Source organism: Musca domestica, unplaced genomic scaffold, assembly GCF_030504385.1.
Source record: "Musca domestica strain aabys unplaced genomic scaffold, Musca_domestica.polishedcontigs.V.1.1 1, whole genome shotgun sequence".
Taxonomy (NCBI): domain Eukaryota; kingdom Metazoa; phylum Arthropoda; class Insecta; order Diptera; family Muscidae; genus Musca; species Musca domestica.
Window position 1 is genome coordinate 6,172,846 of NW_026712114.1, and position 288,358 is coordinate 6,461,203.

Consider the following 288,358-nt stretch of genomic DNA (forward strand, 5'->3'; position numbering starts at 1 on the left):
AAAGTATATATATTCTTGATCGGCATGACATTCTATGTCGATTTATCAATGTCGATTTATCAATGTCCGTCCGTCTATCTGCCTGTCCGACTGTGGAAATCACTCTAGCTTCCGAACGAAATGAAGTAGGTTGATAAAATTTTACTCAAATGTGTATTATGTCTGCAGGACTTTAGGTATTGAAAATGGGTCATGTAGGTCCACGTCTTCGTATAGCCCCCATATAACGGTCCCTCCCGATATTCGATATTTTGATGATTTTAGCGACATTATTTACCTGAATTGTTTCAATTTTGGTATTTGAAGTTCGTAATGGATACTACATCCTATGATCAAAAATGAGCCATGCAGGTTCACGTCTTCGTATAGCCCCCACATAACGGTACCTCTCGATATTGGGTATTTTGATGATTTTAGAGACGTTATTTAGCAGAACTACTTCAAATTTTGTAATTGAAGTTCGTAATGGATAGTACAGCCTATGACAAAAAATTCTGGGCAGGTCCATTTATAACTTCCATGGGATCTCCCTATATTCGGTATTTTGATGATGTTAGCTACATTATAAACAGATTTATTTTCAAGTTTCGCATTTGAATATTGTAATAGCTTGTGACAAAAGTTGCCTATGCAGGTCCAAGTCGCCGTATAGACCCTAATATACGGCTGCATTCGGTATTTTTAAGATTTTAACAGAATTTTTAACGGATTTTATTTTTTTGAAAATTGTTAAATTTGTACCAAATGGTGGAGGGTTTTCAAAGTTCGGCCCGGCCGAACTTACAGCTTTATTACTTGTTTTAAATTAAATTAGTCTTAGTCATTTAAATTCTAAGCTAAGCGAATTTACCTGCATGTTAATGTCCTCTTGTTAAATTAATATTATCCGTTTTTTGCCTGCATTTTCTCATTATGTTTTCCATTTCCGTTAATCCTTGCATTGTTATCTTCTCTGGCGCACACGTATAGCCGGAACACACATAGCTACGTTAATACTCACAGAAACTAAACTCAAAACCCTGTGGCTTAACCAGGTACAGACGGGTTAACAATGGCAACGAATAAAAGCATTTAGAATGAATGGAGTCCTAATTAATTTCGTATTATTCATTTAATTTCAGAATTTTGAAATAATTCCAAGGAGGGGAGAGGGTATAACGCACACGAATTGTAAACAACAACAAACAAACAGTTGAGAAATTAGAGGAAATTATTTTGATTGTTGTTTGAAACTTGAAGAGACGTAAGGGAGATTTTTCGAAAAAAAAGCACGTGCCCATGTTTTGATGAATTTTTCGGAGAATGCTTTCCATAACCTATGCAACTCGAATACCGTTGAGGATTTCATTCTCATGGATTTTCATGGATTATTCCAAAATTTTATGATTTTTTTGATCGAATCGATCGAATTTTTATCCAAATATAAAAGAATAGTGAATTAACTGACTGACTGAGAATTTACATCCCCGACGAAACGGTCAATGCTAGTATCTTGAAACGTGTGTCTTGCACGTGTGTCAATCTTGATGCGTAGACGGGTGATATGGCTAGGTTTTTGAAAATTCGTACTAAAAGGGTATGAAAAGTACTAAATTTTAAAAGGGGTTTTGGAAATTAGTACATTAAAGTAACGAAAAGTTCTAAAATGGTACCATTTTGGAAAAAGCTAAAATCTTGAAATTTGGCATGAGAATCAAAAATGGAATGTAAGTTTGATGTATATGAAGATAGTTTTGGAAATACCTGTATTAAGCGTGCGAACTGTACCAAGTTTGAACTGTTCGGAAAGTTCTAAAATTGTACCATTTGAACGGAAAGAGCTAAAAACTTGTATGAGAATCAATGATAAATAAAGGTATTTTCGGAAATGTATACTAAGGGTGCGAACTGTACTAAATAGTATTATATTTGGTACAATTTGCTATTGGGTCCACCTAATAGCTGAATGAAGCTGAATAGTTCAAATTTTGTTTTGGGGTCCCTGTTAATACCAAAAGTGGTGGTTGCGCAAATTTGTACCACAATTGTACGAAAAGTACTAAATAGTACTATATTTGTTACAATTTGATATTGGGTAAACAGATAGCGCTTGAAATCTGAAATTTGGTAAATGTATATAATTGTATAAAAAGTACTAAATGGTACTAAATTTGGTATTGGGTGAAGGGATAGAGATAAAATACTGAAAATTGATATTTGTTTGAAATTTTGCGGTGGTTTGGAAATATGTCCTATATTTGCACGAAATATACTAAAAGGTACTAAATTTGGTAGTGGGTGAGGGGATTGGGGAAAAACTTGAATAATATATAAAACATTGCTGAAACTGAAAATTTAGTACACATCCCTCCACCCTAGACACCAACAGTGATCAAAATTAGTACCATTTGGTACTATTCGAACAACTATAGTGCAAAATTGCAAAATCACCCCGAGATACCATCAGATACCAAATTTAGGGATTTCAGCTCTATCCCTTCACCAAACAACACATTTCCAAAACACCCTCCATATCTTAAAACCAGTAAGGAAGGCTCAAAAGTCGGACGCGGTCGGCTATATGATACCCTATACCACTATGCATATTTAGTAGAACTCTCATAAAAGAAAGGCTTATATTGCAATTTCTGAGCTCTATGACATATCTGGTACAAAATATCATTATGGTAGAGTGTATATTCCGAAAGTTGGAGATTTAAAAACCAAATCGGATGAAACATATATATGTGAGCAAATTTGGAATTCTTCCTTCGATGCTAAACTCGGTTGAATTTCGAAAATTCACTCCATTTGGGCTTATATTAGCTATTTGGTGCACAATAACCCTGAAATCGAATAATGATATATATGGAGGCTATATCCAAATCTGAGCCGATCTTCATAAAATTGAAAACAGCTATTTTTTGACTGCATCTGATATCTGGTACCAAATATTATTCTTGTATCGTGCACCAAATTTGAAGTACTTATTTCTATACTAAATTCGGTCTGAAGTGCCAAAATTCAAACCATTTGGAATGATATTAGCCATTTGATGCACAAGAAACCTAAAATCGGATGAAGATATATATATGAGAGCTATATCCAAATCGGTACCGATCTTGATAAAATTTGAATCATGAATTTCTAGGCTGTATCTGATATCTGGTACAAAATATCAGTCTCATGGAATGCATATTACGAATGTGAGGGACTTAAACACCAAATCTGATGAAACATATATATGGGAGCTATATCTCAACCGATTTTCACCAAATTTGAAGCACATGCTTGTAGGCAGAATTCGGTCGGATGTAGCAAAATTCACACCATTTGGACTGATATTAGCCATTTGGTGCACAAGAAACCTAAAATCGGATGAAGATATTTATGGGAGCTATATCTAAATTTGGACCGATTTTCACCAATTTCAATAGGGTTCGTCCTTGAGCCAAACAAATTTTATTTTAGAAAATTTCATATCAATCGAATAATAAATGCGACCTGCAGACAGACGGACGGACGGACATGCATAAATCGACTGAAAATTTAATTCTATGCTGATCACCAAAAGGAACTATGGGTCTATCTCGTTTTCTTCTCCATGTTACAAACAAATGCACAAATATCCTTACCACTATGTGGTGTAGGGTATAAACAGACACCAATATAGATCCTTACATAAAATTTCGGGATTCCACCAGTATCGGTTCGCCCAAATAGAAATTGTAACAAATTTAGTACCATGCAATACACATAAGTACACATTTCGAAAACTACATCAATATCCAAATGCTACACTCCAACAATTTCAAATTTCAGTATTCCAAATCTATCGGTTCACCCAAGCCTGAATTCTACCAAATTTAGGACATTTAAGTGCGTATAAGAACAAATTTCCAAAACGACGTTCTATATCCCAATCCTACAATCCAGCAGTAATCTTATCAACAGTTTACCAAATATTGTACCATTTAGTACAAATAAGTAAAAATCTCCATAATTTCCAATAGAAATTTTATTTACAAATTTCAGGATTCCAAATCTACCGGTTCTCAGAAAATTTTAAATTGTACCAAATGAAGTACAGTGTAGTACACATAAGTACAAATTTCCAAAACTACCTATATACTGTAGTCCTATAATGCAACATAATCGATGCGAAAATGTACCAAATTTGGTACCATTTAGTACTCTTCGTGCACATAAGTACAAATTTCAAAAATATCCATATCTCAACCCTACACTCCGCCAGCAATGATAATTTTAAATTTCTGGATTCATCCGTTCCCCCCAAACTCAAATTGTACAACATTTAGTACTGTTTAGTGCTTTTCGTATACATGAGGTACACACTTCCAAAAATTACCTCCTTACATCTACGCTACTGCTCAACCTCGATTCCCATGCCAAATTTAAGTTTTTAGCTCCAACCATTTACATGATACGAAATAGTGGGACATTTTAGTACTTTTCGTACACTTATAGTGCGAATTTCCAAAAGCACTTTGGTACAGCCATCATAAGCTCCATCAGTGAACCTGATTCCAAATTTTGAAGTTCTAGATCTACTGTTTCCTCAAAAATAAAAAGCGGACTATGTTTATTACCTTTTAATACTTTTAGTAACGTTCTAGTAGGCATTTCCAAAAGACCAGCCTTATCTGACCCTTTTCGGACCAAGAGTGACTTCATTCAAAATTTCAAGATTCTAACTTCAGTCATTTCTTCTGGGCTTTCATGAATCGTTAAGTGAGTCAGTCAAATACTTTGTCCGTCTGTCCGTCTGTGGAAATCACTCTAGCTTCCGAACGAAATGAAGTAGGTTGATACAAATTTACTCAAATGTGTATTATGTCTGCAAGACTTTTGGTATTGAAAATAGGACATGAAGGTCCACGTTTTGGTATGACCCCCATATAACAGTACCTCCCGATATTCGGTATTTTGATGATTTTAGCGACAATATTCAAGAGAATTCTTTCAAATTTCGTATTTTAAGTTTGTAATGGATACTACAGCCTAAGACGGTAAATTGTATGTGCAGGTCCACGTCTTCGTATAGCCCCCATATAACGGTACCCCTCCGATATACGGTATTTTGGTGATTTAAGCGACATTTTTCACCGATTTTTTTTTCAAGTTTCGCATTTGAATATTGTAATGGCCTATGACAAAAGTTGCTTATGCAGGTCCACGTCGTCGTATAGACCCTAAGATAACGGCTACATTTGGTATTTTTAGGATTTTAAGAGAATATTTAACGGGTTTTATTATTTTTATATTTTTTTTATTTATTTATTTATTTATTTTATTTTTTTTTTTTTTGAAAATTGTCAAATTCGTTCCAAATGGTGGAGGGTGGAGGGTCGAGGAACTTACACCTTTTTTTACTTATTTTCAACAAATTTTTAATATCAAATTCAAATCTCAAATTATTTAAAATAGAAATTCGAATTCCTTAAATTTATTAAAAAATTATATTTAAATGTTGTTCTTCTATTTTTACCCAAATATCAATTTTTTGTTAAGTCAAGTGAGTGAGGACCATCCTTTGCCTTTGCCATAAAATAATATCGAATTACAAAATCCAAAATTATGAATCTAAAAATATATACCCCGTTTATTTTTCCTATCATCACATTTCTGTTTTTAAATCATCTTTCGATCAAAGAGCACGTATCTTCATTAAATATGCCTATTTTAAGAAAAAATATATATTTCACCCATGTATACTAATTCTAAAAATATTTCCTAATATTTACATATTTACACACCTTCATATTTTTCCATATAAAAATGAATACTACCTCTTTTTCTTAAGAATATACCACTTATTTCAAGTGTGATGAAATTTAATATTTTTCTTTTTTTTACATAGAATACCCATCATATGTTGACGTCATAGTTCCATGAACTCTAGGCCATTACCTAGTCTACTACCACCAAATAAACTTTTCACAATGTCATGGTGATTTTGAAAACTAAAATTATACAAAGCATCCTCATATCGAAACCTTTGCCTAAATTCAAATGCATGTGTGTGGGTAAATAACATGCAACAAAAACAAAGCCAAATTTGGCACGCTATTATTATTTTTAATACAAATTTAATTATCGTTATTTGGGATGGTATATAATCGAATTGGGATGGAAACAAGAACTGCAAAAGGAAATACACGGCTATGGATGAATGCTGCTAGGCTGGATTGAGATGTTTGTAAAAATTAAAAGCCTTAAAACTGATGTGAAATCTGGCGTGATGTTTATGTTTGGATCAAATTAATTCATAAATATTGAATAAATAATTTGAATAGTTGGTTGTTGCAAAATGGTCAGGCTTAATCCCTTGTTTTTATAAAAAAACAACATTTGTTCTCGTCACTTGGGCAAAAAAAGTTTTTTTTTTTTTTTTTTTTTTTTTTTTTTTGTCACAGGAGTTATTTTTAAAATATCTCCTGGTGAGAATATTCCAGACAAAAACAAGGGAACCGATGAGGATTGGTGGTTCTTTCCGAAACCTAGGTATTCCCTGCCTTACCCCCCTGGTAAACATTACCATCGTTCTCCACTGATAAACAAATGTTGTTTTTATAAAAAGAAAAAACAAGTAAAAAAGCAGTCCGTCCGGGCCGATCTTTGAATACCCTCCACCATTTGGAACATATTTGGCATTTCTCAAAAACAATAAAATCTGTTAAAAATTTTGTTAAAATCGTAAAAATACCGAATGTAGTTGTTATTTTAGGGTCTATACGACGACATGGACCTGCATAGGTAACATTTCTCATGAGCCATACCAATATTCAAATGCGAAACATGAATAAAAAAATTCGGTGAATAATGTCGCTAAAATCATCAAAATACCGAATATCGGGAGGTACCATTATATGGGGGCTCTACGAAGACGTGGACCTGCACAGACAATGTTCTGTCACAGGCTGTAGCATCCGTTGCGTATTTCAAATACCAAATTTGAAACAATTCCGGTGAAAAATGTTAAAATCAATAAAATGCCGAATATCGGGAGGTACCGTTGTATGGGGGCTCTACGAAGACGTGGATCTGCGCAGACTTTTTTTTTAGTCTTAGATTTTTTTAGTCTTAGTATCTATTTCGAACTTCAAATACCAAATCTGAAATAATTCCGGTCAATAGTGTCGCTAAAATCACCAGAATACCGAATATTGGGAGGTTCCGTTATACGGGGGCCATACGAAGACGTGGACCTTCACAGACAATTTTCTGTCACAGGCTGTAGCATCCGTTACGTACTTCAAATACCAAATTTGAAACAATTCCGGTGAATAATGTCGCTAAAATCATTAAAATACCGAATATCGGGAGGTACCGTTATATGGGGGCTATACCAAAACGCGAACCTACATGGCCCATTTTCAATACCAAAAGTCCTGCAGACGAATACACATTTGAGTAAAATTTCTTGTATCCTAAAAATTCATATGTGATATTGAGGTCTCTGTTGGTAACTGCAATTTAGATATGGAGGTAGTTTTGGAAATGTGTACTATAATTGTCTGAAAAGTACTAAATGGTACTAAATTTAATATTGAGTGATGGGGTGGATATAAAATTCTGAAATTTGATATTTAGAGTAATGATGGTATCTGTGTTTGAGATTTGACGTTGGTTTGGAAATTCTTCGTCTTATATTTGTACGAAAAGTACTAAATGGTACTAAATTTTTAAGTGGGTGAAGGGATCGGGCTGGAATCCTCAAATTTGATATGGAGGTCTCTGTTGGTATCTGAGGTTGAGCTATGAAGAGGGTTTTGGAAATGTGTACTATATTTGAACGAAAAGTACCAACCGGTACTAAATTTCTTATTTAGTGAAAGAATGGGGCTGGAATCCTCAAATTTGATATTAAGGTCTCTGTTGGTATCTGGAATTGAGATATGGAGGTGATTTTAAAGATTTGTACTATAATTGTCGGAAAAGTACTAAATTTGGTATTGGATGAAGGGATAGAGATAAAATTCTGACATTTGATATTTAAATTACTGATGGTATCTGTGTTTGAGATTTGGAGGTGATTTTGAAAATGTGTCCTATATTTGTACGAAAGTTACAAAATTTGGTATTCGGATAGAGCTTGAATCCCCAAATTGTATATTGAAGTCTATGTTGGTAACTGGAATTGAGATATGGAAATGTGTACTATAATAAAACGAAAAGTACCAAATGGTACTAAATTGTGAGTTGGGTGAAGGGATAAAGCTGAAATCCAAAAATTTGCTATTAAGGTCACTGTTGACATCTCAGCTTTGGGACATGGAGATTATTTTGAAAACGCGTACTTTAGCTATACGAAAAGTACGAAATAGTACTAAATTTGGTATTGGGTAAAGGATAGAACTGAAGTGCCACAAAATGTGCCGTTGGGTGTTGGGATAGAGATGAAATTCTACAATTTGATATCGAAGTCATTGTCGGTGTCCAGGGTGGATAGAAGGAGGTTGTTTTCATGTTTCATGCGTATAACTGTACGAAAAGTATGGTAGTACATTTGGAATTGGGTCTAAGGGTAGAATTGGAATTCTGAAATTTGATATCGAGGCCACTGATGGTATATAGTTTTGAGATTTGGCGGTGGTTTTGGAAATGCGTCCTATATTTGTACGAAAAGTACTAAATTTGGAATTGGGTGAAGGCATAGGGTTGGAAGCCTCAAATTTGATATTAAGGTCTCTGTTGGTATTTGAGGTTGAGATATGAAGAGGATTTTGGAAATGTGTACTATATTTGAACGAAAAGTACCAACTGGTTCTAAATTTCTTATTTAGTGAAGGAGTGGGGCTGGAAGCCTCAAATTTGATATTAAGGTCACTGTGGGTATCTGGAATTGAGCTATGGAGGTGATTTTAAAGATTTGTACTATAATTGTCGGAAAAGTACTAAATTTGGTATTGGATGAAGGGATAGAGATAAAATTAAAATAAAGTGATAAAGCTGAAATCCAAAAATTTGGTTTTAAGGTCACTGTAGATATCTCAGCTTTGGCACGTGGAGATTATTTTGATTTTTGATATTTGATTATATTTAGCTGTACGAAAAGTACAAAATAGTACTAAATTTGGTATTGGGTGAAGGGATAGAGCTAAAATCCTGAAATTTGAATAAGATATCACTGTTGAAGTCCAAAGTCCCACAAAATGTGGCGTTCGGTGCAGGGATAGAGATGGAATTCTAAAATTTGGTTTCGAAGTCATTGTCGGGGTCCAGGGTTGTTTTCATGTTTCATGCATATAACTCTACGAAAATTATGGTAATACATTTGGGATTGGGTCTTAGGGTAGAACTGGAAAATCTGAAATTTTATATGGAGGCCACTGATGGCATATAGTTTTGAGAGCTGGAGGTGGCTTTTGGGAATGTGTACAATGGTTGTTCGAAAAGTACTAAATGGTACTAAATTTGGAATTGGGTGAAAGGCTAGGGCTGGAAGCCTCAAATTTGATGTTAAGGTCTCTTTTGGTATCTGAGGCTGAGATATGAAGAGGATTTTGAAAATGTGTACTATATTTGAACGAAAAGTACCAACTGGTACTAAATTTCTTATTTAGTGAAGGAATGGGGCTGAATCCTCAAATTTTATATGGAGGTCTCTGTTGGTATCTGGAATTGAGATATGGAGGTGGTTTGGAAATGTGTACTACAATTCTTTTATTTATTCGGTGAAGGATTAGGGCTTTGTCATAAAATTCTACAATAGGTCCTAAAAACGTCAAAAGTCCCAATCTTGTATACTAAAATACATTTTAGGATTAAGCCGTACTTTATGTAGGTAGGTTGGTGAATTTTTTACTTACAAAGGGGCATCTCGAATTAAAATTATAAATTTTGGATCCCAAGGAAATGTTAAAATTATTACATCCGTACATTTTTGTAGATGCAACCCTTCCTTTTTTCCCTAATTAAAACACAGTTTATATTTATTTTTTTATTATTTTTTATATAAACATTTATTTTTTTGTGTATTTTTTTGTATTTTATTACATAAATATTACGAAAATATATTTCAAAAAAAAATAAAATAAAAACATTTGCTTATCTAATTTCATTAAAAAATTATTATTATTATTATTGTAAATTAATTTTTATTGTATTTTTTTCCTTCTAGTTATTATCGATTATAAAATGAGAAAATAAAGAGAAAATCCATTAATTATTTAAAAAAAAAAAATTATAAACAAAATAAAATACAACATTATTATATGTAATAAAGCAATTAATAATATAAGTAATTTGTTTTGTTTTATTTTTGTTGTTGTTGACAATTTATGACAAAATTATGATATGAAAAAAAAATGAAATATGATGCATGGAGGTTATGAAATGAATGAATACGTATTTTTTTTTTGCAAAAACAATTATTTGGAGTAGAAAAAAAAAAATAAAAAATATATTAAAATGTAATAATTGCACATAACAAATATGAGTGAGTATAAGATCGAGTTATTTTCCATTAATTAATTACTTACAATTAAAAATCAAACATTATCATGAGGAGGGAAAATTCACATTGAGAAAATTATATTTCATAAGAAATAATTCATTGCATTTTGTAATTAGAATTAATTTGAAATTTCACAATAATAATATTTTTTTTATTTTTTTTATTTACTTTATAATTATTATTATTATTATTTTTTTTGTATAAAAAGGTTTTGCTAATTAAGTAAATAATTGGTTTTAATTCCTACAATGTTTATCTTTGTGCATTACGTTTTTTTTTTTTTTTTCAATTTTTTATTTTAATTTTTTTTCTCAATTTTTTGTGTGTTTGAAAATAATATATAAAATTTTATGGATTACACAAGCCAGAGTTTCAAAAATAAAAACCTTCATTTTAATCAATCGAAATAAGCAATCAAAACTGAATTTGGATTGAAATTTGTTCGATATCGAAAATTAATTTTGCTATATCCACATACTGTATAAGGTGTCGATAAAGATTGTCAAAAATATATGGAACGACCTCCATATGAAATTCTGAATATTTAGTTTGGCAGTAGCAAATATTTCGAAAAAATCACTTGGCACAAATATTTTAAAAATTCCCATCTCTGAGGGAAAGACCTTATTTTACTGCAAAGAACTGAAGGCTCGAAGTAAAACCAGTAAAAAAAACCTAAAAGTCGGGCGGGGCAGACTATATGATACCCTACACCCCTCTGCCTATTTAGTAGAGCTTCATATAACAAATAAAAAATATAAAAATCGAATAAACAATATATATGGGAGCTATAGCTATATCTGAAGCGATTTTCACCAAATTTTACATACCTGTTTCCAGGCTCGATTTTGTCCTAAGTGCCAAATTCCTTCACATTTGGGCAATTATAACACGTTTGATGTACAATAAATGGAAAATCGGACGAAGATATATATAGGAGATATATCCAAATCTGAACCGACCTCAATAAAATTTTGGAAATATACTTCTGTGCTATATTAGATATATTTCCCCAAATATCGTTGTTACCGAGTGCATATTACGGCTGTGGAGGACAAAAATGTCAAATCGGACGAACAATATATATAGGAGCTATAGCTATATCTGAACCGATTTTCACTAAATTTGGCATACTAGCTTCTAGACTCAATTAGGTCACATGTGCCGAATTCCATCCCATTTGGACAAATATTAGACGTTTAGGGCACAATAAAAGGAGAATCGGACGAAAATATATATGGGAGCTATATCCGAATCTGAACCGACCTCGATAAAATTTGGCAAAAGTATTTCTGAGCTGTATTCGATATATTTCCCCAAATATCGTTGCTACAGAGTGCATATTACGGCTGTGGAGGACAATAATATTAAATCGGATGAAACAATATATGTGGGAGCTATAGCTGTATCTGAACCGATTTCGATCATATTTTACATACCTGTTTCCAAGCTCAATTTGGTCTTAAGTGCCAAATTCCATCCCGTTTGGGCTAATATTACACGTTTGGTGCACAATAAGGTGCAAATCGGACGAAGTCATATATTGGAGCTATATCCGAATCTAAACCGATCTCGATAAAATTTGGCAAAAGAATTTCTGAGCTGTATTTGATATATTTCCCCAAATATCGTTGTTAAAGACTGGATATTACGGCTGTGGAGGACAAAAATATGAAATCGGATGATACATATATATGGGAGCTATAGCTATATCTGAACCGATCTTCAGCAAAATTTGACATACTCATTTCTAGGCTTAATATGGTCGTTTATGCAAAATTCCATACTATTTGGATGGATATTACACGTTTGGTGCACAATTAAAGGTAAATCGGACGAAGTTATATATGGGAGCTATATCCAAATCTGAACCGATCTCGATAAAATTTTGTAAATATACTTCTGTGCTGTATTAGATATATTTCCCTGAATATCGCTGTTACAGAGTGCATATTACGGCTGTTGGAGGACAAAAATATCAAATCGGATGAACAATATATGTGGGAGCTATAGCTATATCTAAACCGATTTTCACCAAATTTGACATATATGCTTTCAGGCTCAATTTGGTCGTAAGTGCCAAATTTCATCTGATTTGGGCTATTATTACACGTTTGGTGCACAATAAAAAGCAAATCGGACGGTCAAACAAATAACTTGTGCAAAATTTCATCTGGATCGGGCAATAAACACGACCTATACTTTGTTTACAAAAATACATGGACAGACGGACGGACGGATGGACATGCATAATTCGACTCAGAATGTGTTTCTATGCAGATCATAAAGAGGATCTATCAGGGTCTATATTAGCCATATTTCCCCGGACCACCCTGTGGTGTAGGGTGTAAATATCAAGACCCTAAGTCAATGGACCACATTTTTTTATTGGTTCTCTGCACTAAATTCAAAACTAGGCATCTGATGGCAACACATATCACCCCCAAGGCAGATATTCCTCCGGTTTCTTTTTAATTTTAAGAGAAAGCTGATATCCAAATAAAAGATTATTCGCGGATAAAAAAAAACTAAAAAAAGGAAATCGTTAGCCTTTTTTGGCACCTTCAGCATTTGAACAGAGAAAGAAAGATTCTAGAATGTCCATTTTTTTGGACGTGTTGGATTTATTGAGGGCTCAGAGTTTTCAAAAATGTTTTCTAAGGGTAAGACATTTCAAACACAATCAGGTCTACGATCCGAATCAACTCAAATTCTGCTCTGCCACAAAAACGTCACCTCAGCCTGTTCTGTAGCAAAATTAGAGACGATACAACAACAATAATTTCAGTCCATTTTTATCAATAATGGAGGCTAATTTATGTATCATCACAATTGTAAAGCGATTTTTTCATATAACATTTTTAGCATTTTATTGCATACTTTCAGGCGCTTTCACAAATTTTAAACAAAATTTGTAGCATAGTATAACATGCTGCTGAGGTCGAGAAAAGTCTTTTATATATTTGCCTTACCAGCTTCTACTTTTAGGGATCCGAAAACAAAGAGGCTCTAACATGGCTGTAGGCCACTTTTTTCGGAAGAATAGCAGAAAGGGAATCACTATAATCGTAGGTGAGCAAAATATGGTTTCCAGCTAGGACCTTTGAAATATATATATTTTTTTCCTTTTAAATACCAAACATTATTTCGGATTGTCGCGGAAGAATACTCCTAAGGAGCCCATGAAGCCACGATCAGGGGGAGTGCTGATATTTTATGTTTATAAAATATTTAGGTTTAGGTTTTTTTTTTTTTTTTTGTTATTTAAAACTTTGACCCTTTGTGGGGGAGATACCAGAAGGAATGGAATTGGATGGTTATTTCGTGTTTTATGAGCTTTATGAATATTCAAAATTTTGACCGTTTGTGGGGGAGGTACCAGATGGAGTTGACCGATATATTCCATCTTCACATCAGGCTTTGGATTAATAAAAATATTGTAATGTGTATAATTTGAAGGCGATCGGACTCTTACATCACATTTTATTAGAGCTTTAATTATTCCAAATTTTGACCGTATGTGAGGGAGGCACTTGATGGAGTGCACCGATATTGTCCATTTTCGCACCTGATCTAACACTGATGCAAATATTAGGATATACAAAGTTGGAGCAAAATCGGATTATCCTTTCTCTTTCTGTGCAGTAAATTATTTTCTTTGAAAATTTTGACATTTTGTGGGGGAGGTACCAGAACGAGTGGACCGATATTGCCCATCTCCGAGCTCGATGTAAGTTTGACAATAATATTACGATGTACCAAGTTTGAATCAAATCGAATACTTCCTTCGAGAGTTATAGTGCGCACCAGCCAGCCAGACAGACGGACATGGCTAGATCGACTCTAAATGTCCCTGAAACGGATTTCGTCCAAAGAGACTAGGCACGTTTTGGCCGTCTCAAATGATATATACCCTCTGTAGCCATATGGCTGAGGGTATAATGATACAGACCACCCTAGAGAATGCGTGTTGACAGTAACCCTTAGTCATATGAATAAATCTTGGCCTCAAGGCAGAACAAGCCTTGGATTCCAAGTCTCATTTTCTTCTCTAGGCAATTCTAATACTTTATTGTGCCAAGTGGCTAAACTGAGTAGTGGGGCCCGGGGGATACATACAGGATATAAAACTCATAATGTTATACAATCTCTACCTGGACAATTTTTCATCTCTTTCGACCTGATTCTATGTGACGATACGTAAGTGAACTCGAATTCGATTTAATGCAAATCAAAGTTTTGAAAATCATACAAGCAATGGGTGTTATCCTTTCGAGTCCATTTTCGAATTGTAATACCGAAATGGGACATTAAATAATATCATCCTTCTAAGTTTATCAAGACCTGGACACTGTTGTTAAGCTGACCTATCATGAAAAACTGGTTTTATATAAAAAAATGATTAAAATCGATGGAAGATTAGGAAAAAAGCATTCAGAAACCAGTTTTAACAAGAGAAGTGAACAAAATAAAACGGACCTCACTAGAGGACAAAATTATTGATTTTATGGCTCTGTTTTTCAAGTTCCACTGGAAAACAATATAAAATGGATCAGAACTTTCCTTCAATTAATTATTTAATTTTTTTTTTTTGTTTTTTTTTTACTATCCAAACCGTATAACCTGATCTCGGAATTTAGGAACCTCCAATAATTATTTTATGGCTTCCTTCCTTTCTAAAATTTCGTAAAAATACAATATTGTAGGGTTCGGAAAAAAAATTTGGCAAATTTGTGTGCTCGACATATTAAGGTTGCATTGATATAAATAAATACATGTGTTCAAATTTTGTGGCGAAAATCTGGCGCGAGGAAGACTAAGTTGACACTACGTTCAGGATAGGATATGTTTGCCGCTATTTTCTTCATATAATTGCTTTTCTTCTCCATTTTTTTTTTTTTTTTATCAAAAATATCATTTTATATTTTCATAAATTTTAATATTATCTATTTGTTGCTAATTCTTCCATAAATTCTATTAATTTCATTTATTTTAATATTTTTTTTTATTAATTTTTATTTATTTTATTTTTTATTTTTGTTAACTAATTTTATTAAAGGCACAATTTGTTTGTTTAATTTATACTTACAGACTAATGAACATTTTATATGATGAAGAAAATAATAATAAATTTCAATGATTGCTTTAATATGTAAGTGAGTGGACAAGAATTTTTTTTAAATTTATTTCAATATCGATTTTCTAAAAAAAATATTTTATTGCAAAATTTTGTAAAAAAATAAATTAAATTCTGTAAAAATTAAATATAATATTCCTCAAAACACAATGCTTCAAAAATAATTTCATTTCTTTATTTTTCAAAAAATAGGATATATCGTTAATTGTTTGTACCTCTCAATAAATGCATTGTAGAGCAATTGTGCTTTATTTTTCGTTTTTTAATAAAAAAAAATAATAATTTTGAGAGCAGAGATTCTAAATTGTTGTGGGAAATATTAAAACAATTGTTTCATTCATTTCCAAATAAATATGAAAAATTTTTTTCGTTCTATTTTCTATTCAAGTTTTACCGATGTATTCTCATAGACCTAAATTCAAGACACTTAATGATAACTTAGTTAGCTTTTCCAAAATTTTTATTTAATATTCAAAAATCTAAAAAAAATCATGACAAAAAACTCATTTGAAAAAAGGCAAATATGGAAATGCGACATTTTTGAGAATAATATAGACCCCCAAACAAAAATCATTTATCCGATTTCATTTTTATTTTAAAATTTTACTAGGCGAGTAACTTCAAGAACATTTTCTGTGTCATTTGAAATGGTTGTTGAGCTGTCAAGAAAAAATTTCTACCTAATTAATTTCCCACCCTAAAAACGGGAAATAAAAATAAATTATAAAACGAACCGTTCTTGAGTCTTGGTGCAACATGTATACATTTTTTACATCCCTATTTGGATATATATGTAGATAAAGAAATGTTGATTTAAAAAATCAAAAAAAATCTGTTTTATATCTTCGTAAACAATTTCTTACAATTTTGCTATTCGAAATTATTTACGAGGATATGTAACAGAATTCTATTTTTTTTAATCAGAATTTCTTTATCTACATATATACCATTTGGGTTTATTAAAAAAAAAAAAAATATATATATATATATATATTTTTTTTTTTTCAGCCAAGACTTAAGAACGATACACGAGCCCAGGCGATTGTCTCTGGAAATCTACTCAGCAAAAAATATGAATAAAAAAATATTCGATTTTATAGTTTGAAATGGCTCTAGCAAAGGCTTGTTTACACATCATGTAGTCACTTTTTCAAACAATTGTCTTTACAATTTTTGTAGCATACTTTTAGGCGCTGCCATAATTTTCCAATCCAAATAGAAACTCTTAAACCTAAATGTATGTAACTTAAATATATTATAGTATATAGCGTTTCATTTAAGTTAATTTCTTTGTTGAGAGCCTATTTCGAAACTGTTTAATATAACTCGGAAAATTTATATGATGTGTAAAAGGCCCAGCAATAAAATGTAAACTCTTGTTGTATATTTTTAGGCATGATCAAAGAATAACACCATTTCAAACATAATTTTCAAAATTTAAATTTAATTTTTAAAAATCAATTGGAATTTAGAATTTACTTTCGAATTGTCTTACAGAAACAGGTCCTTTTTACATGTTTCTATAAAATTTTCGATATGCACATCGAACGAATTTCAATCGAAATTAATTTTAATGTCCTAATTTTTTGCTTGATTAAATTGTAAATTTCGATGATGAAACTAAGTGAGGATTAAAGCCCAGGGTTTCTATCAAAATTCATATTTCATTATTTCTTTATTGTGGCATATTTGGATTTTTAAGGTGCTAGTAGTATGATTTACTTTTTTATTTATACTTCCGGATAGTAAAATATCTCTTTAATATTTGCCAGTTTAATAAGGGGTTAGATGTAATAATTTCTGAGATTTTTATGGATTAAAAAGGTAAAAGGTGGAAAATAATTTTAAAGTGGAGTTTTGAGAAAGTATGCAAGCTTATATGTATTAGATTTTTTTAAAGAATAGTTATGATGCCACATAATTTTCATAAAAAAGAAAAAAAAAAAACATGCCATCAACTTGACAAGAAGTATACATTTACTGAAAATGGATAATTAAAAGTTAGCCAGAACCAATTTTGAACATTGGCAAATTTCATATCAATCTCCTTTCTTCCCTAAATTGAAAAGGTGAATAACTGGAAGTCATTAATTTACTAAGTGCTCTATAACCTTAAATAGACACCCCAAGACTTTGGTGTTACAATTATCTTTAAGCATCACCTTTTAATACTTGCAATCGGGGTATTTATTATTTTCATAACCACAAATGTAATATGGACCTTGACAAGTGGAAAGACGTAGATAAATAGATTCAGAAGAAGGTTCCAAAAATAGGATTTTACAAGAACTTCGGATTCAATTAAGGCATGGGGCCAAGCTAACGCATTCAATATCGAACAACTTTCGATTGAAATGAAATTTGAGGGGCATACATTTTAGATTAATGAAAATTAAAATTTTAATAAAAGCGACCGGGGTCTGAAAGCATTTTCAATTTAATCAAGCTAATCTGTACAATTTTAAATTCATTACGATCGACATTTTTTCCGAGATCTAATGTGAGATTATAACCCCAGATTTACTGACTTGTCAATAAACTACATGAAGCTAAAACAACTATTAAAAAAGCAAAATCGTTTGAAAGAAACATAAACAAACGCATTTGTTTGCACATGGCATAAATTAGGGTGCCAACATTTTTTTCTAACGAATTCAAGCTTTAATCAAGGTTTATTTTTGTAAAATAATCTAATGCGAGAGAGAGAGTAAATTTTCAGAATTGTGGCCAAAAAAGAAAATTTAGATTAAACTTCAATTATGTGACAAAAATATGAATATCAAAATAATGGGAATTCAGTTTTTATTTAAATTCGGGGACCTATTACAATTGAGTTTTCTATACTGACATATGTCAATCCGAAGCCAAAAGGGCTAAATTAAAAATATTTTCCAAATTTGCAGATGGGTGAAAATAAGGTGAGCTATTTTCAGAAACTTTTCAAAAAATTCTACATGAATAATGCTAAACGATTCGCAATTTTGTACAAAAAAAAATCTTTGTACCGGACAAACAGGTAATCGTTTCGAATAAATTATGGAGACAAAAATATCTTTATTCTTTTGCTGTGAGATAGAAATTTTGTGCACATCATCAACATAAAACCACCGTTTCGGTTTTATGGTTTTTTTTTTAAATTTGGTATGTGACCGAATACTAAGATAGGATATTTTCAAAAACACTAGATGTATATAAATAAAAGATCTATTGCGGAACCTAATTTTCGCAATTTTTTCAATATCATAAAGGGAATATTGCTTATCTTAGTAACAATTTTAACATTCATGCAGATCTGTAAACAGGTTATTTTTTGCTATACATTTGGGCGCCAAAGGTTTACTATGGTTTGCCACTATAATTTTTTTTTTCGATAGAATTGAGAATTTCGAATTTCGAAACGATTTCAAATTGATTGTCACAGCCAGATCCCAGTGGTTTCTAACATATAATTTTTCAATTTTATCCTTCTCAAATGCTCATAAACAAATTAGTTTCGCTCAAAATTTCTTCAATATCGAATTAAAGAATTTGACCCCTGGATGTGGCTTAAATTGGTAGACATATCCCAGCCTTCTATTCTGGGATATGTCTATCTATCTATCTTCTATCCTGACAATTGTTAATTTTTGTGTATATTTTACATTTCAATTTATTAATATCAAGTGATTGCAATATTACTGCATACTTATAGGCTCAAAAAAATGTTAAGGTTAAGAAAGGTTTTCTATTTTCGATTTGCCCGAAGGCCAGATTACACATTGTGTTAGTCATATGTAATGCGACATTTTCTACATTCATCTCGTGCTGTTTGTATGCTATAACTTTTAGACGCTCCCAAGAAGTGTTAATATGGAGTTTACTCTTCACTCTTTTGTTTTGTGTGTGTGTGGGAGTGCTCCCGAGTCTCTACTGTTTGCAAAACCAGTAAAGAAAGTCTTAAAGTCGATCGGGGCCGACTTTATGATATCCTACACCACTTTGCATATTTAGTAGAGCTTCACATAACAAATAAACGTTTTTTATGGGGAATTTGTGAGAATTTAATAATAACAACTATGAGTATAGTCAAAATTTAAAGTCCAAAGGAACTAATATATGAGAGGAATATCCTCCTCTGAATCGATTTCTACCAAAATTTGCCGAGGCATTTGTGGTTTTCCAATTCGTGCTTGTAATATTCATTTGTTGTACAATTAACTTGAAATCGGATAAAGATAGATATGGTATTTTGGAACTGTATTTGATATATTTTATCAGAATATGGAGTGCATATTACGGCTGTGGAAAGCAAATATAACAAATCGGATGAATAATATATGTGAGGTATAGGTATTTCTGAACCGATTTTCATCAAATTAGAGATACTTGTTTCTACACTCAATTTTGTCGTGAGTGACAAATTACATCCTATTTGGTTTAATATTACACCTTTGGCGCGCAGTAAAAGGCAAATCGGACAAAGTTATATAAGAGAGATATATCCAAATCTGAACCGATCTCGATTAAATTTTGCAAGGGTATTTTTCTGAGCAGTATTTGATACATTTCCCCAAATATTGTTGTTACAGAGTGAGTAAAAAATCGGATGAACAATGTATATGGGAGCTATAGCTATATCTGAATCGATGTCGATCAATTTTGACATGCTTGTTTCTATAGGCTCAGTTTGGTCGTATATGCCAAATTCCATCCTATTTGGGCTTATATTAAACATTTGGTGCACAATAAAAGGAAAATCGGACGAAGGTATGTATGGGAGCTATATGCAAATCTGAAGCGATCTTAATAAAATTTGGAAGGTTATTTTCTGAGCTCTATTTGATATATTTCCTCAAATATTGTTGTAATAAATCGGATGAACAATTTATATGGGAGCTATAGTTATCTATATCTGAACCGATTTCAATAAATTTTGACATGCTTATTTCTAGGCTCAGTTTTGCCGCATATGCGAAATTCCATCCTACTTGGGTTTATATTACACATTTGGTGCACAATAAAGGCAATTGGGACGAAAATATGTATGGGAGCTATATCTAAATTTTTACCGATTATCTCCAATTTTAATAGGATTCGTCCTTGAGTCAAACAAATGATTTGTGCAAAATTTCATCTGGATCGAACATGGACAGACGGACGGACATGCATAAATCGACTCAAAAGTGTGATTCTATGCAGATCATCAAAAGGGAGTATGGGTCTATCTCGTTTCCATTTGCCTTATGGTGTAGGGTTTAATTTGAGTGGAGGAACCGAATCCCTCGAATTACAGGGAGCATTTGCTCTAAAAATTAAAAAAAAATAGTTTTCTGATTTGTGTGTGCGTGTAGCAGCAAAAGGGTTTTGATACTGCAGAAAAGGGGGGAAGGTTGGTGTTCCGAAAAAAGAGTACTCGGAAAGAATAGAATTGAGTGAATTTTGCTCACCCTCATTTAAGCAAAACTGAAAAATTGAGTTGTGCTCTTATGTTTTTTCTACTTCCAGCAGAGTTCCCGCCTGTTTTACTTTTTAGTCGAATTCGAGTAAGTTTTCCGGAAGTCTGTAGTGGAATTCTCTAAATCTCTTTTGAGTTACCGACCAAAGTCGGTAAAAATACAAAATCAAAGTAGTCGCTAAGACCTACCGATAGATACCAATGTTGTCAACTTTAACTTCTTTTTTATATCAAAATTTTGGGTTTCAAAGTTACCGATTTTTGTCGGTAACTTAAAAAATGAGTTAGAGAATCCCACTACTGGTGTAAAATTATATATTAATTATATAAGTATAGTACATGCATATAATAGAGTATTGTTCAATATACAGTTTATAAGGAGTGGAGTGTTTTTTTTTTAACTTTAGAAATTATATGGAGCGCTTAAAAGTATGCTATATCTTAAATAAGAAATGTAAAAAACTCATTTTACATATGAATCTAACTAATGATGTAATCTGGCCCTTTATAAACACTATGGAAATGTTTTTGTATGAGTGATTTTTCAAATGAGTGATTTTTTTAAATTTAATTTAATAAAAAAAGTTAAAAATATGAAAAAAAAATTTTTGAAATATTGGCTTTCTCAGGCATTCGTATATTGTCATACTGAAATAGGACCTTGGTTTTTTTGTGCGTTTATATAATGCCATGGTAAGGCTATATAAGATCAACCTTTAAACCCATCTGAAAAATTAGTTTCCTATTGGAGGATATGTTTTGACTTAAAATTCAAAGAGGATCAAGTCACTATAGAGCGACAATTGTCAAATAGTGCGAAAATTGGCCTTGGAATACTATTAATTATTTTTTTTAAACAATATATATTTTTTCATATTTCATTTGGAAATGGATTGAAACATTTGCTGGCTTTTTCTTTTGTTAATTTATTTTTAAAAAATCTCTCAGTATTTTTGTTTTAATTTTTAATAATTAATTTAAATTTTATTATTATTCTTATTCTTGTCCAAATTCCTTATTTAATTATTTTTTTTTTTTTTGAATTGATGATAAAAAATGAGTTTGTATTTGGTGGGTGAATGAGTGAGTGCTTAACGAAAATGAGTGCGCATCAAGAAGAAGGGGGGGGGGGGGGGGGGGGGGGGGTAGAGAATACAAACATACATCATATCTATATAATGGAGGGGTCACAATTATATTTTCTTTATGTTTTAAGTTATATATATTAATAATAATAAAAAAATGATTATTATTCATAATAATTGCTAAGTTTAGATGTGCGTTTGATTTGTTTAGCTTAAAAACTAATAAATGATTTGTTTTGATATACGAAATTAGGTTATTTTCTTTTATACAAATTGCTTTAATAAATTTGAGTTTTTTTTGGATTTAAAAAAAATATTAATAAAGTATGAAAGGGTGGTAAATTAAAAAGGGATGGGGGTTTTCCATTAACAAATTATTTTAGGTTTTTTGTTCAGTATTTTTTTTTTTTTGAGTTTTCTTTATTATTTTATTTATTTATTTTTTTTTAATATAGTTAACAACTAAATATGGCGCTTAGTTTGCTTTTGTTAAACAAAATATGTTTTTTTCTCCTAGGTTTTGTGTAAATTTTAGAGTTTATTTTTATTTTGAGATTTTTATTTTTGTTAATATATATAAAAAAAATATATTTTTTATTTTATTTTTTCTTTTTGTTCTTTGTTTCCTGTAAATTACATATTATAATTATTATTTAATTTGTTTTGATTATTTGCTAATTAAAAAAAAAGAAAAAAAATACATTAATCCAAAATAAACAAAATCTATAAACCTAAATATAGGTATCTCCACTTTTTTTTGTTTTTGCATTTGTTGCTAATTTTGTAATGTATTAACAATGGGTTTCTTTTTTTTAAACTTAAACAGAAAATTAAAAAAAAAAATATTTATATATTTCCATTATAAAATAAAAAAAATATATTTTAAGTAAATATTACACTCAAGTGATATAAAAATTAGGAGGGGGGAAGGAGAGAAAATATAGTAATTAATATTGAATACAAAATAGAGATGTAAAAATAATGAAAATTGGTTTGGTTTTTGTGGGGGGTTTACATTATCAGATAAATATAATTAATCATGAAATTAATTTATAAGAAATAAGAGAAACATAAGTAGAGTGGGGTATATGTAGGATGAAGTTGAGAGAAAAAGGTAATTGTTTTGTTCGTTAGTTTAATTTAAAAATGTTTTCAAATTATACAGAGAATTGAAGAGATTTCTAGCAAAAAATTCATTTTTGTTTGCTGCCGGGATATTTCGGGTTTTTGTTGTTGTCGTTGTTGTTAAATGAGATTCAATTTTGAATGTTGTGTCTTCAAAGACCTGGTTGAGACTCTTGTTTTCCATAAATCGTTTTTTTTTTTCATAAAATGATTTTCCTCAAGGATCTCCTCTTCTAATTTCAAGAGGAGATTTTTGTTGCTCTGCTGTTACAGCATCGGCATCATTAGTTAGCTGAGCTGGACTGGACCCCTGTGTTGTGTTGTGTATTTTATTCACATTCACAATTGTGTGCTTTACAAGTCATTTACATTGCGCCGTTTCCCGTGACTACCCCTTGGAGGGGAACAGCTTCTTTAGTTACAAGACGGATTTTTGTTTTGGCTTTTTTTTTGTTCAGATTAGTCATCTACCGTGGCACCCATGGTATGAGTGATTTTTGTGTTGTTTATGATTTTTTTGTTGGGATGTTAGCATTTACAACAAAACATATGGCAAGAGAAGAGAGAAAAAAAAAACAAAATGTGGTTAGGGTTAATAAAATTGTTAGGGTTAGTAAAATTGTTATATATCATATATTAATTAAATATATATTTTTTATATATAAAGATATTGATTTTTTTAATCTCATCATGTGTATATTTGCAGGATGTCTGAAAGCTCCTGTTTCTGAAAATCTATACGAAAGTGTATGTGAAAGAAAATCCGATTCTACAATAATTGCTATTTTTTATTATTATTTTTTTTAAAATTATTTATTTATTTATTTATTTTTTTTTTTTTTTTGTAAAATTTAACTTTTGAACAACATATTTGAAATGCATACAGAAACAGTCCCTTAAAAAAATGAAGGGAAAAAGTAAATAATCAAATGAAAACAAAAGTGAGTGGACACACAGAAATTTTAATTTTTAATTATCGAAGAAAAACTTAAAGTTGCAAATTCAAAATGAATTATTTTATAAAGATTTGTTGCAAACATGTAAGGGGTGTTATATCACAAAATCCAAAATGTATTTATGGATACAAAAATTTAAAAAAATACGTAAAAAATTATGATTTTTTTTTTTTAAATTAAATTATTAAATAATTTTTTTAATTTAATTTAAATTTCTGAGTGTTTAAATGAACCTGTAAATTTTGGAAAATTAGTTAGATACAAAGAGGTTTAATACACAAGGTACATAGATAATAAACATTCACATGACAGATTTTGCAGATAAAATTATTGATGTTTATGGGTAGATTTTTTTCTATATAATTTTTGTTTTTCATTTTTTTTTTGTTTAGAATTTTTTTATAGCCTACATGGATTTGTGATTTTTAGAACTATAAGAGGAAAAAATCTTTAAATTTTAATGATTTTTCAAGAACTAGCTCAGATATAGTCTAGGTGTTTTTAAAAACATATTTTTCAAGATCAACTAAATTTTTAGGATCTGGTTACGTAATAACCATGTTTTTTTTTAAATAACATGGACTAATGATATTTTCAAGCACTTGGAGAGCTTTTAAAGTGAATCTTACAATACTTGTATTATAGGACTAGAAAACGTTTAATTGAAGACTTTTTTAATTATTCAGTTGAAGCACCACAGTAGAGCTGCCAAGAAGAATTGTTAAATCAAATAATTCAAAAACGAGTTGATTAGAAATCGAGGATTTTTGATGATTTTTTTGCAGTTACTATTCAAAGAAAAGTAGTGGATTTTTTATAATTTTAAAGATTTTCTTTCAGGGGCAAGAAATATTTCTAGATTTTTAAGGAATTTCTTTCAATGTCCAGCTATTGAATCTTAATTAATTTGCAAGGACTAGTTCAAAAGTAGTGGTGAATTGAATTTTTAAGGTTTAATAATGCAATAACTCTGAAATTACAGGGTGAGATGAAAAAACTGCAAACCAACTTCAGACTGCTGTCATTTCTAAGCCACTCATCCGACAACTGTTAAAATTATTCCAGTGACAATTAATTATATTGTTTACATGCGTACAAAAGCATTTTGGTGAGAATTTTCCAGAAAAAAAGTTATTCGCATTGGAATTCAAGCGTGATAGTGTGATTTCATTATATTTGCCTGGAAAACCACAAGTGGCCATCGTTAGAGCACTCCCGCGTTTAAATATGAATAAATCTGTTGTGTCTCGTACCATCGCTCGTTACCGTAATACTGGTAGCGTAGCCCTACGTCAAGGTTCGAAGAAATGATTCGAAAAGTACAGAAGCGACTTGATCGAAACCCGCGTCGCAGTGGCCGAAAAATGGCTCGTGAGCTGAACATATCGCAATATTCCATTCAGCAAATATTGAAAAACGAGCTCGGAGTAAAGCCATTGAAATTTCAAAAAGTGCAAGAACTTACACCGCAACAGAAAGAAAATAGACTCAAAAGAGCTAAAGAGTTGCTTCGCTTGGCCGAAAATGGTGAACTGCCGAAATTGGTTTTTTTCGATGAGAAAACATTCGTTGTCCAGCAGTTTGTAAACAAACAAAAGGATCGTGTTTACTTGCCACAGAGGTCAGCTGAAAATGTACCAGCTTGTTCGGCTGGCCACCAGAACTCAAGCGCCGACTATGGTGATGGTGTGTGAGCCGCCATACCAGGCGATGGTCGCTCTCCCATCGTAGTAATCGACAGTGGCATCATAATAAATGCCGAATACTATTGCGAAAATATTCTGGAGGGTTATTAAAGCCTTGGGCACGCAAACATTATGGCAAACAGACCTTGGACATTCCATCAGGACTCAGCACAATCGCACTTAGCACGCGCCACCCAAAAATGGTTAAAAAATGAGGTTCCTCGCTTCATTTCCGACGCACAATGGCCACCAAAATCTCCGGATACCAATCCCCGTTGGACTATTGTGTCTGGAGTATTTTGGACTACTACACTAAAAAATACCAAAGTGTCGATCACCTCAAGCAAGCGCTTCGCCGGGAATGGGCCAAAATACCGCAGAGCAACTTTCGGGCAGCGTGTGAAGGTTCCGTTGGCCCGTTGAAGGCCATAATTCGTGCCAAAGGTGACCAATTCGAATAAATCTAAACTTATTCTAATTTTATGATATTTCCGACCTTTCTTGCTTTAATTTAATAACATTTAAAAAAATGTAAAAATTATGACGTTTTACTTTGTTGCAGTTTTTTTTATCACACCCTGCATATGACCTAAAAATTGATTGCATCAATATTTATTCCAGGTCAATAATGGATTTTATATAAGGACCTTTAAAGGTTATAGCCATGAATAGTTAATGTAATTTTTCCAAGATCATAAAATTTATGAGAATGTATTTTTTTGGGGACTAAATGAACATTTAGCGTTGGTTTTTTTAAAGAATATTTTTAAGGACGTTTCAGGTTACAATAGTAAATATTATAAAGAATATTTCTTAAGAACATTTAAGGCTATAATCGTAAATTTTGTAAGAAATACTTCTTAAGGACCTACAGGGCTATAGTCGTGGATTTTGTAAAAAGGGTTTCTTGAAGAGCTTCAAGTCTATAATCACTGTTTTTTTTTTAAGAATATTTCTCACGGATATTTTAGGCTTTAATCGTGAATTTTGTAAAGTATATTTTGGATGGACCTTCTGGGCTATTTCTTAAGAATCCACAAGGCCATAAACTTTGATTTTGCAAAGAAAAGTTTTCATGTGCCTTCTAGGCTGTAATCGCTGATTTTGCAAAGAATATTTCTAAAGGACCTTCTGGGCCATTTCTTAAGAATCTTCAAAGCTATACTCGTGAATATTGTAAAGAATATTTGTTAAGGATTTTCAAGTCTATTATCATTGGTTGTTAAAGAAAATTTCTAAAGAAAATCGAATGACTACTTTAACTAAAGATGAGGATTTTTTATAAAGTATTTTAAGACTCCCAAATGAGGTAAGGGGGCTAATCGTTTAATGACTAAGGGGGCTAATTGTGATTTTTTAACAAATATTTTTTCAAGCCCTAAAAGAACTATAATTGTGAATTTTCAAAAGAGTGAGGACTAAAGAGGTTATATCCTAGATTTTTTACTGTTTCAAGATTTTTTAATTTTAAAATATTTTGGGGGCTATTTTTAACAATATTTTTAAAAGGTCCAACAGAGCTCTAAACGTTCTTTTTTTGTTCTTTAAGGTCATTCACGGATCGCGGTTTTTCAAGAATATTTCAACTTCCCATTAAACACAAAAAAAAAAAAAAAAAAAAAACATTAATTCCATTTAAAGTAATTCCATAAACATCAAATCCTTTATCTACAGTGCTGCTTCGGGTGGTGTAAGAGATATCTGCAAATATACACATGATGTGATTAATAAAATCAAAATAATAATAAAAAAGAAATTATTTAATAAACATTCATATTTCTTCAAATTGGATTAGAAAGGGGATTAGAAAAAATCCCCCCTATTTTTTAGATTTTTTGTTTTTATTGGTGCAATGTAAATAAAAAAGAGTTAATTAAGAATTATATGTTCAAACTTTAAAGTAATTTACAAAAACATGAAATATTGTTTTTTTTTTTTTAACTATATATAAAAAAAGAATCGATTAATATAAATTCTTATTTTTTTTTTTTTTTGATTTTTTGTTTTGGTTTTATTTATAAAAAAAAATAATAAATTGTTTTAGTTAACTTGGCCTTTGGTTAGTTTTGTTCAGTTTCGTTTAGCATTAAAATTAAACAAATATTTTGGTTGTAGTTGTTGTTTTTTTTTTTTAAATTAAAAATTAATCATAGATTATTAATACAAAAGTTTTAATTATTTATTAATTGCTAGATGTATATATTTAAATGTGTGGAACATACAAAGAGAGAGAGAGAGAGAAAAAAATAAAGAGAGAAATCTGATAACAAGTAAAGATTAATAACAAAAAAAAGGTATTGAGCTGAGGTCTTGTTATTTTTTGTTGTAATATTTGACAGACATTTTGACACATATAATATAGAGGGTGGAGAGAGAAAAAGAGTAGTTTTTTTCTTTGTATTAAAAATAACATTTGCAGGTGCATTTTTGTTGAGGTTTGAAATATTACATGGGATGCGTGGTTTGTTTTAAGTTTTTTTTAATTATTTTTTGTATTATTTAGATATGATTTTTATGTGAAATGAGAAAGTGGAATGAGGTTTTTTTTTTAATTTATTTTAAATGTTATTTAAGAGAATTTTGTTTCTTGGATGCTTGGTTAAGCAAATGCAAATGCCAGTTTTAGTTTTCTTTTCTTTGGATGTGTGTGTGTGTGTGATTTTGTTTTTAATTTTATTTTACATATACAAACAACTTAGTTACTAATAATTAAGAGTTATATTGTTAAAATTACACAGTCTTATGGGCTAAAACATTATTCATGATATACCGCAACCAAAAAGTAATTAATTGGGATTAATATATGCTATTTAAATTTATTTTAGTTAGCCTAAGGAACTAAATTAGTTTCGATTATTTTGTTTTGAGGAGAGAAAAAAAATGAAAAATTATTTTTTTGAATGACATTTTGAAGTGCCTCGGTAGATTTTTTCTGTAGTGGTGGTAGTGGTAGTAGGAAAAAGACACTGCACACAGGTGTAAGCATTTTTCGTAAAAATATTAGAAAGAAAGACATTGAAATTTTGAAATATTAGAGACTGCCAGCTTCAGCTATAACTAAATGTTAAAACTTCTAATATATCGAATATTTTTCAGAAAAGTACACTGGGTGTTATGATTAATTTTAATTGTAACACTACACAACGTATACGTTATGAAGACAATCATACGCCAATATGGTCAGATAACTACAAAGAGCTGCTAACACAGCCAAGACTCTAATATTTCAAAAACATTTTCAAATCTTTCAATGGATATTGTCCTCGAAAATATATTTATCTTGTTTTTGGTTTTTGGTCATTACCCATTTGTGCTGAAAGTCTGCTGTCCAGTTGCGGTTGGGTGGGTGGTAAGAGGTCCATCGTTGCAAAATTACATTGGAGGAGAATCATCTTTCCGGCATGGATGGGAAATGCAAATTGCCCCATCTTTTTGTGGAGGATTCTTAAGAGGTATGATTTTTTTGAGAGTTTTTGGGTGGGGGAATAAAAAATACAAAACATTTACAGTCCAATCCATAAAGACAATTTTGAATTCTATGGAATTTTTTTTAATATCAGAAATTTCAATAGTATTTAGCAAATATTTTTATGAATAAAAAAAAGGAATATTTAATAAAAAAATTAGTTTCAAGGACTATACGAAACCAACTTTTGGATTTTTTTAAACATTTTTTTTTCTGTATTCTAATTGAGAATCTTTTGAATTCTAAAGTAGTTTTGTGATTATTAGAAATTTAAAGTTTTCTTTTTTTGTTTTATATGAATAAAAAGGAATATTAAATAAAATATATTATATATATATATATTTTTTTTTTTTAAAGAATGCCGTATTGAGCTATAACTGAGGATTTTGTGGGTAATTTTCGGTGATTTTTTTGAACTAAAATTTTAGATTTTTAGGAATATTTTCTATAGACGAATTGATTTGTATTTTTTAAATAGAGCTTTTTGAAACAGGGCTTTTGAAATGCAGGAAGAACATTATGAACCTCAATTATTTTTTGAACATTTTGTTCAAGGAATATCCATATCCGATCTTAATTTTTTTTATAGATTTTTAATATCAAAAATTTCGAGTTTAATTACAATTTTTATATGGAATATTTGAAATATTCATATTTAAAGAACATGTCGATTAAAATATCTATTTTTGTTTTTTTTTTTTTTTTTTTTTCAATGACTAACAAAGTTAAAAATGTGGATATTTAAGGATTTAAATCAGGAATCTTCATGTCTATAATTTGGATTTTTAACGAATATTTATTCAGGGGTATTACTTGGGCATTTTTACGGACATTCAAAATCATTTCTCGAGTGAGTATTTAAGTTATTTGTCAATGTAGGATAGTGGATATTTATAGAATACTTTACACGACTTGAATTTTTATTTCTTAAGGACCTTCCAGGCTAAAATTGTCGATCATCAGGGCAATAATCCAGGATTTTTAAAGAATATTGCCTATGGACCTTAAGGACTACAACGGATTGTTAAAGGACTACCAAGTCTATAATTGTGATTTTTTTTAAATATTCCCTAAGAATCTTCAAAGCTATAATTATGGATCTGTAAAGAATATATCTCAGGAACTTCATGGCTAAAATCGTGATTTTAAGAGAGAGAGAATATCTCTTAAGGATCTTTAAGGCAAAAATTGCGGATTTTTTGAAGAATTCATTATGGGACATTAAAAGAATATTTTTGAAGAGCTTCAAGAATATAATCGTGGACAACTTTTCTTAAGGACCTTCAATGCCATAATCCAGGTTTTTTTCAAATAATATTTATTAAGGATCTTTAAAGCTACATTTGTGGATTTTTAAAGAACATTTTTCAGGAGCTTCATTATTGGACTTTTAACGAAAATTCTGAAGGACTAAAATCCTGGTTTTCATAAAGAGAGAGAGAGAGAGAGGGAATCTCTTAGAGCCCTTCAAGGCAAAATTTGTGGATTTTTAAAGTGATTTTTTTAAGGACAACAATCCAACGTTTTAAAGGAACTCAGAGCTATAACCATGAATATTCTAAGAATATTTTTTCGTCTTTCTTAGTTAGGACATTTAAGGATCATCAAGTCTATAATCGTTTTTTTTTTTTAACAATATTTTGTAAACATATCTAAGGAACATAAGAAAGGATGGACCTGCAGAGACAATTTTCTGTCATAGGCCAGAGTATCCATTACGAACTTCAAATACCAAATTTGAAATAATTTTGGTGAAAAAATGTCCATAAAATCATTAAAATACCGAATATCGGGAGGTACCGTTATATGGGGTCTATACGAAGACGTGGACCTGCACAGACAATTTTTTGTCAGAGGCTGTAGCATCTATTACGAACTTCAAATACCAAATTTGAAACAATTCCGGTGAATAATGTCGCTAAAATCATCAAAATACCGAATATCGGGAGGTACCGTTATATGGGAGCTATACGAAGACGTGGACTTGCACAGCCAATTTTCTGTCTTAGGCTGTAGTATCCATTTCGAACTTCAAATACCAAATTTGAAACAATTCCGGTTAATAATGCCGCTGAAATCATCAAACTACCGAAAATCGGGAGGAGGTTCCATTATATGGGGGCTATACCAAAACGTGGACCTACATCACCTATTTTCAATACGAAAAGCCCTCCTGCAGACATAATTCACACTTGAGTAAAATTTTATCAACCTACTTCATTTTGTGCGGAAGCTAGAGTGATTTCCAGACGGACGGACATCGCTAAATCGGTATAGAATTTTATGCTGTTCTTGTTCTTGATATATACTTTGAGGGGTCTAAAATATATGTGTCGAGATGTTACAAACGCTATAACAAACTTAATATACCCTTCATACTATGGTGGAGGGTATAAAAATTATTTTAGAGCTCAGAAAATAATTGGGTAAATTCTTCCTTCAAATTTCTTTTGGGGCTACAGTTTTCGTTTTTTGAGGTATATTTTTAGGGATATTTATAAAATATTCATTGACTTTCACTTTTTTAAATTTTTCACATAATTTAAATAAATATTTTTTTTTGTTGAAAAAATATTTTTTTTCAATTTCTTGAATAAAATTTGATTTTTTTTTTCTAAACTTCTTTAAAATAATTTAATTTTTTTTTTAATTTTTAAATTTTGTTTTTCAAATTTTCTTTATGATTTGGGCTGTAGTTGTTTCTTTCTACGTTTTGTTTTTTGTCTGTTCTGTTCAGAAAAAAATCATTGACCTTTATTTGTTTTTATTATAAATATGTTTCTAAGTGTACAAAAACAACTTACAGTGGCTAATATTTTTTGTTTGTTGGTGTGTGTATGTTTAAAAAACGTTATTATTATAATGCATAAAAAATACAGAGATTTCTCTATTCGAAGAAAATTTTTACCCCCTATCACCTCAAGACATTTTGAAATGAGAGTGGTGGTGATGGGTTTGGTTTTACTTCTCTCAATTTGAAATTAATTTCTATATATAGTAAAATATTTGTTTGTATATATGTAAAAAAAAAAAACAAGAGACATTTACAATGTAAAAAAAATATATAAAATATTTTCTTTTCTTTTTTTTTTCAAACTTAACTTAAAGTTTATATTTATAACTATAAATGTTGGTTTTACAAAGTAAGTTTTTTTTTCGTTTTTTGGATTTTACTTCACACTTCACTGGGTTGGGGGGGAAGAAGGAGAAGAGTAGTTGTTTGATGATGGTGGTGTTGTTGTTGTTGTTGGTAGATAGATTTCTGTTGTTGTTGTTGTTGCTGTTTCACATCACTAACAAAAACATTTTGCAAAGGCACAAGTCAACATCTAAAACAATTGTGTTCAAAATATATATTTATATTTAGCTTTTGAGAGCTCTTTTCTTTAAAGGAAATCGAAAAATCACTGGTTTTGCAGTTTTCTGTTTTGCTTACATTTGTTTTGTTTTTTTTATACAAGAAGAAATATAAGTGTTTCTGTGGCTTATATATAAGATTTTTTTTATTTATAGATATATAAAAAATAATGATATAGATAATAAATATATATTTGATATAGAAAAAAAAAACACAACTAACCTGTTTAAGCTGTAATTATATATTTTTTTTTTTTTTTGGAAAAAGGAAAAACTTTTTCAGACAGTGAGAGGGAGGAGTAATAAGCGATTTTTTGCCACAACGGATATCAGAGCAGAGATATTTTTTTTGAGGGGGTAGGGCAGGGGCCCCAGCCTTAGGGCTCTATGCTAACAACAGTTTTGAGTTATTTCTTTTTTTTTTTTTGGGAAAAACAAAAGTATGAATTTGGTTTGTTTAATGAAAACTTAATTTAAATTATTTAAGAAAATTATATAAAATTTGTTCGTTACTGTTATTTTTTTTTTCAACACACTTTGAATCCTTATAAAAAAATTAATAATTTCTGTATAAAAAAAATTGTTTGATTTTTTTTTTCATTCACTTCTCTGCAGGTTTTTTTGTAAGTGTGTAAGGCATATAAATTATTTAATTTTCTTGTTTTTTTTTTTTTTTGTAAAACTAAATTACTAATTGATTTCAATAAAGCCCGGCTTTGCTGGGACCCCAACTGCTGCTCTCTGATATGGATGTTCACGTGTAGCCGCCAAACGTCGTGGTTTAATGGCTCCTACTAAAATAATACATATACACAACATGATTATTATTTTTGTTTAGAAAAAAAAAATTATTACACAATTGTTTTGAGTTTTATAAATATAAATATAAAAATTATAAATTAATAAAAATATTTCAACAATAATAAATAGGGGGAAAATCTGAAATTGAGGAGAGGAAAAAAACAAATTTCGATATTGGCGGCTTTTTTTTTTCTTTGGAATGAAATGGAGATTTCATTTAATATTTTTTTAAATATTTTTATATATTACACAATATGAGCTTAATTTGGGGGAAATCGATAAAATAAACAGATAAAAATTGCTATCATCCTGAAAGTATGCTTTAATTTTTAATAGCTAACTTTCTTTCTCTAAGGTATATTGGGATGGCATAAAAATCCATTAATTATTAAAAAAAATCATTTTAAAATAAAGTAATCAAATTAAGAAAAATTCCAAAATATTTTTTTTTTGGAATTTATAAATTTTGGGGGAATTTTAGGCCAAAAATCAAAAACAATTTTTCCTAAGGGAAATTATTTTGGTAATTTTTTTTTAATTTGTTTACATTCTAAATTGCCGGAAATTGCCATTAGTCAAAAATTTACATTTAAATCTGAAGGATTTTTTTTTTTCAATTTGAACCCATATTAAAAATTTCCCTCAAAGGGAAATTTTTGTTAAGAGGAATTTTTAAAAATTCTTTTAGTTTCGGTTTCTATGGAAAAAACTAATGTAATATAAGGTAAAAAATCAAAATTTCCCTTTTGGGAAATTTTTAGGGAAATTTTTGTTTTCAATGGAAATCGACATTTTTGAAAGAATTAAAAATAAATATAAGCGACATTTTCAATTTATTTTCAATTTAGACCAATAATTTCCCTTTGAGGGAAATTTTTGTTAAGAGGAATTTTTTTAAAAATTCTTTTAGTTTCGGTTTCTATGGAAAAAAACTAATGTAATTTAAGGTAAAAAACAAAAATTTCCCTATTGCGAATTTTTTAGGGAAATATTTATTTACAACGGAAATCGACATTTTTGAAAGAATTAAATATAAATATAAGCGACACTTTCAATTTAGACCCGTAATAAAAATTTCCCTCAAAGGGGAAAAAATTTTTTTCCCTCAAAGGGAAATTTTTGTTTAGAGGAATTTTCTAAAAATTCTTTTAGTTTCGGTTTCTATGGAAAAAAAACTAATGTAATTTAAGGTAAAAACCCAAAATTTCCCTTTTGGGAAATTTTTAGGGAAATTTTTGTTTTTAACGGAATTTGATGTTTTTCAATGATATACTCTCAAATATGAAAGAAAAAAAATTTCTGGATTCATAATAAAAAATTCCTTTGGAGGGAAATTTTTGTTTTTAGGAATTTTTCAAAAATTCTTTCAATTTCGGTTTCTATGGGTAAAAGTAATGAGATTTGTAATAAAAATAATCGCTTTTAAGAAATTTTTAAGATATTTCCCTCTTGGTACATTTTTAGGGAAATTTCCCTTTTAGGAAATTTTTAGGGAAATTTTTGTTTTCAGCGGAATTTGATGTTTTTCAATTATATGCTCTCAAATATGAAAGAAAAAAATTCTGGACTCATAATAAAAATTTCCCTTGAAAGGAAAATTTTGTTTTTAGGAATCTTTCAAAAATTCTTTCAAATTTGTATGGAAAAAAGTAATGTGTTTTGTGGTAGTAAATAAAAAATTCCCATTTGAGAAATTTTGAGGCATATTTCCCTTTTTTGTACCATTTTTAGAGAAATTTCCCTTTCGCAATTTTTTTTAGGAATTTTTTGTTTTCAACGGAAATCCATATTTTTTTGGGACAATTTAAATCCAATTTGACCCCATAACAAAAATTTTTCAAAAATTCTTTCATATTTCGTTTCTATGGAAAAAAATAATTTGTCCCTTTTTGGAAATTTTATGGGAAATTTTTGTTTTACAACGGATATCCATATTTTTCAATGATTTACGCTTAACTACCAATATAAAAAAATCCCTTGAGGAGAAATATTTATTTTGGGGGATTTTTTTATAATAAATTCCATTGTTTTGTGGTTCCCAAAATTAAGCTCATATTATATATGAAAAAAAATTATTTTCAAATTTTTCTCAAATCCTAAAAGGGAACATTTTTTTCTGCATCAAAAAAAAAAAAAAAAAATAAAAAAAAATAAAAAAAAAATTAAAAAACATATATATATATATATATATATATATATATATATATATATTTATATATATATATATATATATATATATATATATATATATATATATATATATATATATATATATATATATATATATATATATATATATATATATATATATATATATATATATATATATATATAATACAAATTTAAAAATAAAACCCTAAATATATACTCTTAAAATTACAAAATAAACCTAACTCTTGTCCTCTATTGATTTATTTAGCTTTTCTAATATCGATTTTTGAGTTCGTTTTGACTAGTTGTAATGTTCATATTGCAGATGGTGGTAATTATTTGTATGGCATCAAAAGAATCAATTCTATTGGACGGCTTTGAGAACGGGAGGCAACAAAGTTAATACAACAAATTGTAATTTACAAAAAATACAAAAATATTTTTATAGTAAAACAATGAAAGCTGTTTGATAAAGCAAAACGAATTGTAATATTGCACTACTTTTTACGAAAAAAAATAAATAAAAATTAAAACGAAGGGTGGTGGAACCAATGCTCATAATTCAACAACACAGTATCATAAATATACAAAATTTAAATAGAAAATTTTCCTCAAAATTTGCTACAAAAGCCATTTCTTTATTTTATTTAGTTATTAAAAATTTCGCAATGTAATCCTGAAAGTATGCATTAATTTTTTATGTTATTTGAATTAGAAATACTATGCAAAAAATAATTTAAAAAAAAATATTTTTTCATAATTTTATTTGTTTATTAAATAGTTTCCCTATACCATCCAGAAAGTATACTTTAATTTTTCAAAACTAAGTTTCCTTGTAGTAGGAGTATTGGGGCGGGATTAAAACTGCTGGTATAAGAGCTATGAATTGATATATTAAAATGCATTTCCAAAGGATGACGAAAATAATTGAATCATAAAAATTTGTTATTAAACAACATCCCCTAAAAGCATACTTTATTTTTTTAGATTTAGTTTCCTTTACATACGGAATATTTATTTTGTAACAACAACTAAGCAGAACATGTTTTTTCATAATTTTATTCGGTTATTAAGCAGTTTTCCTGCACCATCCTGAAAGTATGCTTTATTTTCTGGAAGCTAAGTTCCTTTGTATAACGGATATTGAGATGGGATAAAAACTGATGGTGTAAGAAATGGGGATTAATTTAAATGCATTACTATATTTCAATAAATATTTCAAATAACAGTAATACGATAAAGAAAAATCCCGAACAAATGAAATTTTCGTGATTTTTTTGTTTCCAATGAAATTTAAATTTTTGATGACAAGATAATTTTTATTTTTAATATATTTCAATGTAATCTAATAAATAGTCACTGTGTCATTGAATTATGTTTTTTTTTGTGGGACCAAAATCTACCAATTTTCTTTTCTCTTAAATTTCCTTACGAAAAAAAATAACTAAATTCCTAAGAAAATAAATCGCTATGTGTTTTCTTTTTTTTTAAATATAAATTTAGCACCATTTTAGATTCAGAACAAAGCAATGTGTTTATGCTGTGGTAAACAAAAAAAAAATAATAAAAATTAAAATACAAACTAAAATAACTACCCTTTCTTATTGTTATAAATTTTTTCTTTTTCTATTTTGTAATCTATGCATGTAAATAAGTACTCTACTATAAATGACTATTGAATTCGAGTGTTGTAAAATAATTAACAAATGGCACACATTGGAAAATTCAAACGGGTTTCGCTAAAACCAAAAAAAAAAAAAAAAACTATATTTAAAAAACTACTATAAACTATGAGTTAAGTAAATTTGTTTATTGAAAGTTTTGATCGGTTGGTGGTGTTGTATTGGAGTTGTGATAATTATGGCCATTTTTTGCATTAAGAGAGAGGCAGGGTAACAGATGCAAGGGCAAAAAAAGCCTATGGTAAAAAGTACGTTGGCATTTAAGGTTAAACCTATTTTGGCCTCAAAGTATGCTTCACTTTTTCAAATCTTAAATAAAGGAAAATTAAATTGCCTCGCCTTGAAATCTTATGCCCCTGCCTTAATATTTGATTGGTGATATAGAAATCTCCGCTTTTGAGACATAACTATGGCTACGTGATGTTTGTTCATGGCATACAACAAAAAGGGAGAAAGAGTAACAATACTAGCACTTAATTATTTATAAAACCCAAAACCCCTACTTAAAAAAAAGAAATACCATAATACTATCTTTTTTATAATTATAAATAAAGTAATTCTAAATTATAATTATTAAATAGACAATGCGAGCTTGGTCTAGGCAAAACTAGAATTTAAAAAAATGAATGTAGAGAGAATATTAGGCGTTTTAATTCAAATAAATCGATGAGAAAAAGTTAATTGCTTATTGAATTACAAATAACTCCCTAAAATTATGCTTCAATTTTTATGGAAAATACATCTTTATACCTCGAACACTCCACTTTGTAATACAATCAGTGAAAATCTTTATTTTTCAACGTTTTAATCAATTATCAACCAAATTCCACATATCACCCTAAAAGCATGCTACACTTTTTGTATACCAACTTCCTTTCTTTACGGAATATTGAGATGGGGATAAAAATTAATGGTAAGAGAATTTGGGATTAATTCAGATAAATCGATGCGATAGAGGCAAGGAATAATAAGTTGATAAATTCCATATAGGTTCCTAAAAGTATGCTTCATTTTTTATGAAAAATGAATCTTTATCCCTCAAATAGTGCAATTTTCTAAGAACAAAATTAATAACGTTGAGTTTTTGTAATTTTAGTCGAATATCAGGACATTTCTCCAATTATTCCTAAAAGCATGCTTCACTTTTGTTGCACTAACTTATTTTCTATTAGGAATATTGATATGGGATAAAAACGAACGTTAAGAAAATGATAAATCAATTCAAATAAATCGATCAGAACGAAAAGGTGAAGGATAATACATTTCACAAGTTCCTAAATGTATGCTTCATTATTTATGGAAAAAGAATCGAATAGTCCAAATTTAAAAGAATGAATTTAAAAACTTTGTTTTTTTTTTTGGTCGAATTTAATCGAATATCAGACCATTTCTCCAATTCCTCCTAAAAGCATGCTTCAATTTTACTACACTAACTCCTTTTCTATTAGGATTATTGGTATGGGATAAAAACGAATGATAAGATAATTATTAATCAACTCAAATAAATCGATCAGAAAAAAACGAAGGATAATAAATTGATAAATTCCTAAAAGTATGCTTCATTATTTTAGGGGAAACGAATCCTTATCCATGAAACAGTCCGATTTTCTAAGAACAAAATTAATAAATTTGTTTTTTCGTCGAATTTAATCGAATATCAGGCCATTTATCCAATTCATCCTTAAAGCATGCTTCAATTTTAGTACACAAACTTCTTTTCTATTAGGAATATTGGTATGGGACAAAAATTGTTGATAAGAGAATAATAAAATATATATAAAAAAGTCGATCAGAATAATATCCATTACTTATAAAAAAATTGATTTAATAATTAATTATTTAAATTTTAATAATTAATAAATTTTTGATTTTAATTTTTGATTATTAATGAAAAATTATTATTTTTTTATCAAGTTTTTTTTTATTATAACAACATATAGGGGGATTCTAATTGATTGGAAAAAATAGATTTTATGACTATTTTAACTTTATGAAAAAAAATCCATTAATAAAAAAAAATCAATCATTTAAATTATTATTTTACAATTCCAATTTTTAAAAAATAATCGATATTATTCTAATCGATTTTTAATAAAATAATTAAAAAATAATGAATTAAAAAGTAACTTTTTCTTTATTTACTTAATAATTTTCATATAACTTCCTAAAAGTATGCTTCAATTTTTTTTTACAAAAAACAACTTCCAACTCCTTTTGATATAAAAGCAATGAAGAATACATTTTCCGCAATTTTATCGATTTCATATACATTTTATTTAAATCATCCTAAAAGCATGCTTCACTTTTGTTACAATAACCTCTTTTCTCCAAGGAATATTGAGTTGGGATTAAAAACAGACGGAAATGAAATTATTAATTAGTTTAGAGAACACCAAGAAAAAATTGATTAAATGAAAATTACTCTTTAATTTCTAACCAGCATTGTCTACTCCTAAATTGCTAAAAAAATCAATAATTTAAATTATTATTTTATAATTCCAATTTTTCATAAGCAATCATATTATTCTGATTGATTCTAAAACATATAAAAATTATTATAAAAAAATAATGAATTAAAAAGTATTTTTTTCATTATTTATTTAATAAATTCCATATAGCTTCCTAAAAGTATGCTTCAATTTCTTTACAAAAAAAAACTTCGATCCCCTTTTGCTATAAAAACAATGAAAACCATATTTTCCGCAATTTTATCGATTTTATATACATTTTCTTTAAATCATCCTAAAAGCATGCTTCACTTTTGTAACACTAACTTCTTTTCCCTAAAGAATATTAAGATGGAATAAAAACAGGCGGAAATGAAATTATGATCTCGTTCAGAGAACACCAAGAAAAAATTGATTTAATGAAAATTACTCTTTCTAAGTCTAACCAGCTCGCATTGTCTCCTCCTAAATTGCTGCGCTACCTTCTTAACTTAAATTACGAAAGCTATGTAAAAATACTTTTTAACCTCTTTTTTTTCCTTAAACCACTATCGAGAAATGCTTAAAAATTAAGTGGCGAAACATGAAAACGCCTATACAGAAACAAAAAGATCAATTTTAAGAAAAACAATTAAAAAATTTCCTCGAAAACACATGCACACGTGTACAAGAAGTAGTAGTAATCAAAACTAGAATATACTCATTTTATATTTTGCAAGCAACAAAAAAAAAATTATATAATACGATAAGATAGGAATATAGAGAAGAAGAAAAAATAAAATAAAAATATTTTAAAATTTAAAAAAAATGTTCCCTTTTTTTGGTTTGGAAAAAATTTAAAAATATTTTTTTCCAAATTTAAAATTCTGTCCTAGTTTTCCTTTTTTTGTTTTTTTTTAAAGAATTTTTTTAAAAACTTATAATAAAATCTTAAATATAACGGATACGAGCAATAATTTATAAAAAAAACACAACAAATTGATTTCTGTGTGGCTTTCTTGCACTTAACTAAACAAGATATCTGTGAGATAGACAGAAAGAGAGAGAGAGAGAGAGAACAAATTGTTTAAACTAAAATTAAATTCTTGTTTTCTTAAATTTCATTTTTTGTTTATTTATATTTTAAGAAATTTTATTTATAAAATGTAAAAAAAAACATATAAGGACATGTATGGGGAGAGAGTTTCTGGTTTTTGTTCTATTTTGCATAGGGCTTGGCTGTTGTTGTTGTTGGTTTTCTTGTGGATTTGTTTTTTTGTTTAACTTAATAAAAACTTAGTTTCCTTTCCTAAAAACAATCTAAGTATTTTTTTTTTTTGTTTTTCTTTTAATTTCAAAAGACGGAGCCGGCATGCAAATATCGACCAACTGCAAAAATTTGTTTACAACAACGTAAAAAAATTGAGAAAGAAACGGAGGAGGAAAAAAACAAAACAAAATATAAAATAAAATAATCAACATCAATAAAAAAATTACAATAATCTAAAAAAATAATATTCTAAACTGATGGTGTTAAGGAAAAAAGTTCAACTTTTTTTATTGGTTATTTGGAGTCTATTCTACTTTGAGTTGAGTTAAGCCTTTTTCACTACTGATCGTTATTCGTTTGCATGATCATGATTTAAGGGGTGGAAAAATAAAGCCTTGTCAATTCGAATTAAGTAAAAAATAAAAAACAAACAAGCCAGGTTATCAGTGCTGCTGCAATGATGAGTGAGAGGTGATGTTAAATCTCTCTGAGGAAATATTGAAAATAAATATTTAAAAAAAATGAAAAAAATAATATTTTGTAATAAAAAAACACATAACAATAAATATGACACAAATTCTATAACACAATGGTCTTTGCAGATTTATGTTTGTGAAACCATGGCACTAGTCACAGGTAATAAAAACAATATATTTAAAATTATATAAATTAAAAATAAATAATAAAAACAAATTGCATTAAAAAATATAATAATGATAAATAAACAACCAATAAAAACAAATGACTGAAACAAACTGATTTAATTATAATATAAACTATAATAAAAAAAATATTTTATATTTAATAAAAAAAATAATAATAATAATTAATAAAAAAATAAAAATAAAAAATTAATAGTAATAATAATTAATAAAATAATTTAAAAATGATTAATAAAAAATAAAATGTATATAAAATGACTGTTGTTTTTAAGCTCACAATACAATAGTGTGTACCCTACCCTCTTTATTTCCGAATTTTTAAGAAATTGTCTATAAAAAAACCATATAAAGATCAAATTTTAATTCCAAGGATTCTTTAAATGAACAATTTAAAAAGCATTAATTTCCCTCCACCATATGGAACGAATTTAGACATTTTCAAATAAATAAAATCCGCTAAAAATTCGTCTTAAAAATACAGAATCTAGGCACTACCCTCTTTATTTCCGATTTTTTAAGAAATCTTCTATAAAAAAAACCTAATAAAGATCAAATTTTAATTCCAAGGATTCTTTAAATGAACAATTTAAAAAGCATTAATTTCCCTCCACCATATGGAACGAATTTGGACATTTTCAAATAAATAAAATCCGCAAAAAATTCGTCTTAAAAATACAGAATGTAGCCATTGAATTAGGGTCTATACGACGATGTGGACCTGCATAGGCAATGTTTCGTCATAAGCTATTAAAATATTCAAATGCGAAACTTGTAGAAAAAAATCGGTGAATCACAATACCGAATATCAGGAGGTGCCGTTATATGGGGGCTATACGAAGACGTGGACCTGCACAGACAATTTTCTGTCATAGGCTGTAATATCCATTACGAACTTCAAATCCCATATTTGAAACAATTTCGGTGAATAATGTCGTTTAAATCAGCAAAATACCGAATATGGGGAGGTGGCGTTTAATGAGGGCTACACGAAGATCTGGCCCTGCGTAGGCAATTTTCTGTCATAGGCTGTAGTATCCACTACGAACTTCAAATACCAAATTTTAAACAACTTCGGTGAATAATGTCCCTAAAATCATAAAAATACCCAATATCGGCAGGTACCGATATAGGGGTCTATACCAAATCGTGGACCTACATGACCTATTTTCAATACCAAAAGTCCTGCAGACATAACATACATTTGAGTAAAATTTTATCAACCTTCTTCATTTCGTTCGGAAGCTATAGTGATTTCCACAGACAGACAAACGGATAGACGGACAGGCGGACGGACATCGCTAAATCGATATAGAATTTTATGCTGATCAAGAAAATAGGAAAATAATTCCTTGAATAAAAATTTGATCTTATTTTTTAAACTTTTTAATAAATTCAATAACCTAACTTGATAAATTCAATTGAATATAAGAAGAATAAAATGCATATATCTAAGTAGTACGAGCTCAATTTTAGCGGTGTTTCGAGAAGTGGGATTTTTCCACACACACACAGTATCCAGTTATGCAATATTTTTCTTTGAAAGTGAAATAAATTTGCATTTTTAGGACAAAAATTATAAATTTTATAAAAAAAAGTAAATTAAACTTTTTTTAAAAAATACTAAATTGAGGAATTAAATTTTATAACTTAAAAAAAGTTATATTCAATGGAAATAACAATATTTTATTGAAAATTATTTAAATCTGTAAACAATTGTATTTTTGACGAAACTTTTTTTTGGTATTTTTTATTTTTGGGGAAGTTTTTATTTTTAATCGAAATTTATATTCTTTTTTTTTTTTGTTTTTTTTTTTTTTTTTTTTTTTGAGAAAAAGTAAAAAATGTCTGTATATTTTTATCATTTCTTGTTTTTTTAAGGAAATATGTGGAGGAATCCATTGTATTTTTTAGTTGTTAAAATTAAACCCCATGGAGCTCGTACTGTATACTTGAAACCCTTAAAATACATTTTATATACACGTTCTATAAAAGTACTAATAAAAAACAAATAATATTTAAATACCATGTATTATATTCCTTAAAAAAAAAACTAAATATTGCCATTAAGCCTTCAATGTGATGTGTTTGTGTGTGTGTTTATATTAAAAAAATAAAAATAAATAAGCATTTTTTAAGTAAATATGTTAAGCCTTGCTAAATCTTACCAAGCTGATTAATTATTATTAATTATTAATAAAATTGGTCGATTTCGTCGGATTTCGAGAAAGGAGAACGAAATTTGTTATTGGTGTGTATTTTGTTCTGTTTTGAAAAATCTACAGGCTTTTTAAATGATTTGAAAAGGAAAAAAAGAGGATATTGTGCTGCTAAAAACATAAATAAATAAAAATAAAAAACAAAAAAAAATAAATAATAATAATAATAATAATAATAATAATAATAATAATAATAATAATAATAATAATAATAATAAATTAAAAAAAAAATAAATAGATAAAAATTTTTTTCCGAAAAAAAAATGTTAATATTTTTTTAATTGTGGATAAAGGATCCAAGGATCTTTTTTATATATAATATAATATCTGTTTTTTTTTTTTGCAAAATCTTGAAATAATTTTTGTGAAATTTTAATATTTTGATGGTATTGTAATTTTTTAAAAATACCATTTCAATATAGATTTTTTTTCAAAAAAAAAAAAAAAAATAAATAAATTTTATTATTTTAAACCAAAGTTTATTTTTTATTTTTATTTAATAAATAAATATATTTATTTTATTTATTTACTTATTTATTTATTTTTTTTTTTTTAAAAAAACTTTGGATAATGAACATCCAAGGACATTTTTTTATAAATATCTGCTTCTTTACAAAACCTTGATTTTTTTTTTTTGTTAAATTTTAAATATTTAGATTCGCGCCATTTTTATATAAAAAAATTGGAAATTTGTTAACAAATTTGGATCTATGAAAAAATATTATGCTCAGAAAAAATCAATATTATCTATTTTTTTTTTTTTTGAAAAACTTTTTAATATTTTTTAACTACTGTGGATAATGGATCTAATACCTGTTTCTTTACAAAACCATTTCAACATCGAAATTTTCTTATAACAAAAATCGAACATTATTAAACAAACTTCGATATATAAAAATTCATGGGAAGGTTATAAGATATACTAGAAAGAAACTTTTTTTTTGATTTTGAAATTATTTAACAAATTTGGATATATTAGAAGATATTATGCTAAAAAAATTTTAGAATTTTTTTTTGTTTCTCTTTTTTGTTTGAAACAAAATTTCAATTTTCAATGTATGCAAGGACTTTTTTTATAAATATCTGTTTCTTTACGAAATCTTGAAATTATTTTGTGAAATTTAAATATTTTGACCCACTTTAAATATTTTGTTGCCTTTTTTTTTTGAAAAAATTATTTTAATATGGTATTTTTTTAATTAAAAAAATGGAAATTATTTAACAAATTTGGACCTAGAATAAGATATTGTTCTCAAAAAAAAAAAAAAAAAAAAAAAAAAAAAAAAATATATATATATTATTTTTTTTTTTAACAAAATTTTAATTTTGAATGTATGCAAGGACCTTTTTATAAATATCTGTTTCTTTACGAAATCTTGAAATTATTTTGTGAAATTTAAATATTTTGATCCATTTTTGTTGAAAAAATCATTTTAATATTGTAATTTTTAAATTAAAAAAAATTGAAATTATTTAACAAATTTGGATCCAGATAATTATAATATTATTATTTTTTTATTGTCATATTATTTATTTTTTAATAAAATAAAAATATAATAATAATAAAATATTTATTATATATATTATATATATAATAATATTTATTATATATTTATGTTATATAATATATTATATATGTATGTTATTATTATCATTATATTCATTTCATTATTATAATTTTAGTTTTATTTTATTTTTTATTTATTTATTCTTATTTTTTTTTCTTATTTTATTATTATTTATTTATTTTTATTTATTTATTGATTTATTTATTTATTTTTTTTTTTTTTTTGAAAATTGTATTTCCAAAATTATTTTCTTTTTCCCAAAATAATTGTTATTTTTATTACATTACCTCATTTTCAAATCATTTAATAGTCTGTGTGTAGGTAAAAATAAAATTTTGAGTATATGTTTGTTGGTTGGTTTGTCTGTCTGTCTATGTGTGTGCGTGTGTTGGGTGAAATTTTATGATTGAATGAAGAACAAGAAAAAAATTATTAAAAAATTATTTTGAAACTAAAAAGAGATATATATGAATTATTGCTCGTCGAAAAGTTGTTGTTTAAAATTATTAATATTTTTTTTTAACTAAAATAATATTAAAAAAAATAAATTATTTTCCAGTGATGTAATCGGTTTTCGTAGTAGTTGTGATAGTTATGAAATAAAAGGTTATATAGATGTCGTTTTTTTTTTTTGTTGTTTGATTTGATTGGTTTAATTTATGAACATAGCCGTTTCAAATGAGAAATTATTGTCAATTATTAACGATTTTCAAAAAATATTTTCTTATAAAAAAGAATGTGATGGAAATTATTTTTTTGTTGTTTTTTGTTTTAAAGAAAATAATAATATTTAAGAAAAAATAATAAAAAAAAGTTTGCTTATCTGGCAAACAACCCACCGCTATGATCTGTGTATTCCGTCAGCAGAGGATTTCCGGTCAGGGCGGTATTGTAGATGTTGTAATCACCGTAGGGGGCAAAGATCATGCCATGGGCGGGATTTTCAAATGCGGGCGCTGGGGTTGCGGTACCCGATAATATGCTCGCCGCCGATGTGGGCACGGTCATGCGTTGCGACAGGATCAAGGGGGCACCCAGTGGGGCGGCCTGGGGGGCACGCATTGTTTGGGCCAGGCCAGGCAGTGCAGGAGCCAAGAGGCGATTATCAGCCGAGGCGGCAGCCACCACACGACGCCATTCTTCGTCACAGACTAGAAACAAGTTACGTGGAGAGTGAGGGGGAATAAAAAAAGAGAGAGAGAGAGAGAGAGAGAGAGAGAGAAAGGAGATGGAAAACAAAATTTTAAATATCAAAGTTCCTGGTTTCGAAAATGTGGTATCTTAATTTCTTGATAAATACAAATAAAATAAGTCAGGGTTAAAAAAAAGATGTTGGTTAACAGCCGTTCTGTGGTTCTGTTCAGGGGCTTCTTTGAGGGGTGTGGAATGTGATTTCCATTTTAATTATTCAGTTTTTAATTATTAACAAGATTATTGTGAATTATTATTTTTATTTATTTATTGTTTTAATAAAAAAAATCAAAGAAGTTGGCTTGGCTAGTAAAAAAAATTGTTGTTGTTGTTGTTTTTGTTTTCGGTTACTACATACCTTGAGCCATGTTTTTCGCTGTGGTCGTATCCCTATAAGTGCCATTGATTATAGCTAATTCCATAAGTTGACGCTTTTTAAGTTCATCCTCGCCCTCCGCTTGCTGTGTTTTGTTGTTGTAATAATTTCAATGATTTTTTGTTGTTGTTGTTGTTGTTCATTTTTATTGCCACGAAGTTGGTGATTTTGGGTTTTTGTGTTGTTTGTGTAAAATTTTGCGGCGGCGGCGGCGGTGTTGGCATTGGCGGCAATGGCGTTGGTGTTGGCGTATTTTGCATTGGCATTGACGTTGGTTAGTACATTTATTTGGTTGGTTTTTGGTTTGGTTTTTTTTTTAATTATGGTTACCATTGTTTGATTGTTTTTTTTTTGGTCAGAAAATAAAATGAAAAGTAAAATTTGAAAAAAATTAATTAGTTGTTATTATTAATTATTTTTATTATATTCATTAGAAAAAAAAAATGGTTTTTTAAACAGTAACACAAGAAACAATAAAAGTAAGACAGGGTTATTTTGGAAAAAAGAAAAAAAACAGGGACAGCCAAAAACAATAGAGCTTTAAATGGACACACAGAAAGCTAGATCAAGAACTACACCCTTATAAAAAATTGAGGTAAATGACAGCCAGGGTAAAAAAACCTCATAGGGTTAAAAAATCACCCAATTTCTTGGGGTGATCAAAATTCGACATTTTTTTTTTTTTTTGAATTTTTAATCATTTTTATACCCAACACCCAGCTGTGGTCAGGATATTGGGATTTTGTAACATGGAGATAACTCGCTTTTTTCTCCACCCTTTGGAGGACCCTCATAGAATCATATTCTGAGTCGATTTTCGAATGTGCGCTTGTCTGTCCATTTATTATTGTCAACCATGTACAGGTCGCATTTATTGTTTCATTTAGAAGAAATTTTCCACAAATCATGTGTTTGACCGAAGGACGAACCCTAGTGAAATTGGTGAGAATTGGTTCATTTGAAAAGCCAATGAAGATACCTATCCAACAAATGATCACGGGGTTATTTAAAACGATTCGGGAATTATTTCTAAATTACCAATTTTTTGGCAATCGTTTTTTTTTATAAAACCCCAAAAAGTCCAATATTTGAGTCCATAAAAAATATATCAAATAATAGCTTACCATTCCAAAAATGCAAGCTATTATCTCTCCATGATCCAGAGATATTGTTTTTTGATCCCAGACAAGGCGAGTGTGTTCAGAACATCGTAGAGAGAGAGAGAGAGAGATTTTCTCCTCTGGGTATTTTCAAAACCGAACCTATTGAAATTGAACAGAATCGGTCCAAATTTAAGGAACAACTCTGGAAATTTTCCAGAGGTAGGGATTTTGTATCCTGATTTCTGGAAAGTAAATGTCCGCATACCCGGACATTTGACCAACAAGTTCACATCCAAGACCCGGGTTATATTCAGATCTACTTTTATTTATAATAATTAAAAAATAATAATACTAAGCTAATACAAATACCTATCCATTTTTATAAAACCTCCGAAAAGTCCAAAAAAGGCTCCATTATTGGAAGCCATAAAAAATTATACCAAACTGTAGCCTATACTACAACCTTTCCAAAATGCTACAACATAAGCGATTATCTTTCCTCTTAAAGTCTCTTCGGACCAAATCCGTTTCATTTTGAAACGATCGAGCCTATACTACAACCTTTCCAAAATGCTATAACATAAGCGATTATCTTTCCTGGTTACAGAGATATTGGTCTTTGAACCCAGATAACACAATTGTGTTCAGAATAACGTAGAGAGAGAGAGAGAGAGAGAGAGAGAGAAAAAGAGAAATTTTCTCCTCTGTCTGACACCGGCTAAGTTTTTCTAAATTTGATGCTGTTTTAGATAGACGGCCTTCGGTCTGAGCTTGGGATATTCTCCTCTGAGTATGTCCAACACCGGCTACTCGAAGTAAAGTTTTTCTACTCTCAGCCATGTGGCTATAGAGGGAATATATCGTTTGATACATCCAAAACATGACCTCATCGAAATAACGATTTGAGACTCTCAAAGTCTCTTTGGACCAAATCCGTTTCAGGACATTTTGAAACGATCGAGCCTATACTACAACCTTTCCAAAATGCTACAACATAAGCGATTATCTTTCCTGGTTACAGAGATATTGGTCTTTGAACCCAGATAACACAATTGTGTTCAGAAAAACGTAGAGAGAGAGGGAGAAAGAGAGATTTTCTCCTCTGTCGGACACCGGCTATGCGAATCAAAGTTTTTTTAAATTTGATGCTGTTTTAGATTGACGGCCTTCGGTCTGAGCTTGGGATATTCTCCTCTGAGTATGACCAACACCGGCTACTCGAAGTAAAGTTTTTCTCATCGAAATAACGATTTGAGACTCTCAAAGTCTCTGTGGACCAAATCCGTTTCAGGACATTGATCGAGGGGTGTGCGATGGTCTGTCTGTCTGGTGCGCGCGATAACTCTCGAAGAGTAATCAATTTTATGTCGATTTCGAAGATGGACAATATCGGTCCACCCCTTCTGGTACGTCCCTCCAACATTTTCACAGAAATGAATTAACCTTATATAACAGGACAATGATAGCCAATTTTGATCAAACTTTGAGAATCTTAATATTTTTATAAGTGCCAAGTCGGGTCTAAATATAGACAATATCAGTCCACTCCATGAAGTACCTTCCTCACAAAGGGTCAAAATTTGGAAAAAAAATATAATCCTTGTGAAATGCGAATTAATAGTCCGATTGTCTACAGATTTCGCACATTTCAATATTTCCAACAACACAATTTCGAGTGGGAAGATGGAATATATTGAACCACTCCTTCTGGTACCTCCCCCACAAAGGGGTCAAAATGTTGAATAATTATAACTCTCATAAAATGTGAAATGAGCATACGAATCCGATTAAACTCAGCACATCTCAATATTTTTACTAACACAAGATCTGTTGTGAAAATGGAATATATTGGCCCACTCCTTCTGGTACCTCCCCCACAAAGGAGTCAAAATTTTTCATAACCATGAAGCTCATGAAACGCAAAATAAGTATTCGATTCTTTTTAAACTTCTCACATTCCAATATTTCTATCAACTCAAAATCTGGTATGAAGATATAATATATCCAAAGTAAGTTCTGTTGAGAAGATGGGATATACCGGCCGACTCCTTCTGGTACATCCCCCACAAAGGGGTCAACATTTTCAATAACCGAAATTCTCATAAAATTCGAAATGAGCATCCGACACTTTCTAAACTTCACATATTCTAATATCTCTACTAACACAAGATCTGATGGGGAGATGGAATACATGGGTCCACTTCTTCTGGTGCCTCCCCACAAAGGGGTTACAACTTTGAATAATTTTAACTCTTATAAAATGTGAAATAAGAGTCCGATCACTTTCAAACTCCACACATCCCAACTTTTCTATCAAAACAAGATCTGCTGGGGAGCTGGAAAAAGTCGGACCACTCCTTCAAGTACCTCCCCCACAAAGGGGTCAACATTCTGAACAACCAAAACGCTTATAAAATGCGAAATAAATATCCGATTACTTTAAAACTCGGTACACCGAAACATTTCCATCAACACAAGATCTAGTTGTGAAGATGATAGATATCGGTGAACTCCTTCTGGTACCTGCCCCCCACAAAGGGGTCAACATTCGGAATAACCAAAACGCTTATAAAATGCGTATCCGAATAAGTATCCGATTCCTTTCACAATCGGCATATTGCAATATTTCCACTGACAAAATATCTAGTGTGAAGATGGTAGATATCGGTAAACTCCTTATTGTAAAATTTTTAAAAACCAAAACGTTTATGAAATGCGGAATATAAATCTGATTCCCTTCACAATCGGCACATCGCAACATATCCACTTACAAAAGATCTGGTGCGAAGATGGTAGATATCGATCCACTCCATCAAGGACATTAGCCCATTTCACTTCTAGCAACAATTTTCCCCCTCATTATAATTAAAAGTTATGGGGAGCGCCTAAAAGTATGCAATAACAATTCTTTTAAATCACCGTTTGCCTCTAACAAGATATCTAAGTCAATCTTTAAAATCCCTATCCCTTTAAGTTGTCCCGTTCTCCATTCCTATTTTCCTAAATTTGTATCCATTTTGTAAAGCATATATTTAGGCTTAAGGCATTTTTTTTTTGTTTGTTGGTTTCTTTAAAAGGAATGCACTCACACAGAAGTTATGTTAACAAAAATTTAGTTAAATATTAAACAAATTCGTATATATATAACATTTTATTCGTGTTTTTTCAGTTTTTATAAATTTTATTCCCTTCTGTATGTCGGAGAGAATAAAATTGTTCAAATTTGCGATCAATACTTACAGGTACAAGTAGTTTTTGCACTTCGGCAACGGCCTGGGCCAGCTTGATTTTGGCACGATTTTCTGTATCTTCGACGGTGATGAGGACATGCAGTTCATCGGATAAATGTTCCCAATTGGGTTTGCCTCTGTTGGCATCTTCCTGTAAGGGGGGAAAACAAGAACAAAAAGAGAAATGTAAGTAAAGGAGGCAAAACAAAAAATGTATAAATAATAAACAATAATAAAAAAACTCCACTAGTTTGTAAAATTTAAAGACATTTCTGACTGAAATAGTTGATTAAAACAAAAAATTAAAAAATAATAAAAACTGGAAATATTTAATGGATTTCAAATTTACATTAATACATTGCCTACTTTTAGGGTTGTTCTTTCTTATTTTTCTTATCTAAATTTAAATTAATTTTTGATTTTAAAATTTAAAAAAAAAGTGAAAGAGGTGAACAAAATTTAATCTTTTTTTGCTGCATACTTCTAGGTATTGCGTTATTTACAGGCAATTCCTGGAAGTATGCAGCAAAATATTTCAGGTTTTGTTCACCCAAATAGATTTTATACCCTCCACCATAGTATGGAGGTTCATTCTGTTGGTAACACCTCGAAATATACATTTTAGACCCCACAAAGTATATTCTTGAGCAGCATAAAATTCTATGTCGATTTAGCGATGTCCGTCTGTCTATTCACCTATCCGTCTGTGGAAATTCCTCTAGTTTCCAAACGAAATGAATTAGGTTGATAAAATTTTACTCAAATGTGTATTACGTCTGCAGGACTTTTGTTATTGAAAATGGGCCATGTAGGACCACGCTTTCTTATAGCCTCAATATAAAGGTACCTCCCGCTATTGGGTATTTTGATGATTTTAGCTACATTATTCACCAGAATTGTTTCAAATTTGGTATTTGAAGTTCATAATGGATACTACAGCCTAGGACAGAAAATTGTCTGTGCAGGTCCACGTTTTCGTGTAGCCCCCATATGACAGTACCTCACGATATTCGATATTTTGATGATTTTAGCAACATTATTTACCGGAACTATTTCAAATTTGGTATTTGAAGTTCGTGATAGATACTACGGGCTACGACAGAAAATTGTCTTTGCAGGTCCACGTCTTCGTATAGCCCCCATGTAACTGCACTTCCCGAAATTGGGTATTTTGGTGATTTAAGTGACATTATTCACCAGAATTGTTTCAAATTTGGTATGTAAAGTTCGTAATGGATACTCCGGCCTATGACAGAAAATGGTATGTGCCGGTCCACCTCTTCGTATAGCCCCCAAATAACGGTACCTCCTGATATTGGGTATTTTGATGATTTTAGCTACAGTATTCACCGGAATTGTTTCAAATGTGGCATTTGAAGTTCGTAATGGATACTACAGCCTAAGACGGAAAATTGTCTGTGCAGGTCCACATCTTCGTATAGAAATTTTATTATTTATTTATTTATTTTTTATTTATTTATTATTATTTTTTTTTTTTTTTGAACATTTTTAAATTTTTTCCGAATGGTGGAGGCTATTCAAAGTTCGGTCCGGCCGATATTACATCTTCTTTAATGGTTTTTAAAAAATTTTGCGTCCAAAAAAGCGATCATTTTGATATAACTCCCAAACCATTTTAAATACCCCCATGATCATTTGTTGAATGGTTATTTGCATTAGCTTTCAAATGATAGCTATATTGTCGATATCGGTTTAGTAGATCCGGATCTAACACTGGTCGGTCTTGGACCCGGACTTCAAGTTGAAATACCGGAGTATCCGGGTCATTCCCCCAAGAAAAAAATACTCTCCCGGAATTAGGATACAAATACCCACTTCTAGAAATTTCCAAAAAAAATCGTGGATCTTTTTTAACTGGAGTTGTACCCTAAATATGAACCGATTCTCACCAATTTCACTAGGGTTCGTCCTCCAGCCAAACACATGATTTGTGGAAAATTTCTTCTAAATGGAACAATAAATGCGACCTGTACATAGTTTACAATAATAAATGGACAGACAAGCGGACATTCGAAAATCGACTCAGAATGTGATTCTATAAAGGTCCTCCAAAGGATTTAACTCGCCTTTTTTTTCTCCATGTTACAAAAACCCCAATATCCTGACCACAGTTGTGGTGATGGGTATAAAAATGATTGAAAATTAAAAATACAAAAAAATGGAATCTGTCGAATTTTGATCACCCCCGACATTGGCTGATTGATAAATGTAAATTTGAAATCCATGGAATATTTCTAGTTTTTAATTTTGCTTATTTTTAATTTAATTGTTATTCCAATGTTGAAAATTTATTACATTTTCATGAATCTTTTCGAAAATCCCAAAACTTCCTTGGAGGACATCCAAAAGTATGCTTGAAAAGATACACATATATAGAGAAGAATAATTTAAAAATGTATTTCGAAAAAATTAAATTTTAAGAGGTCTTAATTTAAAATTGTACTAATTTATATAATTCTTGGCTTTTCTCCCAAAAATAGGGAAAAACAAAGTAATAATTTTCCCCAATTTTCGCCAACAACAAGTTCATAAAATATCTGCACCTTTGTGGTTTGCGAGGCAAAAATTCAAATACCTGCCGAGTTGAATTTTCTTTTGGGAGAAATTTACTTTTATTACCCCAGGCAGGCAGTAGACATGGGGGGCGGAAAACAAAGAAATAAAAATCTATTCATAAAAATTGTTTGGATGCTGTAGTTTTTGGGGTTTTCGGTCCAACCACGGCCATGTTGACAACACCAACACTGAATATTATTTTTATTGTTCCGAATTTTTCTGTCTCGAGAGACAACACAATTTTTTTTGGGTAAATTGCTTTTGTATGGCTTCTGATAGATTTTGTTGTTTTTTTGGATAAGTAGGGGGTGGTGGGTTGGTGGCGTGTATGACACTTTTATTTTTTCTGAGCTGATAGATAGACAGGCAGCCAGGGAATTTTTGACATTATTTTTACAAGAAGCAACGAAAATAAAAACAATAAATAAGAAGAAGCAGAAAAGGAAGAAAAGTGCAAAAAACGACAGACAGACAGACAGACAGAGAGACTTGTTGTTTTGTGAATTGTCAGCAAAATTTGGGAATTGGGAACATTCATTTTGGTTATTTTTGAAATCATATTTAGGTGGGTGGGTGATTGGATGAATGTAAATGAGAAGGGGTGGAGGAAAAGTTGGGAGGGAGGTGAGTATAAGGAAATTGAAAATATTTTTAAATTTCCGACAAATAATATAATCTTATAGAATTCATGGAAAGGGGTTACGGAATTTGAATTTTAATAAATCGAAATTTTCAATTTTACTGTCATCGAATTTTGCTCGGATTTTTTTTATGTCAAACGAAGACTAGAGAGCGACTTGTGGCTTCGGGCTTTATCAATTTTTCAGCAGCGGGTAATAATCGCAATACCTTAAAATTGACTTTAGGTTGTTCAGAAAAAGTCGAAAATCGATTTTGAAGAAATTGAAGAAAATGTTGACTTTATTTTCGGAAAGGAAATTTTAAAAGCCGAACCTGGATCTGTGCGGATAATGGTTTATTAAAAGAAACAAGCCTAAGTTAAATCTAAATCAACAAATCTTCAATCAACTTAGAGTCGAAAATCGACTTTTAGATATACGAAAAAAAATTGAAATACTTTAAAGAAAAATTTGATTGTCAATAAAATTTGAATTGAAAAATTTTTTTTTTCGTATTTAAATGAAATATAAAAGCCGAAAAACGGAATCGAAATATGATTTCGCATAGAATTGGATATAAATGTTCGAATTTCTTGTAATTTTGCGCATATCAATATTTGTATCTCTATTAGATGAAGTATGAAAATGGAATACTTCGGTCGATTATACAGGGTGAGATAAAAAAAAATCAGCAACAAAGTCAAAAGCCCTAATTTTTACTTTTTTTTAATTTAATTAAATGAAAGCAATGAAAAATGTCGGAAATAGCATCAAATTTTAGAATAAGTTTCGATTTGTTCGAATTGGTCACCATTGGCACGAATTATGGCCTTCAAACGGCCAATGAAACCGTCACACGCTGCCCGAATGTTGCTCTGCGGTATTTTGACCCATTCCCGGCGAAGCGCTTGCTTGAGGTGAGCGAGCGACATTTTTGTATTTTTTTAGTGCCAACCTTGCTTTCCAAAATACTTCGGGGACACAATAGTCCAACTAGGATTGGTATCCGGAGATTTTGGTGGCCATTGTGCGCTGTAAATGAAACGAGGAACTTTATTTTATAACCATTTTTGGGTGGAGCGTGCTGTATGTATCCTGTTGGAATGTCCAAGGTCTGCGGCCAAAATGTTTGCGTGCCCAAGGCTCTAATATACCCTCCAGAATATTTTCGCGATAATATTCGGCATTTATTCTGATATCACGGTAGATTAATACGAGCGTAGAACGACAATCGGCTGTTATGACGGCCCACTCCATCACACCACACCATGGCCGGCGCTTGTGTTCTGGTGGCCAACCGAAGGTGCACATTTTAAGCTGACCTCTTTGGCGAGCAAAACACGATAATTTTGTTTGTTTACAAACTGCTGGACAACGAATGTTTTCTCATCGGAGACGGAGAAAACCAAATTCGACAGTTCATCACTTTCGGCCAAACGAAGCAATTCTTTAGCTCTTTTGAGTCTATTTTCTTTCCGATGCGGTGAAAGTTTTTGCACTTTTTGGAATTTCAATGGCTTTACCCCGAGCTCATTTTTCTATATTTGCCGAATGGAATATTGCGATATGATCAGCTCACGAGCCATTTTTCGGCCACGGCGACGAGGGTTTCGATCAAGTCGCTTCTTGACTTTTTCAACTATTTCTTCAGTTTTCAATATTTGTCGAATGGAATATTGCGATATGTTCAGCTCACGAGCTATTTTTCGGCCACTGCAACGCGGGTTTCGATTATGCCGCTTCTTTACTTTTCGAACCATTTCTGATGATGTTTTCTTCCGTCCACTTCCTTGACGTCGGGCTAGGCTACCAGAATCACGATAACGAGCGATGGTACGAGATACAAAAGATTTATTTACATTTAAATGCTGGAGTGCTCTAACGATAGCCACTTATGGCTTTCCAGCCAAATATAAAAAAATCACACTATCACGCTTGAATCCCTTCACGAATAACTTTTTTTCGGGAAAATTCTCACCAAAATGCTTTTGTGCGCTTGCAAGCAACAATAATGAGCTGTCTGGAATAATTTTAACAGCTGTCGGACGAGTGGCTTAGAAATGACAGCGGTCTGAATTTTGTTGCAGTTTTTTTTTTCATCTCACCCTGTATAGAAAGGATTTTAGTGTGCCAAAAGTGAGGTGTACTTTTAGATAAGGTAAAGAAAGGTCTTCTACAGATAGATATCTCCAAGGGTGGAATTTCTCTAGGCGTATCTATAGGTTAAAGATTTCCTACTAGGCTTCGTTAGATAAGAGGAATCATATAAGTCTTCTGAGATCGATAATGGATCTTTTTTTTATAATTCTTCTACAGAGAGAGTACTTCATATAGGCCTTCTATCAAAAGCAGAGCGTCATATGAGAATATCTCTTGTGAGTCTTCTATAACCGGAAATCTTTAAATGGACTTCTGTAGGTATATAAGAAAATTCATCTACAGATATATATCTCCAAATGTGGAATTTCCCTAGGTGTATCTATAGATTAAAGATGTCCTACTGGGCTTCGTTACAGAAAACGAATCATATAAGTCCGCTGAGATCTATAGTGGGTCTTTTTTATAGTTCTTTTACAGAGAGGATACTTCTTATAGGTCTTCTATCAAATGTAGAGCAACATAAGAGAATATCTCCTCTGTGTCTTTTATAACCGGAAATATTTTAATGGACTTTTGCAGGTATCTATAGGTATTGATGAAATACTTTCCATGGGGTTTATGTAGATCAAAGCCCTTTTCTAGACCATTAGCACATAGATAGGCTCTCTTCTAAAGGTTTGATATAAGACCTTATTTGGAAATAAAGCCCGGGTTTTTATTAAAAGAAAGTCTTCTTAAGGTATTCTAAAGATGGAAGATCATTTGATGGCCTACTCTAGGGTTTCCTCTATATAACGAAGGCTTATCTTTGCTCATCTGTATGTAAAAGTCTCCAAAATCTACCTTTGCATATTTTCGAACTTCTGAAAGACCTGTAGAAGACCTTTAATCTCTTCAATAAAAAAAATTGTTAAATTTCATGCCTTCATTTCACACACACACACACATGTACTTGAATATATGCCTAGAGTTTATAAAATTTTTCCATGTTCATTAAAAATGCGTAGCTCCGGTATAACAACATGTCCGGCGGGTGGTGGCGATGATGGGCATGGGACAAAGTATTGACACATTTTTCTTGTGCGTTTGCCAATAACTTTTACTTGATTTCTTTTTTTCAATATTTTTTTTTGTTTCTTGCCTCCACGCACACCCTGCGTTTGCTTCTTGTCAACAATAATGTTGATGATGTTGTTGCTGCCGGTGCGCTGGGAATGCAAGTGGCAAGAAGAAGAATTACAAGAAATGAACTTAAAAATGCATAAAAACCATATCGAAAGACCCCCTCCCCCACTCTCTCTCTCTCTCTCTCGCTACGTCATGCACAGATGTTATTGTTAAACAATTCCATGTTTTACAACAACAACGACGATGACTTGAAAACAAACAACAATTGGAACTTACGGTTATGGCTAGCGATTTCCCCAAAGACGTTGCCGGCAGATACCCCCCAACCCTCCATACATTTTCCTCCTCCACACCAAACATATCAATGCCAGCCTTAGCTGTGACTTGGCTCGCTCGAAAGGTGTGAGCCACCGACCAGCAACATTTGATTTTGCCTCAAAACAAACAAATACGAAACACAAGAAGAAGAAGCAGAAGAAGACAAAGTGAAGAAGGCAAAGAAAAACTACAGTTTTGAAAATGTATGTTGAACGTGAAACACTACGAAAAAGGAAATGCAAAGAGAACTATGTTTGAAACGGATGTACGAACCTCTAGCTGCTACCAACCAACCTACCTCATACCAGCAAAAACGGCCGCCATCAGAGCATTTGATTTTCTTTTATTGCCAGCTATCCGTCTATCTGGCTGTTTGTCTGTCGGTCTGTCAGTGAGTCCAATTGCTTTACCGTTATATCGAACAAAAACAACAAAAAGTTCGAAACATATGCTCAGTCACAAATAGCTCTTGTATTTATGCATGTAAAATAAAAATGTTGTCAAGATTGATGTTTACAAATACATATTTTTTCATGCAACTGCCTTACCTACGTAATACGAGGGTGGTATAATAAGTTTGAGCTTAGTACAGGAAAAGGGAAATTAAAGGTATTTTCTAGATGGGAAAGGCATAACAAGTTACTAACAAACCTTCTAAAGTGTTCTATGAATACAAGATCTTCGAAAAATGTTCTTTGGGTAGAGCACCTTCCTGAGGTCTAATTTACACCAAAGACCTTAGGCCAAACACCTTCCAGAGGCCGTATAAAGAGACAAAATTCTCATAAAGTCAATAAAAATATACACAAATTGTGAGGACCTATTGAAGATTAATAGACAGGATTACATTTAGGTCTTAAAATAATACAGGTTTTTTTATTACAAAAAAAAAAAAAAAAAAAAAAAAAAAAAAAAAAAAAAAAAAAAAGTCCTAAAGTCGGGCGAGGTCGACTTTATGATACCCTACACCACTTTGCTAATTTAGTAGAGCTCCGCATAACAATAAAAAGTTTTTATGGGAGAATTCAATGATACACGCTATGATTATAATTATTATTTAAAGTTCAAAGGACTAAATATTCCGATTCGGACTTGTATTTGCACATTTAATTTGAAATCAGATAAAGGGAGCTATATCCAAATCTGAACCGATCTTGATAAAATTTGGCAAAGATATTTCTGAGTTGTATTTGATATTTTCCCCTGAATATCGTTGTTACGGAGTGCATATTACGACTGTGGATAACAAATATAACAAATCGGATGAATAATATATATGGAAGCTATAGCTATATCTGAACCGATCTTCACCAAATTTGACATACTAGCTTCTAGACTCAATTCGGTTGTAAATGCCAAATTTCATCCCATTTGGGCAAATATTAGACGTTTCGTGCACAATAAAAGGTAAATCGGACGAAGTTATATATGGGAGCTATATCCAAATCTGAACCGATCTCGATAAAATTTAGCAAAGATATTTCTGAGCTGTATTTGATATATTTCCCTGAATATCGTTGTTACGGAGTGCATATTACGGTTGTGGGTAACAAATATAACAAATCGGATGAATAATATATATGGAAGCTATAGCTATATCTGAACCGATCTTCACCAACATACTAGCTTCTAGACTCAATTCGGTCGTAAGTGCCAAATTTCATCCCATTTGGGTAAATATTAGACGTTTGGTGCACAATAAAAGGTAAATCGGACGAAGTTATATATGGGAGATATATCCAAATCCGAAGCGATCTCGATAAAATTTTGCAAAGGTATTTTTTTGAGCTGTGTTTGATATATTTTCCCAAATATTGTTGTTACAGAGTGCATATTAAGGCTGCGGAGGACAAAATTAACAAATCGGATGAACAATATACATGAGAGCTATAGCTATATCTGAACCGATTTCGATCAAATTTGGCATACTTATTTTCAGGCCTAATTTGGTTATATGTGCAAAATTCCTTATTATTCGGGCTGATATTACACGTTTGGTGCACAATAAAAGGCAAATCGGACGAAGATATATATGGGAGCTATATTTAAATTTTGACCGATTATCTCCAATTTCAACAGGGTTCGTCCTTGGCCCAAACAAATGATCTGTGCAAAATTTCATCTGGATCGGGCAATAAATGCGAACTGTAAGTTGTTTACAAAAGTGGAACATGGACAGACGGACGGACGGACATGCATAAATCGAGTCAGAATGTGTCTCTATGCAGATCATCAAAAGGAACTATGAGTCTATCTCGTTTCCTTTTGCCTGTTACAGACATAATACCCTGACCTGGTATAAAAATAAATAAATGAAGGCAAAAACGTTGATTTAAAAAATCAACGGAATTGTTTCATATGACGTATTTGAAGTTCGAAATGGATACTACAGCCTAAGACAGAAAATTGTCTATGCAGGTCCTCGTCTTCGTATAGGCCCCATATATCAATACCTCCCTATATTCGGTATTTTGATGATTTTAACGTCATTATTTACCGGAATTGTTTGAAATTGCGTATTTAGAGTTCGTAATGGATACTACAGCCTAAGACAGAAAATTGTCTATGCAGGTCCAGGACTTCGTATAGGCCCCATATATCAATACCTCCCCATATTCGGTATTTTGGAACAATACTCAGCGACATTGTTTGATATGTCGTATTTGAAGTTCATAATGGATGCTACAGCCTATGACAGAAAATTGTCTATGCTGGTCCAAGTCTTCGCACAGCTCCGATATAAAGGGTACCTCCCTATATACGATATTTTGATGATTTTAGCTAATTTATTCACCGTTTATTTCAAGTTTCGAATTTGAGCCAATGCCTATGTAGGTCGTCCACGTCGTATAGACCCCAAAATAACGGCTATGTTCGGTATTTTTAAAATTTTAACAGAATTTTTAAGGATTTTGTTTTTTGAAATTCGTTTCCAAGTTCGTTTCAAATGGTGGAGGGTATTCAAAGTTCGGCCAGGCCGCACTTACTGTTTCTTAACTTGTTTTATTTTTTTAAGGATATGTTCTGGAGTACTATCAGACCAAGAAACGTACATTTCTAAAGGATATTTTCTGAAGGACTATCAGACTAGGGAACGTGGATTTTTAAAGGATATTCCCTGAAGGACTATTAGACCAAGAAACGTGGAATTTTTAAGGGATAATTTCTGAAGGACTATCAGACCGAGAAACGTGGATTTTTTAAAGGATATTTTCTGAAGGACTAATGTGGATTTTTAAGGACTATAAACGTGAATATTAAAAGGATATGTTCTGAAGGACTATCGGACCGAGAAACGTGGATTTTTAAAGGATATTTTCTTAAGGACTAATGTGAATTTTTAAGGACTATAAACGTGAATATTAAAAGGATATGTTCTGAAGGACTATCAGACCGAGAAACGTGGATTTTTTAAAGGATATTTTCTGAAGGACTACTGTGGATTTTTAAAGACTATAAACGTGAATATTAAAAGGATATGTTCTGAAGGACTATCAGACCGAGAAACGTGGATTTTTTAAAGGATATTTTCTGAAGGACTAATGTGGATTTTTAAGGACTATAAACGTGAATATTAAAAGGATATGTTCTGAAGGACTATCGGACCGAGAAACGTGGATTTTTAAAGGATATTTTCTTAAGGACTAATGTGAATTTTTAAGGACTATAAACGTGAATATTAAAAGGATATGTTCTGAAGGACTATCAGACCGAGAAACGTGGATTTTTTAAAGGATATTTTCTGAAGGACTACTGTGGATTTTTAAAGACTATAAACGTGAATATTAAAAGGATATGTTCTGAAGGACTATCAGACCAAGAAACATGGAATTTTTAAGGGATATTTTCTGAAGGACTATCAGACCAAGAAACGTGGAATTTTTAAGGGATATTTTCTGAAGGACTATCAGAACGAGAAACGTGAATTTGTTAAAGGATATTTTCTAAAGGACTAATGTGGATTTTTAAGGACTATAAACGTGAATATTAAAAGGGTATGTTCTGAAGGACTATCAGACCGAGAAACGTGGATTTTTTAAAGGATATTTTCTGAAGGACTAATGTGGATTTTTAAGGACTATAACCGCGGATATTAAAAGGATATGTTCTGAAGGACTATCAGACCGAGAAACGTGGAATTTTTAAAGGATATTTTCTGAGGGACCAATGTGGATTTTTAAGGACTATAAACGTAAATATTAAAAGGATATGTTCTGAAGGACTATCAGACCGAGAAACGTGGATTTTTTAAAGGATATTTTCTGAGGGACTAATGTGGATTTTTAAGGACTATAAACGTAAATATTAAAAGGATATGTTCTGAAGGACTATCAGACCGAGAAACGTGGATTTTTTAAAGGATATTTTCTGAAGGACTAATGTGGATTTTTAAGGACTACAACCGCGGATATTAAAAGGATATGTTCTGAAGTACTATTAGACCAAGAAACGTATATTTCTAAAGGATATTTTCTGAAGGACTATCAGACTAGGAAACGTGGATTTTTTAAAGGATATTCCCTGAAGGACTATCAGACCAAGAAACGTGGAATTTTTAAGGGATATTTTCTGAAGGACTATCAGACCGAGAAACGTGGATTTTTTAAAGGATATTTTCTGAAGGACTAATGTGGATTTTTAAGGACTATAAACGTGAATATTAAAAGGATGTTTTCAAAAGACTATCAGAGGATTTTTAAAGGATATTTTTCAAAGGACTATCAGAGTTGTAAACGTGGATTTTTAAAGGGTATTTTCTGAAGGATTTTAAGGGATATTTTCTAAAGGACTATCGGAGATATAATCGTTGATTTTTCAAGGATATTTTTCAAAGGACTATCAGAGTTGTAAACGTGGATTTTTAAAGGGTATTTTCTGAAGGATTTTAAGGGATATTTTCTAAAGGACTATCGGAGATATAATCGTTGATTTTTCAAGGATATTTTTCAAAGGACTATCAGAGTTGTAAACGTGGATTTTTAAAGGGTATTTTCTGAAGGATTTCAAGGGATATTTTCTAAAGGACTATCGGAGATATAATCGTTGGGTTTTCAAGGATATTTTCTGAAGCAATATCAGGCCATGAAACGTGTTTTTTCCGAAAGAGTTATAAACGTGGATTTTAAGGAAATTTTTTTAAAGGGCCAATATGGATTTAAAAAAAATATTTTTTTAAGGACCATTCGACAAACAATCTAAGATTTTTTAAGAATATTTCCAAGGACAATCGTTGATTTTTAATCCAGACAATTTTGGATGACAATCTTTAAGGATATTTTTAAAGGACCAAAAGACCAACTATGGTTGATTTTTAAATAATGTCTCTTCAGGAACCAATAAACGTGGATTTTTAAGAATTTGTTTTCTTCAAGGACTCACAAATTTAGATTTTGAGGAATATTTTTTTTAAGGACCAAGAAACCATCAAAAAATCTCCCTAATTTTGTTAATGAGAGTTTTTCGCCCTTAGAACTTTTAAAAATTAAAAAATAACTTTCATTTGTTTTCGGTGATATAAAATTCCATCTGATCATAAAATAAGTATATTTATTTAGATGTGTGTGTGTGTACCTTAAATATCTTTAATATAACTTCTATTAAAGGGAATCCTTCTCCCCCTGGAAAACTTGCTTGGCATTCAATATTAAAAAAAATACATCAATCAATCAAAAATTTCGTTTGCCATGATTCTGATGAGAGAAATGATAATTTTCAAAATCACTCAATCATATCACCACTCACAAGAAAGCCAAAAAAAATTGAAATGATATGGAAATGTAAATATTTTTGTTGACATTTGATTTCCCGTTCTCTGGCTGAAAACAGCAATAAAATATATAGAAAACAAGTGTTGGAAAAATATTGAAAATAATTTTTGAAAATTTGCCGGTGAATCACGATTGTGATGATGATGATTCTTCAGTTAAGCCATAAGCCATTTTTTTTCTGGCCACCCATAAAAATAGTAAAATTATTTGCCAAAAATGAGAGCGGGGGAAATTGAAATGAAAAGGAAATAAAGTGATTTTGGTGATTGGCTGTAAAAACACACATACACACGCACATATATTTCATATATTTTTATACGAGCAGTGGCAACAGTCATCTACAAACACAATTATTAAATATGAAAAATACATTTTATTTAATTTTGTTTTTGTGGCCTCTTAAAGATTTTAATTAAATGAAAAAAAAAAAAATGAAAAAAAAAGAAAAATGAATAAGAATCTCAAACTGTCCGAAATATGGCAAAACACATTCATTTATGTGCCAACGCCCGGCATCAAAATCATCATCAACACCAGTAGCAGTAGCAGCAGCAGCTGCGGCGGCAGAGGCAGTGGCAGCGGCAGAGTAGTGCTGCAGAATTTCATTTCACCCACTCACATCAAATAAAATTGGGTTGTTTGGATTTAAAGTTTGTCATCCTCATCATCAGCACCAAAACAACATCGTCAACATGCCAGCCAAGAAAACAGAAAATACAAAACAGTAAAGAAAGTCCTAAAGTCAGGCGGGGTCGACTTTATGATACCCTACAGCACTTTGCTAATTTAGTGGAGCTTCACATAACAATTAAAAGTTTTTATGGGAGAATTCAATCATACATGCTATGAAAGGACTAAATATGGCGATTCGGACTTGTATTGCCCATTTTTTTTTTCAAATTTAATTTGAAATCAGATAAAGATATATATGGGAGCTATATCCAAATCTGAACCGATCTTGATAAAATTTGGCAATGATATTTCTGAGCTGTATTTCATATATTTCCCCAAGTATTGTTGTCACAGAGTGCATATTACGGCTGCGGAGGACAAAAAAAAAAACAAATCGGATGAACAATATATATGGGAGCTATAGCTATATCTGAATCGATCTTCATCAAATTTGGCATACTTATTTTCAGGCCTAATTTGGTTGTATGTGCAAAATTCCATACTATTCGGGCTGATATTACACGTTTGGTGCACAATAAAAAGCAAATCGGACGAAGATATATGTGGGAGCTATATCTAATTTTTGACCGATTATCTCCAATTTCAATAGGGTTCGTCCTTGGGCCAAACAAATGATTTGCGTAAAATTTCATCTGGATCGGGTAATAAATGCGAACTGTACTTTGTTTACAAAAATACATGAACAGACGGACGGACGGATGGACATGCATAAATCGACTCAGAATGTGATTCTATGCAGATCATCAAAAGGATCTATCTGGGTCTATCTCGTTTCCTTTGGGCTATTACAAACAAATGCCCATTGACATAATACCCTGAACACCTTGTGGTGTAGGGTATAAAATACTCACTGCCTGCCTGCCTGCCTCGTGACAACGGACTAACTGCCACACCGCACTTTCTTGTTTTGATGCCATCCATGCCGGACGTTCGTTCCTCCATCTATTTTAGCTTTGCCCTGCTCTAGGAATTGTTTCAAAATTGCGTGGCAATTTCAGTTTTGTTTCTTCTGCTCAGATTTTTTATTTAATTTTAAACTCGAAACATAAAAAATAATGGAACATTTACCACAATGTCCGCAATGTGTGTCTGTGTATGTGAGGACGGTTTTCCCAACTCACACACACACACATACACCCAAATGTGCAACAGTTTTTTTTCGCTCTCTATGAGATTATGTGAAACAATGTTTCATATTTTCATTTTCGCACAGATAAAGAATTTTCCACTGGCTGCTATTTTTTTTTTTCGTATTTTTACAACTACCCCCCAGAACATTGCATTGCTCCGAACACAACAATATGACCTTAATGAAAAATTCTGCTGGAAAATGGTTATTGTTGGAGCAAATGAAAATCGCATGAAAAAATTCAAAATGTTATGGCCATAATAGCTAACATGAAATTCCATTTATTTTTCATATAAACAAACCACAAAGGGTTTAAAGCACGGCGGGAGCTGGAACTTTTTGCAACTCGAAAATTCCAAAGGAAAACAATGAAAAATAAATCATTCAGAGCTCGTTCAGAGCAAAATGATCTTTAAGGTCTGTAGGCAGAGGTACTCTGCAAACCCTTTTGGAGACACAAGCCATCTGCAGGTCTATTAGGGACAGAAAACCTTCCTGTTCTTCTAGAGACAATAGTAAGGTTAATAAGGTTTTTTAAAGGCAGCAAACTTCCATCAGGTGTTCTAGAGATAGAAGACCTTCTGTAGGTCTACCAGAGGCAGAAGACCTTCTACACGCCTTCCCAAGAAAAAAGACCTTGTGAGGTCCTCTAAAGACAGAAGAGGGTCTACGGGTCTCCTGGAAAATGAAGATCTTCTGCAAATTCTCTGAAGATAAAAAACAAAGATGTTCAGAAGTTCTGTTAAAGTCAGAAGACTTTTGCAGGTCTGATATTGACAGAAGATCTTCTAGAGGTCTCACAGACACAACAGATATTCGGTAGGTCTTCCCAAGCAAAAAGGCCTGCAGGTCTTCCAAAGACAGAAGACATTCTTCAGATTTTCTAGCCATAGAAGACCCTCTTTAGATAGCTACAGATCTTTGACCGATAGGATTTCTTCTTTAAGTCTTCCAGCGATATAATATTTTCTTCAGGTGTTCTAACGGCAGAAGACTTTCAAGAAAAATAAAACACCTTCCGCAGGACAGATATTTTAGGGATAGATAGAAGATACTTTAAGTCTTCCAGCGATAGAAGAAGACCTTCGTCAGACGTTTTAGCGATAGAGTATCTTCTTTAAGTCTTCCAGCTATGAAATATTTTCTTCAGGTGTCCTAAAGGCAGAAGACCTTCAAAAAAACCAAAAGACCTTCCCCAGGTCCTCAAAAAACAATAGACCTTCTGTTGATTTTTTAGAGATTGAAGACTTTCTTTAGATCGTCTACAGAGAAAATACCTTCCTCCGGTCATTTAGAGATGGAAGGCATTCTTTAGAATGAGACCTGAAGAAGGTCTTCTCCTCCTAGAAAACCTTCTGTTGATCTTCAAGAGACGGAAGACTTTCTTTAGGTCTACTAGAGAGATAGCAGGCCTTCTTCTGGTCCTCTAGAGATTCTATATGGTTTCTATAGTCAGAAAACCATAAAGTAAGAAACCATTACTTCTGGAGGTCCCCTAAAGACAGATAGCCAACAAATCTACTAAAGGTTTTCTGCAGATAGAAGATCTTCTGCAGGTATTTTAAAGGTAGAAGATCCCCTGAAGTGTTCTAGAAATAGAAGACTTTATGAGTTTTTTTTTTTGTAGAATACCTTTTCCAGTATTCCATTGACAGAAGACCATTTGGGCATCTTGTGGAGAGGATTTTCAAGGGGGCCTTCTTTTGGTCGATAGTCAGAAGACCATCTGGCTATCCCCTAAAGAAAGAAAGAATTATTTCTGGAGGTATCCTAAAGACAGATAGCCTACAAATCTTCTACATGTCTTCAGCAGATAGAAGATCTTCTGCAGGTATTTCAATGGTAGAAGATCCGCTGCAAGTTTTCTAGAAATATAAGACTATCTGCAGTTTTTTTTTGGCTGTAGACCTCCTTCAGTATTCCATAGACAAAAGTCGATTTGCGCATCATGTGGAGGGGATTTTCAAGAAACAGAAGATGTTCTGTATCTGTATCTACATCTACTCTCTCTCCATGGTCACCCCAAGGTTTAAGAGGTGCGGTGTAATAAATATCCTCTACAAAATGAATTTTGGACTTACCTTCTTTTTGTCTCTCATGGAGCCCTTGCCTCGGACCATGATTTTACAGCCAGTTTCTTGTTCCAATTGTTTGGCTGTCATGCCGCGAGGACCCAAAATTCGACCAACAAAGTTGAACTGCAATGAAGAGAAAACAAAAAATTAATACAACAAATTACAAGGAGTAGTAAAAACAAGCTATGTTTTACGGTTACAAAAAAAAAATACCAATAAAAAAATCATTAAAAAATCATTAAAAAAATTAATAATTTGATGTATGTCAAACATGTTTGAAGGTTTGACAAGAAAAGTAGGTTTAACAAAAATATATAAATTTTAATCCCAGTTTTTTTTTTTTTTTTTAATTTTTTCTCCTTCTCTTGTTAATCCCTGAAACATGTTCCTGTCACCATACTATCGTCGTCATCATCAGCATCAAAGGCCAAAACATTGTCAAATTAAGCTGTCAGCTATTATTGCTGCCGACAGTCAAACCATCAAAGTGAATTATCTTCAAAGTCAATATTTTTAGAAAAATTGGGAAAAAAAATAAATACTTTTTGCGAAGCTGCATTCAAATTTGCATTGAAGAGTTGCTGACTTAGTAAAAATCGAAAAAAATTGAAACAAAAATTGAAAAAGACATATACACATGTTGTATGTACGTTTGTATGTTTGGATGTCCATTAGTTTTGTCTAGTTAAATCCAATCAACTTGTTTGAACCCTAGAGGGCACGGGCACCAGAATGTGCCTTAATTTCCAAACACGCCACGCCATGCCACTCGCCATACTTTGTTGTGAGAAGCAGCAGCAACAGCAAACCCAAATAGGCGACAGCAAGCCAATTAAAAAAACCACACAGCCAAATAAAAAAATCTAACCACCCCCACATGAAAATGCCTTGTGAGGAAGCAGGAGGGGTTGGGTTGGGGGGTTATCCACACATTTGTTGCCATGATTTTATTAGTCATAGAAAAATGATTAAATTTTAATCAACTCTGATTACGCGGTCCATTTCATTTGTTAACATTTATTTAGACGACTGACTGACCGGTTGTCGGTCGATTGGTTGGTCCATGGGTCATGTATAACGTCATCCATCCATCCGTCTATCCAATGAGTTAGAATTGTTGTTGTTGAGACCTGGCCTGGAGTTAGACATGATTTTCAAATGCATTGATTATTAAATGCTGTTCATGTCCATGTCTTTAACCTTTTGATACCCCCCAAAAAAAACTAGACACGCAAATAATAATGATGATGGGGCGAAGACAGAGGCAGGGTTGGGGATATGGAGATGGAAATGGATGTGATCATCATAATTGTAATTGCCTGGCACCTAATGGCTGTGATTTCTTATAATGGCAAAGAAAATCGCATAGATGTCTGGTGTAAAAAATCATAAAAATAATCGGCGATTGGTCAAATACTTTAATGTGGGGTTAAAATGAAAATAAATATCAATTTTTTTTTACAAGCGGAATTTTAAATATTTTTTCAGTTATGAGAAAAAAAGCGGTCAAAGTGGATTATCTAATTTTGAATGCTCTATGTTTTGAATTTTACATCGATGTAAAAAATCATCATTTAAATCATGACCCAATTGGCAATCCTCCAAATCCTTAAAATTTGAGAATAAGGGAACCTGATCTATCTCCAAAATATAGAACAAGCTGTAGAAAGCTGTCAGTTCGGCCGAGCCGAACTTTTAATACCCTCCACCACCATTTGGAACGAATTTGGCAATTTTCAAAAAAAAAAAAAATAAAATCCGTTAAAAATTCTGCTAAAATCTTAAAAATACCGAATTTAACCATGGTATTAGGATCTATACGATGACGTAGACCTGCATAGGCAACTTTTGTCATAAGCCATTACAATATTCAAATGCGAAATTTGAAAAAAAGAATCGGTGAATAATGTAGTCAAAATCATCAAAATACCGAATATCGGAAGGTACCGCTATATGGGCGCTATACGAAGACAGACAATTTTCTGTCATAGGCTGTAATATCTATTACGAACTTCAAATACCAAATTTGAAACAATTCCTGCGAATAATGTCGCTAATATCCTAAAAATTCCGAATATCGGGAGGTACCGTTATATGGGGGCTATACGAAGGAGTGGACCTGAACGGACAATTTTCTGTCATAGGCTGAAATAGCCATTACAAACTTCAAATACTAAATTTGAAACAATTCCGGTAAATAATTCCGCTAATATCATCAAACTACCGAATATCGGCAGGTACCGTTATATGGGAGCTATACCAAAACGTGGACCTACATGGCTCATTTTCAATACCAAAAGTCCTGCAGACATAATATACATTTGAGTAAAATTTTATCAACCTACTTCATTTCGTTCGGAAGCTAGAGTGATTGCCACAGACGGAAATAACACCTCGAAATATACACTTTAGACCCCACAAAGTATATATATTTTTGATCAGCATAAAACTCTATGTCGATTTAGCGATTTCCGTCGATTTAGCAATATTACTGATAACAATGTGAGGAAATTTTAACCCTCAAGTGTGCCACCAAAGGGGTCTTTTTGGTCTTTTTTCTCAAAAAATAATCATAAAAACTCCCTTTAAACTGCATCGTAGCTAGTCAAAATATTCTAAAATATTAAAAATTATTTGTCATAAAATTCTACTATGGGTCCCAGAAGACATCAAGAGTCTAAACCTTGCCTGAACGTCAGAAATTTACATTAAAAAGACATTTTAGGGTTAAAACCGTACTCCACACGAGTTCTCCCACTATGCATTAATTTGGAAGGATGCCATCAAAGACAAAAATATTCTGCATCAAATTTCACTATAGGTTACCAAAGAAAAGAAATCTGTAATTCCATTACGTATCAATAAAGCGGTTCATCAAAGAGGTCTTTTTGGTCCTTTTTCCCAAATATTCCTAAAAAATCCCTTTAAACGTCATCGTAGCAAGTCAAAATATCATACTTAATTATTTGTCATAAAATTCTACTATAGGTCCCAGAAGACATCAAGAGTCTAAACATTAGCTAAACTTAAGAAATTTTCATTAAAAAGACAGTATATGGTTAAAACCATACTCCATGCGAGTTTAAGCCAAATTCTCCGATTAAGCATCAATTTGAAAGGATGATATCAAAGACAAAAATATTCTGCATCAAATTTCACTATAGGTTACCAAAGAAAGGAAATTTCTAATTCCATTACGTATCAATAAAGCGGGTCATCAAAGGGGACTTTTTGGTCCAAGTCTAAATATTCTACTCAATTATTTCAAAAAATAAAAAATGATGTCCCAGAAGACATGAAGAGTCTAAACCTTACCTAAACGTCAGAAAATTACATTAAAAAGTGTTTTTAGGGTTAAAACCGTACTCCATGCGAGTTTAGGCAAAATTTTCCGATTAAGCATCAATTTGGAAGGATGATATCAAAGACAAAAATATCCTGCATCAAATTTCTCTATAAGTTACCAAAGAAAAGAAATCTGTAAATCCGTTACGTATCAAGAAAATATTTGCATCAATAAAGCGGGTCATCAAAGAGGTATTTTTGGTCTGTGTTTTTCAAAAATGGTTAAAAACTCACTTTAAACGGGATCGTAGCATGTCAAAATATTCTACAAAATTATTTGTCATAAAATTTTACTATAGGCCTCAGGATACATCAAGTCTGAAATTAACGTAGACGCCAGGAATTCAAAAATATATTTCAAAAAAGTACATTTTACAGGTTTAATGCCGCACTCTTAACGAATCTAGGCAAAATTCTCCAACAAAACATCATTTTAGAAACATGACATCAAAGAAAAATTTATTCTTCATCAAATTTCACTATAAGTCGCCAACGAAGAGAATTTGCCATTTCCATTATATATCGAGAAAATATATGCTGCAATATTGGAAAAACAACTCAAAAATATTTCCTAATTTTTTAATCATTTTTTTTTAATTTTATTAAATTTATGCATGAAACTACCATAACATTTCATTTTAGACAGAAAAAGCCAAAAGATGAAATGTTCTGCACAATATTTCACCACTGATCTCAGAATAAATCATATAGCTAGGTTCAATAGTTTATAAGCAAATTACATTAGAAATTTATGTATTGAAAGTGAAAAAAAGGTGCTAAAATTTTTCACTGCAAATTTAAGGGGGTTTCGATTCTTAGTCAAAATCATTCTTAATACTGCATTTTTTAGGAAAATATCAAAGGAAGAAATATTCTACACTAAATTTCACTATGAATCTCCGAATAAATCACATGTCTAGGTTTAATGGTTCTCAAGAAAATTACATTCGAAATTTATATATTACAAGGGAAAAATATGTGTTTAAAAATTTTAATAGTAGCTTAACACGTTTCAATTCTAAGGCAAAATCTCAATTAAAATAGTTTTTTTGGGGGAAAATATCAAAGGAGAAAATATTCTAGATCAAATTTCATTATGAGTCTCCTAGTAAAAGAAATCAAGAAAATATATACATCAAGAAAATATATGCACCAATATTGGAAAAATAACTCGAAAATATTTCCTAATTTTTGATTAATTTTTCCTCTGCATTTGTTTGAGTTAATGCATAAAACTACCATAAAATTTCATTTTAGACAAAAAGAGCCAAAATATGAAATGTTCTGCACAATATTTCACCACTGATCTCAGAATAAATCATATAGCTAGGTTCAATGGATTATAAGAAAATTACATTAGAAATTTATGTATTGAAAGTAAAAAAAACGTGTTAACATTTTTCACTGCTAATTTAAGGGTGTTTCCATTCTGAGTCAAAATCTTTTTTAATACTGCATTTTTTAGGAAAATTGTCAAAGGAAGAAATATTCTACACTAAATTTTACTATAAATCTCCGAATAAATCACATGTCAAGGTTTAATGATTCTCAAGAAAATTACATTCGAAATTTATATATTTCAAGGGAAAAATATGGGTTTGAATTTTTAATGCAAACTTAGCACGTTTCAATTTTAAGGCAAAATCTCCCTTAAAATTTCATTTTTAAGGGAAAGTATCAAAGAAGGAAATATTCCAGATCAAATTTCATTGTGAGTCTCCTAATATAAGAAATGTGTATATTTAATATTTACCAAAAAAAAATCATCAAATTTGCTTTAAATTTTTTTCGATAAAATTAGCAATTTTTTCAAATTTTCTTTTAATACTACTATCCTCCAGCCCATACTTTATTATATTATATAATATATTCTTAGCGTAAATTTCTTACAAAAAAACATCTGTTCGAAAGCTGTCCATCATCTAAATCATTGTGGTGTTTGTAGGTTACACCCAATCTGATTTTAAAACTGTGTGATGTTTAAAATTCAATTCCAGTTTAATTAAATTTATATGGCAAGTAATAATTTATGCCATTAATTTTACAAAAATGTGATGATCGCAACAGATCTACACTAAATCACGAACATTATCAGCGGACTAATTAAAATATCAAAGCTTCGGAGAATCGGATTGAAGACCAAAAGGGGCGAGTGAACATGCAAACACGCACAGCTGTTACTGTTGTTGGGATAGATGACACCCACACACACGTACACACATGTTATTTTGTTGTAATTGTTGTCTTATTTGATCTGCCGACATTAGGTGGGTAACCTTACAACCATTAACAACATGTATGACGTATACAGCCAGTGTGTAAAGTAAGAGAGAGAGAGGTGGAAGGAGGTGTTTGGGAGGTAGGGTGGGATGAAGAGCATTTTAATTAGTTGTAATTATTCTCGTTCTATTCTTCAGCCTACGACTACTGTTTCTTTTCTCAGTAACTATTGATTATTGGGAAATTCTGGTTTGAAGACGTTTTCTCAAACGCCCATACACCCCCACTCTCTCACCCAACCTTCCAACCAACCAATCTCTAGGGAATTGAATTGAAAAAAGAAACTGCACCCACAACCCAACCATATGTGGCATGATCTTCTCCCAATGAGGTTGGATGGCCATACGACATTTAAAGCAGCAAGAGGCCATTCATTTGAACGTTGCCGCCAACAACGTCACTGCCACCACCTCGTCGCCACCTCCACCACTACGAAGTGTCAAGTGTGAATGGAATATTTATGCAAATGAGAAGTTGAGCTGTTGTGATTGATTGCTAGCCAACGACACCATCTCATCATCGCCATCCTCGTCATGGTCAGGCCAAGCCAAGCCATGCCATACCATACCGGGCAACATGACTGCCGTTGCAACCAGTCAGCCAGCCACCAGCCAATTTAAACCGCCACCTCACATATAATTGTTAAATTGGCTAGAAAACAAATCATTTTAATTTGGTTTTTTTTTTGTTGCGCCGTCGCATAACCCAACCAAGAAGCAGCCAAACTGCAATTCACACACACACACATACACATGTGTGTTTCGGACATATATGGCAAAATTTGAATTAAGCATTTGTCGGAGCAATGAAAACAGAACAAGAAAATCAATTATAAATGATTAAAATCTCATTGCTTAGAGCTAAAAAAATTATTTAAAAAAAAATAGATTTTGATTTGTAAAAATTCCGATAAGGAGCATGTATGCATGTCTTTCGGAGTGCTATGAATCTCTAATAGAAACAGCTTTGATCTATTCTAGCAAAAATTTCAACAAGCCCAATTCGCTTGTGAAGGCTGAAAACTAAGAACCTAAGCCCCAAAAAAGCAAAAACGTCTTCTAATTTTTTATTAAATTTTTTCTCAGCATTTTTTTAAGTTGAAGCATAAAACTAATACAAAATTTAATTTTAGGTAAAAAGTATCAAAAGAAGAAATTTTTTACACACAATTTCACTAGAAATCTCAGAATAAACCATAGGTCTAGCTGTAATAGTTTTCAAGAAAATTACATTCGAAATTAATATACTAAAAGTGGAAAATTAAGGGTGAGACGAAAAAACTGCAAACAACTTCAGACTGCTGTCATTTCTAAGCCACTCGTCCGACAGCTGTTAAAATTATTCCAGTGATAGGTCATTATATTGTTTACAAGCGTACAAAAGCATTTTGGTGAGAATTTTGCAGAAAAAAAGTTATTCTCATTGGAATTTAAGCATGATAGTGTGATTTCTTTATATTTGGCTGGAAATTCATAAGTGGCTATCGTTAGAGGACTCCAGCATTTAAATGTGAATAAATCTTTTGTGTCTCGTACCATCGCTCGTTACCGTGGTTCTCGAGACTGGTAGCGAAGTCCAACGTCAAGGAAGTGGACGTGGACGGAAGAAAACAGCAACCTTATCAGAAATGGTTCGAAAAGTATAGAAGCGACTTGATCGAAATCCGCGTCGTAATGGCCGAAAAATTACTCGTGAGCTAAACATATCGCAATATTCCATTCGGCAAATATTGAAAAAATGAGATCGGGGTAAAGTCATTGAAATTCCAAAAAGTGCACGAACTTACACCGCAACAGAAAGAAAATAGACTCAAAAGAGCCAAGGAGTTGCATCGCTTGGCCGAAAGTGGTGAACTGCCGAATTTGGTTTTCTCCGTCTCCGATGAGAAAACATTCTTTGTCCAGCAGTTTGTAAACAAAAAAAATGATCGTGTTTTGCTTGCCAAAGAAGTCAGCTGAAAATGTGCACCTTCGATTGGGCACCAGAACTCAAGCGCCGGCCATGGTGATGATGTGGGCCGCCATAACAGCCGATGGTCGCTCCGCTCCACTCGTATTAATCGACCGTGGCATCATATTACCGTGCCGAATATTATCGCGAAAATATTCTGGAGGGTGTATTAAAGCCTTGGGCACGCAAGCATTTTGGCCGCAGACCTTGGACATACCAACAGGACTCAGCACCACGGCACTCAGTACGCGCCACCCAAAAATGTACACCTTCGGTTGGCCACCAGAACTCAAGCGCCGGCCATGGTGATGGTGTGGGCCGCCATTACAGCCGTTGGTCGCTCTCTGTTCGTATTAATCGACCCTGGCATCCGAATAAATGCCGAATATTATCGCGAAAATATTCTGGAGGGTGTATTAAAGCCCTGGGCACGCAAATATTTTGGCCGCAGACCTTAGACATTCCAACAGGACTCCGCACCATCGCACTCAGCATGCGCCGCCACCTAAGAATGTCTACAAAATGAGGTTCCTCGCTTCATTTCCAGCCCACAATGGCCACCAAAATCTCCGGATACCAATCCCCGTTGGACTATTTTGTGTCTGCAGTATTTGGGAAAGCAAGGTTGGCACTAAAAAAAATACCAAAGTGTCGATCACCTCAAGCAAGCGTTTTGCCGGGAATGGGCCAAAATGCCGCAGAGCAATATTCGGGCAGCGTGTGACGGTTTCATTGGCCGTTTAAAGGCCATAATTCATGCCAAAGGTGACCAATTCGGATAAATCTAAACTTATCCTTAAATTTGATGCTAGTTCCGAAATTTTTTGAAATTTTTAAAATAAAATAACAAAAAAAAAATGAAAAAATTATGGCGTTTGATTTTGTTGCAGGTTTTTTATCTCACCCTGTATATAGCAAAATTTGATAATGAGTATTTTCGTCCTTTGCATCGTCCTTCCAATAGGAGAATTTTAAATTTTTATAGGAGAATTTTGCATAAACTCACACCAAGTGCGACTTGGCTTTTGCCCTAAAATGAGTTTTTAAATATTTGCGAATTCCCGGGGTATAGGTAAGATTTAGACCTTTGAGGTATTCTCTGGCCTATTCTAGAATTTTATGAGGAATAACTTTATAAAATATTTGGACTTGCTACGCGGTCGTTTAAAGCGAGTTTTTAACCATATTTTGAAAAAAAGAAGCTAAAATACACCTTTGGTGGCTTGCAACATTGATGCAAATATTTCCTCGATATATAATGGGAATATAGATTTATATTCTTTGGTGACTTATAGTAAAATTTGATAAAGAGCACTATTGTCTTTAACATCATCCGTCTAAAATGATTTTTTATTGGAGAATTTTGCATAAAGTCAATGCAGTCAATGGCCTTAACCTTAAAATGTATATTTTAGTGGGATTTTGTCGCAAAGTGCGATTAAGTCATCCTTCAGCCTAAAAATCGAAATCTTTTTTACTAAACTAGAAATGGAAGATCTTGGCTGGGAATGGAAAATAATTTCATCTCTCTATACTCCTATATCGGCTGACTCACAGGCACGTAATGGGGGGAGGGGGTGTAAATCATTAACAACATCTGTTGAATTCCTAAAATAATCTCATTTTAGCAATGCATAAATAAATATTTCTTCCAATGATGAAATTAAGAGTCTTGGCAACGCATTGCTAATAATTGTTCTATTAATTCTAATGGAATTGCAAAAAAAAAACAAAAAAAAATGTTCTCCATCACAGGAAGTTTGGTTCATTGCTTGCCAAATGACGACAACGGCGACGACGATCATTAGTAGATAGGGTTTGGAACAAAAAAAAAGTACAAACACAAATCTTTAATTTATTCTAGAGAGGGGGGGGGGGGGGTTATTTTGCGGGGGGAGGGGAATTTTTTCTCGTATAATTATATCTCACTCAGAATAATGGCAACGGCACCAACACACGCTGGCTTGGCTGTGGGTAGGTACCTCTTGCCATTTACTTCTTTTTTAGGTTTTGGGCATTTAATTTCATACCGGAAATTAATATAATCACAAAATGATTTTTATATGCGCTAGGCAGCCAGCCAGGTTTCTGTTTCTTCCCCTCTTTATTGTTTTTATTTTTTGAAAAACCCCTCTCTCCTCTCTGAGAAAATTTGAAAATTCAAATTCTATGCAAAAACAAAATCAAGTAAATTTTTTTGGGTCTTAGCCCACGAATAGAAAAGCTGTCTACATTACAGCCGCCACTACCACCACCACCTCCATTTTCTGTCTTCGTAGCCCCGCTTCACCCCTCATTCAGCCACCACACACACACACCTTATTTTTTTGGTTGGCGTTACTTTGCGTATTTCTATTTTTTACTTTGGCACACTTTTCCGTTGGGGTCTTTGCTATCATTATTTTTTTCTGCAAATACGAGGGGTAGTCTTAGGAGAAAGGGTAAAAATGAAGCATGCATTTGGAGTATCACCCTCAAAAAATTAGGTCTCTTATACTAAAGTGTCAGATAAGGAAATAAAATAATTGAATTAATTTTTGGATTTTTTGGAAGAAATAAAATTCGAAAGGTAGATGTTCAAACCCCTTTGGGAAAGGAGTCATATTTTTACCATTAAAGGGCCAAATCCTGACCTATAAAATTCCCAGTTTTAAGTATTTAAATCTTAGATATCTGCTGGTATAGGCTCAGATTCTTAAAAAGGTAAAGGCCTGGGTTTCGGTTTTTTTCAAATTTCCCTAAAAATTAGCCAAAAAATTTCCATTTTAGAGAACTTCGTTAATTTTCAACAAGTAAAAAAGCTGTAAGTTCAGCCGGGCCGAACTTTGAATACCTTCCACCATTTGGAATGAATTTGGCAATTCTCAAAAACAATAAAATCCGTTAAAAATTCTGTTAAAATCTTAGAAATACCGAATGTAGCCGTTATATTAGGATCTGTACGACAAAGAGGACTTGCATAGGCAACTTTTATCACAAACCCTTACAATATTCAAATGCGAAAATTGAAAAAAAATCGGTGAAGATAGGGAGGTATCGTTATATGAGGGCTATGCGAAGACATGGATCTGCACAGACAATTTTCTGTCTCCGGCTGTAGTATTCATTACGAACTTCAAATGCCAAAATTTAAACAATTCCGGGGAATAAAGTCTCAAAAATCATCAAAATACCGAATATAGGGAGGTACTGATATATGGGGCCTATACGAAGACCTGGACTTGCATAGACAATTTTCTGCCTTAGGCTGTAGTATTCATTACGAACTTCAAACGCCAAATTTGAAACAAGTCCGGTAAATAATGTCGCTAAAATCATAAAAATACCGAATATAGGGAGGTACTGATATATGGGGCCTATACGAAGACCTCGACCTGCACAGACAATTTTCTGTCTTAGGATTTAGTATTCATTGCGAACTTCAAATACCAAATTTGAAACAATTCCGGTGAATAATGACGCTAAAATCATTAAAATACCAAATATTCGGAGGTACAGTTATATGGGGGCTATAGGAAGACGTGGGCCTGCATAGACGAGTTTCTGTCTTAGGCTGTAGTATCCATTACGAACTTCAAATACTAAATTTAAAATAGTTACGGTAAAAATGTCGCTAAAATCATCAAAATTCCGAATATTGGGAGGTACCGTTATATGGGGGCTATATGAAAACGTGGACCTGCACAGACAATTTTCTGTCATAAGCTGTAGTATTTATTGCGAACTTCAAATACCAAATTTGAAACAATTCCGGTGAATAATGTCTCTAAAATCATCAAAATACCGAATATCGGGAGGTACCGTTATATGGGGGCTATACGAAGACGTGGACCTGCATAGACGATTTTCTGCCTTAGGTTGTAGTATCCATTTCGAACTTCAAATACTAAATTTAAAATAGTTCCGGTAAAAAATGTCTCTAAAATCATCAAAATACCCAATATCGGGAGGTACCGTTATATGGGGGCTATACGAAGACCTGGACCTGCATAGACCATTTTCTGTCATAGGCTGTAGTATCCATTTCGAACTTCAAATACCAAATTTAAAATAGTTGCGGTAAAAAATGTCTCTAAAATCATCAAAATACCCAATATCGGGAGATACCGTTATATGGGGCCCATACGAAGACGTAGACCTGCACAGACAATTTTCTGTCATAGGATGTAGTATCCATTACGAACTTCATGCCAAATTTGAAACAATTCTGGTGAATAATGTCGCCAAAATCATCAAAATACCGAATATCGGGAGGTACCGTTATATGGGGGCTATATAGGTCGACACACAGAGAGACAGACGGACATGGCCAAATGGTCCTAGAATTTTACGCTGATCAATAATATATATACTATGTTGGGTCTGACATGAGTATTTCGAGGAGTTACAAACGGAATGAAAAAATTAATATACCGTCAATAGTATGGTGGAGGGTATAAAAGGCCAGGTTCTGACCTATGAAATCTCCTGTTTTAAATATTTAAATCTCAGATCTCTGCTTGTAAAGGCTCTGATTCTTAAAATGTTATGGTCTGGGTATTTAGTTTTATAAAATTCTTTCATTACCAGACATTTTTCAAATTACTCTCTTTACTAAGTCTCCGACCAAAAATTTGCCAAAAAATTATCCATTTCAGAGAACCTCGTTAATTTTCGAAAAACGGTAATTAAGGTAAATTCTAAATGAAAAGTTACCAAAATTCATTACAAAAGAGTCAAAAGTATTTCTTCAAAAAAAAAAAAAAAAAAAAAAACTCTCGAAAGAAAATCACCTAAATTTGGGCTAAAACGACCAACCAACCTCCAGTGGTGGTGCCCAACCATTCTTAACTAATTTTCAATTCTTTCCAAGATTTCACATACGATTTGTTCTCTTCTCATTGTTATTAATATTTTTTTTTTTTTTTTTTTTGCAGGTTGTTCTGTGTTATTGGTGATTAATTTACACCCCACTTGCTAAGCTGGCTTTTGTGTTTACACAAATAATTTTTGTTGTTGTTGTTGCAGGTGCTGCTGGTGTGTTACGCTATTAACGTGGTATTTACTTGGTCATAATAAAACGCTGATTTGTTTTTTTATGAATGAAGTCATGGCTGTAAAACGTGTTTATAAAGCAGTTTTGTTTTCATTTTTTTTGGTTGGTTGGGGGTCTTGGGCTAAATGATTTCACCCCAAACTAAGTGGGTTGGTTAGTTTTTGGATGGCTCATTGCCCTTTGTTTTTATTTTTAAATTTTCATTATTATTTTATTGACGTCGGAATGTCTAGGAGAAGAGATTAGGCGGGACTTTAAACTTTTACTGGCGAAAACCAAGATCTTTGATAACAAAAAGACCTCAAGTCTTTACGGTAAAGATCTCAAGTCTTTACGGTAAAGACCTCAAGTCAGTACGGTAAAGACCTTAAGCCTTACGGTAAAGACTTCATGTTTTTACGGTAAATATCTCAAGTCTTTACGGTAAAGACCTCGAGTCTTTACGGTAAAGACCTCAAGGCTTTACGGTAAAGACATCAAGGCTTTACGGTAAAGATCTCAAGTCTTTACGACAAAAAGACCTCAGGTCTTTATTGTAAAGACTTGAAGCCTATACGAAAAAGGGCTCAAGGCTTTACGGTAAAGATCTCAAATCTTTACGATTAAGAGCTCAAGTCTTTACGGTAAAGACCTCAAGTCTTTACGGTAAAGAAGTCAAGTCTTTACGGTAAAGATCTCAAGTCTTTACGGTAAAGACCTTAAGCCTTTACGGTAAAGATCTCAAGTCTTTACGTTAATGACCCCAAGTCTTTACGGTAAAGACCTCAAGTCTTTACGATAAAGACCTCAAGTCTTTATGGTAAAGACCTCAAGTCTTTACGGTATGGACCTCAAGTCTTTACGGTAAAGACCTCAAGTCTTTATGGTAAAGACCTCCAGTCTTTACGGTAAGGACATCAAGCCTTTACGGTAAAAATCTCTTTCTTGTCAAGATTTCACGGTAAAGACCTCAAGTTTTTACGGGAAAGACCTCAAGTCTTTACGGTAAAGACCTCAAGTCTTTACGGTCAAGACCTCAAGTTTTTACGGGAAAGACCTCAAGTCTTTACGGTAAAGACCTCAAGTCTTTACGGTCAAGACCTCAAGTCTTTACGGTCAAGACCTCAAGTCCTTACGGTAAAGACCTCAAGTCTTTACGGTAAAGACCTCAAGTCTTTACGATAAAGACCTTAAGTTTTTACGGTAAAGACCTCAAGTCTTTACGGTAAAGACCTCAAGTCTTTACGGTAAAGACCTCAAGTCTTTACGGTAAAGACCTCAAGTCTTTACGGTAAAGACCTCAAGTCTTTACGGTAAAGACCTCATGTCTTTACGGTAAAGACCTCATGTCTTTACGATAAAGACCTCAAGTCTTTACGGTAAAGACCTCAAGTCTTTACGGTAAAGACCTCAAGTCTTTACGGCAAAGACCTCAAGTCTTTACGGTAAAGACCTCAAGTCTTTACCCTCAAGTCTTTACGGTGAAGACCTCACGAACTTTAAAGTAAAGGCCACAAGTCTTTACGTTCAAGACCTCAAGTCATTCCGGTAAAGACCTCAAGTCTTTACGGTAAAGACCTCAAGTCTTTACGGTCAAGACCTCAAGTCTTTACGGTAAAGACCTCAAGTCTTTACGGTAAAGACCTCAAGTCTTTACGGTAAAGACCTGAAGTCTTTACGGTAAAGACCTCAAGTCTTTACGGTAAAGGCCTCCAGTCTTTACTGTAAAGACCTCCAGTCTTTACTGTAAAGACCTCAAGTCTTTACGGTAAAGACCTCAAGTCTTTACGGTAAAGACTTCAAGCCTTCAGGGTAAAGACTTCAAGTCTTCAGGGTAAAGACTTCAAGTCTTTACGGTAAAGACCCCAAGTCTTTACGGTAAAGGCCTCCAGTCTTTACTGTAAAGACCTCAAGTCTTTACTCTAAAGACCTCAAGTCTTTACGGTAAAGACCTCAAGAGCTCCAGTCTTTACGGTAAAAACCTCAAGTCTTTAATTTTTCCAGACTTTTTCCCATGCTAACGCTTATTTTAGCCATTAAAACGAAATGCATTTTGCAACAAAAAAAAAAAACAAGCTGGCGGCTAAGATCAAAACCTCCGCCGAAAACATGTACAAAACATGTTGAGTATTTATTTAAACATTAGATCGCCAATATTGGCGGCCAAGCGTCAGTAAGTGAGAGTTATTCGTCAAAATAGCAAATCATAATCGGTGATCAACACAAAACGCCGTTGAAAACAAAAAAAAAAAACAGACCCCTTTCCGAAACCAAGTTCAATGGTAAAACAACAACGTAACCATGTCTTAACTATTTTTCGTTTCTTTGTCTTGCCGCCTGACATTCTCTGTCATTTCGTCAGAGGCGGGGTTCGACACAAAATGCAAATGAATAATAATAATATTTACAAATTAATAGATGATTAACACCGCCAAATGCTTCCAAAACCAGAAGACCTGTCAACAAAAAATTACAACAAATAACCACTGATTTGTTGGTTGATTGTTGTTGGGGAGAATATTAAATTACCCACCCCGAGCAACCACATTTTAAATATTTTGTTTTGAAATTATTTTGAGAAAATTCGTATTTGCTTCTGCCCACAAAAATGTTTATGAAAATTGCATTTTGTGGTTTATTTTCGGATTAGAACAAAATTAAAACTCATCGCCACAAAAGCAAATTAGCAAAGATCAAGGTTTGAGTCAGTTGCAAAGCCTACCTTGTGGGTCTGTGAGGATTTAAAAATGAGGGGAGTTTTTGTTTGTATCTTGGACCTAAATTCTCTTCCCCATTCTCCATCTCATATCCTTTCCTTGATTGAATATTCTCTTCTCCTTCACACCAACCGGTCACCCACCCACGATTTCCTTGACTCATCCATATAATATTTCGTTCAACACCATCAACAAAAATTGTCTAATTACATATATCGTTGAAATATAATTTTGTTATAAAAATTCTCTTTACAACAATGTCAGCAAACTTGGCACCAAGAAGTCGAAAAAAAATACAACAGCAACAAAAACGGCGACACTTTTTATAAATTTAATATAATTTCCACATTTTTTTTCTTCTCATTCTGTCGTTGGCATCATCAAAGTCAAAGCGGGTGGCATATTTATAATAGCATTCATTTTATCGTTCGCTCGCCAAGTAGCCAACGAATGTGTTGAGAATTTTTTATTTTTAACTAAATGTCTATGGGGGTATGACCAATCAATAATAGTTCTCGTTGTTGTTGCTGCTGTTGTAGTTGTTTGTATATATTCTAGATGATACGAAATCTAATGAATGAATCAAATATCTGTTTGAGACAGTGGTTGAAATGGCAAACGATGTTAAATAGTTGAGATCTGTACAGTAAAGACTAGAGGTCTTTACCATAAAGACTTGAGGTTTTTATCGTAAAGGCCTGACGTCTATACCGTAAAGACCTGAGGTCTTTATCGTAAAGACCTGAGGTCTTTATCGTAAAGACCTGAGGTCTTTATCGTAAAGACTAGAGGTCTTTATCGTAAAGACTAGAGGTCTTTATCGTAAACACCTGAGGTCTTTATCGTAAAGACTAGAGGTCTTTATCGTAAAGACCTGAGGTCTTTACCGTAAAGACTTGAAGTTTTTATCGTAAAGACTTGAGGTCTTTATCGTAAAGACTTGAGGTCTTTACCGTAAGGACTTGAGGTCTTTACCGTAAAGACTTGAAGTATTTACCGTAAAGACTTAAGGTCTTTATCGTAAAGACTAGAGGTCTTTACCGTAAAGACTTGAAGTCTTTACCGAAAAGACTCAAGGTCTTTACCGTAAAGACTAGAGGTCTTTACCGTAAAGACTTCAGGTCTTTATCGTAAAGATTTGAGGTCTTTGTCGTAAAGACTTGAGGTCTTTACAGTAAAAGTAAAGGCTTGAGGTTATTACCGTAAAGACTTGAGGTCATTACCGTAAAGACTAGAGGTCTTTACCGTAAAGACTTGAAGTCTTTACCGAAAAGACTTAAGGTCTTTACCGTAAAGACTTGAGGTCTTTATCGTAAAGACTTGAGGTCTTTACCGTAAAGACTTGAGGTCCTTATTATAAAGACTTGAGGTCTTTATCGTAAAGACTTGAGGTTTTTACCGTAAAGACTTGAGGTATTTACCGTAAAGACTTGAGGTCTTTACCGTAAGGACTTGAGGTCTTTACCGTAAAGACTTGAAGTATTTACCGTAAAGACTTAAGGTCTTTATCGTAAAGACTAGAGGTCTTTACCGTAAAGACTTGAAGTCTTTACCGAAAAGACTCAAGGTCTTTACCGTAAAGACTAGAGGTCTTTACCGTAAAGACTTGAAGTCTTTACCGAAAAGACTTAAGGTCTTTACCGTAAAGACTTGAGGTCTTTATCGTAAAGACTTGAGGTCCTTATTATAAAGACTTGAGGTCTTTATCGTAAAGACTTGAGGTTTTTACCGTAAAGACTTGAGGTATTTACCGTAAAGACTTGAGGTCTTTACCGTAAGGATTATCATTACCGTAAAGACTTGAGGTCTTTATCGTAAAGACTTGAGGTCTTTACAGTCGAGACTTGAAACTTTTACATAAAAGACTTGAGGTCTTTATCGTAAAGACTTGAGGTCTTTACCGTAAAGACTTGAGGTCTATCTTAAAGACTAGAAGTCTTCATCGTAAAGACTTGAAGTCTTTACCGTAAAGACTTGCAGTCTATACCGTAATGACTTAAGGTCTTTATCGTAAAGACTTGAGGTCTTTACCGTAAAGATTTGAGGTCTTTATCGCAAAGACTTGAGATCTTTATCGTAAAGACTTCAAGTCTATCGTAAAGACTTGAGGTCTTCATCGTAAAGACTTGAGGTCTTTACCGTAAAGAATTGATGTCTTTACCGTAAAGACTAGAGGTCTTTATCGTAAAGACTAGAGGTCTTCATCGTAAAGGCTTGATATCTTTATCGTAAGGACTAGAGGTCTTTGACGTAAAGACTTGAGGTCTTTATCGTAAAGACATGAGGTCTTTACCGTAAAAACTAGAGGTCTTTACCGTAAAGACTAGAGGTTTTTACCGTAAAAACTCGAGGTCTTTACCGTAAGGACTAGAGGTCTCTACCGTAAAGACGTAAATACTTGAGGTCTTTACCGTAAGGACTTGAGGCCTTTATCGTAAAGACCTGAGGTCTTTATCGTAAGGACTTGAGGTCTTCACCGTAAAGACTTGAGGTCTTTACCGCAAAGACTTGAGGTCTTTACCGTAAAGAGTAGAGATCTTTATCGTTAAGATTTGGAGTCTTTGCGGTGAAGACTTGAGGTCTTTACATGAAAGACTAGAGGTCTTTACCGTAAAGACTTGAGGTCTTTACCGTAAAGACTTGAGGTCTCTATCGTAAAGACTTGAGGTCTTTATCGTAAAGGCTTGAGGTCTTTACCGTAAGGACTAGAGGTCTTTACCGTAAAGACTAGAGGTCTTCATCGTAAAGACTTGGGGGTCTTTACCGTAAAGACTTGAGGTCTTTACCGTAGACTTGAGGTCTTTATCGTAAAGACTTGAGGTCTTTATCGTAAAGAATAGGGGTCTTTACCGTAAAGACTTGAGGTCTTTACCGTAAAGACTTGAGGTCTTTACCGTAAAGACTAGAGGTCTTCATCGTAAAGACTTGGGGGTCTTTACCGTAAAGACTTGAGGTCTTTACCGTAGACTTGAGGTCTTTATCGTAAAGACTTGAGGTCTTTATCGTAAAGAATAGGGGTCTTTACCGTAAAGACTTGAGGGCTTTGCCGTAAAGACTTGAGGTCTTTATCGTAAAGACGTGAAGTCTTTACCGTAAAGACGTGAAGTCTTTACCGTAAAGACGTGAGGTCTTTACCGTAAAGACGTGAGGTCTTTATCGTAAAGACTTGAGGTCTTTATCGTAAAGACTTGAGGTCTTCACGGTAAAAACTTCAGGTCTCTCCATCGAAGAATATATGTCATCATTCCGATATGCATAGCCCGAAAACCGCCTCATGCCAAACAAATAATAACTTTGCCGTAATGAATATTGTTAGCATTATTTAGTTGATATTTTTACACCCTCACGCAAATAATGCGGGGACGGACTGGGTCCGACAACAACAATGATGAACAAATAGATGAACAAATAGGAATTTGTTAATTTTAATTGAACCGTCAAATACAGACAGCCTACGACGGACAATTGTTATCGATTCTCGGGCTAAAGCGGGGCAATACAAAAGCAGAAGTGCAGCCATCACTAAAATATGTATAATTCGCATGGCTGATATGTTTGTATTTATGTTTAGATATCTGTCGGATTATGTTGGTGGTGGAGGCTATGGTGATGAAGACGATGAGGCTATGTTAGATAAAATGTGATACAATAAAATTGATGTTATTGTTGTTGATACATCAGATATAAGTAGTAATTCGTGGTATTGAGAGCCATCAGCCATTGGAAGACTGATTTGCCCACATGAATGAATCTTTTGCGAATCTTTGATGAGTATCGATTCTCTAGAGGAGACAGGTTTATGAATTAATAAGTAATTCAAGATGTGCCACACGTTGGTGGAATTCAATAGAGGTGTGTGTGTGTGTGTGGGTGTGGGGGGGCGTGTAAGCTATTGCAGCGGCAAAAAGATTTTAATGTGGCTGTTTATTTTATTGCCACAAATTCCTGATAAATATTTCTGTCGATATGCAAGTGTATGTGTGTGAGTGTGTGTGTGTGCGTGGGGGATCGTGTAATAAATAAACAGTAATTGTTTAATGGATACAATAACAAACAACATTTCTTGCTAAGAAAAAAATATAAATTTATAAAAGAAAACAATTTTCACTTATTTTGGGGCAACACAAAAATAGGGCTGAGAATAAATGTTTCGAATAAAAATTTATAAAATTTTCGAATTTTTGTTCAATGAATGGTGGTGACCCATTGTCGAAGCACATTTTTCCAATTTCGAATTGAGGGTTTTCAAGTGAATTTTAAAATTATTTCGACTACAATTTCGGCACATTTTTTCCACAGCCTAAATTATTGATATTTCTACAACAATTATTTTAAATATTTTTTTTTTCTTAATTTTTTTTTTTTTGTTAAATGAACAATTAATAATTCCCAATTGGAATTTTTCATAATTTACAACAAAAATATATTTATAAGACGTGATTTGTTTATAAAATATCGTATAGGAAAAACACACATACACACTCCACATTTTCTTTGATATTCAACATCTGGCCAGGCCATTGGTTGGTGTGAAAAACAAAAAGGCCTCTTGGGTCCAAATTATAAAAGTGCTTTGCAGGAATCCACAGACAATTAAATATGTTTTTTTACCAATGATCTGATCTAAGTAGTTTTTTTTAGCGATCGATGATGCTATGCCATAATTATGTGAACTGTTCTCATTTTTTTGCAATGGCAAGAAACTAATAATTATTTTTTGTATTTCGAACAACAGAAAAACATTAATTGCATTTAGTCCGACGTAATTTGTTCCCGACATGAGAAAATCCAAAATGTGTGACTAAATGTTGAAAACGATTAATCGCAACAATATTTTCAGAGCCATTATTTTTTGTTTGGAAGAACGTATCTGTAAAGCCACGCAACGTAAGGCAGACAGATTAAATTAAAAAACTGCAGTTCTTACTATATAGCTCAAGGTAAGGTCTTCTGTCACTGCTGTCTTGAACGGAAATGCCCTAAAAGCTTGTGGTCTTTACCATAAAAAGTTAAGGTTCTTACCATAAAGACATAAGGTCTTTACCATAAAGAAATAAGGTTTTTGCGGCAAAGACTCGAAGTCTTCATCGTTACAACTTGAGGTCTTTACAGTAAAGACTTGAGGTCATTATCCTAAAGATTTGAGGCCTTTCCCATAAAGACTTGAGGCCTTTACCATAAAGATTTGAGGCCTTTCCCATAAAGACTTGAGGCCTTTACCATAAAGATTTGAGGCCTTTCCCATAAAGACTTGAGGCCTTTACCGTAAGTTCGTGAGTTATTTACCGTAAAGACTTGAGGTATTTACCGTAAAGACTTGTGGTCTTTACCGTTAAGACTTGAGGTCTTTACCGCAAAGACTTGAGGTCCTTACAATAAAGACTTGAGGTCTTTACCGTAAAGGCTTGAGGTCTTTACCGTAAAGACTTGAGGTCTTTACCGTAAAGACTGGAGGTCTTTACCGTAAAGACTGGAAGTCTTTACCGTAAAGACTTGAGCTCTTTACCGTAAAGACTTGAGGTCTTTGCCGTAAATACTTGAGGTCTTTATCGTAAAAACTTGAGGTCTTTACCGCCAAGAGTTAACGTCTGATTTAAGGTAAAGATTTGGCGTCCTGATCGTAAGTATTCGAGGTCCTTACCGTAAATACGTGAGGTCTTTACCGCAAAGACTTGAGGTCCTTATCGTAAACACTTGAGGTCCTTATCGTAAAGACTTGAGGTCTTTACCGTAAAGACTTGAGGTCTTTACCGTAAAGACTTGAGGTCTTTACCGTAAAGACTTGAGGTCTTTGCCGTAAAGACTTGAGGTCTTTACCATAACGACTTGAGGTCTTTACCATAAACATTTAAGGTCTTTACCATAAAGATTTAAGGCCTTTACCGTAAAGAGTTGAGTCCTTTACAGTAAAGAGTTGCGGATTTTACAGTCAACAATTGAGGCCTTTACAGTAAAGAGTTGAAGTCTTCACTGTAATGACTTAAGGTTTTTATCGACAAGACTTGAGGTCTTTACCGCAAAGGCTTGAGGTCCTTGTCATAGAGATTTGAGGTGCTTACCGTAAAGACTTGAGGTATTGAACCGTAAAGACTTGAGGTCTTTACCGTAAAGACTTGAGGTCTTTACCGTAACGACTTGAGGTCTTTACCATAAATATTTGAGGTCTTTACCATAAAGACTTGAGGCCTTTACCGTAAAGAGTTGAGTCCTTTACAGTAAAGAGTTGCGGATTTTACAGTCAACAATTGAGGCCTTTACAGTAAAGAGTTGAAGTCTTCACTGTAAAGACTTAAGGTCTTTATCGACAAGACTTGAGGTCTTTACCGCAAAGACTTGAGGTCCTTGTCATAGAGATTTGAGGTGCTTACCGTAAAGACTTGAGGTATTGAACGCAAAGACCTGACGTCTTTACGGTAAAGATTTTAGGTCTTTACGGTAAAGATTGGAGGACTTTTTCTGTAAATACCTAAAGTGTTTTCAAGTATTTACGGTATAGATCTCAAATCATTATGGTAAAGGACTCAAGTCTGTACAGCAAAGATCTCAAATATTTAAAGGCTTAAGGTACAGTATAGATATCAGGTTTTTTTAGTAAACATATGAGGTTTTTATCGTAAAGACTTGTGGTACATAAAGTAAAGATTTGAGGTCCTTATCGTAATGATCTATGTCCATACGGTGAAGACTTGACGTCCTTGCTGTCAAGACTAAAAATCCTTAAAGCAAAGATTTGAAGTCTTTTCTGTAAAGACTTGATCCCTATACCGTAAAGACTTGAGGTTTTTACGGTAAACACCTGTGGTCGTAAAGACTTAAGGTCTTTACCGTTATGACTTGAGGTCTTTACCGTAGACTTGAGGATTTACCGCAAAAACTAGAGGTCTTTGCCATAAAGACTTGAGGTCATTGCCATAAAGACTTGAGGTCTTTACCGTAAGGAGTTGAGGTATTTGTGGTAAAGACTTGAGGTCTTTACCGTAAAGACTTAAGGTCTTTATCGTAAAAACTTGAGGTCTTTACCATAAAGACTTGAGGTCTTCACCGTAAAGACTTGAAGATTTTATCGTCAAGACTTGAGGCCTTTACAGTAAAGATTTGAGGTCTTCACTGTAAAGACTTCAAGTCTTTATCGTGAAAACTTGAGGTTTTTTTCGTAGACTTGAGGTCTTCACTGTAAAGACTTAAGACCTTTACGGTAAAGACTCGAAGTCTTTGTCGTAAAAACTTGAGGTCTTTACCGTAAAGACTTGAGGTCTTCCCTGTAAAGACTTAAGGTCTCGAAGTCTTTATCGTAAAAACTTGAGGTCTTTACCGCCAAGACTTAACGTCTGACTTAAGGTAAAGACTTGGCGTCTTGAACGTAAGTACTTGAGGTCCTTACCGTAAATACGTGAGGTCTTTACCGTAAAGCTTTGAAGTCTTTACTTTAAAGACTAGAGATCCTTGCCGTAAAGACTAGAGGTCCTTACCGTATAGACTTACGCTATTTTTCTTACGAGATTAATCGAATTATTTATTTTTCGAAAACAAAAATATCCCATCTGCCTAAAAATAGACCGCAATATTTTAAATATCTAACATCTAAATTGTATTTTGATCCAATCGCCCTATATGTTATGTGCCTTTGTCCCATGGATGATATCCTTATATTATATTTCATTGTTGGAGGCCATACAAAATAAAAAATTGAATTTTTTGGATATGAAATAAAAAATCAAGTCAATGCCCGCATAGAGTACGTATAGTAGAATATGTACACGTGCGAGTGATTTTTCCGACTTTCCTTTCGTCCTCTCTCTCTCCATTTTCTGTTTTGCAGCCCAAAATAACATCAAAGATCTTGATGACAAATTTATGAATATGTTTCAGATGTCTTTGTTCCCAGCCTGCATCATATATAACAGATATACATATATACGAACTTTTCCACACCAAAAAAATAAAGCCATTAAGGAAAATTTAATTTGCTTGTATTAATTTTCCACACACACACATGCACACAGTCACACATCTACAACAACCTACTGCATGCTGACGAATGGCAAATCAAGTGCAGCTGAACTTCTTCTTTGATTGCCGCAGATAAAATGGATGATTTAACCGATTGTGTTGAAAGGAATTACTCAGACACGGTTTGACGTTAGACATCATCTCTTCATCATCATCATCATCAGCATCATCGTCCGTGTAGCTTTCCGTCAATTGGCAAAGGGGGGCAATTATCCGCAACAAGTTAATCAGTAATTAAGACAAGAACAGGTAGCAGCAGCAGCAGCAGCAGCATAACAACAATTACAGCTCATGGTTGGGTGACTAACTTTTCGTCTATATAGTTTGCGCTTTTGAATCTCTTTCCGCCGCCCCTCCCCTATACGTCTCGACCATCTGAATGTGCTATGCAATTATTGTCTATTCTATGTCCCCAATTCATAGAGACGACTCTTATTTTCATTTCTTTCATTCTGCTGCTGCTACTGCTGCTGATTTGACTCGTGACACTTTCTTCTGTCCGCATTCGAATTTCTATGCAAACTTCGACCACTTCTGAAAGACCACCACCTACTCATCCGTTGTGATAAATCATTAGTGATGCCATTCCGCTGTCGCACAGTGTGACAAATAATACTACACACGACACAGTACTTTGCACTGTTTTTTGACATTTTGTGATATTCTTGCTGTTGTTGTTGTTGCTGTCTTCACAAATAATTAATCAAATTTTATTAGCACGACATTTTCACAAATGAAATTAAAAAAAAAAAAAAATATGAAAATGAAATTAAGTAACAACAAACAGCAAACATTTCTTAGTCACACTTAGGGTATTTATCATCTATGAGATTTGGTTGCAAAGGAAGGAAAGGGGGAGGGGGAATGTGTTTTTTATTATAAGAATTTTATGCAGAGAGATACTCAGTAAAGATACGACGTCCTTATCCTGTTTTCAAGTCCTTATGCGAAAAGGATTTTTGGATCAGGAAAGACTTCAAACTTGAGGTCTTTACCGTAAAGACTTGAGGTCTTTACCGTAAAGACTTGAGGTCTTTACCGTAAAGACTTGAGGTCTTTACCGTAAAGACTTGAGGTCTTTACCGTAAAGACTTGAGGACTTTTGCGTAAGAACTTGAGATCTTTACCATAAAGACTTGAGGTCTTTACTGTAAAGACTTGAGGTCTTTGCCGTACAGGCTTGAGGTCTATAACGTAAAAACTTGAGGTCTTTACCGAAAAGACTTGAGGTCTTTACCGTAAAGACTTGAGGTCTTTACCGTAAAGACTTGACGTCTATACCGTAAAGACTTGAGGACGTTCGCGTAAGAACTTGAGATCTTTACCATAAAGACTTGGGGTCTTGAGGTCTTGAGGTCTTTACCGTAAAGACTTGAGGTCTTTACCGTAAAAACTTCAGTCTTTACGGTAAAGACCACAAATCTTTATCGCAAACACCTCAAGTCTTTACCGTAAATGCTACTATTTTTTACGGTAAAAACCTCTAGTCTTTATGGTAAAAAGACCTCAAGTCTTTACGGTAAAGACATCAAGTCTTTACGGTAAAGACATCAAGTCTTTACGATACAGACCTCAAGTCTGTACGAGAGAGACCTCTTGTACTTCCAGGAAAGACCTCAAGTCATTACGGTAAAGGCCTCATGACCTTTACTACAAAGACCTCAAGACCTTTACTGTAAAGATCTGAGGTATTTACCGTAAAAAACTCAAGACACATCTAGTCTTTACGGTAAAGGACTTAAGTGTTTACGGTAAGGACCTCAAGTCTCTATGGAAAAGACCTCATGTTTTTACGGTAAAGACCTCATGTCTTTAAGGTAAAGACCTCTTGTCTTTACGGTAAAAACCTCACGTCTTTACAGTGAAGACCCCAAGTCGTTACTGTAAAAAACATTAAGTCTTTACGGTAAAGTCTGAAGTATTTACGTCAAATACCTCTTGTCTTTATGGTAAACGCCTGAAGGTCTTCTCTAAGGAAGATCCATAGTTCAGTTGTGGTATTTTTTGTAAAACTGTCGAAAATTTTCCCTCTCTCTCTCCCCGCTCCAAATTGTTGTAGTTGAGAGCTATGATGGGTGTAAATTTCAAGTTGCCTTTAAAAATTGCCCCCAAAGAATTTGAAATATGGCCACAATCTTCATGTACCAAATGGCTGGTAGTACATCTCTCGTCCATGTGTGTTGTGCCGTGGCTGACGATTGAAATGAAAATGAAAACTAAATGAAATGAAATCATGCACACACATTCTTCCCGTTCATTTGATGTGATTAGAACGCGAAAGCCATCATTGCAACCAAATGTTGTGTGTTAAGAACACCACACAACATATGGCGTCACAATTGATTTTTTTGGTTTTTTTTGGGGAAATTTCAAATCAAATTGCTTAGCCTATGTCGATTCGAGAATGACTGTATGGTAGTTTGTATGTATTTGGCGGATAAATGTAAATGCGTAAAATATTAATTGTTTATGTAAAAAAATACATGTTAACACTTCAACGGAAGAATAATATTTGATTTTTGGGAATTTTTTCGGTAATGCAAACAAAAAAACGTTGGGCGCCATTTTATGAAAATGTAATATGGAATTTGAGAGATTAGATAAAGAAATGGAATATTTACAACAGTAAGAGGAAAGGAAGTTACAATATTATATTTGAAGCTAGAATATTATATTTGGTGCTTAAATTAAAAATTCACGTTGGGCGCCAAGCAGAAAAAATAAAAAAATTATCTAGAAAAATAAATAAAACGGTAAGCGAAACGCGTCGCATAGTGGTGAGTGTGTGATAGTGTCTACCTGGATTTCCTTTTCAATGCAAATTTCAAATTATTAAGCTCGTCTCGAAAGAGGAATAAACACATAGTTAAAATCACGTTGGGCGCCATTTATAAAAAAATCGTTTTAGTTTATAAATCGTAATTAGAAATAAAAAAACAATCTAAAATCTGCCTTGGGTATAATACAGTGGTTGACTTTTGGTTTAAATGATTTAAAAATGTATTGGCTTGGAAAAAATATAATATATTTAGTAATAAACTGAACAAGAATATAAATATAGATCGAAAATGATGTTTGACATCGGATCTAAGATGAAAATACTACCAATTTTTCTACCTTGAAATTTATTTTTCCCTTTGGGCGCCGCTTTCCAAAACTGCGTTTGAAAAACAATTCAAAATAAAATTTTATTAAAAAACCAAGTCCCTTTAAACAATCACCAATACCAAGTAGGATATTTCGAAGCATTATCTGATGTTACTACGAATTTTGTAGGTGATTGCCCCACGTTGGGCGCCACTTTTATTTTTACCACCAAAATCATGTAACTGAATATCGTCTTAATTGCCATGAATTTATGTGGCAGTAAGCCAAATTTCAATTGATTTCGAAATATCGTCTAGATATCAACTTGATATTATTAAGCGATTACTTTACTGCCTTCTCCCTTTGTTTCCGATTTATTCAGAATACCAACAACAACAAAACTGAAAACCAACGAAATGACAATATTAAGAAAATCCATTCAATTCCATTGAAACTGAAATCTATTGTCTTTTGTCGCTGTCTGTCACAACATTAGTGTGGACGACACTCATTCCACATTAGTGTGGATGGAGCGAGCCGCCTAGATGACGATGGGAGGGCACACCTTAAAAATGATTTCCGGTGTACCAGATATTCATTGAGCTTAAACAAAATTATTCAAACGCCGAAGAAAACAAAAAAAAAAAACGCTTGCTTCTCCCCCTCCTCTCTCCCTCCTTCCCTACATTCTAGACATCTATTCGAACGTAACAACTCTTAAATCCCAATTCTCGTGTCGAAACAATGAAAACCTATTGAAAAATAATGTTATTAAATACCAATCGATGAGAAGCGAGAGAAGAAAGAGGAGATCCAGATACGAGACAGACAACAAAACTACTCAAATAACAAAACAAAGACAGGGTTTGTCAATTTAAATTAACGGAAACTGATCTAATGGAGGAAAATGTTGCAGTTGAAATTAAACGAATCTTAAAGGCCGGAATGTGTAGACCCCATGGAAGAAGAAAAAAAAAAGAATCTTGGAAACAGCCACAAATTCAGAGTAACTTTTGTATGTTCAGATAACCATAAATTGGGCGCCATTATCATCTGCAAATAGAAAACCTATTGGAAGCTTAAAGAAAATCTATTAAGAGGCATTCTGTAGCGAAAAATGAACTTCTCAGAGTTCGCATGTGGCGTGGGGAAGTTTTGAAACGACTTTCAAACTGAATTCTGTTCGAACTTCGGCTTTCTATGAAAATTACAAAGAAAGTGGATATGGAGAACATTAACGGGTATTTTATGGCTATAAGTCACCTTAAAGTACAGAAGCGATTTAGAGAAGGAGAACGATATTTTAAATTGAGATTAGAAGACATTTGAATGTTCCTATTCGGATGGGGTCTCTTAATAAGGAAAGAATTAATTAACCAAGAGTGATGCAACGGCGCCCAACTCAAATTAACTGCTAATTGGGCGCCATTACAGTCTGAAAATAGAAACCCCATTGAAAGCTTGAAGAAAATTCATTCAGAAGCCAAAAAGAACTTCTCAGGGTTGGCATATGGCATGGGGAAGTTTTGAAACGACATTCAAACTGAATTCTGGACAAACTTCGGTTTTCTATGAAATATCCAAAGAAAGGGGCTTTGGAGAACATTAACGGGTATTTAATGTCCAGAAGTCACATTAGTTATTTCTTTATACAGAAGCGGTTTAGAGAAGATGAACGACATTTCAAATTGAGATAGGTTAGGTTAGGTTAAAGGACGCGCAGTTGCCATATGACAACCGACCCACTCGGAGACCTATAGGTCCATTGTGTTCATCCTAGAAGAATAGTAAGGAAAAAGGAAGTAGTGGTTGATAGAAGGAGGTGAAGATAAGAGATAGGATTTTAGAGTGTGATCTACGGCTGAATCTTCTGGCTAATTGAAGGATTACTATAGGGTCAGTGTTAGAAAAAGAAGACAGATCATGTGACACTAGTTCTCCCACCAGCCTGTGTCTCACATTAATGAGTGCTGGGCAGTGGCAGATCAAGTGTTCGACTGTCTCGATTTCTTCTTCATCTTGACAGATCCTACAGTAGTCAATGTCGTCGCTGTCTCATTTCGTGGTCATTGCCCTCACCTTACAGTGACCTGTGATGATACCAACCACAAGTTTTAGATCGGGTTTCGAAAATCACAGAAGCGACTTTGTTCTCTTCTCTGAGAGTGTGGGCCAGATTCTTTTGGAGATGGTGCAACACATTTCGCCCAGCCCTATTTGTTGGATGTCTGTGAATGACCTGTAGGAAGTGGCACAGTGGTGGTTTAACCAAGTTATCTACTTCAATTGTAGTTGATTCGGATCCTAGCCTGGCCAATTCGTCTACAAAATTGAGATAAGAAGACACCTGGAAATCCCTATTCAGATGCAATCTGTTAATAAGGAAAGAATTAATCAACCATAAGTAATGCAGTGGCGCCCAACGTAAATTGAGTGGTAATATTTCTTTTACTTATTAAAAAATCATACATTGGGCGCCATTATCGTCTGTAAATAAAAAACCCATTGGAAGATCAAAGAAAATCTATTGAGAGGTCTTTAGTAGCCAAAAAGAACTTCGTAGAATACGCATGCGGCGTGGGAAGGTTAAAATACATTTTTGACTGAAATCTGTGCGAATTTTGACAATTTTGTATTTCTGTGACATTTGTGCAAGAATTGTAGCCGAGGAATTATTTATTAAAAAAAAACATACATTGGGCGCCAATATCGTCTGCAAATGGCACCCAACGTAATTTACTGGTAATATTTACTTATTAAAAAAAATAGATTGGGCGCCATTATCATCTACAAATAGAGAACCTATTGAAAGTTTTTTTTTTCATTAGCCAAAAAGGAACTTCCCGTAATTCGTATGGAGTGGTGGGAAGTTATGAAACGACTTTTGTCGCACCGAATTCTTTATGAACTATACAAATGTTGCTAAAAAGGAGCAATGGCGCCCAACGTTGAATTTTAACTTTTCCTTCAATTATTTAAAAAACACACACACACAATGAAATGTAATGTCGTGGTACTTACATCTGGGTGTTCTCGCACAGGTACATAGACTTTTTCATTTAATGACACAGTGGCTCCCTCGGGTTCTGGCAACATTAGGGGTTCTTTTTTCACACCATTTATTTGGAATAGTGAGGCACGAACGCGGGCAATTTCTGAAAATAAAAAAAGAAAACACAAAATTTAATTTTTTGAGGAAGAAACTAAGAATAGAAAATTTAGAATTCGGCAACTGGCAGCTGGAAATGAGACGACTTCAACAAGAAAAAATATAAACCTCATAAAAAAGGGTATAAGTATGTGGAAAACAAACCTCCAAAAGAAAGCTTGAATCTTTTTATAGAAAATATTTTCTCTTTTAGAAACCTAAGATCGACTTCTTTCTTTATTAGAATGTCTTCTAATTGTTCTAACATTTTAATGGAAATAAGTCCTCAGAGACTGAATTTTAAAATGTTTTCTATACAATAGCTAAAGTTAGCCATTTTTCTATAGGATACAATAGAAACAGAATTTAAAAAAAAACCAGAAGCTTGAGTTAGCATTTTTTTCGAATATGTATATTCTCTTCAGAAAAATGTAGACCTCCGAAGCAAATATCAAATTTTTTATACGAAAAAAATATTACGATCTAAAATACTTATTTTAGGAATAATTTTATTGAATCTTCCTGGATAATGAATATTAAGTCAAGGTTCGCCTAGCTAAAAAAAAATATTTTTACAAAGATCTTCGAGCCAAATATCGTAGTTATTTTAAACATGTTCTCAAGCATCCCTGATCAAAATCGTGGATATTAATTTCTGAAAAATAACAAGAATCCCTAGACCAAATATCGTGCTTTTTTAACGAAATTATTATCTATGATTTCCTCGAGAAAAACTGATATTTTAAGAATATCTTCCACAGAAAATATTTCCACCGAATATTGGCGAAAAAGAGATATAGTAAATCTTTTAAGAATATATTTACAAGGATTCCTGACCAATTATTGTAAATTGTCCAAGGGCCTCCTGACCGAATACTGTGGGCTCTATCAGATTTTTCTTTCCAAACAAATTGTGGGACCGATTATGAACGATTCAAAGATTAAAAATTTCAGAGCTCTATCCTAATTGTATATATGGTCAAAACTTTATAAGGGTCATAACAACATATGGCCTAGGAACCCGAAACTCCATTCAAGTTTCGATCTACAAATCGCATACTATAAAATCCACTTGGTGTTTTCGACAACCATGATTGGTTGTTGCACAGAGAATTTTTAAGAACATCTGCAGCGAATTGGAAAAAAATGTTAAATTTTTCAAAAATGAAAAAAAAAATTTCAATGAAAATTTATGATATTTTTCATGGTAAATATTAAATAAACAAATTTCATTTGTTCGGGGACTCACAATGAAATTTAATCTAGAATTATTCTTCCTTTGACACTTTCCACCAAAAAATTAATTTTAAAGCGAGATTTAAATTCGGATTGGAAACATGTTATATTTACAGCTAAAAAAGGCAAAAACAAATTTTCACTTTTAGTACATAAAATTCGATTGTAATCTTCTTAAAAACTATTGCAGCTAGATATAAGGTTTATTCTGAGACTTATATTGGAATCCGATTTAGAATAATTCTACCTTTGGCACTTTCCCCAAACAAAGAAGCGTTGAGGGAGATTTTGTCTTAGAATTGAGACATGTTAAAATTACAGCTTAAAAAGGGAAAACCACTTTTTTACTTGTAGTACACAAAAATTCGATTGTAATTTTCTTAAAAACTATTGAGGCTGGATATATGGTCTATTCTGATATTTATAGCGGAATCTGATTAAGAATAATTCTTCCTCTGACAATTTCCCCAAAAAATGAAGTATTGAGGGAGATTTTGACTTAGATGGAAAACATGTTAAATTAACATGAAAAAAGGCAAACACATATTTTTCACTTTTAGTGCATTAAATTCAAATGAAATTTTCTTAAAAACTATTGCAGATAAATATATGGTTTATTTGGAGACTTATAGTAGAAGTTGATTTAGAATATTTCCACCTTTGACACCCTCCCCAAAAAATGAAGTATGAAGGGAGATTTTGTCTTAGAATGGAAACATGTTAAAATAACAGCTAAAAAAGGGTAAACCACTTTTTTACTTGTAATACACAATAATTCGATTGTAAGTTTCTTAAAAACTATTGTAGCTAGATATATGGTTAATTCTGAGATTAATAGCGGAATTTTATTTAGAATAATTCTCCCTTTAGCATTTTCCTCAAAAAATGAAGTATGAAGGGAGATTTTGTCTTAGAATGGAAACGTGTTAAATTAACAGGAAAAAAAAGCAAACACACATTTTCACTTGTAGTGCATTCAATTCAAATGCAATTTTCATAAAAACTATTAAAGCTAGGTATATGGTTTATTCTGAGATTAAAAGCAGAATTTGATTTAGAATATTTCCTCCTTTTACACTCTCCCCAAAAAATGAAGTATTAAGGGAGTTTTGAATTCGAATTGAAACGTATTAAATTAACAGCAAAAAAGTAAACACATATTTTTCACTTGTAGTGCATAAATTCGAGTGTAATTTTCTTTAAAACTATTGTACCTAGATATATGATTTATTGTGAGACCTATAGTGGAATTCGATTTAGAATAATTCTTCCTCAGACAGTTTCCCCTAAAAATGAAGTATTGAGGGAGATTTTGACTTAGATTGAAAAAATTATAAATAACAGCTAAAAAAAGAAAAACCACTTTTTCACTTGTAGTGCATAAATTCGAGTGTAATTTTCTTTAAAACTATTGTACCTAGATATATGATTTATTCTGAGACCCATAGTGGAATTTGATTTAGAATAATTTTTCCTTTGACATCTTCCCCAAAAAATGGAGTATTATTGGAGATTTCGTTTTGGAATGAAAACGTGTTTTAAATAACAGCTAAAAAATAGCAAACACATAATTTTCACTTGCAGTACATAAATTACGAATGTAATTTTCATAAAAATTATGGTACCTAGATATATGGTTTACTCTGAGATTTAGAGTGAAATTTTGTGTAGAATATTTCCTCCATTGAGACTTTCCACAAAAAAATTAATTATAAAGGTAGATTTTGTCTTCGAATAGAAATGTGTGCAGAAAAAGAGTAAATTTCACTTTTAGTACATACATTTCGAATCTAATTTTCTTAAAAAACTATAATACCTAGATGCACCGCTTACTCTGAAATTTGTAGTGAAATTTTGTGTAGAATATTTCTTCCTTTGACCCCTTTGGCCTTAAACGAAAATTTATGTTACTTTCAGGCGTCAAATTGAAAAACAGGCTGAGGAAAAATGTATAAAAAAATTAAGAAAGATTTTCGAGTTATTTTATCAACATTGATGCGAATATTTTTTTATATGCCGAGGAAATAGAGATTTCTTTTCTTTGCAAACTTATAGTGAAATTTGATGAAGAATATTTTTGTCTTTGAAATCAACCTTCTAAAATGATGTTTTATAGGCGAATTTTGCCTAAACTCCTATGGAGTTAGGATTGAACCCCACAAAATGTGTATTTGGTGAATTCACGACGTTTAGTTAAGCTTTAGTCTTTTGATCCTCCTCTAGAGCCAGTAGTAGAATTTTATAACAAATAATTTTGTGGAATATTTTATCATGATATTTTGCAATTTTAAGGAAGATTTTAACCATATTTTGGAAAAAAAAGACCCTCTTGAGATTCAAGATAATGTTCAAACAAAACATTCCTCGTATTTGTGTCTGCAATATTACCAAAGGCAATCTGAGGTTCGAGGTTCTTCTATAACTGAGTTTCGAGGTTTTTTTTTTTTGAAACTACCTTTGCAGATTTTTTCCATAGAAAAAGGAGATACACATTTCAATATATTTCAATTTTTTTTTATTTAATTTAGTTCAAATTGCTGTATTTCTCCTTTTTTGAGTTTTTTTATTTTTTCTTCTCTAATTAAACCCGAAATAACAATTTTCAACAATTTGTCCAAAAAAATATATTCTTTCAACAACGGTGTGTTTTATTAATCAAATTAAATTCACATTGTTTTTAATTATGATAAATGAATCAATTAAATAAAAAACAAAGTAAGCGAACTAAATTTTAATATGCGCAGACCGCGGACAGAACACGGTGCGAGTTAATTGTTGATGTTGTTGTTGCTGTTGTACTTTATTGCCAGAAATAAAAATAAGTACTTAAGTGGCAGCAACGGCAACGTCAACAACAACAGCAACATTGAACGACATCAGCCTCGGTGACTCGCCGCGGTTAACCATTTATGGTCAGTTTTCTATTAAAAATAAAACAAGAGCGGGACTTGTATTTTTTTCCATTCCTCGTTATAATGCCCAGATCAAATGTGTATCACCAAACATTGAGAGAGAAGTGAACTAGAAAACAGGCAACAACAACAACTACAAAAACACATATTGCAAAAAAAAAACACACACTCATGAATATTTATATTTATTTACAACAATAATATGGTAGTATTAATTTATTTATATTTAGACAGAGGTTTTTAAAATCGAGAAATGGAATAAATTTTGAAAAAAAAAAAAAAAATAAAATGTGGAATAAATAAAAAAATCAATTACTGTTTCAGTGAGGGGGTGTGTGCAAGTCACCCCCATGATTATATCGCCAGCAATTTAATTCCACAATTTGCATGCCATCTGATTGAACTGTCAAGTGGCAAAACGAAGTTTTCTGGAAAATTAATGATAGCCAGTTAAGAGTTAAATATTTGACCTCCTTCTTCTTGAATTACCTCAGCCAGGCTGGCACCCAGTAAACAATTTGTTCCGACTGCTCTGATTTTAGATTATTTTCCGGAATTTCTGACGTTTTTTTTTCAGATATTTCTGGTAGAAACAGATCCGATTTTCTGAAGGTTTTTTTTTAGAATTTTTACAAATTTTCCTGCGTTTTTAGCGAAAAAAAAAATTCGGAAAATATCCAAACGTAGAGTAGAATAAATATGTGTTTTTTTATTTTTAACTGGTTTGACGATTTTTTTTTTTTTCAGATTTTTCTCCCGAATTCTGAGCGATTTTTTTCAGAAAATATGAATTTTATTCCGAATTTTCTTTCGAATTCTGCCCGATTTCTTTCAGAAATTCTGATTTGTCCTCCGAATTTTTTTCTGAAAATTTAATTGTTTCTCCTATTTTTCCAAGAATTTTCACAGAATTCGGACCGAATTCGTTCAGAAAATCTAATATTTTTTTTTTTTTCCGAAAATCTTTCCGAATTCGTACCGAAATCGGAAGGAATTCGGAATCAGAATCGGACATTTTTTCAGAGATTCCAACAGAAATCGGACAGAATTCGGCAAAAATTGTTTACTGGGCAGGCAGTCGTCACTACCACCACATCGCATCATCCAAATCCATGCAGTGCCGCCAGTTTTACAACTTGGTCTCCAATGTCAATTAGAGAAGAGGATTGGTGGGTGACACAAGTAGCCGACAGACACATAACGACAGGGGCAATCGACACACCGCTTGACAGTTGTAATTAATTTATTTGAAACACATTTTTTCAATTTTATTCGAAACTTGTATATCCACGAATAGTACCTGCTCAACGACGACGAATATCAATTTTCAAATGTTCTTTATTTTATTTAAATTTATTATTTTTAAAACCATTAAGATATCAATAAATGTAGGATTTTCAGTGTATATACATTAAAGTGGGTCGAGGGGATATAACAAAATTCATTTTTTTTTCAAAATAATTACAAAGAAAATCCAGCAGATTATGAAAGTAGAGCTAAAAATAGGAGACTCCTGCATTGGCGTTTTGAAAGTTTTCAAAGCGAAGTAAAGTCAATAAGAGCGGGGTGGGCCCTCTTTCACATTTTTATACCCTACACCACAATGTGGTCAGGGTATTATGTCTTTGTGCATTTGTATGTAACATGCAAAAGGAAACGAGATAGACCTATAGTTCCTTTTGATGATCAGCATAGAATCACATTCTGAGTCGATTTATGTATGTCCGTCCGTCTGTCCGTCTGTCCATGTATTTTTGTAAAAAAAGTACAGTTCGCATTTATTGCCCGATCCAGAGGGAATTTTGCACAAATCATTTGTTTGGCCAAAGGACGAACCCTATTGAAATTGGAGATAATCGGTAAAAATTTAGATATAGCTCCCATCAAACCAAATTAGGCCTGCAAATAAGTATACCAAATATGATCGAAATCGGTTCAGATATAGCTATAGCTACCATATATATTGTTCATCCGATTTGTTATTTTTTGTCCCACGCAGCCGTAATATGCACTCTGTACCAACGAGATTTGGGGAAATATATCAAATACAGCTCAGAAATACCTTTGCTAAATTTTATCGAGATCGGTTCAGATTTGAATGTAGCTCCCATATATAACTTCGTCCGATTCACCTTTTATTGTGCACCAAACGTCTAATATTTGTCCAAAATTGGATGGAATTTGGCACTTATGACCGAATTGAGTTTAGAAGCTAGTATGTCAAATTTGGTGAAGATCGGTTCCGATATAGCTATAGCTCCCATATATATTGTTCATCCGATGTGTTATTTTTTGTCCTACGCAGCCGTAATATGCACTCTGTACCAACGAGATTTGGGGAAATATATATTCAATACAGCTCAGAAATATCTTTGCCAAATTTTATCGAGATCGGTTCAGATTTGGATATAGCTCCCAAAAATCGGATTTTTGGTCATTATTATTTTTCATCATTCTTATTTTTTTTTTTTTTTTTTTTTGATGTCTCACAACTTCAGTTTGAGATTTTTTCTATAGAAAAAACCTCTCAACCTCAGGTTGGATTTTTTTTTTTTTTTTAAAATTCAGCGATTTTTAGTCAGGAGGTCCTTAACAATATATTCTCTCAAAAGTTCAAGATTTTGTGCAAAATATTCGTAAATTTTTAAATCAGGAAATCCAGGAAGTCCTTGTAAAAATATCATTATTTTTCCCGCCAAAAATCGGAGGATTTGTTGATCGAAAATCAGTTCTAATATTTTTTTTTTTTTTTTTTTTTTGATATTTCTCAACCTCGGTTTGAGATTTTTTTCTATCGAAAAAAAAACCTCTCAACGTAAGGTTGATTTTTTTTTTTTTTTTTTTTTTTTTTTTTTTGAAAGAATTTTAACGATTTTTAGTCAGGAGGTCCTTAACAAAATATTCTTTGAAAAGTTAACAATTTTTTATATAGGAAGTCCTTGTGAGTTCGTAAAATTTTTAATCAGGAGGTCCAGAAAAAAACCCTCGTTCTTAAGAAGTATGGGATTTTTTGTCAGAAGGTCCTTGTAAAAATATTATTATTTTCCCGGCCAAAAATAGGCGGATGTTTGGTCGAAAATCATTCTTAATTTTTTTTTTTGAAATTTAACGATTTTTAGTCAGGAGGTCCTTGACAAAATATTCTCTCAAAAGTTCACAATTTTGTATATAGAAAGTCCTTGTGCGAAATATTCGTAAAATTTTTAATCAACCGGTCCATAAAAGAAGCCCCTTTCTTAAGAAGTAGGCGATTTTTTTTTTCAGAAGGTCTTTGTAAAAATGTTATTCCTTTCCCTGCCAAAAATCTGCGTATTTTTTGATTAGCGGGTCCTCGTGAAAAATATTCTTAAAACGTCCACGATTTTTAGTCAAGAGGTCCTTCGCAAAAATATCCATTATTTTTGTCAGTGAAAGCTTGAGAGATTTTTCTTAAGAAGTCCTCTCGATTTTATTCCACGACGACATTGTTCGTAATATTGTAAAAAATACAGAATTTCTCGATTTGGTTAAGAAAATTAAATTTACCAAAATTTTTAATCTGGTTATCTTTGAAAAAAAATCTTTAAAAATTAAAAACATTCTAAAAAAATCCTAGCAGAAAATATTCGAAAAAAATATCCGTTGAAAAATATTTTCTAAAAAGAATTGTGATATTTTGTCAGGTGATCCTTCAGGAAATATTCTTGAAACTCTTCACATCGTGGCTACCAAAAATTCCAACTCTATCCCCATTTATTTCAATCCCCTAACAATTTGCCCAATATTTCAAGGCCCATGGCTTTTGGTAACACTACTGCGTGACCAGACCAAAGCTTGCCTCATCATCGTTTGCCGCCATCAACGCTTGTCTCGCCTCGAGGGGGGAAACAAATCAATGTGTCATAATAATTTTTCAAAATCTAAATGGATTTTATGATTCTTGACAATTACCACAACAATAATCGCGATAAACAACAACCACCAACGGCAAGAACAGCAACAACAAAAATGGCATGCAACAATTCATAAATTACAACAATAATAACAATAATAAAGATCATCGTAGACAAGCAAAATTTTTTTTTTTTTTTTTTTTTGGCAGCATCGTGCCGCCGGAGGTCAGGCAGGATTAAGGTGATGTTGGTGATGCCGATGATGGCGATGGAAAATGGCCGAGCCAGCAACCGCAAACACCGCCACCAACCACATTTGGTTGGCATATGTAAATTTTCCAAAAACAACAACAACTGCCCCGAAAACAATGGACGCCGTCCACTATCAACACCATCTACAACAACAACAACAACAAGAGTAACAACAGCAACAATAGGAAAAACAGTCAAGCGACAAGTTTAGCGCCACTTTTAGCCAAGTTAACAACAAAAGTGTTTGAACCTTAGCCGCCGCCATAGCCATAGCCATAGTCGCCAAATATTGATATTGTCTATGTGATGGTGTGTGTGCGGATTTTGCATGGAACACTCGTTCGCTCCTCACTCACTCGCCGAGTGAGTAATTGCATCATGATCTGTTTACATGACTTCAATATCGTGCCAAATGGCGCTGTCCGGATCAACGGTGTTAAAGCCATATATGGCCGGTCGAATCGGTAAATTTTGTGGCAAATCGTGATCGCAATGGCGTCAAGAAGTGTGTGCAACACACACACATTCTTACACACAGATTGCTTGGGCCATCGGAAGCCAATAATGGATAGGGAAGAAGTATGGTTTTAATGATTCTGAAAAATATAACTCTATTTTTTCGGGGAAATAAGAATAGCTCAGAAATCGTAGTTACTTTTCTGAAAACAAAAAAAAAAAAAACGTTTGGAAGATGAATCCTGACAGGGGCTCAGTGTCTGATTTTTTCGACGCCACAAAATTATTTAGAGGTAGCTGAGCACGGATGCCTCTTAGCGGGATTGTCAGAAGGTCCTTGTAAAAATGAATTCTGAAAAACTTAACTCAATTTTTTTCGGGGAAATATGAATAGCTCAGAAATCGTAGTTACTTTTCTGCAAAGAAAAAGGTTTGTAAATATGAGCCCTGACCTCTCTCTTAAGAACAGGGGCTCAGTGTCTGATACTATTTTTTCGACGCCACAAAATTATTTAGAGGCAGCTGAGTACGGATGCTTCTCAACGGGATTCTGAGTTATTAAACCAATTTGAGGATACCGACGAAAGTTGTTCTTTCCTAGAAAAACTCTCAGAACCAAAGTTCTAAATTTCTAATTTAAATTTGTTGGCCAGGACATCTGGTGTCAGTCCTACAGAAATAAATTCTATTTATTCAACACTATAAGTTCGTGCAGACCTTCTTATGAAAACCTTTAGGTCTTCTACAGCAGATCACATAATGAATATGAAGTTCTCACATTCCCGTGAAGATAAATTTAAATTTGCCTAGCTAAGACACAAACCAAACGAATTTTTCTTGAGTTCAACGAGGGTTTATAATGAGAGGGAGATATAGAGCGAATTAGAGGAGAGCAGAGAAAGAAAGTGAGAAAAGAGGGAGAAAATAAAGACAAAATGCGGAGAAAAGTGAAAGATAGTAGAGAAAAAACAGAACACGAGGGGAGAAATGAAAGGAAGAGAGTAGAGAAGCAGATATACGAGAGAAATAAAAAAGAGGAAGAGAAAATGAGAACGAAACAGAAAGAGATAAAGAGAGGAAAGAAATAGAGGGAGACAAAGAAAGGAAAGAGAGAGAGAAAGGAAATGGGCAGAGAGAGGATTAGAGAGAGAGGAAATAGAAAGAGAGAGAAGAGAGAAATAAAAATAGAGAAATAAAAGAAAAAGATGGGAAACAGAGAGAGAAAAGATAGATAGAAAAGAGAAGAAAGGAAAAGAGATAGAAAAGAGAAGGGAGGAAAAGAGATAGAAAAGAGAAGGGAGGAAAAGAGAGAGAGAGGGGAAAGAGAAGAGTGGCAAAAGAGAAGAGAGGGAAAAGAGAGAGAGAGGGAAAAGAGAGAGAGAGGGAAAAGAGAAGAGAAAAGAAAAGAGAGAGAGGTGTATTTAGCACCGTCTAATGAAGACTTTGTGGTCTTTCCATGGAAAGTTGGTCGAATTCTTACGAAGCCCTATAAAGACCTTGTGATCTTTGTATGAAAATCCCTTAGGTCTTCCCATGAAGACTTCGTGCTCTTCCCATGGGTACCTCATTACCCTTGGTTTTCTTATGAAGACCTTATGGTCTTTCTATGAAGACCCTTTGGTCTCATGAAGACCTCATGGTCTTTCTATGAAGATCCTTTGGTCTCATAAAGACCCATCGTTCTTCCCAAGAAGACCCCTTGGTCATGCGTACCTCATTGTCAAGACGGACCCCTCGGTCTTCCCATAAAGTCCTCTTAGTCTTCCTATAAAGACCTCTAATGAAGTCCTCATGGCCTCCAACTGAAGAGCTCATGGTCTTCCAATGAAGACCTCGTGGTCTTTCAATGAAGACCCCTTCCACTAATTATCCCATATGTTCCCAAAAAAACCCGGGTCTTCACGAGAAGACCTCTTAGTGTTCTCATGAAGTCCCCTTGGTCTTCCCATAAAGTCCTCATAGTCTTCCCATTAAAACCTCATGGTCTCCACATGGTATCCTCATGGTATTTCGCCTTGGTCTTCCATTGAAAATTGCAGGGTCTTCCTATAAATACCTCAAGGTCTTCTCATGAGACCTCAACGTCGCACGGTCTTCCTATGAAGACCCCATGGTTATTCTATGGAGAGCTGAAAGAGTCTTCTTACAACGTCATGGTATTTCATAGAAGATGGAGATCTCATGGTTCATCCAGTGGAGACTCCCCCTTGGTTTACATATCAAAAATTTAATGGTCTTTTTAGGAGAACCTGACGTTTTTTTTTTTCCAAGATCCTGCTGGCCTTCTGACCTTCTGATAGATGCACCTCCCTTAAAGTTCTCATGAAAATGATTTTATTTTTTTTTTTTTTTTTTTCATAAAAAATTCAACAATCCACCTTTGGCAGTAGACTTGTAAGTGCAATAAATAAAATTTATGTTAATGGGTCTGTTCCGCCCTCTAGCCATATAATTTCAAGATTTATGATTCGAAAAAAAAAATACTACCGATTAAACTGTTAACCTTGTTAACAATATGTGGCGGGTTTTTTTGGTCAATAATTTCTCTGGCAAATCTTGCGTGTTGCAAAAAAGTAGTCAATGTTGGCCACAAATCAGTCAATCATCATGCAGTCGGCTAATAAGTCATTCATTCAATCTATTCAGTCGGTAAGCCAAGTTCAGGTTTTCTTTTGTTTGGCAATAATTGGTGGTGGCGGTATTAGATCATTTTCAACACCACTCTAGCAAATCATTGAAATTTTTTTTTTGCTGTGGTTTTTGTTGTTGTATTCATAAAAATTAGTTATAGAATATCGTTTTGATCTTTGCAAACAAAAAAAAAAACTACTCAAAATTAAGTGCCCAACTGGAGGCTGTGGCCGTTGCTGCTGTATAACTCTCTTTGTGTTTCAGTAGCTTTTTTTTTTTTTGTCTGACTCTGACCCTCCTCGGAATTGTTGTTATGTCTGGTGTCACTATCTGATGAATGCAATTCATTCATTGCCTGTTTAGATTAAAAGTACAGCAACAATAAGCACTAATGCCATTAAAACCATGTCTGTCATTTTGCTAAGTTATTGGTGGTGGTGGTGGCGGCGATGGTGGCACTCTAAGATTGCATCTTTGGCGTGGGTGTAATTTTTCTAAGCTAAGTTTTTAATTTTTTGTACAACAACAACAAAAAATCGAAAACTTTAAAAACTCATGTTTATTGTTGCGGTAATTGTTTTCAAAAAAAAGCCTGATGGGGTTTAGATTTTTTTGTTTCTTATTTCATCAATAGATACCAATCAGCCACTTGTAATACTAAAAAAAACAATAATTACAATTGACTACTGAATGAGAGGGGAAGGGAAGACAGAGGGGGAAATTGGTATAAATTCTGTGTTCTTAAGTGGATTCAGAGTCCAGAAAAGAGGGTCAATTTGACGGCCATCTACTAGAGTGTAGATGACCTATACGGCCATCTACTGTCGTGTAGCTGACCTATACGGCCATCTACAGTAGTGTATATGACCTATACGGCCATCTACAGTAGTGTATATGACCTATACGGCCATCTACTAGAGTGTATATGACCACTACGGCCATCTACTAGAGTGTAGATGACTACTACGGCCATCTACAAGAGTGTAGATGACCTCTACGGCCATCAACAAGAGTGTAGATGACCTCTACGGCCATCTACAAGAGTGTAGATGACCTCTACGGCCATCTACTAGAGTGTAGATGACCTCTACGGCCATCTACTAGAGTGTAGATGATCTCTACGGCCATCTACTAGAGTGTAGATGATCTCTACGGCCATCTACTAGAGTGTAGATGACCTCTACGACCGTCTACTAGAGTGTAGATGACCTCTACGGCCATCTACTAAATTGTAGATGACCTCTACGGCCATCTACTGTCGTGTAGATGACCTCTACGGCCATCTACTAGAGTGTAGATGACCACTACGGCCATCTACTAGAGCGCAGATAACCACTACGGCCATCTACTAGAGTGTAGATGACCTCTACGGCCATCTACTGTCGTGTAGATAACCTATACGGCCATCTACTAGAGTGTAGATGACCTATACGGCCATCTACTAGAGTGTAGATGACCTATACGGCCATCTACTAGAGTGTAGATGACCTATACGGCCATCTACTAGAGTGTAGATGACCTATACGGCCATCTACTAGAGAGTAGATGACCTATACGGCCATCTACTAGAGAGTAGATGACCTATACGGCCATCTACTAGAGAGTAGATGACCTATACGGCCATCTACTAGAGAGTAGATGACCTATACGGCCATCTACTAGAGAGTAGATGACCTATACGGCCATCTACTAGAGTGTAGATGACCTCTACGGCCATCTACTAGAGTGTAGATGACCTCTACGGCCATCTACTAGAGTGTAGATGACCTATACGGCCATCTACTAGAGAGTAGATGACCTATACGGCCATCTACTAGAGTGTAGATGACCTATACGGCCATCTACTAGAGAGTAGATGACCTATACGGCCATCTACTAGAGTGTAGATGACCAATACGGCCATCTACTAGAGCGTAGATGACCAATACGGCCATCTACTAGAGTGTAGATGACCAATACGGTCATCTACTAGAGTGTAGATGACCAATACGGTCATCTACTAGAGTGTAGATGACCCATACGGCCATCTACAGTCGTGTAGATAACCACTCCGGCCATCTTCAGTCGTATGTATGACCTCTCCGGCCATCTACCGTCGTGTAGATGACCTATCTAGTCATCTACAGTGGTGTAGATAACCTATAAGGTCATCTACTGTCGTGTAGTTCACCTGTACGGCATCTACTATTGTGTAGATAACCGACACAGCCTTCTACGGCGGTGTAGATGAACTAAACATACGGCCATCTACTATCGTGTAGATGACATTTACGGTCTTCTCGAAGTGAATGTCCATAATTTCAACTATTCTTTTCGCTATGGAGATCTGTCATGAACTAAATCAGAGGGACAAATTGGCATAAATTCTGTGTTCTTAAGTGGGTTCCGAGTCCGGAAAAAAGGGTCAATATAACCAAAAAATAATAATCTAATGGGAATGAGTTATGGTTCATTCTGCCATGGATACGCTCCTATGTTTTATAAACTAAAATTAGAAGCAACATTTTTATACCCTCAGCCATGTGGCTAGAGAGGGCGTAAATATCATTTGATATGGCCAAAACGTGCCTCATCGAAATAACGGTTTTAGACCCTAGGTCTCTTCGGACTAAATCCGTTTCAGGACTTTTGGAGTCGATCTAGCGGTGACCGTCCGTCATAAATTATATTCTTCAGTTTTCCACTCATAAATATTTCACACAAAAAAATCTAAATTTATATTTAAAGGTGGGGGGAGAAAACCAAAAACTAATTTTGTTATTTATGTTTTCGTTCTCCTTGCTGATGATGATGATTTATGTTGATTAAAACCAATATAAAAAAAACATATAATTTCTCCTCCTCCTACCTTATGGAAAATATCAAAACAAAATTATGAAAAATAAAAAAAACAACAACATTGATGAAAATTGTAGGAAAAACGAAATTGGTTTTCACTACAAAAAACAAAAAAAAAAAAAAGAAAAAACAAAGCTAGAACAACATTGCAATTTTGGGAATATCGAAATCTCTATTGTTAATATCTTCTATGTTAATGATGAGGACGACATAGAACACATTTTAATTGGGGCTGCATTGGTCATAAATTATGAGAGTGAAATTAGGACAACATATGTGAAATTGTAGTAACACTTAAACACCCTCTCCCCTATAATTGATACGAGTATAAGCAATGAGGAAATATCTTTCACACTGAAAGTTAGGGAGAGGACGTAGATGAAAGGAAAAAACTTTGCTGACTCTAAAAGCTTGAGTTATTTCTACATTGTGCTATAAATAGATTACAATGATGCCATAACGTAGATGACCTGATCGGCCCTCTACTCCATCTACGATGGTGTAGATGAACTATTTCGCCATCTACTGGCGTGTAGATGGCCATCTACTAGAGTGTAGATGACCTATACTGCCATCTACTTGAGTGTAGATGACCTCTACGGCCATCTACTAGAGTGTAAATTACCTATACGGCCATCTACTAGAGTGTGGATGACCTATACGGCCATCTACTAGAGTGTAGATGACCTATACGGCCATCTACTAGAGTGTAGATGACCTATACGGCCATCTACTAGAGTGTAGATGACCTATACGGCCATCTACTAGAGTGTAGATGACCTATACGGCCATCTACTAGAGTGTAGATGACCTCTACGGTCCTCGACTAGAGTGTAGATGACCTCTACGGTCTTCGACTAGAGTGTAGATGACCTCTACGGTCCTCGACTAGAGTGTAGATGGCCTCTACGGCCATCTACTAGAGTGTAGATGGCCTCTACGGCCATCTACTAGAGTGTAGATGACCTCTACGGCCATCTACTAGAGTGTAGATGACCTCTACGGCCATCTACTAGAGTGTAGATGACCTCTACCACCATCTATTGCCGTGTAGATGACCTCTACGTCCATCTACTGTCGTGTAGATGACCTCTACGTCCATCTACTGTCGTGTAGATGACCTATACGGCCATCTACTAGAGTGCAGATGACCTATACGGCCATCTACTAGAGTGTAGATGACCTACACGGCCATCTACTAGAGTGTAGATGACTTATACGCCATGTACTGTCGTGCAGATGACCTATACGGCCATCTACTGTCGTGCAGATGACCTATACGGCCATCTACTGTTGTGTAGATGACCTATACGGCCATCTACTGTCGTGTAGATGACTTATACGCCATGTACTGTCGTGTAGATGACCTCTACGGCCATCTACTAGAGTGTAGATGACCTATACGGCCATCTACTAGAGTGTAGATGACATATACGGCCATCTACTGTCGTGTAGATGACCCATACGGCCATCTACTAGAGTGCAGATGACCTATACGGCCATCTACTAGAGTGTAGATGACCTATACGCCATCTACTAGAGTGCAGATGACCTATACGGCCATCTACTAGAGTGTAGATGACCTACACGGCCATCTACTAGAGTGTAGATGACTTATACGCCATGTACTGTCGTGCAGATGACCTATACGGCCATCTACTGTCGTGCAGATGACCTATACGGCCATCTACTAGAGTATAGATGACCTATACGGCCATATACTAGAATGTAGATGACATATACGGCCATCTACTAGAATGTAGATGACCTGTACGGCCATCTACTAGAGTGTAGATGACCTGTACGGCCATCTACTAGAGTGTAGATGACCTGTACGGCCATCTACTAGAGTGTAGATGACCTGTACGGCCATCTACTGTCGTGTAGATGACCCATACGGCCATCTACTGTCGTGTAGATGACCCATACGGCCATCTATTGTCATGTAGATGACCCATACGGCCATCTACTGTCGTGTAGATGACCCATACGGCCATCTACTGTCGTGTAGATGACCTATACGGCCATCTACAGTCGTGTAGATGACCTATACGGCCATCTACTAGAGTATAGATGACCTGTACGGCCATCTACTACAGTATAGATGACCTATACGGCCATCTACTGGAGTATAGATGACCTATACGGCCATCTACTAGAGTGTAGATGACCTATACGGCCATCTACTAGAGTGTAGATGACCTATACGGCCATCTACTAGAGTGTAGATGACCTATACGGCCATCTACTTGAGTGTAGATGACCTCTCCGGCCATCTACTAGAGTGTAGATGACCTCTCTGGTCATCTACTAGAGTGTAGATGACCTATCCAATCATCTACAGTCGTGTAGTTGACCTGATTGTCTTCTCGAATTAAATGTTTATAATTTCCTCTATTCTTTTCTCTATGGAGTTTTGGCCTATAATGTCTCCTCTTCTTTGCTACGCTTCAAAGCAGATCATTGATTATAATTGGCACAAATATTTCGAAATTGATGATCTTAACGCATGGAAGCCTTAGTTTGTTGCAAAAATCAATGAAAATGAAATTCCGTTCCGTTTGCCATTTCCCTTGGCAAAAGGAACAAAAACAAAAATCTCAAATTTTATTGGCAAAATTTTGACAATTTATTGACAGCCATGGGCTAATTTTAAACAATTTTTAAGAGCTCACAAAAATGCCCACAAGCGAGTTTGCTTGCGGTGCGGTGCCACAATCTCGCTGGCACTGGGGAAAGGTAATTTTTCAAAATTTTTGCAAATCGCGAAACCCTTTTTTGAAAACCTCTCATCTTATCAATGATGGATGCCAGCAATTGCACATGCAAAAGTGATTTTCTTTTTTCCTCTTTGGTTCTGTTTTTTTTTTCTGCTTAGGAAAATAAATTTTCAAAAATATTTGATGAGTGTGAAAAACTAATTTTACAAAATTGATTTTTACAAGGCAAAGCGCAAAAAAAAATACAGAAATACATTATTTGTGTGTAATTTTGTTGCTGATGTTACTCAATTGAAATGCGTCATTGGCCCAGGTACGGGAGGGTGTTTCGAGCAGCGAGGAAGGGGTGGGGTTGGTAATAAAATTTATATGAACACCATATAACAACAAAATCAATAAATCCAGTCAACCAGCCCACATTAGAGGCATTGCGAGCTATAGCTGGCTGGCTGGTTGGCAGGCAGGCTGGTTGGATGGATGGCTGGCTTACCTCAAGAAGCTTCCAGCCAAAAAAGGCATTGTCAGATGCCAAAAAAGGGATTTGAAAAAAAGCAAACACTCTCGGCCTCTCCCTCCCATAACCCCCTCGAACAAATGATAATTACTCAAGCTGAAAAAAGTAAAAAACAATAACAACAACAAGTACTACAACAAAATTAACGCAATCATCGATCGCTCGCCATATGTTAGTTTTAACTTGGCTTTATTTGGCACTAAACACACAACCACAACCCGGCCAGGCCAATACAAAATGAATGACGTTACCAATACAAAGCCAGAGCCAGCCATTCAGCCAGCCAGCCAATGAATAAATAAATCCTCCGCAAAAAACAAATGCGAAAAAATAATCGTTATAGCATTGAATAATTTGTTTAAAACAAAAACAAAATTAACTTCAAGAAATATAACAACAACAACAGCTTGAAAATAAAACAAAAATAAACTATGACCATGATAATATCAAACAGCCATAATTTAAGCTGCTACCTCCGCTCGAACTCAGTCAGGCCCAAACATACACACTCACACTCTTGGTGCCTCCAAAGCCAACTCCTCCGACAATCCGCCTGCATGCCTGCCTGCCGACCTGCCAAGTCTAGCTGCCAATATTTACATAGAAAATTGCCAGTTAACCACCAGCACCGAACAAATCGCATTGTTGTTAGAGCCAGCCACAAATTATAACACCCACCCCAAAATGAATTGTTTAACACTCACGCGCATGCGCACTCCACTCACGCTTAATCACTTGAGCTCGAGTTAGTCACTCTTGCGGCTAAAAGAGGAGTGAAACACATCAGCAACAAAAACAAATGTTTCAGTCAGCAACAAGGCAAGTGAAATCACAAGAAAGCCCTTAAAAGGAACAGTTAACGTCAACAGGTTTTGTTGGCGAGAAAGCTGCCGACTGCCCACAAACAACACACACTCACACGCACACACATTTCCAATGAAATTCAATTTTAATTACAAAACAAAAATAAATTTGAAAAATATTTAAAATAATTTTTAATTGCAGTCATTAATTGGTGTGGTGTGGTTTTGCCAAGAAGCAAACAATTCATTTATTAAAATATAAGTCTCCTTTTGAAAAAATCACCTGCAGGTCATATATGTTAGAGAGAAGAACACTATTGTAGATGGCCGTATAGGTAATCTACACCTCAGTAGATGGCCGTATAGGTAATCTACACCTCAGTAGATGGCCGTATAGGTAATCTACACCTCAGTAGATGGCCGCATAGGACATCTACACGATAGTAGATGACCGTATAGGTCATCTACACCGCAGTAGATGGCCGTATAGGTCATCTACGCCGCAGTAGATGGCGGTATAGGTCATCTACACCACTGTAGATGGCCGGATAGGTCATCTACACCACTGTAGATGGCCGGATAGGTCATCTACACCACTGTAGATGGCGTATAGGTCATCTGCACCACTGTAGATGGTCGTATAGGTCATCTACACCACACTGGATGGCCGTATAGGTTATCTTCACCACTGTAGATGGCCGGATAGGTCATCTACACCACTGTAGATGGTCGGATAGGTCATCTACACCACAGTAGATGGCCGTATAGGTATAGGCTGTTTAGGTGATCTACACTACAGTAGATGGCTGTATAGGTCATCTACGAACATACACAACTGTGGATTGGCGTATGGGTCATCTGCGCTACAGTAGTTCAACTACAACACAGTAGATGGCCGTGTAGGTCATCTACGCCACAGTAGATGGCCGTATAGGTCATCTACACCTCAGTAGATGGCCGCATAGGTCATCTACACCTCAGTAGATGGCCGTATAGGTCATCTACACCTCAGTAGATGGCCGTATAGGTCAACTACACCACAGTAGATGGCCGTATAGGTCATCTACACCACAGTAGATGGCCGTATAGGTCATCTACACCACAGTAGATGGCCGTATAGGTCATCTACACCACAGTAGATGGCCGTATAAGTCATCTACACCACAGTAGATGGCCGTATAGGTCATCTACACCACAGTAGATGGCCGTATAGGCCATCTACACCACATTAGATGGCCGTATAGGTCGTCTACACCACAGTAGATGGCCGTATAGGTCGTCTACACCGCAGTAGATGGCCGTATAGGTCATCTACACCACAGTAGATGGCCGTATAGGTCATCTACACCACAGTAGATGGCCGTATAGGTCATCTACACCACAGTAGATGGCCGTATAGGTCATCTACACCACAGTAGATGGCCGTATAGGTCATCTACATCACAGTTGATGGTCATATAGATCATGCACATCATAGTAGATGGACGTATAGGTCATCTACAGTAGAGTAGATGGCCCTATAGGTCATTCACATTAGAGTAGATAGCCGTATAGGTCATATACAGTAGATTAGATGGCCGTGTAGGTCATCTACGATTCAGTACAAGTCTTCTACTATTATGTACGTTAAAATGGCCATCTTCTGGCCAAAATATGACCTTTTTGAATTCTCAATATTGTAATATATTCTAGTATTTGTCATCTCGCTTAGAGTAAATAGCAATAAATGTCCCTATAACCTGTTATGAATCACCTAAAATTCTAATGAAAAAAGTTCGCTACACCATTTCTAATAATAACAATTTCAACTAACCCCATTGAGCTCATCTTCAATACTGCATCCCCCCTCCCTTTCAGAAAAACATTTAACAACAAAAATTTAAATAAAATGACAAATTGCGAATAAATTCATTACTAATACAACAACAACAACAAATGACCTTTCAGAAGTCATTGAATTAATGTCCCGTTGATATTGCAGCTAAAAGCGAAGGGTGATGATTTATTTTTTATCAATAGATTTGCATATTAATCTCAAAGAGTAGATGTCCCCCAATAAAATAAAATCATGTGTGATAATTGTTTAGACAAAACAAAGTTAGAAATTAAAAAATTCAATTTTATCAAAATTTATGTCATTCAACCAAGTCCCTCGAGTCATGTCATCCACCTCCAATGCATCGAAAATCGCTGTATAATATCTTAGACGAAAACGTGAAAGAATTATCATTCGGAAATATTGCACAGATGATAAAGTTAACAGTTTATTGTTAACAAGAAGCCATAATCCGATTGATTTATTTAGTTTTGAGAAAAGAGAAGAAGAAAAAAAATTTGAGTAAAATTGCGTCACTTGGTGATCGACATGAATGTTTATGAAAACACCTTTGGTTTATTTTATTTTGCATTAATTTTTCTCCTCTCGCCTTTATTTTTTTTTTTTTGTTCGCATTCAACCATAGTAATACTCATGTAAATAGGTGGGGTGTAGCAATTCATCATCATGCAAGAAAAAATGAGAGGGGGAAAACGAAGGAAGAAGTGGAGGAGGAATTAGAATACCGAGAAATATTTCTTGATTTGTTTATTTTTCAATTGAAAAATTCTTTGCTTACCTGACGAAATGCATGCGGAAAGGATGGATGGATGGCATCTAAAGGCCACTCCAGCTGAAAAAGTCAGGGCCTCTAAAAATTGATCAGTTGCTAATGGGTAGTTCAATAAATAGAAATGTAGAAATGGTTGTAAATGTCATCTACACCACATTAGGTTGTCGTATAGGTCATCTACACCATTGTAGATGGCCGTATAGGTCATCTAAACTGTAGTAGATGACCGTATAGGTCATCTAAAATATAGTAGATGACCGTATAGGTCATCTACACAGCAGTAGATGGCCGTATAGGTCATCTACATCATTGTAGATGGCCGTATAGGTCATCTACATCATTGTAGATGGCCGTATAGGTCATCTACATCACTGTAGATGGCCGTATAGGTCATCTACATCATTGTAGATGGTCGTATAGGTCATCTACACGATAGTAGATGGCCGTATAGGTCATCTACACGATAGTAGATGGCCGTACAGGTCATCTACCCCACAGTAGATGGCCTTAAAGGACATCTACACCATTGTAGATGGCCATATAGGTCATCTACATCACTGTCTCGAATATGACCTATAATATTCGAGACAGTAGATGGCCGCATAAGTCATCGACACCATTGTAGATGGCCGTATAAGTCATCTACACAGCATTAGATGGCCATATAGGTCAACTACACAGCAGTAGATGGCCGTATAGATCATCTAAACGACAGTAGATGGCCATATAGGTCATTTACACAGCAGTAGATGACCGTACAAATCATTTATACGACAGTAGATGGCCCTATAGGTCATCTTCACGACAGTAGATGAACGTAAATGTCATCCATATAATTGTAGATGGCCGTATAGCTCATCTATACCGTTGTAGATGGTCGTATAGGTCACCTACTCCATAGTAGATGGCCGCATGGGTCCTCTGCACGATTGTAGATGGCCGTATAGGTCATATTCACGACAGTAGATGACCGTATAGGTCATCTACACGACAGTAGATGGTCATATAGGTCATCTACACGACAGTAGATGGTCATATAGGTCATCTACACAGCAGTAGATGGCCGTACAGATTATCTACACAGCAGTAGATGGCCGTACAGATCATCTACACAGCAGTAGATGGCCGTACAGATCATTTACACGACAGTAGATGGCCGTACAGATCATCTACACGACAGTAGATGGCCTTATAGGTCATCTACACGATAGTGGATGGCCGTATAGGTCACTTACGCCATAGTAGATGGCTGCATGGGTCATCTACACCATAGTAGATGGCTGCATGGGTCATCTACACCATTGTAGATGTCCGTATACGTCATCTTCGCGATAGTAGATGTCTGTACAGGTCATCTATTGTAGATGGCCGTATATGTCATCTACTCTATTGTAGAGATGACCGAATATGACATCTATGATCGTATAGGACATCTTCACTATAATAGATGGTCATCTACAGTGGAGTAGATGGCCGTATTGGTCATCTACTTTATTATAGATTGATATAAATTGTCGTACAGGTCATCTACATTGTAGATGATTTTTTTTTTCTTCGGGGCCTCTCGTCTAGGACAACCCTGCGAAAAAATATATTCCATTTGCATAATTTTCCATTAAAATCAAACACATGCTTCTTGCGAAAATGGAAAAATAATAATTATTAGAACAGCAATAAAATTTCAAATGATGCTGGCTGCCGGTGACGCTTTTTTGTGAAATTGAATGCCATTGTTAAGGTCCCTGAGAATGAACGAAGTAGACGAAGACCAAGAAATTGCAATAATATTTTCCTTTCATTCCGCAAAGAAAATTCACTTTCCACACGTCTTCAATCAGGCTATCAGGTATTTGAATGGTGGGAAATGTAGATTATAAATATCGCGTTTTAGATACAAACCGAACAACATACATGTTGTTCACACATAAGCAACACATTGTTAAGGGGGGTGGAGCACTGGCAGGGAGTTTGATTGTCGACAAAACTTGCGTGACTCCCAGAGGTAGTTATCGCAGCTCATTTTCTTTTGCTCTACATTGCTCCAACTAGTTCTCATTATCATCATTTCATACGGAGACTATTCATTAACAATGTCCGTACTTGAAATTCATTTCACTTCTTTGGGGAAGTCATTGTCTGGGGGTGACATAGAAAATTTTAATTCACAAAATTTCGAAAATTTCAATTATGGGAAAATTATGGTCTTGGGTCCGGTTTTAATTACAAACAAAAGAAAGAAAAAATGTTACTTTTTTCAGGTTTTTGCATGGCCCAATTTAAATGGAGGAGGGAGGTCTAATTCATTCATTGTTTTCATTTTCGTTTTCTTTCTTTGTTGAAAGCGATAGTGTTTCTATCTTTCCACCACTACCTACCAGCTCCGCCTCCCCTCCAATTGGGTGGCTTAGAAAGATTGACAGTTAAACTACCGCTGCTATCTGTTGCATGCGAATTTCATTTCATGTGAGCTAATCTATGTTGTGCGCTGGCTTTTTTATGGTGGGAACTTGTTTCTTTAAGCTTTTTGTTTTGCTTGGCTTTATTTTTTTTTTGTTTTTGCTTTTAACTGTTATTGCGTTTTTATGTTAAATTATTTTTTTTTCTTGGTTTTTCGCTTTTTTTGGGCCAATTTGTATGTTTCGTTGTCTCGCTGAGTGGTTGGTTGGTTGGCTGGCTGGCTCCATAAGTCTTGACTTGGCTGCTGAAGTTTGTCTTAAAATTCAAAATTTAGGTTAAAATCAAATTTGACATAGTTATGTCTGTGAGAGAGTTGTCGTTGCTGCTGCTGTTATCGTTAGATGTGGGTGGCGGCTTAGTGAGATTAGGCGATCGGGGTTTTTTATGGGATTTTAAGTGATTTTAGGTTGGCGATATTTTTTTATTTATTTTGGAAATAGTAAGAGAAGACAATCTTTACCAAATTCAATGCTGCGTAGATGACCTATAGGGAAACCTACTGCTGTGTAGATGACACATAATGCCATTTACTCCAACGTACGGCCATCTACTAGAGTGTAGAAGACCTATTCGGCCATCTAACGTGGTTTAGATGACCTATTCGGCCATCTACAGTGGAGTAGATGACCTATTTGGCCATCTACAGTGGTGTAGATGACCTATTTGGTCATCTACAGTGGTGTAGATGACCTATACGGCCATCTACAGTGGTGTAGATGACCTATACGGCCATCTACAGTGGTGTAGATGACCTATACAGCCATCTATTGTCGTGTAGATGACCTATTCACCCATCTGCTATAGAGTAGATGACCAATACGGCCATCTGCTGTCGTATAGATGACCTATTCGGCCATCTACTGTGGTGTAAATGACCTATACGGCCATCTACAGTGGTGTGGATGACCTATACGGCCATCTACTGTCGTGTATACAGTGGTGTAAATTTTTTTGGCCTATACGGCCATCTGCTGTCGTATAGATGACCTATTCGGCCATTTACTGTCATGTAGACGACCTATACAACCATCTACTGCAGTGTAGAAGACCTATACAGCCATCTACTGTCGTGTAGATGACCTATACAGCCATCTACTGTTGTGTAGATGACCTATACGGCCATCTACAGTGGTGTGGATGACCTATACGGCCATCTACTGTCGTGTAGATGACCTATACGGCCATCTACTGTCGTGTAGATGACCTATACGGCCATCTACTGTCGTGTAGATGACCTATACGTCCATCTACTGTCGTGTAGATGACCTATACGGTCATCTACTATCGTGTAGACGACCTATACGGCCATCTACTGGAGTGTAGATGACCTAATTTGCTATCTACTAGAGTGTAGATGACCTATGCGGCCATCGACTATAGGTCATCTACACTCTAGAGTATGACCTATTCAGCCATCTACTGCAGTGTAGATGCCCTGTGCGGTCATCTACATATCATCTACTCGATCGTAGATGTCGTATACACCCATCCGCTCGATCGTATATGTCATATACAACCATCTACTGGATCGTAGATGATGTTTGGAGAAAAACAAGTATTCTTTGTCCTCGTTTCGAAAATATTTTGAAAAAAATTGATCCTCTAGCATTCCCCTCCAATTTGAAATCTATTAAATTAGCTCAGTTCACATGCAGCGTTTTCTACTCACCACCACCACCATTGCCACTTGTGATGACACATAACAACACATTTTGTCCAAAAATATATGAAAATGATGTGTCATTAGAGGAACGGATGGATTTGTGTGAAATATAAATTTAATAATATTTTCTGTTGCTGTTGTTGTTGTGGTTGCTGTGTTTCATGTGATTTTGATGTGAAGGCAAAATGAAGCCTTGAGAATGAATGTTCGGGTTAATCAACCAAGAAAGAAAAACAAAATCCGAATGAATGCATTTTCAAAAAAAATGAAAAACGAAAAAAGAAATCATAAATATTGAAAATTGTCACAATTCCCACACAAACACACACGCCCACACTCACACACGAAAGATAGAACAAGAGGAGATAAGTGTTTTGAGAGCAGAAAACACACATCTTAACAACACATAACATTAATAATAAATAAGTCGTAATGATGAACACCAAAAGACATCTGAGGGAAAAATCGAATTTAATCGACTCAAAACGAATTGGGAATTGAATTCGTTTTGATGAAATTGGAAAATATTCAATCACAAATCGTTATAAATACATTTTAGATGAGGCTCTGCTCGATGATTGTCCGTCAGTCAGTCGTCAGTTTTATGGTGCAACATACAAACGACGTAACACCACCACCAACAACGACTTTTCTATTTTTGGGCAACATCCATTTTTTTTTGTTTTTGCCAACTACGACACACAGTTGCCAACAAAATTATTCGTCATTCAAATTTAGGTCAAGAGATTATTATCCGAGAGCAGATGAGGGGGTAAAACACTGCAGATGGATGGATGGTGGAAGATTTTTAAGTGTTTGGAGAGGGAAAATGTGTGGGTGGGCTCAGGTGTTCAGATGTGTATTATTATTTTTTTTTTTTTTTTTGTGGGAAATCCAAAATACCACCTCCGAATACTTAAAAAAAAAACAGAAAACAACCAATAAAATTTTGAAAACAATATTTTTCAAAACAACATGTTTCGAAACAATATTTTCAAAAACGATTATTCCAAAAATCTTTGATCTTTGCGGGAAATAATAAAAAAAAATATTGTTCGATTTTCGTTTTTGTATTTCAAAATAGAATTTATTGCTGTAATGAAAAACATTTTCGAAATTTATTTCAAAACTTCTGTGTCGTACTGTAAAAATATGTCATCGAATACAAAAAAAAAAAAAAAAAAAAAAAACAATGGTCTCGATATTACCTTTTATGGGCGCAAATTGGAACATGTTTCACATGTTGTAAGTTGTAGATCGATTCGAACTACTGCTGATGGCTTATCGTTTGCGAAGTACGTAAGGAATCTAACATAACCTTACAAATTGTTTGAATTTATTTCAAATAAAAAATGTATATTTGGGGAAAATAATAAAAAAAAAATAAAAAAATAAATAAAAAATAATGAAAAATAATAAATAAAAATAATAGAACAGTGTGGCTTGTTTGTTCGGGATACCGTAGTACTTTGTTGTTGCAAAATGGTCTGGCTTTATCCCTTTATTGTTGTTTTTATAAAAACAACGTTTGTTTATTAGTGGAGAACGATGGTAATGTTTACCAGGGGGTAAGGCAGGGAATACCTAGGTTTCGGAAAGATAAATAAAAAAATAATAAATAAAAAAAAATAAAAAAAAAATAAAAAAAATAAACAAAAATAATAAATAAAAAAAACAATAAAAAAATAAAAAATTAACAAAAATAATAAATAAAAAAATAATAAAAAATAAATAAATAAAAAAAAAAACAAAAAAAAATTAACAAAAATAATAAATAAAAAATAATAAACAAAAAAAATAATAAAAAAAATAATAAAAAAAATAAAAAATAATACATAAAAAAATAATAAATAAAAAAAATATTAATTAAAAAAATAATAATAAAAATAAAAAATAAGCAAAAATAATAATTAAAAAAATAATAAATAAAATAAGTAATAAATAAAAAAAATAAAAATAATAAAAAAAACAAAAATAATAAATAAAAAATAATAAATAAAAAAATAAAATAATAAAAAATAAACAAAAATAATAAATAATAAAAATAAAAAATAAACAAAAATAATAATTAGAAAAATAATAAATAAAAAAATAATAAATAAAAAATAATAGATAAAAAATAATAAAAATATAAATAAATAAAAATAATAAATAAAAAATAATAAATAAAAAATAATAAATAAATAAAATAACAAATAAAAAAATAATAATAAATAAATAAAAAACAAGTAAGCAAAGGCTACAGTCGAGCGGGGCCGACCGTTGAATACCCTACAACACTATAATAAATGATACAGTTTATATAGGCGAGATACTCGAAAGAATTCCACAAGATATTGTGACAAATAATAAAAGAAAACCATCAGGTTTCGTTCTCTAATTTTCGAATAATAGCAACTTTAACTAATTTGCTCATTTCCAATTTATTGGTAGATGTTGCACGTAAACGGTCTTCCTAGATCTGGAACCAATATTTCCCAAAGACCTATAATCTCTCAGAAGTGGCAAAAGATTAACATTTATTATTGGCTTTTGACTGAAACGTATCTATATGAGATACAGACATTTGACTATATTCTTCCACGAAATCAGCGTTAACGAAATAGTCAGAAGTGCGTCTTTCCTCTATTTGTGATTTCTCCAAAAAGTCACTGGAATGGACATTTTCGTACTTTGTCTACAAAAGTTGGCAAAATATTTCACACATTGAATATTTTTGGATGGCCATCCAAAACTATTTGGCTTTTGCAATGTCCGGTAACCTCCATTCAAATGCGCGTAAGGATCGGGCGATAATTACGACTTGCTGACAATTTTGCAGTTTTTTTTTTGTCCATTTCAACCCCTAAATATATATGGCGATTATCTCCAAAAAGAGTAGGCTTCTATTCTGACCCTCATCTTATCCCTATGCAAAATTTCATAAGGATCGGGCCATAAATGCGATCTGTATATGATACCCTGATATCCTAACTACTTAGTTTTGTTAGCTGTAGAAATATTACCAAATGTTTAATTCAAAATGAAAATATGCCAAGTTAAGTTAAGTTAAGTTATATTTTATTGAGTCTTTTTTTATCAATAAGATTACAATTAAAAACAATATAAAGGAATCCTTAAGACTATAATGTATTATCCTAATGTCAAGAAAAGTTATACAGCATCATGCTTCATTTAATAAAAAGGCAATAAAATGTGAACATCTGGTGTGTTAATGGACGCCCTTGCTCCCGGGACTTTTACATAAAAGAGAAAATCTTAAATCTAGGGTTTAAAACTTAAAACTAAAACTTACATCTAAAAATAAAAACATATGAAAAAGAACAAAAAAATAACAAAACAATAAAATAACAACAATAATAATAAAAAATAATAATAAAAAGGTACGCAATAGCTACCCACGATGAGTCCCGGCGAGCGCCTTTTCATAAAAGCAGGTAATGCCTGCCTGATCCTCATTTGAAAACCCCAAAGGAGAGAGATATTGTGTGTTTGACAACCCAAAGTTTCTCTGACTATTAATTGCCTCTATCATATGAGCATTTTCATGAAATTCCAATCTTAAATTAAACTTATCCAAAATATCAAAAGCGTAGTTGGAAAAACGCTTTAACTTTGATTTGGAATAAATATAGTTATTTGAATATCTTTTATTTCTACTGCTAAAATTTTTCCCTATACACAACCTTAAAATTTTTCTCTCCAGCATCTCAAGTTCCTTCATTATCGTCGGTGATATATTGAACCAAATTGGAAATGCATAACTAATTATTGGTCTTATGCAGGTTTTGTACAAAAGAATTTTGGTGTTGGATGGTAAAAATTTGTTACAAAAAAGTTTTAGAAAAGAATTAAAGATTTTTTGAGCTTTATTTCGAACTTTTCTCGCGTGAACATTAAATTTAAAAAGTTTATTAAACTCAATACCTAAATATGTGACAGAGTCTTTGAATGGAATTTCTGTACCATTCAAAACAAGTTTTAATGTCTTACTTTCGGGAACAACAAACCGTTTGCATTTCCCAGAAGCATTCCTTATGCAAATGGCTTCACATTTTGAAGGGTTTATCTTGATACCCCATTTATCAAAATATTGATTTACTACGCGGAGATGTTGCGAGATATCTGCCAAAGCAACAACAGGCGATTCGTGGTGCGAATATAGCAAGGAATCGTCAGCATACAAAATACTTTTGGAGTGTTCACGATCGTGGGGGAAATCACTCATAAAAATATTGTACAGATGGGGAGCTAAAACCGAACCCTGAGGGACACCACAGTTCACATCTGAAAGCTCTGACAACATGTGTTTAAACTGCACGCAAAACTGTCTTCTTGTGAAAAAACTTTTAATCAGCTTTATGATCTGAGGATTAAATCTAATGTTTATCATTTTCGTCAATATTCCATAATGAGAAGCATGGTCAAAAGCTTTTTCTACGTCAAGAAAAACAGCGACAGTACATTTTTTATCCCTTAAATTTAGAACAATATCATTATGAAATTTTGTCATTGCATCAACTGTTGAATGGCCCCTCTGAAAACCGAATTGTGAATTAGGAATATATGGCAACGATATTCCGTTATCCATTTTTTTCCGAATAACTATCTCGAAAAGTTTGCCCAAATTTGAAAGTAAAGATATAGGTCTAAGATTTGAAATTTCTTCGCTGTTGGCTTTTTTCTTAATGGGAATTATCTTGGAAATTTTCCAAGAATCAGGGAAATACCCATTAGAAATGCAATTATTAAATATAATGGTTAAATACTCGAAAGCTTTGACGGGAAGTTTGCGAATAATAAAATTCGAAAGACCATCGAGTCCGGAAGACTTTTTATTCTTGATAGCTGCTGAAATGGCCATCACTTCATCTAAGGTAGTAAGACTTTCGCATCCTTCTCTATTTCTGGAATCCACTTCATTTGAAAATGAAACACTATGTTGAGGAAGGTTGGCAATGAAGCCGTTAATGAGTTCTTCTTCAGAAGGTTGGTGTACTGGCATATTATAAATACTTGAAAAGAACAATCTTAAACGGTTGAGACATTCAGCCTCATTAGTAAGCGTTACTCCATCAATTGATAGTTTTTGCAAGGGAGGCGTCTTATGATGTCCAATGATCTTAAAAACTTGTCTATGTGCTTTCGGTCCAGGCTTAATTCCACGGAGTTTTTCCCGAAAAATTGAGACCTGTTCCAGTTCAACTTGTTTCTTAATCATTAAACCTAGCAATTGAATCTGCTTAGATAACAATCGATATTGCGGACTATGTCTATCACTTGAGAGTTGATAAATTCGTTTAAGTTCCTTTTGCCAACTATATTTCAGTTTATACAGATTCTTAATTCTATCAGAAATCAAAAACTTCCGTCTTCCTAATTCGACTTTTTCAGAATGAGATTCAGAAACCGTGCATATAACAGAAGTAAAATGTTGTATATATTGATCAATTTCTCCGTTTGTTAAATTATTAACGGAAATAGGATAATTGGTCATAACACCCTGCGTCACATCATGTTTAAAATCGCTCCAATTCGTGTTTTGGTGACTCACAAAGAAGGATGGAGGATGTAGAAAAATTTCAACACTTGGAAGCTTAATATTAAGTTTTAAAGGGTAGTGGTCTGAAAATGTGGGCAAGGATGTGGTGGAATATAAAGGGTTTGGTAGATCCGAAGAATTAGAATTGACGATGAAATGGTCCAGGAATGATGAACCATTTGGAAAGGTGGGTTCAGTCGAAGAAATTTTTGTGAACATATAGGGGTGTTGTTGAAGAAAGTCGTAGAAGCAAGTGCCGTTAGGGTTATTTATAGAATCCCCCCATGAAACATGTTTAGCATTGAAATCACCGCCAACAAAGGTGAAATCGAAACCTCTTGAATAATTTCCTAAACAAGTTAAAGAACTGTTTATTTGTGTATGACTAGAATTCCCAGGGATATAAATGGAGCCTAGTAAAATTTTCCTAGGAACCCCATTAATTGAAACATCTATTGAGATAAATATACAAGGAAAACAGAAATCAGAAATATCTTCAATTTTATATTTGTAATTTTGCCTGAGCAATATGGCAACCCCTTGCGCACTATTGTCCCGAATAAAATTGCATCCCTCGAAACTAACTCTTACACCTGGACGCAAGTGAGTTTCCTGAAGGAATGCAATATCAACATCAAACTTGTTGATTAAATTATATAGTTCGAATCTACGGCCATACTCAATAAGTGACCTGACGTTAAATGTAATTAGGTTTAGGAAGCTACGGACCATAAACTTCATTCACCTCGCGTAAAAGACTTATACATTGCTGTATAGCCTCATCCTTTGAAATCGATTTGAACTCTCTTAGAAATGTAGCTATTTTATTTTCAAGCGCAATCGTTTTTGGAGGGCAAATTTCGTTTGCGATCTTTAAGAATTCCTCAATAATCTTGGGTTTGGGAGATGGAATTTGACTACGAGCATTAATAACACCTCGAGATGCATCTGAAAATGAAACATTCGGTCTAATAATTGAGTTAAAGGCATTTAGGACATTAGTATTAGCTTTTTCTTTTCCCTCTTTCGCAACTTTTCTAGCTCTATTCTTTAGCTCAACATATTTTTTATATTCAGAGCAACCTCTGAAGCTTGCTGGATGACCGTGATTACCACAATTTACACAATATGGCAAATTACTCTCAGTCTGCACAAATTGGCATTCTCCTCTAGCATGGTTTTGATCGCACTTTACGCAGGCGGACTCTCTGTTGCAATTTTTTGACATATGTCCCCATTTCTGGCATCGCCAGCATCGTACATCACCCAAATTCCTTCGTGGCAACTCCCAAGTTATTAGTTGCTTCAATATATACCTGTGACATTTTAATTCGGACACCGATTTGCCAGGAAGCAAAGTTACAAGGAAAAGACCCGTGTCAACATTGTTTTTCCTCGAGAATGAAGTAGTGAACTTGGAGACATTATCAATTGTATCAGGAACTAACCTATCAATATCCGCCTTAATATCTTCTACATTTGACTCATACAAGAGGCCACGCAAAACCATGGATTGTCGTTTCATCTCCTTTGGTGTAAAAGAGTAAGAATCTAATTTTTTTTCACGAAGGAGGCTCATTAATTCTGTGTGAACTTGTGTATCTTGTAAATAGAGTTTACTTTTAAGTCTGCTTTTGTTCACTATCTTAAAAACAATATTTCGGGCTTCTAAATCTTTAATTAGACTCTGCATATCTACACCAAAAAGAAAGATTGGGGGACAAAAAGATTTTTTATTACCATTAGGCTTTTCTACATTTGCCGTGTCTTTCAATGGGACTGTCTTATGCAACGAGCTATTAGATTTAACATCAGGGTCACCTAACAATGCAAATCTATTAGATGGCGAGGTCGATGTACCAGGTACGTTTTTAGGAATGCTAAATTCAACATTTGACAAATCTACTTTTGCTTTTTTATTGCTACTTGCGATTTTCCTTTTCTTCTGCACGAGTTTAAAATCTTCATCAGACAATTCTTCATGATCCATATTGCTATTAGAGTCTAGTACCGAAATTCTTGCGGAATGGTCTTGCATGGGATTTGGGTTTTGCAAATTCTTGACGTCTATTGATGGCAAGTCTTCAACACTTAAAATCATATTCGTATTTTTGTGTAATTTACACATTGAAGATGTAGCTTGACGGTTTGAATTCGATATTTCATCATTGTTAGAATCAGGTCTTTGTGATACATGTTCATTGAAACAAGCAGCATGCAAAAGCGTTCCGATTCTTGATTTTGTGGTCTGTCTGCCTTTATCTGGAGGTATGTTCTCAGCAGGATCGCGGACATCTCCGCCCAAAGAGTTCAAATCCATTTCAAAATTTGACAGAAAAGTTTGTTCAGAAAAAAAAAAATTAATTAATTTTTATTTTTCCGTAAATTTAAAAACACGTCTACTTCGTTCAAAGGCTTTCAGCAAAGTCCGAAAATATGCCAAAAATATGACAAAATTGAAAAAATATGAGAAAATATTACAAAATCAATATTTTCATCTTTAAAGAGATATTTTTATGCGAATTTTTTAGACGTTTTTTCTTTCCTGCCAAGAGGCCATTCTGAATTAATGAGAACTGTCGAAATCAGTTCAGCCGTTCTCGACATATAAGAGATCTTTCAAGCATATCCTCTTTGATAGACATATATATCCCACATATTTTGCTATATATCCGATTTGTTGGATGTTAACATCAATGTAAAGATAAGAAGTAACCTTGTCATGGCCTTGTGATTTAGCCGGGATTTAAAATATTCGCGGTTTAATGAAAAATTTTTAATTTTTTCAACACAAAAGATATGGTCTATTTTACCCTCTAAATATTATCCGATGACCACCCAAATTGGTAGGCTTCTTCCCTGCCCTAAACTCTAGCTACATGCGAAATTCCGCGTCGATTGGTCTATAATTGCGACCTGTACAGCTACTGCAAAATCCGACATTTTTTTAGTATTTGGTCCATTTCAACCCCTAAATATTATGCGATCATCTCCAAAAGAAATAGGGTTCTATTCTGACCTTAACCCCACCTACATTCTAAATTTCGTAAAGATCGGGCCATAATTGCGACCTGTAGAGTGATTACAAATTAACATGGACAGACGGACAGACGGACGGACGGACATACATAGCTAGATCGACTCAGCTCGGCGAGATAGGAAGATCCATATATACTTTCCTATGTGGGAAACCAATATTTCGAGGTGTTACATAATTTTTGGGCCAATCAAACTTATAATACCCTCAACACTTAGTGTTGTAGGGTATAATAAACAATTTAAAAAGTATCAGTCGATTTCGCCGACATATGTATACCCTCAGCCAATGTATGATAAAAGTATTGAAAGTTGTGACTCTTTGTGGATGAGGTAGCAGAAGGATTGGACCGATATGTCCTATCTTCACACCAGATCTTGCTTAAGTAGAAGCATTGGGATGTGTCAAATTTGAGCGTAGATGATCTATACAACCATCTATTAGAGTGTGGATGATCTATGCAGCCATCTACTAGAGTGTCGGTGATATATGCTAGAGTGTAGATGATCTATACGGCCATCTACAGATGATCTATACGGACATCTACTGTTGTGTAGATGATCTATACGGACATCTACGACCTATACGGACATCTACTAGAGTGTAGATGACCTATACCGCCATCTACTAGAGTGTAGATGACCTATACCGCCATCTACTAGAGTGTAGATGTCCTATACGGCCATCTACTAGAGTGTAGATGACCTATACGTCCATCTAGTAGAGTGCAGATGACCTATACGTCCATCTACTAGAGTGTAGATGACCTATACGTCCATCTACTAGAGTGTAGATGACCTATACGTCCATCTACTAGAGTGTAGATGTCCTATACGGCCATCTACTAGAGTGTAGATGTCCTATACGGCCATCTACTAGAGTGTAGATGATCTATACGGCCATCTACTAAAGTGTAGATGACCTATACGGCCATCGACTTGAGTGTACATGTATGCCATTCAGCCATCTACTAGAGTGTGGATGACCTATTCGGCCATCTACTACAGTATAGATGCCCTGTGCGGCCACCTACATAACATAAACACGATCGTAGATGTCGTACACAGCCATCTACTCGATCGTAGGTGCCGTATACAACCATCTACTCGATGGTAGATATCGTATACAATCATCTACTGGATCGTAGATGTCGTATACAATCATCTACTGGATCGTAGACGGTCTTTGTGGAAAATCAATTATTCCTTGTCCTAGTTTCGAAAATAATTGATCCTGTGAAATTTTAAAAAGAATCGGATGCCCATTTTGCGTTTTACGAGCTTCATGATTATTCAAAATTTTGACCCTTTGTGTGGGTACAAAAAAATATTGTAATGTGCTAATTTTGAAAACAATCAGAGGCTTATTTCGACTTTTGTAAGAATTAAAATTATTCAAAATTATGACCCTTTGCGGGGGAGGTAGTTGAGGAGTGCACCGATATTGTCCATTTTCGCACCTAACCTAGCACTGATACAATTATTGTGATTTGCAAAGTTGAAGCGAAATCGGATTATCCTTTTACTTTTTGTGCAGTAAAATATTTATTTTTGAAAATTTCCACCTTTTGTGGGGAGGTACCAGGAAGGAGTGGACCGATATTTTTTCCATCTCCGAAATCGATCTAAGTTTCATAATAATATTTCGTGGTACAAAGTTTGGACCAAATCCAACACTCGTGTGAGCCAGCCAGCCACACAGACGGATGGACGGACATCGCTAGATCAGATCCAAATGTCCTGAATCGGTTTTGGTCCAAAGAGACCTAGGTTATAAAACCGTTATGTCGATGAGACATGTTTTGGCCGTATCAAATGATATATACCCTCCCTCCCTCTCTAGCCATATGGCTGAGGGTATAAAAAAATATAAAATGCCGATCGTAACGGCCTTTTTTCTTGGAGTTTAGATTCCCAACATAATATATCGGCCAGAATATTTAATACCTTTAACAATTTTTTTCATTGACGAGACCCTTAAATTTATATTTCCTATCCACTTTTATTTCATATTTGGGCCACTAGATTTGATTTGTTTAATATTTCCCTGCAATAAAATATTGAGCCAATAAAAATTCAGTGAAATATTCAACACAATTTATTATCGCGCTACGAACAATGGTTGAGAGGGGGATGAGAGGTTCTGCTCTAACTACTACTACCTATCTCCAGCCAGCCAACCAACCAAATGACAGTATTTCAAGTTGACTGCGATAAAAGCCACATTCGGGAGCCATACAAAAATGCGGCCGATTGGTGTAGAGGTTGAAGAGCCTGGTAGGTGGGTGGTTGGTTGGTTTCGGTGGCTGGTAGTAAAGTGTGCATGACACTCGATAACAATAGTTTGGGCTGGTAGAAAAAAGAAATCATGATATTTCATTTGTTGGCATTACACAAATTAACCCGAACCACTACAACAACCACAAAACTCACTGACACCACTGTCAGTTAGTCAATCAGTCTGTCGCTCTCACTCACAAAGTCAAAAGGCCACAATTAATCGGTTTGGTGTGATTTCCTTGAAGAGTCACAAATTAGTGGCAGTGGCTGACTGTGGGTGGCAAACAGTTTGTGTTTTTTTTGTATATGCAGATAGTCACTCTGCCGACTGCATTATATTTTTTAGCCACAACAGCAACAGCAACAACACAAGCAATAAATTTATTAATTATTAATACGTGCATATAATAATTGTACTTAGCCACCAATCAGCGTTGAGCGCGTTTAGTTTGTTGTCATAGCTGAGTGATGTGCCGATTGATTATCTATGGCAGTGCTGCCAACTTCTATACAGGTAGCAAAAATAGGTAGATTTATGTTTTATTTACCTGCAAAGAAATCAAAAAAAGGAAAATTGAAAATTAGTTATTTGTTTGATGTGAGTTATTGAAAAATTAGAAATAAATAATAAAAATTTATTCATAAAATTAAAAGGACAACAAAAATAAAAATAAGAAAGAAGACCAGCGACACCATAGTAGATGTCATACAAGAACATCTACGTCGTCGGCGATGGTTTCTAAGAACTTCCATATCAGTGTAGATGTAATATAAGAACATCTACGCCATAGTATATGCTATATAAGAACATATATGTTACAGTAGATGTCATACATGAGCATTTATGTCAACGTAGATGTCATGTAAGGACATCTACGTCATAGAAGAAGATTTTTAAAAGTAGATATCGTATGAGAACATCTACGGCATAGTAGATGTCATATAAAAATATCCAGGTCACCGTAGATGTCATAGGAGAATATTTACGTCATTGTAGATGTCATACAAGAAAATATATGTAACTGTAGATGACTTCTCAGAACATCTACACCATAGAAGATGTCATATTAGAACATCTACACCATAGAAGATGTCATAGAAGATCATCTATGGCTTCGTAGATGGACTTGAAGAATACCTACGTGTCTTTGGAGATGAGATCTAAGAACATATACACCTTCCTGGATAAGCTCTGATATCATCTACGCCGTGATAGATGCATTTTAAGATGATTTACGAATTCGTAGATGTTCCTTAAAAAACATATACGCCTTTATAGGTGAGCCCTTATATCACCTGTACTTTCGTAGATCAGCTCTAAGACCATGAATTTTAAGAACATCTACGGCTTCATAGATGACAGTTAAATCATCAAGGCTTTTGTAAAGGAATTTTGAGATCCGCTACGATTTTATAGATGAAATTAAAGCACATCTACTGTAATATTATGTAGATCATTTCTATGACCATCTACGTCTTCGTATGTGCATTTTCAAAATATATATATGTACATAGATACATTATACACGACTTTAAAATAATATAGATATATTTTAAAATGCTATATATACATTATAACGTGATTTAGATACCTTATCAACGTGTTTCAAATACTAAACATACATAATCCATGATTTTAGAGCAGTATACGTACATTATCAAGTGCTATTGATACTTTATCCGCGCCTTAAAAGTGCTATAGATACTTTATCCATGCCTTTAAAATGCTGTAGATGCATTATAAAGTACTATAGGTACATTATAAAATGCTATAGATACATAATATCGAGCAATAGATACTTTATACGCTCTTTAAAATGCTATAGATGCATTATAAAGTGCTACAGATACTTTATCCACGCCTAAAAAAGCTATGGATATATTGTACAGTTCTATAGATACATTGTATAATGCTATAGATACATTATCCACGTTTAAAAAAGGTATAGATACATTGTAAGGTGCTATAGATACAATGTATAGAGCTATAGATACATTGTAAGGTGCTATAGATACATTGTATAGTGCTATAGATACATTATCCAGGCCTAAAAAAGCTATAGATACATTGTAAAGTGATATAGATACATTGCATAGTGATATAGATACATTATCCACGCCTAAAAAAGCTATAGATACATTGTAAGGTGCTATAGATACATTGTATAGTGCTATAGATACATTATCCACGCCTAAAAAAGCTATAGATACATTGTAAAGTGATATAGATACATTGCATAGTGCTATAGATACATTATCCACGCCTAAAAAAAGCTATAGATACACTGTAAAGTTCTATAGATACATTGTCCACGCCTAAAAAGCTATAGGTACATTGTAAGGTGCTATAGATACATTGTATAGTGCTATAGATACAAAGTATAGTGCTATAGATACATTGTAAAGTGATATAGATACTTTATCCGTGCCTTTAAAATGCTATAGATACATTGTAAAGTGCTATAGATACAATGTATAGTGCTATAGATACATTATCCACGCCTAAAAAAGCTATAGATACATTGTAAAGTGCTATAGATACATTGTATAGTGCTATAGATACATTATCCACGTCTAAAAAATCTATAGATACATTGTAAAGAGCTATAGATGCATTATTAACGCCTAAAAAAAGCTATAGATACATTGTAAAATGCTATAGATACATTGTATAGTGCTATAGATAACTTTGGGAACACCTACGTCACTGGGGGATGAGCTGCCGGACCATTTACGCAAACATAAAATCTAAGAAAATTTCAAACCATTTATTTAAAAATCAGATCACACCCAATGCCAGCGGTCAAAAATCCTATGGTATTTCAGTGAAAGCCGTTATGGCCATTTATAGAACAAATGGCGACGCCACAGTTTTGATACCACCGTCATCGCCACCACCACCATCGTCAGCATCATTCCAAAACTCACATCACGCAATGATGTCTCCGCTAACTCAATGTGATCACAAAAATGTGGACAATTCACATTTTTTTTTCTGTTCGCAAATGACTGTGTAATAATATGGCCGGGACCGGGCGTTTAGAGCGTATAATTGTGCGGCTGCCTCCGCCATCAGGCCATAACAAGCGTTTATTGTGTCGATTTGTAATTACTGCGGCTGCATTTGGCCGACAAATGGGCATTAAATGTGTGTCTGGTCGATGGAAAAAAAATATCACTCAACAGCTGGTACTTTTATGAAGAAAAATTAAATGAAATAAAAAATAGGAAAAAAAAATCGGAAAAAATTAAAAACTTCATTGGCTCTCATGGACGATCTGCCAGCATCAATGGCTCATAGAAATAATAAAGGAAAACTCAGATCATTCCATGGAGTGTCTCTAATGCCAATTATGTGATTTCCTCATCATATAAGTCGTGTCGTTTTACGGTAGCCACGACGAAGGTGGCTGGGTAGACAGACAGACAGACAACAACAGCAGCAGCAGCAACAACAAAAAGTGTCAAGACTCCCCAACAGGAACTGTGCCAATAAATATGGCAAGACAGATTCCATGGCCTTCTTTTTCCGAAGCAGGATCCAAAAATGTTCAAATTTTTTCGGTAGAAGAAAAAAAGTCGTGGTTGGCGCCCGCCTAAAATTGTTACAGCAGCCAGCAGCCGGTATTGTTTGGGTTGTAGTTGCTGTTGCGTTTTCCTTTTCGCCAAGTTCCTCCACCGAAAACATTAAATGGCGTCTTTCAGACCGCCTTTTATAAAATAAACAACAAATGATGATATTTTTTCTTCGATTTTTTTGTTTTTATTTATTTACTTAACGAAAATCTATCTATTTTAAGATATTTGATGTTTTTGTTGTAGTTGTTGTTGGTGTGTTGTTGTTGTTGTGCGGCATAGCATGCCTCTTGAAGACAACATTGTCTGTCTGCTGCCGTTTTTTCTCTCTCGCATTGAGGAAAATGCGTTTTCTCGCGCATTGTAGAATCACTTGCAAAAATGGGTGGGGTGGGGGAGAGAGGAAAATCACTGATGCCTATTGACAGCCTCCGAACACCACACAAACATTGCTCACATCAAACATGCTGAACGTTTTCGAAAAAGAAAATTGCCCAAAAATTCCCCACCGGCATCAATGGCAGACAAAAACAAAGAAAACAAAAACAAAAAGGGAAATGTTAAAAGATATGAAAAATCTGGCAATTGTCAGATTGAAATAGTTTTCATTCCCTCAAAAAACCAAGAATATGCATGATGAGGAAAATTGAAGAAAAACAATGGAAAAGAAAAATGCCTCCTATATAAATAAATAAAAAAAAATTATTAAAATTCCTTTTTTATCGAAATGTAAAACATCTGTTGGGCGCGGATAAAGTATCTATAGAACATTATAATGTATCTATAGCATTTTAAAGGCGCGGATGAAGTATCTATAGCACTTTATAATGTATCTATAGTACTATATAATGTATATATAGCACTTTATAATGTATCTATAGCATTTCAAAGGCACGGATAAAGTATCTATAGCACTTTATAATGTATCTATAGCATTTTAAAGGCGCGGATGAAGTATATATAGCTCGTTACAATGTATCTATAACATTTTAAAGGCGCGGATAAAGTATCTATAGTACTGCATAATGTATCTATAGCATTTTAAAGGTGCGGATGAATTATCTATAGCACTTTATAATGTATTTATAGTACTATATAATGTATCTATAGCACTTTATAATGTATCTATAGCATTTTAAAGGCGCAGATGAAGTATCTATAGCACTTTGTAATGTATCTATAGCACTTTATAATATATCTATAGCATTTTAAAGGCGCGGATAAAGTACGTATAGCTTGTTACAATGTATCTATAACATTTTAAAGGCGCGGATAAAGTATCTATAGAACTATATAATGTATCTATAGCACTTTATAATGTATCTATAGCATTTTAAAGGCGCGGATGAAGTATCTATAGCACTTTATAATGTATCTATAGTACTATATAATGTATCTATAGCACTTTATAATGTATCTATAGCATTTTAAAGGCGCGGATAAAGTATCTATAGCGCTTTATAATATATCTATAGCATTTTAAAGGCGCGGATATAGTATCTATAGCGCTTTATAGTGTATCTATAGCATTTTAAAGGTGCGGATGAAGTATCTATAGCACTTTATAATGTGTCTATAGCATTTTAAAGGTGCGGATGAAGTATCTATAGCACTTTATAATGTATTTATAGTACTATATAATGTATATATAGCACTTTATAGTGTATCTATAGCATTTTAAAGGCGCGAATGAAGTATCTATAGCGCTTTATAATGTATCTATTGTATTTTAATGGCGCGGATAAAGTATCTATAGCACTTTATAATGTATCTATAGCATTTTAAAGGCGCGGATGAAGTATCTATAGCACTTTATAGTGTATCTATAGCATTTTAAAGGCGCGGATAAAGTATCTATAGCACTTTATAATTTATCTATAGCATTTTAAAGGTGCGGATAAAGTATCTATAGCACTTTATAATGTATCTATAGCATTTTAAAGGGGCGGATGAAGTATCTATAGCACTTTATATTGTATCTGTAGCATTTTGATGGCGCGGAAAAAGTATCTATAGCTCGTTACAATATATCTATAACATTTTAATGGCGCGGAAAAAGTATCTATAGGACTTTATAATGTATCTATAGTACTTAATATGTATCTATAGCATTTTAATGGCGCGGATAAAGTATCTATAGCTCTCTACAATGTATCTATAACATTTTAAAGGTGCGAATAAAGTATCTATATGACTTTATAATGTATCTTTAGTACTTTATAATGTATCTATAGCATTTTAATGGCGCGGATAAAATATCTATAGCCACTAATAATGTGTTCTACTGCTTTATCATGTATCTATAGTATTTTAAAGGTGCGAATACAAATTAAAATCCTTATACGACAATATAGCTTGTATGAGAACTCATCTACACCTTTGTAGATGAATTATAAAAACAACTAGGGCATCGTATATTGAATATTACAATATAAATGGCATCGTAGAAGAATTAGAATAGCATCCAAGCTTTCGCAGATGACTTACAAGGACATCAACGCCTTCGTAAATTATCTATAATAACATCTACAACTTCGTAGATGAACTATAGTAACATTTACAACATCGTAGATGTAGTATAGTAACATCTACACCTCCGAATCGCTACAGTTTCAACATCTACGTCTCCGTAGATGCACTTTATTGACATCTAGGAGGTCGTAGATGTTATTATGGTTCATCTACGACGCATCTAATTTATTATAATTCATCCATGATGACGTAGATGATATTATAGTATACCTACAAAGCCGTAGATGATGTTATAGTTTATCTACAAAGCCGTAGATGCTATTATAGGTTATCTGCGATGGCGTAGATGTTGTTATATTTCATCTACCATCGTGTAGATGGTATTATAGTTCATCTACGATGTAGTAGATGTTGTTATACTTTATCTACGACCCCGTAGATGTTTTTATAGTTCTTCTACGGCGTAGATGTTATTTCAATTCATCTACGATGCCGTAGATTTTATAATATTCAATCTACGATACGGTACATGTTTTTATACTTCATCTACGAAGGTGTAGATGTTAGTATAATTCATCTACGATACCGTATGTGTTATTAAAGTCCATCTACGAAGACGTAGATGTTATTATTTGTCAACTACGATATAGTAGATGTTTTATAGTTCATCTACGGTGCTGTACATGTAAAAATTTAGGTATAGACGTTGTTATAGCTCATCTACGACAGCGTAGATGTTATTTCACTACATCTACCATGTTGTGGATGTTATTGTAGTTCATCTGAAGTTATTGTAGATCATCCACGATGGCATAGATGTCCTTATAGTTCATCTACGATGGAGTAGACGTTACAATAATTCATCTACAAAAGCGTAGATGGAATTTAAGTCCATTACAAAAGCGCAGATATTCACACAGTTCTCTTACGAAGTCGTAGATGGCTTCCGAGTTCATCTACGCAATCGTAAAAATGATTTTAGCTTATCTACGGAAGTGTAGATATTCTTAGATTGCATATAAGATGACGTAATCGTTCTAACAATATATCTGCGTTGGCGTATATGTCATTCTAAGGCATCTAAAATGGAGTAGATGGTCTTCTAAGGTATATACAATGGCTTAGATGTTCTTCTCAAACATCATAGAGGGAGTAGATGTGCTTCTACGGAATCTTCGGTGGCGTAGTTGTATTTAGAGTTCATCTACAAAAGCGTAAATATGCTTGAACATAATCTACGAAAGCGTAGACATTCTCAGATCGCGTCTATGAAGACGTAATGGCTTAAAAAATATATCTGTGTTGGTGTAGATGCCCTTCTTAGCCATCTACAATGGCGTAGATATCTTCTAAGGCATTTACGATGGCGTAGGTGTTTTTCTAAAGCATCTACTAGGGCGTAGATGTCTTTTTAAGGCATTTACGCTGGCGTAGATGTCCTTCTTAGTCATCTACGATGGCGTAGGCGTTCTTCTAAAGCTTCTACTAGGCCGTAGATGTCCTCCCAAGGCATCTACGATGCTGTAGATATCCTTTGAAGGCATCAACCGTGGTGTGGATGTATTGTAGGGTACCCACGTCTTATGCGGTAATCTAGAATGGCGTAGGTGTCTTTTATGTCAGATCTAGGACGTTAACGGAGATTTAGAACATGTACACTGGCATAAATTTTTTTATCTGACATCTAGTCTACAATAGACGACCTTGTAGGTCATCTATTATAGAATATGTGCCTCTATAGCTCATCTACCCTACAAAAAATGTGTTTTTATTTTCAAATTCCTTTCCGAAAAATTTAAATATTTAACTTTTTACCTTCTGATCATTAATACAAAAAAAATAAATCCGAATATCGCAAACTGTATGCGTGGGCCTAACATATTACGTGTACCCATGTTTATAGATATTGCAAATTTGTTTTCAACAAAAATAAATTAAAGGTGGGATTATTTTGGCAGGCAACAAAAATCGAATCCACGCAATTCCTTCAAAGCTGCGATTAAAAAAAGTGTTGGCTTAACACCTTTTTAATGACCATCACACACACACAAACACAAACGTACTTGTTTGGGGAGAGTGATCGAAACCCATAATTCAAGGTAAGTTAAAAGAAAGAAAAAAACAAAAAATTATTTTGAGTGACATTGAAATTGAAATCAGAAACCCACGAAATTGGAGGAATTTTTGCAGGTGGGATGGATGGCCCACTGTTGTAATACAAAAAAACATACACACACACAAGCAAAAACATTATTGAATAAGGTATTCAACAGTATTAAAATAGTTATTGTCAATTGCAGCAAATATTGCGTAGTTGAGTGTTTTTTTTTTTCTTTACTCAACGAAAATATTTTAATACCAACCAAAAGTGTTTTCAAAGTAGGTGTTTTGTTGGATGATAACTCTCAAGTATTTTACCAAATGTTGTATAACAACAACCACCAACAACAATAGCAACAAAAAGTAGTTATTTTTCTGTAGGATTTCCAAGGTTCGGTGGTTCTGTTGCACATATTTGTCAATGTTGAGTCGATTTCATGTGGGCCAAACTGCTGCCACTTTGGCAATACAAGTTTCCATATTCACTTTCGTTTTCGTTTTTTTGTTTTCTAGACATGGCGGACGGCGATCACTGATGTTCGAATTGAATTGGTGACAATGAAAACGAAAAGAAGAATTTTAGAATTTTTTTATAACAGCCAAACGATTTTTAGGGGGGTCTGAAGTGATTTCAGAAAAAACATTAAAAAAGGAAAACCTTATAAAAACTAGTGAGACCTTCCAAATTTAGAAGACCCATTGACAGACATTTTATCTATAAAAAGAGGACATCAGATAGACCTTCCAAAGATAAAAAGCCTTTGTAGGTATTTTTATCCCTTCAAACATCTTAGAATGGTTGATGTAGAGATGTAGAGACTTTCTTTAAGGAGAATATTCTTTTAGAGGTCTTCCGAAAATAACATATCTTAAGGTCTTCTTTTATTTTAAATGGTCCTATAATATAAAATAATTTTTAAGGTCTTATTTTAACAGCAAACCCCTATTTTCAGAACGTTATCCTCATTGAAAATTAAAAAATAATAAAAAATTAAAATAATATTTCTCTATCAATGCCATGTAGAATTAGCTTTTGTTTTAATGAAGTCATTTGAGTAGCCCTTATTTTCCATTGGGAGAAAAAAGAGCAAAGAGAGCCTAATTACAAATGTAAGAGAGAATATTATGAGGGTTATTCATAATACCAGAACTGCTCAAAACCGTCTTCTAGAACATGAGCCGAAAAACGAGATAATTTAAGATAAAATTAATATTCTGTTTTTCTTTACATTTTACGATTCCATTTAATAGTTTCTAAACATAAATGTTTGCCAAAACAAATTTATAAAGCAAATAGATAAAAAATATTTGTATAAATAATGACTTAACATTACTTTGTTCTTAATTTAAATAAGCAAAGAGAAATTTGACTGGAAAGAGATATTTTTTCTTGAGCAGCGCTGTTCATAATACTCTCCTTTTCATTTGAAATTAAGCTCTCTTTGCTACTTTCCCCAACCGAAAATATCGGCCGCTCAAATGACCCCTTGAAATCAAAGGCTAATTTCACATGACATTTTTAGGAAAATATTCAATCAAAAGTGTCGCAAAGCCTAAAAGTAGGATTTAAATATATAAAAATAATACTCCAAAGGATGTAAGCATATCACCACATTTAGAAAAACTTAAAAAAACATGATTTACATATGAAATCCCCACTTAAATCCCTTCTCATTCTATTACATTCCTACTACACTCTCACTCACCCAATCGCTCTGAGAGCAGAGTTAGGGGATGAGAGTGTCGGCAAATGTAAATAAAACGAATTGCCAATACTTGGTGTCATGCTTGCTCTACGACTAACTAACTGGTCAATAAGTAACTAGTAAAGGCAATAAGAAAAAACAACAACAACAGGGCAACAATGTTTGTATTTGTTTTTCTCTACCAATGCTCTGAGTGTTGTTATCTCCAAATGCAAATACGTTTTTTTTTTCAAAGGCCCCCCAAGCACACACAGCAACAAATCACACAATGCTTGGCTATAAGAGTTTAACAAAACCAAGAGACAGAGAGCAATCAAGAGGGAGCCACACACACAATGAGTGTGAGTACAAATTAAATAATAAGAGATCTCTGTAACACGATTTTGTGTTAGTTGCAAATAAAAACATGTTTTGATCTCCATTGTGAATGAGATGAATTAAATTTGTTTATTTGCGGGGGATGTTGGCCACTTACACGAATTGAAGCTTGGTGTGTGTACTGTGTGTTTGTTTCTGTGTAATATTATGTGAATAAAATAAAACATCTGTGTGTTGTTTCAAGTAAAATGGGTAATGGGGCGTCAGATCTAAATGTGAATAGAAGCAGAAAAAAAAATAAATACCAAACTAGCACACACACACACTCGACAAACTATGAATGTTTCAATGATTCATTTTTGCAAAAACAAAAAAAAAAAGATGTCGATCATTTGTCAATGCAGCGAAAAAATGGCAATAATAAAATTAAATTAAATCAATTGAAGAGGGGGATGGCTGATAGATGGCTAACTCAAGTGATGCAACATAAAAATGAATGAAATATATAAAACAAAGAACATATAAAAAGGATAAAAATTGGAAAAAATAGCAAATTGATCAAAAAAGGGGTGTTCTCTTTTTTGGGACGTTGATGTAAACATTTTCTTGATATATAATGGATATAGAGATTTATTTTCTCTAGTAACTTATAATGAAATTAGATTAAGACAATTGTTGACTATGACGTCATCATTCTAAAATTATTCTTTGTAGGAGAAATTGGCATAAACAAGTCTGGAGTATGGTTTTAATCCTAAAATAATTTTTTAATTTTTTGTTTATGAATTCCCGGCGTTTAGGTAAGATTTAGACTTTTGACATCTTCTGGGACGTATAGTAGAATTTTTTGACAAATACTTTTGTAGAATATTTTGAGCAAATGATCCCGTTTAAAGGGAGTTTTTAACCATATTTTCCAAAAAGTACCAAAAAAAGACCTCTTTGTTGACTCGATTGAGAGTTAAACTTCTTCCTAAACTTCCAACAAAATAATCCTCGTGATTTTATCTGCAATATTGCCAAAAACACTATATACCCAAAATCGACAGATTCCAAGGAATCTTAAGCTGAACATTTCAAAAACTGTGAAAGATGGGGGAACTCTTCCACCCCTATATTCAGATTAACTTGCGATGTTAACCTTTTCATACATACACATATGGCCAAAATAATAAGTACACCGTGTTTTATGTTCATCGTCGCAACGTACGTTAAGTTTTTTAAGTAAAATATGGCAACTTTGCCACATTTCCAAACATATATATGGCAACTTTGAATCAACAAGTGAACAAATGCAAAAATCCCGTTACTTTTTGTTTCTGTGTTATTTTTGTGCTAAAGTTCGTATTTTGGCTGGCCAAAATAATAAGTACATTTTCGATTTTTCAATATTTACCTCTTGCTGAGTGCATTTTAATAAAGGTTTGTTATTTAACTACTTGTGCTTATCAAAATTAAAACAAATTGCACCACAATTTTATTGATAGATGGGTCGAAATAAGCACTGTTCTCCAGAAGAAAGGAGACTAGTGACAAAATGGAAGAAAGAGGGAAAAAGCCTAAGAACCATAGCAAAATCACTTGATAGATCAGTGTGTTTTGTCCAAAATGCGTTGAAACCCAAAAAAAATAAAGAAACACGCGGTAGGCCAAAAAAGACATCGCATATAACGGATTGCCATATTGTCACCCTCGCAAAAAGATATCCCTTTATATCCTCTCGGGAAATTTCTGCGGACATATGCAATGTGATATCCACTCGAACTATTCGGAGAAGACTTGCAGATGCCAAATTGCCAGGACGAATAGCCAGAAAGGTTCCACTGCTTCGTAAAAAAAATTTGAAGATGAGGTTATCTTTCGCAAGAGAACATTTGGGTTGGTGCGGATCCGTACATGAAAAAAAATGGCGAAATATCCTATGGAGCGATGAAACCAAAATAAATTTATTTGGAAATGATAATGGAAGGAACGTTCGTCGCCCCAAAGGAAAAGAATTTCATGTTCGGTTTACAAAAAAGACAGTCAAACATGGGGGTGGAAGCATAATGGTATGGGGCTGCTTTTCTTGGAATGGCGTTGGTCCAATATATCGTATTACTGATACAATGACCAGATTCGAGTACAAAAATATATTGGAGACTATAATGTTACCATATGCTGAAGAAAATATGCCACTTCTATGGGTGTTTCAACAGGACAACGATCCGAAACACACATCCCGCTATGTCAAAGATTGGTTTCAGCAAAATAAAATAAAACTCCTAGACTGGCCTAGCCAGTCTCCTGACCTCAATCCCATAGAAAACCTTTGGGGAGATTTAAAAAAACGCATTAGTACACAATCGTTCCAAAATAAAGACCAACTTTGGGATTTTGTACAAAAAGCTTGGTATGAAATACCTATTGATACCTGCCGTAAGCTTGTAAGTAGTATGCCAAAAGAATACAGAAGGTCGTAGCAAATAAAGGTGGATATACTGGATACTAATGTTATAAGCAATACTGATAAAAATTAAACCTAAAAATTTCGAATTTATTTGTTTTATTTTATGTTTTACGGAATGTACTTATTATTTTGTCCACTGTTTTTTGTCCACAATTCTTATTAATACATGAAAAAGTTAATTTATCTCGAAAACTCCTGCAATACTTATTGTAATAAGTTGGCTTTATGTTGTAAGAATGGAATAAAAAAATTTGCTTTGCATTACATTAAATACATTATTTTAATTTACCTGAACATATACAAACAAACTGATGTACTTATTATTTTGGCCATATGTGTACATTTCCCATTTTACAGGCTTTATACATTTTATAAAAGTTTGCGACGTTTACGACACTTGAATTTTTTTTGTCTAATTTTGAACTAGAACTCATTTTGATTACATTCTCAATATTTTTAAAGATTTACACCCTACATAAATACATGTTTACTACATTTTTGACATTTACGACATTTTTTACATTCGAAAAAATTTTCCAATTTTCGTGTCAATCGTATGTGCAATACGTTCCAGCTGCTTTTTACGTGTTTTCTTAGTATTATACAGGTTTTATACATTTTATACAATTTTGTGACGTTTATGACATTTGAATTTTTTGGCCAATTTTAAACCAGAACTCATTTTGTATACATTTCCAAGGTTTTTTACAGTTTACACCCTACATAAATAGATGTTTACTACATTTTTGACGTTTACGACATTTTTTACATTCACAAAAATATCCAGATTTTTATGCTAATAATATATGCTACACATTTCAGTACTTTTTATGGGATTTTCTTAGTCTTTTTAAGGTTTTATACATATTATACCATTTCATGACGTATATATATACATATTATACCATTTCAACTAGAACTCATTTTGCATACATTTTCAAGCTCTTTTACAGTTTACACCCTACATAAATAAATGTTTACTACATTTTTGACATTTACGACATTTTTTACATTCGAAAAAATATTCAACTTTTCATGTCAATCGTGTGTGCCATACGTTTCAGCTCTTTTTTAAGCATTTTCTTAGTATTATACAGGTTTTATACATTTTATAAAATTTTGTGACGTTTACGACAGTTCAAAATTTTGCGTAGTTTTAAACTAGAACCCATTTTGCATACATTTTCAAGGTTTTTTACAGTTAACACCCTACATAAATACATGTTTACTACATTTTTGACATTTACGACATTTTTTACATTCGAAAAAATATTCAAATTTTCATGTCAATCGTGTGTGCCATACGTTTCAGCTCTTTTTTACGTGTTTTCTTAGCATTTTACAGGTTTTATACATTTTATACAATTTTGTGAAGTTTACGACATTTTAAAATTTTGTGTAATTTTACACTGGAACTCATTTTGCACACATTTCCAAGGTTTTTTACAGTTTACACCCTACATAAATACATATATACTACATTTTTGACATTTACGACATTTTTTACATTCGAAAAAATATTCAAATTTTCATGTCAATCGTATGTGCAATACGTTCCAGCTCTTTTTTACGTATTTTCTTAGTATTATACAGGTTTTATACATTTTATACAATTTTTTGACATTTACAACATTTAAAAATTTTTGCCCAATTTTAAACTAGAACTCATTTTGCATACATTTCCAAGGTTTTTTACAGTTTACACCCTATATAAATACATGTTTACTACATTTTTTACATTTACGACATATTTTACATTCGAAAAAATATCCAGATTTTTATGCTAATAACATACGCTACACATTTCAGCTCTTTTTTACGTATTTTCTTAGTGTTATACAGGTTTTATACATATTATACAAATTTTTGACGTTTACGACATTTAATTTTTTTTTTTGTCCAATTTTAAACTAGAACTCAATTTTTACACATTTCAAAGGTTTTTTACAGTTTCCACCCAAAATAAGTACAAGTTTACTACATTTTTGACATTTACGACATTTTTTACATTCGAAAACATGTTTCTATTTTATGGCAATCGTGTGTGCCATACGTTTCATCTGTTTGTTACGTGTTTTCTTACCATTTTCCAAGTTTTATACATTTTATACAATTTTGTGACGTTTACGACATTTAATTTTTTTTTGCCCAATTTTAAACTACAGTTTACACCCCGTATACATGGAAGTTTACTACATTTTTGACATTTACGACATTTTTTACATTCGAAAAAATATTCAACTTTTCATGTCAATCGTATGTGCCATACGTTTCAGCTCTTTTTTACGTGTTTTCTTAGCATTTTACAGGTTTTATACATTTTATACAAATTTTCGACGTTTAGGACATTTCAATTTTTTTGTGCAATTTTAAACTAGAATCCATTTTGTATACATTTCCAAGCTTTGTTACTATTTCCACCCAAAATAAATACAAGTTTCCTACATTTCGACGTTTGCGACAATATCCAGGTATTTTTTCTCAATACCAAAAATCCATTTTTAGAATCCCGCCTGGTGTTGGGTGATTTTTCTTACTCCCGCCAAGAAATAATAATCAACAATTGTCTTCAAACATATAAACAATGAAAGCAGGGCAAAATGTTGTAAACATTTTGATTACATTTCCTACCCCACCCCCGTTTCAAAGGCAGTAGAAGAAAAGAAACAAAACTGGCACCATATTTTTAACAAAACCCATGTAAATATCCTCTTCAAAGATTGGAAAAAAAGATGAAGGCAATTTGCATTAAAAAATATCTAAACAAGAGATTTCCACGTTTCATTTTCTTTTTTATTATTTTCGTACTTCTATTTATTTTTATTTGAAGAAAAAAAATCCCAAAACTCTTATCTGTTTTTTTTTTTTGTACCAAACAATTAAATTGAGCCTGCCGTCTAATTGTATTTGTCTATGACCTAAATATGTTCCCGAGTATTATACAATCCTATTTCGTATTGTGTCCTCCTCCACATGTCCTTAACAAGGAAATCGTCGGGAGAAAAAGTAAACATTGAGCCTACCCAAACAACATCGGCCTGCAACCTTTTTGACTTTAAAAACGAAAATCTCTTGAAAATTATTTAAAATCCTTGAAACTGGTTTCCTGCTTCCTTCATACTTCAAGGGGCAGCAATAAATGTTTGCCCAACACATGTTGCTACAACCTTGGGGTGTTATGCCCTTTTTCCATAAGTAATATTATGGTGGTGGTGTGTGTCAGTCAAATTGCCTCAAACATGTTCTCCACGTGATTGCAATGCCAACACTCACTCACTCACTTTTGTAATTTGAGCTCTCAGCAGCTGGAGAAGTCTCAATGATGCCAAAGGCCATTAAAATTCAAAAGGATATATGTATGTGTGGAAAAAAAGGTCTTGAAATTTCCCAGTCACACTCCCACGGAAGGTCAATTAGGATGGCATAATTTATGAAGGTCTGATGCTTATGTCCTTTTTATTGTTGTCTTTTCTAAGTTATAAATATTGGGTAATAGGTAAAAAGAATTGTAAAGTTAGAGAGGAGGATTAAAAAAAAAATTAGAAAAAAGGTTTATAGAAAGATTTAAAATATGTCAAAATGGAGCCTAGCTCCAAATTGGGAGTCGAATCAATCAAATCTGTGCGAAGTGTGTCTGACAAAAATAGTATCTAAAATGGAAAGGACATTTTTTATATCTAATACTTAAAATGGACGTGGGCATATAAAAGGATTTTTTGCTATGGTAGGGCCAACTTTTTTAGAACAAAATTTCAGACAAAATATTACCAAAAAAATGTCAAACAATATTCGCGAATTCTCTCGGTACTTTCGATATTTTCCATGATTTCTAACCACTACAACTACATTTTTAAAAAACATTTTTTGACGTTTACAACATTGAGAAATATTTTTATGTGGAATTTTTCAAAATTTTACAGGTTTACGACATTTATGACAATTGCATTTTTAATTTCATCACATATTCCAAATATTTCAAGTCTTTTCTACGGGTTTTGTCAATATTTTCTAGGTTTTATACGTTTTATACAATCCTAGGACGTTTACGACCTGGGAAATTTTTGTGCAATTTTAAACTAAAACTTATGTGCTACACTTCGTTGGACGTTTTTTTTTTTAGGTTTTCATAATATTTTACAGGTTTTATACATTTTTTACATGTTTGTGACATTTTCGACACTTGAATTTTTTGATCCATTTCAACAAATTTTTAAAGTCAACAACATACTCCAAATAAGTCAAGTCATTTCTGCAGAGTTTTTTTTTTAATATTTTACAAGTTTTATACATTTTATACAATTGTACGACGTTTACGACAATTAAAAATATTGTGTAATTTTAAACTAAATCGTATTTGCTATACTTTGCGGAACGTTTCTGCGTGTTTTCCTAATATTTTACAGGTTTTATACTTTTTATACCAGTTTACGACATTTATTACAATTAAACTTGCAGTTCAATTTTACCTTATTTTTAATGTTAACCCCATGTGTCATACAACTCAGGTCTTCTGTGCAAGTTTTCTTAATATTTTACAAGATTTATACATTTTATACCATTTTACGACATTTGCGACAGTTGGAAATTTTGAGAAATTTTAATCTAAATCGTATTTGTTATACTTTACACGGTGTTATTACGCGTTTTCTTTATATTTTACAGGTTTTATACGTTTCATACAAGTTTACGACATTTGTAACACTGAAATTTGCTGTTCGATTTGAAATTATTTTTCATGTCAACCAAATATTCCAAACATTTTAGGTCTTTTGTGCGACTTTTCTTAATATTTTACAGGTTTTATACATTTAATACAATTATACGACGTTTGTGACATTTACAATTTTTGTGCAATTTTAAACTGCAATGTATGTGCTGTACTTTGGGGGGGCATTTTTTTGTGAGATTCCCTAATATTTATAAGTTATCTAAATATTTGAGGGGTATTATACATTTTTTACATGTTTACGACATTCATGACATTTAATTTTTTTCTGCTTTAAGTTATATCAATGTGATCAACAAACAAATTTCAGGGTTTTTTTAGCAGAGTTTCTTTACATTTTACTGGTTTTATACATTTTATACAAATTTACGACGTTTGCAACATTAATTTTTTTTTACCCAATTCGAACTAGTTTTTAATGTTAACATCATGTACAATACATTTCAGGTCTATTTTGTGGAATGTCTTAATATTTTACAGGTTTTATACATTTTATACATCTTAAAGACGTTTACGACATTTGATTTTTTTTTGTCTAATTTTGAACTAGAACTCATTTTGTACACATTTTCAAGGTTTTTACAGTTTCCACCCAAAATAAGTCCAAGTTTACTACATTTTTGACGTTTACAACATTTTTGACAAACGAAAAAATATTCAAAATTTCATGAAAATCGCATTTCAGAATATTTTTATTGACATTCTTCTTACTTTAGAGGTTTTAAACATTTTATACAACTTTACGACGTTTGCGACATTTACAATTTTGTCCCAATTTTAAATAGATTTTTATGTTAATTTCACGTACTATACATTTTAGGACTCTCTTATTATCCAAACAATGGCTTCCCAACTTATAAAAAAAAATGGCGACCAATGCGGGGTTGGGTTTCAATATTATTTTTAGATGAGGAAATCGGATTCTTTTGGCCTTGGACCTTAAATCAGAATTTTAAAATTGCTATTTTACCAATGAGAGTTGTAATTTATTTTTTTTTTTATCCAAAAACTGGCTTCCAAAATAAATATAAAAATGGCGCCCAATGTGGGGTTCTGTTTCAATGTTAACTTTTCATGAAAAAAAATATGGGTTCTTTTCGGCCACATTGAAATTACTTTACCAATGATGGCTTTGATCTATAATTTGTAACCATGCAATAGAATGGCGCCCAAGCTGGGATTCCTTTTTAAGAAAAAATTAAATCTCAATATTAACTTTTGATGAAAAATGTGGGTTCTTTGCGGCCAAGTCTAAATTACTTGACCAATGATTGCTTCGATCTATTATTTGTAACCTTACAATAGAATGGCGTCCAATTTGGGGTTCTTTTTGAAGAAAAAATTTGCATTGGACCTCAAATCTGAATTTTAGAATTGCTATTTTACCAATGAGAGTTGTAATTATTTTTTTATTCAAAAACTGGCTTCCAAAATAAATACAAAAAATGGCGCCCAATGTGGGGTTCTGTTTCAATGTTAACTTTTCATGAAAAAAAAATGTGGGTTCTTTTCGGCCACATCGAAATTACTTTCGCAATGATGACTTTGATATATAATTTGTAACCATACAGTAGAATGGCGCCCAAGCTGGGATTCTTTTTTAAGTAAAAAAAATTAAAAAAGTACGGGTTTATTGCGGCTCAGAAACCCAAATCTAAACTGGAAAATCATTATTTTACCAATGAGAGTTTTTATTTATTGACGTTTACGACATTTTTGACAAACGAAAAAATATAAAAAAATTTCATGTAAATCGCATTACAGAATATTTTTATTGACATTCTTCTTACTTTAAAGGTTTTATACAGTTTATACAACTTTACGACGTTTGCGACATTCACAATTTTGTTCCAATTTTAAACAGATTTTTATTTTAGGACTCTTTTATTATCCAAATAATGTCTTCCCATCTAATAAAAAATGGCGACCAATGTGGGGTTCTGTTTCAATATAATTTTTTGATGAGGAAATCGACATAAGAACTCAAATCTGAATTTTAGAATTGCTATTTTACCAAAGAAGTTGTAATTATCTATTTTTTTATTCAAAAACTTGCTTCCAAAATAAATATAAAAATTGGCGCCCAATGTGGGGTTCTGTTTCAATATTAACTTTTGATGAAAAATATGGGTTCTTTTCGGCTACATCGAAATTACTTTAGCAATGATGGCTTTGATCTATAATTTGTAACCATACAATAGAATGGCGCCAAATCTGGGATTCTTTTTTAAGAAAAAATTAAATCTCAATATTAACTTTTGATAATAAATGTGGTACTTTGCGGCCAAGTCGAAATAACTTTACCAATGATGGCTTTGATCTATTATTTGTAACCTTACAATAGAATGGCGTCCAATTTGGGGTTCTTTTTGAAGAAAAAATTGGCATTGGACCTCAAATCTGAATTTGAAAATTGCTATTGTACCAATGAGAGTTGTAATTATTTTTTTTATTCAAAAAATGTCTTCCAAACTAAATATAAAAATGGCGCCCAATGTGGGGTTCTGTTTCAATATTAACTTTTGATGAAAAAATATGGGTTATTTTCGGCCAAATCGAAATAACTTTAGAATGATGGCTTTTATATTCTATTTGTAATCATACAATAAAATGGCGCCCAAGCTGGGTTTCTTTTTTTTTTTTTTTTTTTTGGAAAAAAATTAAGAAATGTGGGTCTATTTTGGCTCAGAAGCCCAAATCTAAACTGGAAAATCATTATTTTACCAATGAGAGTTTTTATTTATTTTTTATCCAAAACAAAGGCCTTCAAACACATAAAGAATGGCGCCCAAGCTAGTTTTCTGTTTCAATTTTGTTTAATTAAAAAAAAAATTAGTTATTAGTTATTAAGGAGCGCAAATCCTAATTTGAAAATTAATATTTTATCAATTTTTTCTTTTTTTTATTTTTCTTGACCCAACAAAAGAATGGCGCCCAACCTGAGGATAATTTTTTAAATATTTGTTTCCCAATAAGACATTTTTGGAAATTATTTTAAAACTCATCACGTTTCATTATTTCATCAGGTTATTACAAACCGTTAAGGTTTAAAACATGGAATTTTAAGGGGTTCTCTGTGTTTTTTTTATTTTGGGGGAGCGGAAAAGAGATTACACACCGCCAAGAAAATTATGAAAATTTTCGTGGTTTTCACTAAATTAATTTTTATGATTTCCGGTTCGTTTTTGTTTTGTTTGTCAAGAAGAAACATTTTTCAACAACAATTTCCGTTTATGTAAGGGAATGGTCGGTATTTAAGGTAACGCAAAAGGAAATATTAAAGAGAGAATCGAAATTTCCCCCAAATTTCCAAAGTAAATATTTGTTGAGGCTCTCTCATGCGTTACGAAGCATTGACCTTTTGTAGCAACCTGTGGCAGTCATCATCGTCATAAAATAAACGGTAGCCGCTACATGGTTGATTGGTGGTTATTGTGATTTTTTCTTTTTTTTTTTGTAATTTTTTTCGGACAAAATATGCCCTTTTGTGGTGGTATCCAGTGGCCAAATCTATAAATGGTGGGATAAATGATTGGGTATATGTCGGGTTGGCTGGCTGGTTGCCTCGAAAACAAATAGAAGAAAACAAAAACCCCATCCGTTTCACTGTCCATTTCATTTCAATTCGATTTTGGATGCAATGGCCAAAGAAAAAGTGGGTGGAGCCCAGAGCTAGCTACTGTTGCAAGTAAGTTATGACGCGTTCAACTCATAAAAATCTCAATCACATTATAAACCAGACCAAGGGGTAGGAGGCCAGGGAGGTAGAGGCCACCAACCTCAAAGTACGAAACATATAAACAATGAATGAAATATAAATGACCCCCCGTCTTGGTGGTGTCCTCCCATTCGTGGAGGGATGGACGACGGACTTGTGCGCACCCATCATCACCAGCCAGCCAGCCAGTAACACAACATTTGTCTATTTGGTATCCCAAAAATAGCGACACGGCCATTAAACCTTAAATTTATGGTCATTATACGCACCACATTTTTTTCTGTTTTCTTCTTTTCAGATCGAGATGGGGCGGAAAACTTTGGGTGTGTGTGCGGGTTTGGTGGGGAGGAGGATCTGGGCTTTCAGTTGTCTTTACAAAAATCATAAACAAAAAAAAAACACAACACAACATGGAGCGATCATTGAAACATAACATAAATCCCAAAAATAGAGATACCAGATCACATAAATCTCCCCCACCGCCCCGCTGTGGTTTTCCATTGTCCATTACAAAAAATTTTCCATGTGAAGGGGGGGCGTATGGAAGAGCAGGGGTAGGAAAACATGAACAACAATCAATCGATCACATTGATCGATTTGACAATTGTTTCTTTTTCGGACTAAAGCTTTGTAGGGTAGCTTCGATGTTTTTGCAAAAAAAAAAAAAAAAAAAAAAATACAAAAACTTTAGAAAATTGCCAACTATCTCACACCCATGCCTCCTCTATTTGTTTTTGCTTTTTTCTCTTTTTTTTGTAAAATGTAACCTAACTCTTTGTTTAGCTGAGATCAAATGCTAAATCACTCAGGCGTGTAATTGCGTCATGTTTGAAAACAAAAACGACACATAACAAAATGTTGTTGCATTTAAATCCAAAAAAAAAAATTTTTTTTAAACATAATTTTTTGAATTTTCAAAGGAGATATTTTTCTGTTTATTTTTTTTTCTTCTAGATTCTGAAACTTAATACGACGAATATCTTCTCCTGAACTCCTCATCTCGGGCTTTCATTTGGAAAATTAAGTTAAATTTTGGAATGGAATTTTAGATAAAACTTACCACTAAATAAATATTTTTTTTTATTTTATAAACAATTTAAATTATTTACCTGGAAAGAGAGTAAGAGAAAAGAGATTAGTTCTGGTCCAATATGTCTCGAAAAATAAATTAAACATAAAATTAAACTTGTAAAACTGCAGAAAATCACAATTTCCAGGAAATGAAAATTAGAATAGGAATACCGAGTCGAAATGGGTAAAAATATTCAAGAACGGAATATTACATAAAAAATGCAGAACATAGGAAATTTTTTCAATTTTGTAATACTAAAGTAGGATTTTTGGAAGTTAAAATCCTCAAAGGACAATGGTGGGCCTCAAAAAGATTTCTATGACAATAGCAGACCTAAGAAAGTTTCATACTAGCAATAGAGGTCTTTAAAGGGTCCTATTGGAAATAGCAGGCCCTAGAAAGGTTCATATTGGCAATAGCAGACTTTAGATGATCTCCCGTGGGTAATAGCAGACTATGTGAGGTATGCTATTGACAGTAGCAGACCCTGGAATATCTGCTATTAGCAATAGCAGACCTCAGCTAGTTTCCTATTAGCAATAACAATCCTCCGAATTTCTCCTATTGGCAATAGCAGACCATTGGAGGTATGCTATTGACAGTAGCAGACTTTACAGACCTCAGATAGTTTACTATTGACAATAGCAGATCTCAGCTAGTTTCCCATTAGCAATAGCAGTCCTCCGAAGTTCTCCTATTGGCAATAGCAGACCATTGAAGGTATGCTATTGGCTGTAGCAGACCATTCAAGGTCTCCAGTCGGCAATAACAAACTTTAGATGGTGTTCTATTGGCAATAGCAGACCTTAGATGATCTCCTGTGTGAATTGGAGACGTCGGAATGCCTCCTATTATTAATGGCAGACCTCAGCTAGTTTACTATTGACAATAGCAGACCTCAGATAGTTTACTATTGACAGTAGCAGATCTCAGCTAGTTTCCTATTCGCAATAGCAGTCCTCCGAAGTTCTCCTATTGGCAATATCAGGCCATTGAAGGTATGCTATTGACTGTAGCAGACCTTACAAGGTCTCGAGTTGGCAATAGCAAACTTTAGATGGTGTCCTGTTGGCAATAGCAGATCTTCGATGATCTCCTGTGTGAATTGGAGACTTTAAAATGTTTCCTATTATCAATAGCAGAACTTTGAAGGTATACAATAAGCAATAGCAGACCTCAGCTAGTTTCCTATTAGCAATAGCAGACCTTCGAAGGTCTCCTATTTTCAATATCAGACAATTGAAGATATGCTATTGACTGTAGCAGACCTTACAAGGTGTCCTGTTGGCAATAGCAAACTTAAGATGGTGTCCTGTTGGCAGTAGCAGATCTTCAATGATCTCCTGTGTGAATTGGGGACGTTAGAATGTCTCCTATTATCAATAGCAGAACATTGAAGGTCTGCAATTAGCAAAAGCAGATCTAAGCTAGTTTCCTGTTGACAATAGCAGACCTCCGAAGATCTCCTATTGGCAATAACTGACCATTTGAGGTATGCTATTGACTGTAATAGACCTTACAAGGTTTGCTATTGGTAATAGCAGACTTTAGATGGTGTCCCTTTGCAAAAGCAGACCTTAAATTATCTCCTGTGTGAATTGGAGATGTTACAATGTCTCTTATTATAAACAGCAGAACTTTGAGGGTCTGCAATTAGCAATTTCAGATCTCAGCTAGTGTCCTATTGCCACTAGCAGGCCTTCGAAAGTCTCCTATTGGCAATAGCAGACCATTGTAGGTATGCTATTGATCGTAGCAGACCTTACAAGGTTTGCTATTGGTATTAGCAGACTTTAGATGGTTTCCTACTGGCAATAGCAGACTTTAGAAAGTCTCTTATTAACGATAGCATACCTGAGTTGTTTTCTATTTGTAATAGCTGTCATTAGAAAGTCGCCTACTGGCAATAGCATAGCTTAGTTGGTCTTCTATTTGAAATAGCACACATAAGAAAACCTCCTATTTACAACACCAGAACTCAGAAGGTCTGCTATTTCCAATAGCAGACGTTTAAAAGATCTACTGTTGGCAATAGCAGTCCTTTGAATGCCATGCTATTGGACGTAGAATACCTTACAAGGTCTTCTCCTAAAAATAGCATAACTAAAAAGTCTGCCATTAACAATAGCATACCTTAGTTGCCTCATAATTACAATAGCAGAAACTAGAAAGTCACCGATTTTGAATAGCATAGTTGGTCTTCTATTTGAAATATCACAGAAAAGAAAGCCTTCTATATACAACATCAGACTTTAGAAGATCTGCTATTGGCAATAGCATATCTTTGAAAACATGCTATTGGCAAAAACATACCTTACAAGGGCGCCTGGTAAATACAGCAGACCTTAGAAAGTTTCCCCTTAGCAACAGCATAACTTAGAGAGTCACCAAATGAAAATGGCATACCTTAGTTGGTCTCCTTTGGAATATCAGATCTCCTATCGACAATAGCACAACTTATAAAAAACTCCTATTGATAATTATAGGCCTTTGAAGGTGTGCTATTGACAAAAGCCGGCTAGTGAATGTTTGCTATTGCCAATAGTAGACATTTGAATACGCCTATTTACAATAGCATAGCAATAGTATATCTCTAAGAATCTCATACTTGCAATAGCAGACCTTTAAAGGTCTACTATTGACAATATCAGAGATTTGAAGGTCTTATATTAACAATAGCAGCCCTTAGAAGGTCGTCTATTGTAACTATCAGCCTAAGAAGATATTGAAGGTGTCTTTTTGAAAATAGCAGACCTTAAAGGGTCTCCTATTGAAAACAGCAGACCTCAAAAGTGTCCTATTAAAAAATAGTAGACCTTAAAAGGTCTCCTATTCAAAGAAGATGAAGATGTTCTATTGAAAATAGCAGACCTATGAAGATGTTCTATTGAAAATAGCAGATCTTAAAGGGTCTCCTATTGCAAATAGCAGATCTTAAAAGTTCTCATATTAAAAATAGCAAATCTTAGAAGGTCTCCTTTTTAGCAATAGCAAATCATCTAAGCTCCTTTGGAAATAGTAGAACTTTGAAGTTTTCCTAATGACAATAGAAGGCATTCGGAACTGTTTTATTTAGACTAATGTCTGATAATAGCAGACCTTTGAAGGTGTCCTATAGAAAATAGCAGACATTTGAAGATGTCCTATTGAAAATGACTTATTGAAAATAGCAGATCTTAAAGGGTCTCTTAATGCAAATAGCAGATCTTAGAAGGTCTCCTTTTAGCAATAGCAAATCATTTATACTCCTTTTGGAAATAGTAGAACTTTGAAGTTTTCCCAATGACAATAGAAGACCTTCGGAACTGTTTTATTTGGACTTTATAAGGTCTGCTGCTAAGGTCTAATAATAGCAGACTTTTGATGGTTCCCTATTAGCAATATCAGGCCTAAGAAGCTATTAGCAAATAGCAGACCTTTGAACATGTTCTTTTGTCAATAGCAGACCTTAGAAGATTTCATATTGTCCATAGCAGATTTTAAAAGTTCTGCTATTGCCAATATCAAACCTTTAAAGGTCTCCTGTGTTAAATTGCAGATCCTATCAATAATATTCGACTTTAAAGGTTCTCCTCTTCTCAATAGAAGGATTCCATGCATTGCTGCCTCCCCTTAATTCTATTATTTCTCGTAGAAACTTTTCAAAAATTTTCCTTTTCGTGCTGCTTAAATTGTATGGCCCATCCGCCCATCATATCAATGCCGATTGGGTTTTTTTATGTTTTCCTTTTGCAATAAAAAATCAAAAAATTGAAACAAATTTTGAATGTGCCAAATGTTTGAAGAATTTCATTTCATTTTGTGAGTGTGTGTTTCTTTCGGTTCGAAAGAAGCCCAACGATTGAGGCACTAAAGTCACACCAAACAATTTATTAAAGATGTCCGAATGGCAGGCAGGCCACATAAAATGAATTGAATTTTTACGATCTTGGATATGACACAGTCCATATGGTCTCGAAAAAAATATGGAATAAAAATTCAACAAATTTCAAAGATTTCCAAAAAAGAATAAAGTAATCTCAGCATAAGATATTTCTTCGAAATGAAAATTTAAGATGAGCGGGGTGGGGTGTGGTTTTGGAGATTTTGATAAGTGGCTTCTCCATACTTAGAAATTATTTCAAATATTTAATTTCAAAGATTGAAAATTTATTTTTGCATGCTATGGGGTTCCACTGTGTATAGATGTTTTCTTCATTTTCTTGAGGTTCCTCGCCGCCCAACAAAAAATGTCAATTCGAAATAAATGAAATGAAAAATTTGTTGCATATTTTTGTTTATAGTTTTTGGCAAGGTATTTTTCACATCGTGCTGCAATTTTTTTGTTCGGCTATGTGGGTGTTTATTTTTGAATATGAAAAATTCAACGTTTGATGGCTGGCAGGATGGGTGAGCAAGCGAAATGTAGTCATCAATTTTTTGAGGGGTTAAAGTGATTTTCTTAATCCTTCTTTTGCTTTGGGTGGAATTTTTATGTTGAAGGTATTTTCAGTTTTGAGGATAATCTAATGTCATTCAAAAATTTTGTGACTCTTAATTTCGAGGCGGATTTTTGCTTTGGAACTAATTTTCTCAAAGATTGAAATCTTCTTCGTTTATTTCGCTCCCAAAGGTCTGTTTATTTTAATAAATTATTGAAATTAAGCGCGGTAATTATATTTTTTTGTGACACAAAACCGTTAAAAGAACATTAGCTTATAACAAGGAGATATGCAGAATGATTTTTTTTATAGAAATTGTTACTAATTATTTATGATTAATTTATATTCTTCAGTTTTGAAAAAATAAAAAAAAAATGAAAAAAAAAAAAAAACAAAAAAAAGATTACAAAAAAATATAATTAATATTTTACTTAAAATTATCTGTGATGCCATCCAATGTCCGGTGTTAATGATACATTTTTTCAGTGGGGGGCAGGTGGGGAGAGAAGTTCGGACAAAGAAGAAGAAGAGTTCACAGCCACAGTTCGTGACTAATAATTATTAAAAATCAGATACTTTCTAAGATAAATTATCCACTTGATAGGATAAATTGTTGACGAAGTTCGAAGAAATTTCGAGTACCTCCTTTTGGTACAAGAATATGTTTTTAGGTTTTCTCTGCAAATAGTAGATCTTTGAAAGTGCCTCATTGACGGTAACAATTTTTTGGGGGTCTCCCATTGACAAAAGCAAATTTTAGAAGCTATTCTATTGACGATAATAGCAAACCTTTGAGGGTCTTATACTGAAAATATCACACAATAGCAGACCTTTTAGGGTCTCTGTTGAAATGGCAGAGCTAAGAAGACCTCTTATTGAAATATTATTGAAAATAGCAGACCCTTACAGGTCCCCTCTTCACAATAGCAAAACTTCGAACCACTGACAATATCAGCCTTTGGAAATCTGTTATTGATAATAGTAGATTTTAACTGATCTGCTAATAGCAATAGCATAACTTTTAGGGACTTGTAATAACAATAGCAGACCTCTGAAGGTATCCTATGGTCACAGATCTAAAAAAAACTCAAATTGACAATAGCAGACTTTTGAGAATCTGTCATTGACAATAGCAGACCTTTGCAGGTCCCTTATTGACATTAGCAGACATTTAAGGATCTGCTATTGACAATAGAAGACATTTCAAGATCTGCTATTGACAATAGCACAACCTTACCTGTCCCCTGTTGACAGTAGCAGAACTTCAAATGTCTCTCACTGGCAATAGCTGACTTTTAATAATCTGTTATTGACAATAGTAGACTTTTAATGATCTGCTATTAGCAATAGCATACCTTTTAGGGACTACTAATAACAATAGCAGCTCTCTGAAGGCCTCCAATGGTCACTAGCAAGCCATTACTGATCTGTAATTGAGATAGCAGACCTAAAAAGACCTCCTACGGAAAATAGCAAACATTTGAAGATCAGCTATTGACAATAGCAGATCATTGCAGGTCCCCTATTGACAATAGCAGACCTTCGAAGTCTCCCATTGACAATAGCAGGCTTTGGATGATCTGCTATTAACAATAGCAGACCTTTTAAGGTCAATTAAAGCAATAGCATACCTTTGAAGATCTTTTATGGACACTCAAAAGCTTTTTATGATCTGCTATTGAAATAGCAGACCTAAAAAGACCTCCCATTGAAAATAGCAGACTTTTGATAATTTTCTATTGACAATAGTAGACCTTTTAGAGTCTAGTAATAAATAATAGCAGGCCTTTGAAGGTCTCCTATGGTTACTAGCAAACATTTACTGATCTGCTATTGAAATAGCAGACCTAAAGAGACCTCCTATTGACAATAGCAGACATTTGAAGATCTGCTATGGGACAATAGCAGACCTTTTAGGGTCAACTTCTATGGACACTAAGAAGCTTTTTGTGATCTGCTGTTGAAATAGTAGACCTAAGAAGACCTTCTTTGACTTCTAATGATCTGCTATTGACAATAGCAGACCTCAGAATGCCTCCTATTAACAATAGCATAACTTTTAGAGTCTAGTAATAACAATAGCAGACCTTGAAGGTCTCCTATGGCCACTAGCAAACTTTTACTGATCTGCTATTGAAATAGCAGACCTAAAAAAAACTCCTACAGACAATAGCAGACATTTGAAGATCTGCTACTAATAATTGCAGACATTTGATGACCTGCTATTGACAATAGCAGATATTCTAATATTAGCTATTAATAATAACAGACCTTCGAATGTCTCCTATTAACAACAGCAGGCTTTTGATAATCTGCTAGTAACAATAGCAGGCTTTTGATAATTTGCTATTAACAATAGTAGACCTTTGAATGTCTCCTATGGTCACTAGCAAACTTTTACAGATCTACTATTGAAATAGCAGACCTAAGAATGCCTCCCATTGACAATAGTATAACTTTTAGATTCTAGTAACAACAATAGCAGACCTTTGAAGGTCTCCTTCGGACACTAGAAAGTTTTCACTGATCTGCAATTGAAATAGCAGACCTAGGAAAACTTTCTACGGATTATAGCAGATATTTGAAGATCTGCTATTAACAATACCAGACAATTGATGATATCCTATAGACTATAGCAGACGCTTGCAAGACACCTATTGACTACAGCAGACCTTCGAATGTCTCCTATTGACAATAGCAGACTTTTGATAATCTGCTATTTAGAATAGCAGCAATTTTAGAGGCTAGTAATAAAAATAGCAGGTCTTTGTAGGTCTCCTATGGACACTAGCAAGCTTATTCTGATCTACAATTTAAATAGCAGACCTAAGAAGACCTCCTATTGACAATAGTATACATTCGATAATCTGCTTTTGACCATAGCAGATTTTTAATGATATGCTATTGACAATCGGAAAATTTTTGGGGTCTCGCAATAACAATAGAGACGTTAGAAAGTCTCTGACTGACAATAAGACATTAGCAGATCTGCTTTTGTCAGTAGGAAACCTTTAGAGTTCTGCTATTGACAGCGAAAGACGTTTGAGGGTCAGTAGGAAACCTTTAAAGTTATGCTATTAACAGTAGCAGACGTTTGAGAGCCTCTTATTGACAATAGCAGACCTTAAAGGCAGCCCTATTGGTAATAGCAGACCCCCGAATGATTGCTACTGGCAATAGCAGACTCTTGGTGGATAGCTATTGACAGAGGCAGACTTTTGGTTGTTTGCTATTGACAGTAGCAGACTTTTAATGATATGTTATTGACAATTGCAGACTTCTATAGAACTCCCATTGACAATAGCGGACTTTTAATGATCTGCTATTGACAATAGCAAACCTCTCAAGGTCTCCTCTTGGAACCAGCAAACTTTTAATGATTTGCCAATGAAAATAGCAAACTTTTAAAGGATTCCTGTTGGCAATGGCAGACCTTTAAAGGATTGCTATTGGTAGTACCAGACTTTTGATAATATGCTATTAACAATAGCAGATGTTTAAATGTATGCTATTGAGAATAGCATACCCTTAAAAGCCTTCATTACCTATATTCGACATTTAAAAGGGAACCCTTTGACCTTAAAAGTCGGAACTTTTTTGTGGTTCGAATTATCTTATTGGCACGTTTTTTTTTTTTTTTTTTTTTTTTTTTTTTTGAACCGAAATTCAAGTTCTACCATAGTTTTCCACGAGCTGGTAATTATCCCTTCTGCTGGTAAATCCCGCTAGATAAGGGAACCCAAAACCCTTATAAACTATTGCCTTTAAGATTTATGCCCATAAAAGAAGGGGGAAAGCCCGCATTTCCCACCACAAATCATCCAGCAGCAAACCACCCCATTGAATTACAGCAAAGGGGTTTATTTACAAACCTCATCATGGCATATAGGGGATGGTGATGGAGAGGTAGGGAAGAAAGGAATGTGCCAGGAACACCTCTCTCTCTTCTCTCCCGTCTTTTTGTAATTTGTTTCAGCGTTTCATTTGTGAAGTGGCATTTGTATGCAATTAAATAGCTGATCAATTAGAACGATTAACAACGGAATGAAACAAAAAAGACGAACGCTTAGCGACGACATACAGTGGCTTGCCTTGTTTGCTGGTACTCTGCTGCTGGTGCTGGTGATGATCTCGGCTGGATGGTTTTTTTTTTTTTTTTTTTTTTTTTTTTGCTGAAGGGTGACGAAATAAGTTTACAATTTATGCGTGTCCCGTGCCTACACTGCACCATATGTGCACTCGAGGCTGGCAGTCGGGCAATCAGTCAGCCAACCAGTTGTTTATTTAGTTTCGTTTCGTTTTTTTTTGTCTAAGCCTTAAAACAATGGCACATTTTCTTTAACCCAAGGCAAAACTAAATTCGATTAAAACAATAATTCACGATTCAATAAGTCCCAGGGAATGATCTGTGCTCCTCCCCCAACACGGAGATAATGCAAACATTTGGAGCTCATCGAGATGATGATGCGATCGCACTCAATGAATGATACCATACAAATTGCCTGGCATTCCTTCATAAGCTCGGAGAGTGCACATCACTTGTGCTCGGTGGCCACCACCGATCATCAGTGCAGGCAGGCTTCGTTTTTTTCCACCCACCCTGCTTTTTGTTGTTGTTGTTGTTATCAATTGAAAAATTAAAACTTGAATTCGTTTTTAATTAAAGTTTGTTTCTGTTTTCAGTGAAAATAGCAGGCGAATGCAGCCACACTTCATATCAAGGGCTATAAATGAGGGGATACCAAATCAATTTTTGTAAAAATAAAAATTTGAGTTCTTTACCGTAGAGACTTGAGGTCTTTATTGTAAAGACTTGAGATCTTGACCGTAAAGATTTGAGGTCTTTACCTTAAAGACTAGAGGTGTTTATCGTAAAGACTTGAGGTCTTGGCCGTAAAGACTAGAGGTCTTTACCGTAAACACTTGAGGTCTTTACCGTAAAGACTTGAGGTCTTTACCGTAAAGACTTGAGGTCCTTACCGTAAAGACTTGAGGTCTTTACCGTAAACACTTGAGGTCTTTACCGCAAAGACTTGAGGTCTTTACCGTAAAGACTTGAGGTTTTGACCATAAAGACCTGAGGTCTTTACCATAAAGACTTGAGGTATTTGTCTTAAAGATTTGAGATCTTTACCGTAAAGATTTGAGATCTTTACCGTAAAGATTTGAGATCTTTACCGTAAAGATTTGAGGTCTTTACCGTAAAGACTTGAGGTCTTTACCGTAAAGACTTGAGGTCTTTACCTTAAAGACTAGAGGTCTTTACCGTAAACACTTGAGGTCTTTACGGTAAAGACTTGAGACCTTTACCGTAAAGACATGAGGTCTTTACCGTAAGAACTTGAGATCTTTATCGTAAAGACTTGAGATCTTTACCGTAAAGACTTGAGGTCTTTACCGTAAGGACTAGAGGTCTTTACCGTAAAGACTTGAGGTGTTTACCGTAAAGACTGAGGTCTTTCCCGTAAAGACTTGAGGTCTTTACCGTAAAGACCTGAGGTCTTTACCTTTACTTTAGGTCTTTACCGTAAAGACTTGAGGTCTTTACCGTAAAGATTTAAGGTCTTTACCGTAAAGACTTGAGATCGTTACGGTAAAGACTTGAGGTCTTAAAAGCCTCAAATCTTTAAGGCAAACACCTTAAGTCTTTACAGTTTTTATGATACAGTCTTTACGGTAAAGACCTCAAGTCTTTACGGTAAAGACCTCAAGTCTTTACGGTAAAGACCTCAAGTCTTTACTGCAAAGACCTCAAGTCTTTACTGCAAAGACCTCAAGTCTTTACGGCAAAGACCTCAAGTCTTTACGGTAAAGTCCTCAAGTCTTTACGATACAGCCCTCAAATATTTTCGGTATAGACATCAAATATTTTCGGTATAGACCTCAAGTCTTTACGGTAAAGACCTCAAGTCTTTACGGTAAAGACCTCAAGTCTTTATGGTAAAGACCTCAAGTCTTTACGGTAAAGACCTCAAGTCTTTACGGTGAAGACCTCAAATCTTTACGGTAAAGATCTCACATCGTTACGGTAAAGACCTCAAGTCCTTACGGTAAAGACCTCAAGTCTATACGGTAAAGACCTCAAGTCTTTACGGTGAAGACCTCAAATCTTTACGATAAAGACCTCAATTCTTTACGATAAAGACCTCATGTCTATACGATAAAATGTTTTTTTTTTTTTTTTTTTGAAAATTATTTTCTTAAATACCAAATGTGTACACACTATTAGATGGCTTTGCCGATTATTTTCTTAAAACTTGTTCGGTTATACATAAACACGAAAATAAACGAACGAATGAAGATGAGCGACGCAAATCTTGGGCAGGTTGCTTCACATGTCACATCTTTATTTGCGTTCAGATGATTTCCGCTATTTACTCATCCGGCTAAAGCAGAAAAAATCAAAGAGGACCGCTAAAGATGAATGTCACATTAAAGAGTATTAGATGTTGTTGTCAGTCAGGCAGTCAGTCAGTCAGTTGGTCGGAGTGTTTGTCGTGCAAAGTGACATAATGAGAAACTGATTGATTGGTATTAAATGTGACACCAGATGAAGAAGAGGAGGTGGAGAAGAAGTTGATGGTGGGGCAGCATATTTGACAAACAAACAAAAAAAAAAAAAAACAAAGCTCTTGTCAAGAAGTTTGTGTTATTGTTTTGTTGCCATACCTCTTTCGAAACTTTCTCTTTTCAATTGCTGGCCGAGAGTGTGTTTGTTGTAAACAGATTTACTTTTTTTCGCCAATGGACTTAATGGATTTTTGTTGCCACTTTTGTCTCTTGGGGGGGGGGGGGGGGGGGTTGTGCCGGCGATATGTAAGCCAAACAATTTTTAAGCCATTATTCATTCATTCAATAGATTGGCGGAACTCTTCATTTTCATTATTTGCTTTGTTTTCTACCATTTGACCACTCTTTTTCCTAAAAGCAATGGCAAAATAGCAACAAGTCACCACATTGCGGCAGATCTCGAACCAATTTTTAATTTCGGCCATGAATTAATTTTCGAATTTTATTTTGGATTTCTCTTCTATAGATTTTTGGCGCAAATTCCTCTCTCTCTCTCCCTATCTCTCCATCTCTTAATATTTCAAATGTTATTCCATTTCGTTTAAGATTCTTGCCATGGCAGCAGTTTTAAGCCATTTAATGTCTGAAAAGTTATTATTGTTATTTATTTGAATTCATTTTCTGATTCAGGGTGTTTTGATTTCAAAACTATGTCCCTGCCCCGCTCCACACCCACTTGACTGACAAACAAAACCCATCGCATCGCACACCAGTATTCTAATGACATGCAGCAACCTACCCAGTTACCTACCTATGGACGTGAAGAAGACGTCGGCGACAACGACGACAACGAATGTGGTTCTTAATCTACATATTTCATGTGATTCATAGTCCGCATCCGACAGTTAGTCAGGCAGGCTAGAGTAAATCTCACCAGGCAGCCAAGCACAAAAAATCCACCCATAGCCAAGCAGCAACAGCATCGCATTGTAGTACGTCTCCCTCTGTGTGTGTGTGTGTTTGTCGGATATCTTTCTTGTCACGCTGTTGTTACTGCCGCTACAGCTGCTGGTGCCGAGCAGGGCTATGCTGTCCGTCCGTCCATCTTTTTGGCTTTGTATTGTTACCTTTTGTATTTGTTATGAATTTAAATAAATAAAAAATGTCTTTAAAATTGTATTTTTGTTTTGTTTAGTTTTTTTTTCTATTTCTGTTTTTTTCTCTTCTTCTTCTTCTTTTTGAGTTAAACAATCCGCTATGGTCGACAATATTTAAATGGTTGTTGCTGTTCTTGTTTTGGTCTATTTTCTTGAGATTTTACATTTTTTGTGGTGTTAGCTTTGTCGTCGTCATCTACGCTTTGATGGACTTGATTTTGTTATTTTTAATAAAACAAAAAAAAAAACAATATTTATTTACGGAATAGTGGCTTTACACCTTTTCAAGAAGAAATTTTGAAGTCGAAACCGTAGGGATTTGAAGTCATTTTTGAAAAGACCTCTAATCTGTAAGGTCATGACCTCAATTATCTACAGTAAAGACCTCAAGTATTTACGATAAAGACCTCAAATCATTACGGCAACGATCTCTAGTCCTTACGATAAAGATCTCACGGTGAAGACCTCAAGTCTTTACGGCAAAGACCTCAAGTCTTTACCGTACAGACCTTAAGTCTTTATCGTAAAGACCTTAAATATTTATCGTAAAGACCTCAAGTCTTTATCGTAAAGAGCTCAAGTCTTTACCGTAAAGACTTCAAGTCTTTACCGTACAGACCTTAAGTCTTTATCGTAAAGACCTCAAGTCTTTATCGTAAAGACCTCAAGTCTTTATCATAAAGACCTCAAGTCTTTGCCGTAAAGACCTCAAGTCTTTATCGTAAAGTCCTCGAGTCTTAATCGTAAATATCTCAAGTCTTTACGGCAGAGACCTCAAGTCTTTACCTTAAAACCTCAAATCTTTATCGTAAAGACCTCAAGTCTTTATCGTAACGACCTCAAGTCTTTATCGTAAAGACCTCAAGTCTTTATCCTAAAGTCCTCAAGTCTAAATCGTAAATATCTTAAGTCTTTACGGTAGAGACCTCAAGTCTTTACCTTAAAACCTCAAGTCTTTAAGATAATGACCTCAAGTCTTTATGGCAAAGACCTCAAGCCTTTATCGTAAAGACCTTAAGTCTTTACCGTGAAGACCTCAAGTCTTTAGGCTAAAGACCTCAAGTCTTTACGGTAAAGATCTCAAGTCTTTGCAGTAAAGACCTCAAGTCTTTACCGTAAAGACCTCAAGACTTTACGGTAAAGACCTCAAGTCTTTATCGTAAAGACCTCAAGTCTTTAAGATAAGGACCTCAAGTCTTTACATTAAAGACCTCAAGTCTCTATCGTAAAGACCTCAAGTTTTTACTGTAAAGACCTCAACGCTTTACGGTAAAGACCTCAAGCCTTTATCGTAAAGACCTCAAGCCTTTATCGTAAAACCTCAAGTTTTTACCGTAAAGACCTCAAATCATTACGGCAATGACCTCAAGTCTTTACGATAAAGACCTCAAGCCTTTACGGTAAAGACCTCAAGTCTTTATCGTAAAGACCTCAAGTCTTTATCGTAAAGCCCTCAAGTCTTTACGGTAAAGACCTTAGGGTAAAGACCTGAGGTCTTTACGGTAAAGACCTCAAGTTTTTACGGTAAAGACCTCAAGTCTTTACGGTAAAGACCTCAAGTCTTTACGGTAAAGACATCAAGTCTTTACGGTAAAGATCTCAAGTCTTTACGGTAAAGACCTCAAGTCTTTACGGTTAAGTCCTCAAGTCTTTACGATTAAGACCTCAAGTCTCTATCGTAAAGACCTCAAGTCTCTATCGTAAAGACCTCAAGTCTCTATCGTAAAGACCTCAAGTTTTTACTGTAAAGACCTCAACTCTTTACGGTAAAGACCTCAAGCCTTTATCGTAAAGACCTCAAGCCTTTATCGTAAAGACCTCAAGTTTTTACCGTAAAGACCTCAAATCATTACGGCAATGACCTCAAGTCTTTACGATAAAGACTTCAAGTCTTTACGGTAAAAACCTCAAGTCTTTACGGTAGAGACCTCAAGTCCTTAGGGTAAAGAGCTCAAGTCTTTAGGGTAAAGACCTCAAGTCTTTACGGTAAAGACCTCAAGTCTTTACGGTAAAGACCTCAAGTCTTTACGGTAAAGACCTCAAGTCTTTACGGTAAAGACCTCAAGTCTTTACGGTAAAGACCTCAAGTCTTTACGGTAAAGACCTCAAGTCTTTACGGTAAAGACCTCAAGACCTTAAGTCTTTACGATATGGACCTCATGTCTTTACCGTAAAGACATCAATCTTATATCGTAAAGACTTCAAGTTATTACGGTAAAGACATCAAGTCTTTACGGTAAAAACCTCAAGACTTTACGGTTAAGACCTCAAGTCTTTACGGTTAAGACCTCAAGTTTTTACGGTAAAGACCTCAAGTCTTTACGGTAAAGACCTCAAGTCTTTACGGTAAAGACCTCATATCTTTACGATAAAGACCCCATGCCTTATCCTCATTGATGGATAGATTATTCTCCTTGTTAAATAAGTTAACCTTATTATCCATCTTTCTGAAGAAAACCCCGAAACCGAAAATATTCCTCACCCATGGAAATGGTGTAGGTACTCACCCCTTTAGGCTACGAACAATGTAACCAAAGTAATGTGTTTTTTTTTTAAATATTTTTCTTTTGTTGTTGTTGTTGTATGACACTTTATTGTGTGTATCCATCACTCTATTGTTTGGTTGGTTGATGATGATGATGATGGACCGTCCGACCAGCATCAAAAAAAAAAACAAAACCTGGTTGACTTGCTGGCCAACTGAGTGACGAACTTATGGCTTACTTGCTAGCCTGCTTGGTTAGCTAGGAGGTAGTTAAATGTGTGAAAAGTATCTCAGATTTCATTCGCATTGTTGTTGAGATTTGTGTGTCAGTCAGCAAAGATTTAGACAATGTTAGCTTTTGCATTTGAACAGAACAGAAAAAAACACAGATCTGCAAGTTTATGTGCACTTCACATTTGAACAGCATTCAGAAGAAAAAGATAAAAACGTATTTTCAACTATTTTTAGCTGGACAGCTACAAGCGAGATTTGATATCGAGTACTTATCGCAGTTGTCGTTGTGAGTTTTTATTTTTTTTTTTAATGAAACATTAACTGCAATCAAAAGATGCAGATACCCATATTTCGGTATTATGCAAACGGAAAAAAAGAGTAGCAATTCTTCATTCTTGCTTTGGAGGTCATCTCCATTTGAATGCGCTGCGCTATGCTATGCGCTGTGATGTCATTTGATATTGAGCGCACAGCCAGGCAGGCAGGCAATAAATGGTAAAATGCTGAAGTTTGACATTTATGAAAATCAAAATCATTGACATTTTCAATTGATTCGAAATATTCAAAATTAAATCATCCTCAACAGATGGAAGAAAGACCTGCTGTTGGGGAGAGAAAAATGTCCTTTGGGTCCTCCCCTTGGATAGAAGAAGTTCTGCTAGCCTTTAGTCAAGCCACGAGAAAATAGAGGGAGAATAAAGTTAATAAACTTTGAACTGCCTGAGGGGGGGGGAATGTACTTCGTGTGTTCTACGAATCGTCTTGAGTCTGAAAAAGTCTGGCTAATTTTTTTTTTTAGAAAAAATTTAACGACAGAGGGAAAAATGCTGAATGATTTGCTAGAGAGGTATTTTATAGGTATTTAAGGTATTCAAGTAAACAAGCAGCTAAGTTCGGCCGGGCCAATTTTTTATACCCACCACCATTCGGAAGGGATTTTTCTAAAAAAAAAAAAACGCCGAAAAATACCGTCCAAATGAAAACCTTTATGTGAAAGCTATTCAAAGACGTGGTTTTGCATAAGTACTTTTTTGTCATAGGCCGTAGTAACGATTCCGAACCTTAAATACGAAATTTGAAACCGTTCTGATGAATAATGACGCTAATATAACCTCAAAATACCGAATAAAGGGAGGTACAATTTCATGTGGGCTATAGCAAGACGTGGACCTGCGCAGACAATTTTCTGTCATAGGTTGTTGTATCCCTTACGAACTTCGAATACCAATTTGAAACAATTCCGGTGAATTATGTTGCTAAAATCATCAAAATACCGAATAAAGGGGGGTACTATTGTATGTCAGCTATAGAAAGACTTGGACCTGCATAGACAGTTTTCTGTCATAGGCTGTTGTGTCCCTTACGAACTTCAAACACCAAATTTGAAACAGTTCCGGTGAATAATGCCGCTAAAATCATCAAAATAACGAATAATGGGAGGTACCATAATATAAGGGCTATACCAAAACGTGGACCTTCAAGGCCCATGGCCAATACCAAAAATTCGTGCAGACATTATATACATTTGAGTAAAATTTCATTAATCTACTTCATTTCGTTCGGAAGCTAGAGTGATTTCCACAGACGGACGGGCGTCGCTAAATCGAGATAGCATTTTATGCTGATCAATAATATATGTACTTTGTGGGGTCTGAAATGTATATTTCGAGGAAACGGAATGACAAACTTATTATACCCTCCATACCATGGTGGAGGACATCTGGCTACCGACAGTGGCCTTAATTTCATATCTCAGGATTTCAGCTCTTTAATTTCCTTCTTCTGAATTTAGTACCATTTAGTACAATTATAGTACGCCTTTCCAGCTTCTCTCAATCCTAGATACCAAGAGAGAACTCGATATCAAATTTTAGGATTTCAGCTCTATCCCTTCACCCAATAGTAAATTTAGTACCATTTAGTACTTTTCTTACAATTACGGTACACATTTCCAAAACCACCTCCACATCTCAATTCCAGACACCAATAGTGACCTCAACATCAAATTTCGAAATTTCAGCTCTCTCTATGTCTCTATGTCTATGTCTCTATGTCAAATTTCAGGATTTCAGCCCTATTCCTTTACCCAATACATAATTTAGTACTAATTAGTACTTTTCGTACAATTATAGTACACATTTCCAAAACCACCTCCACATCTCAATTCCAGACACCAATAGTGACCTCAACATCAAATTTCGAAATTTCAGCTCTATCCCTTCGCCCAAAATTGAATTTAGTACTAATTAGTACTTTTCGTACAATTATAGTTCACATTTCCAAAACCACCTCCATATCTCTATTCCAGACACTAACAGAGATCTCATTATCAACTTTGAGGATTTCAGCTCTATCCCTTCGCCCAATATGGAATTTAGTACCATTTAGTACTTTTCGTACAATTATAGTTCACATTTCCAAAACCACCTCCATATCTCAATTTTAGGTACCAACAGAGTCCTCAATAGCAAATTTCGGAATTTCAGCTCTATCCCTTCGCCCAATACGGAATTTAGTACTTATTAGTACTTTTCCTACAATTATAGTACACATTTCCAAAACCACTTCCATATCTCAATTTCGGATACCAACAGAGACCTCAATATCAAATTTCGAAATTTCAGCTCTTTCCCTTCGCCCAATACGGAATTTAGTACTAATTAGTACTTTTCGTACAATTATAGTACACATTTCCAAAACCACCTCCATATCTCAATTCCAGATACTAACAGAGATCTCAATATCAAATTGCGGAATTTCATCTCTATCCCTTCGCCCAATACGGAATTTAGTACTAATTAGTACTTTTCGTACAATTATAGTACACTTTTCCAAAACCACCTCCATATCTCAATTCCAGATAAAAACAGAGATCTCATTATCAAATTTGAGGATTTCAGCTCTATCCCTTCGCCCAATACGGAATTTAGTACTAATTAGTACTTTTCGTACAATTATAGTTCACTTTTCCAAAACCACCTCCATATCTCAATTCCAGATAAAAACAGAGATCTCATTATCAAATTTGAGGATTTCAGCTCTATCCCTTCACCCAATAGTAAATTTAGTACCATTTAGTACTTTTCTTACAATTACGGTACACATTTCCAAAACCACCTCCACATCTCAATTCCAGACACTAACAGAGGTCTCAATGTCAAATTTCGGGATTTCAGCCCTATTCTTTTACCCAATCCAGAATTTAGTACTAATTAGTACTTTTCGTACAATTATAGTACGCCTTTCCAAGACCAACAGCTTCTCTCAATCCCAGACATTAACAGAGGTCTCAATGTCAAATTTCCGGATTTCAGCTCTATCCCTTCACCCAATACGGAATTTGGTACTAATAAGTACTTTTCGTACAATTATAGTTCCCATTTCCAAAACCACCTCCATATCTCAATTTCAGATACCAACAGAGAACTCAATATCAAATTTCGAAATTTCAGCTCTATCTCTTCGCCCAATACGGAATTTATTACTAATTAGTACTTTTCGTACAATTATAGTTCACATTTCCAAAACCACCTCCATATCTCAATTCCAGACACCAACAGAGAACTCAATATCAAATTTCGAAATTTCAGCTCTATCCCTTCATCCAATACGGAATTTAGTAATAATTAGTACTTTTCGTACAATTATAGTTCACATTTCCAAAACCACCTCCATATCTCAATTCCAGACACTAACAGAGGTCTCAATGTCAAATTTCAGGATTTCAGCCCTATCCCTGCACCCAATACCACATTTGGTACTATTTAGTACTTTTCGTACAAATGTAGCATGCATTTCCAAGCCACCGCCAAATATCAAACACAGATACCATTAGTCATCTAAATATCAAATTTCCAACTTGTTTCTCTATACCTTCACCCAATAGCAAATTTAGTACCATTTAGTACTTTTCTTACAATTACGGTACACATTTCCAAAACCACCTCCATATCTCAATTGTAGATACCTCAATATCAAATTTCAGGATATTTCTATTACTTCACCCAATACCAAATTTAGTACTTTTCGTACAAATGTAGGATGCATTTCCTTACCGCCGCCAAATACCTAAATATCAAATTTCCAATATGTTTCTCCATCCCTTTACCCAATACCAAATTTAGCACTTTTCAGTACTTTTCGTACAATTTTAGTACAGATGTCCAAAACCACCTCCACATGTCCAGGCCACATATAAACAGCAAATCTAATACAAATTTTCAGATTTCCAGCACTACCACTGTTAACCCAATATCAAATTGTACCAAATATAGTACTATTTAGTACTTTTGAGTACTTATTTCCAAAAACCACATCTTTAACACAAACCTACCAACAACAGCCAACCAAAAGCGATCCCAATACAAAATATCAAAATTCCAGCTTCATATGTTCACTTGCCAACCAAACTGTTCCAAATTTAGTACCATTTAGTACAATTCGCACACTTAGTACACATTTGCCAAAAACCCCCTATACCGCAAAACTTCAAACACATGTACTATCAGCCATCTAAATATCAAAATTTCTCTTTCGATTCACTCCATATCAAATTTAGTACCAATTAGTACTTTCCGTACAATTTCCAAATTTCCGTACATTTCCAAAATTATTTATATATCAATCAAACTTACCTTCCATCTTTGATTCTCATACCAAATTTTTAACTCTGTCCGTTCACATAATACCAAATGGTACCATTTTAGAAGTTTAGAGTACCGTTTTAGATCTTTCGTGATTCGAACATTAAGAATTTCCAAAAAACCCTTTGGTACATCTATTCGGCACACCATCAGTGAGTCTCATTGCAAATTTTCGGAATTCTAGCTATTTTTCAATGAAAAATATTATATTGTAGTACATTTTAGTACTTTTTGTACGCTTTTAGTACGAATTTCAAAAAACCCAGTCTTACCATACCCATCTTTTCTAGACGAAATATTGCCTTTAGCCTAATTTTGTTTTCTATCCTTGTTATACAAAAAGTGAGAAAAAACCGTTCCCTCTCCTCTCTCTCTCACTCTCATTCCCAACAACTCAAAGTTTCTCTTTTGAAAATTTTCCATTTCGTTTGGGATTCTCCTAAGAGGACATCATCTAAAAAAAATATTCCACCCACGCATTTTTCATACCTTCTTTTTTATACCCTGTAAAAATGTTTAATTACAAAAACAACAAAAATTCCCAAAATAAAAATAAACTGGAATTTTTTTTCTGTGCAGCCAGTTTATTTTCCTTAGTGTTACAAAAAAACAAGACATAAAAAATCAAACCAAATACAAAATTTGTTTAAACTCAAGTGTTATTGGCAATAAAAAAAGAGATACAGAAACAGACAACAAAAAAAAAGAGCAGCAGAAGTAACAACAACAACCCGAGCAACGATCGCAAGTGTGGGTCAGTAGTACTTTTTGCTGACCATTCCACCTTAGTCTGTCTGCCGGCCAGCCAAACAGCCTGCCTGCCTGCCTGCTGCTGGTTATACAAACAAAACGTAGGTTCTCCGTTTGAAAGAAGTAAAACAAACACAAATACACAAGAAACGGCAATGATGATAATAAAAAAGCAAAGCGAAACATAAAACAGAAAAACTAGAAATATTTTAAATATTTTTATAAGCTGAATAATGACAACAACAACGAGCGAACTGGCAGCAACAACACCACCACCAGCGGCTGCTGGCTGGCAAAGTCAACAACCAATCTAGAATTGCATATGCTACACAGATGTGCTCCGAAACTCGCAGCGGGCCATAATTTGCCCAGTCGTTTTGGTCAGGCGGTCGATAGGTTGGTCGGTCGTTTAGCCGCTTGGTCATATGATTCCATTCAGAATCAAATTCAACGCTGGAGGAATGAATATGTTTTTTTGTTTCTTTTGATGCCAGCCAACAAAAAACCTTAAAAACAACAACATAAAGATGGTGTTGCAGTATTCCGCGCTGCACAGGTAGATGGGCGTTATTTTGGGTAGGCGTATCATGTCAAAGTGTAGGTAGAAAAGTGATAAATGTAAAAATTGTGTAAAACTATTTTGAGGTGTCTTCATCAGAAAGTTTTTTTTTGGAAGACAAAGGAAAACGAATCAAAAACGATTGGAAGGAGAAAAACAAAACAAAGAAGTTGTCATTGCTGTTGCTACATAATTAGGGGCTAGTCACACCTAATTAGGTAAAATCTCCTTTAAGAAGCAAAAGAAGAAAGTTAAATAAACTATCATAAAAGACAAAAAAAAAAAAAAACAACTTAAGTGGAAAGATTTATAATGAGGGGAAACCATAAGCCAAGATTCATTTTCGATCTTTAATTAAAAGAAAGGATTTTTCGACATTTTAATTTTCTTTAACTGTCTCAGTCCGGATTTACATCGTTTAATCTAAATCAGATCTTATCTCACAATAAAAAAAACGATTAACTTTACGATGTCAACATTCGATTAATCGATCAATCAAAAGTCGACCTACATATCCCTAACTTGAAACAAATGGCGCCAATGTCAAGGAAGCGCGAGAGCAAAATGTTTTATGAAAATGCAAATTCGTGGACCCATATTACCACATATTATTAAAAGCAGGCTCTAATTCGAAAGGAAATTCAAACAACTTCAATCCACATTTAGTGGACAGGATTTTACATTCGCCATATATGTTTTTCTAAAAGCCATTGCCGATAGAAGCGCTAATTCAGAGACTGAAACCAGAACAAAATTAAAAAATGAAGCACAAATAATAGTTGTGTTCCAGAACCTACAAATTAGTACTAATTAGTACTAATTCTGCTACAACGCGTTCCCGTACTGCAAAAACTAGCAAAACTTGCAGCTCTCTCGAGAAAAAATGGCGCTGAGTGGTGCACATTTCTGCTTGTTTTAGCTACATGAATTTGGCCGAGCAGAAATGTGCAAATTGTGAATTTGACATTAAATTGGCAGGGCTAACAAGGTTGAAAAATGTATTGATACATTTCAATGTTCCCGCGTCATAACAAAAATAAAGAAATGATCAACTTAAAAATTAAAGGAAAAACTAATATTTGTAGTGCAAAAAAAAAAAAAAAAAACAAAAAGAGAAAATATGGAGCACTTTTGGATGATTCCAGTAGTGAAGAAGACTGGCTGAATGATGAATCAGATTATTAATTATTATTATAGATTATTAATTTTAACGTATCGTCTTCAATACTATTTTTTTTTTAATTTTGGCGTCCGTTTCAGTAAGGTTTCACCAGTCCGACTTGGACTGTTTACTCTTGGAATTTTGACATTTTATCGCATTTCTGCTAATTTTCCGTTCCCTTATTTTTTGAGCACACCTAATTGAGAATGACATTTCGAATTGTTCTCTCTTCTGCTAGTTTTACTACGAAAAAAGTACTGGAACACAACTAATGAAAGAATGTATATCTGCACCAAAACGCTTGAAAACCAAAGGACAGTAAACTGACTGGGAGAAGCATATCAAGGGGAATTGTACTAGCTGTATTGACAACAATGTGGAAAATGACCGGAAAAGTGTTCTCCATCATCGGGAGGGGCAAAAACTCTACCTCAGGTCTCAGCTGGATTGCATTCATGGTAGAAGAATACAGGGAACAACTCTAGTTTACTCTTCGATTTTTTTTCAGAGATAGTTATTTTTACCCTAATCCCGAGAAACTATTTTTTTCTTGGGGGACGGACCCTGGACCCCAGATTTTGACCCGAAAGTCCGGACTGGATCCGGATCTACTCGCGATACCTAGATATAGGTATCGTTTGAAAGCTTATGAAAATACCTATCTAGGAGTTATTTTTAAGCGGTTCGGAAGTTATAGTCAAATTATTGATTTTTTGGACTTCGGATTTTTTTTATAAAAAAAACCCCATAAAGTCGAATAAGGGCCAATTATGGGGGTCAACCACATTGATGCCAAATTATTGCTGACACTCTTACCTTTCCAAAATGATACAATTTGTTCTAATACCTTCCCTGATGTCAGGGTAAAAATACCTACCACTGGAAAACATTTCGAAAAAATTGAAGAGTTTTTACTAAACTAGAGTTAAACCGAATACAGGTAAGTCACATCGATGCAGCTGCTGGGATAATGAACTGTCAAACCAATTTTGAAATTGAACATTTTGAATGAAAAGTTATTCAAATTTGTAAAAATTGTTGAAAAATGAATGTCTTAACAACCTCCGATTGGTGTTGTATATGAAAACTTATAAAAATTTACTTATTCAAAAAAAAAGCATTTTAAAAATTTTGAGGCATCAATGTTCTCAAGCGTTGATGCATCTACCTGCATTTTCCACCATGATTGCATTGCTTTCAAAATACTGGCGGCCTTGGGTGAAGGGTGTAAGAATAAACCAGAGAGGCTGTCAGGACTACATCGGAAAAGTAAATCTTGAGCTAAAATAAAGAGGAGGATTTAAATTTGATGTATGCTCCCAATATCGAATACGACGCTATAAGTGCACAAAAAATGAGCGGTTCTGAAACAGCCATCGTGCTTGGTTTGGTTTGAGAATGCACTGCTACGGGAGAATATGCGACCGCTTCACTGGGAGACTTTTGTTCCATTGTAGCTAGGAAGAATAAAGTTGTTGATAGGAGAGATATAGAAACGAAACGGAGAGATATATAGCGAAAAGTATAGTTAGCAGGGTAGTCTGCATAGCCAGAGAATGCTTTCAGCAAACTTAGAGATGATGATGTGATCTATGCCTAAGAAGAACATTTGAGTTTCTATCTCCCATCTGTCAAAAAGCCTGTGTCTCATGTTGGATAACATACCTCAACTTTAGTTTTACATATTCTAATGTTATCCCATCTTGAATTCAGATATCTACGGCCAAATGGCCTTAGAGACCCTACAACCGGTTTTCAAGTGTCATTGCATTTCAGCTTCTTCGATGCGCTATGATTTTTTAAAACAGCTGACATAATAGAGCAACCGACTAGGAATCATCTCCAGCTAATTCATCTGCCATTTCTCCCACTGTGTTGCTATGATCAGGAACCCAACAAAGACTTAACGCATTTACGTATTTCAATGAGCACATTTTCGCAGTCAAAAATGGCTCTCGATTTAAAGGCACTAGGCTTGTTGGCTTTAAGGGCTGCCTGACTAACGACACAAGCAGTCACTGCTCTTGCAAAGTTCTTTAATCACATGCACTCTACTTTTCCAGTCCATTGGGGTTCCCGATTGGTAGCAATGGCATTTGGATTCGTAATATCCAATTGTTTAATGAGTTCTGCAGTTGCAATTAGTCATTGAAGCTCAAGTTTCTGCAAAAATGTTTTTGTTTCAAAAATACCTATCATTAGGCAAAACATCCTAATGGTGTTATTGGTACTCCTAGATGGTAGCAACAGAGGTCACGTGCGGGTATAACTGTTAACTATTGCTGGCCTTACACATGAGTTGAGTTGAAGCTATATTTTATCTTTGTAACGCCACACGTCAGCTCGAATTAGTCACCCTACTTCTTAGGGTAACATTTGACGTCAACGATAAGACTGTCCGTGACCTCAACATTACCCTTCCTCTGAAAAAAAAAATGAGAGTTAAAACCCCAAGGAAGATTCCAAGCTATCGAAAGCAAAACTGTTCATGTACACACACTAATTTGAATCAAATTCTGTCATAAAAGACCTTCTTTTAATTTGACCAATTGAAGTTGTTTAAGATATTCTAATGTAATTTTTGTTTTATCTAATATTGTGGATAAACTGTCTAAAATGGAAAGAATTTTGTATCAATACTCAAAATCCCACCACCATAAAACATTCCATTAAACTTAAGGAAAAAAATGTTTTAAATAATTAAAACAACGAACATAAAATATATTCCCTATTTTTATCGCCATTGCTACGCAATATGCAGAGTTCATCTTTATCTTATGTTTAACCAAAGAGATAAAGCCCAAAGAAAGAAGGAAAAAATTGAAGAAGAACAAGAGCAGCCAACAGTGGCAATGTAGGTGTTTCAAAAAAAAAATCATTGCGATGCTATCCCAATAAACCATTTCATTAACCCATCTTAAATGAATACAAAAATAAACTTACAATAAGCCATTTTCTACAACCTGTTATAAGCATACTTATGATTGGTTTGTTAAAGTAGAAAATATGAATACTTTTATAACCGTGTGTTAAAAACGGTTAAAATAGTAATTGTATTTGCAATAACACTTGCAAAACATTTGCTAGAATAATATATTTGCAAATGCGATTACAAATGACTTATGTTCGCAAGATTTATATAAGAATTTTCGAAATAACATTTTCAAACTGAGCTTCAAAAACGGTTAGCATTGCAACAATATTTGCAATAACACTTGCAATACACTTTGTCAGAATATTAATTTTGCAAATGTGATTGGAAAAGACTTATGCTCGCTATAATTTTACAAATGTCTTTGCCAAGCAGGGTTTTAAAAACGCGTAGCATTGTAACTGTTTGCAATAACATTTGTTATACATTTCGTGCGAACAACAATTTCACAAATGTGTTTGCAAACGACTTATGCTTGCAACAGTTTTACAAATGTTTTGTAAATTGTATCCCGTTATTTTAACAGGAGTGTTTTGCAATATTCTGATTTACTTCATTCTCCGAGTTTTATTTGAAGAGTGAAGATTAAAAAGTGCCCAATAAAAAGGGAAAGGAGCTGTTAACGGTTGCCAAAACTCCAAATTTTACAAAAAACTGTTGGCGAAAGCTACTAGTAGACGAACTGGCGCAAAAGATGTGTTGGAAGGGGACAGAGGAGAAAAAAAGTGTACGCAGCCTCAGTTCAGCAAAAGCAATAAGAAGTAAGTAATTTACACGTGTTCTTAATTTACATATTTACTTGCTTTTCTAATTCTTTTCAAATATTATAGATGCAGCAATTTCTATTGGATTGAGCGAGGATGAATATATAAAAAGCACAAAATCTTTTTTCCAGTTCGCGAAAAATAGGCAAGAATCAAAACAAAAATATACTCCAAAGACAAAAAACAAAAATTAATTTTTTTCTTATGTTAGTAATATACCTTATATTAATAATACACCTGATAAAAATGTACAAAATAAAAATTAAACTATAAAAAATAATAAAATTAAAAGGTTTATAAAACTATTACGAAGATAAGTTTAATTTATATATGATAAGAAAACTATTTTTCTTCAAGCATAGTTAATAATTAGACTTCTATGCTTGTTGCAAACTATAAACCAGCAATATTAAAGCAAGGGTTCAATTTGATTTATTCAGCAATTGTTTATAAGCCTTTCATAATAGTAATAACAAGCTTATTCTAAGATTAAAGTTACTAGCTTGTTTCATACTATTGACTAGTAATATTATCACAAGGGTTCAATTTTCATTATTCTATAATTATTAAATTGCCTTTCATAACAGTAATCATAACAGTTTTCTAAGCTTAAGACTTATGATAGTAAGTTTGTTACAAACTTATTTTAAAGCGTTTTGGTTTGTTGGGATGGTTCATAAGAAAAAACCCCAAGCAAAGGAATGCATACCTCAGCCTAGATTCAAGTACCGCCACCAAAATGACGCCGCCGCGAACATGGACAGCATCACATCTTCAAGAGGTATCGAATAGAGGAGGATGTTATTTTATCTAGCTTAACTTTCCATTATGTTTATTTTCAGATAATACATTTTTTTCAAAAACAATTTCAAGTGTCTATGTGTGTGTGTGTGTGTGTGTCTTCCTCCTCACACATTCCACATGTGCCGCGAGCGGGCTGCTCTCAAAATCACACATTCCATTAAAACTACAATGCATGGTAATAAAAATGAGCCCTCTTTTAAAATAGAAAAGAAGGCAAGAAAAATAATGATAACGAAACTAATGGAGGAGAAGGAGGTAATTAGCCCATAGGTAGGTAATTAGCTTTGATTTTTGTTGTAATTTATATTAATTTTTGTTATTTTAAGAGCTTTGCATTTTATTATGGAAAAGGGGGGTTATGTTGAATCATGATGCCGATATAACATCTTGAGGGCCTAAAAGCAATTTCTAAACTCAATTGTCATGGTATTTCTTTTCCCAATATTAAAAAAAATCGTTGGGTTAATTCCAGCATGACATAAAGACAGGCCCTGCCAAACATATCCAAGTTAATCCGGAAGATTTACGGCCACAGCCCATCGAAATAGCGAAATTTTACATTTCAAAGTTAGATACAGGTTCGGATTAGCTGTAAAAAAGTTAATATCACTTTTCATTTCATTTCATTTATTTACCTTACAAAGAAATATAAATAAGCCCACAGGGCCCATAACTTATATTATCTATCTACAATACCCTAACATAATACAAATTCAATGATTAATTCAAACTTAACAAATAACATATTAAACCTAATAATTTATCTTAATAATTCACGAGAAGCTCGAACCCTACACCTCGATTCACCATCACCAACTAAACAATAGTCTAGTAGAGCAGTGAAAAAGTGTAGCAGAAACGAGCTAAAAATAAGAGATAACTATTTTATTACTCACAAAACAGAGTATAAATAGTAACTCACATTATACCCTACAAATAAAATTAAGAAGATAATATAGTGGCTCCCCAGCCCAAACAAAAAGAAAAGCAAAAAGAAAAACCCATAATAAACCGACGCAACCATTACAAAAACATAGCCTACATATTTAGGCGAAGGTATTCAATTACTTTAACCCTAAACAGATAATTGGTATGGGCAAAAGTACGTAAGGCCAAAGGAAGCTGATTCCACAATCTCACCGCCCTAACCACAAATGATCTCTCACCAATGGAGGACGAAAACCTTGGACACAACAATTGAGGATTTCGAGATGATCTACAAAACACAAAGTTGTCACGAAGAGGCGAGTCAAAATTGCACATAACACTATAATGAAATTGAAGAATACGAAGATCAACGTAGCTGCTAAATGGCAATCCCAGGAGATCATTAACAAAACAAGAAACATGATCACCACGACGCAAGCCATACACATAACGAACAATCGAATTTACCGCCCTACGGATACGTTGCATTTGAGAAGAAGTAGTACCGGAGACTACCTCTAGACAATAATTTACCTGCGATAGCAGCAAGGATACAACCACTCTCTTCCTAACATGACAAGGCAAATAAGCATTAAGACAATACAGCCTCCGCAGCTGAAACCTTATACGACAAAGCAAGGAATCAATGTGTCTCTTAAAGTCCAACTTCCGATCAATTATAACACCAAGACATTTCATTTCATCAACAAATTTCACTAACACAGAACCCACAGTAATATTAAGAGAACCACCATTACCATGATCATTGAACAGCATAGCTTTAGTTTTATTCCAATTAATCATAAGGCCATTTAGCGAAATCCACGACGAAAGAGACAAAACAATAGAATTAACCAACCCTTCCAACCCAGCAATATCAGCCTCTCTGAAGAAAACATGAATATCATCTGCATACAAAAACAGACAACACCTGTCATCAACAACTGAGTGCACAATGTCATTAATGAACATAATAAATAACAACGGTCCCAGTACAGAACCTTGCGGGACTCCACATTGGACACTACAAACTTCAGACGAAACACCCAAATGAACAACAAACTGAGACCTACCTTCCAAATATGAAGCCATTAAACGACACGCAGAAGATGAAAAACCAAACTTAAACCTCAGCTTGTCAAGTAAAAGGGAATGGTTTATCGAATCAAAAGCCTTTGACAAGTCAAGGCCCAATAATAACCCAACATCAGATGAATTAAATACATCTCTAATCATGTCAGTAAGATATAATAAGTGTGTGGTCGTACTACATCGTCGCCGAAAACCAAACTGAGAACTACTCAATAGCCTACGATCATCAAGGAAGTCAACAATCGCTTCTTTAATAATATGCTCAACGACTTTTGACATAGCAGGTAGAATGCTAATGGGACGCAGATTCGGCAAATCAAATTATTCACCAGTTTTCGGCACAGGAACAATTCGTGCAACCTTCCACGCCCGAGGAAAAGTAGATGTCATAAAAATCGAGTTAACAAAATGCAGGAAATGACAGGAAATGTATGGAAATATAAGTTTAAAAAACTTTACTGGCACGCCATCAACCCCCACAGCTCCCGACTTAACTTTATTTAATGACCTTACAACATCAGAATAAAATATGCAATAAAACCGAAAAACATCATCTCCCACATGACCCTCACTATAAAGAGACTGACCACGCTCACCCACAAAACCAGGATTCCCACTGGAAAAATAATGATTAGCAGCATTGACATCAATTGGTGGAGCTTCATTATCACTACCCAAAACACCAAACGACTTTAGAGATTTCCACAGCTGATTATTATTCATACGACCAAAGAAATCATTATAGTACTTACGCCTCTCATTCCTCATCACAGCCTTACAACGATTCCTATACATACAATATATTTTTCTATTACCCTCCATAGGTCGCTTGCGCCACTCAAAGTACGCAAGATCTCTAAACATCCGTGCCGATTTTACCACATCAGATTCCAACCATGCATCATTCCTGGGGTTGACCTTACGAACAGAAACAGGAACGAAAGACAATAGCGCGTTAAACAACAAATCAAATAGTGAAAGTTGACAATTCACATCAGAAGTGGAATATAAGGGGTTGAAGTCAAAATCGGATATGAAATTTAAAATGCCCAAACAATCCGCTCGGCCAAAGTTACGATACTCAATAAATCTCTCCTCTGAAAATACAGGCAGGTTAAGCGAACCAAAAACAAAGGCATGGTGTGATATACCAGGACATCGACCCTGAGACGAGAAACCCAAGGACAAATTATCACTAGTAAGGCAAAAATCAATTAACGAGGTAGAGTTATGGGCCAAATCATAATGGGTAGGTTTCATGTTATGCACAATAGTTAGCCCCAATGATCTGCATAATCCTCTCATCGAAACAGAGTTCGAAGACACAAATAAATTACAGTTAAAATCGCCAAGGACAATGATATTAGAGAAGCGATCAAACAAACTCTCATGTACATCACAGAAAGACTGAACATCGCCATGGGGAAGATATACTACCGCCACAAGCAAAACCAATGCCCCAATATTCAACTCAACACACACCGACTCACAAACACCAAAATTATTTGAACGAAAAACTACCTTATAAGGAATGCCACTACCAATATAGAGACATACCCCACCACCAACACGACCAACACGATCACTCCGCACCAGCTTATATCCTGGAACAACCAACGATTTCGATGATACTGCAGAATTAAGCCAAGATTCAGTGACACCAAAAATGCTGATACCACTACCAACCAGCAAGGATCGAAGCTCATCAATTTTATTATTGAATCTCGATGGGCGAATACTTTGGCAGTTCAAGTGGCCATACGTTAGTTTACCAGACAAACCCTCAAATAAGGGTTTAAAAAAGTGAGCGTCATTAATTATGGGTCCCAGATTATCATCAAGTGACATCAAACCAAATAAAGGGGCTGGGGAGCAAAATTATGTAAATTCGATTTCGCATCTTATACTAAAAATTGAAAAATATAAATATATAAATAAAAAAAAAAATAAATAATAATATGAAAGATTATTTAGAACAAATAAGCAATAATTTGCATCAAGAAAACAATTAAATTGCCAATGAGATCAAAACAAAATTAATATTTACATTACATGACTACACTCCCAGCAGCATATCACCAACCAACGGAGCACCACCCGGTTGCAGAGGACAACTACGAGCAAATTCAAGAAGCTCTTGTCGCTCAAAAATTGTTTTACTTCCATCAGCAAGTATTACCTCAACTTGAGGTTCATCACTATTTAACAACCTGAATTTCTTAATCTTCTTCTTCTTGAGCAGGCCTCTGCAGGCAAAGACAAGACTAGATGCCGATTTAACAAGATGATCATTTAAGTAGATACGGGACTCCAATAGACAATTCTCCATAACTTCTTTTAGGGTTACCTTCCCTCTTTTAACAAATCGGCGGATAAGGGAATCTCTTGTCTGAATAGAATTAAACTTCACCAAAACCGCTCTTCGTTCAGATATGTAACAGCACTGCTGCATGTCGCCATGAGATAGTTGCAACCCACACAAATTAGCAACTTTAACAACAAAGCTCCTGAGGTCTTTAATATTTTCCGGCAAACCTCTTATAATGATATCAGCTCTGTTAAGCCTTCGCTGGAGCACATTGTTAAAAGACTCAAGCTCAGAAATCCTATCAGCAAGTTTCTTTTCTGCTAACAAGGCCGTACTTTTAACTTCAGAGACTGTCATCTTCAACTCAACTACAGCCTTTTTAAGCTCAACCACATCACGCTTTACCTCAGATATTTGTGCATTATAAAGATCAAACAGAGCATCAGTTTTGGTACGGAATTCAGACAGACATCTAGCCATATACGTGTCCATTTGTTGTTTCATAGACAAAATCAAGTTATCCTGCAGCTCTCGCAGAGCATCTGAATTCCCAACAAAATCACACGCAGCCACACCAACTGTCCCATCACCACCATTCAAAGAAGCATCAGCTGTGGCACCAACCCTAGATGCATCAACTGCAGTGTTCGCTTTTGTTCCGCGATCAACCACACCAGCGTCACCACTACCACCAGCAGCCCGAACACAGCACACACAAGTGTATCTGAGTTGCTTATTTATTTTAGCCTCAGCCTCAGAAATGCCAACGCAATCCAAATGGAAAAAATTTGCACAGCCTTTGCAACCAATTTTATATTTGGATTTGGCAATATGATCCTTACAAACATTACAGGTCAATAGCGACGGCATTTTCAGGATTACCTTGGCAGATGCAAATGAATAAAAAAAAGAGCGCCAAACGAAAATGCACAGCAACAGGTTAAAAAGGTGAGAAGAAAAACCAACTCCACCAAAAGCCACAGCTCCAGACCTTCAAACACCAATATCCAAAAGAAATAGTCCAGTCAATTTGTAAAAATCTCCAATTTTAAATATTTAATTATTTTCTTGACAGAGCTCAAATCTAATGCTTGTTCATTGCAGGGATCTATAGTTCGTTCTGGGGAACAACAACAAAAACAGCCAAATCAGTCTGGACGCCAGTCGTGCGTGGAATTAAGAAATAAGAAGTCGAATATCCGTAAAGTGAACTAGGAAGTTCCCCAAGGTAGGGTGATATCTGAGAAACTGTTTAACTTCGGACCCATTATTGATGACATCTGCAATGGTTTAAATCATTACTTAATTGATCCCAAGACTTTTTGATAGCGAGGAATATGAAAAAATCCGCCACGAAATCGACGGCCAAACTTTTCGCCACAAGGAAAGCAGAGATGAGGCTATCACTGAATGCACAGATCGATGGTATTTTAATTCCGACCACCAATTACTCTAAGGTCTTCGGGGTCACATTCGATAGCCTCTTTAAGTCACAAGGAAAGCGGAGATGAGGCTATGACTGAATGTGCAGATTGGTGATGTTTTAATTCCGACCACCAATTACCCAAAGGTCTTAGGGATTGCAACCGATAGCCTCTTTAAGGCGTTCGCGTTCTGTATCTGTGAGAAGATTAGAAGTAGAAATAGGTTCTCTCTCTCTCTCTGGCCTGCAGTACTTGGAGCTAAAGAATTCTTTATGATCTCTTAAAACGCAATAGGCCGGTAAACTGTGGTAAACTTTGTGGATACGGTATGGTCCTGTCGATGCAATACTTTCTTCGGTTTTACAAACAACAATTCCAATCACCATCTGGTGGATAGGCAACCTCCGCCCAGGTAAGAATGGAGATACCTTCATGATTCAGAGAGAGAGAGATAGAGGGGGGGGGGGGGGTCTTACAGAAATATAAAAGAGATCAACTCTAGATCAACAGACCTATCAAACTGGACTGAATACACACAAGTCATGGGGGAATATACACTGAATATCGTACTCGATGACCAATCGTACTAATATCGCACCATATCACTGCCCCAACAAACCCGAGTAGTTTTGACACAATTAAGATCCTGGATTGCCAGCAATGTGCAGAACACGCTGCACCTCTTTAACTGTCCAGCCAAACTTGCTGACCTAAATTCCGTATCGCCAATCAATACAGGACCCTTTCTATTTGAACTTGGGCCAGATTACAACAACAACAAAATAAACCAAATCTCTCTCTAAACATCACAGACGTTTTCCTTGCTAGATACTAGGCACCGGGCATCTTACACTATGTCCGACATCATCAGGACTCAAAAACTGCAATGTAACCAGAAATCGGATTAGAATTCTTATCGAATGAACAACATCGCATGAAATCGGTCCCCTGCCGATACCAAAATGGTGTAAACAGTTGATAATAGACGCCCCATACCTATCCTGCACTAAGATTTGAAAATTCAAGAGATAAAATCAGTACCCTTCATAACACCTGGCAAAAAATCGGCCGTTTTCCATCAACATTTTTCTGACAAAATCTCCATTTCGACTTTCGTCTCTTCCTCGTTCTATGGCTAAACTGCACCACCTTTCGGCAATTTCTTACCCACTACTCCCCAAACTTTCTAATATTTTACTATAAAAGCTCCCACTTTGTGGACCACTGATACCCAAGATAAATAGTTTTCTCCCCCAGCTGGGCATATTTCATCCAAATCGTTATCAAAAATCAAATTCAAATTCGTTTCCCTATTCAAATTACTTTCACAAAACCATCCAAGAATCATTTCAAATCATAACAATAAACACAACAACAACATTTTAAACGAATTACCGGGGGACCATAGGGAAAAAAAAAACTTATTAACTCCTTTCTACAAATCGTGGTTATGGCTGATTTGTCGCCTGGCCAATGAATGCAACAATACCTGACAATATTCCAGTTATTGTGGCTGCCGCCGACCAAATAGACACATTTATTGTTGGCTGTTGTTGTTGTTGATTTTTTGGTTGTTGAAAGAGGGGGGGCAGAGGTAAGGCAGATTTTTATTTCATTTGGTTTATTAATCGATTAATTTATATGCAAGACCATAATGGTCAACAATTCACAAATATCTGGTAGCAGCCGTGGCAGCAGTCGGGTGGGTGAGTCGTCAAGTCGTGTGATTGTGGACATGGTCGTCGTCATCGTCATGATGATGGTGCTGGTGATATTGATGCCTGGAAGCAGCACATTATGGGCTTGTAGCAAGCAAGCGCACATTTTGTGTGTGCGTGCATACTTGCAGTGAAAAGATATTCAATTCGATTCCGTGTGCTTCTGCTGATGATTGTCAATAATGGAAATCATTTGTATGACCATAAAGAAAAAGGAGCGACGACAACAGCAACAATGAAACACTACATTCATGTGACAAACTATGGGATCTTACAGACCAACAGCGCACTACCTCTAACTGTTGAGATTTCTACAAGTAAAGATAGATGGGAAGAAAGAGATGGAACCCCCTCCTTACAGTTCTACGGTGTGGTTCCACAAAACAGTCTTTCTTTCACAATAACAAAGCCCGGGAAAAAGGGAAAGGAAATGAAATTAAATAAAAGCAAAGCAAAGAAAAGCGAACGAAAGAAAGAAAAGTTTCTTTCTTTTTCCATTCCGCATGAAATTGTAGGTATACATTGTTGAAAATAATTTCCCTTTTAGTGGCTCTGCAGTTTCGCTTGACTCTGTGTTTGGTTTTGGCTCTGCTCTCCATTCTGTAGCATTTAAATTTCTTTCCTTCGTCTTGTATTCACTTTCAATATATATAGTATATTTAATGGCTGCATAGGCACGATCTTCATTAGGATTCTTGAATGGCTGGCTATACACAGTTCATTACACTTATTTTTCTTTTGCTGTTGCTCCACAATCCACAATCATCAGCCGCTTTTCCAAATGTAAGCAAGCAAACCAGCACTCATCACACAGCCGCCAAGGAATGGCATCATCCAACATTAACCAAACAAATAAAATGTAAAGTGGCGAACTGAACTGCATGCCTGCTACTTGCCGCAGAGGGCACCAGAGAAGAAAAAAAACGAAGACGACATCATTTTATAAACAAAACAGAATTCCAGTGCCGTTGACGTTGGTGCAAACAATTCAAAAATGTGTGTTACACTTAAAATAGGAACACATGTCTGTTTTTGTTGTTATATCAAATAACCGAGCAAACGAACGAATCGAGATGGGTGTACTTTACAAACAACATGTACCGTACAACCATGCCAAGCAAGATGTAAGGCGGATATTTTACAATTGGAAAATTTTTGTGAAAAGGGGGCACAAATGGATCCTGTGTTTGAAATTACACAGTAAAACGATGTATACCACAACATTTCGCCTTCTTTGAGGGTATATCAAAAACAGGCTAATGGATAACCTTTCACTGGAGGACCTGTTGTAGAAGGTTGACTATCTATCCAAGATTAAAAAGTTACTATCTACTTCCCTTAAGGACGACTTTTGGGATGCCTAAAGATTGCCTGTAAAGGTATAACATTGAAATCCTTTGGAAATTCTCTCTACAGTTCATGCCTTCCCTTTGGGATCTTTCAATGGGATACTTTGAACTGTCTCCGAAATGTTTTTTTTTTTACTTTATTCATGTCGTATACCTTGAAGTCCTATATAAATTTCCTATCTATGCAAGATGTTTAAGGAAGCTGCAATAAAGAGGTGTGATCGGAGTCAGATCGACATATTTCATAGTTCTTGCCTTTAGGGTTTATCAATGGGGGAAATTTATGTAAACCATCTCTCATATACATTTCGCTGAGATTTCATAGAGACGACCTATGGGTCATCTATGTCTGGAAGTCATGTGAACAGTTTTATGTAAAAAATTTACTCTCTCTGCAAGACCTTTAGATGACCTTCTTCATAAAGACCAGTTATTAAGGCTCTATAAAGAGAAGACTTATTGGTATCATGGCTATGGAAGTATTGAATTTTTTTTCTATCTACCTATGATATTTAGATGATCTCCTATAAAGAGATGTCATAGAAACCACATGGATTACCCTTAAATTTCACATCTATATCCTTCCCTCTAGGGTCTATCAATGGAAAACTTTTGGGCGTTCTTCTTCCGGAAAGCCTTTCCTTATGGATCTGTAAAGGGAAGACAATTTGCTAACCAATCTCCGCAAGTCATGTAATGTTTTCCTGTATAAGGCTCTCTATCTATCCATGGCCTACAAAGGATCTTCTATGAATGTTTTCTTATATAGAATAGCCTGATTTTGTTTGGGTGACATATTAAAGGGGCTTCTACAGAAGCTCTTCTGTATACAGAATATATCTTATGCGTAGAAATCTATCCGAGGTATTATTTCATTTCCCTTAATAGTTTATGTGGGATTGAAAAGCTGATTGGTGCTGATTTTTGGGTAGAAGACCTTTCACTAATCTTAGAAGGCCTTGAGTTCTTTTATAGCTGGAGGTTCTTACACCGACATCCTCTAAGCATTCCTTAAAACTTCTATGCTGAGGTTTTCCGTATAGCCATTGAATACCTTTTGAAAGTCTCTGCGAATGGATTTTCTTCCAAAAAGCACCATCGGCATATCTCTTTTCCAAAGAATACCTTGAGAATTATGCCACCCAAAGATTTTTTGTAAGATCTTCCATGGATTTTTTCTCCAAATGTGAACACTTTCTTTTCTTATGTTAGGAAATATCATCTGAACATACGATATTCTATCCATACATATACATTGTTGAGGGCCTTCAAACCATGGGAGACCTTTTGTAAAACCTTCTACGGATACATTTTCAAGAGATCCTCCACTGATACACCAGCATAGGATATTTTCCGTAGGACTCCCTGATTTGAATTAAAAATCAGCTATCTATGAAACTCGTATGATAATAGAAGCTCAGTAGCATATCTTTTATCTCTGGAAGACCCATAGTAGGTCATCCACTAAAACGCAACGACATTTATTTGTCCGAATTATAATCCAGGATTTCCCTTTGGCTCGGACATTCATTACTGACTGCCTTCATTTTCGAACACTTATGGTAAACTATTCTAATGATGATGGAATGCTTATAGACAAATTTATGTCAATACTCATACCTAAATAAAATATATAATTAATTTTCAAATTTTTATATACTCTAATCCCCAATAACACTTACCTTCATCTAATAAACGTTCCACATGATTGAAGACATTGGGAAATGCTGCCAACTGTTTGCGATCCTTAAGTAATTGAGCCAAATAATCAGCAATACTTTGTGTCGTCTGTTGCTGTTGTTGCGGTGTTTGTTGTGTCACCTGCTGTTGTTGCTGCTGCTGTTGTTGTTGCTGCTGCACCACAACTGGTTGATGCTGCAGCGTTTGTTGTTGCAGCTGTTGCTGAACCGCATTGTTATTTTCACAGACACTCATGATGTAAAAAATGTTGAGTTTGTTCAAAACAAAATAAAACTTATTTCAAAAGATTCTTTATTGCTGGCTTCACTAGCTGAGATGATGATAACACTGATGCTGATCGTTAGACGATAGATAATATCCTTTTGAGGATAATATTTATTTTGATTATGAAAGGAGTTTCCAATAGGGGTGTTTAGGAAATAGCTAAAACTTGTTTTATTTTGTTTGTTGGAAAACAAATTATTGCACAAAATTTACTGCTGGTTGTTTTTATTGTTTGTTTCACTCTAGTTTTCTTTTTTTCGGATGGAAATTTAATTGTTATGATCTAAAAGAAGAAAATGAATTATTTTAGTATTTATTTCAATTAAAATCCAAGTATTTTTTATAAACTTTTAAACGAACAATCAGTCTTTGACTTGTCACAACCGACCGAACACGATAAAACTTTGTATTAAATTTGTTATTTTTATGCTCTGGCTGCTGGGGAGGGAGTATTCTCCATCTGCGAGAGAGAAAGAGCAACGAAAAAAGGAGGAAAAAAGCAAACGAACAAAAACAATACTACCACCACATGACACACCACCGTAAAATAAAAACAACACCAACAACAATACCCCAAAAGAAATGAGAATTCTTCATGCATGATGCATACACAAACACACGCACACACATGCTCACAGCATTCCCACCTACAGAGTGTTGACGACGACGGCCACACTACTCTCATTATTATCAATGTTGTTTTTGAGATGCTGATGATGATGCTTCCTCTTCTTCTTTGTGCCATCATTACTATTAACAAACAGAGACGGCCGTTGTCGTTTACTCTGCCACGAGAGAAATTAAAAAAGGGAAAATTCAATTAAAAGAAATTTCTTCTAAAAACCTACAGAGAAAGAGAGGAAGAGTCGTTGGGGAATTAGAAAGATTCTAAAAATATAAATTGATTTAATATCGTGAAAGGCAACAACGGAAAAAATAGTCGAAAATGATTAATCCAATTTTATAAAAATACCTACTTAAAGAAGTAAACGCGTCAGCCGATATATAATTGCATGCGTTCTTCTTTATTTATTTCTAAGAAGAGGCTAGAGAACTAAGTTAATGAGAGTGTGGCCAACTAGTGGGGAGGTAGAAAATCGTTGTATTGTAATAAATCGAGCTATTCTATGCAAACATATTATTTTCTACATGTGTGACGGATTCATTTTTAATTTTTTTATAGCAATTTCCGACCTTATTCTACCTTTTATATCCTTTTGTGTGAATTACAGAAAAAAAATTATTTTTAATTTAGAGTTCTTAATAATCAAGCAAAAATATTTTATGCAGTTCCAATTTTGATGTAGAACCAATATAACAGTACATCCAGATTTTCGTTTTTTTTTTTTTTTGGAGGTTATGCCTCGATTTTCAACTAAATTAACTGGAATTTGGTATTTCGGATTCATTATGGCAGTTCAACTATTTGCAAAAAAACTGACAATAGTTCATTTATCCTATATTTATGTTTCAGAAAAAGGAAAGAAATCTTCTCCTGCTATATCTTTTCCCCTAAAAAAAATCTGATATATGAAATGTAAACATATGTTTGTGTGGTTCGAAAAATATTAGAGGCAATAAAATGGCCACAATAATAAGCATTGAGAAGAATTTAAACGTATCTATAAAAGAAAACAATATTGTTATATATATTTTTGTATCCTTCTTAAATATTACGAGGAACATTTGGGTAAAATGGGTAATTCATTTTACTTTTTTACCCTTAAAAGTTATGCTAGAATGTTGTTAAAGAACGATATATAAATGGAAAAATGGTGAAAATGTCGAATTATAAAAATAAAACGTATCATTGAACTTCTCAAAGAGGAACACCATTTTCAAGACAATATTTCTTAATTAATTCCCAATCAGGAAAATAAAAAATGTTGTAAAATAAAAAAATGTCCATCGTCACAGGAACAAAATGTCCACATAACGTGTTCAATAGAACAGAACTAAACCAATTTTTTTCTCACTTCCTTCTTAATAGGTAAAATAAATATATAGAAATAAGAAAAGTTATCAAAAATAGCAATTTGCTGACACCGTCACAATATCAACAAAGTAACAGGAAATCGCTAAATTGACATTACCGTTTGTAATCCTCTCATAAAAATATGAGTTGAATAACAAAACCAACGGAGAGAGGGGTGTAAATACAAAACAAATATTACACTGGGATAAAACTGAAGGAGAGTGCATTTTTCAAAGCAAACCGGCTTTAGTAAACATAGGACCTTCCTTCCACCAAAAGGAGGATAGAAAAATGTTCATTTTACACAGGACAATGATCTCACAGTTACTATGCCTCACAATTACAAGCTCTCTTTCTGTTCTCATAGAAAGGTTTGTTGTTGCTCTTTTGATTTGTGACCCTCTTTCGTTTTGTTGTTTTTTTTTTATTTCTACGGTGTTTTTAATATTCAAATGACGTTTACTACGAGAAAACCCATCAGCCAACCAACCAGTCGACCAAATGGGCAAAAGAACAACAAGACCAAGAATAATAACAATAAAAAAAATTGTCATAAATTTCTCCTTCAAGTTATTTTGGAATGCATGAGATCAACAATGGCTGGCTGGCTGGATGGATGGATGAGTCGCGTCGTTGTAGGCAACAGCAGCAACGGATAGATGGATGGATGTTTATTTTTAGACAAACAAAATAAATTCACTTTTTAAACACAATTCCTACTTTTAAGTGCCTTTTTTGCTTTAGAAAATAGAATCTTTGTTGCTTTTACTCTACTCTTTGTGCGTGCGTGTGGTGGCGGCGGTGGGTGTGTGGAAAATTCTTTGGTAGGGTTTTCTTGTTGCTTTCTTTCTCCTTTTTCCACAAATTTAATACAAGTTTTTTAGACGTCTTCTTGGTTTGCTTTTCTGGGTTCTTTTTCATGTGTTTTTCTTGATTTTTCTCTTGTTTTTTGTGTGTTTGCACTAAACATACTTGTTTCTTTGCAAGAGATTTGTTGTTGTTGCTCTTCTGGTTTCTATTTCACTTTTTTGCTTTGATTCAACTTGTTTTTGTTATTTTTTCTTTGCTATTTTTCTTCTTTTTTTTTTTGTTAACTCACACAAAAAAATCGATCGTGATTTGAGATTCAATTATTGACTGGGGGTTATAGAAAGAATGTTGCTCTTTTTTACTTTATTTCATAAATTTACTTTTACTCTTTATTTTACTTTTTATATTTCTTATGTTAATTCCTTTGTTTTTGTTGTTGCTTTTAATCTCAATTCATCCCTTTGCGCGATGATGATGATTTTATGTTAAACGAAATATTTTTGATTTTCTTTACGATCTTTTTATTTCAGACGAGAGATGATGTTTGTTGTGTATTTTATTATTGCTTCTTCTTTGATTTGATTCTTTGTTGTTCAATACTTTATTTCTTTTCAATTCACGGAAAAAGCGCTGTTCACCGACCGAGATACAAAAAAATAATACCCACCAAAAGTCAAAGTTGCCGAACTACACCTCAAAAAATCTAAAATCGATATCGATTGTGGTCTACCAAAAAATCGAAAATCGATTTTAAACTCATTTCACAATATCGGTAGATCGATTGTTGTGTGGTGTTTTCTTGCTCTATCCACGGAGATTTGTGGGGTACTTTTATTTCGTAAATTATTATTAATTTCGTTATGAAATTAGGTAAATGTGTTTAAGAAAATACTTGTTTGAACTCGTGTTAATTATTTTATATAGCAACCAATAAAATTTATGCATTACTGAGGATGAAAATGAGTGGAGAAATCGTCCGTACCTGCGAGAACATTTTGCCTAAGAATACATTGAGTATGTGAGAGGGAGAAAATATGTTATTTGTTGTTGCGATTGGTGGGAGAACATGTTATTTTTTGCTACAAAGAACAAAATAAACGTTTGAACATCGAAAAGAAAGGCAAAAACAATATGTGATCATCGTTGACAATGCATCACAGGCCAGAGTTGTGTGGAAAGAGTAGTAAATGACGACAGTGTTCTTGGTTGGCAGTTAGTGGTGTACGTACCGTGAGGGTGAAGCAAGACGACGTATTTCTCTTGCAATTATTTAAATTTTTCGTTTTGTATTGGAAAAAAGAAAGCAATATGTCACGTTTTAATTAAAATGGTTAATATTCAATGTCAAAAGATTAGTTGAAGCGCCTATTATCGTCTAATTTTCAAATGCGACATGATCTGTTTATTATATTTATAGCCGAAATTTGAGTTCCAGCAAAAAAGTTATTCAATAGCGAATAGCGATGAATCTGCCCAGTAAGCATAACAACCAGTAATATTAAAAGAGGCATACATAGTCTTGGAAACTCCAATACAAAACCATTTTGGCTGGAAAAGGTTGTTTTTATCATCAAAATTCCAAAAATCGTTTGAAACATTTGTACTAACTACTCTCTCCCATTACAGCAAGAGGTTCTATATTTTTGTGGGATGTCTTCAATATTTCCTTTGCTTCTAAAAGAAGGAACTGGACCAGAATTTTGTTTGGACAATTCAATTAGTTGTAACTTTCCGGGAGAAGCATTGTAACTGGGAAATGTAAGTGCTTCGATCTCTAAACGGATCTCTAAACGGATTTAGAAGTTCAGTCGATAGACATCTTTCCCTGTGGATAATTTAAGCCACACCAAAAAAATACAAAATTCTCATTCTCCCTTATCCACAGGTGTAGGACTTGAAACAACAACACATTTCCATATTTGCAATAACATCCAAACTTTTATCTTTAAATTACCTCTCGTTATCACTTCTCTTAATTCATTCATAACCCACTGATGTAAAATTAAAACAACTAAAACGGAAATTGTATTCTTACCATAAACAGCCACTGGAATACTTATCAAATTGCTTACCTTTGAGACACTCTCCCCGCCCTTGTGGCCCGTAACACAACAAAATTCCATCACCAGAATTTTCCCCTCAACCACTTGACAGGCTGAAGGATAATTTGCATAAGATTTTGGTGAAAAATGTCAATACCAGTCCACACACACACTCACCGACAGCATTCAATGGTAATTTGCATGATTTTGGGTTTGGAACAATCATCAAACTGTGAGTGTCAGCAAGCCAACCCGCCAACCAAAGCAACCAGTCAGCAAGCCATGTGCCATGTTAGCTGGGTCCCATATTTGTATTTGATTTAATAAATTTTAATGCATTTGTTTTTTGAGGGGAGTTGACAAAACACAGCCTACACAGGCATTTTAAAAAATGGAAAATAAAAATATTCGAATTTGATATATGTTCTAAAGGTACTATGTATGGAGATATGCAATAAATTAAAAAATATATGTATATATTTTTTTTGAATGAAGAGAAAGTATAAAAGTTTTTTAAAAATATAAGAGTAAAAAGAAATTAAAAGGTATCACTCGGTTTTGGCGGACAGTTGTATACCCTTAGCCAATTTCCATTTATTTAAATATATTTTGACTTAGGTTATGATAACTCAAATTGTTAACCCTTTATGGGGGTGGTTTGGAAGGAGTGAAACAGTATTGGCCATTTCGTTTCTGAGCCAAGTCTGCTATAAATATTTCAACGTGCTGGACTATATCGACAACTCAATTTCTCTTTAACTGGATTTTAGGAAAATGTTAGCGTTAGGTACGAGATATAGTGAACCGAAGCATTGGGATATGCAAAATTTAAAGAAAATTGAACATTAATTTTCCATTTTATGCAAATAATTTTCAGTATTTTAACCTTTTGTGGAGGAGGTGGCAGAAGTAGTTGGCCGACAGAACTTTATATTTTTTCAACCAGAAATCTTGTGTAGGTATAAATATTGGAGTGTATGAAATTTGAGGAGAATCGAAGGCTTATTTCGCATAGTATGAGAGCTATAATTAATGAAAAATTTGGAACCGTTGTGGGGAATGAACCTCAAGGAGTGAACCGATATGTTCCATCTTCACATCAGTTCTATTGTAAATGAAAATATTGAAATGCATGAAATTTGAAGTGAATTGGATGCTTATTTTGTATTTTATGAGAGTTATAATTATTCAAAATTTTTTACTCGTTATGAGGGAGGTACTGGAAGGAGTGGACCGATATATTCCAACTTCAAATCATATTTTGTGTTGGTAAAAATATTGGAATGTGTGAAATTTTAATATAATCGGATGCCTATTTCGTATTTTGTGGAAGTCATTGTTTTTTTTTAAAAAGTTGAGCCGTCGTGGGACAGGTACCAGAAAATGTTGACCGATATCTACCAATTTTACACCATATCTTGTGTTAGTGGAAATATTGGAATATGTGAAATTTGAATGGAATCGGATGCTTATTTCGCTTCTTATTAGAGATATAATTAATCAAAAAGTTTGAACCCATTGTGGGGGAGGTACCAGAAGGAGTGAGCCTATATGTTCCATCTTGACACTGGATCTTGTAATAATAAAAATATTCGGATGTGTCGAGTTCGAAAGTAATCGGATGATCATTTCGCTCATTTATGAGCTTCGTGGTTATTCAAAACTATTATTCAAAGGAATGGACCGATATCTACCATCTTTACACCAGATATATTGTTTGTGAAAATATTGATATGTGTGAAATTTGAAGTAAATTGGAGGCTTATTTCGTATTTTACGAGGGTTATAAATATTCACAAAATTTTGACCCGTTGTGGAAGAGGTACTAGAAGGAGTGGACCTATATAATCCATATTCACAATATATGTTTGGTTGAGAGAAATATTGAGATGTGCCGAGTTTGAAAGTAATCGAATGCTTATTTCGCATTTTATGAGGTTTATAAATATTCAAAATTTTGACCCGTCGTGAGGGAGGTACTAGAAGGAATGGACCGATATAATCCATATTCACAATAAATGTTTGGTGGATAGAAATATTGAGACGTGCCGAGTTTAAAAGTAATCGAATGCTTATTTCGCTTTATATGAGGGTTATAAATATTCAAAAATATTGACCATTTAGAGGGGAGGTACCACAAGGAATGGACCGATATAATCCATCTTCACAACATATCTTTGGTTGATAGAAATATTGAGATATGCCGAGTTTGAAAGTAATCGAATGCTTATTTCTCATTTTATGAGTGTTATAAATATTTACAAAATTTTGATCCGCTGTGGGGAAGGTACCACAATGAGTGGACCGATATAATCCATGTTCGCAACAGATCTTTGGTTGATAGAAATATTGAGACGTGCCGAGTTTGAAAGTAATCGCATGCTTATTTTGCATTTTATGAGAGTTATAACTATTCAAAATTGTGACCCATTATGGGGGAGGTACTAGATGGAGAGGGCCGATATAATCCATATTCACAATATATGTTTGGTTGATAGAAATATTGAGACGTGCCGAGTTTGAAAGTAATCGCATGCTTATTTCGCATTTTATGAGGGTTATAAATATTCACAAAATTTTGACCCGCTGTGGGGAAGGTACTAGAAGGAGTGGACCGATATAATCCATCTTCACATCTGATCTTTGGTTGATGTAAATATTGAGATGTGCCGAGTTTGAAAGCAATCGAATGCTTATTTCGCATTTTACGAGGGTTATAAATATTCAAAATTTTTGACTTGTTGTGGAGGTGTTGACCAATATAATACATCTTCACAACAGATCTTTGGTTGATGGAAATATTCAGACGTGCCGTGTTTGAAAGTAATCGCATGCTTATTTCGCATTTTATGAGGGTTGAGGTACCGTTGTGGAGGAGGTACCAGAAGGAATGGACAGATATCTACCATCTTCACACCAGATATATTGTTAATAAAAATATTGAAATGCGTGAAATTTGAAGTGAATTGGAGGCTTATTTCGCATTTTATGACGGTTATAAATATTCAAAAATTTTGACCCGCTGTGGGGGAGCTGGAAATATTGAGACGTGCCGAGTTTGAAAGTAATCGAATGCTTATTTCGCATTTTATGAGGGTTATAAATATTCAAAAATTTAGACCCGCTGTGGGGAGCTACTAGAAGGAGTTGACCGATATAATCCATCTTCACAACAGATCTTTGGTTGATAGAAATATTGAGATATGCCGAGTTTGAAAGTAATCGAATGCTTATTTCGAATTTTGTGAGGGTTATAAATATTTACAAAATTTTGACCCGCTGTGGGGAAGGTACCACAAGGAGTGGACCGATATAACCCATGTTTACATCAGACCTTTGGTTGATGAAAATATTGACACGTGCCGAGTTTGAAAGTAATCGAATGCTTATTTCGCATTTTATGAGGGTTATAAATATTCACAAAATTTTGACCCGCTGTGGGGAAGTTACCACAAGGAGTGGACCGATATAACCCATATTCACAACAGATCTTTGGTAGATAGAAATGTTGAGATGTGCCGAGTTTGAAAGTAATCGAATGCTTATTTCGTATTTTATGAGGGTTATAAATATTCAAAATTTTTGACCCGCTGTGTGGGAGCTACTAGAAGGAGTTGACCGATATAATCCATATTCACAATATATGTTTGGTTGATGGAAATATTGAGATGTGCCGAGTTTGAAAGTAATCGAATGCTTATTTCGCATTTTATGAGGGTTATAAATATTCACAAAATTTTGACCCGTTGTGGGGGAGGTACCACAAGGAGTGGACCGATATATTCCCACTTTACACCATATTTTGTGTTAGTATAAATATTGAGATGTGTGAAATTGGAAGAGAATCCGATACTTAGATTGCGTTTTATGAGCATTTTTGTTATTTAAATTTTTGTGCCCTGTGTGGGGTAGGTACGAGAAGGAGTGGTCAGATATCTACCATTTTAACACCAGATCTTGTGTTGGAAGAAGTATTGAGATGAGTGGAATTTTAAGAGGATCGTATGCTTATTTCGCATTTTATGTGAGTTATAGTTATTCAAAAATGTTGACCATTTAGGGGGGAGATACCAGAAGGAGTGGTCCGTTCTACCCGACCTTCATATTAGTTATTGTGCTGATAAAAATATTGAGATGTGTGAAATTTTGAGACAATCGGAATCTTATTTCACATTTTATAAGTTTTACAATTATTCAAAATTTTGACCCATTGAGGGGTATGTACCAATGGGATTGGTCTGTTGTTCATACCAGATCTTGTGTTGTTAGAAAAAATTGAGAATTTTTTTTTACAATTTTTAATTTTCTTTTAATTATTCTTTTTTTTATATTTTGAACCTTTGTCTGGAAGGTAATTGATGTAGTGGGTCGATATTTTCCATTTTGGCACATGACCTAGCAGTTATAAAAATATTAGGATTTTGAACACAAATGCATGATCTTGTCTTGTCTTTAAGGTAAATAATTTTCTTTGAAAATTTGACCTTTCGTGGTAAGGTACCAGAAGGAGTGGACCGAGATTATGCGTCTCTGAACTCGATTTTACTTTTAATAATTTTACTCTCTTCGAGTGTTATCGTTCATACCAGCTAGTCTGACAGACGGACGGACGGACATCCTTAGATCGACTCCAAATATCCTGAAACGGATATGGTCCATTTGGACCTAGGGTTATAAATATTCACAAAATTTTGACCCGTTGTGGAAGAGGTACTAGAAGGAGTGGACCTATATAATCCATATTCACAATATATGTTTGGTTGAGAGAAATATTGAGATGTGCCGAGTTTGAAAGTAATCGAATGCTTATTTCGCATTTTATGAGGTTTATAAATATTCAAAATTTTGACCCGTCGTGAGGGAGGTACTAGAAGGAATGGACCGATATAATCCATATTCACAATAAATGTTTGGTGGATAGAAATATTGAGACGTGCCGAGTTTAAAAGTAATCGAATGCTTATTTCGCTTTATATGAGGGTTATAAATATTCAAAAATATTGACCATTTAGAGGGGAGGTACCACAAGGAATGGACCGATATAATCCATCTTCACAACATATCTTTGGTTGATAGAAATATTGAGATATGCCGAGTTTGAAAGTAATCGAATGCTTATTTCTCATTTTATGAGTGTTATAAATATTTACAAAATTTTGATCCGCTGTGGGGAAGGTACCACAATGAGTGGACCGATATAATCCATGTTCGCAACAGATCTTTGGTTGATAGAAATATTGAGACGTGCCGAGTTTGAAAGTAATCGCATGCTTATTTTGCATTTTATGAGAGTTATAACTATTCAAAATTGTGACCCATTATGGGGGAGGTACTAGATGGAGAGGGCCGATATAATCCATATTCACAATATATGTTTGGTTGATAGAAATATTGAGACGTGCCGAGTTTGAAAGTAATCGCATGCTTATTTCGCATTTTATGAGGGTTATAAATATTCACAAAATTTTGACCCGCTGTGGGGAAGGTACTAGAAGGAGTGGACCGATATAATCCATCTTCACATCTGATCTTTGGTTGATGTAAATATTGAGATGTGCCGAGTTTGAAAGCAATCGAATGCTTATTTCGCATTTTACGAGGGTTATAAATATTCAAAATTTTTGACCCGCTGTGTGGGAGCTACTAGAAGGAGTTGACCGATATAATCCATATTCACAATATATGTTTGGTTGATGGAAATATTGAGATGTGCCGAGTTTGAAAGTAATCGAATGCTTATTTCGCATTTTATGAGGGTTATAAATATTCACAAAATTTTGACCCGTTGTGGGGGAGGTACCACAAGGAGTGGACCGATATATTCCCACTTTACACCATATTTTGTGTTAGTATAAATATTGAGATGTGTGAAATTGGAAGAGAATCCGATACTTAGATTGCGTTTTATGAGCATTTTTGTTATTTAAATTTTTGTGCCCTGTGTGGGGTAGGTACGAGAAGGAGTGGTCAGATATCTACCATTTTAACACCAGATCTTGTGTTGGAAGCAGTATTGAGATGTGCGAAAGTTTAAGAGTATCGTATGCTTATTTCGCATTGTATGTGAGTTATAATTATTCAAAAAGGTTGACCATTTAGAGGGGAGGTACCAGAAGGAGTGGTCCGTTCTACCCGACCTTCATACAAGATATTGTACTGATGAATATATTGAGATATGCGAAATTTTAAGACAATCGGAATCTTATTTCACATTTTATAAGTTTTATAACTATTCAAAATTTTGACCCGTTGAGGGGGATGTACTAGAGGGATTGGTCCGCTCTATCCATTGTTCATACCAGATCTTGTGTTGATAGAAATATTGAGACGTACGAATTTTTTCAACAATTTTTAATTATTTTTTAATTATTCAACAATTTTGAACCTTTGTCTGGAAGGTTATTGATGGAGTGGCTCGATATTTTTCATTTTGGCACATGACCTAGAACTTATAAAAATATATTATAAAAATGTTAGGATTTTAAACACAAATGCATGATCTTGTCTTGTCTTTGAGTTAAATAATTTTCTTTGAAAATTTGACCTTTTGTGGGGATGTACCAGAAGGAGTGGTCCGGGATTATGCGTCTCTGAACTCGATTTTGCTTTTAATAATATAACTCTTTTCGAGAGTTATCGTTCATACCAGCCAGTCTGACAGACGGACGGACATTTCTAGATCGTCTCCAAATGTCCTGCAACAGCTTTGGTCCAAATGGACCTAGGGTCTATTTCGATTAGGCACGTTTTGGCCGTATCCATTGACATATACCCTTTGTGGTCATATGGCTGAGGGTATAAAAATGTCTTTAAGGCACTCACAATAAACATTATAATCGTTTTTTTAAATCCAAAATTATTGCTCAAAAAATTTCAATTAATTTTGTTTTTTCAAAATTGGCATTAATTATATCCTTTTCAAATACAATTGTCCGTGATGTTCAATTCCATAAAACCTTTTTTAAATCACTAATTACAACAGTAAACAATACCTCTCTCTCTCTCTCTCTCTCTCAATTTAATCCATTAATCGAAATACCTACATCTCTAATCAGGTGCATTCATGTCCAATAGTGTTAAGAAATAATGGGTACATGGCATTGTTATCAGCGCATACCATGAAATCTTAACTGGTTGTCTGGTTTTCATTTCAGATCTACTGAACCTCACCACCACAAACACACACACACACAAACAAATTGCCAGGAAGAAGGCAGACATGCAACGCAGACCGGCAGCTCGGAATGTCAACCAGCAGCATAACTCACAAGTATTTGCCATAATAAAGATCTAATGGAATTCCATCATGCGGGTGTTTTATGGTCAGAAAAAAACTCTCTGGTATCTGGTATTGGCTGTTTACTATTTGCAACTTGCAACATGTTTGTCAATCTCAGGCGGGCCAACAATGCGTACGAGACGACACTGCACAAAAAAACGAATTGACGAGGACGACGACAACAACAATCGCGATGGTGTTTTAACAACAGCTTTCAATCATTGGAATTGAAATGAATTGTGATTTGTGATTTGTGATTGCAACATTTCGTTAAGGCAGCGATGCATGAAATTCAAATATTTACGAAATCAATGGCTTGGAAAAAGAGCTTGCCTTTTGAAAAAAAAAAAAAAAAAAACATTACAAAAGACTTTGTTGCTGTCAAAAGAGCAGTAGAAGATATTTAGATAAACTGTCAACAAAGCCTTTGTGGACATCTGAAATTCCTCAGGCAAGTTTAAAGTGGAAGGAAGAACAGAACAATTGTAATAAAAGGTTGGCTAAACCGAGGAACTCCCAGAGGTTGGATGATCACATCGTTATTAAAAGTAGTAAAGAACAATCAAAATAATATCAGTCGCTTTTGCCGACAGATTTACATCCCCGTCTTGAGTTCTGATTATTCAAACTGTTGATCATTTTGTGGGGGAGGTCCCGTGCCAGATTTGGACTACAGCCTATACTTCATATGAAATATGTGCAAATTTTGGAAATATGCGTGAGGTAACAGATATAGCGGACCGAAGTACTCGATTTTCATACATCATATAATGCAGATAAAAATACTGGTATGAGCAAAATTTGAAGGAAATCGAACATTTATATCCAATTTTATGTGAAATCATAAATTTCGATAAATTCCATATTCATATCAGATTTCTGGTTAAGAGAAATATTTAGATATAGCAAGTTGTAAAGAATCGCCGACTTGTTTCGCAAGATATGACAGATATAAGTTTTGGAAATTGTGACTCTTTGTGGGCGAGGTGCCAGAAAGGGGTTGGCAGATATAAATCATCTTCGCAATAGATCTTGCGTTAGCAAAAATATTTGAATGGGTGAAATTTGAAAAGAGTGGGATGCTTATCACGGCCTTCTTTGAGGGTTTTGTTTTTGGGGGACCAGAAGAAATAGTACGACCTGTACAATATTTTTAACAGATCTCGTGTTGATAGAAATATTGATATGTACCAAGTCTGAATGGAATCGGATGTTTATTTCGCGTCTTATGAGCTTCATAGATACTCAAAATTTTGAACCGTTGTGGAGGAGCTACCAGGAGTGGACCGATGTATTTCATCTTCTCACCAGATCTTGGATGAATAAAAATATTGTGATGTGAGTAATTTGAAGAGATCCAAATGCTCCTCCTTTGTACCAGAAGGAGTGCGTCGATATATCCCATCTTCATACCAGACCTTGGGTTAATAAAAGTATTGTGATTTGTGTAAATTGAAGAGAACCGGGGCTTATTTCGGATTTTATGATCGTTTTGGTTATTCAAAACCTCGACCCTTTGTGGGGGATGTACCAGAAGGATGGGTCCGATCTCTACCATCTTTATTACAGATCTTGTGTTGATGTAAGTATTGAGATGTACCAAGTCTTAATGGTATCGGATGTTAATTTCGCGTGATATGAGTTTCATGAATATTCAAAATTTTGAACCTTTGTGGGGGAGGTACCAGAAGGAGGAAACCGATATATTCCATCTTCATACCAGACCTTTGGTTGTTAACAATATTGTGATGCGTGTAATTTGAAGAGAACCGGATGCTTATTTCGGATTTTATGATCGTTTTTGTTATTCAAAACTTTGACCCTTTGTGGGGGAGGTACCAAAAGAAATGCTCCGATCTCTACCATCTTTATAACAGATCTTGTGTTGATAGAAATATTGAGCTGTGCCAAGTCTGGATGAAATCGGATATTGATTTCGCTTTTTATGAACTTCATGGATATTCAAAATTTTGACCCTTTTTGGGGGAGGTACCAGAAGGAGTAGACCGATATATCCCAAATTCACAGCATAACTTGTGTTAGTAGAAATAATGGGATGGGAGGAATGTTCCGATCTTCACCATCTTTATAACATATCTTGTGTGGAAAGAAATATTGTGCTGTCCCAGGTCTGAGTGGAATCGGATGTTAATTTCTCATTTTATGAGCTTCATGGATACTCGACATTTTGGGGAGGTACCAGAAGGAGTGAACCGATATATCCCACCAGACTTTGCGTTATTAAAAATGTTGTGATACGTGTAATTTGAAGACAATCGGATTCTTACATCACATTTTATAATTATTCAAAATGTTGACACTTTCTGGGGGAGGTACTTGATGGAGTGGACCGATTGTGTCCATTTTCGCACCTGACCTAGCACTGATGCAAATATTAATATTTGCAAACTTGGAGCAAAATAGGAATATCCTTTCTTTCTGTGCAGTAAATAATTTTCTTTGAAAATGTTGACATTTTGTGGGGGAGGTACCAGAAGGAGTGGACCGTTATTGTCCATCTCCGAACTCGATCTAAGTTTGACAATAATATTACGATGTACCAAGTTTGAATCAAATTGGATACTCCCTTCGAGAGTTATCGTGCGCACCAGCCAGACAGACAGACGGACGGATATCGCTAGGTCGACTCCAAATGTCCTGAAACGGATTTGGTCCAAATGGACCTTGGGTCTAAAACCGTTATTTCGATGAGACACGTTATGGCCGTATCAAATGACATATAGCCTCTCTAGCCCTATGACTGAGGGTATAACTAGCCATGTAGCTGAGGGCATAACTAGCCATAAAGTCTTTTGTTATTTTCGACAAATTTTGAACCTTTTTCTCTGTATCGAATTGTATCGAATTTTCTGTAAATTTCTGTACGCGTACAAAATACAAACCACTTTTTTTGGAAAGCTTTCCAAGTTTCACTCATGACTCCAAAAATAAAAGCATGTTGGTGTTGATATCAACATTCTTTCGATGAGAATTTTTTATTTACTTTGGAACTCTTTAAGTTCTGATAAAAATGCAATTCACTGCAACGAAGATTCAAAGGGAAACAACATTGCCCAGGAAAAAAGCAATTGCCTTTTATGGAAGACATGTTGCCCGAAAACCCGAAGACTTTCTTTCCACACTCTTTCCCTTTACTGTAGTCTACTAGAAGCAACTGCCACGAGAGAGCCCGCCGCTACAATTAATTACAGTTTTAAAGTGGAATTTTCTAAAATATGGTTTTGACATGGATTTTTTTCTTAAATTTTTTTTTTACTTTTTACATTTTCTATTATATTTTCTGAAAAATTTCCACTTTTTTGTAACGTTGATTCTTTAAAAAAATATTTTTAGTGTTTTTTTTTCTGAAAATATCCTTTTTTCTCTACAAATACTGTTTTAATATGTATCCTGTAAAAGTTTTCTCCGTGTAGCAATTTTCCAATACTCCAACTTGAAAACATACAGCAGTAGTAATTTATTTTTATTTTATAAAGTAAAATTTTTAAATTAAAAAAAAAAAACAAAACGAAACAAGTAAAAGTTGATCACACATTTTTGGCATAATGCGTTTCCAACCGGCGACGATTTGTTTTGATGATGAATGAAAACATGCAACAAACAAATAACAACAACAAAAACAGCAACAACATTACTACATAACTGAATACCAAATACTGTGATTAAATTAAATGGAAATGGAAATTGTTAGACAGCAAAACAATTTTTCCCACATACATTTCATATTCCATGCAACTTGCAACTCGTCAGTCATTCATCCATCCATCCAACCGACCGACCGAACAACAAACAACCAACCAACACACAAAATGTCCAGATTTGTTACACAAATATATGTTTTTTTGTTTTAATAAAAAAAGAAACGTTTTGTTGAATTACAAATCGTTGGCGAACACGCACGCACAAGAGTTTAGATGACTCTCTTCCCTCTCTACAACTCTCCCTCACCATAGTACATCATTTATTAACTTATTCCATTCGTTTGGCCATGTAAGTATTTTTGCAATTTTGTAGTAATTTCAAGCGATTGCGGGTGAGAAAAATCTATGCTTTTCCCCCATAAACGGCAAGGATAACAACATTGTTTGGAAAATGAATAGAAAATTGCAAGTTAACACCTTGGCTTTTGGCTTGGCATGAATGCAACTTTGAATCTTGGAGAAAGAAATGGATGGAAAAAAATTTAAAGCTTGGAATAGCAAGAAAGGTCTTCAGGTTTTTTTTTAGATGTTTTTGTGTATGCGAAAAGAAAGAGAAAAAACAAATAGAGAACAAAAGAGAACGTACGTTATTCTCTTGAGAGTTTTAGAATCGGAGAGAGAGTGTTTACACTTCTAGGGCAAAGAGGAAATCAAAAATAACTTTCTGTTTCGAATATTTACTTATTTAATAATTTTCAAAAAAAAAAAAAAAACCAGTAAGGAAAGCTCAAAAGTCGGGCGGGGCCGACTATATGATACCCTACACCACTATGCATATTTAGTAGAGCTCTCGTAAAAAGGTTTATACAGGGCATTTCAGAGCTCTATGAGATATTTGGTACAAAATCAAAATCTATCTAATTCTATCGTGCATTTTACGAACTATAGCTATCTCTGAACCGGGTTTCTCCAAATTTTACGTATTAGCTTCTAGACTAGTGATTTGGGCTGATATTGACCATTTAGTGCACATTTAACCCGAAATCGGATGAAGATATATATGAGAGCTATATCCAAATCTGAACCGATTTCGATAAAATTTAAAACAGCTATTCCTGTGCTCCATCTAATACCTGGTACCAAATATCACGGTTGTGGAGTGAATATTACGAATGTGTGGGACTAAAACTCTAAATCGGATGAAACATGTATATGGTTGCTATATCTATATCTGAACCGATTTTCACTAAATTTGATATACTTGCTTCTAGGCTGAATTTGGTCCGATGTACTAAAATTCAGTCCATTTGGACTTATATCGGCCATTTGGTGCACAATTAACCCGAAATCGGATGAAGATATATATGGGAGCTATATCCAAATCTGAACCGATTTCGATAAAATTACAAACAGCTATTTCTGGGCTGTATCTTATATCTGGTACCAAATATCATTCTTGTGGAGTGCATATTACGAATGTGAGAGGCTTAAACACCAAATCGGATGAAAGATATATATGGGAGCTATAGCTATATCTGAACCGATTTTCTCCAAATTTGATATATTTGCTTCTAGGCCGAACTCGGTTGGGTGTGCCAAAATTCAGGTAATTTGGACTGATAGTGGACATTTGGTGCACATTTAACCCGAAATCGGATGAAGATATATATGGGAGCTATATCCAAATCTGAACCGATTTTCTCCAAATTTGTTGTATTTGCTTTAAGGCTAATCTCGGTAACATGTGCCAAAATTCGGGCCATTTGGGCTGATATTGGCCATTTGGTGGTCAATTAACCCGAAATCGGATGAAGATATATATGGGAGCTATATCCAAATCTGAACCGATTTCGATAAAATTTAAAACAGCTATTTCTGTGCTCCATCTAATACCTGGTACCAAATATCACGGTTGTGGAGTGCATAGTAGGAATGTGAGGGACTTAAAGATCAAATCGGATGAAAGATATATATGGGAGCTATAGCAATATCTGAACCGATTTACTCCAAATTTGATATACTTGCTTCTAGGCCGAACTCGGTTGGGTGTGCCAAAATTCAGGTAATTTGGACTGATAGTGGATATTTGGTGCACATTTAACCCGAAATCGGATGAAGATATATATGGGAGCTATATCTAAATTTGATCCGATTCTCACCAATTTCAATAGGGTTCGACCTTGGGCCAAAAAAATATTGTTTGGAAAATTTCATCTCAATCGGATAATAAATGCGACCTGCATTTTGTTCACAAGAATACATGGACAGACGGACGGACGGACAGACGGACTGACATGCATAAATCGACTCAGAAAGTGATTCTATGAAGGTTCTCAAAAGTAACTATGGGTCTATCTCGTTTCCTTCTCCATGTTACAAACAAATGCACAAATACATAATACCCTTACCACTATGTGGTGTAGGGTATAAAAAATAGAATCAAAACAGGTAAAATAGTATCAGTAGGTTTCGTCGACAAATATACAGGGTGAGATAAAAAATCTGCAACAAAGTCAAACGCCATAATTTTTACTTTTGTTTTTTACATGTGGAAAATAGATTTGTTGGAATTGGTCACCTTTAGCACGAATTATGGCCAAACGGCCAATGAAACCGTCACACGCTGCCCGAACGTGTCTCTGCGGTATTTTGGCCCAATCCCGGCGAAGCGCATGCTTGATGCGATCGGCACTTTGGTATTTTTTAGTGCCAACCTTACTTTCCAAAATATTCCAGACACAATAGTCCATCGGATTGGTATCTGGATATTTTGGTGGTGGTGGAAATGAAGCGAGGAATCTCATTTTGTAACCATTTTGTGCTGAGTGCGAATGTACTGAGTCCTGTTGGAATGTTCAAGGTCTGCGGCCAAAATGTTTGCGTGCCAAAGGCTTTAATGCACCCTCCAGAATATTTTCGCGATAATATTCGGCATTTATTCTGATGTCACGCCGATTTATACGAGCGGAGAGTGACCATCGCCTGTTATGGCGGCCCACCATGGCCGGCGCTTGAGTTCTGGTGGCCCACCGAATCTCGGTGCACATTTTCAGTTGACCTCTTTGGTCATTTTGTTTGTTTACAAACTGCTGGACAACGAATGTTTTCTCATCGGAGACAACCAAATTTGGCAGTTCATCACTTTCGGCCAAGCGAAGCAACTCTTAAGCTCTTTTGAGTCTATTTTCTTTGCGTTGCGGTGTAAGTTCTTGCACTTTTTGGAATTTCAATGGCTTTACCCCGAGCTTATTTTTCAATATTTGCCGAATGGAATATTGTGATATGTTCAGCTCACGAGCCATTTTTCGGCCACTGTGACGATCAAGTCGCTTCTTTACTTTTCGAACCATTTCTGCTGATGTTGCTGTTTAGTTCCGAACAGGATGTTTATTTCTGAATTTATAATGGTTTTGGTTATTCAAAACGTTGACCCTTTGAGGGGCCATTATAACAGATCTTGTGTTGATAGAAATATTGAGCTGTGCCAAGTCTGAATGGAATCGGATGTTAAATTCCCGTTTTATGAGCTTCATGAATATTCAAAATTTAGACCCTTTGTGGGGGTGATACCAGAAGGAGGAGACCGTTATATTCCATCTTCATACCAGAACTTTGGTTATTAACAATATTGTGATGCGTATAATTTGAAGAGAATCGGATGCTTATTTCGGATTTTATGATCGATTTTGTTAATCAAAACTTTGACCCTTTGTGGGAGAGGTACCAGAAGAAATGGTCCGATCTCTACCATCTTTATAACAGATCTTGTGTTGATAGAAATATTGAGCTGTACCAAGTCTGAGTTGAATTGGATGATCATTTCGCGTTTTAAGAGCTTCATAGATATTCAAAATGTTGACCCTATGTGGGGGAGATACCTGAAGGAGTAGATCGATATATCCCACCTTCACTGCAGATAATGTGTTGTGTGTGTAGAAATAATGCGAGATATGAAGAGAACCGAATGCTTATTACGGATTTTATAATCGTTTTGGTTCTTCGAAAACTTTGACCCTTTGTGGGGGAGGTACCAGAAGGAATGTTCGGATCTCCACCATCTTTGCCAAGTCTGAGTGGAATCGGGTGTAAATTTCGCGTTTTAGGAGCTTCATAGATATTCAAAATGTTGACTCTTTGTGGGGGAGATACCAGAAGGAGTAGACCTATATATCCCACCTTCACTGAAGATAATGTGTTAGTAGAAATAAAGGGATGTGTAAAATAAGAAGAGAACCGGATGCATATTTCGGAATTTATAATGGTTTTGATTATTCAAAACTTTGACCCTTTGTGGGGAAGGTACCAAAAGAAATGTTCCGATCTCCACCATCTTTATAACAGATCTTGTTTTGATAGAAATGTTGAGCTGTGCCAAGTCTGAATGGAATCGGATGTTAATTTCCCTTTTTAGGAGCTTCATGGATATTCAAAATTTTTGGGGAGGTACCAGAAGGAGTTAACCGATATATCCCATCTTTACACCAGACTTTGGGTTATTTAAAATATTGTGATGCGTGTAATTTGAAGACAATCGGATGCTCACATCACATTTTATGGGAGTTATAATTATGCAAAATGTTGACACTTTGTGGGGGAGGTACTTGATGGAGTAAACCGATATTGTCCATTTTCGCACCTGACGTAGCACTAATAGAAATATTAGGATTTGCAAACTTGAAGTAAAATCGGATTATCCTTTCTCTGCCTGTGCAGTAAATTATTTTCTTTGAAAATGTTGACATTTTGTGTGGGAGGTACCAGAAGGAGTGGATCGATATTGCCCATCAACGAACTCGATCTAAGTTTGACAATAATATTACGATGTACCAAGTTTGGACCAAATCTGATACTCCCTTCTAGAGTTATCGTCCACACCAGCCAGACAGACGGACAGACATCGCTAGATCGACTCCAAATGTCCTGAAACGGATTTGGTCCAAATGGACCTACGGTCTAAAACCGATTTTTCGATGAGACACGCCATGGCCGTATCAAATGATATATAGCCTCTCTAGCCATATGGCTGAGGGTATAACTAGCCATATAGCTGAGGGTATAAAAAAGCCTTTTGTTATTTTCGACAAATTTTGCACCTTTTTTCTGTATCGAAGTGTATCGAATTTTCTGTAAATTTCCTTATGTCCCATATCCAGTCTGGGATGTAGACCAAAACCCCAAAAGAGTTTCGTATTCTTTGTCCAAAATTTTTAAAGACCCTTAAGGTTACTTCCCTTTTGTCATTTAAAAATCCTCTAGGTATAGAAGACCCTTAATAGGTCTATTATAGATAGAATAGTTTTTACGAATACAAAATACAAACCGCTTTTTTTAGAAAGCTTTCCAAATTCACTCATGAATCCAAAAATAAAAACTTGTTGGTTGTTATTATCAACAACCTTTCGTTGGGAATTTTTTATTTACTTTGGAACTCTTTAAGTATTGGCAAAAATGCAATTCACTGCAACGTAGCATAAAAAAGAAACAACTTTGCCCCAGAAAAAAAAACAATTGTCTTTATTGGATGACATTGCTTTGACAGGCAGCACACTCAGCACCCGCAACAACAGGAGCAACAATGCCACTTCAACTTTTTTCAGAAATATTGAAGACTTTCTTTCCTTACTCTTTCCTTGTGCCGTAACATACTAGAAGCAACTGCTACAAGAGAGCCCGCCACAGCAAACCAAGATCACTTGGTTCATACCACAACCACATTGTATGCCAACATCAATCTGGCTGGCTACCAGGAGAGGCGTATGATTTTGACATGCGTTTGTATGCAAATTTTTGTCAAAATGTTTTTTTTTCTTCTCTTCTCTTTTGTTTTGTTTGCCATTTTCAGTCGACAAATTTGCTGAGAAACAATATTTCAATGAAAAAGTTTGGCCTGAAATTGATTTATGTTGTTAAAATTGTGAGCGCGCACACAGACACACTCACACACACACCTTCTGCATAGCATCAGCATTTTTGAAACAAAATTCAGAATTCTGTTTTGAAAAACCAACAATTCAAAATGTAACTGGGTTAAATGCATAATCAATTGAAGAATGGGCGTAGGAAATATATATATTTTATAAATATGAATATTGTGTGCATGTGTGTGTGTATGTTTCATATGGGATCGCATTTTGTATGAGAGAAGTATTTCAGATGTAATTGTTAGGGATGTGACTTGTATTCATGTTTTTCGAAACGCTGGGAGAAATAATATTTGGTAGAATATTTTGACTTACAGGAAGTTTTTAATCATATTTAAAACAAGCCGGTTTTGCCTACAGATGCATACCCTCAGCCAATGTTTGATTTTTTAAATATATTTTGACTTCTGCTATGGTTATTCAAATTGTTGACTCGCTATGTAGTAAGTTCCGAAGTAATGGGCCAATATTGGGCATTTCGTGTCGGGCCTAAATAAATATGATATAAATATTGCGACGTGCTAGGTTGTGTTGTGTTGATGGAAATATTTGGAGGTACGAAGTCTTGAATGGAATCGAATGCCAATTTCGCTTTTTATCAGCTTCATGGATATTCAAAATTGTCACAAAGGATATTTTGTTAGTGGAAATAATGGGATGTGTAATTATAAAGAGAACCTGAGGTTTATTTTGGATTTTGTAAACGTTTTGTTTACTCAAAACCTTGACATTTGTGCGGGATGTACCAGAAGGAAATATAGATAGAAATATGCAGATGTGCCAAGTCTAAATGGAATCCGATGTTAATTTCACGTTTTATGAGCTCAATGGATATTCAAAATTTCGACCTTTTTGTGGGGGAGGTGCCAGAAGGAGTGGACCGATATATGCCATCTTAACACCAGACCTTGGGTTAATATAAATATTAGCATGCGTGAAATTTGAAGAAAATTTGAAGAAGATTTGAAGAATTGAAGGACTCTTGTATCACACTTTATGGGAGTTGTAATTATTTAAAATTTTGACCCTTTGTGGAGGAGGTACCAGAAGGAGTGGATCGATACTGTCCATTTTCACACCTGACCTAGCACTGACGGAAATATTAGGATTTGCAAAGTTGGAGCAAAATAGGATTATCGTTTCTCTTTCTGTGAAAAAAATATTTTTTTTTGAAAATTTTGACCATTTGGGGGGTAGTTACCAGAAGAAGTGAGCCGATATATTTCATCTTAACATCAGATCTTGGGTTCATAAAATTATTGGGATGTGTGAAATTAAAAGACAATCGGACTAATATATCACATTTTATAGGAGTTGTAATTATTTAAAATTTTGACCCTTTGTGGGGGAGGTACCAGAAGGAGTGGATCGATATTGTCCATTTTCACACCTGACCTAGCACTGACGGAAATATTAGTATTTGCAAAGTTGGAGCAAAATCGGATTATCGTTTCTCTTTCTGTGCAGAAAATACTTTTTTTGTTGTTGAAAATTTCGACATTTTGTGGGGAAGGTACCAGAAGAAGTGGACCGATATTGCCCATCTCCGAACTCGATCTATGTTTGGCTAAAATATTACGATGTACCAAGTTTGGACCAAATCGGATACTTCCTTCGAGAGTTATCGTGCGCACCAGCCAGCCAGACAGACGGACGGACGTACTGACATCGCTAGATTGACTCCAAATGTTCTGAAACGGATTTGGTCCAAAGAGATTTGGTCTAAAACCGTTATTTTGACTAGGCACGTTTGACCGTATCAAATTATATATACCCTCTGTAGCCATATGGCTGAGGGTATAAAAAGGACCAAAAATACCCGTTTGACTCGCTTGGGACAACTTATTATACCCTCAGCCATATGGCTACAGAGGGTATATATCATTTGATACGGCCAAAACGTGCCTAGTCGAAATAACGGTTTTAGACCCTAGGTCTCTTTGGACCAAATCCGTTTCAGAACATTTGGAGTCGATCTAGCGATGTCCGTCCGTCTGTCTGTCTGTCTGTCTGGCTGGTGCGCACGATAACTCTCGAAGGAAGTATCCAATTTGGTCCAAACTTGGTACATCGTAATATTTTTGTCAAACTTAGATCGAGTTCGGAGATGGGCAATATCGGTCCACTCCTTCTGGTACCTCCCCCCCAAAAGTTCAAAATTTTCAAAAAATTTAATTTTTGCACAGAAAGAGAAATTATAGTCCGATTTTGCTCCAACTTTGTAAATCTTAATATTTGCGTCAGTGTGAGGTCGGGTGTGAAAATGGAAAATATTGGCCCACTCCATCAAGTACCTCCCCCACAAATGGTAAAAATTTTGAATAATTACAACTCTCATAAAATGTGATGTAAGTGTCCGATTGTCTTAAAATTTTACACATCCCAATATTTATATTAACCTAAGGTCTGGTGTTAAGATGGAATATATCGGTCCACTCCTTCTGGTACCTCCCCCACAAAAGGTCGAAATTTTCAAAAAAAAAAAAATATTTTTTTTTTTGCACAGAAAGAGAAAGAATAATTCGATTATTCTGCTACTTTGCAAATCCTAATATTTGCATCATTGCTAGGTCTGGTGCGAAAATGGAGAATATCGGTCCACTCCTTCTGGTACCTCCCCCACAAAGGGTCAAAACTTTAAATAATCACAACTCTCATAAAATGTGATGTAAGAGTCTGATTGTCTTGAAATTTCACACATCCCAATATTTATATTAACCCAAGATCTGATGTTAAGATGGAATATATCGGTCCACTCCTTCTGGTACCTCCCCCACAAAAGGTCGAAATTTGCAAAAAATATATTTTTTGCACAAAAAGAGAAAGGATAATCCGATTTTGCTCTCACTTTGCAAATCCTAATATTTGCATCAGTTCTACGTTAGGTGTAAAAATGGACAATATCGGTTCACTCCTTCAAGTACCTCCCCCACAAATGGTCAAAATTTTGAATAATTACAAATCTCATAAAATGTGATGTATGAGTCCGATTGTCTTCGAATGGCGCACATCCCAATATTTATATTAACCCAAGCTCTGGTGTTAAGATGAAGTATATCGGTCCACATCTTATGGTACCTCCCCCACAAATGGTCGAAAATTTGAGATATATATTTTCTGCACAGAAAGGAAGCAATAATCTAATTTTGAAAAACATAACGCTCAAAGAAAGCGAAATAAGGATTCACACATACAAATTGAAGATGATCCTATATATCTGCGAACACCTTCTGGTACCTCACCCACAAAGAGACACATTTTTCAACATTTTTATCTGTCATAAATTGCGAAACAACTCAGTGATTCTTTACAATTGCTATATCCATCTGCTATAATAATATTTATATCATATTTATGTAGGTCCGATACGAAATTGACAATATTGACCCATTCTTTAAAAACCCACTCCATAGAGGGTGAAGAGGACTGAGGGTATACATCTGTCGGCAAAGCCGACCGATACTTTTTTACTTGTTTTTATTTGCAATATTGTCGAAAAAAACTATATACCTAAAATGCAAAGATTCCAAGGATTCTTAAACCGAAAATTTCCAAAAGTGTGGAAGAGGGGAGAACTTGCCCCTCTTTACTTAGGTTACTTTGCGAAGTAAACTTTCAAAACGCCGATACACGTTTCTTCGATTTTTTTAGTTCCACTTTCATAATCTACTCGGTATTCCCTGTTATTGGAGTCCTAACAGGGGCCCATTGATATTGGCGTCTTAAAAGTTTTCCGTAAGATATGGTTCACTCCTACAATAATCTGTTCGCCCTAACAGACCCTATTACGCACATGTGGCGTGTTATTTTTTTTAATTCCTTTCCAAATAAACCAAAGTCCTCAATTAGACAATCGAATACTTCTCGATGTATTGAACTGAAGTCAGACAGGGGTATCCTATATAAATATGATGATTCTTGGGGTATTACTTTTTCTAGCATCAAAAATTACCTTCTTCATATTTATCGTTGGCCTTATTTTCCCAGAGGCTTTTGAGGCAGTCACATGATGCAGCCATATCTTTCGAGGATGTCGAACGAACACTGAACTACTCCGAAAAAAATTGATAAGTTGGGCGCCAGTCAGACGTGGAATTAAGAAAAACAAGTAAATAAGCTGTAAGTTTGGCCGAACTTTGAATACCCTGCACCTTTTGGAACGAATTTGGACATTTAAAAAAAATCCGTTAAAAATTCTGTTAAAATCTTAGAAATATCGAATGTAGCGGTTATATTAGGGTCTACACGACGACGTGGACCTGCATAGGCAACTTTTGTCATAAGCAATTACAATATTCAAATGCGAAACTTGAAAAAAAAATCGATGAATAAATAATGTCGCTAAAATCATCAAAATACCGAATATCGAGAGGTACCGTTATATGAGGGCTATACGAAGACGTGGGCCTGCACAGACAATTCTCTGTCATAGGCTGTAGTATCCATTAAGAACTTCAAATACCAAATTTGAAATAATTCCGGGGAATAATGTCGCTAAAATCATCAAAATACCGAATATCGGGAGTTGTCGTTATATGGGGGCTATACGAAGACGTGGACCTACACGGACGATTTTCTATCATAGGCTGTAATATCCATTAAGAACTTCATATACCAAAATCGAAACATTTTCGGTGAATAATGTCATTCAAATCATGAAAATACCGAATATCGGGAGTTGCCGTTATATGGGGGCTATACGAAAACGTGGACCTGCACGGACAATTTTCTGTCTTAGGCTGTAGTATCCATTACGAACTTCAAATACCAAATTTGAAACAATTCCGTTGAACAATGTCGCTAAAATCATCAAAATTCCGAAAATAGGGAGTTGCCGTTATATGAGGGCTATACGAAAACGTGGACCTACATGGCCCATTTTCAATACCAAAAGTCCTGCAGCCATAATATACATTTGAGTAAAATTTTATCAACCTAATTTTATGCTGATCGAGAATATTTACACTTTGTGGGGTCTAAAGGTCTAAAGGTGGGTCGAGGTGTTACAAACGGAATGACAAACTTAATATAGCCTCCATACTATGGTGGAGGGTATAAAAGGAGTTAAATTCCCATATCATAAAACGAGGGGTTCCCTAATGTGGTTTGATGTCCAAGCAGAACAGGCCATATAAAACGACAGCATAAGTAGTGCTTTATTCTTCAAAGACATGTGGGATTATGCCTTCTGAACTTTTTATGCCCTCCACCATACTGTGGAGGGTATATTAACTTTGTCATTCCGTTTGTAACTCCTCGAAATACTTATGTCAGACCCATCAAAGTATATATATTCTTGATCAGCATAAAATTCTAAGTCGTCCGTCTGTCTGTTGTAATCACGCCATCTTTCGAACGAATTGAGATAGAAGGCTAAAATTTTGCACACATGTTTATTTTTCCACTAGGCAGGTTAAGTTTGTTAATGGGCCATGTAGGTCCACGTTTTCATATAGCCCCCATATAACGGTACCTCCCGATATTCGGTATTTTGATGATTTTAGCGACGTTATTAACCGGAATTGTTTAAGATTTGGTTTTTTAAGTTCGTAATGGATACTACAGCCTAAGACGGAAAATTGTCTGTGCAGGTCCACGTCTTTGTATAGCCACCTTATAACGGTACCTCCCCGTATTCGGCATTTTGATGACTTTAGCGACATTATTAACCGGAATTGTTTAAGATTTGGTATTTGAAGTTCGTAATGGATACTACATCCTAAGACAGAAAATTGTCTGTGCAGGTCCACGTCTTCGTATAGCCCCCATATAACGGTACCTCCCGATATGTGGTATTTTGATGATTTTAGAGACATTATTTACCGGAACTATTTCAAATCTAGTATTTGAAGTTCGTAATGAATACTCCAGCCTATGCCAGAAAATTGTCTGTGCAGATCCACGTTTTATAACCCCCATGGTACCTCCCTATATTCGGTATTTTGATGATTTTATCTATATTATAAACAGATTTTTTCAAGTTTCGCATTTGAATATTGTAATAGCTTGTGACAAAAGTTGCCTATGCAGGTCCACATCGTCTTATAGACCCTAATATACGGCTACATTAGATATTTTTAAGATTTTAACAGAATTTTTAACGGATTTTATTTTTTTGAAAATTCCCAAATTTTTACCAAATACAGCCTCCAAGACTTAAGGTCTTGGAATTTCAAATTTTCATTCTTTGCCAATTATCTATTTTTATTACATTATTTGATTCATTGAACATCATTGCTGGCGATGAAATTGAAAACAAAACAAATGTTGCGGTAAACGGGTGATGGATGAATGGATGGCTGGATGATGGATGTCGGAGGGGCAAAGGAAATCCAATTTAGAAAGGCATTCCAACCCACTAATCATTCAATCAACCATAGAATAAAGATTCATTGGGGATCAGAGTGGGTTGAGGTTTTCATTGTTGTTCCTCTGAATTCCCATACTGAGCGTGTGTGTGTGTGTGTGCGTTTGTCAGTCATTGATAATGGGTCATTAATTTTTACTGCGAGTGTAATTCTATTTTTTTTTTTTCAAATAATGTGTAGTAGTCAATAAACGCTTCAGCGAGTGGGTGTGTAACACGCACTTCAGTTTTTATGTCATCATGCGTTTTGTGTCAAATCGATACCAAAAACAAAACTTTCCAAGTCAAAATATCCCAAAAAACCAAAAAAATAAAAGAAAAAACTTTGCGCAGGCGTTTTCCAACGATCATCATCCACCATCACCATCAACTTCACCCCACTCATTCATGCTTATTATTTGAATTTATGACTTTGAATTACGTTTGAGTTCTTTCAATTCAAACACACAACGAAAACAACAACAACAACGTTGAATTTTATTTGGCTTTTCAAATTTGATTTGCAATCAAGCATTGAATCGACTCGAATCGAATCGCTCCCTTATCTCCGACTCACCATTACCATTTCTATCTGGCTTTATATGGCCACCTTATGCGAGTCATTTGAAAAACTGTTGTTCAACTGTTTGTATGCATGTGTGTGTGTGTGTGTGCGTGCGTATCAATGATCAAAGTGGTGGGTGATCAAGTCTTGTTTGATGCTATGGATGTTTGGTTGGTTGGCTGGCTCAATGATTGGACACATCCAACGGATGTCACACGACCGTTTCTATACGCCTGGTTTGACCATTTAAGGTTTTTCAAAATTGATGACATTTAATTGAGAACACGGCACCAATTTTGGTGTTGTTTTGACCGAAAAGAAATTTCAAGATTTTCGTTCAGACACTGCCAGCAACGATAGCAGATGAGTAATCCACCAGAAAAAAAAAATAAAACGGCTGAGATATGAAACTTACTAAAATTTAATTTAAGTATTTTATTAATCATACGCTCCCACTATTTTTATACCCTGCACCATAGAATGGAGGGTATATCCAGTTTTTCATTCGTTTTTAAAACTTTGAAATATACATTTTAGACTCCACAAAGTATGTATATATATATATATATATATATATATATATATATATATATATTATGTATATTATTATGTATATTATGTCTGCAGGACTTTTGGTATTGAAAATGGTCCACCTTTTGGTATAGCCCCCATATAAAGGTACCTCCCGATATTCAGTATTTTGATGATTTTAGCGACATTATTTATCGGAATTGTTATACCCTACAACACTATGTGTTGGGGGTATTATAAGTTTGATTGGGCCAAAAATTATGTAACACCTCGAAATATAGGTTTCCCACATAGGAAAGTATATATGGATCTTCCTAGCTCGCCGAGCTGAGTCGATCTAGCTATGTATGTCCGTCCGTCCGTCTGTCCGTCTGTCCGTCTGTCCGTCTGTCCATGTTAATTTGTAATCACTCTACAGGTCGCAATTATGGCCCGATCTTCACGAAATTTAGAATGGAGGTGGGTCTGGGGTCAGAATAGAACCCTATTTCTTTTGGAGATGATCGCTAAATGTTTAGGGGTTGAAATGGACCAAATACTGAAAAAATGTCGGATTTTGCAGTAGCTATACAGGTCGCAATTATAGACCAATCGACGCGGAATTTCGCATGTAGCTAGAGTTTAGGGCGGGGAAGAAACCTACCAATTTGGGTGGTCATCGGATAATATTTAGCGGGTAAAATAGACCATATCTTTTGTGTTGAAAAAATTCAAAATTTTTCATTAAACCGCGAATATTTTAAATCACGGCGAAATCACAAAGCCATGACAAGGTTACTTCTGATCTTTACATTGATGTTAACATCCAACAAAACGGATATATAGCAAAATATGTGTGATATATATGTCTATCAAAGAAGAAGATGCTTGAAAGATCTCTTATATGTCGAGAACGGCTGAACTGATTTCGACAGTTCTCATTAATTCGGAATGGCCTCTTGGCAGGAAAGTAAAAACGTCTAAAAAAATCGCATAAAAATATCTCTCTAAAGATGAAAATATTGATTTTGTAAAATTTTCTCATATTTTTTCAATTTTGTCATATTTTTGGCATATTTTCATTTTGAATTAAACATTTGGTAATATTTCTACAGCTAACAAAACTAAGTAGTTAGGATATCAGGATATCATATGCAGATCGCATTTATGGCCCGATCCTAACGAAATTTTGCATGGGGATCAGATGAGGGTCAGAATAGAAGCCTACTCTTTGTGGAGATGATCGCCATATATTTAGGGGTTGAAATGGACCAAAAAACTGCAAAATTGTCAGCAGGTCGTAATTATCGCCCGATCCTCACGCACATTTGAATTGGGGTTACCGGACATTGCAAGAGCCAAGCAGTTTTGGATGGCCATCCAAAAATATTCAACGTGCGAAATAGTTTGCCAACTTTTGTAGACAAAATACGAAAATGTCCATTCCAGTGACTTTTTGGAGAATTCACAAATACAGGAAAGACGCACTTCTGACTATTTCGTTAACGCTGATTTCGTTGAAGGATATAGTCAAATGGCGGTATCTCATATAGATGCGTTTCAGTCAAAAACCAATAATAAATGTTAATCTTTTGCCACTTCTGAGAGATTATAGGTCTTTGGGAAATATTGGTTCCAGATCTAGGAAGACCATTTACGTGCAACATCTGCCAACAAATTGGAAATGAGCAAATTAGTTTAAGTTGCTTTTTATTCGAAAATTAGAGAACGGAACCTGATGGTTTTCTTTTATAATTTGTCACAATATCTTGTGGAATTCTTTCGAGTATCTCGCCTATATAAACTGTATCGTTTATTATAGTGTTGTAGGGTATTCAACGGTCGGCCCCGCTCGACTGTAGCCTTTGCTTACTTGTTTCAAATTTAGTATTTGAAGTTCGTAATGGATACTATAGCCTAAGACAGAAAATTGTCTGTGCAGGCCCACGTCTTTGAAGATCGTAATGGATACTACAGCCTATGACAGAAAATTGTCTATGCAAGTTCAAGTCTTCGTATAGCCCCCATATAACGGTACCTCCCGATACTCGGTATTTTGATTATTTGAGCGATATTATTCACCGGAATTATTTCAAATTTGGTATTGGAAGTTCGTAATGGATGCTACAGCCTATGACAGGAGATTGTCTGTGCATGTCCACGTCTTCGTATAGCCCCCATATAACGGCATCTCCCGATATTCGGTATTTTCATGATTTTAGCGACATTATTCACCCGGAATTATTTCAAATTTGGTATTTGAAGTTCGTAATAGGTACTACAGCCTAAGACAGAAAATTATCTGTGCAGGCCCACGTCTTCGTATAGCCCATATATAACGGTACCTCACGATATTTGGCATTTTGATGACTTTAGCCACATTATGGCTTATGACAAAAGTTACCTATGCAGGTCCATGTCGTCGTATAGACCCTAATAAAACAGCTACATTCGGTATTTCTAAGATTTTAACAGAATTTTTTACGGATTTTATTGTTTTTGAAAATTGCCAAATTCGTTCTAAATGGTGGAGGGTATTCAAAGTTCGGCCCGGTCGAACTTTCAGCTTTTTTACTTGTTTAAAATTAATTTCAAAATTCAAATTAATATTGAAGATCTGAAGATATATACAAAAACATAAGTATTCGAGAAAATATTCCAGCGAGGAATCAATAATACGACCTAAACGTTTATCAACCAACTCGGTATGTTTTATATGGGATATTACAATATTTTAGAAGTTTATGACGTTGTATACAGGTATATGACAAATTCGATGTTTACAACTTTTCGACAGTCGAAAACCTAAAAAAACTGTCAGACGGACTATCTCTGGACGGGACCCACGACAAAAGGGAATTCGATCAAAACGGGCCATGTAAAACGACAGCATCAAGAAGGGCTTAACTTTCAACAAACTATCCATAAATATGCCCAAAATTTCTAAAAACTAATCTCTTCGGATCTTCGGAGATGCAGAATTATGAATTCAGTAGGTCGTATATCTTAGCAATTGTTTGGAGACATCAATCCACTGGCGCCCAATGTTTCAACATTGGCCCGAGTCTATTTCATTCAGCATCCTTATTTAGACCTTTAACCGGTGGTATATGTTGGCACAATCTATTGGCGCCCACCGTTTCGATGAATTTGATAAAGAAACGACGATCTCTTGCTGTGCAATATACACGGCCTGTTCGGTTTGTGCTTCCTATGTCAGTAACTGTAAGTACTCCATTGAGTACTTAGTGTCCTCTGAAATCTTGATATTAAACAGATCTGCAGAAATCAATCTACTATGGCTTCTTCAACCTCAACCTACCTTAAGGCCTTTGACTATTTTTTTTAGAATTCCAAGGCGCCTAATGTCTGGCTGATGGTGGCTCGAACGTCTTCAATAAATAAGGTTTAACATTGCAGTTATGTGAAACGGTCTATAGTGTTTGAATACACCACCCCCCCCCCTCCAATTGTCGGAACCAGTGAAAAACCTCACTCTAAGGAAACTGTCGTTTCTACCCGAAGACTTCTCTTTTCGTGAATTCCTCCTGACTGGCGCCCAACGTTTCTAACATGGCCGACATGCGTCCAAAATCACCGGTAAACAATACATGACTGACTATATCAAATAAGTGTTACTACTGATCTTCGTTAACACTGTCTATTGTGTTTGAGACCCCTGTTTCAGTTAAGTTGGGCCCTGACGGACCTCAGAAATTTAGATGTTAAAAATTTGTGAAAACATCACCCTTGTTTTTATGATACGGGGTTTGACCTTCTTTTATTGGAATTTCATGACTGACTGGCGCCCAACATGTGACTCATTATATCCAAAGTCTTCAATAAATAGGTCCCGCCATTCCTGCTCTATTACGCTTTTAGGGTATGGACCTACAACTTCTTTTTTCTAAATTACCCGTCTGATTGACGCCCATCGTATTGAATTTGATCGACGGAGTTCGTTTTTGATTAACAACCTCGAAAGTGGGAAAACTCGAAATTAAGAAGCACATCAAGAAGTGCTAGAAGAAGTACAGGGTGATAAAATAAAACTTCAACAAAGTCAAACGCCATAATTTTTACATTTGTTTATTTTTTTAATTTTATTGAATGAAAGCAGAAAATGTCGGAAATAGCATCCAATTTTAGAATAAGTTAAGATTTGTTCGAATTGGCCACCTTTGGCACGAATTATGGTCTTCAAACGGCAAATGAAACCGTCACGTGCTGCCCGAATGTTGCTCTACGGTATTTTGGCCCATTTCCGGTGAAGCGCTTGCTTGAGGTGATCGACACTTTGGTATTTTTTAGTGCCAACCTTGCTTTCCAAAATACTCCAGACACAATAGTCCAACGGATTGGTATCCGGAGATTTTGGTGGCCATTGTGCGCTGGAAATGAAACCAGGAACCTCATTTTGTAACCATTCTTTAGTAGCGCGTGCTGAGTGCGATGGTGCTGAGCCCTGTTGGAATGTCAAAGGTCTGCGGCCAATATGTGTGCGTGCCCAAGGCTTTAATACATCCTCCAGAATAATATTCGGCATTTATTCTGATGCCACGGTAGATTAATACGAGCGGAAAGCGTCCATCGGCTGTTATGGCGGCCCACACCATCACCATGGCCGGCGCTTGAGTTCTGGTGGTCTGGTGTGCACATTTTCAGCTGACCTCTTTGGCAAGTAAACACGATCATTTTGTTTGTTTACAAACAACGAATGTTTTCTCATCAGAGAGAAACCCCAATTCGGCAGTTCACCACTTTCGGCCAAGCGAAGCAACTCTTTAGCTCTTTTCAGTCTATTTTCTTTTTGTTGCGGTGTAAGTTCTTGCACTTTTTGGAATTTCATTGGCTTTACCCCGATCTCATTTTTCAATATTTGCCGAATGAAATATTGCGATACGTTCAGTTCACGAGCCATTTTCGGCCACTGCGACGTGGATTTCGATCAAGGCGCTTCTTTACTTTTCGAACCATTTCTGCTGATGTTGATGTTTTCTTCCGTCCAGGTCCTTGACGTCGGTCTACGCTATCATCTCGATAAAATTTATCAAAGGTATTTCCGAGCTCTATAAGATATCTGGTACCAAATATCATTGTTGTCGAATGCATTTTGACAAATGTGAGGGACTTAAAAACCAAATCGCTATAGCTATATCTGAACCGATTTTCTCCAAATTTGATATACTTGCTTCTAGACTGAATTCGGGCGGATGTACCAAAATTCAGTTCATTTGGACTCATATTGGCTATTTGGTGCGCAATTAACCCGAAATCGGTTGAAGATATATACGGGACTTAAAATCAAATCTCAAATGGGAGCTATAGCTATATCTAAACCGATTTTCTCCAAATTTGATGTACTTGCTTCTTGCTAGACTGAATTCTGTGGGATGTACCAAAATTTAGTTCATTAGGACTTATATTGGCTATTCGGTGTACAATTAAGCCGAAATCGGTTGAAGATATATACGGGAGTTATATCCAAATCTGAACCTATCTTGACAACATTTGATACACTTATTTCAATGCTGTATCTGATATCTGGTACCAAAGATCGTAGTTATGGAATGCATATTACTCGTGTGAGAGATTTTAAACTCCAAATCGGATAAAACATATGTAAGGGAGCTATAGCTATATCGAAACCGATTTTCTCCAAATTTGATGTACTTGCTTCTAGACTGAATTCGGGTGGATGTACCAAAATTCAGTTCATTAGGACTTATATTGGCTATTTGGTGCACAATTAACCCGAAATCGGTTGAAGATAGATGCGGGAGCTATATCTAAATCTGACACGATTATCATCAATTTCAGTAGGATTCGTCCTTGGGCCAAACAAATTTTGTTGGCAAAATTTCATCTCAATCGGATAATAAATACGACCTCCATTTTGTTCACTGACATGCATGAATCAATTCAGAAAGTGATTCTATGAAGATCCTCGAAAGTAACTATGGGTCTATCTCGCTTCCTTCTCCCTGTTACAAACAAATGCACAAAAACATAATACCCTTACCACTATGTGGTGTAGGGTATAAATACTGTTATGTGTCCAACGATTCGAAGCTCCTGCATTGAATGCTGATTAACCAGATAATTCTTTAATAGAATCGCAATAACTAATTTTTAACTTATTATCGATTTGCAACATACATATCTATTTGTTGTGGTTCAATGTCAAACCAAATGTAACACCTCCTCTTTGTTGGACAAAATCATTAATTAAACTTCCGGTAAAAATACAAAAATTTATTCATGAGCTCTAATGAAAGAGCAAATTGGCACGTGGGTTGGCTAAAAAAAAATATGGCTACAAAAAGTTTCAATGCAACAAAAATCTGGTTGTTGTTGCTGGTGAAACAACTTGGGTCAGTTAATTCAAATAACAAAAACAACAACAAAAAAACCTAAAAACCAAACAATGGTTGTTAACTCTGGCGGCCATGTATGTGGCCTTTAAGCAGACGAGGGGGGACAGTAAGACAAACAAACCGACAGCAAACAAATCTTAAATGCATTTGACAGAAGTCTTAAAACATTAATCCGATATTCGAGTACTCGTGCCAAACTGGGCTGGTTGGTTGTTGTGTTTGTTTGTTGCATATCGATGACTTGTGGGTCGGTCGGTCGGTCGGTAGGTGTTTTTGTGTGTGAGCATGTTCGGACTTGTGCTCCAAAAATACGTTTTACAAAAACCAATATTTGATAGAAAACCCAAGATAGCCAGACAAATGACAACTTGTCGCTCAACATCATGCGGGAGAGATTAGTGGACACATATGTAGAACAAACGTCGAACATAATAAATCTTTGTTGCGTTTTTTCTCTCGAAGGGACTTTATCTGTGTCACCGTGGAAATCCAATCAAAAAGACATTTATTTCACAAAAACAAACGAACGTCACCTTTTCTCACCTCAACCCTGCTGTTGTTAACGTTGATCTTTTAACAGCCCAAAATTGTAGTAGGTGGTGCAGCACAACCCACAGGTGCCAGCAGCAGAGTAGTGCAACTCGTTTCATTTTCTTCAAGTTTTTTTACTTTTCTATTCTAACAACAAAAAGTACGGCAACAGATCTATTTCACAAATTGCGTCTTTATGGCCTGTCAAACAGGTTGCTGCGTTGCCACAACAAATGTTCGAACACGAACACGCCGCTGCTGCAGCAGTACCCACATGTACGCAGTCATAGACACACACACAAACGCATCTGGTAAATAAGTGGGTTTCTAAGCTGCCTTAGCGAGCTGGCAGTCAGTCATTCATTCAGTTCTGAAACATTTGGAGACCGCTTAAATTGAAGTGGGTGTCCCCGTACAACAAAAAAAAACAATAACAACAACCCAAAAATGAGATCTAAAACAACAGATTTTTAATTGTTTTCTGATCGCGGGCAACGATGACGATCGCACCATTTGGTAACATTTGTTTTTTTTCCACATCGAATTTGTATCTCCACAGACTGGCTGACTGACTGTGGGTGGTGGAAGCATTGGATGTGGGAGGAAGTTGAATGGCAATAATAACAAATAATTCCATTGTTTTAGTTTGTAAATGTTAATTTAAAAAAAAAAAACATAATCAAGCATCCGTCGGTACGAGGGGAGTTGGAATTGAAAATGTTATGATTTTTTTTCTTCTTTTCGAATAAAATTTACTTAGAAAACATATTTGAGAGAATATAACGTGAGAGAGGGAGAGAGCTCATCGAAATAACAGATCAAGAGAGCAATATTTTACTAGACATTTGTTCTCCAGTAAACTCTCAGCACACAAGTGCCTACATTTCTCTCTCATTTCTCTATGGGGAGCAGTATTCATAAAATCGGATGAAAATGCATATCGCAGCAACATAAAAATCTGAACCGATCTCCATAAAATTTGGCAGAGGTATTTTCGAGCAGTATCCAATGTCCGTCATCAAATGTCATATTTGTGGAGAGCATATTAAACATGTTTCGCCAAATTTGAAGTACTTGTTTCTAGGATGAATACAATCGGAAGAGTCAAAATTCGGTTCATTTGGGCTGATATTAGCCATTATTTGTACAATAAACCTGAAATCGATTAAGGATATATATGGAAGCTATAGACAAATCTGAACCGATAAAATTTGGCAAAGGTATTTCCGAGCTCTATAAGATATCTGGTACCAAATATCATTGTTGTCGAATGCATATTGTTAATGTGAAGGACTTCAACACCAAATCGGATGAAACATATATATGGAACCGGTATTCTCCAAATTTGAAATACTTATATCTTAGATCAATTTAGTCGGAAATTGACAAAATTCAGTTCATTTGGGCTGATATTAGCCATTTGGTGCACAATAAACCTGATATCGAATAAGGATATATATGGGAGCTGTATTCAAATCTGAAGCGATCTTTACAAAATTTTAGTCACTTATTTCGGAGCTGTATCTGATATCTGGAGCCAAAGATTATTTTTGTGCAGTGCATATTACGAATGTAAGGGACTTAAAACGCCAAGTCGGATGGAACATATATATATGGGAGATATAGCTATATCTGAACCGATTTTCCCCAAAATTTCAAGTACTTATATCAAATATCAATTTATTCGGATTTGACAAAATTCAGTTCATTTGGGCTGATATTAGCCATTTGGTGTACAATAAACCTGATATCGGATAAGGGTATATATGGTAGCTGTATCCAAATCTGAACCGATCTTTACAAAATAGTAGGTAATTATTTCTGAGCTGTATCTGCTATCTGCTACCGAAGATTATTCTTGTACAGTTCATATTACACATGTAAGGGACTTACAACGCCAAATCGGATGGAACATATATGTGTGGGAGATATAGCTATATCTGAACCGATTTTCTCCAAAATTTGAAGTACTTATATCTAAGATCAATTTAGTCGGAATTGCCAATAATCAGTTAATTTGGGCTGATATTAGCCATTTGGGGTACAATAAACCTGATATCGGATAAGGGTATATATGGGAGCTGTATCCAAATCTGAACCGATCTTTATACAATTTTAGGCACTTATTTCTAAACTGTATCTGATATCTGGTGCCAAATATTATTCTTGTGCAGTGCATATTACGCATGTAATGGACTTACAACGCCAAATCGGATGGAACATATATATGTGGGATATAGCTATATCTGAACCGATTTTCACCAAATTTGAAGTACATACTTCTGGGATGATTTTGGTCGGAAGTGGCAAAATTCATTCCATTTGGATGAACATTAACCATCTGGTTGCACAAGAAACCAGAAATCTGTCGTAGATATATATCGGAGCTATATCTGAATTTGAACCGATTCTCACCAATTTCAATATTGTTTGGAAAATTTCATCTCAATCGGATAATAAATTCGGCTTGCATTTTGTTCTCAAAAATACATGGACAGACGGACTGCATAAGCCATCGAGGACCTGCATAAGCCATTACAATATTCAAATACGAAACTTGAAAAAAAAACAAGTTAAAAAGTATCAGTCGGTATTGCCGCCAGAGATATACCCTCAGCCTATGTTCGACTATCTAAATATATTTTGACTAGTGTTAAGGTTATTCAAACGTTTGACCCTCTATGGAGCAGATCCCGAAGGAATGGGCCAATATTGCCCATTTTCTATCCGACCCAAAATATGATATAAATATTTCGACAGATGTGCCAAGTCTAAATGGAATCGGACGTTAATTTGGCGATTTATGAGCTTCATGGGTACTCAAAATTTCAATATTTTGTGGGGGAGGTACTTGATGGAGTGGACCGATATTGTCCATTTTCACACCTGTCCTAGCACTGACGCAAATATTAGGATTCGCAAAGTCGTAGCAAATTCGGATTAGCCTTTCTCTTTCTGTGAATATATTTTTTGAACATTTCGACCTTTTGTGGGGGAGGTACCAGAAGGAGTGGGCCGATATTGTTCATCTTAACACAAGACCTTGGGTTAATATAAATATTGGGATGTGTGAAATTTGAAGACAATCGGACTCTTACATAACATTTTATGAGAGTTGTAATTATTCAAAATTTTGACCATTTGTGGGGGAGGTACTTGATGGAGTGGACCGATATTGTCCATTTCCACACCTGCCCTAGCACTGACGCAAATATTAGGATTTGAAAAGTTGGAGCAAATTCGGATTATCCTTTCTCTTTCTGTGCAAAGAATATATTTTTTGAACATTTCGACCTTTTGTGGGGGAGGTACCAGAAGGAGTGGACCGATATTGTTCATCTTAACACCAGACCTTGGGTTAATATAAATATTGGGATGTGTGAAATTTCAAGACAATCGGACTCTTACATAACATTTTATGAGAGTTGTAATTATTCAAAATTTTGACCATTTGTGGAGGAGGTACTTGATGGAGTGAACCGATATTGCCCATTTTCACACCTGACCTAGCACTGACGCAAATATTAGGATTTGCAAAGTTGGAGCAAATTCGGATTATCCTTTCTCTTCCTGTGCAAAAAATATATTTTTTGAAAATTTCGACCTTTTGTGGGGGAGGTACCAGAAGGAGTGGACCGATATTGCCCATCTCCGAACTCGATCTAAGTTTGACAAAAATATTCGAGAGTTATCGTGCGCACCAGCCAGACAGACAGACAGACGGACGGACGGACATCGCTAGATCGACTCCAAATGTTCTGAAACGGATTTGGTCCAAAGAGACCTAGGGTCTAAAACCGTTATTTCGACTAGGCACGTTTTGGCCGTATCAAATGATATATACCCTCTGTAGCCATATGGCTGAGGGTATAAAAATCTAGTGAATAATGTCGCTTAAATCACCAATATACCGAAAATAGGGAGGTATCTGGATATGGGGGCTATACGAAGACGTGGACCTGCACGGACAATTTTCTGCCACAGGCTGTAGTATCCGTTACGAACTTCAAATACCAAATTTGAAACAATTCTGGTGAACAATGTCGCTTAAATCATTAAAATGCCGATTATCGGGAGGTACCGTTATATGGGGGGCTATACGAAGGCTTAGACCTGCACGGACAATTTTCTGTCACAGGATGTAGCGCCTATTAGGAATTTCAAATACGATATTTCAAACAATTTCGGCGAATATTGTACCTAAAATCGTTAAAATACCGAATATAGGCAGGTACTGATATATGGAGGCTATACGAAGGCCTGGACCTGCACGGACAATTTTATGTCATAGGCTGTAGTATCCATTACGAACTTCAAATACTAAATTTGAAACATTTCCGGTGAATAATGTCGCTTAAATCACCAAACTACCGAAAATAGGAAGTTGCTATTATATGGTGGCTATGCCAGAACGTGAACCTACATGGCCCATTTTCAATACTAAAAGTCCGTCAGACATAATATCCAGGGTGAGATGAAAAAACTACAACCAACTTCAGACTGCTGTCATTTCTAAGCCACTAGTCCGACAGGTGTTAAAATTATTCCAGTGACAGCTCATTATATTGTTTACAAGCGAACAAAAGCATTTCGGTGAGAATTTTCCAGAAAAAAAGTTATTCGAGATAGGATTCAAGCTAGGTAGTGTGATTTATTTATATTTGGCTGGAAAACCGCATGTGGTTATCGTTAGAGCACTCCAGCATTTAAATTTGAATAAATTGTTTGTGTCTGGTACCATCGTTCGTTACCGTGGTACTGGTGGCGTCAAGGAAGTGGATGTGGATGGAAGAAAACAGCAACATCTGCAGAAATGGTTCGAAAAGTAAAGTAGCGACTTGATCGAAACCCGCGTCACAGTTGCCGAAAAATGGCTCATGAGCTTAACATATCGCAATATTCCATTCGGCAAATATTGAAAAATGATTTCGGGGTAAAGCCATTGAAATTCCAAAAAGTTCAAGAACTTACACCGCAACGGAAAGAAAATAGACTCAAAAGAGCTAAAGAGTTGCTTCGCTTGGCCGAAAGTGAAGAACTGCTGAATTTGGTTGTCTCCGAGAGAGAAAACATTCGTTGTCCAGCAATTTATAAACAAACAAAATGATCGTGTTTACTTGCCAAAGAGGTCAGGTGAAAATGTTCACCTTCGGTTGGCCAGAACCAGAACTCAAGCGCCGGCCATGGTGATGGTGTGGGCCGCCATAACAGCCGATGGTCGCTCTCTGCTCGTATTAATCGACCGTGGCATCAGAATAAATGCCGAATATTGTCACGAAAATATTCTGGAGGGTGTATTAATGCCTTGGGCTCGCAAACTTTTTGGCCGCAGTACTTGGTCATTCCAACAAGACTCATCACCATGGCACTCAGCACGCGCCACCCAAGAATGGTTACAAAATGAGGTTCCTCGCTTCATTTCTAGCGCACAATGGCCACCAAAATCTCCGGATACCAATCCGTTGGACCTGTTGTGTCCGGAGTATTTTGGAAAGCAAGGTTGGCACTTGAAATTACAAAAGTGTCGATCACCACAAGCAAGCGCTTCGCCGGGAATGGGCCAAAATACCGCATAGCAACATTCGGGCAGCGTGTGACGGTTTCATTGGCCGTTTGAAGGCCATAATTCGTGCTAAAGGTGTTCAATTCGAACAAATCTATACTTATTCTAAAATTTGATGCTATTTCCGACATTTTTTGCTTTCATTCAATTCAAAACAAAATGTAAAAATTATGGTGTTTGGCTTTGTAGCAGTTTTTTTAACCTACACCACAAGGTGGTCATGGTATTATGTCTTTGTGCATTTGTTTGTAACAGGCAAAAGGAAACGAGATATACCCATAGTTCCTTTTGATGATCTGCATAGAATCACATTCTGAGTCGATTTATGCATGTTGGTCCGTCTGTCCGTCCGTCTGTCCATGTATTCTTGTGAACAAAATGCAGGTCGCATTTATTATCCGATTGAGATGAAATTTTCAAAACAACATTTGTTTGGCCCAAGGACGAACCCTATTGAAATTGGAGATAATCGGTCAAAATTTAGATATAACTCGAATATATATCTTCGTCCGATTTGCCTTTTATTGTGCACCAAACGTGTAATATCAGCCCGAATAGTATGGAATTTTGCACATACAACCAAATTAGGCCTGAAAATAAGTATGCCAAATTTGATCGAAATCGGTTCAGATATAGCTATAGCTCCCATATAAATTGTTCATCCGATTTGTCATTTTTGTCCTTCGCAGCCGTAATATGCACTCTGTAACAACAATATTTGGGGAAATATATCAAATGCATCTCAGAAATATCTTTGCCAAATTTTATCGAGATCGGTTCAGATTTGAATATAGCTCCCATATATAACTTTGTCCGATTTACTTTTTGTTGTACACCAAATGTCTAATATTTGCCCAAATGGGATGGAATTTGGCACATGCGATCGAATTCAGTCTAGAAGTATGTAAGTATGCAAAATATGGTGAAGATCGGTTCAGACATAGCTATAGCTCCCATATATATTGTTCTTCCGATTTGTTGTATTTGTTACCCTCTGCGTAATATGCACTCCATAACAACGATATTCAGGGAAATATATCAAATACAGCTCAGAAATATCTTTGCCAAATTTTATCGAGATCGGTTCCGATTTGGATATAGCTCCCATATATATCTTTATCCGATTTCAAATTAATTGTGCACCAAATGGGCAATACAAGTCCGAATTTAAAAGATACAAATGCTTCGGCATATTTAGTCTTTTGAACTTTAAATTATAATTATAATCATAGCGTGTATGATTGAATTCTCCCATAAAAACTTTTAATTGTTATGTGGAGCTCAACTAAATTTGCAAAGTGGTGTAGGGTATCATAAAGTTGGCCCCACCCGACTTTAGGATTTTCTTTACTGATTTTTTTCGACCTGTGTACCTTCTCTAGCCACATGGTTGAGAGTATAAAAACTCATTCAGCCAAGGCACTTATTGCTAAACAGCTGGCCTTTTATTTTCCTGCTCCAAATTTGGTAAATATTTGACAAATTTGTAAAGTAAACATCAAATCAGCTCTTTAAGAATATCACAAATTTTAGTCAAATATTGAAGAAAAAAAACATTTGGATTTAATATTTGATTAATGGGAATGTGGCTCTGTAGAAGCCCTTATAGTCCTGTGAAAAATTACCTAATATCCCTCGTATATCCATGCCTGTGTTAATTGTATTTTTTCTCATTGAAACCATTTAACACATTGGCAACATTCATTCATGAATTCTATTGAGATGGAGAGAGAGAGAAAAACAGAGAGAGAAAGAGACTAATTATCTGTCGATGTGCATGCTCAAACAATTCATCACTTATTCTGCATCAAAGTGGCGTATTAACTAAAAGATATGAACTGGTAAACCAATTATCACTTGCAGAAACAACAACAACAGCAACAACTAACGCTACAAGTTGTTGCTAATGAATTGTTTAACATTGTTGTCGTTGGTGTTGTCATCGCCAACTCCATCAAGTATTTATTATTTTCAACCATAAATTTGCATTCAAATTTATGAATGAATGAAAGACTGCGTTTGAGTTGTTGAATGAAGCTGGCTGGGCGTCATTGATGTCGACGTTGTTGCTGTTGTTGGCGTCATAAGCAAATAGTAAAACTGGTTAAGATATCAGCTAATGAATGGACACAAAGACTTGAGATTGTTAGCGATTTTTGCCTTACCGATCACAATTTGGAACCAACGATTGATATGCTGCTGTTGGTTGTGTTGACTGGACAAAAAACAAAAAAAAAAAAGTGATCTGTGCCGCCACAATACCTGTCTGCATCGAAAAGAGCAATAATAACAACACGGACAACACCAGCAGTAGTTAACAAAAACAAAAAAAAAACAAGTCTTAATGACAGCGATCTGGCAATCGATTGGCAAGTTCTTGTAATCGTTTTAGAAACTTCTAATTGGACATAAAACGCATGTGTTCCCATTCAAATTTAGTTAAAGCTCTGACAGCATTGGCATCAATGTTTCGGCTAGTGGTGTTTGTTGTTGTTGTTTTTTTTTTTAATTTTTTGTTTTGCTTCTTATATTTGTTTTTTTTTCTGATATTTTCATACGAAAAGAATTAACTCCATCAAGGTCGTTTGTCGTTACGAAACGAAATCGCCAATAAACATTGTTTCTTAATCTTTTTCTTTGGATTTGAAGTCAATTACGTATTGAATTTTAGGGATTCCGTAGAAAGAGAAACTGCCCTGAGAAATAAGGATTGTTATCCACTTTTGTAAAAAAATTATCTCTGGTGGATATAGATATCCACATTGGTGGATAAATTATCCATGTAGATGGATAAAATTGTTCAATCCAAAGTTGGTTGATAAAATTATCCAATTTGGCGGATAATAATGTCCAAGTTGGTGGATAAAATTATCCACGTTAGTGGATAAAATTATCCACGTTGGCGGATAAAATTATCAATGTTGGTGGATAAAATTATCCACTTTGGTGGATAAAATTATCCACGTTGGCGGATAACATTACAACGTTTATGGATAGAATTAACCACTTTTGTGGATTAAATTATCCACTTTGGTTTATAAAATTATCCACTTCTGTGGATAAAATTTTCCACGCTTGTAGATAGAATTATCCACGTTAGTGGATAAAATTATCCACGTTGGTGGATAAAATTATAGACGTTGGTGGATAAGATTATCCACGTTGTGGATAAAATTATCCACTTTGGTGGATAAATTTATGCACATTGGTGGATAAATTTATCCACAGTGATAAATACCATTATCCACGTTGGTGGATAAAATTATCTACGTTGGTGGATAAAATCGTCCACCTTGGTGGATAAAATTATCCACTTTGGTGGATAAAATTATCTACATTGGTGGATAAAATTATCCACATTGGTGAATAAAATTATCCACGTTGCTGGATAAAATTATCCAGGTTAGTGGATAAAATTATCCACATTGGTGGATAAAATTATCCACGTTGCTGGATAAAATTATCCACGTTGCTGGATAAAATTATCCACGTTGCTGGATAAAATTATCCACGTTGCTGGATAAAATTATCCACGTTGCTGGATAACTTTATCCACGTTGGTGGATAAAATTATCCACGTTGGTGGATAGAATTATCCACGTTGGTGGATAAAATTATCCGCGTTGGTGGATAAAATCATCCACATCGGTGGATAAAATTATCCACATTGGTGGATAAAATTATCCACGTTGGTGGTTAAAATTATCCACGTTGGTGGATAGACTTAGCAACGCTGGTTGATAAATATTGGTGGATAAAATTATCCACGTTGGTGGACAAAATTATCCACGTTGGTGGATAGAATTAAACACATTGGTGGATAAAATTATCCAGGTTGGTGGATAAAATTATCCACGTTGGTGGATTGAATTAACCACGGTCATGGATAAAAATATCCACTTTGGAGAATAAAATTATCCACATTGATGGATAATATTATCCACGTTGGTGGATAAATTTAGCCAATTTGGTGGATAAAATTATCCAATTTGGTGGATAAGATTATCCACGTAGGTGGATAAAATTATCCACGTTGGTGAATAAAATTATCCACGTTGGTGGATAAAATTATCCACGTTGGTTGATAAATATTATCCACGTTGGTGAATAAAATTATCCACGTTCGTTGATAAAATTATCCACGTTGGTGGATAACATTATTAACGTCTGTGGATAAAATTGACCAAGTTGGGGGACAAAATTATCCACGTTGGTGGATAACATTATTAACGTTTGTGGATAATATTATCCGCATTGATGGATAAAATTATCCACTTTGGAGAATAAAATTATCCACATTGGTGGATAAAATTGTCCGTGTTGGTGGATAAAATTATCCACGTTGGTGGATAATATTACCCACTTTGGAGAATAAAATTATACACATTGGTGGATAAAATTAACCGTGTTGGAGGATAAAATTATCCACTTTGATGGATAACATTATCCACGTTTGTGGATAAAATTATCCGCATTGGTGGATAAAATTATCCACGTTGGTGGATAAGATTATCCACGTAATCGGATAAAATTATCCATGTTAGTGGATAAAATTATCCTTGTTGGTGGATAAAATTATCCACCTTGGTGGATAAAATTATCAACATTGTTGGATAAAATTATCCACATTGGTGTATAAAATTATCCTCGTTGGTGGATAAAATTATCCACGTTGGTGGATAAAATTATCCACGTTGGTGGATAAAATTATCCACATTGGTGGATAAAATTATCCACTTTGGTGGATAAAATTATTCTTGCTGGTGGATAAAATTTTATCCACCAAAAATTATCCACATTGGTGGATAAAATTATTCACACTTGCGGATAAAATTATCCACATTTGTGGATTAAATTATCCACTTTGGAGAATAAGATTATCCACTTCCTTGAATGGAATTATCCGCGTTGGTGCATAAAATTATTCACGTTGATGGATAAGACTATCCACGTTGGTAGATAAACTTGCCTACGGTACTGAATAAAATTATCCTCATTGGTGCATAAAATTATCCACTTTGGTGGATAAAATATCCACGATGGTGGATAAAATTACCCGGGTTAGTGGATAAAATTGTCCACACTGGTGGATAAAATTATTCACTTTGGTGGATAATACTATCCACGTTGGTGGATAAATTTATCCAAATTGGTGGATAAAATCATCCACCTTGGTGGATAAAATTATCCACGTTGGTGGATATAATTATCCACATTGATGGATAAAATTATCCACATTGGTGGATAAGATTATCCAATTTGGTGGATAAGATTATCCACGTAGGTGGATAAAATTATCCACGTTGGTGGATAGGCTTAGCAACGTTGGTGGATAGACTTAGCAACGTTGGTTGATAAATGTTATCCATATTGGTGGATAAAATTATCCACGTTTGTGGATAAAATTATTCACCTTGGTGGATAAAATTATCCATATTGATGGATAAAATTATCCACATTTATGGATAACATTATCCACGATGATGCATAATATTATCCACGTTGGTGGATAAAATTATCCACGTTTGTGGATAGAATTATCCACGCTGGTGGATAAAATTATCCACGGTCGTTGATAAAATTAACAACGTTGGTGGATAAAATTAACCACGGTCGTTGATAAAATTAACAACGTTGGTGGATAAAATTATCCACGTTGGTGGATAAAATTATCAACGTTGGTGGATAAAATCATCCACCTTGGTGGATCAAGTTAGCCACGTTGGTGGATAGAATTAACCACGTTGGTGGATAAAATTCTCCACATTGGTGGATAACATTATCCATTGGTGGATAAAATTATCCACAATAATGGATAACATTATCCACGTTGATGCATAATATTATCCACGTTGGTGGATAAAATTATCGACGTTGGTGGATTACTTTGGTGGATAAAATTATCCACATTGGTGGATAAAGTTATCCACGTTGGTGGATAAAATTATCCGCGTTGGTGGATAAAATTATCCACTTTGGTGGATAAAATTATCCACTTTGGTGGATAACATTATCCACATTGGTGGATAAATGTTATCCAGATTGGTGGACAAAATTATCACGTTGGTGGAAAAAGTTCTCCACATTGGTGGATAAAATTATCCACGTTTGTGGATAAAATTATCCACTTTGGTGGATAAAATATCCACGATGGTGGATAAAAATTTCCCTTGAGATTTTTTAAATTTATTTTTCAATTTTATTGTTTTGTTCAAAGGCCAACAAAGTATCCCCAATATGGCATCATATTAGATTTTAATAGTGCGACGATTATGACACCACTCATTGTGGTTTTGGCCATTATTAACTTGGCCTTTTGGTGTGATGACCATAAATGTTAGATGTCTTGAATGAAGCGTGGGTACATGGATTTCATGCCACAGCGACAACCACGCTTTCCAAGCAAAACAATTCAAGGAGATGTGGTGTCGTTTGAAAACGAAACGAAAACAACAACAACAACAAACCAAGAATGTTGATTTATTTCATTGCTTTTCGATACTCATTCATAGAGAATTACGACCCCCCTAAGTTCGTTCGTATCAGAATGAAGAAATAATAATTCACGATTCTATGACCAAGTTGGTGTTCTCTATTACATGTCTCCCCCCAACAAATCAAAACCAAAAAAAAAAACCAAGCAACAAAACAAAAAGTTTTGAAAACCCAAATTAAAACATAAAACAAACTTGGCTATTTTTCGATCATAAAGAACCGAACAAAAACTCACACCAAACTTAATGGGTATTAACACACAACTCCCCCACTATTTGTTGTTGTTGTTTCTGTGTGAGGTGGACACACACATCGCCACAAGACTCGATTACACTTGGTGTTGTACTAATGCAGTGGAATTGGGGGGTTCCGTTGTTACCTCCTTAGTCGTTTGACACTAAAATCTCACCATGGCGACTTTGTTGCATTCAGACATTATTCGTTGACGCCGGCCTCCTTTATTTGGTAACAATTTAAACGTCTGAACTATTGACATTCAAATGTTTCCTTTGTCAGAGATGCTGCTGATATGCCATATTTGGTTACACAGAGGAAACTTGAGTTGTGTTCTCAAAATATCTGAATGAATCTCAAGAAGGAAAAAAATACTTTGTGGTTGTTTTTTGGAAGTTCAATTTTTGATTCTTTTTTTTTTTTTTTTGAATGGCTGAATTAACTGTGGCCTAAATTGAAGTTGGTAAAAATCTTAAATCGAATAAAATATATTTTTTATGGAATAGTTGTTCTGTGTCTTCTCCGTTGGTGGATAAAATTATCCACGCTGCTAGATAAAATTGTCCACGTTGGTGGCTAAAATTATCCACGTTGCTGGATAGAATTATCCACATTGGTGTATAAAATTATCCACGTTGCTGGATAAAGTTATACACGTTGCTGGATAAAATTATCCACGTTGCTGAATAGAATGATCCACATTGGTGGATAAAATTATCCACTTTGCTGGATAAAATTATCCACGTAGTTGCATAAAATGATCCACGTTGCTTGAAAAATTTTCCACGTTGGTAGATAACGTTATCCACGTTGGTAGATAACGTTATCCACGTTGGTGGATAGAATTATCCACATTGGTGGAAAAAATTATCCAATTTGGTGGATAAAATTATCCACATTGCTGGATAAAATTATCCACGTTGGTGGATAGAATTATCCACATTGGTGGATAAAATTATCCAATTTGGTGGATAAAATTATCCACATTGCTGGATAAAATTATCCACGTTGGTGGGTAGAATTATCCAATTTGGTGGATAAAATTATCCACATTGCTGGATAAAATTATCCACGTTGGTGGGTAGAATTATCCACATTGGTAGATAAAATTATCCACGTTGATGGATAAAATTATCCACGTTGGTGGATAGAATTATCCACATTGCTGGATAAAATTATCCACGTTGGTGGATAGAATTATCCACGTTGTTGGATATAATTATCCACGTTGGTGGATAGAATTATCCACGTTGGTGGATAGAATTATCCACGTTGGTGGATAAAATTATCCACGTTGGTGGATAGAATTATCCACGTTGGTGGATAGAATTATCCACGTTGCTGGATAAAATTATCCACGTTGGTGGATAGAATTTTCCACGTTGCTGGATAAAATTATCCACGTTGGTGGATAAAATTATCCACGTTGGTGGATAGAATTATCCACGTTGGTGGATAAAATTATCCACGTTGGTGGATAGAATTATCCACGTTGCTGGATAAAGTTATCCACGTTGGTGGATAAAATTATCCACGTTGGTGGATAGAATTATCCACATTGGTGGATAGAATTATCCACGTTGCTGGATAAAATTATCCACGTTGGTGGATAGAATTATCCACGTTGCTGGATAAAGTTATCCACGTTGGTGGATAAAATTATCCACGTTGGTGGATAGAATTATCCACGTTGGTGGATAACATTATCCACTTTGGTGGATTACATTATCCACGTTGCTATATAAAATTATATATGGTGGTCGATAAAATTATCCACATTGATGGCTAAAATTACATACTTTAGTGGATAACATTTTACATGCTGGTGGATAAAACTATCCACTTTTGTCGATAAAATTATCCATAAAGTGGATAAAAGTATCCACGTTGTTTTTTTGTTCCATGATAAAATTATCCACATTTGTGGATAAAATTATCCACCTTGGTGAATAATATTATCCATGGTGGTGTATAAAATTATATACTTTAGTGGATAACATTTTACATGCTGGTGGATAATGTTATCCCCGTTGTTGGATAAATTCATCCATGGTGGTGGAAAGAAATATCCAATTTAGTGGATAAAAATATTCAAGTTGGCGGATAAAATAAACCACTTTAGTGGATAAAATTATCCACTTTGGAGAGTAAAATTATCTACCTTGGAGAATAAAATTATTCATCTTGGTAAATATTATTATCTACCTTTGGTGGATAAAATTATCCACGTTTTTTTTTTTTTTATAAAATTATCTACTGACTGGATATCGTTATCCACTTCGGTGTATAAAATTCCACCTTGGTGAATTAAGTTATCCGCCTTTGCAGATAAAATTATCCACATTGGTGTTTTGAATTATCCACGGTGGTGGATCAAATTTGTCCAGTGGTGGTCAATCTTGTGTTTGTGGAATCATGGATATTTTCTGGCCAAGGATCGGTCACAGGGCTATTTCTTCCTTGACATCGCTGACCTTGGAATACTCGTCCATGTTTTTGATTACACTAAAATCACGATATGCGATTGCTAGTCATGGGGAACCTATATTGCACCACACGGCCCTAATATTGTCAAGTTTTGGGCCCGTGGTGGTAAACAGATCTAATTTCACTTTCGAATCGTCAAACAGTAATATGCGCTTAGATATCCACTTTGTTGTGTGTTACAAATAATTTTGTATATTTTAGACATATACCAAAAACCGCTACTATGCAAATGGTTAACAGAAATGTTCATTTGTCCACAGAAGTAATCCATAGCAACCAACAACAACCATGCTTCGTGACAATGAGATAGTGTTGCAAGACCTGACATCTAACAAGACAACAGCATGACATGGGGATTATGGTAAGCAAAAAAACACAACAAATTAGAGAACTTAATTTCGAACGACAAGTATGACATCAAAGATTTTCAACCAAATCGTATATTTGTACTTGGTTAGGTCATGTTTGTTTAAGGTGCGCTTTTTTCATTATACCCTCAGCCATATGGCTAAGGAGGGTATATATTTAGAATAACCGAAAAATACTAGAATCCGAAATAAGCATCCGATTCTCTTCAAATTACACATATAACAATATTTTTATTAACCCAAGGTCTGGTGTGAAGATGGGATATATCGGTCCACTCCTTCCAGTACCTCCTCTACAAAGGGTAAAAATTTTGAGTATCCAAATAAAGGGTCAACAGTTTGAATAATCATAACCCAAGGCTGGGTGTATACATCTGTCGGCAAAACCGAATGATACTATTTTACTTGTTTTCTATATCATTTCGAAACGCTATAACTATACGGAAACTGAGATTAATAAAAAAATTGCATATTGAAGTCTTTATCGCACAAGTAAAAAAGCTGTAAGTTCGGCCGGGCCGACCTTTGAATACCCTCCACCATTTGGAATGAATTTGGCAATTCTCAAAAACAATAAAATCCGTTAAAAATTCTGTTAAAATCTTAGAAATACCGAATGTAGCCGTTATATTAGGGTCAATACGACGACATGGACCTGCATAGGTAACTTTTGTCACAAGCCATTACAATATTCAAATGCGAAACTTAGAAAATAATCGGTGAATAATGTAGCTAAAATCATCAAAATACCGAATATCGGGAGGTACCGTTATATGGGGGCTATACGAAGACGTAGACCTGCACAGACAATTTTCTGTCATAGGCTGTAGTATCCACTACGAACATTAAATACCAAATTTGAAAGAATTCCGGTGAATAGTGTCACTAAAATCAACAAAATACCGAATATCAGTAGGTACAGTTATATGGGGGCTATACGAAGACGTGAACCTGCACAGACAAATTTCTGTAATAGGCTGTAGTATTCATTTCAAACTTCAAATACCAAATTTGAAATAATTCCGATGAATATTGTTGCAAAAATCATCGAAATACCGAATATCGGGGGGTACAGTTATATGGGGGCTATACGAAGACGTGGACCTTCACAGACAATTTTCTGTCATAGGCTGTAGTATTCATTTCAAACTTCAAATGCCAAATTTGAAACAATTCCGATGAATATTGTCGCAAATATCATCAAAATACCGAATATTGGGAGGTACCGCTATATAGGGGGCTATACCAAAACGTGGACCTACATGGCCCATTTTCAATTCCAAAAGTCCTACAGACATAATATACATTTGAGTAAAATTTTATCAATCTACTTCAATTCGTTCGGAAGCTAGAGTGATTTCCACAGACGGATAGACGGACAGACGGGCGGACATTAATAAATCGACATAGAATTTTATGCTGATCAAGAATATATATACTTTTTGGGGTCTAAAATGTATATTTCAAAGTGTTACAAACGAAATGACAATCTTAATATACCCTCCATACTATGGTGGAGGGTATAAAAAAATTCTCGCATGCAATAAAACACTTTCGTACTTATAAGAAAACACAACAATATTCGAACTAAAAGTAACAGATTTCTCATATACTACTCACTTATCTACAATCTACACAAGTACCTAACTTTTTCACAGAGAAAGTACCTAAGTTATGGCCCTGTTTACGGACACACACAAGGGCCGACAAAAGCTGCCCCCACGCTGCTGCTTACCATCAACCAACAATTTCCTATAATGGAAATTTTTCATGAGTATCTCACTTACTACTACTATTATATAAAACACAAGCGATTCAAGTTCAAAAGATACAATTCCTAGAATACCAATACAAAAACAACAAGAATTACAAAATAAAAAACAAAAAAAAAAACAAGCTGACTGGCAAACTACAACAAAATGTTAACAACGACAGCAACAGCAAAAGCAATTGACAAAACACAACAAAGTCAAATCTGTAGTCTGTAGGTGTTCATCACAACGTTCATTCATTCATTTAATTTATTTTTTTTATGTAGACCCCCAGTTAGGCAAGCAGGCAGGCAGCCAGCCAGTCAGCTTACCGTGTATCGATATACAACCCACCACTACCACCTGATCTCTTCAATGATCACCAAGTTTTGACCTTAAAAGATCATAAGAAAGCTGCAACCACGACAACTCTTACCTTTGTGAGACAATACTGAAACACCTTGCCCGCCCACCTTTTAAAAGTGAAATTCAGGGACAGAGAACAAAGAAAAGTTTTCTTCAAATAGACACCTTGTCTGACTTTCGACAATGTGGGTGAGGAAAATGTTTTTTTTTTTAAATTGTTTACAGGGTTTTTTTTGATGGGCTAAAAATTCCTAAATTTGTTTGGACATATTCCTGTTAAATACAGTGCTCAACAATTCAAGATTTTTCCCAATAATGAGAAATATCCTTAAGAACAAAGATTTTTTTTCAAACACAAATGTATGTATGTAGTCGGTTTTGCCGACTGGTGTATATCCTTAGCCAATGTTCGATTATCCAAATATCTTTTGACTTATGTTATGATTATTCAAATTGTTGGCGCTCTGTGGAGTAGGTTCTGAAGGAATGGACCAATATTGTTCATTTCGTATCGGACCTAAATAAATATGATATAAATATTGCGACGTGCCAGGTTTGGACTATATAGACTACTTCCTTCACTTTATATGAAATATGTGATCATTTTTAGAAATTGTTAAAATGTGGCTGGGTTACCAGATATAGGGTATCGAAGTATTTCATTTTCCTACTTCATCTAATACAGATAAAACTATTGGCATGTGAAAAATTAGAAGGAAATCGAACTTTCATATCTAATTTTATAGGCAATCATAAATTTCGATAAAACACATATTAATATCAAATTTCAGGTTAAGAGAAATATTTAGATGTAGCAAGTTGTAAAGAATCGCCTACTTGTTTCGCAAGTTATGGCAGATAAAAGTATTGAAAATTGTGACCCTTTGTGGGTAAGGTGCCAGAAGATCTTACGTTAGCAAGATGTGTGAAATTTGAAGAGAGTTGTATGCTTATTTAACTTTCTTTGAGCATTATATTTTTCAAAATCTTGAACCCAAGGTGGGCTGCAATCTTTATAACAGATCTTGTGTTAAAGGAAATATTGAGATTTGCCAAGACTGAATGACATCGGATATTAATTTCGCGTTTTATGAGCATCATGGATATTCAAAATTTCGACCCTCTGTGGGGGAGGTACCAGAACGAGTGAACCGATATATTCCATCTTCACAGCAGATCTTATTTTAATAGAAATAATTGGATGTGTGAAATATGAAGAGAAGCGGATGCTTATTTCGGATTTTATGATCGTTTTTGTTATTCAAAACTTTTACTCTTTGTGTGGGAGGTACCAGAAGGAGTGGTCTGATCTCTACCATCTTTATTATTCACCCTTATTATGGTTGGCGTTGTCGTAGGCGTTCAAGTGTCGTAGACGTAGTCGTAGGCGTTGTCGTAAATAAAAATTTTTGGTATTATGTACAATTTTCGACTACGTCTTTTTTGTAATAGATGTAAAAAAAGCAGGGTGCTCTGGAATAATAAACAATTGTAGAATTTACGAACTACCCGGTTAAAAGAAATAAATGCGTCAGTTGAAATAGTTGAAGTAAAACGATCATTTGTTTAATTAAATATTGAAATATGTTAAGTGTTGGCAATTTTTTATCTGAGGATGAAGATGAGTATATTCAAAATGATTTAAACGTGAGGCGAAAAATATTGCGGCAAGAGTCTAACATATTTTCCATGACTGATTCCCAGTAAGTAAAATGTAAAATGAGGAAGAAGCTAAAATAAATATTTTTCTCTAGATTTGTTATTTACTTCAGGCTAAGTAAGGATGCATTTAAATATGTTTTGGGTCAAATCACTCCAGACCTCCGTAACCGGGTTAAATCTACAAGTGTCCCAAATACACTAAAACTAGCCGCAACAATTCGAATACTGGCTGAAGGAAGTTATCAAAAGGGTGCTGGGAACGATTTCAATGTCAGTTTATCACAGTCGTCTGTCAGCAATGTGTTCCGCGAGTGCATAGAAGTATTGCATAATAAGCTGTGTCCAAATTGGATCTCTTTTCCCACCACAGAAGAAGAGAAATATGAAATTAAGGAACATTTTTTGAATAATACTGGATTTCCTGGTGTGATTGGATGTATTGATGGAAAAATTGTTGCGCCAAGAATGGAAGAGAGATTCAAATACTTGAACCGGAAAGGCTTCTACAGTCTCAACGTAACGGTGGTATGTTGCATAACTTATAAATAATGCAAATAGCTTTACTCTCTGTATTATTGTAGGTGTGTGATCATAAATTAAGAATTAGATATATATCATCACACCATCATGGATCCGTTCACGACTCGCTGGTTTGGAATACAAGTGATTTGAAACAACACATGAAAGAAAACTTTGACAATGGCGAAAGAAATACATGGATATTAGGTACATATATTAAATAAAATTAGTTATGACTTTTATCAAGTTCGTTGTTTTAGGTGACGCAGGATATCCATTGGAAAAATTTTTAATTACGCCATTTAGATCAGCTGACGAAGGCTCACCAGAGTGTAGATTCAACAAAATACATTCAAAAACAAGAAATATTGTTGAACGAGCAATTGGGGTGTTGAAGAACAGATTTCGTTGTATATTAGGAGCGAGACAATTGCATTACACCCCTGATATATGTGGAAAAGTAACAGCAGTTTGTGCAGCATTACACAATATTTGCATACATTTCAAAATTGAAATGCCGATAGTTAGTGCAAACCCCTACTTCATGACAGATTCAAATGATGTTGAAATGAACGACGATTTGAATGCATTAGACATAAGATCATCAATAATGCTATCTTTAAGTAATTAATTCATTTTATTATTAATTATTTTATAAAAAGTAAAATTCATTTTAATATTTAAATATAAAAGCTATGCTTTAAGTTATAACATAAATAGTTTCACTGAAATCCACTCCTTATTTCTTCTAATTCCAGACGTCTCTTTTCAATTTCAATTTCATCTTTCCTACATCGCAATAACTCCTTTCTGAATTCCGCCTTATTTTTATATTCTTCTTTAAGAAGTTTTAATTTTTCTTCCTTTAACTTATAACTAATTTTTCTTTGTTTTAACAACTCTTCATTCAGTTTGTAGTTTTTGCGTTGGTACCTCTCAATATCATTTAATGATCGTTTAACATCATTATATAATTCTGTTTGCACCTTCAGCTGCTCTTCAAGAAGTTCATATTTGTGGTCACTCTTCTTTTGTCTTTTTGAAGAAGTCGTTGGAACCTCTTCCTGAAGTTCATTTTGATTCGGGTTATTTGTGCTTACAGAGGGAAGCGTACAGACATCTTGGATGACAACAACCTGCTTCTGTTGCGTATTTCTGTGAAATCTGTTTACGCTTGGAGGAGTCAGTATGCAGGGATTGTGGTTTTCTTTGTCTTCGCCAATTTCAAACCCTTCAAACAGTTCCTCCTCAGTCTCCAGTTCACCAAGTATTGGACGCTGTTGAATTCCAATTGCTTGGTTCCCTGCATTTACAATTGTCTCCAATTGTAACAGGCGTGATGCTGCTTCCTCCGTTTCGCTTAAAATGAACTGCTTGAAGGGCCCTCCACCTGTAGCACGACATTCTGCCTTGTTATGAACAAGCTTCTTCCTCAATTTAAATTTGTAGTCGGCCCAAACTTTCATCCAGGCTTCGCCAGTTCGAACCGGCGGTCCTAAGATATTGAGTTTTTCACCAATTTTGTTCCATTCTTCCTTAATGTTAATTTTTTTCAAGCCACTGCTGTAACCTCTAGCCAAATTTGGATTCCTTTGCAAAATCTGGATCATTTCATCAAATTGTTTTTTCATTGTGACTTAAAATCTAGAAAAATAGGAATGTTAATAGATTTACATACATATATTTTTGTAATGTTGATACATACTTCTTATTCAAATCCATTTTGTATATAATTTATTCTTTTGTAAACTCAATTTGGGAAAATTTGTGTGTTGTCGGCAACAAAATCTCTAACGACTACTTTTGCAGCATTTGTCGAATTAGAACGCGTCTTGTGGTACGAAAATTGTAACAGAATTTCATACAGAGTTGTAATTTCTCGCATACGACTCACAAAATACCAATTAGTCGTTACGACGCGTCAACTTGCAATTTTCGATACGACTACGCCAGCCATAATAAGGGTGATTATGAAAATATTGAGATGCGCCAAGTCTGAATGAAATCGGATGTTAACTTCGCGTTTTATGAGCTTCATGGATATTCAAAATTTTTACCCTTTGTGGGGGAGGTACAAGAAGGAGTGCACCGATATATTCCATCTTCACAGCATATATTGTTTTAATAGAAATAATTGGATGAGTGAAATATGAAGAGAACCGGATGCTTATTTCGGATTTTATGATCGTTTTGGTTATTTAAAACTTTGACCCTTTATGGGGGAGGTACCAGAAGAAATGGTCCGATCTCTACCATCTTTATAACAGATCTTGGGTTGCTGGAAATATTAAGATGTACCAAGTCAGAATGGAATCAGATGTTAATTTCGCGTTTTATGAACTTCAGGAATATTCAAAATGTTGACCCTTTGTAGGGGATGTACCAGAAGGAGTGGACCGATATATTCCATTTTAATACCAGACCTTTGGTTACTACAAATATTAATATTATTGTGTGAAATTTTAAAACAATCGGACTCTAACATCACTCAATTTTGACCCTTTGTGGGGGAGGTACTTGATGTAGTGGACCAATATTGTCCTTCTTCGCACCTGACCTAGCACTGATGCATATATTAGGATTTGCAAAGTTGGAGCAATATCGGATTACCGTTTCTCTTTCTGTGCAGAAAATATATTTTTGTTGAACATTTCGACCTTCAGTGGAGTGGACCGATATCGCCCATCTGCGAGCTCGATGTAAGTATAAAAAAATATTACAATGTACCAAGTTGGGATCAGTTATCGTGCGCACCAGCCAGACAGACGGACATCGCTAGATCGATCGATCCCCCTTTTGTGGGGGAGGTACCAGAAGGAGTGGACCGATATTGCCCATCTTAGAGCTCGATCCAAGTTTGACAAAAATATTACAATGTACCAAGTTGGGATCAGTAGTCGTGCGCACCAGGCAGACAGACGGACATCGCTAGATCGACTCCAGATGTCCTGAAACGGACCGTATCAAATGATATATACCCTCTCTAGCCATATGGCTGAGGATATAAAAAAACACCTGAGTCCGATCAGACCCTCCACCATTCGGAAGGAACATGAAAAACTTTAAAATCTTGCCGTTCTGGAACGAACCAAAAGTAAGTATTCCCTCCAAACTATGGTGGAGGGTAAAAAAATGCATAATTAAAAATGTTGTACCATATTGTATTTTCGGTACTTGTTATGGTGCGGATTTCCTTATCTGAACGCAACACCCTTACCGTGTTCTATATACCAATATTCACAGTTATTGTTCTTTCGCCTTCTTATCTAAACGTTTTAAAATCATAATTCCGATTCAATTCCGATAGATTTCCAAACCTATCACCATATACCAAATTTAGCACCGTTTAGTACTTCTTTAGTACATATTTCCAGAACCATCTTCAAATCCAACCCTACAAATTAACAAGGGACCCTAATATTAAAATTTCAAAAATCCAGCTTCATACGTTCGCCCAAATCCAAATTGTACCAAATTTAGTACCATTCAGTACACATTTTCAAAACTACTTTCTTATACCAATTCTATTTCCCCAACTTAATTCTTATACCAAAGGTCAAGAGTTTAGCTTTCTCCGTTCACATAATACCATTTGGTACCATAATTTAGAGATTTTTAGTACATTTTACACTTAAGATTCGACACGAAGATTCGATTCAGAATTATAGCTTCTTCGGTTTAAACAATACAATGTATTTAATTTTTAAAAAGTATTAAGTACCCTTCTAGCTCACCCCTATAGTTCAACCTTGACCTACACAGAAAAATTTCAAGATTCTAGCTTCAACCATTTCGCCTTGCCTTTGATGAAACAGTCATCACTCGATTTTTATATACATATATATAGATGTACGGCTTCCACAATAGGTCCTAGTTTTAATAACACTTATTTCGTACAATGATATAAAATCTTTATTACATTATTCTTAATTGGTTTTGTTTTTCATATTTCACTAATAAAACTTTACAAAGAAAAATATGTATGTATGTATGTGTAGGAAGGACAATTACAAAACGGCATGCCGTTCCTATTAGCACATATACACACATCAACGTGTATATGTTTACAATAAAACGACATGTTTTTTTTTAATAATATAAAACTAGAAACATCTTAAATTATATCAGCAGCATCTTTTATTACCGCATAAAGTTTTTACCCTTCTTTTGTAATTGGTCACGATTGACTTGTTTAAAGATACGCTGTTTCTTGTCATCTTTGTTGAGGTTTTTGTAGTAGCCGAAACCACCACCACCGACACGTTTTTCGGGTCGAGCCCGTTTGGCGGCACCAACTTTAAGATCGACCACAGGGGGTACAAGGAAACCGAAACTCTTGGCCACAGCTTGCAGATCCAGGGTGTTGACATCGAAAATTGTTTTCAACTGATGAGAATCATAGGCACGAACATATGATTTGAATGCCTCCTTGGCCGATTGATTGAGGAAGTAGTTTTTGGCGATGAGTTTTTCAAGCTGCAATAAAGAAAATAAAGGAATTGTTTAGAGTGAAATGGAAATTTATATGGAAAATACAATACAAAACAATGTGCTGCTTTTCAGGGTGTATCAATCTTATTGATGTCGAGAATATAATGGATCCAGGAGCAAGGAAAATAAATTACTTAAAGCCCTGAAAACTAGGATTAGGGCGGGAAACTGCTATAAAAACATATAGACCCATGAGCAAGCCGGTACTCAATGTCTGTTCATCTATACTATGACAGAAGATCGGGCTTAAGAGATACACCGTGGCGAAGATAGGAAAAACACGTCACGAATAGCGACTAGATCAATTCAATTGCTGAACCCGGGACATAGGAACGAGAAAAGTTCAACTAAGTCACTAATTATTTTTTTAAATTAAATAGCTTCTGCACATCTATAACCTCATACACTCAGAAAACTTACGAGAAAAACTAGTTAACTTTTGAATTTAATGGAATGAAAAACATTTCAATTCTATCTGGACGTCGCCATTAAAAGTTCAAGTAGAATGCCTTTGTAAGATGTCAATAAAAGATCAGAATGAGTAGTACATACAGGCCAATACAAATGTAAAGTCAGAGCATCATAGGGTACCAGAGCATCATTATTCCTAATATCGGATTGATGTCTGCGAGGTACAGGAAGGATTGATTCTATGTAGGCTATTTTCACAATTGGTCTGCAATTTATAGAATTTAACCGTTTAGGATTTCTAAGACAAAATCAGATATTTGTTTTCAAAAATTAAAATTTCAATAAATATGGACGACTTCAGTATGTGTGGGCTATACAAACATCTTAGAAAATTTTAGAGCCAGTTTTTAAGTCTATATCTTAAATTCACCTGGACACATATTAGTTTCAATTGTTAGCATATTGCCTTGTTTCCCTTTAAACAATTTAAATGTGAGCATTAACATCTATAATTTAAAATAGTTTACCTGTAATTGAATGTCGGCAATTTTGTTCCATGAGAATTCAAATTCATTCAATGGAACCTTGGCTGCTTTCAAATAACGCAAGAAACCCAATTCTTCGGGACGTAACATTAACAAGGCATGACCCGAGCTGCCAGTACCACGGGCTGTACGGCCAACACGATGGATGTATTCCTAAAGACATAAAATAAACATAAACTAGGTCCACAAAATAATTAAAATTATTTATATAATTCATACTTTTGGATCATCTGGAGGATCGAATTGCACAATCCAATCAACTTGAGGAATGTCCAAGCCACGAGCAGCAACATCTGTACATAGCAATATACCTTCGGCAGCATTGCAAAATTGAAAGAAAGTGGTGGTGCGTTTTGTTTGTTTTTGTTTACCCTATGGAAGGAAAAAATGTTCAAACTTATCTGCTTGGCAATTTCATAGAATTTACTTACATGTATCGAGGTTACTGGCAAATCAATGTAATTAAATAATTCATGATGATATTTGACAGACATACAGGAGGAGAAGAAAACCATGACCTTCTTCTTGCGATTCTTTTTCAGGAAGGTGAACAGCACTAAAAGACGTTTTTCCGAAGGACAAACAATATAGCCCTGTTCTAAACCACTCACTGTGGCAGTTTCCTTGTTGTCATCAACACCCACATAAATTGGTTCCTTTTTCAAAGCCAATTTGGACAAGGCATCAATTTTTTCGGTTTGTGTGGCCGAGAACAACATTGTTTGACGACGTTCTGTAAAAACATAATTACAATTACTATCTCATACAAATTTAGGATTTCTTTTGTAACTTACTTGGCAATAGGTTAACAATTTGTTTCAATTCTTCCTCGAAACCAATTTCCAAAATACGATCAACCTCATCGATAACCAAACATTGTAGATTTTTGTACAAAAAGTCGGGAGAGTTTTGTAAATGATCCAACAAACGTCCTGGTGTGGCCACAAGAATATTCACACCTTTACTAAGTTTTTCATTTTCCACTTGACGATTTGAACCACCCATTACCAAGCCATAGGTGTGATGATGATAGGTCATTAACTCCTTGAGGACGCCAAATGTCTGCATCGACAATTCTCTGGTGGGAGAAATAATTATGACACCCGTGCCATTACGTGGCATGAAACGTAATTTGTAAATCAGTTCAACAGCTGGTATTAAAAAGGCCAAAGTTTTTCCAGAGCCAGTGCGGGCAGCACCCACTAAATCCCGTCCCTGCAGGAGGGGTGGTAATGATTTCGCCTGTATCTCAGTCATTTCGCTAAAGCCCATTTGTTCAATAGCTTTCAAAGTGGGTTCGGAGACAATGCCCTTTAGCGAAGCAAAGGAACGATCGGAGTTATCGCGTTTAGACAAGGCTTCAGCGGCAGCTGTGGGATCAAGTTCCTCAAAACCTTGCTCGTCTTGAACACTGGCTTTCTTTGCCTTTTTGTCTTTTTTACTCGCTTCCGTTTTGGCTTTCTTGGCAGGTACTTCTTCCTCTTCATCATCATCATCGTCTTCATCACTATCGTCAGATTCTGAAAATTTAAAGAATACTTATTAATAAAATTTTCAAAAAAATAATAAATTGGAATATTTTGATGATATCAGTAAAATGTTAATCACATGAATGTAGAGACCCATTGAAGACCATAACTTGTCTTCGGATCTATTTCGAATTCGCCTTTGACTCATCAAATACAGGTTTTGGTAAAATGCATTATTGTAAACTCAAAACTGGACAGATTAAGTTGGGTCCTTAAAATACGTAATGTTGTTAATTGTCTTTAAATGTTTTCCAAGGAACCTATAATTTTTGGGAGAATAATTTCTTAGTAATTGAAGATACTGTCCGCTGCTCAAGAAGGGACTATTCAATTCGAGAGACTACAAACGTTGTATCGCAAAGCTAGCGCACGAACAAAATGGACTAATTACATTTTTATCACAACGATAAAAATTCTGCCCACAATTCCAGTAAAAACTCCCGGATTTTTATCTACCGATCCGATTTACCTCCCCCTTAATACACGTTTTTATCCAAACCATTTGACAAGAATTCTAACAATGCACTTTTAACCAAAAATTCGATGCAATTCACATTTTAAATAGCTACCGCAAGTAAAACCTACCCTCCTCATTTTCATCCTCTTCTTCCTCACCATCACTGCTGGCTCCATTTTCCTCTTCCTCCTCGTCATCATCATCTTCATCCTCATCACTATCCGAATCTGAATTTACAACTTGCATTTGTTGTTGTTTCTTTTTATTTGGTTTCTGCTCCTTTTGGGGAATTTTCTTTTGTGGAACTTCCTGGAAATCTCCATCGACATCATCTAGAAAAAACGATGCTTACTATTTGAGCCATCATTAACCCGGCAGTATGATTTACTTACCTTCTTCTTCTTGTTTTGGAACTGGCTTTGCTGGTTTAGTGGCACCTTTCTTCTGGGCCAATTCCTTCTTCATTTTCTCGCGTTTCTTGATTTTTTTCATTAATAATTTTTCACGTATTGACATGTTTAACGTTTATTTTTTTTCAATTCTAAAATCACCAAAATTAATTTGCTAGCGTTTAGTAGTCTGCACGTGTTTATTCTGAGCGAAATAGGGATCACTAAGTCGACTTTTGACGATAGACGATTAATTTACTTGTAGATGCTCAGATAATCGGAAAATCGAATTGGTCAATGCCTATTGATTGTTTGATGACTATACGGACTTTAAAATGTTTATATGTTCCAGAACTGCAAGAAAGCAGAAAAAATTACTACGATAGCCAATATTTTCTTATGATATAAAAAAATTGCAAGACAAGTAGATTCTCGACGTTCTGGAACAGAGCATTATTTGTAGATTACATTTTCTTGAACTTCCAATGGTTTGCTCAAAATGTGCTGGTTCAATCATCAGCTGCTTAGATTCTTTGATAATTTTGATATCCATTCTGTAAAAGAGATGATTTTGATGGTAGAACTTACAAGAAGAATGGTTCTGTCCATATCTACATGTCTATAACATCACCTGGTAGGACCAGCTTAAGCTTTATCTTTAAGCTCATGTAAGTTCAGATTTTCTCTTTTCCAGAACTGTAAGAATATTGGTCTGTTACAGTACTGCAAGGATGTAAGAGTTTTTACTACGATAACCGATTTCCCCAAGATGATATCGACGAATCTTGCAGGTTCTAGCACAAAATAATTATCTTCTCAATGTAAGAATTCCTCGCAAGCGCGAAAAAGTCCTGTGAATGATAACAACTACCTTTTAAATGGACTCCATCACGACCTGTTGATTCCTAGCAGTACGAAAGGTCAGTTGGGATTTTTGTGTGAACTGTTCATAGGCTTGTATTATTCTTCACCTGTCTTCCAGTATCTGAAAGTGTGTGTGTGAATTTTAAAATGAATCCCTGGTGAAAGAACGATGACGACACACAGTATATAATACGCTAAATATATAAAATAAGAAATTAAGTATTTGCCTTGATTTTCATTTCGAATTTAAAAAAATAAGCAATAGAAATTGAAGCCACAGATATTGACGCCGTTGCCTTATGTTGTCGATAACATAATTATATCGATTTGCCGGTAAACGACTGATAATCTGTAATCAATGTTAGAAGAGGTTGGCAATACTGTCGTTTTACGTCCGTTAACGAAAAAATGGTGGGAAAATTGTCATTTTGCAAGTAGATAGCATAAAAGTTGTGTTCTAAATTATTTTAACTGGAAAAACGCTTTTGCAATGGCTGTTCACGAAAAAATTCAAGAAAATGGAATGAGTGAAATCAAGTTTTGGATCAAAAACATCAATTTTCATCATTTGGAAAGCTGTTATGTTAAGTTACTGTGGTTATTGTGGTGCAGTTCTACTCATCTTAAGTGTGAGTAATGAAGCTATTTGTATTTGGCTAATGGCTAGACCTCCAATTCCATTCATTGAGCATTCGATCAGTTAAAACTTTCATATGGCGTCAAATTCAATGTTAAAATGTCAAATTCAATTCAAAAACAATAAAAAAATTCAAATTCGTAAAGTTTCGAACTTGGTCGACTTGTATGTATAATGTAATAGCGTATATATTATAATGGGTTATTAACATACTCGGAATAACTATATTAAATTATTTTTTGTAGATCTGCTGGAATGTCAAGTTCGTCTAAAGCGTATCAAGCAATTTGAGGCGTGTGTACTTTACAGATCGGAGAGCGTAAAGTAATTTTAAATGCACATCGACATTAAATGTGAGTATTAAATATTTCAATAAAAAATTGTAGCAAATTGTTATTATTAATAAATGTACCAATGTTTTGCAGATCTGCTGGAATTTCAAGTTCGTCTAAAGCGTTTCAAGCAATTTGAGGCGTGTGTTCTTGGACGTGTGTACTTTACAGATCAGATAGCGTGAAAAGTTATTTTAATGCACATCGACATTAAAGGTGAGTATTAAATCTTTCAATAGAAAATAGAAGCAAATTATAAACACCCATTTTAAAAATGTTAAAAACTATTGCAAGAAGTATTGAATAGATGGTTGACATAAGGCCACATATACATGTGTACCTGTTTCGAATGATTAATTATTGTTGGGGATATTTTACAACGGCTCTCTATCGGATGTCGGCCTAAAGCCCTTATTTGCTGTCAATAACCAAAATATATAGCCTAGAACAAGAAGTAAACACCAACAAATTTAATTTAAATTAGTTAGATTTGATACAGTGCACCAAAGTCGATGAAGTAGTACATTACATCAAAATGCAATATCCACTTTATATCGCCGTACCTCCCAGGCTGTAGGGTATCATAAAGTCACAACGACCAACTACGATTTTTATCGTTTTGTTTACTTCCCTTTGATTTTCCTCTTAGTAATAATAGCTGTTAATATTTATAGCTTCTATAAATTTTGTATTTATTTAACAATATGGTTTATTTACAATAACAATGCTATCTACCTATATACGTATTTATATAAAAATATTTAAAACAATATCCCTTATAATAATCTATATAATAATCTTTGCACTTATTTCTTTACTTTTTTATTATTTTTTATAACAACCGCACTTTGAATTTCTTCTTTGGTCTGATCCTTATCACCCCAGCCCCATACTGGATGTGTCCCATCACCAGTTCGCAGCACTCGACGTTTAATAATATCGGGCGATACGGTTTTCATATCATAAGCCCAACCAATCTTGGCACACAACTCAATAAATGCTGCACTGAGATTGTGACGAGAACCGCCCAATTCGGCTGCCTTGTAATCCCATGGGAAGACATGATGATAGTTGTGGAAACATTCGCCAATAGTTAGGCCTGATATGCCAAGATTTTCACCAGGATTGTAGCTCCTAGAATTAAGCGGAAAAAAATGCATAAGATTATGTCTTTAAATGTTTTTCTAGAAATAATAAGTTAACCTACTTGTCATATGGCTTATTACCAAACAAATGGCAAACACTGTTTATACACCAGGTACCATTCAAGATAAACCACCAGCGAAAAGCGGTGCAAACATGCCATGCATTGGTCATGGATTCACCCCAGCACCAAATTGGTACCACCGTTGGGAAAATGAATGTTAAAATGTACATTAAGACGCCATAGTATCTGAAAAATGAATGAAAGCAAAATTGTTATTAGAAAATTAATAACTTTTGTATAATCCCTTACTTCAATTGAAACATAACAACAGGGTCAGCTTTCAAATCCGACACATCAACAGTTTTTCCTTTTGTTAGTACATCGGGATGTTTTCTGACCATCAACCAACCCATATGTGAGAAAAAGAAGCCACGCATAGCATTGTGAGGATCGGCATCAGTTTCGGAAAATTTATGATGTACACGATGATCACGAGCCCATACAAATATGGGATTTTGGAATGACATTGTATTGAAGATCATCAGCAGTATACGCATTGGTAGTTTAGCCTTATACGAACGATGTGCCCACAAACGATGGGCACCAACTGTAATTCCAAAACCACCCATGTAGATCGTGGCCAAGGCTGTAATGGAAAAGGATTACACAAATATAGGTTAGGGTAAGTAATGTTAATAGTTTATAATAAAATATTTTATAATACAATCTTTTAATATTTTTTTTTGGCACAAAAATATCCATGGTGTTTCCTTGGTGCGATAATAAGGTGTTACATCAGATCAAACGGAATGTCAAAATTTGTTTAGGCGGCTGGTTCAATTAAAAGAAGACAGGAAGAATACAGCTTGACTTGGCCTTAGGATAATGGCGGGATTATAAGTCTTACACCCAATCAGAAATGTCAAAATTTGTTGGCAAAAAGTGGACACGGTTTGGTAAAAACTTTTAAATATTTTTGGAATTTCTTAATAATTTAAATCATCAGTCTTTATAGGTGAACCTAAAATGTATGAACTTAACAAGTAAAAGAATGGATAAATTGCATAGAATTTCCATCTGACACGGTAATGAATTGAGCAGTAATTGTAGTTTAATCACTTGAAGTCCTGAAATCCTTTGTGCTGCTTTATAGTAAAATGGAGAAAATATGATACAGACTGGAGAATATATTCAGCAACGTCACAGCATATTTAAATAGCCAGTCGCCACTTTTGGTATGTCTATCAAATCAAAACCTATTGTTGCATCGTTTGTAAATATGCTGCAGAAAACTTTTATTTTTTTTTTTTTGACTTTTCTCTTCCTCTCCGTACAATTTTAAAATGATGTTATTTCATCAAATACTCTGGAAATTCTACCCAAAAAGGCCATTCGGATTTAGCCGCGCAATTCTTTCTGCCCTTAATTTCGGAACGTATGATTTCATGCCTTTTTTCTCCCTCTCTGTATAAGTTTGAGATGGAACCTGCATTTTTTTAAGACTAACACTTTGGGCATCTAATAATTGTTTGTATAGTGGAAAGGGTGTTATGTATTTGTGCATTTGTTTGTAACATGGAGAAGGAAGCCATACCATATTTACTTTTGAGGATCTTTATGTCAGTCAGTCTGCCCGTCCGTCTGTCTATGTATTTTTGTGAACAAATGCAGATCGCAATTATTATCCAAATATGATGAACCCTATTAAAATTGGTGATAATCGAATCACATTTAGATATAGCTCCTATATATCTTCAACCGATTTCGGGTTAATTGTGCACCAAATGGCCAATATCAGTCAAAAGGCCCGATTTTTTTCATATCTGACCGAATTCAGTCTAGAAGCAAATACATCGAATTCGGAAAAAATCGGTTCTCACACATATCCTTAATCCGACTTCAGGTTTATTGTTCAAACAATGGCTAATATCAGCCTAAATGGAGTGAAATTCGGGACGTACATTTCCATTTTGTGGAACTCGGCTCCGATATGTATTTTTTAATATAATCATTCTCGAAGTGATATCATGCACTCTATAGCAAATGTTATTTGGTATAAAAGATTAAAATGTCTCCGTCAAATTTAGTGAACATCGATTCAGAATTGGATATACCTCCCATATATTAGTTTCCTCTGAAACCAAACTTTTTACTGATCAAAAGCCAAATATTGATAGGTGGTATTATCTACTTCAAATAAATTATTTTGTACGGGAGCTTTACTAAATATGCATAGTGGTGTAGGGTATCAAATAGTCGGCCCCGCCCAACTTTCGGACTTTTCCTTGTTGGTTTTATTTTGAGTTCCATAAACATAAATCAGTACCCCAATCGATCTAATTTCTCTAAACAATTGCGTGTTAAACTTACTCTCATGCCTATCCACAAGAAACTAAAATGCACAGAATTGTGCCATTTCAAATCTACTGCCCAAAAAATCTTCTAATTCAATTATTTAACCGAAAAAACAAGTATTAATTTGTGTATATTAAATTCTTAAAAAAATTATCAATTTTTTTTTTATCATTGCACCAATTAAATCCGAGCCTAATTAAATCTTCTTCACATGTTTATCCACAAGAAAATAAAATGCCCAGAAATTTGCCATTTCAAATCCATGACCATAAAAATCAATTAATTCAATTATTTAACCGACCGAAAAACAAGTATTAAATTAAATGCATATAATTGTCATAAAAAAGTATAAATTTTTCTAGATTTGCATTATTATAGCGTCAATTAGACCCGAGCAGGCTTAAATCGTCGTAACATGTTTATCCACAAGAAAATAAAATGCGTAGAACTTTGTCATTTCAAAGCCATTAACTTAGCAATCTTAAAAACCAAACAAAAAAGCGAGTATTAATTTTTGTAAATTAAAATTGTATTAATTTAATACAAGTAATAACTTTTTATACCCTCCACCATACTATGGAGGGTATAGTAACTTTGTCATTCCGTTTGTAACTCCTCGAAATACTCATATCAGACAAAGTATGTATTCTTGACCAGCGTAAAATTCTAAGTCGATTTAGCGATGTCCGTCCGTCAGTCTGTCTGTCTGTCCGTCTGTCTGTCTGTTGTAATCACGCTATCTTTCGAATGAATTGAGATAGATGGCTAAAATTTTGCACACATGTTTATTTTTCCAGTAGGCAGGTTAAGTTCGTAAATGGGCCATGTAGGTCCACGTTTTCATATAGCTCCCATATAACGGTACCCCCCCCCCCCCCCTATATTCGGTATTTTGATGATTTTAGCGACATTATTCACGGGAATTGTTTCAAATTTGGCATTTGAAGTTCAAAATGGATACTACACCCTAAGACGGAAAATTGTCTGTGCAGGTCCACGTCTTCGTATAGCCCTCATATAACGGTACCTCCCGATATTCGGTATTTTGATGATTTTAGCGACATTATTCACGGGAATTGTTTCAAATTTGGTATTTGAAGTTCAAAATGGATACTACACCCCAAGACAGAAAATTTTCTGTACAGGTCCACGGTACCTCCCGATATTCGGTATTTTGATGATTTTAGCAACATTATTCACCGGAATTGTTTCAAAATTGGTATTTGAAGTTCGTTATGGGAACTACAGTCTGTGACAGAAAATTGTATGTGCGGGTCCAGGTCTTCGTATAGACCCATATATCAGTACCTCCCTACATTCGGTATTTTGACGATTTTAGGTACAATACCCACCGAAATTGTTTGAGATGTGGTATTTGAAGTTCGTAATGGATGCTACAGCCTGTTACAGAAAATTGTCTATGCTGGTCCAGGTCTTCGCACAGCTCCGATATAACGGCACCTCCTTATATACGATATTTTGATGATTTTAGCTACATTATTCACTGTTTATATATAATTTGAATATGGTAATGGCTTATGACAAACAATGCCTATGTATGTCCACGTCGTATAGACCCCAATATAACGGCTATATTCGGTATTTTTAAAATTTTAACAGAATTTTTTAAGGATTTTATTTTTAAAAATTTCCAAATTCGCTGCAAATGGTGGAGGGTATTAAAAGTTCGGCCCGGCCGAACTTACTGCTTTTTAACTTGTTTTTTCTAAAATTGCATTATTGCATTGCTGACATTTTTTCTTGGCATACCAAATGTCGCGTCAATTAAGTCTTGGATCTTCTTCTCATATATAACCACAAGAAAATGAAATGCGCAGAATGTTACCATTCCAGAAATCCATTACTACTAAAATATTTTAATCTAATTATTCAAAAATCAAAAAATTCCTATAAATTAAAATTTTTTTAAAATGGAATTTCATTATCATTGCTGTCATATTTTTTTTTTAAATCGCATTAAAGGTTGCTCCATTTAAAACCCAGCGGATATTGTATCTTCAAATTAAAGAAATTAAATGAACCGGCAATTTAAACCTGTTTCAAATGCAATATTTCAAAGTATAAAAATGTCTATTAAAACTTTTTGGGGCCAGATTTAAATTTTTTATACCCTCCACCTTGAAAAGGAGGGTATATTAACTTTGTCATTCCGTTTGTAACATTCCTAAATATTCGTGGTGGAGCCCATAAAGTATAAATATTTATGATCAGCATAAAATTCTAAGTCGATTTAACGATACAGCCCCCATTATTAAATGTAGAGCGTCAAAATTTGGCACAACAATTTGCATTGTGTCTAGAATGGTTGGTATTGAAAATGTGATACATCGATTTACGTTTTGGTAAAGCCGCCATATAACGGTACCACCCGATATTCAATATTTTGATCATTTTTGGCATATTTTTCCACAGATTTATTTAAAAAATGGTATTTGTAGGTCATAATGGATTCTAGCTCCGGTGGCGAAGAATTGTATGTATGGGTCCACGTTTTTTATAGCCCTCATACAACGGTACCTCCCGATATTCAGTATTTTGATGATTTATCCACATTTTTTCACGGCTTTGTCAAAAAATTGATATTTGTAGGTCATAATGGGTTCTAGCTCCGGCGGTGAAACTTGGTATATATAGGTCCACGTTTTGGTATAGCCCCCATACAACGTTACCTCCCGATATTCAATATTTTGATAATTTTTGCCATATTTTTTCACAGATATGTTTAAGAATTGGTAATGGTAGGTCATAATAGGCTTTAGCTCCGGTGGCGAAATGTTGTATGTATAGGTCCACGTTTTTTGTATAGCCCCCAAATAACGGCGCCTCCCAAAAATTGAATATTTTGATAACTTTTAACACATTTTTCCACGAATTTATCTAAAAATTGGTATTTGTAGTTCATAATGGGTACTAGCTCCATTGGCAGAACACTGAATATTTAGGTCCACGTTTTCCTATAGCGCACATATAACGATACACACCGATATTCGGTATTTTGATAATCCTAGTCACATTTACCCACGAAATTGTTTCAAATTTGGTATTTAAGAAGATTTGGTTTTTGAAGTATAAAATTATCTATAGAGGTTCCCGTTTTGATATGGCCCCCATACAACGGCCTCACCCACTTTATGTTTTTTTTTAAGTTTAAGAGTATTATCCAAACGGTCTTACTGGTATTTGTAGTTTAAAGTGTAACAAGCTTGAATTCAGATACTTTTTATATAAAAATGTTTTCTTTACCCAATGGTGGAGGGTTTTAAAAGTTCGGTCCGGACGAGCTTAATTTGTTTACTTGTTGTAGACTAATTTTTTAAGTGTAAAAGTGCCATATAGACCTATTACTAAATTTTGATATCAGTTTTTTGTTATTATTAAAAGAATTTATACAAAATTTCGATAGCTTTTCATACTCACTAAATACATAGCTTTGCCATTTCGGTTTTGCTGTGCACAGCAAATAGAGTCCATATAGTGCCGCAATGCCGGCATAGGTAAAGATTATCACGTTGCGCCATACAATTTGCAATTTCCGATCTTTGGCATGTTTCAGTTGCTCGATATCTTTGACCATACCTCCATCTATGGTGTCAGCTTCTTGCGGTTCAAGAATGCCCGTTGTTGACTGTTCGGTGCTTAAATTTGGTGGCATTTTGCTGGAATGTAATGAAAGAGGTATGTTTTTATTTATTTATATAAAAATAGTAAAATTTATACTACTAATAATAATGACAGTAGCAGTAATAGTATTAGATATAGTAAAAAGAATTGTTTGCGGTGCAGTTGGGGAGATGGCTCCAGGGCTACTGAGGCCTTCTTCTTCTAAGAGCTTGCCTAAAATCTCCGCTATTATACATTTATAATACATAGTAAGTTCCTCTTTATGTAGGGTATCATCACATAGTGGTAAGGGTGAGTCGATTTATGTATGACAGTCAGTCAGTCAGTCAGTCAGTCAGTCAGTCCGTCCGTCCGTCTATACATGTATTCTTGTAAACGAAATGCATGTCGCATTTATTATCCAATTGAGATGAAAATTTACAAGCGATATTTGTTAGACCCAAGGATGAACCTTATTGAAATTGGTGATAATCGGATCAGATTTAGATATAGCTCCCATATATTTTCAACCGATTTCGGGTTAATTGAGCACCAAATGGCGAATGTAAGTTCAAATTACCTGAATTTTGGCACATCCAACCGAATTCAATCCAGAAGCAAGTACATCAAATTTGGAAATCGGTTCAGATATAGCTATAGCTCCCATAAATATATATTTTATCCGATTTGGTATTTAAGTCAATATGAATTTAATATGAATTCGACAACAATTATATTTTCTATCAGATATCAGATACAGCCCAGAAATGCCTCTGTCAAATTGCATCAAGATCGGTTCAGATTTATAACTTTAACCTATTTCGGGTTAATTGTGCACCAAATGGCGAATGTAAGTTCAAATTACCTGAATTTTGGCACAGCCAACCGAATTCAGTCTAGAAGCAAGTACATCAAATTTGGCACTCATATAGCACTCATATATAGGTTTCATCCGATTTGGTTTTTAAGTCCCTCACATTCGTAATATGCCTTCGGCAACAATGATTTTTGGTACCAGATATCCTTTGCCAAATTTTATCGAGATCGGTTAAGATTTGGATATAGCTCCCATATGCATCCTTAACCCGATTTCAGGTTTATTGTGTAAATAATGGCTTATATCAGCCCAAATTGTGTAAATTCCGGGACTTACATTTCCATTTGGTGGAACTCGACTCCGATATATATATATTTTTATACCCTCCAACATACATAGTATGGAGGGTATATTAAGTTCGTCATTTTGTTTTTAGCTCATCGAAATAATAATTGTAGATCCAAAAAAGTATAAATATTCTTGATCAGCGTAAAATTCTAAGACGATGTAGCCCTGTCCTTCCGTTTGTTGTAATCAGGCTACAGTCAAAACGAATTAAGATAGGAAGCTAAAATTTTGCACAGATCTGTCTTTTGTATGCAGGCAGGTCAAGTTCGAAGATGGGCTATATCGGTCCACAATATCGTATAGCCCCAATATAACGATATCTCCATATTCGCTATTTTGATGATTTTAAACATATTTTTCAATGGAATTGCCTGCAATTCTACACAAGGAGTTCCTCGTGACTACTTGACCCCCTGAAAAAGAGTTGTCTATATAGGTCTACGATATCGAATATCCCCATATAACTGTACCTCCCGACTTAAAATCCACACAAGGAGTTCCTTCTGAATACCTAACCCCTGAAAGAGAATTGTCTATACATGTACACGATATGGTATATCCCCATATACCTGTACCCCCTATATTCGGTATTTTGATGCTTTTAGCGACATTTTTCAATGGTTCTGTGTGAAATTCTACACAAGGAATTCACTCTGAGTACTTTACCCCCTGGAAGAGAATTGCTTATATAGGTAGACGTTTTAGTATAGCACCCATATAACGTTACACCGAGATATTCGATATTTCCGGAATTGCGTCAAATTTCGTATTTGAAGTTCGTAATGGGCACTACAGCCTATGACAGAAAATTGTTCGTGCTGGTCCACGCCTTCGTATATCCCTCATATAACGGTACATCCTCATATAACGGTACATTTTCGGTATTTTGATGCTTTTAGCGACATTTTTCAATGGTTCTGTCAGAAATTCTACAAAAGGGGTTCTCTGCGGATACTTTACCCCCTGAAAGAGAAATGCTATGGAGGCCTACGTTTTAATATAGGACCCATATCCTGCGAGATATTCGGTATTTCCAGGATTTCCGCGACATTATTCACCGGAATTGCGTCAAATTTCGTATTTGAAGTTCGGAAACGTTACTACAACCTATCACAAATGTTTATTTATCCAGCACCACGTCTTCGTATAGCCTTCATATAAAGGTTTTCATATGAATGGTATTTTTCGACGGATTTTTTTTTTTTTTTTGAACATTTTCAAGTTCCTTCCGAATGGTGGATGCTGTTTTCTTTTGTTATTACAAAAAAAAAAAAAAAAAAATAAAAAAAATAAAATGAATGTTTTTTTTTTTTTGTAAAATAAATAGAGTATTTAAAAAGTTGCAGAATGGGAATGGTAAATTTTATTTACCACTGAAACCAATTGACCTACTCTGTAAATTTTTTCGATCGAAAATTTGTTAAAATGTCTTTTGTTATTGTTACAAAAACAAGAGAAACAACTGTTTTTTTTTTGTAAAATAAACAATGAGTAGAGTTGTTACAAATGTTCACCAAGAAGACCATGATCAGGGGCTAGGTTCTGGTTTTATGAAAGTATGGAATGAAAAATATTTCCTCTATATTTTTTTTTTTTGACATTTTCATAGAACGAGATTAAGGCCCAGACCAACTCTAAATATTTTGAAATAAATTATTTCAATAATAAATTAGGATCTTAAATGTATTTTAATCTCTGTCCACCAAAGAAAGAAATGGGTTTTTATTTTTCCATCCTTATTAAACAAGTTAAAAATTAATCCAAACTCCGATGTCAATGGCAAAAGAAATAGTATTTTTGAAAATACCATTCAGGAATTTTAGAAATCCTTCATATCCAGCTTTTCATGTTTGAACTTGTGTAATTTTCTGTAATTTCATTTCAATAAAAATTGAGTAACACATCTTCCAATTTCCGCAAATAAGTCCTTGCTTTTTAGTTCTTTAAAATGAGAATATTTTCACAAAAGGTATTGTCTCTTTCTATTGTTTTTGTTGCTCTTCAAAGTATTAATAACACTCACAATTAAATAAATATATATTTACGTACAATTATTTTATATTATTTAGTCCTTTTTATTTTCACTCAATACGTTGTCACTTTCTGCTTCCTGTATTCACTGCAAGTCTTTATTTGATTTCGCAACGATTTGAATTTCAAATCAATTCCGTAATTTAAACAACCGCACCCTGAGGAAATGCTCGAGCATCTAAACTCATTTTGGCAGAGGAAAAAATTTATAAAGCCTTTTGTTTAGCTGTCGGGAAGTACTATTTTTTTTTTTTGTTGACATTCATTCTGACGAAACAGGTTATCTTCCCAATAAAATGTTAACGGTCGTTTGGGGGAAAGTCTGGATGCATGTAATTGCATTTGTGTGTGTGTGTGTATAAAGGGGTGAGCGTGAGCCTTTGCAAGTTTCAAAATTTGACATTTCATGGAACGAAGTCTGTTAGCAAACCGGTACGATTTATGCACTAAAAAGCTCAAATCTGCAATTTTATTTTAATTTTTTAATTAAAAACGATGCGTACTGAAGACACAAAACAAGTTGTTGGAATCGAATTCAATATACCGTATGCGATCAGAAAAGAGATTTCAATAAAATCGAATAAAGAATTTTTTTTTATTGGTTAGTGCAATAAACATGAAATGTGACAGGGAAGATCCAATTAGAAGCAGTCTTTGAAAGTAACCTATATTCGTGGCGATAATGCAAAGTCACGCTGCCTCTACGAGACCATAATGGACTTAAAAATAACCGGAATAGATCAACAATTAACGGAAGATGGGTGTCATTAGAGTAATCATAGACCAGTAAGGAAAGGGCAAAAGTCGGCCAGGACTGACCATATTATACCCTATGAATGTTTAGCAGAGCTATCCGTAGCAGGGTAAGATTAAAAAACTGCAACAAAGTCAAACGCCAAAATTTTTACATTTTTTTTTAAATTTTATTGAATGAAAGCAAAAAATTTCGGAAATAGAATCAAATTTTAGAATAAGTTTAGATTTGTTCGAATCGGTCACCTTTGGCTCGAATTATGGCCTCCAAACGTCCAATGAACCCGTCACACGCTACCCGAATGTTATTCCTCGGTATTTTGGCCCATTCCGGGCGAAGCGCTTGCTTGAGGTATTTTTAGTACCAACCTTGCTTTCCAAAATTCTCCAGACAGAATAGTCCAACGGATTGATATCCGGAAATTTTGGTAGCCATTGTGCGCTGGAAATGAAGCGAGGAACCTCATTTTGTAACCATTCTTGGGTGACGCGTGCTGAGTGCAATGGTGCTGAGTCCTTTTGGAATGCCCAAGGACTGCGACCAAAATATTTGCGTGCCCAAGGCTTCAATACACCCTCCAGAATATTTTTGCGATTATATTCGGCATTTATTCTGATGCCACGGTCGTTTAATACGTGCTGAGAGCGACCATCGGTTGTTATGGCTGCCCACACCATCACCAACCGAAGGTGCACATTTTCAGCTGACCTCTTTGGCAAGTAAACACGATCATTTTGTTTGTTTACAAACTGCTGGATAACGAATGTTTTCCCATCGGAGAAAACCAAATTCGGCAGTTCACCACTTTTGGCCAAGCGAAGCAACTCTTTGGCTCTTTTGAGTCTATTTTCTTTCTGTTGCGGTGTAAGTTCTTGCATTTTTTGAAATTTCAATGGCTTTACCTCGAGCTCATTTTTCAATATTATCCGAAAGGAATATTGCGATATGTTCAGCTCACGAGCCATTTTTCGGCCATTGCGACGCGGTTTTCGATCAAGTCGCTTCTTTACTTTTCGAACTATTTCTGATGATGTTGCTATTTTGTTCCGTCCACTTCCTTGACGTCGTCGATGGTACGAGACACAAAAGATTTATTCACATTTAAATGCTGGAGTGCTCTAACGATAGCCACTTGTGGTTTTCTAGCGAAATATAAAGAAATCACACAATCACGCTTGAATTCCATCACGAATAACTTTTTTTTTTTGGAAAATTCTCACCATAATGCTTTTGTACGCTTGTAAATAATATAATGAGCTGTCACTGGAATAATTTTAACAGCTGTCGGACGAGTGGCTTAGAAATGACAGCAGTCTGAAGTTGGTTGCAGTTTTTCATCTCACCCTGTATGCGTATAGCTTGGGACTAGTATGATCGAACGTATTACAACTTTTTATACCCTCTACCATTTGAAAGGAACTTTAAAAATTATAAAATATCCGTCGAAAAATACCACTTAAATGAAAACCTTTATATGGGGGCTATACGAAGACGTGGTGCTGGATAAGTAATTTTTTTTTTGTGATAGGCTGTAGTGTCCGTTACGAATTTCAAACAATTTCGGTGAATAATGTCGCTGAAATCATCAAAATACCGAATATCGGGAGGTACGCGAACCTGCCCAAACAATTTTCTGTCATAGGCTGTAATATCCATTACGAACTTCAAATTCCAAATTTGAAACATTTCCCGTGGATAATGCCGCTTAAATCATCATTTTACTCAAATGTATATTATGTCTGCAGGACTTTTGGTATTGAAAATGGGCCATGATGATTTGATGATTTTAGCTCATTATTCACTCGAAAGTTTGTAATGTCTACTACAGCCTATGCCCAAAAATTTCGTATGCAGACCCGCGTCTTCTTATAGCCCCCATATAACTGTACCTCTCGATTCTCGGTATTTTGATGATTTTAGCGACTTAATTCACTCGAATTGTTTCAAATTTCGTATTCGAAGTTTGAAATGGGTACTTCAGCCTGCAGGTTTAATTCTTCGTATAACATCCGTATAAAGGTGTAACGGTATTTTTATACCCTCCACCTTGGAAAGGAGGGTATATTAACTTTGCCATTCCGTTTGTAACATCCTTAAATATTCGTCGTAGACCCCATAAAGTATATATATTCATAGTCAGCATAAAATTCTACGTCGATTTAACGATGTCCGTCTGTCTGTTCGTTGGTCTGTTGTTGTCCGATACAGCCCACATTATTTGACGTAGAGCGCCAAAATTTAGCAGAGCAATTTGTATTGTGTCTAGGATGGTTGGTATTGAAAATGGGATATATCGGTCCACGTTCTGGTATAGTTCCCATATAACGGTACCTCCCGATATTCGGTATTTTGATGATTTATGCTACATTTTTTCAGGGATTTGTCTGAAAATTGGTATTTGTAGGTCATAACGGGTCCCTGTGCGTGTGGCAAAACATTGCATGTATAGCTACACTAGCTTTTGCTACACGGATTTGTCTAAAAATTGGTATTTGTTGGTCATAATGGGTTCCAGCTCCGGTGGCGAAACATTGCATGTATGAGTCCAGGATTTGGTATAGCCCCCCATTTAACGGTACATCCCGATATTCGGTATTTTGATGGTTTTTGCAACATTTTTTCACTGATTTGTCTAAAAATTGGTATTTTTGGGTCATAATGGATCCTAGTTCGTCTGGCGAAACATCGTATGTATAGGTCCATGTTTTGGTATAGTTCCCATATAACGGTACCTCCCGATATTCGGTATTTTGATGATTTTTTGACACATTTTTTCACGAATTCTCTGAAAATTGGTAGTTGTAGGTCATAATGGTTCCCAGTTCGTGTGGCCAAACATTGTATGTATAGGTCCACGTTTTGGTATAGTCCTCATATAACGGTACCTCCCAATATTCGGTATTTTGATGATTTTTGACACATTTTTTCACGGATTTGTCTGAAAATTGGTATTTGTAGGTCATAATCGATTCTAGCTCCTTTGACGAAACATTGCATGTTTAGGTCCACGATTTCGTATAGCCCCCATATAACGGTACCTCCCGATATTCGGCATTTTAATGGTTTTGTGCCACATTTCTTCTAATGTTTCCTTTACCCTAAGGTGAAGGGTATTAAAGTTTGGCCCGACCGAATATAATGTTTTTTTACTTGTTTATAATTTCTTGAAAATGTTCAAGTTTCTTCCAAATGGTGGAGGACATACGGAACATAAGCACCAAATCTACCGATCGTTTTGTAATGCATCTTTGATGATTACTACAAGCATTCAAAATTATTACTAAAGATAGATTCCTAAAGCATTAAAAATAGCAATCATAAAACTACATAAGTTTAATGTTCGCATATAAATTGAACTGTTAACTGACGTAATTCAATTATAGCCACTTATTGATTGTGGTCAAGCAAAGGTTAGATTTTATTTATTTATTTTATTTTTTCAACATCAAAAGGGCGTTCAATTATATTTGACATAATTCATTTATTTGTTTACATTCTGAAATAGAAAAAGCGTAAAAAAATAATTTAAAATTTAATTCAATTTTAAATACATTTTTTTGTTCAAAAAAACCTATAAACAACTTCTATAATTAGAGGAACGATTAGTATGATACACCACAACAAGTGAGCTTGAGCCTTCCAGAGAGCAAAAAAGTTGGAAAGTACATAGGTAAAAATGTCAAAATTCCCCATAAATAATGCGACTTTCTAAAGCGACTAGGCACCAAAACGCAATAGAATATAAAACGTAATATATTGACCAGTGAGATACAAGACATCGAAACCTTCAACAGGTATTTTATAGTTAGAATATTTAAACCCTACACCACAAGGTGGTCAGGATATTATGTCTTTGTGATAGACCCATAGTTCCTTTTGATGATCTGCATAGAATCACATTCTGAGTCGATTTATGCATGTCCGTCCGTCCGTCTGTCCATGTATTTTTGTGAACAAAGTACAGTTCGCATTTATTACCCGATCCAGATGAAATTTTGCACAAATCATTTTGTTTGGCCCAAGGACGAACCCTATTGAAATTGAAGATAATCGGTAAAAATTTAGATATAGCTCCCATATATATCTTCGTCCGATTTGCTTTTATTGTGCACCAAACGTGTAATATCAGCACGAATAATATGGAATTTTGCACATACAACCAAATTAGGCCTGAAAATAAGTATGCCAAATTTGATCGAATTCGGTTCAGATATAGCTATGGCTCCCATATATATTGTTAATCCGATTTGTTATTTTTGTCCTCCGCAGCCGTAATATGCACTCTGTAACAATAATATTTGGGGAAATATATCAAATGCAGCTAAGAAATACCTTTGCTAAATTTTATCGAGATCGGTACAGATTTGGATATATCTCCCACATATAACTTCGTCCGATTCGTACCATCGTCTAATAAACGTCTAATATTTGTCCAAATGGGATGAAATTTGGTACTTACGACCGAATTGAGTCTAGAAGCTAGTATGTCAAATTTGGTGAAGATCGGTTCATATGTAGCTATAGCTCCTATATATATTGTTCATCCGATTTGTTATTTTTGTCCTCCGCAGCCGTAATATGCACTCTGTAACTACAATGTTTGGGGAAATATATCAAATACAGCCCAGAAATACATTTCCCAAATTTTATCGAGATCGGTTCAGATTTGGATATAGCTCCCATATATAACTTCGTCCGATTTACCTTTTATTGTGCACCAAACGTCTAATATTTGTCCAAATGGGATGAAATTTGGTACTTAGGACCGAATTTATTCTAGAAGCTAGTAAACCAAATTTTATCGAAATCGGTTCAAATATAGCTATAGCTCCAATCTATTTTGTTCATCCGATTTGTTATATTTGTTACCCACAGCCGTAATATGCACACTGTAACAATAATATTTGGGGAAATATATGAAATGCAGCTAAGAAATACCCTTGCTAAATTTTATCGAGATCGGTTCAGATTTGAATATAGCTCCCATATATAACTTCGTCCGATTTACTTTTTATTGGGCACCAAACGTCTTATATTTGTCTAAATGGGATGGAATTTGCCACTTACGACCGAATTGAGTCTAGAAGCTAGTATGTCAAATTTGGTTCAGACCGGTTCAGATATAGCTATAGCTCCCATATATATGGTTCATCCGATTTGTTATTTACAGCCATAATATGCACTCCGTAACAACGATATTTAGGGAAATATATTAAATACAGCTCAAAAATATCTTTGCCAAATTTTATCGAGATCGGTTCAGATTTGGATATAGCTACCATATATATCAAATGGGCAATACAAGTCCGCATTTAAAAGATACAAATGCTTCGGCATATTTAGTCTTTTGAAATTTAAATTATAATTATAATCATAGCGTGTATGATTGAATTCTGCCATAAAAACTTTTAATTGTTATGTGGAGCTCTATTAAAAATTAGCAAAGTGGTGTAGGGTATCATAAAGTCGGGCCCGGCCGACTTTAAGTCTTTCTTTACGGCTTTTAAGATGTGTCCTATGAATGTGAACGTGAAGATAACACCAATGAAAATATAAGAAACGATTTTTCCATCATTGAGTTATGGAAGACGATACCACAGAACAAATTCTCTTTCTTTGCTTTGCTTTAATGGCAAAACCGAAATAAAGGTGAGAATACATAAAACGCTTTGTTTGACTGGTTCAAGTCATCGTCCTTTTTCGTAGAGGAACAAAGAAGTTTTAGATTGATTTAGTTCAATTTTGACCCTAAGCTCCTTTGTTTTTTTTTCCGAAGAAGCCAGTTGATGACTTAAGCCAGGCAAAAAAAGTTTTATGTATTCTCACCTTAACACTGGTTACTTGCTATGAAATGATACTTTGAATAATTCAGAAATTTGCAAACTTTGGATGTTGTAAAGCTATTTGAAGATGCTAATGTCGTAAAATTCAATCAATTAAAGATATGGGTACGGATTAGGATGAGATATTCGCACCTGTAGTAAAGCATTGATCTTTACAAGTTTTATTATCCGTCGCTGCCACGAAAAATAATAGCTTAAAAATCGCCTAATATTACAAATATATTAAAAACATTTTTTATGGACCAACAGATCGTAATTATGAATTTTTTAAGTAGATTTTTTATGGACTATATGATCTATGATCTTTTAATCGGTTTTTATTTTAAATTTATATCCTAGCTATAGTCGTGATTTTTTAAGAAGATTTTTTTATGGACTATCAGAGCTATGATCTTAGATTTAAAAAAAAAAGATTTTCTGGAAAGTAGTATATATTTCGAACTTATTGCGAATTAAACACTAGAAACTCCAAGTTCGACTCAAAAAAAAAAAAAAAAAAAAGATTTATTTGCGGATTATCAGATCTATATTTTTCATGGATTTGTCTTTGATCTCATCATAATCACCCAATATTGAAAGTCAAATTGTAATTTGTCAATTGGAAATGTAGAGGAAAAACCAGTAAGGAAAGGTTAAAAGTCGGGCGGGGCCGACTATATGATAAACTACACCGATATGCGTATTTAGTAGAGCAGACATAACAAAAAGATTATATTGGGAATTTATGTGAAGTAGATCATGCCAAATATGAACCAATTAAATCTGCACCGATCTTGATAAAAATTGTCAGAGGTATTTCTGGGCTGTATCTAATATCTGGTACCAAATGTCACCAAATCGGATGAAACACATATATGGGAGCTATAGCTATATCTGAAACGATTTTCACTAAATTTGACATACTTGTTTCAATTTGGCCGTAAGTGCCAAATTCCATACCAATCGGATGAACAATATAAATGAGAGATATAGCTATATCTGAACCGATTTCGATCATACTTATTTTCAGGCCTAATTTGTTCGTATGTGCAAAATTTCATCCCATTTGGGCTAATATTATACGTTTGGTGCACAATAAGAGGAAAATCAAACGAATATATATATGGGACATACAGGATGAGAAAAAAACTGCAACAAAGTCAAACGCCATAATTTTTAATTAATTTTAATTTTATTGAATGAAAGAAAAAAAAAATGGCGGAAATAGCATCAAATTTTAGAATAATTTTAAATTTGTTCGAATTGGTCACCTTTGGCACGAATTATGGCCTTCAAATGGTATTTTAGTGCCAACATTGCTTTACAAAATACTCCAGAAACAATAGTCCAACGGATTGGTATTCGGAGATTTTGATGGTCATTGCGCGCTGGAAATGAAGCGAGGAACCTTATTTTGTAACCATTCTTGGGTGACGCGGGCTGAGTGCGATGGTGCTGAGTCCAGTTGGAATGTCCAAGGTCTGCGGCCAAAATGTTTGCGTGCCCAAGGCTTTAATGCACCCTCCAGAATATTTTCGCGATAATATTCGGATTTTATTCCGAGGCCACGGTCGATTAATACGAGCGGAGAGCGACCATCGGCTGTTATGACGGCCCACACCATCACCATGGTCGGCGCTTGAGTTCCGGTGGCCAACCGAAGGTGCACATTTTCAGCTGACCTCTTTGGCAAGTAAACACGATCATTTTGTTTGCAAACAAACTGCCGGACAACGAATGATTTCTCATCAGAGACAACCAAATTCGGCAGTTCATCACTTTTGGCCAAGCGAAGCAACTCTTTAGCTCTTTTGAGTCTATTTTCTTTCTGTTGCGGTGTAAGTTCTTGCACTTTTTGAAATTTCAATGGCTTTAACCAGAGCTCAGTTTTCAATATTTGAGAAGGGAATATTGCGATATGTTCAGCTCACGAGCCATTTTTCGGTCACTGCGACACGGGTTTCGATCAAGTCGCTTCTTTACTTTTCGAACCATTTCTGCTGATGTTGCTGTTTTCTTCCGTCCACGTTCTATTCCTTGACTTCGGCCCACGCTACCAGTATCACGGTAACGAGCGATGGTTCGAGACACAAAAGATTTATTCACATTTAAATGCTGAAGTGCTTTAACGATAACCACTTGTGGTTTTCCAGTCAAATATAAAGAAATCACACTATCACGCTTGAATTCCATCACGCATAACATTTTTTCTGGAAAATTCTCATCAAAATGTTTATGTACGCTTGTAAGCAATATAATGAACTGTCACTTAGAAATGACAGTAGTCTGAAGTTGGTTGCAGTTTTATACCCTCCACCATACATAGTATGGAGGGTATATTAAGTTCGTCATTCCATTTGTAACTCATCGAAATAATAATTTTAGACCCAACAAAGAACATATATTCTTGATCAACGTAAAAATCTATGACGATTTGTCAATCCGTCTGTCCGTCTGTCCGTCTGTTGTAATCACGCTACAATCTAAACAAATTAAGATAAGAAGCTAAAATTTTGCATAGATCTGTCTTTTGCCTGCAGGCAGGTCAAGTTCGAAGATGGGCTACATCGGTCCACGATATCGTATACCCCCCATATAGCGGTACCCCCCGATATTCGGTATTTTGATGATGTTACACATCATTTCTCAATGGAATTGTCAGAAATTCCACACAAGGAGTCCCTTGTGAGTACTTTACCCCCTGAGATAGAATTGTCTATATAGGTCCACGATATCGTATAGCCCCCATATAACGGTACCCCCCTATATTCGGGGTTTTGATGATTTTAGCAACATTTTCCAATGGAATTATTTGAAAATCCACACAAAAAGAAGTTCCTTGTGAGTACTTTACGCCCAGACATAGATTTGTGTATATAGGTATAGATTTTAGCAGAATTTTTAATGGATTTTATTTTTTTTGAAAATTTTCTAATTCGTTCCAAATGGTGGAGGGTATTCAAAGTTCGGCCCGGTCGAACTTACTGCTTTTTTACTTGTTTCATCTCCGCCTGTACATGGGAGCTATACCCGAACCTCAACTGATTTCAATATAATTTGGCAAATTTATTTTTTTACCAAATATCATTTCTTAGTCTGAATTCCATTGGAGTCGCGTTTGGTGCATCAAATATGTGAAATTGGCAAAAAAATATATATGGGAGTTACATCCAAACCTTCGATTCTGATGCTATATCTCCCGTTCCAAGTGGAATTTCAAAAATTTATGTAGCCTATGTTACATTTTCCTCTTTTATAGATAGCATAGATTTTTATTTTTAACGATAATCAGAGCCTTAATCATGAATATATCTTCAGAGAATATTATAATCGGAGAATTTTAAGAGATCTTTGTTCATGGAATCGACTTTGATCTTATCATCATCACCCAATATATTCCAGTCTTAAAAAATCCTATGAAGGCTGATTTTAGTTGAGGGTACATAAGCAGCTTGGCATCATGGCTAGCCATATTAATGCAAATTATGCATAAGGGGAAACGACGGCAGGATTCAAGTGCGGCTCTTGGATTCCTTTATGACATGACATAAAATATGACATGATAAGACTGCTTATGTACTCACACCTTTAGAGCCTTCATTGTGAATTTTTTTTTAAATATATATTGATGGACTATCAGGGTTGTCATATTCGATTTTTAAAAATATATTTTCATGGAATATTATGTTTTTTTTTAAACATTTGCTTTGGGGTTATCAGGATCATAATCGTGGATTTTAAAGAATACTTTTTTAAGAATATTATTTTTTTTTAAATATTTTTAATTAAATTTAATTATTTGTATTTTTTTTTTATTATTTTTGATTAAAAATATTTTTTTAATGTTTTAAAAATATATTATCTCGGACTATCGGATCTATAATCGTGGGTTTTAAATTTAAGACTTGAAGTAGGTTTCCCCTATGTTTTCTAGTCGTTATTGGTACAACAAACTTTTAATGTTTACAATTCAAAATATATATTTAATTTAGACATTATCTTTATTAACAGCTTTCTTGACGTCATTAATATAATATTATTAATCCATCCCCATTTCTATCTCTAATTGAATATTTATTTTGCCAATTCTATGAGAAATATTACAACTTGAATTATTTATTTAGTATTTTTTTATCAGACAACCTGTCGAGTGAAACCACAGAAATTAGTAAAACCCTGCAGTTCATTGATATGGGTCACAAAATATTCTCCTTTCAAATGAGACGGAAACCTGTTGACTAAGCCATTTACAAAGTCCAAAACGGAAGGTTATTCAATTTTACAAAAACAAACAACAAAAAAAAAGGTAAATATTATCTAAATGAACAGATTTCAATTTTAGTAGACCTTCAACTCAATTTAGATTGTATTTTTAACTAGGGGGATTAAAAGATTTCTTAGCAACAGAGCTTTGATGCGACAGTAAAAAAAATTACAAGGAAGTGTTACACAATCCTAGGATACGGATACGTATCTTATCGAAATAACGGTTTTAGACCCTAGGTCTCTTTGGACCAAATCCGTTTGAGGACATTTAGAGTCGATCTAGCGATGTCCGTCCATCTGTCTGTATACGATTTGATCCAAACTTGGTACATGGTAATACTATTGTCAAACTTATACCTAGTTCGTAGATTGGCAATATCGGTCCATTCCTTCTGGTAACTCCCTCACAAAAGGTCGACATTTTCAAATAAAATATTTTACTGCACATAAATAGAAAGGATAATCCAATTTTGCTCCAACTTTGCAAATCATAGTATTTACATCAGTGCTAGGTCAGGTGCGAAAATGGACAATCATCAAGTACCTAGCCCACAAAGTGTCAGAATTTTTAACAATTATAACTCCTATAAAATGTGATATAAGAGTCCGATTGTCTTCAAACTATACACATCACAATATTTTTATTAATCCAAGGTCTGGTGGGAAGATGGAATACATTGGTCCAGTCCTTCTGGTATCTCCCACACAAAGGGTCAAAATTTTGAATATCCATGAAGCTCATAAAACGCGAAATTAACATCCGATTTCATTTAGGCTTGGCACAACTCAATATTTCCATCAACACAAGATCTGTTATAAAGATGGTAGAGATAGGACAATTCCTTCTGGTACCTCCCCCACAAAGGGTCAAAATTTTGAATATCCATGAAGCTCATAAAACGCGAAATTAACATCCGATTTCATTTAGGCTTGGGTTTCTTTATATTTCACACATCTCATTAATTCTACTAACACAAGATCTGCTGTGAAAATAGGAAATATAGCTCCACTGCTTCTTGTATCTCCCTCACAAAGGGTCAAAATTTTGAATATCCGTGAAGCTCATAAAACTCGAAATTAACATCCGATTTCATTTAGGCTTGGCACAACTCAATATTTCCATCAACACAAGATCTGTTATAAAGATGGTAGAGATAGGACAATTCCTTCTGGTACCTCCCCCACAAAGGGTCAAAATTTTGAATATCCATGAAGCTCATAAAACGCGAAATTAACATCCGATTTCATTTAGGCTTGGGTTTCTTTATATTTCACACATCTCATTAATTCTACTAACACAAGATCTGCTGTGAAAATAGGAAATATAGCTCCACTGCTTCTTGTATCTCCCTCACAAAGGGTCAAAATTTTGAATATCCGTGAAGCTCATAAAACTCGAAATTGACATCCGATTTCATTCAGGCTTGGTACATCTCAATATTTCCATCAACACAAGATCTGTTATAAAGATCGTAGAGATAGGACCATTACTTCTGGTACCTCCCTCACAAAGGGTCAAAATTTTGAATAACCAAAACGATTATAAAATCCGAATTAAGCATTCGGTTCTCTTCTTATATTGCACACATCTCATTAATTCTACTAACCCAAGGTCTGGTGTGAAGATGGAATATATCGGTCCAGTCCTTCTGGTATCTCCCCCACAAAGGGTCAAAATTTTGAATATCCATGAAGCTCTTAGAACGTGAAATTAACATCCGATTCCATTCACACTAGGCAAATCTCAATATTTCCATCAACACAAAATCTGTTATAAATATGGTAGAGATAGGACCATTCCTTCTGGTACCTCCCCCACAAAGGGTCAAATTTTTGAACATTCATGAAACTCATAAAAAACGAAATTAACATCCGATTCCATTCAGACTTGGTACATCTCAAAATTTCCATCAACGCAAGATCTGTTAAAAAGATGGTAGAAATCAGACCATTCCTTCTGGTACATAGGGTCCAAGATTTTGAAAAACAAAACTATCAAAGAAAGCGAAATAAGAATCCAACATTTTTGAACATTTTTGCTAAACTGTTTTGAAGAAGATATATACTTGCAAACCCCTTCTGGTACCTCACACACTAAGGGTCACAATTTTTAAAATTTGTATCTATCTGATTTAGGTCCGACACAAAATGGACAATATTGGCCCATTTCTTTGGAACCTAATCAATAGAGGATAAACAATTTGTATAATTATAACAGAAATCAAAATATATTTAAATACTCGAATATTGGCTGAGGGTATACATCTGTCGGCAAAACCGACTGATACTCTTTAACTTGTTTTTGAAAACAAAAAATGGTTGTTCTTTTTTAAGCTGATAGGTGAAAGTAATATGAAATTTAGTTTTAGGCGAACGGAGTCAAAGGAAAAAATATTCCATACGAAATCTTCAAAATCACCACAGAATCTCATAAAAATATTGTAATTAATACCAGTTGGGAAAAATCTAAACAAATAAATTAATTGTAATACATTTAAATAAACAAAGTTCAAGGTTTCCAAAAAAAGAAATGCATCTTTCTCTGGCGAAACGAGTAATTTTTCTTAATTGGAATAACCAATTTAATTATTGCTTTTTTTATAAACAAAAAAAATCTATAACAATTTATATGCGTAGCAATTTGCATAAATATTTTGTAAAATAAAATGTTCAAAGATACGAAATAAAATAAAATCAAGTTCCGATAAATGACGTCTTTCACATGAAATCATCTGATATTTATGGAATCCATTAAAACTTCCTCTGAATCAAGACCCCTTTTTGGATCCATACAAATTTCTTGAAATGGAAAATTTTTTTGTGCTAAGGGGATTTTTTCCTTTTCTCCGTTTTAAAAGATGAATAAGAATTTCATTAATGATTACAGTGTGGAAAGTTTTTGTCATCATGATCTCAGGGGTGGGAAGTTGCAAGTAAAGGTAATAAATAGGTTGGTAGACTATATCGAAAACCTACTCATTGGAAATTTCAGCAAGAGGCTGACAATAAAAAATTCCCAACACATTTGCGTGAAGGTGAAAATACATAAAACAAGAAACGAGGGTTACCAAGTATAAATTGTGGGCCGAAATTGAACTAAGTCACTCTAAAGCCCCTTTGTTCCTTTACGAAGAAGCCAGCCAAAAAGGCATTTTTCGTATTCTAATCTTAAGAACGTGAACACTGCTACCATTTTTTAATATAAACCGCGATACAGGACTTGTATGTTTTTTAACCAGAAAGAATGCTATTTAATTAATTATTTATTTATTTTTTTTGGAAAACAATATTTTTGATGCCACTGGGTTACGTTTTCATTTTTTTGTAATCATTTTCTGATGTATAATTTAATTGCTATATTTTATATAAATATACCGTTATTTTAACACTTTGTAATGAGTCTTTGTTTTTTTTTAGTTGCCATCAGATTTTTATTTTAGAACTGGTTTATTAAAATTATTTTAATTTCATACATCAGAGTGTGGCGATTCCAAATTAAATGATAATTTATTTAAACTCTTAAGGTCCGATTACACATTATGTTATAGAGTCATATGTAAAGTGACTTTCATATTTTACAGCATACTTTAAGGAGCTCTAAAAAGTTTTTAAATTTGACATGTAAAAGAGCAGCAATAAGGCTGGAAATACATAAAGAGCATATTTCGAAGGCTTAAGTCACCGGCTGGCTTCTTCGTAGATGAACAAAGGAGTTTTAGGTTGACTTAGTTCGATTTTGGGCCTAGGCTCCTTTCTTCATTTCCGAAGAAGCCAGCCGATGACTTAAGCCAGCCAAATATGCTCTTTATGTATTTCCAGCCTAAGTTCGGCCGGGCCGAACCTTGAATACCCTCCACAATTTGGAACGAATTTCAAACAAATAAATAAATAAAATAAAAAATAAGTAAAAGCCGTCAAGAATTCTGTTAAAGTCTTAAACATATCGAATATATTGGGGTCTATACGAAGAAGTGAACCTGCATAGGCAACTTTTGTCATAAGCCATTGCAATATCCAAATATGAAAAAAATACGGTGAATAATGTCGCTAAAATCGTTAAAATATCTACCTAGACCTGCACAGGCAATTTTCTGTCACAGGTTGTAGTTTCTATTACGAACTTCAAATACGAAATTTCAAGCAATTGCGGTGAATATTGTACCTAAACTCTTCAAATGCCTAATATACTGAGGTTCTAAAATACGGGGCCATAACGAAGACCTAGATCTCCATCGACAATTTTCTGTCACGAACTCTAAATACGAAATTTGTAACAACCCCGGTGAATAATATAGCTAAAATCATCATACGGAGATCTGAACCTGCATAGGCAATTTTCTGGCACAGCCTGTAGTACTTATTAGGAACTTCAAATACTAAATTTCGGTCAATATTGTACCTAAAATAGTCAAAATACCGAATATTGGGAGGTACTGATAAATGGGATACATACGAAGACCTGGACCTGCATGGGCAATTTTCTTTCACAAGCTGTAGTACCTACTAGGAACTTCAAATACGAAATTTCAAGGAATTTATGTGAATATTGTACCTAAACTCTTCAAAATGCCGAATATACTGAGGTTCTAACATACGGGGCCCTTACGAAGACCTAGATTTCCATCGACAATTTTCTGTAATAGACTGTAGTTCCCATCATACGGAGACCTGGACCTACATAGGCAATTTTCTGGCACAGACTGTAGTACTTATTAGTAATCTCAAATACGAAATTCGACAATTTTGGTGAATATTGTACCTAAAATAGTCAAAATACCGAATATAGGGAGGTACTGGTAATATATGGGGCCTATACGAAGACCTGGACCTGCATAGGCAATTTTCTTTCATAGAATATTGGGAGGTACTGATGTATGGGGCCCATACAAAGACCTGGTCTTGCATAAACAATTTTATGTCTTAGGCTGTAGTACCCATTACGAACTCTAAATACGAAATTTGAAACATCCCCGGTGTATAATGTCGCTAAAATCATCAAAATTCCGAATATTGGGAGGTACTGAAATACGGGGCCTTTGCGAAGACCTAGACCTGCATATACAATCATAAAATCATCAAAATACTGAATAATAGGAGGTACTGATATATGGGACCCTGCATAGACAAAGTTCTGTCACAGGCTGTAGTATCTACTAGGAATTTCAAATACAAAATTCCAAACAATTTCGGTGAATAATGTCCCTTAAATCATCAAAATACCGAATATCGGGGGGTACCGTTGTATGGAGGCTATACGACGATATCGTGGACCTATATAAACAATTATTTTTCTGGGTGTAAAGTGCTTAGAAGGAACTTCTTTTGTAGATTTTCAGACGATTCCGTTGGAAAATGTGGCAAAATTCAACAAAATACCGAATATTTGGGGTCCCGTTATATGGGGGATATGCTATATCGTGAACCTATATAGACAATACTCTTCAAGGGGTGGGGGTGTGTTGAAGTGCTTAGAAAGAACTTCTTGTGTGGATTTTCAGACAATTTCATTGAAAAAATTGGCTTCAATCATCAAAATTCCGAATATCCGGGTTACCGTTTATGGGGGATATACGATATCGTTGCCCGATATATATGTGCAGAATTTTTGCTTCCTATCTTTATTCGTTTTAGAATTTTACGCTGGTCAAAAATATATGTACTTTCTTATGTCTAAAATTATTATTTCGATGAGTTACAAACGGAATGACGAACTTAGGGTATCTTATGTGTATGGTGGAGGGTATAAAAATAACGCTGTACTATATAAAATATAACCTATACATTGCTATAAATATACTTGTAGTTTATTTATTTTATACTTTTAGTATACTTTATCAATATATATTTTTAAATGAAATTTTTATAGAAAATATTCTGGGGAGCGCCTAGAAGTATGCTTTAAAAATGCTAGAGATAATTGAGGAAAAAGTTACTTTTCCTATGACCCCTACGAGTTCATCATGGGTAATCTAGCCATTACTCCAGTCTAGTAATATGTTCTTTAAATAGTTATTAGAAATAGGCTCTGTTCGTCCTTCTTTTTATGCATGCAACATCGAAAATAATTATTTTTAATTCAAAAAATATTTTTAAAATTAAAAGTTAAATTTATATTTAAGTCATTACACCCCAATTTATTTATTTCTTTATTAATTGGTATAAATAATTACATTTAATATAATATACTTATGTATTTAATTATATTACAAACACGTGCCGATATACATCTGTGGAAGAAGTTAATGCATTCATATCACAAAAAGGTTTTGATTTCCTTGACCTTGAGATCTTATCGTCATCATCATCACCCAATATTGAAAGTTCGATTGTAATACGTCAATTGAAAATGAACAGGAAAAATTAAAATTATTCAAAAATTCAAGTCTTCTTTTGATGTTTAAAAAAAAATCTCACGAAACGGTGGTTAAATTCGAGAGAATGACGAAATATGCATTAAAGCAGGTACTTGAAAATATGTTCATTAATATTATTATACCCTCAGCCATATTGCTAGAGAGATACGGCCAATCGAAATAAAGATTTTAGACCCTAAATCCCTTTTGGTCCAAATCCGTTTCAGGACATTTGGAGTAGATCTAGCGATGTCCGTCCGATTTGATCCAAACTTGGTACATCGTAATATTATTAACAAACTTAGATGCAGTTCGGGGATGGGCAATGTCGGTCCACTCCTTTGGTACCTCCCTCACAAAATGCCAGAATTTTCAAAGAAAATAATCTATTGCACAGAACGAGAAAGGATAATCCGATTTTGCTCCAACTTTGCAAATCCTAATATTTTCATCGGTGCTAGGTCAGGTGCGAAAATACCTCCCCACAAAGGGTCAAAATTTTGAATAATTACAACTCTTATAAAATGTGATGTAAGAGTCCGATTGTTTTCAAATTACACAGATCACAATATTTTTATTAACCCAAGGTCTGGTGTGATGATGGAATATATCGGTCCACTCCTTCTGGTACCTCCCCCACAAAGCGTCAAAATTTTGAATACTCAATAGCTCATAAAATGCAAAATTAACATCCGATTCCATTCAGACTTGGCGAAGTCTCAATATTTCCATCAAAAAAAGATTTGTTTTATAGGTGGTAGAGGTTTGACTATTCTTTCTGGTACCTCTCCCACAAAGGGTTAAAGGTTTGAGTAACCAAAACGATCATAAAATCCAAAATAAGCTTCCGGGCTTCTTCAAATTTCATGTATCCCATTTTTTCTACTTACAAAAAAAAAAAAAAAATCTGCCGTGAAAATGGTATATATCGGTCCACTCCATCTGGTACCTCCCCCACAAAGGGTTAACGTTTTGAGTATCCACAAAGCTCATAAAACGCGAAATTAACATCCGATTTCATTCAGTCTTTGGTACATCTCAATATTTCTATCAACACAAGATCTGGTATAAAGACGGTACAGATGGGACAGTTTCTTCTGGTACCTCCCCCACAAAGGGTCAAAATTTCGAATAACCAAAACGATCATCAAATTCGGAATAAGCATCCGGTTCTCTTCATATTTCATACATCCCATTATTTCTACTAACACAAGATCTGTTGTGAAGATGGAATATATCGGTCCACTCCTTCTGGTACCTCCCCCACAAAGGGTTAAAATTTTGAATACTGAATAGCGAAATTAACATCCGATTCCATTCAGACTTGGTACATCTCAATATTTCCATCAACACAAGATCTGTTATAAAGATTGTAGAGATCGCACCATTTTTTCTGGTACCTCCGCCACATTGGGTTCAAGATTTTGAAAACCAAAACTCTCAAAGAAAGCGAAATAAGTATCCAACTCTCTTCAAATTTCACACATACAAACATTTTTGCTAACACAAAATCTGCTGTGAAGATGATATAAATCTGCCTACCCCTTCTGGTACCTCACCACAAAGGGTCCAACACTTATATCTGTTATAACTTGGGAAACAAGTCGGCGATTCTTTACAATTTGCTATATCTAAATATTTCTCTTAACCAGAAATCTGATATGAATACGTAATTTATCGGAATTTTTGATTTCGCATACAATTGAAAATAAAGGCTGGAGGGTAGACATCTGTCGGCAAAACCGACTGATACTATTTTATTTGTTATAAATTTAAAGTTGTTTAAAAAACTTAATTTTTTCTCCAAAACTTTGGTATAACTTGTCCTCCCATCCCTCAGAATTTCGTGGAAATTTATGTACCGCAGTTTACAAAAAATTGACACACATTCTTTAACGGTTTTTTATTATTTAAAAATAAATTATTTAATTAATTATAATACATTAATAAATATTTAATTACATTACAAACACGTGCCGATTAATGTTTGCAACATCTGTTTACAAACATCATTTCGATATTCTGCCCTTGAACTTTTCACCACCCTGTACTGGAAGTTGTATATAATATACAAAGATATACGTAAATTGAAATCAATTCAGGAAAAATTAAAAATTCACAAAAAAATTCCAGACCTTCAAAAAAAAATATGTGCATGTACTTACAAGAAAAAGGTTAAAGTCAAGAGAGTGATCGGCTGAGGCAGTCGGGAGTTGTAGGAAACACAAAATCAATGGAGAAATTCCAGTCCACAAGTACATAAGCATATCATTTATAAAGGCTAGATTACATATTATGTTAGAGCCATATGTAGTGTTACTTTTTCAACATTTATCTTTGGAATTTTTAAAGCATACTTTTAGACGTTTCCCCAGATTTTTTTTTTTTTTAAATAAAAGGTCTTTTTTATACCCTACACCACATAGTGGTAAGGGTATTATGGTCTTAATACATTTGTTTGTAACATAGAGGAGGAAGCGAGATAGACCCATAGATATTTTTGAGGATCTTCAAATAATCACTTTCTGAGTCGATTTATGCATGTCAGTCCGTCCGTCCATGTATTCTTGTGAACAAAATGCAGGTCGCATTTTTTATCCGATTGAGATGAAATTTTTCAAACAATATTTGTTTGGTCCAAGGACGAACTCTATTGAAATTGGCAAGAATCGAATAAGATTTAGATATAGCTTCCATGTATTTTCAACCGATTTCGGGTTAATTGCGCAACAAATGACCAATATAAGTTCAAATTACGTGAATTTTGGCACATCCAACCGAATTCAAACAAGAAGCAAGTACATCAAATTTTGGTAAAAAATCGGTACATATATAGCTATAGCTCCCATATATATGTTTCATACGATTTGATGTTTAAGTCCCTCATTTCACAAAAATTATATTTGGTACCAGATATCAGATACATCCCAGAAATACCTCCGGCAAATTTTTGTCAAGATCGGTTCAGATTTGGATATAGCTCCCATATATATCCTTAATACGATTTCAGGTTTATTGTGCAAATAATGGCTAATATCAACCCAAATGGAATGAATTTCGGAAAGTACGTTTCCATTTTGTGGAACTCGGCTCCGGTATATATTTTTATACCCTCAGCCATATGGCTACAGAGGGTATATATCATTTGATACGGCCAAAACGTGCCTCATCGAAATAACGGTTTTAGACCCTAGGTCTCTTTGGATCAAATCCGTTTCAGGATAT

At 34.4% G+C, this 288,358-nt stretch overlaps 6 protein-coding genes and 3 long non-coding RNA genes across 20 annotated transcripts; 4 read left to right on the forward strand and 5 right to left on the reverse strand.

Annotated features, from left to right (window-relative positions):
* Nucleotides 1-22,513: 22,513 nt before the first annotated feature.
* On the reverse strand, nucleotides 22,514-197,376 carry LOC101892226 (protein held out wings). Of its 6 annotated transcripts, none has more exons than XM_059118270.1 (9): nucleotides 197,359-197,376; nucleotides 192,219-192,784; nucleotides 97,213-97,346; nucleotides 67,795-67,911; nucleotides 51,391-51,531; nucleotides 47,030-47,132; nucleotides 46,320-46,631; nucleotides 32,928-33,498; nucleotides 22,514-23,707 (listed from the first exon to the last, which is right to left on the reverse strand). In XM_059118270.1, exons 2-8 carry the CDS (start codon nucleotides 192,469-192,471, stop codon nucleotides 33,395-33,397), a joined length of 1,164 nt encoding a protein of 387 aa, XP_058974253.1. In that variant the 5' UTR covers nucleotides 192,472-192,784; nucleotides 197,359-197,376; the 3' UTR covers nucleotides 22,514-23,707; nucleotides 32,928-33,394. The 6 variants fall into 6 exon arrangements, with proteins under 6 accessions (XP_058974253.1, XP_058974252.1, XP_058974248.1 ...); XM_059118269.1 differs by lacking the exon at nucleotides 197,359-197,376 and adding an exon at nucleotides 195,685-195,969; XM_059118265.1 differs by lacking the exon at nucleotides 197,359-197,376 and adding an exon at nucleotides 195,576-195,969.
* On the forward strand, nucleotides 180,764-181,222 carry LOC131800676 (uncharacterized). Its single transcript, XR_009341495.1, has 2 exons — nucleotides 180,764-180,911; nucleotides 180,981-181,222. It is a non-coding gene; the product is annotated as an uncharacterized LOC131800676 (long non-coding RNA).
* LOC131800655 (uncharacterized) lies at nucleotides 182,318-187,135 on the reverse strand. Of its 4 annotated transcripts, none has more exons than XM_059118240.1 (2): nucleotides 185,790-187,127; nucleotides 182,318-185,643 (listed from the first exon to the last, which is right to left on the reverse strand). In XM_059118240.1, exon 2 carries the CDS (start codon nucleotides 185,583-185,585, stop codon nucleotides 184,059-184,061), a length of 1,527 nt encoding a protein of 508 aa, XP_058974223.1. In that variant the 5' UTR covers nucleotides 185,586-185,643; nucleotides 185,790-187,127; the 3' UTR covers nucleotides 182,318-184,058. The 4 variants fall into 4 exon arrangements, with proteins under 4 accessions (XP_058974223.1, XP_058974219.1, XP_058974233.1 ...); XM_059118236.1 differs by having other exon boundaries at nucleotides 185,785-187,127; XM_059118250.1 differs by having other exon boundaries at nucleotides 184,374-185,643; nucleotides 185,790-187,135.
* On the forward strand, nucleotides 196,070-197,806 carry LOC109612928 (uncharacterized). Of its 2 annotated transcripts, none has more exons than XR_002194741.2 (4): nucleotides 196,070-196,156; nucleotides 196,704-196,843; nucleotides 196,913-197,044; nucleotides 197,331-197,806. It is a non-coding gene; the product is annotated as an uncharacterized LOC109612928 (long non-coding RNA). The 2 variants fall into 2 exon arrangements; XR_002194740.2 differs by lacking the exon at nucleotides 196,070-196,156 and adding an exon at nucleotides 196,171-196,616.
* A 49,300-nt stretch (nucleotides 197,807-247,106) lies between these two features.
* Nucleotides 247,107-248,595, forward strand: LOC109611911 (putative nuclease HARBI1). The gene is made up of 4 exons (XM_059118318.1): nucleotides 247,107-247,486; nucleotides 247,538-247,970; nucleotides 248,027-248,171; nucleotides 248,225-248,595. The coding sequence occupies exons 1-4, from the start codon at nucleotides 247,368-247,370 to the stop codon at nucleotides 248,593-248,595; spliced, it is 1,068 nt and encodes a 355-aa protein (XP_058974301.1). The 5' UTR covers nucleotides 247,107-247,367.
* A 91-nt stretch (nucleotides 248,596-248,686) lies between these two features.
* On the reverse strand, nucleotides 248,687-249,933 carry LOC131800677 (uncharacterized). The gene is made up of 2 exons (XM_059118325.1): nucleotides 249,670-249,933; nucleotides 248,687-249,600 (listed from the first exon to the last, which is right to left on the reverse strand). The coding sequence occupies exon 2, from the start codon at nucleotides 249,593-249,595 to the stop codon at nucleotides 248,687-248,689; it is 909 nt and encodes a 302-aa protein (XP_058974308.1). The 5' UTR covers nucleotides 249,596-249,600; nucleotides 249,670-249,933.
* Nucleotides 249,934-251,855: 1,922 nt separating this feature from the next.
* On the reverse strand, nucleotides 251,856-256,001 carry LOC101898439 (probable ATP-dependent RNA helicase pitchoune). Its single transcript, XM_020037418.2, has 7 exons — nucleotides 255,790-256,001; nucleotides 255,526-255,729; nucleotides 254,206-254,931; nucleotides 253,843-254,144; nucleotides 253,631-253,783; nucleotides 253,394-253,564; nucleotides 251,856-252,440 (listed from the first exon to the last, which is right to left on the reverse strand). Exons 1-7 carry the CDS (start codon nucleotides 255,911-255,913, stop codon nucleotides 252,105-252,107), a joined length of 2,016 nt encoding a protein of 671 aa, XP_019892977.1. The 5' UTR covers nucleotides 255,914-256,001; the 3' UTR covers nucleotides 251,856-252,104.
* A 928-nt stretch (nucleotides 256,002-256,929) lies between these two features.
* On the forward strand, nucleotides 256,930-257,941 carry LOC109612927 (uncharacterized). 2 transcript variants are annotated; one of them, XR_002194739.2, is made up of 3 exons: nucleotides 256,930-257,463; nucleotides 257,533-257,640; nucleotides 257,713-257,941. It is a non-coding gene; the product is annotated as an uncharacterized LOC109612927 (long non-coding RNA). The 2 variants fall into 2 exon arrangements; XR_009341499.1 differs by having other exon boundaries at nucleotides 256,930-257,452.
* A 345-nt stretch (nucleotides 257,942-258,286) lies between these two features.
* Nucleotides 258,287-268,118, reverse strand: LOC101898612 (acyl-CoA Delta-9 desaturase). Of its 2 annotated transcripts, none has more exons than XM_020037420.2 (5): nucleotides 267,931-268,118; nucleotides 264,560-264,798; nucleotides 259,076-259,412; nucleotides 258,827-259,012; nucleotides 258,287-258,753 (listed from the first exon to the last, which is right to left on the reverse strand). In XM_020037420.2, exons 2-5 carry the CDS (start codon nucleotides 264,792-264,794, stop codon nucleotides 258,426-258,428), a joined length of 1,086 nt encoding a protein of 361 aa, XP_019892979.1. In that variant the 5' UTR covers nucleotides 264,795-264,798; nucleotides 267,931-268,118; the 3' UTR covers nucleotides 258,287-258,425. The 2 variants fall into 2 exon arrangements, with proteins under 2 accessions (XP_019892979.1, XP_005185435.1); XM_005185378.4 differs by having other exon boundaries at nucleotides 267,957-268,117.
* Between the last annotated feature and the right edge of the window lie 20,240 nt (nucleotides 268,119-288,358).

What these genes read in the sequence shown, in the direction of transcription:
- LOC131800655 (XM_059118240.1), bottom strand. Translation starts at nt 185,585, where the DNA reads ATGTCACTTGATGATAATCTGGGACCCATAATTAATGACGCTCACTTT.
- LOC101892226 (XM_059118270.1), bottom strand. Translation starts at nt 192,471, where the DNA reads ATGAGTGTCTGTGAAAATAACAATGCGGTTCAGCAACAGCTGCAACAA. An exon ending in GGAACGTTTATTAGATGAAG is followed by an intron (nt 97,347 to 192,218) that starts GTAAGTGTTATT and finishes TTTTATTTTCAG; the next exon opens with AAATTGCCCGCGTTCGTGCC. An exon ending in CTGTGCGAGAACACCCAGAT is followed by an intron (nt 67,912 to 97,212) that starts GTAAGTACCACG and finishes TCTTCATTGCAG; the next exon opens with TTCAACTTTGTTGGTCGAAT.
- LOC109611911 (XM_059118318.1), top strand. Translation starts at nt 247,368, where the DNA reads ATGTTAAGTGTTGGCAATTTTTTATCTGAGGATGAAGATGAGTATATT. An exon ending in TTTTCCATGACTGATTCCCA is followed by an intron (nt 247,487 to 247,537) that starts GTAAGTAAAATG and finishes ATTTTTCTCTAG; the next exon opens with ATTTGTTATTTACTTCAGGC. An exon ending in ACAGTCTCAACGTAACGGTG is followed by an intron (nt 247,971 to 248,026) that starts GTATGTTGCATA and finishes GTATTATTGTAG; the next exon opens with GTGTGTGATCATAAATTAAG.
- LOC131800677 (XM_059118325.1), bottom strand. Translation starts at nt 249,595, where the DNA reads ATGAAAAAACAATTTGATGAAATGATCCAGATTTTGCAAAGGAATCCA.
- LOC101898439 (XM_020037418.2), bottom strand. Translation starts at nt 255,913, where the DNA reads ATGTCAATACGTGAAAAATTATTAATGAAAAAAATCAAGAAACGCGAG. An exon ending in TCCAAAACAAGAAGAAGAAG is followed by an intron (nt 255,730 to 255,789) that starts GTAAGTAAATCA and finishes CGTTTTTTCTAG; the next exon opens with ATGATGTCGATGGAGATTTC. An exon ending in AGAGGATGAAAATGAGGAGG is followed by an intron (nt 254,932 to 255,525) that starts GTAGGTTTTACT and finishes TTAAATTTTCAG; the next exon opens with AATCTGACGATAGTGATGAA.
- LOC101898612 (XM_020037420.2), bottom strand. Translation starts at nt 264,794, where the DNA reads ATGCCACCAAATTTAAGCACCGAACAGTCAACAACGGGCATTCTTGAA. An exon ending in ATGGCAAAGCTATGTATTTA is followed by an intron (nt 259,413 to 264,559) that starts GTGAGTATGAAA and finishes TTTCCATTACAG; the next exon opens with CCTTGGCCACGATCTACATG. An exon ending in GTTGTTATGTTTCAATTGAA is followed by an intron (nt 259,013 to 259,075) that starts GTAAGGGATTAT and finishes TTCATTTTTCAG; the next exon opens with ATACTATGGCGTCTTAATGT.